This window comes from Phaethon aethereus (assembly GCF_964289735.1).
Source record: "Phaethon aethereus genome assembly, chromosome: Z".
Lineage (NCBI taxonomy): Eukaryota > Metazoa > Chordata > Aves > Phaethontiformes > Phaethontidae > Phaethon > Phaethon aethereus.
In genome coordinates this window covers 12,763,759-13,011,749 of record NC_138577.1, presented here as the reverse complement: position 1 = coordinate 13,011,749, position 247,991 = coordinate 12,763,759, and the positions used below count along the sequence as shown (strand labels likewise).

At 49.1% G+C, this 247,991-nt stretch overlaps 7 protein-coding genes across 14 annotated transcripts in view; 3 read left to right on the top strand and 4 right to left on the bottom strand.

The window, feature by feature from the left end:
- Positions 1-5,683: 5,683 nt before the first annotated feature.
- Positions 5,684-108,256, top strand: CCBE1 (collagen and calcium binding EGF domains 1; the record flags this gene model as incomplete). Its single annotated transcript, XM_082013070.1, has 11 exons — positions 5,684-5,907; positions 6,016-6,096; positions 85,388-85,440; positions 91,032-91,166; positions 91,904-92,041; positions 97,257-97,363; positions 103,983-104,103; positions 106,060-106,199; positions 106,292-106,327; positions 106,888-106,923; positions 108,023-108,256. Exons 1-11 carry the CDS (start codon positions 5,807-5,809, stop codon positions 108,254-108,256), a joined length of 1,182 nt encoding a protein of 393 aa, XP_081869196.1. The 5' UTR covers positions 5,684-5,806.
- Positions 108,257-113,149: 4,893 nt separating this feature from the next.
- MRPL17 (mitochondrial ribosomal protein L17) lies at positions 113,150-113,932 on the top strand (the record flags this gene model as incomplete). Its single annotated transcript, XM_082012926.1, has 3 exons — positions 113,150-113,323; positions 113,403-113,471; positions 113,543-113,932. 3 exons carry the CDS (start codon positions 113,150-113,152, stop codon positions 113,813-113,815), a joined length of 516 nt encoding a protein of 171 aa, XP_081869052.1. The 3' UTR covers positions 113,816-113,932.
- Positions 113,933-117,822: 3,890 nt separating this feature from the next.
- Positions 117,823-128,716, bottom strand: ARHGEF39 (Rho guanine nucleotide exchange factor 39; the record flags this gene model as incomplete). Its single annotated transcript, XM_082012803.1, has 8 exons — positions 117,823-117,915; positions 118,837-119,066; positions 122,608-122,736; positions 123,506-123,576; positions 126,132-126,250; positions 127,351-127,471; positions 127,887-127,981; positions 128,570-128,716. The coding sequence occupies 8 exons, from the start codon at positions 128,714-128,716 to the stop codon at positions 117,823-117,825; spliced, it is 1,005 nt and encodes a 334-aa protein (XP_081868929.1).
- A 53,598-nt stretch (positions 128,717-182,314) lies between these two features.
- Positions 182,315-198,949, top strand: LOC309416013 (carbonic anhydrase 9-like; the record flags this gene model as incomplete). The annotated part of the gene is made up of 12 exons (XM_082013751.1): positions 182,315-182,429; positions 189,700-189,729; positions 190,972-191,142; positions 193,943-194,085; positions 194,814-194,906; positions 195,144-195,210; positions 195,552-195,709; positions 196,022-196,163; positions 198,272-198,295; positions 198,473-198,499; positions 198,643-198,736; positions 198,886-198,949. 12 exons carry the CDS (start codon positions 182,315-182,317, stop codon positions 198,947-198,949), a joined length of 1,128 nt encoding a protein of 375 aa, XP_081869877.1.
- Positions 198,950-200,769: 1,820 nt separating this feature from the next.
- Positions 200,770-210,374, bottom strand: APH1A (aph-1 homolog A, gamma-secretase subunit; the record flags this gene model as incomplete). The annotated part of the gene is made up of 7 exons (XM_082013242.1): positions 200,770-200,807; positions 201,036-201,159; positions 201,428-201,555; positions 201,908-202,030; positions 202,194-202,267; positions 203,711-203,881; positions 210,262-210,374. 7 exons carry the CDS (start codon positions 210,372-210,374, stop codon positions 200,770-200,772), a joined length of 771 nt encoding a protein of 256 aa, XP_081869368.1.
- Positions 210,375-213,595: 3,221 nt separating this feature from the next.
- On the bottom strand, positions 213,596-227,665 carry LOC309415609 (tropomyosin beta chain; the record flags this gene model as incomplete). 8 transcript variants are annotated; one of them, XM_082013191.1, is made up of 9 exons in its annotated part: positions 213,596-213,786; positions 216,869-216,938; positions 217,269-217,331; positions 217,983-218,058; positions 218,293-218,363; positions 218,499-218,616; positions 220,175-220,308; positions 226,637-226,762; positions 227,552-227,665. In XM_082013191.1, 9 exons carry the CDS (start codon positions 227,663-227,665, stop codon positions 213,704-213,706), a joined length of 855 nt encoding a protein of 284 aa, XP_081869317.1. In that variant the 3' UTR covers positions 213,596-213,703. The 8 variants fall into 8 exon arrangements, with proteins under 8 accessions (XP_081869317.1, XP_081869316.1, XP_081869321.1 ...); XM_082013190.1 differs by lacking the exon at positions 217,983-218,058 and adding an exon at positions 217,463-217,538; XM_082013193.1 differs by lacking the exon at positions 213,596-213,786 and adding an exon at positions 216,395-216,553.
- A 4,904-nt stretch (positions 227,666-232,569) lies between these two features.
- Positions 232,570-247,991, bottom strand: part of TLN1 (talin 1) — a gene marked incomplete at both ends in the record, with an annotated part of 28,461 nt that continues 13,039 nt past the window's right edge. The window contains 35 exons of the mRNA XM_082012745.1: positions 232,570-232,701; positions 233,334-233,459; positions 234,129-234,311; positions 234,571-234,633; positions 234,777-234,902; positions 235,139-235,263; positions 235,405-235,510; positions 238,441-238,548; positions 238,657-238,842; positions 238,923-239,039; positions 239,352-239,477; positions 239,746-239,929; positions 240,174-240,340; positions 241,267-241,413; positions 241,714-241,833; positions 241,953-242,054; positions 242,150-242,299; positions 242,463-242,633; positions 242,756-242,857; positions 242,983-243,115; positions 243,452-243,633; positions 243,887-244,027; positions 244,116-244,277; positions 244,610-244,753; positions 244,941-245,063; positions 245,241-245,330; positions 245,500-245,593; positions 245,693-245,832; positions 246,158-246,355; positions 246,515-246,634; positions 246,728-246,936; positions 247,010-247,112; positions 247,226-247,354; positions 247,495-247,629; positions 247,789-247,902. Coding sequence (XP_081868871.1) covers positions 232,570-232,701; positions 233,334-233,459; positions 234,129-234,311; positions 234,571-234,633; positions 234,777-234,902; positions 235,139-235,263; positions 235,405-235,510; positions 238,441-238,548; positions 238,657-238,842; positions 238,923-239,039; positions 239,352-239,477; positions 239,746-239,929; positions 240,174-240,340; positions 241,267-241,413; positions 241,714-241,833; positions 241,953-242,054; positions 242,150-242,299; positions 242,463-242,633; positions 242,756-242,857; positions 242,983-243,115; positions 243,452-243,633; positions 243,887-244,027; positions 244,116-244,277; positions 244,610-244,753; positions 244,941-245,063; positions 245,241-245,330; positions 245,500-245,593; positions 245,693-245,832; positions 246,158-246,355; positions 246,515-246,634; positions 246,728-246,936; positions 247,010-247,112; positions 247,226-247,354; positions 247,495-247,629; positions 247,789-247,902 — 4,758 coding nt within the window. The remainder of the gene's footprint in view (positions 232,702-233,333; positions 233,460-234,128; positions 234,312-234,570; positions 234,634-234,776; positions 234,903-235,138; positions 235,264-235,404; positions 235,511-238,440; positions 238,549-238,656; positions 238,843-238,922; positions 239,040-239,351; positions 239,478-239,745; positions 239,930-240,173; positions 240,341-241,266; positions 241,414-241,713; positions 241,834-241,952; positions 242,055-242,149; positions 242,300-242,462; positions 242,634-242,755; positions 242,858-242,982; positions 243,116-243,451; positions 243,634-243,886; positions 244,028-244,115; positions 244,278-244,609; positions 244,754-244,940; positions 245,064-245,240; positions 245,331-245,499; positions 245,594-245,692; positions 245,833-246,157; positions 246,356-246,514; positions 246,635-246,727; positions 246,937-247,009; positions 247,113-247,225; positions 247,355-247,494; positions 247,630-247,788; positions 247,903-247,991) is intronic.

The window sequence follows — 247,991 nt, the reverse complement described above, 5'->3', positions numbered from 1 at the left end:
AAGCATCTTTCCTAGCATTTGCAAACCATGGACTGAAACTGATATGTCTTTCTTCTTCTGCGAGCAGTATTCCATAATAAAGGCTTGTCAATTAATCATATGTAATTAAAAAAAACCTCAAAACGTTAATTATAAATTTTCAGTTAACAGATCTTTCACTAAGGTCTCCTCTTTCTCAACCCATTATGTGTAGTCTGTGCACTTTTCTGCATGCAGTCTTCAAAGACACCCCCCACACACACTTTGCTGGGGACCCACCATGATCCAAAATGTGGGGCAGTGTTAGAGTCTGGCCATTTACGAGCTGTTTTGGTGGCATGCACATGCAACAATCTTGAGTGTTGCACTTCCTTTGCTAGCAACTTGCATGCTAAAACTGGGCTCCCACAGCTTTTTTAATCAAAGGACCACCTAATTTTGGGGGGAAAAGGAAAATTTCCCAGGGCCAACTTGTTCTGTGCTGCCACAATGATTTGTGTGTGCTCAAAGTTTAGTTCAATTTGTACCAGCAGATCTTGTTTCCCACCTATTTTGTTTCTTGTATGCACATGCGGGAACTGTGCAGGTATTTGTGTGTGTCTGTGGTTAAAAAATGATTTCTCATTCAGGGATCTTCCAAAGTCTTCCCCACCCAGGGCTTCTAGAGCACAGCACTGTCATGGCATGTTCATCACAGGAGTGATTGCTACTTTAGGTGGAAAACCTCATAAACCTCAAGAGCACAGGCCCCTGTTCTATTGCTAAGACTGGCTAGAAGGGATCTGTTTATCTTGCTGTCCGTGCACTTAGAGCAATGGCCCAAGCGTTGTCAAAGGACCCTGGACTGACAAGAAGCACATACACACCTCAGAGGCTGTTGGTGTCTGATAGCTGGGATGCCATGGAAGAGTTCACATTCTTCAGCTCTAATCTCTTATAACAAAATGGAATTCAAACCTAGCCCTCGAGAAAATAAGTCGGCTCTGGTTAGTGTCATGCAATGTCCCATGTATCCATCAGGATTTGTTTTTGGTGGATTAGAGCTATTGTTTACCTTTTTTTTGGCTTGGTCAGCAGTGCTATTGTTTTAGCTGGTATTTTCAAAAGGTGTTTATTTTCACTGCTAATCTAAGATGAGCCCTGTAATTATCTGTGAAATGGAGGAAGCGGTCTGGGACAATTCCCTTCTGTAGTTGTGATGCTCTCTGGAGCCAACGCCTGATGGTCACCATTGCATGTTTTCGAAGGTGCCTTTTTCTATGGCTATTTTAAAAACAGTTGCATCATATTTCAGCTACCTCAGTCCTTCATTAACATGTTTTACTAAAAATGCCTCTGACAGGAAACAGAGACTTCTTGTCTCCTAGATGGATTAAGTGCTGTAATAGCGTTTGTGATGAGAAGTATCTCCCATCTGCCTCAATATTTTTATTTAATGCATATTTTGTGGCATATTTCACATGTTGGGCTCCAGAGGGAAGATAAAACCTTGTGCCTACTGGGCAAAATTAATAAAATATTTTAACTTGCACAGTTTCTCATCTTTTCAAGATATGACAGGATTTAATACCTGTTTAGACCTGGGCAGACCTCAGCCCCTGCTGCAAGGTTTCCTGACATTTCGTCAGCTCCTTTCTCTTCCCTGGTTTTCCTCCCCTTCTTCCTCTTTCTTTTTTTCTGTCCTTTCTCTCTCATCCTTACCATCCCAGATCTGCTTCCTGTAGACCCATGGAAAGCCTTTGCTTTCACTCTTTGCCTTTGCTCTGCCTGCTTACTCCTTGCTTCACACCGCCTTTACTGACCCGGCAACTCTGTTAATCAGAGACGCTAGGAAGAAACTCCACCTCTCTCCAGGGAGCTAAGTATAATTAGTCAGGACACATTTTTTGTTCTCTATGATCTGGTTCTGGCTTTTTTCTGAGATGGAGCACTGCTCTAGGTGCCTCCTGGAGCTGAAATGATGCAGGAAATCCCCATGTTGCCCACGCCTGGGTGAGTGTTTGTCAGTTGAGCTTGGATTGTGCAATATCCCTTTGAGGTATAAATTTGGATCTAGAGAGGTTCAGTCTGGGCATTCATCTGGAAGGGAACCTAGTTCACAAATGACCAACATGAGGCCTTTCAAATCCAGAAAGTATCCTAGGCCCAAGTTGTTCTTTAAAACCTCTGTTTTCTGTTTGTTTACACCTTCAGTCCTGCTCTGATCTGCCTGAACTTGTCAATGCCGACAGATGGAGATTTTGTGGAGTCGCCACCAAGGCACTTGATGCAAACACAGTGCTGCAGTGGGATTAAGACTATTTACAATAACTGGTTACTTGCTTTTTAATTGAAACAGATAAATGCATTGATGAAAATGCTGGTTGTAAACGGATTAAGAAAAATCACAATGGATGCCTCTGAAGACTGCAGTGAAACTTCTTAAAGAAATAAAAAAAAAAAACACCAACCCCCTGCCCTAACATGATGGTCATAGTTCTTTTAAAGTGGGGAATAGGAAGTAGGGAAGAACAATCTTCTATGTTCAGGTTCACCATTAAACTTTCGAACCTCTCTGTGCATTTGTACTGAGCCTGATACTATAGCTCTGACTGAGGTCTATCGGTACTAGGATAATATTTTAACTGCTCAACATCTTGTGAACTCTTTATGGATGCAAATTATCTCCATCTATCTCTAAATAGTCAGGGGTTCCCTGTACAGCCTTGTTCTCCTGTTCTGCAGTGTGCAGTGGTTGTGCCTTTCCGCTATGCAAACAGGCTTCTGAAAGAGCCTCTTCAGAGGCAGTGATGAAAGTTTGCTTCTGAGCTATTCCAGTTACCAGAAAAATCCAGAAAATAAACTTGAATTTGTAGGATTAATTTAACAACATCATTATGAATGAACTGCAGGAAACAATGCATCTTCCTACATAAACAGTATAAATAAAACTTCTGATAAGCACTTCACTACATTGAATCCCTCATTCTTTTCTTTGAGAATGTTCCAAAATTTACTGTGCAGCTTAATCAGCTTCATACATGGCTGAGTTGGGCAAGTCAAAACTAACATGACCCTGCACAAGGAAAAGCATCCCTCGCACGAGAAATCACATTCTGCTTATTTACCATATATGAAAACAGTCTCAGATCATTCCTTCCCTGAGGCAAAAGGAACATTTCAGTGTTTCCTTAACCGCTGCCACCCTTCAACACTTTCCAGGAAGCAAGCCGTGTTCTCAGGATGGCCCTGGCTGCATGGTCATTAAAGCTGAGATGAAGCTGATGAAGCAAAATGACAAAACTAGATACCTTTTAGACTAGATATCAGGAAAAATTTCTTTACTGAGAGAGTGGTCAAACATTGAAACAGGCTGCCCAGGGAGGTGGTGGAGTCACCATCACTGGAAGTGTTCCAAAAACGTGTAGACGTGGCACTTTAGGACATGGTTTAGTGGGCATGGTGGTGTTGGGTTGATGGTTGGGCTTGATGATCCTAGAAGTCTTTTCCAACCTTAATGATTCTGTGTGATTCTGTGATTCTGTGAACCCTCAACTTTAATGTATTCAGTGGTAATAGGGTCACCAACTGCAAAGTACGGATGTTGTTGCATAGTGCTGTTTAACCTCTCTTTTCTATCTACTATTGATCACACAAATTCTTTTGTGTATAAAACTTCGGGCTCTGCTTTGGCACAGAGTTGAGTATAGAATTAGCTTCACCTGCAGGTTACCTTGTTTAATTAACAAGGCTGTCTGCATGAGTTAAATTAAAACATATGTAAGCTGCTATAATATTTTTAATTAAAAAGAGAGTACAATGTGTAGATACAGTGCTATGTGGGTGGCAAGCATTAAAGAAAAGGCAGAGAGATGAGTTAAGCAGTTCAGGCAGTGAATCAGATCTGCACTGAATGGCAAAAATTCTGGGGGAAAAAACCCCACTTTTGGAAGCATACTTATGCCAGGCCTATATAGGGATCCTTTCAAAATCAGAGGCCTTCTGAAGTCGCGACACTTGGGTCTGGGCTAGAAGGATTTCCGTCTAAAGGATTTTGTCTCTGTGCTCAGGTACAATTAAATTTCTTTTTTAAAAAATTGAGCTTTTTGGAGGGACTGTGACCACTTCTGGAATGTGGTAAGTTAAATCCTTTGTTATCTATAGACAGACATCGCAGGGGTTACAGAGCAGTGCAAACCTCTCCTCGTTCCACACCTTGTCACTGGATACTTTCCGCTTGGGGCAGGAGAGTAAAGAACACGACGTGGAGACAGGTGTCCAAGCAGCCAGGTCCTGCTTTGTTCCTGTTAGCTCCCAGTCAGGAGCGCCTGTGTGGGAGAGACGAGGGCTTAGCCCTGCAAGAAACACCCCACAGTTTCCACTGGCTTCAAGACAGCAAGTCCTGTCTTTGCTTACTCATTATTTGTATAAAGGAAAAGAAGTAATTACGAAGGAATAAACATCTAAGACATCCTCTCAACAGCAAAAGCAAAAACACTACCAACAAAAAATCTGCCATGCAGAACTCCCTTGCTTAACTGAGCACAGGAACGGAGAAGTTGTGCAGCGGCACCTCGAGCAGAGAAATACCTGGGAGATGGTGGGTCACGGCGTGTCCAGCAGGCCGCAGTGACAGCAGACGCTGCACGAGTCGGGGAAAACTTCTGACAAGCCCCAGAGTTTCCCCAGGAAGAGTCCATCTATCATTGGCCGCCTTCAGGGGACCAGACAACATACCAAGGGGATTAACAGCTTAATCGCAGCTGATTCATATATGGGGACCTGCATTATTTATTTATTTATTTTACTACTAGGTCTTTCCTGTTACAGCCAGGGGAAACTGAGGCACAGAGCGGTGAGGTGACTTGTTCCACTGTTGTCTGTGGCAGAACAAAAAGCAGAAGGGAGCGTTGCTCGAGTCCTCTTACACACCTTTATTACTTCTGTGCTGTTTTAACAGAGGAGTTAGAGTTTGCTACTTGCATATCCCCGATTTTCTGGCTAAAATAATATATAGGTAGAGTCTGGTGTTCACATAGCCCCAATTTTTCTGGCTGTAAAACGAGGCGGTTTTTTCACCACAGGTAAAAGAGCTAGTGAGGCTGATTTACACACCTTCATTTCCCTGGAGCCTTTCATAGTTGCAGGGAGTTACGCGGGGACCAAAGCCAATGCATTGGACAAGCACTTTGCAAAGGTATTGCCGTTTTGCAGGTTTGCTTCCCTGGTCCCAGGCAGTTTAACCATGAAAACAGGATATGGTACAGCGGGCCAGACCTGATGCACCGCTTTATCAAAGCCCGTTGTCGTTAATCTCCTTTTTATGAATGGCAGGGAAGTGGCAGCCGTACACAAGGGTAAACAACTGTCGCAGCAGAGATGCTTTGAACTGCCCTGTTCCTTTGGGAAAGAGATTGAAGATAAAGCCGAATCCGGAAAGCATCAGCGATGGTGCACCGAGAGCCGCCCATCACCCCCACAGTTTCGGACCTTTCCGTCACTTTCTGCCCCGCTCACGCGGGGGCGGGCACCCCCCACACCTTTCCCCGTGCCGGGTGGCCCGGAGGGGGACCTGGGCGGGGGGGGATGTGTGTGATGTCCCCTCACCCGCACCGCACATCAGCCGCGACTCCGCCACATCTGGCCGCCGCGTCCCCGCCTTGCCCCGCCCCGCCGCGGGGCCGCATCTGCCGGCACATCTGGGCGGGCGCGGCCCCTCCCCGCGGGCACATCTGGCGGCCGCGGGGGGCGGCCCTCCGCCGGGGCGGGAGGAGCGGCGGGTCGGCGCAGTCCCGCCGCCGGCCGGGGCGGGCAGAGCCGGCGCGGCGCGGCGGGGAGAGGCGGCCCGATGGGGCGGCCGGCCGGCAGCCTGGCCCCGCTCCGGCTGCTTCTGCTCCTGGTGCTGGGGCACGCCTGGACCTACCGGGAGGAGCCACCGGACGGCGACAGGTGGGTGTCCCCACTCCTGTTTCTGTGCCTTTGCCCACCCCCACCCCCTTTTGCTTTTTTCTCTCTCTCTTTTTTTTTTTTTAAATAATCCCACTCCTCGCCTTGCAGGGAGGTTTGCTCAGAGAACAAAATCACCACCACCCGGTACCCCTGCCTTAAGCCCACGGGCGAGCTCACCACCTGCTTCAGGTGAGGGCCGCGGCCGCGGAGAGCGGTGGGAGGGGGCGCGGAGCCGCGGGACACACGCGTGGCCGAGGCTCGGGGCTCGCTGCCAGCGGGGACGGCGCCGCGCCGCCCCGGCGGGGGGCGTGCGGGGCACACACGCGTGATGGTGGCAGGCGCGGGGGCTGCGGCAGCGGCATCTGTTTGCCTCGCTGCTGCGCCACACTAACCCACCCCAGCACTTCTGCCATCCCACGCTGTGGGGAACGGAAAACTCGGTCACGTCCCTCAGGCGTGTGGCATCTCCCTTGGCAAGTCCCGCTGTTGCCCCAGCAAAAGGTTTTAGCAACTCTCCGCAATTCTCACCCCAGAGGCATCACTGGAGAGGGTGCGTGTGGTTTCGGTTGCTGCATCCTGGATGTCAGTCATTGATAAAGTGAGAGAGGCTTCCTCTGACCTGGATGTCTAGGGGTGCGTTGGAGCTACAGCTGCACCAGTCGCAGGATCATCAGTGAGATAACTGGACTCCTGCCACCAGAAAGACATTTACGTTTAGGTAGATGAATCATGCCCTCAGAATGAGTAACTTCTTCAGCAACCAGCTCTGGGGGAGACTTCAGCAGAGGCCTCTCAAATTAAGTAAGATGAATCCAACCCTGAGTTTTCGTTTTTCAGCTGTGTATTTGAGAAACATCATCTGTTTTCAGAAGAATTTTAAAGCTGTTTTAATGATGATGAATGTCCAGAACTCTTGACAGTAGATGTGCTTTTGGGGAAATATACACAAGAGTATGAGCACACACGTACCCCTTTTCTGATGTCCTTTGATTAGTCTCATCCCCACAGATGAGATGTTTCATCTACAAAAGATGCTTCTTTGTGGAGATGACTGTGCTCTGCCTCTGTGTGTATGTGTGCACGTGCCAGGGAGCACTTACGTATACCAAAAATGCGATAAGGCACATTGATGCTTGTGCAAAGTGTTACAGAGATTGTCCATTTCTTCCCAGAGCGTTTTCTGTTTGGCACGAACACCAGAGAGCTGCAGACGCACGGTGCAGCAGTCTTGTGCCTCGCTCACACGCTCGGGGCTGGTTCATGCCCTTCAGCAGCCACAGCCACCTGGGAAGGTGTCACGCCGCTGCCCAGTTCTCAGCAGTGCTAGCATCCTTACAGCCCCTGGGAAGGGCTGTGCAGGGATTAGAGACCACCCTTCCCTGCTCCCTTGATCTTCTCTCTCCTCTCCTCTCCCTGTGAAGGTGAGGCAGAGCCTACTTTTAAGTAGCTCTGTGGCACACAGCAGCATGCAACACTTTTTGGAGAGATGCAGCATGTAGGTTTTGCAGGGAAGGAGAGCACTTGGTTGAACCTCCACCATTTCTCTGGTTTGGGAGCAGAGGAATGGGGTGAACAAGGTTGTGCTGAGTGGAGAGTTACTGCAGGAGAAAGCCAGAGTAGGAGCTGCATAAAGCACCGCACACATAACTGTCCTGCTAGTAACTGTATGTCCCAAAATCCGTCCCCAGAAAGTGGATCTGCTTTGTGTGTAAATGGATGAGGACTCCACAGGCTCCACCAGCTGCTGCAGGCCACCATGCAAAGAAAGCAGGACTCTGTCTGGCTGCCAAGTCCCACTGGTACTTTCTTTCATCCTTGCTGAGGTATTTCTGACCTTTGGGCTCCAGTTGTGCCGAGCCCTCTCTCCCCAGCTCTTGCCCCGCACAATCCCAAGCAGTATTCACCATCCCAAACCAGCACAGACTGTGAATGAGTGTTTCCAAATAGCTGCATTTCTCCCTAGGTTGTTTTGGTTCATGTTTTCAGATCTTTTCTGTATCTGTGACAGCTAGGGCTGCCTTGCTTTAAAAAAAATATCAATTTCCATGTAATCATGTGTCTTCAAGGTCTAGCGTTTAGGGTCAGGTGAGGAGGGCTCCATACCCCGTTCTGCGAGCTCTCTTTCCTGATGTCCGTATGCACAAGAGCAGGGCAGCAGCTCCGAAACGGAGGCGTGCAGCTCAGCAGAGCAGCCTCGCACGGAGGACATACTCATGCTGCGGTGCGCTGCTGGTCCGGCCCCTCGGAGGTGTGCCACGCTCCGATGCGGACCACCAGTATCACCCACCTGTGATGAGGAGCCTTAGGGGAGGAGCAGCACCCCCATCGCTCCTGGTAGCAAGGTGTGCTTCCAGCCGGCACGTGGGATTAACCTCAGCAGAGCGTGTTTTCATTTAAGATTCATTAATATTTTGAGATTGAGGCTGTTAACAAGTGGACAGGATACTTGCAAGCGCTGACTAAGCCTGTGGTGCCTTAAGGTGAGTTTTGTTTCACAGGACATTCAGGTACTTTAGGATTCACTTTTCACATCTGGAATGACAGCAAACATTTAAAAAACTTCAGATGGACAGAAACTGAACTGTGGCTTTAGGAAATTTTCACTCCAGGTGTCTGAGAAACTTGGTTTTGGTGTTCTAATATTTATTCTTACAAAATGTCATTTTTTGTCTTCCTGACAGTTTTTCATAGTATTTCATAATGACAATAGTTCTGAATAATATAGTCATTCATATACATTGTTGGAGGGAGTTTAAAAGGATAGTTAATGTCAGCTACTATATACTATTAGCATACACACCTAATTCTTTTCTAGGTCAAAGTAGCTTTTGTGTAGAAATTAAACAAATTGACACAAAAAATTTATCTCATGTCATAGCATGTCAGGCATAACGCAACATGCACCACTACTAATGATCTGCTGTGCAATTAGCTAAATAAAAAAAAAAAAACAAACATTTGAAGTCAGATGTCAAAATTCCTGAGCAAAATTAGTTTTCCAAAGCATACATTCTTGACTGAAGAAATTTCATCCTTTTATTCCTCTTGCTGGAATTTTTCATGAAAATGAGCATGTTTGCAGAGCACTTCAATAAAAATAGCATCTTTTCATCACAAAAAAATATTTCTTGAAAATTATTTTTTTAACCAGATTTACTCATGAATAAAGATGAGCCAACTGGAGGGCCAAGCCAAAAGCGGGGCCAAGCACTGAGAATATATTGGCATTTTTCCCTGTGGTCATAGCAACCTTGTACATAATTAGATGTATTTTTCCTTTTTGAATGTGTGCAGTCTGGCCCTTGGCTTAGTTTGATTTGTATTTTTTTAGATGTTTTCTGTATTTATTTTCATAAGAGTACAGAAGATCAGATGCAAAAAGCAGTGGGAGCTTGTACAACAGCTTTTCAGTGCAAATCTCATTTAAACTCTTGTATGTAACTGCACAAAGAACCCAGTACTAATGGCTCCATCATGTAGGTACAGTGAATAAGTTCTGCAGATTTGTTGATAATGTTATAGTGAACTCCTACTGTATGCAAAATTCATCAAATTTGATGAAATTTGTGCCGTGTGAGACTATGAGGCCCCAACCACATGCTACTGTGGTCTCCAGCTATTTGAATGTGATGTTAACCTGTTTCACTCTCGGATAGACTTTTAAACAATTTGTTGGCATGTTAAATTACACGAATGTTGCTGCAGTTTTCTTCAGTGGTTCCTTGTGTTACCACTTGCATGTGGTAATTCAGTTTGTACATCTCAGCTGCAGCCCTTCTCATTACAGTCCCTCATTTATTTCCATGTTAAACGGTGCTACCGTACATCCCTTCTGTGGCCCAGAAGGAAAAGCAGCATGTGGAATAGGCATCCCCTTGCTTTACCCTGATCATGTAGCTGTGTTCCCGTAAGGGGGTGGTCGTGGTTATGTCACTTCCAAGTCCAGGAGGCTCAACATCTAATCTGGTACAATTTATCAATAAGAGTTGCTGCCTTTTTAAAATCCAGTAAAACTTGATCACCTAATTAATCGTGGTACATTAGGATTATATTATATTGGGTTAGAATTCAGAGAGTGTAATGACAATGGCTCAGAAAGACAATATACAGACTTAACAGAAACATTTGCTAGTGGGAAGCTGTTTGCCCATCACCAATTGTAGGAAGATTCAAGCATGAAACAGATGGGAAAAGGAGAATATTTGTATCCTCTGACTGTGCAAATCTCTTTGTCTACTAGACACTTAAATATTCTTGTAAATTGACTTGAAAGAAATAGTTTTAGTCTCTTTCAGAAATTTCTGATAAAAGTAAAGGGCTAAATTAAGGAAACCAGCATATGTGAATCAGGCAGATGAAGATTTGAACCTGGATCTGTGTAGCCTGGAAGAACACTTTAGCCATTGCCTTCAGGGGCAAAGGGAAAGGTTTTTTCTCCTTTTATTCAGCTGAAACTACTAGTCTAATTCCCTCTCAACTTGCAAATAAAACTGACTATATTAATTGATGAAACTGATTTTTTAAAACAAACAGACTATTGACCGGTGAAAGAAATTATCCATCTTATCCATTATCCACCTTTCACTGACATCATGGTGAACACTCTCTATTTCCTGCATCTTTCAGTGAAAGTGAAGCGTGCAGGTTCCTCAGGGAATGGATTATACCCTAATGCTGTGTGTTCAGTGACAGAGGCTGCTCCTGCTCCTCCCTTCTGCAGGAACAGCAGGAAGTAAAAGTTTCAAGCACTCTTATTAGAATAAGAGTGCTTGAAAGAATAGTCCTAGCTAATGGTGGTAAAATCTTTGTAAAAATGAGATAAATCTTTACATGTTATGTGTGCAAACAGGGCCGTGTTGTGGGGCTTAAATCTTGGCTTAGAACTTAATAACTTTTTTCCAGTATTTCACAAGCAAAAAGACTTTTAAATAGGATGAACACATTTCAATGTAGGTTGTCAGCTTCTTCATCTGATAATTAGCAGCTACAAGTATTTTAGAGACACTCCCTACATTTCAGGTTTTAAATTTTGCTGGGAAGGATTGCCTTACAGGTCACAACAAAAAGGCAATTCAAATGTATTGCAGAAGAGAATGTGTGTGCGCTTACACGCTGCTTAATTCTGATGCTAACCAGAGATCGCGTGCCTCAGAAAGCATTTCTTTTTACTCTCTTGAATGTTGCTATTGCTGGTGGAGGCGACTATTTTTGTAGGCTGTATCTTTTTGCACATTCTTAGAAGATAAAAGTAATTGCAAGTAAGTAGTATTGTAGCTGTTTCACAAAGAGCAGCACTTTCACTAATATGCCCTTGGGGACTATGTGCAATTCCTCGTTCCCAGATACTCAACAGGCATGTTGCGGAGCTTTCCAACAGGAAAAAAATTGCTATATACAATTTTGAAGCTTTGAGCTGGAGTAAGATTTGGATGACATTTTGTCATCTTATCTTCCGACTCTTGTTTTTAGAGGTTTCTTTTTTATTGTTGCCGTTGTGTTTCCTCTCTGAAGTTTTGCTGATCACTCCAGATTTCAGAGAATTGAAAGAGCCCTGATTGATATTATAATGTAACAGCATAAACAAGAAATTTATGTGATTAGTGCAAAGTACTGCTTAATCTCTAGTTATCTTGCAGGGAAATGCACTCCAGGGTGGAATTTTGCTGAAAATTTAAGAGAGGATATGATTTCGAATTTTGTTTTGGTTTTAGAAAACTAAACATACACAACAGCTGTAATTCCACAGCTGCCAAAGGAGTTTCTTTATGTTTCAAATAACTAACAATTCTTCTTTTGCACGTAGTTCAGTGGTCAAGTGCCACGAGCTGCTAACTCTGTGCATCACTCAGAGTAGATTGCCCATGTAGGTTGTGAGCGCTCCGGAACAGAGCTGCAGTGGTGCTTCTTGGTGATGGGGCTGAAAATGAGGAGAGTCAGAATCGATTGATTTATTTATGCTATGAAGAAACCTGCGGTATGCGAGTAGTATTGGGCCTTTTGCACGCCATATCAAACCATCATCATGAAAACTATGTATTCAGCAGCTGTGTGACATGGCACATCTGTGGAAGGAGTGCTGCTCTCCGAGTCTTGCTAGCACTAATTCTACTAAGTTGTTCACTGGCGTGGTGTTTATGAAGAGATGCCACAAACATTAAGTGCTTTCCTAGTTCAAAAGTTTTTGTTGTCTGTTTTATACAAATATGTATCTGTATAAAAAAAGTATTCCTGGAAATTGCCATCACTTTCATACGTACAAATAAATAAAATTTAGCTTCTATACACTGCTTTTCCACAAAACAGTGTATGCTACAACTATGCTAAGACATTTTCCCCGGCTTTCCTAGAACTTTTTGTCTCACTATTGCTTTGATTTTTAAGCATCACAGTTCTGAATGCAGTCAGTCCTTAGTTTGATTGGATTTCCTTTGCTGTTGTTGCCAAGGGAGCAGATTGCTCCCAGTTTCTGTGATATGTTGTGAATACCTGCTGGTTAAGGGTAGCACCAATGCCACACACGAGTCTGTAGGTTTCCACACAGCATTTGGGTGGCCATGACTTTCTGGGTCACTTTTCTGTCTCAGGTCCTAAGGCTACCGATCTTAATTCTTACTGGGTTAGGGACACTTGAGATCTCACCAGATGTGGATGTGGATGTTACTGACAAGAGGAAAGCTTCCTGCAGCAAAATGTGGTGCTGCTGTGGGTTTACTGTGCAGTGTCTCCTCAGTACAGCCACTTCACTCCAAAACGAACCAATTAATGATCTTTCCAAACATTGCATAATTACTGTGAGGGGTGCACTGAGGTAGGACGTGCTACAGTTAAAGGATGAGGTCTGGCAAATGGTTGTTCATGTAGTCCAGAAGTTTTTGATGTTCACATCAAAGCAGTTTGGAGAATTTTAAAACTGGCAAGCCAAGGGCTTTTTGATAAGTGCCCTCCTTGGTGATTTGATCGATAATGAAATCCAGGTGCACTGCATTATGGTTTTCATCTACAGAATATAGGGTTAAATACGAACTGACTTTCCTGGGCATGTCGTCTAGCACAGAGGCTCCAGACAAACAAAATAGTAGCCCCAGGGCCTCCTGTGGCTGATACAAAATATGTAATAAAAATAGGCTGCCAAAGGGAATATGACTTTTATAATTATCCTAAGTATTGTATATGCTCCCTAAGGTCAGGCTGCTTTGTCCTTAAAAAAGTGATTGCAGTCTCTCTTGCTAACAGCAGGACATTATTAATACTTGTATTACTGCTCCCATTGTGAGAGGGACCCGTTGAGCTGGGTTGTTCTGTACTGATTGCAGTCAAAATAGGCAAGGCAGAAAAGGGAGTAATGGAAGGATAAAAGTATGGAGCAGCAAGGAAGAGAAAGGCAAAAAAAGCAGGGGCATAGAGCAAGCATGAAAAAAAATAATAAAGACACAAAAAGAGAAAAACTCCACCTTGCTGGTGGTTTGTGTGACGGGCACGTGTGTGATAGAAGGGAGGTAATCAGTCACCAAGGAACTATAATTTAAATGCTTCCAGGCTTCTATTTAAGTAGAACCCAGGAAAACAAAACATCAGCCAAAACCAAACGAACACACACACACACGTACCCCAGAGAGGATGCCTGTTCTCCCAGTTAGACTTGGAACTAAGCTACAAGAGCTGCTGCGTCTTCCCTGGAACAGCCTCTCCCCTTCTTTCCTTCCTCAGTTTGGAAAATCTCTCTCCCTCTCTGTAAAGTGCAGGTCCATATGGGGGCAGGAGGAACACCTTACAGGCAGATATTTAAATTGCCCCTTCAGTCTTTGCCCAGCTGACATTGCCTTCACTCATTGTTATAGCACAGAATTACTGGGAAGTAGTTGAACCTGAAATATTTAAACCATGCTTGGAAAAATAGATCCAGCTTGCTAGACATCCCAGATAAGGTGGGATTGCCCGTATTCTGCTGTGAAAGCCATTGCCCAGTACAAAGAGCATGTGGGCAACAGGTTTTATGAGTCTTCTGCTTGTGTTTGCCTATTTTTATGTCATTCCATGTATAGGAGAGCAGTTACTGTGTGTGTGGAACAAGGTCACACAAAGCAGGTATGTGGTGTGGCCAGTACTGCTGATTTATGGATGTGCAGAGAAACTTCACCTGGGGTATATCACATTTCAGGTTGTGCTCACGCTTGTGCAATGCTGGTTGGTTGGGGCGTGTGTGACTTGGGGTTTTTGCTGAGGTTATGCTGAATTTTCAAAACCTTGAGTTTCATCTTTTGTTTTTGTCTCCACTGCAGTGCCCTGAGTCCTGAGATGACTTTTCTCTCAATGTGTGAGTCATTGCTGGGTGATCAATATCAGTGTCCCTTCAGCTGGAGCTGTTTGGGATGGCAGTGGGTTTGCTGTCCCAAGTCAGTGACAGGGAGCAGATCTGCTCTGGAGACCTTTGCTTGTGTTGCTTATGTCTCCTACAGACCCATATGGGTCACTCCACGACTCCTCTCTTTAAAACTCATGTTTACTGAGAGGCTGAGACTTATGCCTACCATCCAAATAAGCAGATCTGACATTTGATTTACAGTAAAAAAACTTTCCCCAAATTCCATTCAGAATGTTTTTCTCTCTGTTGTCCATTTTCTGTTTGCTCAGTTTCAGTTTTCAAACTAGTGGTGGCTTCTTTTGTAAACTAACAGTAGCAAATGTCACTCTGCTGCTCTACTTTGCCATTTTTTCTATGTTGTTCCAACTGTAAGCAGAAACAATGGAGATCAGAATCCATACAGTGCTGACTTGGTTTCTTCTTGGCCTAGGAAAAGAAAGCAATTCATTTGCATCTCCTTGAGGGTAGCTCTGTTTAACAGTCGAAGGAGTTATACACAGTAATCTCAGAGCTTACTTGTGCTTGGAAAATCCTTCTTGCTTAAAGAGTATTTTCCATCATGTGTTGATTTCATTGTTGATCCTGGTTCAAAAAATGGAGTATGAGGCTGTAAAGCATTGAGTGTTCATCCAGCTATTAAAAGCATATACTTCTGGATTATTTGTTAAACTTACATTCTAACCACATCCGTTTTAATTGATTATCTGTGATAGAATTTAAAGGTGAAATACAGTGATTGTATTAGTATCAGCAGCCATTCAGTAGTAAATGCACATCAAACAGAATTTTTCCTCCTTCATTTTCCAGTGGGCTGGGAGCTAAAGCAGCGCAAACAATGTTTTAAGTGTGTAAGAGAGGCAAAATCAAAGCTATAATCTGACTTCTTAAAGAGATTGTTCTTGGAGATTGAATAGGTTTATTTTAAGTCAAAGGCAAGTTACACTAGAGACAAAGTTTGGAGAAATATAGGACAATATTCATCTGGGCTAGCAAGTGCATGACAAACAATAGTCTTCCTATGGAGAAATTAATGGTGCATAGCTTTCAATGTAAAACAGCAGAGTTCATGTTGGCTTCATAGCCTCTTTACTTTCCCTCGAGGGGGTAGGTTGATTACCTAATTCACTGTAACAAGATGCGTAAGTCCAAGAAGTTAGATGGTGCAGTCTGCAAAATGGATGAAAAAATACATGAGGTATTACCATAATATTTTATAAGCAATGGGTAAATGCTGACAATTTAGAAATTCATAAAAATGTACAAAAAAAGCATGTTCAGAGTTCTTTTTATAAGAGAGAGCAAATAACTTTACTGGATGTGTTATTTCATTGTAAGTAACTTCCTACCCAAAGCTCTGATGTCTCAGTGTAATGTTAATATCACTATGATCACATTCCACACATTTAATACATGTTGTAAATCTGACATCTTGCCTATTCGACAAGATGTTATTATCATACTCAATTTTCATTATAGAGTTTATTATCATAGCTGCACCAAAAAAGCGGTGTCGTTTCCTAAATATTGCTCTCTGGAATTCTGACAAAATCCATTAGTTTAGAGATTATTGCCTTTGAGAGTTGAAATGAGTTATAATTCAAACAAAAACAGCCAAAGGGAGAATTATTTAATCTTTGTAATAGTATCTGTGGGAAGAGAAAAAAACGGGTGAAAATGGAGTTGAGGGTCTTTGGTAGATCTTAGTGGTTGAGAAGCCACTAAGAGAGTGAGAGAGAGACCTGAGGGACCAGGGGTCACTATGGCTACTGTTTGGTAAATGCTTGATCCTCCTGAGGATACGTGCTTTTAACTGCATCTTCCCAAGGCAGGAGCAAGGAACAGTGGCAGCCAGGCATGCTGGCAGTCTGGGCTGATCTGTGCCCACTGCTTGGAAATCAGTAACGTGATGAAGCCAACCATGGTTGGGCCGTTGGGCTGCATGGTGGCCCAGACAGTCTATGGGCAAGTGTTGCCTCAGACTGTGACTCTTGTGGTGCCTCAGATGTTGGCTTCTTGGTATATTACATAATATGCTGCTTATATGGAAAATAGTATAATTGTTTAGGTACATGTAGAAAGTTTTTTTTTAATGTATATTTGGATTTAAAAAGCTCTTTTCATATTTTGGGTTGTTTTGTTTTTCCTGAAGAAAGTGTATGCCGCCTACACTGGACTTTCTACTCCCTGGAGGCTAGAAATGCATATCCAGAGAGTAGCTGGTGAAACTTCTTTAAATTTAAAAAATGAGAGATGAAGATCCTATAGCAAATGAGTCATCATATTCTTTTTTGAAGTTTCATGGAAAAATTCTCATTTCAAACTTTTCTGATTTTAAAGCTGATGTAGTTGCCAAGCCACTCTCCATGATGTTTGAAAAATCATGGCAGTCAGGTGAAGTCGTCCCTGGAGACTGGAAATAGAGAAACATTGCACCCATTTTTAAAAAAGGTAGCAAGGAGGACCCTGGGAACTAGCAACCCATCAGCCTCACCTCTGTGCCCAGCAAGATCATGGAACAGATCCTCCTAGAAGCTACGCTAAGGCACATGGAGGACAGGGAGGTGATTTGAGACAGTCAGCATGGCTTCACCAAGGGCAAGTCCTGCCTGACCAACCTGGTGGCCTTCTATGATGGAGGGACCATATCAGTGGACAAGGGAAGAGCTACGGATGTTGTCTATCTGGACTTCTGTAAGGTCTTTGACCTGATTCCCCACAACATCCTTCTCTCTACATTGGAGAGATATGGATTGGATGGGCAGATTGTTCGGACAATGAGAAATTGGTTGGATGGTCACATCCAGAGGGTAGAGGTCACCAGCTCAATGTCCAGATGAAGATCAGTGATGAATCGTGTCCCTCAGGGGTCCTTATTGGGACCAGTACCGCTTACTGTCAGTGATGTAGTGCAATTGAGTGTACCCTCAGCAAGTTTGCAGATGACACCAAGCTGAGTGGTGCAGTTGACACACCTGAGGGACGGGATGCCATCCAGAGGGTCCTGGACAAGCTCAAGGAATGGGCCCGTGTGAACCTCATGAGGTTCAACAAGGCCAAGTGCAGAGTCCTGTCCCTGGGTCGGGGCAACCCCCAGAATCAGTCCAGGCTGGGGGATGAAGGGAAGGAGAGCAGCCCTGCCCAGAAGGACTTGGGGTACTGGGGGATGAAAAGCTGGACATGAGCCGGCAATGGGTGCTCACAGCCCAGAAGGCCAAGTGTGTCCTGGGCTGCATCCACAGCAGCAGGGCCAGAAGATTGAGGGAGGTGATTCTGCCCCTCTACTTTGCTCTGGTGAGACCCCACCTAGAGTCCTGCATCCAGCTCTGGGGCCCTCAGCACAGGAAAGACATGGGCCTGTTGGAGCGGGTCCAGAAGAGGCCACAACAATGATCAGAGGGATGGAACAGCTCTGCTGTGAGGACAGGCTGAGAGACTTGGGGTGGTTCAGCCTGGAGAAGGGAAGGCTCCGGGGAGAACTTATTGCAGCCTTCCAAGGGGTCTTAGAAGAACGGTGGGGACATTTTAGCAGGGCCTGTTGCGATAGGACAAGGGATAATGGTTTTAAACTAAAAGAGGGTAGATTGAGACCAGATATAAAGAAGAAATTTTTCACACTGAGGGTGGTGAAACAGTGGCCCAGGTTGTCCAGAAAGGTGGTAGGTGCCACCCTGGACACATTCCAGGTCAGGTTGGATGGGACTTTGAGCAACCTGATCTAGTTGAATCTGACTCTGCTTATGGCAGGGGGGTTGGACTAGATGGCCTTTAAAGGTCCTTTCAAACCCAAACTATTCTACGATTCTATAATTATATGAAATGGAAAATGGCATGTGATTAAAAATGGAGAACCTGGGATAAGTTTTTGTTCTACCTTGTCCTGTTTGCCTTCGACCTTGTCTAGTAGAAAAACAGAAGACATTAAAAATATTACTTCTGAGCGTGTTTCCCTGCTCACTTTCACCCTTCAGTTCCCCACATTTCTTTCTTTCAGACAAAACTCAGTAAATTAGGGATGAAGGAGAGAAACAGGACAATGTGACACTTCCCAGTTTTCAGACTTTTCTGTTAAGAGTCTGCTTTAGAAGTCCAGGCTCAGTCTCCTCTCTCTGTATAAGGTCAATGGGGAAAAAGGGAAAGAGTTATCCTTCAGGCCAAGTTGGCATGTCCTATTTCCTCTTAGTTTTAAAACTTCTTGAAGAAAAATGAAAATTTCTCTTTGAACGAAAAAACCTCAGTGAGGAGCTCTGCTCACACAAGTTTTGTAAGGACAGACCTGTATTCCTGACATCTTCTCTGAGCTTGAAGTAGATTCAGACTGCATTCAAATCTTCTTCTTGTATCTGATCTTAAATTAGGTCCTTTTCCTGCAGCAATTTCTCTGTGTGGCACAGGAGCGCAAGAAAACTACTTGGCAAGCATGGATGTGTTTACAGGACTCGTCCCTTCTTGATTGTTCTTAGAAGCTCATTTATGTTGCAGGATGGTTCTTTTGGTTCCCTGCACAGGCACTAAAGATGCTGTATGAAAAGATTTGCAATGGGTTGCATTTCCATAGCTCAGCTGACTTCCCTGGACCTATACCACAGTGCGTCAGTTGGGGAATTGTTCTTCATAATTCTTCTTAGCATTCCATGAAAAAAAAAATGCAAAAAGTTGTTAAAGCAGATTGAATGTATCTCTACCAATGAAGCCAGTTCTCTGCTTGACTTTCCAAGCTGAGTTTATTGGCCAGAGTTTTGTTTGTGCTGTTTGTTGTCCTCGCACTGACCCATATTGGAGTTGTGGTTTTACTGAGCGTGCCTGGAAGGGTCCTTGACGGTGCTCCTCCAGATTTACATCAGTGGGAGCACTGCAATCCTAGGAGGCAATGTTGTTTAACCTTGGAATGCACTTGCCAGGAATTGAGTTGTACTTCTAGATCCTGCACTAAATTTCTGTGCTCCTCAAGGAGGCATAACATGCCAAATTCTGACTTCAGTTACCCACTAAGGTTTACTGTGGGATATCAGTATTAGCTACTTCTCCAGCTATAAAATGGAGGAAAAAGCCTAATTTATGCCTCACATCAAAAAGGACTTGATATCTTATGCTGAAGATGTAGTGTTCCTGTTATAGCAAAGAAGGTTGCTGTAAATCAAATTTTCAAATAACTTGCTGGACTTTGTTTACTTGTGATGATTTGCTGTCATTCCAGTTCAACAAAATGCTACTGTTTGAGATAAGAAGAAAAAAATGGTCCTTTTTTAAAGTATATTTTTTCATATCCACCGAGAAACAAATCAGATTTTTGTGATGTTTTCTTATGTTGCAAAAATATCCAGAGTATTTCCACAGTGGGATTAAGCTAATGGTACATCACTGGAACGTGTCCAGTGAAAATAGCTGTGGCAGAGTGAAAAGAGCAGCAGAAAACAAGTAGTCAGGAGCAAGAATGGCTAATGTACACATATATTTATTTACACATCCTTGTTTGCAATATGTACTGCTGGATATTTTTAAGTACCAGGAAAAAGAGACTTCAAACATTTTCATTGACCTTACAGCCATTACAGTTATAAGTTGTTCCAATGAAAAGAAAATTGTTCCAAGAAATTTTCCTTAAGGACTTGACAAAGATTTAATGCAGGACAAATATATCTTCAGGATGGAAATAGAGAGGAAACTTTCTCGTGTTCAGATTCCTCTTAATTGTGTATTAGGGCTGAAAACCCTGGCTGTGTTCCATATTGTCCAATTTGTTGCTTTGCTCTGTAGGGCTTGTCTTTTGGAAGAAAGAACCAAACAAATATAGCAATCCTTTCATTAAATGCCATCTTAACGTTGTTTCTTGAAAATATAATGGCCCAGAGGATGAAAAATGACAGCAAGTGTTTATTACTGAAATCCAGTCCCAGTTGTGAGAAGATGAACTGTTTCAAAAGATTCAATATCCTGCCTGCTACAATGGGATGCACATGGAAGAAAGCTGCAAAGGAGCATCAGAGAACTGGAAAAGTCTGGGTAATGTCTCGCTCTTGAGGCAAGCGATTGGTATTTGTGGGAAATGCTTGAGAACACAAGTTTCAGAAGTGGTCCTAATCAAATGCTACCATCCCTGATTGCCCTATTAGCTAAATGGGGCTACTGTGGGGAAGACCTGGACCACGAACCTTACATCAACCCAAGCTGCCTTGTGGTAATGGCAGAGTAGCAGAGGCTTCCAAATCTGAGCTTGGAAGTCAAATGTCAAATGGGTGTTCTGCAGCTGGTTATCAATATCTGAATTAAAAGCTACTTTACTTTTCTTTTTTTTTGTAGGAAAACTGTAGTTCCTAAGCCCATTTAGATAGCATTAAAAAGTCTGTTTATGAGGAAGGCTTCTTTGGAGGAGCAGGTTCTCGATAAATACAGAAGTAGCTGCTAGCTTCTGTTAGAAATAGTGGTTTTTTTAAATGGTTAAACTGCAAACTTCAAATATTTTCAGGTTTTTCCTTGTTACTGGAGACAAAATGAAGTTCTTTACCTTTGAACATACTTTTCCATCTTTTACCCCGTAGCAGGAAGACATTGCCCATTCAGAAGACTCCCTGAGACCTTTCATGATGTCTTTATGAAGTGTAACTGTTAGTTTCTTGGAGAGGATTTTTTTTTTGGCACCTCTTCTGACTGAAGCATGAGTTTTACAAGTAAATACAAGTTTTTTTTTATTATTTGGTAGCAGTTATAAAAATAACAAGACATATAGAACATTGCAGCTTATTTGCCTGCTTTACTCAGACTAAATGCACTATCTTTAAAAGCCTTTGAGAGGCACAGACACTACTGCTTTTTTTTTTTTTCATTGTTTATAGTAAGCTTTTATTACTTCTGTTTACAAAACCTTTTTTTGGTTTTTTTTTATTTCCTTCTTAAAAAGTAAATTTTCCACAATGTACTTTAATGTTAAATGCTTCGAGGTAGTTCATAGGCTACAGTTGGATGGTCAGCCATTCCCTTCATAAAGTTAAGAGGAGGATTACCCATAGAGCTCTTAATTTTTTCTTTTACAACATATAGCTGAAAATCATAACATCTCAGCTGTTGATGTTCCAAAGGTTCTGGCAATGTCTTCGCTGTCTGTAGTGGCAGAGCATGAATTCTCTTGGAAGAAATTTAGGTTGAGATATGACAGCGTATATACATAAAAATGCTACATAAATTACTGCCTCATCCAAGACAGAAAGAATACCTCATGTTTGTTTTCTAGTGCCTGTAAACAAAAAAGTTAGCTAGAGTCAAAACTTGTTTCGCAGCACCAGTGCAAATTGGATGCAGCTCCATTTGCGTTGATTGAGCTTCTCTAGATTTATGCTGCTTCAGGTGATGGTGAAAATGAGATTAGGCCCTGGAATTCAGCTTTTCTGAAATGTCTACCTGTTCCCTCCAGGATGAAGTAATTTGATCATATTTTCCAAAGAATCATCTAACTCAGCAGGTGTTGCATATGAGCAATTAAGTTCTGTTTTTTTAGCACTTTTCTGTCTCACCATAGATTTTTAAAGTTATTTCTGGTTGTGGGTAGTACAGGATTTAAAAAAAAAATACAACAACAAAAAAACAACAAAATCCATCTTGTTTCTTGCATAATTTTTTTGGATAGTCAGCAGTTCAGGACTGCTTGTAAATCAGTAGATAAAAGATGTGCAGTTTTAAAAAATGTTGGAAATCTTAAATGGACTGGTGTATCTTAACTAGAAACTATAAGCAGGCCTTTGTATCTATAGTCCTGTCTTGTCAAGATCAGCTTAAGTTTATTCTCAGCCCTGCGGTGCCCTAAGGGATGGATCGTCAACCATTTGGCTGCTTCACCAATTTTGGTAGGAGTCGGATGCCTACATATCATCTGAGGACCTGTACTCAAGTGGAGGGTATACGGAATAAAACGTTAGTAAGTATCAGTTAATTCCTGTATGGGGTAGCACATTGTAACTTACTGACGTGAAAAAAACAAAAAAATAAAAAAAACAGATTGCAAATCTCATTTTAGAATGTGACCAAGTCTGTGTTCAATATCTTTGACAAGGTAATTAGGATGCTGCTCTGTATTCCCTTACCCTCAGATCATTCTCCCAGTTCTCCTCTGAATTCTCCTGCATATATCAACATCCCTGAACTGCAAAGAGTAGAAAGTTTCTTAATGTTAGGGTTATGTGTGCTGCTTCCAAATGCAAAGGCAGAACATACCCTCCCTTTTCCCTTGTTGTTTATCCAAGAGTCTCAGCAGTGGTTTTGATTACAGGGCTGCGTTTTTCCTTCCTAGATATGTGACTTTTAAAATTATTTTAGTTTTAATTAAAGCTGTATGGACAGTGGCAATGTTGCCTCAAAGTTTTTCTTTTTTATTTGCTTGCAAATATTTTAACTTTGTTAAAGAGTGCTGCAAGGAAGCATAGAGGTGGAAAACACTTCAGCCTTATCACGCATCTGGGGAGAATGTGTAAGTCTGCCAAAGCAGGAATTGGATATGCCCAGAAGGGAGAAGCCCCCACCAGCACCAGAGCATGGCAGGATTACAGTCCTCCCTGCAGTCCCTCGTACCGTGCTGGGTGATGTGGTACTGTGCTGTGAGTCTGAGAGGAAGTTAAAGACATGGATCAACCACAAAGGTAAAGATGCACAGATTTGGAACAGAAAATTAACCCTGGATTATTGCCATGCTGAGGTGTGTGGAGCTGGAAGTGCAGAGAAGCAGGATGAACATCCCTGAAACTCCCAATCTGCCAAAGCACAGTGGCAAAGAGGAAAATGCCCATTAACTTGAATAAATAAGGGGAAAACAATGTCTTTGAAAACTCTGTGCTTTTAGCTAGAATTCAGAGAGTAACTGAGGGGGGCTTTTCCCTCGGTCATCCGGAAGCATGAGGAGGTGATCTGAAATGCCCCTTGTTCAGTGGTCTGAAAAGAGCCAAAGGGTGTGCATCTCAGGGGAGAAAACTGCATTTTCTGTCTGCTTTAGAGGTGTCGCTCCAGTCAGACTTTCTCCAGTGCTTTCCTAGAGGAATATATGCAATTGCTGGAATGTTTGTGCTTTTCTAACACTCTTGCTTGGTGGATCATCGCCTCTGGTGCTTAGATGTTTGGGAATAAGAGAAAATAAATAGTGGTCAAAACTTGGCAGGAATTGATCCCCAACAGGGATTACTGAAACCCTTTGCTGTTCCATGTATCATTTAAAGAGGCAGCTTGTTGTAGGTAAAATAAAATTATCTGGCTCAGTAGAAGTATTGGTGCAATTGTCTCGAGCAGGAGATGATGCTTGAAGTGAAAGGCTTATCAGATGGCCAAGGCACAGGTTGAAGGGTCTGGTTACAGGACAGCCAGAAACTGGAAATGAGAAAGGCGAGTATGGTGCCACAGTGTGTGCAGCGAAGTATTTTCAGAACTGGTGAGAAAATTTTAATACTACTGTGCAAAGCCTTGGCGAGACCTCATCTGGAATATCCTGTGCAATTCTGGTTGTTAACTTGCAAGGATGAGGAGTCACACCTGGGACAAGGCTTTCAAAAACAGGGACAGTCCATGTGATGGGAAGAGGAAAGTGATTTAGAGATGGAACAAAGCAACATATCCCTCTAGGAAAGCCAGTCCTAGTTTAAAAGGTATATAGCTATTTGAGTGATGATGAGTACCAAGCTTTAAGACATTGGTCTTGTTAGGTGTAGTGACATATTCATGCGAAAATCAACTTCTGGATTCGGAACTGGTTTGCACTGGGGAGTCTGGACACGGTGATAGGGCCTTGCAAGCATCAATATGAGAGCACCTAACTTGGGGAAGTTGTCTTCTGTCTGCTACGTAGCTCAGATGTTTTCACTAACTTGCAAAACTGTGTGCAGAGTGATTTTCTTACTTACGTATGTCATGCAACCAACAGCCTAGCTGGCTAAGCCGAGCTGGTGTACTTCCAGCTCACATGGGAAGTGTTGCTGCCACCCTCATGTCTAACAAACTAGCAGCCCCCAGGCTGTGGTCATGCTTTACTCCAGCCTGGAGGTGTTTGGGGTCAGCACAAGCAGGCTGTTAGGGACACCAGCTCTACCCCTTGCACTTGTACTAGTGCCTGTGGTTTTACCACTGACTTCTGCAGGCTGGAAATCCTCAGTCTCACAAATCATGGCCTGTTGCCTTAGATTGGGTACTCCTTCCTCTCCAGCATTTTGGCTGGGCTTTTAGCTTTGTTATTGAAAATGGTGAACGTGGGAAATCTTATCTCTTGTCTGAATGACTTCCATAGCTGTGCTCAACATCCTGTGATGGTGCTGTCTCTTTATGGACGTCTCCCTTGTCATTGTTAACATGGAACAAATATCCCTGGAAACAAACAAAACAAGGAAATATAGAAAATATTTGCTATAAAACAGAATTGTGTTTAAATTGAAGGTCTTCCCAAGGAGCTTACTAAAACATACTTAGAGCAGAGAATGCTTTGTCTAGCCCTGAATTTGACTTTTCCTTCTGAATCCTAGCGGGATAACATGGTCATTTTTTTAATGTCAGAGTCTCTTTTATGGGCCTAAATCATGATATGTCTTTTCTACAGAATAATTTAAAAGCAGAAATGGGATTAGAGCCTTAATGTCATGAATGTGCATAAATTCTTGAAAAATTAGATTTTTATTAGTTAACAGTATTTTATTGTAGTAATTTTTGAGAGTGGAGAGAAGTGTTTGAGTATGCTTTTCTCAGTACCTGATCCACAGATTTGAGTATCAGTCATATTGTTTCTCCTGGGATACAGTTTTGAGGAATAGTCCATGGTGTTTTTTCAAAGAACAGAACTTTTGTTCTTTATGAAGTTGTTCCAAGTGGCAGTTTGGGGATTAGCTGTCTCCAGACACATGTAAAAAGAGAACTTCTTGTATGTGTGCTGCCTGCTCCGATCCAATCTGGAGGCTGCAGGTTGGGATATTTTGGCTTTGCTTAGGAGAGTGAAGAGGTAGGTTGTCTTGTTAGGTGACTTTCACAGATGCTCGTTACCAAAGAGTAACAAAGCAAAGACTTAACCTGGAGGTTGACTCTCCAGTGACCCTTAAAGTTGGAATAACTGGGAAAGCAGCAGTTACACCAACAAAAGCTTCAAAATGAGCTGAGGGCTGAGAAAAGGGAGATTGTTGCTTGTAAGAACTGAACCGATGCCAGCAGAAAGCTGATACAGGAGTGACACGAGCGATATTATCTCCGCAAGACACATGACTCTGTTCCAGAGGCTGCAAGGTCAGACCCCCAGTTTGCTTAAGGGCACGTGACAACAAAATACATCCTTTCTATACTACTGTAAACAGGGATCCAAAACAGGCTAATTATCATTATTAGAATGAGCTCTCTGCTTTGTGGAACTTCTCCATGTATTTCTCAGCCAAGAAGAACAGAAGAGTCTTTGAAAAAATAATTTTCACCAAATTTGAAATGACTCAATGGCCAAAAAGAGAGAGACTATGGCTGTACTTGCTGCCATGTGCAGAAATTGCTCAATCTAGATGATTTTTACCATGAGTAGGATCTTACTATGGAATGAGGATTTACAGGATGAAGTCAAGGCAAACACATCCCAACTGTCCACTTAACATCCAACTCAACATTTAGATCTGTTTTCTCCTGACCTTCTGTATTTAATGGTCATTACCACAAATACCAGAGTCTTTGGGGAGGTTTCTGCCCTTTTTATTATTTTTGAAGTCTTGGGACATGAGTGAAGGACTGCTCAATCATGAGTCACAGTGGCAGACCATCTCCAACAGCATTCTCATTGCTTAATGGAAAGAAACCTAAGCTTGCCAAATATTTTACAGTTCATATGGTCATGAACAGCTCTTTAGAGATAGCCACCACATGAATTGGTGACTAACTGTGAGTAGAGCTCAGGGATACTGGAAGATAATTTTAGACTAATGCAGTCGCATGGGTACTTGGTTTAGGCACATGCCACATGGTGACAGTTCTGTAATTTCATATATAAAACAAACAGAATGGAAAAAAATACAAGTAAACAATACCAGCAACTTTTTCCAGATCCTGATGAAATTGTAATACTCTGTGTCAGTTTAACAACTTGACAAGCCTGAAGCCAGGAGGTAAAACAAGCTGGATGAAACATTTTACAGAAAAGTAAACTAGTGGATTTTAGGTCATGTGGGTTTTTTTGTTTGCATGTTTATTTTTCAAAAAAAATTAGGATGGTGACATGATGAAGTTACTTGCTGTGGGCCAATGTGTTTCCAAATGCAATGTTGAACTAAACCAAATCCCATGCATAAACTCCCTGAGTTTCAGCAGAGATTGCCCCTGGAGCTCCTGGGAACACAAGCCAGCAGCAGCTGACACCTCAGTGCCACTGAGGAGCCAGGCCACCTTTTCAGATAGATCAGGTGAACATGAGCGTGAACATGAGCCATCAGTGTGCCCAGATGGCCAAGAAGGCCAACAGCATCCTGGCCTGTATCAGCAATAGTGTGGCCAGGAGTAGGGAAGTGATCGTGCCCCTGTACTCGGCACTGGTGAGGCCACACCTTGAATCCTGTGTTCAGTTTTGGGCTCCTCACTACAAGAAGGACATTGAGTTGCTGGAGTGTGTCCAGAGAAGGGCAACGAAGCTGGCGAGGGGTCTGGAGCACAAGTCTTATGAGGAGTGGGTGAGGGAACTGGGGTTGTTCAGTCTGGAGAAGAGGTGTCTGAGAGGAGACCTTATCGCTGTCTACAACTACCTGAAAGGGGGTTGTGGTGAGGTGGGTATTGGTCTCTTCTTCCAAGTAACCAGTCATAGGACGAGAGGAAATGGCCTCAAGTTGCACCAGAGGAGGTTTAGATTGGATATTAGGAAAAATTTCTTTACTGAGAGGGTGGTCAAGCATTGGAACAGGCTGCCCATGGTGGAGTTACCATCTCTGGAGGTGTTCAAAAGATGTGTGGATGAGGCACTTCGGAACATGGTTTAGTGGTCACGGTGGTGTTGGGTTAATGGTTGGACTTGATGATCTTAGAGGTCCTTTCCAACCTTAATGATTCTGTGACTCTGTGATTCTAAGTGACTGGAAACACTTACCACAGTTGTATCCTACCTCATCCTCCAATTTTACCTCTTTTTTTTTTTCCATTGTGTTTCCCAGTACAGAGAGGAACATGAGTATGTATTTTTTTGTAGCACCTACCAAAGGAAGCTAGAAATAAGCCAAATATTTTTGCTGTAATTACTTGTTACCAGCTAAAAGCAGTTGCTGTGTCTAGATAGTTCCAGTTCTAAAGCAAATAGGCTGTATCTCATGCTGTTATTTTGGCAGGGATTTCCAGAAGGGGTACAATTTAGCAAAAATGGGTGGAGACCTCAAGAAACATTAACTTTCTTGGAAAAGTCTGAAATGACCAAATATTATGTGAGAGATTGAAAGAACAAAATTTATCTCTAATCTCTTGAGAGGTATTAGAAGTAAGGTTTTCTAAGACAATATATGATCTCTTGTATCTATCAACTGAAATGAAAATCCAAATGTAAAATAAGGGTTGGGAAGCACTCTGTAGAATCTGACAATCCCTGATATCCGTAATTTATACCTGGGTTACAGGGAAATGTGAAACAATATTTTAAGCTGTGACAGCTGTAAGCTTGCTGTAATTTTTAAGAAAAGTCGAAGTGAGGAAAGAGACATAATTTTAGTGGGTTTTAAGAACTCTATTCCACTTGTCTTGAATGTGATCTCAATGCACGATGCAGAATGAAATCAGCAGAGAAATCTCTGTGGTCTAAATAGAAACTAGGTATGTTTTCTTGATGCCCAAACAATGCCGGATTTTGGGGGAAAGAGATTGCTCTTTTGCTAACTGGTATAAAAATTTCTTTTTCCTCCAATATAGATTAGTTTTTACCATGTCATGATCTAGATTTTTAGACACTCATATGGCATTTGTTAATTTGTTGGGTTGTGGTTTGGGTTTTTTTCCCCCAAACTAGGCTGGTATTTTTCATTTCAGTTACCTAGCCCTGGTGAAATAAAGGAAGCACCACGGGGGCCCTGAGGACACAACTAGTGTTTCATGTTCAGGGGAAGCTGGAGGAGCTGTGAATCCTATAAGAAGGACACTGTGAACACAGTAACTTGTAGCGTGAGGAAAGCTGTCCCGAGCCTTCCTAAATACAACCTCCGGTCTGAGTGTGCACCCGTCATCCCTGTGTCCTTCTGCATCTTTCCCATGGGAAGGTGCCGTGGGCTGGCAGCGACAGTGCACGGTGGGGACTGGCTGCATCTCATCAAGGACCCTATTTTTCATTTCTCAAGCAACGAGCCCAAACACCACGCCTGAGCCCGGAGGTGGGAGCCAGCTCCTGCTAGTATCAGTGTCTCCCATCAGCTGGCGTTAAAACCCACTGGGTGGGGAAGATATGGGTAGGAGGTTACGTTAGAAGCCCACGAAGCCTTAACAGGGATCTGTTTCAAGGAACAAAGTGGTATTTGCTGTGGGATAAAAACCTAAATTGCTTGTGTTTTCACTGACATTTTGCCAGTGGTGTTTTAGTGCTCAGACCACACAAGGAAAATGGTGTTCCAGGATATATTGCCTCCTTAAAGAGAGAGTCTGAGACTATGACCTAATGTTTATAGTTGTAAGAGTTATTGAGAGTAAATTGAAAATGCAAAATTCCCAAGTGATTGCATTTATCACTTGTGTGATTAGCATGCTTGTGGAGCATAAACAGCTGAACAAATCCAAATGGTGGATGCAGTTCATCAAGAGAAAGAAAATTAAAAATACATCAGATTATTGTTGAAAATGTAGGTAAGGCATGATTTTAAACTCTGCTTAGAGAGGATGATCAAAGGATTTTTTAATGGGCTTTTCATCATTGCTGGTACTCATAAATGTCTGGGCAAATAGAGTTTACTTGGAAACTGAGAGGAATATTGATAGCATCACTGTACTCAGTGGGATTTTACACATTCAGATAGGAAAGCTTGCTTTGTAGATTACTTGAGGGAAGATTTGGTTTTATCAAAGTGCTGCTAAGATGAGCTTTACTTTTAGCATAAATATATTCAAATAGGCCTCTCTCTCCTCTAATGTAAACTTCATATAATCTTTGTATAATACATATATAATCTGATATATTTATATCTATATTTATTAGTTTTACATATATATATATGTAAATAAAATCTCTTTATCCTTCCCTAAGGCACCATCTTATAGCCTGTGTTTGTGTGAGTGCACCAAAGGTTTCTTTAGGTGAGATTACCATTTGAAGTCCACGGCATCTTGAAAATTACTTTATAATTCAGATTTCAGTGTATACAGTTGAAATTGTCATATCTTGGATGACAGAAAGCCAGATAATTAGTGCTGGTCTGTAAAACCTGGAAGACCTGTTTCGTTGTAGATGAAACACAATGATTTCTGCATTCTAGTTGTATCTTATTTTTACATCTTTGTTGGCTCAAGAACACAAAATGATTTTTTTTTTTTTAGCTTCCTTTCAGAAAGATTTATTATTTTTAGGTTTTGGCTAAGGTTGAAGTTAAGGATTTTTCCCAGCTTACTCCATTTCAATATGCCTGCATCCTGGAGAAAGAATCTGGGAAAAGACAGGAGAAGCTAAAAGTGCAATTGCAACTGAAAATTGCAGATAAGTTTCATTGACTTTGTAACAAGTTTTGCTTTGTGCTGTTTTACTCCTTCTTGTTTATATATTATATATATTTATATATTAAAAAAGATATATATATAAATATGTATATTTAAGGCATGTCAATATTAATTTAAAAAAAGATCTTTCTCTTTTTTTTTAATAATAAGGGAAATTGTGACTTATTCTTTTAAAGCACTTATCTGAAAAAAATACTTAGAAAGTTGGCTTATTGGTGGTAACTACTGCCAGAATTGTTATCCCTACTGCTATGATATGTGAATGTTTCACAAGCAATGCCTTACTTCTATATCTTCATTCGTTTGTGAACATAAATTCTGCTGATCCAAGAACTGCAGAGATGTCTACAAGGCCTTCGCTGGAAACCCAAGCTGGAAGGTGCTTGTCCAGAGGGCAGCTTCGAGACAGATTTATGCAGCTTTCTGTCTGCGTGCAGATGGAGCTTGCCGAGGGGTTGGGAACACTGTTTTTATTGGTTTTGTTCTGGTTTTTTCCTTTGGCTGACTTTGCCCGTCTTCTTTTGCTCAGCCCTGGGAGCGTGCTGTGGTTGGGACCTTGCACTTAATTCACATCAGCAGTTTCAGTAAACAGTAAATAACAGATCGTGCACTTAAAAAAAAGATATGTTTTGGGATGCATTTTTTTAACAGCTTTAACACCTGTATTATTGGCAGTTTTTAACAACATTGTACGTCGCGTGACTGTAATCCAAGAACACTCATGCCTTAGTTTTGGAGAGACAAATATTTGCAGACCACGGAGACCTTTTCCATCTGCTCCCTTCTGCCAAGCATCAGATCCGCCTGTTGGCATCACTTACATTTTGGATGACTTTTTCCGTGATGACTAAAACCCGGGCTGAGGAGGAGTCGAATGCCTCATCTGCGCATGGCACGTCAAATTTCTGCAGTCATGGTGGCTTGCGGTGTGGGGGACTGCGCTAAAGCCGCCCTCTCCTTCTACCAGCCAGGTGTCTCAGTCAGGCTCTACAAAGGTGGTGGTTTTCTCAGTGAAACCCATGATTCACATTTTCTCTGCTTTGCTTATGATTTATTCCTCAAAATGACCCTAACACGCATTTCTTGTAAATGGACCATAGCTTCGTAAGAGCAGCTTGGCTCATCTGCTGTGGCTTTTGAAATCCTAATGACCATTTAATCGAGTAAATGTGAGATAAGCTGTGACTTAGAGCTGGTTTCATGGCTCTGCTTGTATTTAACAGTGTCATGGTCTTCAAATGATACGTATCCTAAAGCGTTAAACCATCCCGCTTGTTGATGGCACTAAGCTATTTTCCATACCCACCATCTAGCTGTGCATCTGCGTCTCAGTGTGAGTTGCCCTGCAGTTGGGAAGCCACAAATATCCATGTACACTGTCTTTCATTACACAGCTTAATGAGATTTCCGCATCCTCTGGGAAGCCGGCATGGCCTGCAGATGGGTGATAACCGCGTTATTTTTCTGTTGGCACCCCGTCTCCATACTTCTGAGATCCTCTCCAAAGGAAAGGCATCGTTAAGTGTAACAGACTGTAAAAAAAGAAGTTAAAACAAATGCCAATGTTTCATACTGTTAAAATGTATTTTAAGGAATAGAAGGAAGGAATACATTACAATTTTTTTTTTAGTTTGTTTCCATATGAGCATCCAGGTAATGCTGTGAGGCTGGTTTGTAATTTCTATGCTAATGGCAGATGCCCAGCAGGAGATAATTACCTTTCAAGAGTGCCTGGCTTATTTTTTAGGGACGTAAAATAACTGGCCATCAGAGAAGAAATTATTCCAAAGTTTCGTGCTTGGGAAGAGATTTCCCAAACTGCAAGCTTTTATCAAGAACAAATGAGATATTGAATGAACATGCAGGCAACCGCTTAAAATCTGGCTAAAGGAAAATTCTGCTCCAAACAACACAAAAGTACAGGAATGTGTGTCGTCAAAGTCACAATTCATTGAATTAAAATTTCTCAGGGCTGACTGCTCTCCCCTTTTCAAAGCACAAACACAGAACATGTTTTTTCATTTTCAAACCTTCTAGATCTGGAGTCTACACAGCCATCAAAAAGAAAGGAGCTTGGTGGTGTAGCTATGACAGGGAATGTAAAAGTTCTGTTAAAATTTTCTATTAATTTACATCTGCACTGTGAAAAATGTTGGGGTATCAGATTAGATAGAAAAAGAGCATCAGCCAGGTCACAGAAATTACAAATTACTTGTATCCTCGTATTTACAAGGAGGCATCAATATGTCCTTCTGCAGACACCAGACTGCAGTTTGTGTTTTACCAATCTTAACAGAGCTCTTTCTACATGATTGCTTGTAATGCTAATACAACATACACTATTAAATTGTGTATTTTATAGAAACTCTTTTCAGTAGTGCTGCAAAAACACTAGTTACTAAAAAGAAGACCAACCCAAACTGTAGAAAGGTAGATGTGATTAATCATCAAATTATAAATTCATTAAAGGTGATGAAAAAATTGTGCTTAAAACTAGCACCCTTGAACCATTTTGTATTTGCCTTTTAAACACATTTTTTGTCTTCGATCGTTAAGAAAGCATAGGCTACTTAACTCTAAAATAATGAAATTATATTCTTTCTAAGTGTTTTAAAGTGAAAAAATGTTGAGTAACTTCCTGTTTCCACAGGATGTTGTGCTCAGATATGGAGGAGAAAATCTCTTTCTCTACTTGCACTGTGCACATGCACAGGACACCCCAACCAGCCAAGCACTACCCCAGGCTGTAAATAAAATGATGCTGAGAGCTGGTACAGGTCTAATACCTTGTGTGTGCTTCAGTGTTAATAATGCAACCACGTTTTCTCCAGACTAGAAATATGCTTTGCTATACGTGAGATTCTCTGTGGAATTATATCTTATTTTTACAGTGTGGGCCCAGTATTTTTACAGTCTGCACGGTATTTTGAATATAGGTGTTTAAAGGGTGTGTGATTAGATTGTTTATTTCTGGACAAAGCATAGCAGGTGTTTTGTAACACCTGTTTTTGGTTTTGTGGTGATAAATGACTGCCTGACAGATATGTGCGATAGGAAATACGGTCGTGTCCCAGGCAAGCCAGGACATCCTCTCCTTGAGCATAACCAAGAGTCTGTTCTTTTCCTGGTGAAGCCAAATTAATACAAAGTTCTTGACTAGGAGATTTTTGTGTGAGCAAGAACTTTGTGGCTTTAAATATAGCCACAGGAAATGACGCAGTCATTAATGAATTTAGAGTAGATGAGTGTACAAACTGAAAACCAAAGAGGACGCCCTGCACTGAAAATTTTAGCCAACACTGGGTAAAACTCTATTATTTTGTGAGGTCTTTGGTCACACTGGAAGCTGCAACATCAACTTTCGGTTGCTGTATTGTTACCTGAAGGGCTCCCTAACACCACACAATTAATTAAGGCTACAAATAGATCCACAATCCTCCTGTCAGAAGTGCTGCTTTTAGTTTTGCCTTATGTGAATGCTGTTACTCTTTCCATTTTTGGGTAAAATTATGTCCATTCCACAGCCTACTAATACTTTTCCTATGGGAGGCAAATCCTCACACACTAATGATCTCTTGAGTGTTATTTCTCATGCAAATTCAGATTAGGTATTTAAAGACATTTTTAGCCTCTAGTGCAGATGATGCTTGGTACAATGACACAGCAGTGAGGAATACAACCCATTCAGTGCCCACCCTAAGCCAGCAGGGATGACTACAAACCGTTTTCTTACATAGTTTTCTCACCTGTGGTCTACCTTTGGTCTATGAGTTAATTGATCCAGTATTTTCTGAGATAGTTATCTTAAGCTTTGACAATTTGGTTAGGAAAGCAGTTGCACATGTAAATCAAAAATAAAACCCATATGCTTTCATCACTCTTGCAATTAGGTAGCAGTACTATGGTTGGCTTATCAGGAACAACAGTGGAAATTTTTCCTTCTTTAATTGACGAGGAGATTGGCGCTTCATTACTGACCTCTTGGGAGTACAAAGCTCTAGGAGAGACCTCAACTATCGCACGTGCTGTGATCATTTGGTGTTTCTCAGTGATGGTAAATGAACACATCTGCACCCCTGAATTTAACTAGTTCCTCAAGGCTTTATGTGATGCTGAGAGAAAGGCTCGGTATGAAGTTCAGACCAGATCTTTGAATTACATGGTGGGACAGCACAGTGTCTTTGACCTCAGCAGAGTTTTAGTCTCTTCTTACCGCAGGACTGTGTATTTGGCGGTGTCAGTGTGGAGGTTGCAGTCTGCCATCAGAAGAGAGCTGTGGGTACAGCATCCCTGCTGCTGTGGATTTTTTTGATGTTTCATACGCAGTGAAAAGAAAATCCATCAAAAGAACAGTAAATCAATAATTGCTATGAATTAGAGGCCTCGCTTTAGTTATGCTTTAGTAGTAGTATTTACACCAAAGGCTTTTATCAGCATTTAGCGGGAGTAGGGACAGCCATCAGAGTATAATTAAACTCCATTTAGAGGGTTTAATTTGTGCTTTGGTGTTGAGGGAGTAATTCCAAAGCTTAGAATTATAAAGGGGATTTAATCACAAAAGATTAAATAAATCCCAGCTACATTTGACAAGCATTTCACTCTTCAGTAAGTCATATGATCCATAATTATTCTCCAAAAGCCTAATTAGCTCCGTTCTCTTCCACAAGAGTCTTCTGGCATGGCTTGATCTGTGTTGGCTTTTTGATTTGTGTTTTGCTAATCAGAATTCTCATCCAGCCAGTTAATCAGCCCTTCCCTGCCGCGAAGCCCGGCTGCCACACTCGCCCTTCAGCAAGATGCTTTAGACATCTCATAACCCGGCCTCAGAAAGCTTGTGTGGCCAAGTGCCCCGGGGCAGGTGATAGCAGGAGTCAAAGGCCAGCGTGATGGAAAGCAGCGTGATTTAAACCTGTCTGAAGAAACCTCTGAAGAGGTTTTTGCTGGAGGCTTTCATTCCACCTGTTGCCCTATGACCTTCTCCGCTGGGAGAGAGACATGCTTTATCCTCTTCATGAAAACTTTTATTTTCTTCCCTCGAAACAATACCATTTCACTTCTATGTTCCTGTCCTTTTTTCCAAGCAGGGTTTCTAGCAGGAAAAACTTGGGGTATATTGCCCCAAGTTTCGGTATCGTGCTGGGCGTGTGTCATTCTGCCAAATGTACATAACTTGGCTCAGGAAAAAATCAAATCTTATACCTAATCAAAAATTCCTCAGCCAGAGTGCATGAACTTTTCCAAATACTTGAAATTATTAATGGGCATGCCTTCTGAAGTGTAATAGCAAACCTGCATGTTCCTGTAAGTGGATATGTAATCTGTTCACATCTAATAGTGCCGGGGAACATTTGTCAAGGTTCATTTGGCTACAGTTATCCCTTGTTTTTCCCCTTTAAAACTCTGTTGCAGAATTTCCACAGTACTTTCTGTTGAACAACAGCAAAGACATAAAGGAGCTCTCATGCATACTAATGGCTTGCATGTTTTGCCTGAAATCTTTAATGGGTGGCTGCACTGTGCAAATGCTGTTTCCTCTGCATCAAGAACTGGTTTGGAGCTAGAGGCCAGATCTCTGGAGAAAAGCATAGCACTGCTGTATTTTCTATAGCTAGATTCCTTTAAAGGAGGCGTAAACCTCCCCATCTGGCTGTGTTTTTCACCCTACTTTAAGCTCAGCTAAGTGACTGGGCTGCCTGGGAGCAGAGGTGTGTAAACCCTGACTCAGGGATCACAGCAATGCTTTGCAAATACATCTCTCTTCCACTACTCTTGATTTCACTGATCCATCATGTCCCACTGATTTCCTTTATTCTTTTATTTAGATAATTTTTTATTCTCTGTTGCTCCAAATAGATAGGAAATAATGTAGATGTCTAGAAATCCAACCCCAACCCTGCTGCAGAGAGGAGGAATGCTAAATGGGGAAGGACTTGAGTTGTTGGGGCTGATATTGGACAACTTCTTTCCATTTTGTGTCATAAGATTGCTCATCAAGGCCAAGCAAAAGCCCAAGCGAGGTGTGCAGTCCAGTCCATGCCTGCACAGTGGCGCAGTCTGCTCCTCTCTGCTGATGATGTGAGGGCTACAGAAGGGAATTAACGAGCCGTGCTTAGTAGAGGCTGCAGGTTTTCAGTAGGCATTGCATGGGCTCCACACTAGAGATTGGAGAGGTCTTGTCACCAGCAACCCCTTTGGGGGCTTGTTACACCACCAGAGCTGGTGCCAGCGCAGACGCAGGGTCTGTGACCTGGCTGCAGCTCTGTACCAACCCTCTGAGGGCAAGAGCAATCCCCATGAGATGGCGACTGCCATGGTGAGGACCAAGGAAGACCAGTCTTACTAGCAAAGCCTGGGGCAGAAGAACCCCCTGGCAGCAGTGGTTTGGCAATTCAGAGCTGCCATGTGCATGGCCATCACTCTGCTTTGACTGTTTTTCAGGGTATTGACTCCTGATGTTTCTGTCCCAGACTCCTGACTTCCACGTGACATAAACTTTGCCAGCAAAAATCTCATTCAGTATACACCAAATCACTCAACACTGGAAAGATTCCTTAAAATCAGTTAGTGCTCTCAGACTTTTTCATAGACAGATTTCCCAAGTGGTCACAGCAGATGTCAGATGTTCTGCTTCTAGCATCTTCAGTTTCACTCTTCCTGAAAACAGAGGGATACAACAAGATATTTTAAAAATTGCAGTCCGTAGGAGAAGGGAACTGTTTTGCTACATTTCTGAAGCTAAAATGTTTTTCTGTAAAGGTATGATATGAAATCAGTTATAAATGTAAGAAAAAAAATTAGAAATAAGAAAGTCCGAGTCCTGAACCTGAAGCATTCAATGGCACATGGACTTAAATTCTCTGTACTCAAGTCCCCTTTTTTATCATGTGAATATCCTGTGGAATTGGGTCTGAAAACAAGAAAATGCATGGCCAGACCTGAAGATGAGATATATCACTGAGGAGTAAAAAATGTTGGCTAATTTAACTGAGGATAACTTGTTATAGGTTTTTTTAACAGCAACTTTAAGTGTGCCAAAATTTAGAACACAATTTGATTTTTTGGAGGTGTTTAAAAAAAAGGAAAAATAAAAAAGTTGCCCAAGGAAACATAATGTGTTTATAAAAAGCCTCATTAATGCAGAGTGCACCTCTCATTCTGCCAGGTCCACTTCCTTTGGCACGGATGAGGAGCCAGTGGCGTGGACATTCCCCAACTGCCCTGTGGACTGGGGTGCCATGTGATGTTCCTTCTGGTCCCTGTCACTCTGTCTCCATGGACCGTTTTCTTCATTTCCCTGCACCCTGGGCTGTCGTTAGTCCCCAGCAATGAGAAGTCTCTTATGACAGAATCATAGAATCTTTGGGTTGGAAGGGACCTTTAAAGGCCATCTAGTTCAACCCCCCTGCAATGAGCAGGGACATCTTCTACTAGAGCAGGTTGCTCAGAGCCCCATCCAGCCTGACCTGGAATGTTTCCACCGATGGGGCATCTACCACCTCTCTGGAAAGCCTGGGCGAGGGTTTCACCACCCTCAGTGTGAAAAATTTATTCCTTATATCTATTCTCAATCCACCCTCTTTTAGTTTAAAACCATTACCCCTTGTCCTATTGCAACAGGCCCTGCTAAAATGTCCCCATCTTTCTTCTAGGCCCCCTTTAAGTCCTGGCAGGCTGCAAAAAGGTCTCCCTGGAGTCTTCTCTTCTCCAGGCTGAACAACCCCAGCTCTCTCAGCCTGTCCTCACAGCAGAGCTGTTCCATCCCTCTGATCATTGTTGTGGCCTCCTCTGGACCCGCTCCAACAGGTCCATGTCTCTCCTGTGCTGAGGGTTCCAGAGCTGGATGCAGGACTCCAGGTGGGGTCTCAGCAGAGCGGAGCAGAGGGGCAGAATCCCCTCGCTTGACCTGCTGGCCATGCTGCTTGGATGCAGCCCAGGACACACTTGGCCTTCTGGGCTGTGAGCGCCCATCGCCGGCTCATGTCCAGCTTTTCATCCCCCAGTACCCCAAGTCCTTCTGGGCAGGGCTGCTCTCCATCCCTTCATCCCCCAGCCTGGACTGATTCTGGGGGTTGCCCCGCCTCAGGTGCAGGACCCTGCACGTGGCCTTGTTGAACCTCAGGAGGCTCACAGGGGCCCATTCCTCATGAATATCCAGCCTCAATTAATACACCCTGAGTCAAGTGTGCCCCCCCCACCCCCGCCATGCTGCGGCTGTTACGTATGTGCACGAGTTACGCAATTCAGGTACCTCCCTGCAAAAAAGGATGGAGAGGAGTAGGGACATAGTCCTATGACACCACCAGTGCCACAGTGTAAAGAAAGAGGACAGTATGAAGTGTAAAAGGCAGGAGAACTGGTAGTAGAAAATACAAATTCGCAGCTCAGGAGAGGCATCCCCATGGGAGGCACTTTGCTCCCTGACACAGCATACCAGTGCAGCTGCAGTTTAGTCCCAAATCCTGGACAAAACTGTTAAGAAACTTGAAGGCTTTCCAGCATTTCAGAGCAGCTTTGTTAATGCACCAAAGCCTTTGTTTGACCTTTTCCTGTAATCCCCCGAGCGCAGCATTGTTTAATCAAAAAACAATAATGTCATTATTTTGTGAATAATAATAATAATGATGATAATAGTTGCTATGTGATTTATTTTTCACAAGTTTTAAACGAGCAGTCATTTACCAAAAATAGTTGAGGTGTTTACATAATTTAGAGCTTTTTAAAAAATATATTGTCCTGGTCAGTTCAAATATTGAATAAATTCCGTGCCAGAGAATGCTACGGGAGTTTGAAGTTGCGGAGCCGGGGGTGTAAAAGGAGATGAGTCTCACAGGCTTTGGCGAAGCTAAGATTTTCAAAGGCAAATTAAGTCTGTTTACTTAATTTTTTGGGTCCGTGGTGACTGACAGGACTCCAACGCTTCTGGGATGGAGTGGGGAAGATTTTGAAACACAAACCACGGGAGCCAGGACACAAAGATGTCTCAGGTCCCCAGACAAACCCTTTGCCTGAGCAGGTGAGGAGCTGGCTGGGTGCTGGACACCTTGAGGGCCAGCTTCCCCGTGCGATCAGGCACGGATCACAGGTTTATTGCTGGCGCGTGGGTTGGCTTTCCATCAACCATAGGGGCAGTTTAGAGTGCTTTAGGCAGATGGGTTGCAGCTCCCTGGGGAGCAACGCTGGCCCCCAGCACAGTGTCCGGGGGCTGCGCGTCGGGCTGGAGCAGAGCCTGTTGGGGTGCCCCAGCTCTCCACATTTTGCCGTCTTTGAACCACCCATATGGCACAAGACACCTTCGGTGGTAGCTGTTAGACTACCATTGTGGTTGCCACCTCCTGATTGCTAGAAGAGGAGAGGGGTGCAGGAGGAAAACTATGTGGTGCTTGGCCATTTTTAATGCTCTTTCCCTAAGCTGTTGCTGGAGTCATGGTTGAGATAGATGGACTTTTGTTTTGACCTACCTATGGCAGTTTTCTGGTCTTATCATCGCTGGTTATTTATGCCACTCTTGTGTCTATTAATTTCCAGAGTAGTCTTGTTTTACAGTATTGCATCTTTCTGGGCATGTGGAGAACACATGCATGTACTTAGTGAGTTGAGTGTCTGATTTAGTTTCCCAGTAACCTGAAAATAAAATACACCCCTTAAAAAATCATGAAAGGTTTGAAGAGCCAAAATGCTACACTTTAAAATGGCAAAACACTCTGAAATTTACTTTAACAGTTTGGATTCACTAATACATTCCTTTTATCCCTCCTAAACTTTTTGGCTTACTTAAAAGATTCCTGTCCAGATTGTCTCTAACAAATTTGTCCTACAAATGGGTTGCACAATTAAAACCAATCTTACTTTTCTTCCTTAGGCCCTTAGTGTTATTATCAAATTCTGGGTTGATTGGTTTTTTTCTAATCATACTTATCATGTCGTTTTAAGTGCACAGAGGGGTTTTAAAAATAATTTGAGCTGGGATCATGCCGAAAGCTGCATCTGGATTTCTGGAGGATGAGGGAAGCTTTGAATCAAACAGCTGGCAAGTTTGCTGGATAGGGAAAGGCCAGCACAATACTCTCAACCTGTGAAGATATCAACGGGAACTCTTGGCTGCTATAGCAGAGTTGCTCAACCTTGTGGTTTCGTTGAGAATCTTGTGTTTGAGGCTTTGCTTAACACCTGAGCTGCCAATACCCGGCTGTCCTGTGAAAAAGCTCTGCTTGGTGGGGAAGGGATAGGTTTTTTTTATAGTTACTTTTAACCTGTTGTCTGCAGAGGGACTCAAGAAGATGAACCCAAAAGCCAGAAACATCAAGTGAAGCAACACCCTCGCTTGTGCATTATCCCTGTGCCTGCTGCAGGCTGCCTCCCTTGGTGCTTTACACTCTGGTGGGATCCCGCTCCCTCAGGGCTGCAGCACCACAGAGCCACTGTCTTTGGGGCAATCGAGGTGGTTTTGTGGTTCCTGCTGTGAGGGTGTGAATGTGCCTCACATCCCAGATCAGCAAGGAAACTTAAAACCACAAGAAGAGTCTGCGAGTTCTGCTTGGTGCTTGTGGATTTCTCTCTGGAGGCATGTCAAACCTGTGAGGCTCTGCCAGCTCAGGTGGTACCACGTCCCTATGAGCCCAGGTCACCCCTTCCAACTTTAGTGTCCAAAGAGAAACTGTGGTTGAAGATCGATTCCATCTCTACAGCTCTTCTTGGGCCTGCTTGACGTGACATACAGAATGGCCTCACTTGTTGCTCCACCACAGATTACTCCACCACAGATAGCGTCATGATGAGCATCCCATTGGAAGTGCTGTGTCTGCAGTTCTGCTTGTACAAATTGGTGTTATTCAAGCAGAGTTTCATCTGCAGTTTCATGATACAGAGTACTTGGTGGTAGTACAAGTTTCTTATGTCTCCCCAACCTCTGGTGCCATTCCTGCTTCACACTGCCTCAGCTCTGCCTGCACATCAGCTTCAGGCTGACACCAAGAACTCGGTCGGGGAACAGATCTTGCCTTTTTGTTGCTGTGTTTGGGTTTTTTCCCCTCTTTATTTTCCCTCATTTTGTTTTTAAGCCAGAGAGGTCCCTAATGTGGCTAATGGAGTGGCCTGTGCCTGGGCTGGGGAAACAGCGTCAGGGGCGCAGGGAAGCCCCTGCAGGCAGCAGGGCTGCCGGGGGGCTGTGCCCGCAGTGTCATCGCTGCCACTTTCCCCACAGAGTCCTATCTTTGTGCCTTCGGGAAGCATTCATAAATTATTTTTTTTTTTTAGTATGTTCACAAGCACACCTATACTTCCAGCCCCACCTGCCAGCGCAGTGGTGTTCGTTTGCGAGCAGGGTGTTGCAGGGAGCACACCAAAAATTCGCTGGCTACAGCAGAGTCCTGGAGCTTTGTGAATTTCCCCTCAATGATGCACGTCCAGTTCTACCCTCCTTATCCCCGTCCTGACGTGAACAGCGTAGGACAACCGACTTAATTGTAATTATTAGTGTAAATGTGAACGTTACCTTTGGGGTTGCAAAGCAACAAGTATGCCTCATTGCAGGAGCTACCAAGGTTACTAATACGCATTTAGGGAAGATGTGTGTGTGTGTACATTTAGCACATTGTATGGTAATGCCAGAAAGCGTTTTGGAAGCTGGATGAAATCGCGGCTCATCATGTCACTAAACTTAATACCAAGAAGTATTCTCCCTTAACCCCAAATAGCAGAACTGCGTATTTAATTCATTCATTTTTATAATCAGAAGCATAGTTAATTTCAAACACCTGATTGTCATGCAAAAGTTGAATCTGAAGTACTTCCCAAGTTTAAAAAATCATTGTAATACCTAAAAAGAAGAAGAAAAATAGCCTGTGTCCAACAATGCCTATTTATAAAGACTTTAAAAGGGGAAAAAAGAAGAAACAATGTCGTTTTTGTGACCTGAGCCTTTGGCACCCACCCAAACCCGTTTGCATGCTGATTCCGTCCATTATACACTTTGTCAAATCTTTCATATAATCCCACTGTCTCTGGTCTTAATCTTAAAAAAATAGGCTTTTGTTTTGTATTTTACTCTGGAGGATAAAGAATAGGAGACTGTCTGCAGTGTTGTCAAACCTGGGTGGGCATTTTAATGTGCCTTATATGTTTTTCTATTGTGTAAGGGCATTTCCCTCTGTGTGTGCGAGTCTGCTGGGTGTCCATTGTTTATATCCTCTGCTGGTGTTATCTTCAAATTCCTCCTCTTCTCCAAGGCAGTAGATTTCTGCACAACAATTCCTCTTCCAGGCTCAGAAAAGCTGCCTTTGCCGGGCTGTGAGCACTCCTGCAGGGATGAAGCCTAGATTAAGCTTTTTTTGAGAAATAATAGGAAAATTGCAATGCTTCAGGTGGGAGGGCGACGAGGGACTGCTCTGCCAAGAGTAGACCTTGCACACCAGGCTGTGCAATCAGGAACTGAGTCTCTCAATAGACTGAAATTTGCAGCCTCCATTTCTACTGTGATTTTAGGCTATACTTTATGAGTTTCACTATTTTCTGTAAACGAGCACTTTGGTTGCAACGGCCGCAGCAGACTTTGTGTGCAGCTGTTTATTGCTTTTTGTTGATGCAACTGGTGATGTCAAGTCCCAGTCTGTATCTTTGCATCTCTTGGGACAGCAAGACACATTCAGCTGTCAAAATACCACATTCTGGTGGGGGGAGAATAAAAGGCAACATTTAGTCTTGGATTTGTTGAATCTGTTGTTTGTCACCTATCCCCTCCGTTTTAGCTCACAGTTCAAATAGCCTCGCTATGCTCCCTGTGGTGCTGAAAAAAACGCAAGACCTCAGATGCTCTGTTATTGTAAGATTAAAACAACAGTGAGCTGGCCCACGTTATACAACTAAGAATTGTACTTTGTACTTTAGTGTGTTTGTATACCACTAACCTTGTTTTAGCTAACTACAGTCTTCTTGTTTTTGCCAAATGTCTGTATCTCATCTCGAGCGTTATGATCGCTAATACCCCGTAACATATACTGGGGAAATACTCAGAATTGTGGTCAGGTTGGTATGGAAGCGATAAAGGGATGGGTTACTCCATGGCAGCATCTGTCCAGAAAAGCAAAAGGTATCAGTTGGTTGCCTGAAAGTCTCTTGTCAATTCATTATAGATGTTTCTTTTCTACTTAATGTAATTTCTGTTCTTTTCCCCAACAACGCTATTGTCATTGAGCTAGCTGAAAATCTTTTATACCTGTAGCTGCAGCTGGTCTCTGGGATCAGTCTAGGTCCTGTGTTTAACCACCTCCCTGTAATTTGGCCATGCAGGCCCAGCGTTGTAGTCCTATGCCCATGCCTTTTCCAGGGACGTTCGTTAGAGGATGCTTTGCTTTTTACAACTCAGTTGAAACAAAATAGAACTGCAGTGCAAACCACCACCAAAAAGTATGTGAATATTGAGACTTAAACCACAAGAAAGCCAAGCCTTTGCAAGTTGCAACAGCGGAGGCTTGCTGCATTTCACCCCGGTGAGGGCAGCAGAGAGGGGACCAACAAGAGTAGATAAAACCGCTTGGTGTGGACATGGGCTTCAGCTGTGGGATCTATGGGAACTGTGATGTCAGGTAACGATGTTTTTACTGTTTAACTGGAGCAGGCTCTTTGGTTCTTGTACACAGAAATGGTCTGTGCCTGTTTGCTGGTGAATCCTCCCCTCTCCTAGGCAAATATGCATGCGATGTGATTACTCAGGGGCCTGGAGCAAGCAGGCTGCAGATGCTCCACACAGCCCTGTGCAATAATACTGACTAACTCAGCACTTCTGGCACCTCCTGTCCACCAGCCACAAGGCCACAGCCTAAAGCACCGCCTGAGAACACCAGAATTTGGTGGTTTTAGACCAGACCTGGGTGATGCTGATGATCCACCAGTCTCAATAGGTCATTTTCATGAGTAGCCAGAGCCACTCTCCTCGATATGCTCCTGTAGTTTCCCCCCAATTTTCAACCATTTTCAACTTGGGGACCCACAGAGCAGGAGGCAGTTTCTATATTTTTAGTCAAAATAATGGATTTCTCTTCTGTGACTTTGTTCAACTTCCCCTTTGACAGATTAAAACTTGATCATTCCTTGGCAATTCCTCCTCTGCAGAGGGATCTGGACAGGCTGGATCCATGGGCTGAGGTCAACTGTATGAGGTTTAATAAGGCCAAGTGCCAGGTCCTGCACTTGGGTCACAACAACCCCATGCAACGCTACAGGCTTGGGGAGGGGTGGCTGGAGAGCTGCCCGGCGGAAAGGGACCTGGGGGTGCTGGTTGACAGCCGGCTGAACATGAGCCGGCAGTGTGCCCATGTGGCCAAGAAGGCCAACAGCGTCCTGGCCTGTATCAGCACTAGTGTGGCCAGCAGGAGTAAGGAAGTGATTGTGCCCCTGTACTCAGCGCTGGTGAGGCTGCACCTCGAATCCTGTGTTCAGTTTTGGGCCCCTCACTCCAAGAAGGACGTTGAGGTGCTGGAGTGTGTCCAGAGAAGGGCAACGAAGCTGGTGAGGGATCTGGAGCACAAGTCTTATGGGGAGTGTCTGAGGGAACTGGGGTTGTTCAGTCTGGAGAAGAGGAGGCTGAAGGGAGACCTTATCGCTCTCTACAACTCACCATTTATCAGCAGTCCTGGTTCACAGGGGAGGTCCCAGGTGGCTAGAGCCTTGCCAATGTGATGCTCATCTACAAGAAAGGCCGGAAGGACGATCCGGGGAACTACAGGCCTGTCAGCCTGACCTCCATGCTGGGGAAGATTATGGAGCGGTTCATCTTGAGAGTGCTCACGGGGCATATGAAGGACAACCAAGGGATCAGGCCCAGCCAGCATGCGTTCATGAAAGGCAGGTCCTGCTTGACCAACCCCATTTCCTTCTACAACCAGGTGACCTGCCTAGTGGATGAGGGGAAGGCTGTGGATGTTGTCTACCTGGACTTGAGTAAAGCCTTTGACAGCATCTCCCACAGCATTCTCCTAGAGAAACTGGCAGCTTGTGGCTTAGACAGTTTTACTCTTCGCTGGGTAAAGAACTGGCTTGACGGTTGAGCCCAGAGAGTTGTGGCGAATGGCGTTAAATCCAGCTGGTGGCCGGTCACAAGCGGTGTTCCCCAGGGCTCAGTTCTGGGGATGGTCTTGTTCAATACCTTTATCGATGATCTGGATGAGGGAATCGAGTGCTCCCTCAGTAAGCTTGCAGATGACACCAAGTTGGGTGGGAGTGTTGATCTGCTGAAGGGTAGGAGGGCTCTGCAGAGGGATCTGGACAGGCTGGATCCATGGGCCGAGATCAACTGTATGAGGTTTAACAAGGCCAAGTGCCAGGTCCTGCACTTGGGCCACAACAACCCCATGCAACGCTACAGGCTTGGGGAGGAGTGGCTGGAGAGCTGCCCAGTGGAAAAGGCCTTGGGGGTGCTGGTTGACAGCCGGCTGAACATGAGCCATCAGTGTGCCCAGGTGGCCAAGAAGGCCAACAGCGTCCTGGCCTGTATCAGCAATAGCGTGGCCAGCAGGAGTAGAGAAGTGATTGTGCCCCTGTACTCAGCGCTGGTGAGGCCGCACCTCGAATCCTGTGTTCAGTTTTGGGCCCCTCACTCCAAGAAGGATGCTGAGGTGCTGGAGTGTGTCCAGGGAAGGGCAACAAAGCTGGTGAAGGGGCTGGAGCACAAGTCTTATGAGGAGCGGCTGAGGGAACTGGGGTTGTTCAGTCTGGGGAAGTGGAGGCTGAGGGGAGACCTCATTGCTGTCTACAACTACCTGAAAGGGGGTTGTGGTGAGGTGGCTGTTGGTCTCTCTTCCCAAGTAACTAGAGAGAGGACGAGAGGAAACGGCCTCAAGTTGCGCCAGGGCAGGTTTAGACTGGGTATTAGGAAAAACTCTTTACCAAGAGGGTGGTCAAGCATTGGAACAGGCTGCCCAGGGAGTTTGTGGAGTCATCATCTCTGGAAGTATTCAAAAAATGTGTGGACGTGGCACTTCAGGACACAGTTTAGTGGGCATGGTGGTGTTGGGCTGATGTTTGGACTTGATGATCATAAAGGTCTTTTCCAGCCTTATGATTCTGTGATTCTGTGAAGTGTCTCCACGCTTCAAATAGTTATGGTGTGGGTAATTCTTACTAGCTTCTTCTGATTCTCCCTGCTTCTTGTAATGTGCCAGTGATGTAATACCGGATGGTACTGTATAGTCACGCATTTTGAGAGTTTTTAGCTTGGCAGACTCCAAAATGTTTTATGGACATTTATTTGGTAAAAGTTATTCAAATACAAAGGTTCCTCATATAGTCTCTGTTTCTAATCCCTCATATTGCTTAAATCTGATTTTGGGAAAAACATCTCTCAAAATGTATTTTCCATTACTGAAAAGTTTTTCATTTGTAGTAAATTAGGAGAGAAATTATCAAGGGACTCATTCAATTCAAGAGATTGCCTGTTTGTAGGAGCAGGGAAGAATCGTGGCCAGACTGAGCATAGGCACCTGCAAAGCTTGGGACCTGTTTCTGCTGACACAGGGATGGTTGCCCACTGCTGTGACTCCCCAAAACTTCCTTAGCTGCCCACTATGGCATTGTTCTGGATTTGTGGCAGATTTCTAGGCTTGCTCTGGCCACCTTGCACCGCTGAGATGATGCACTTCTTTCCTACAGCTGGTTCTCCAGCCCCACTGGTGGTTTCTGTGCAAGAGCTGTAACCTGGTCTTGATCTCCAATGTGCCTTACCTGCTTTGGGTTGAAATGTGAAAGGCTCTAGTGTGCCAACAGCTCAGCTCCAGGGCTTGATCACCAGCCCCGGGATAGTGCTGCCTGGGTGATCATGGCTGGGGCCAGCTCCCTGCATGGGTCTAGCCCTGAAGGCAAGCATCTCCTGTCCAGGCTCTTTTCAGAGACCCCAGAAATTTGTTTCACCACTTGGCTCATGCAACAAACTCATCCTCCCCTTTACCCACAACATGGCCCAAAGGTAACCTGCAGATTGCCTGGTTCTCATCCCCACTGGCGGACCTGACGTTGCTGATGCCAAGGAGCAGCTCTTCAGTCATCCTTCGTTAGGCTGGCGTATCTCCATGCTGGGGCGAGCAGGGAACATGGGGGCTTCTGGCCTTTGTCAGCGTCCTGGGGAGGTGATAACCCAGCAAAGCAGCTGCTGGTTGCTGGGATGGGTGTGCAATGACCCGCCTGAGATGGATGCACGTAGGGGCTGTGGCCTCTGTGGAGATGTAGGCTCTACCACAGGCATTTTCCTTAGGTGACTTATTTACAGGGATCATAGGATTTACTGATAAACTGTAGGAAAAGGGAAAACCGGTGAAATGAAGGCGTCTTATCTCTGTGTGGTGTGGCATGCAATCCAGGATATAGATTACAGTTTTCACCAAGTACTAATGGAGAGGCTGTTCCTGAAAAGCAAAGGTAAAGCCTGTGAAGCATGCTAAGCAGCTGTGTGCTTTTTAACCAAACTGCTGCTAAATGAGTCCCCAGATAACGGCTTAGCTTGAGTATCTGGAAACTGTGAGCGTCACTTGTGTGGGAGAGGTAGGAGGCTTATTTCTGTGCTTTCTGGGATGTCCTTGGGGTGGCTGTGAGAGGAGACACAGGCTGGATGCTAATGAGTTCAGCAGCTGCTGCGAGTGGTGTTATTTTCCCACTGTCAGCACGGATGCTGCGTTGCCAGGCTGGGTTTTTTTAAGACGATGGATACCTACAGTCTGGTGCCAAAGCTCCTCCAATCTTTGTTGGGCTTTTTTCCTTTGTCCCGTCTAAGATTTAAACCAGTTCTTCTCTTACAGAGCCTCTCGCATTCTTGTAAGTATTTGACACCATAGGCATAAAATGTGTATTTTCTTAAGCTGTTGACTGCATCTTTTAAGTTCTGCTAATGCCCAATATTGACTTTGCCAATGGGTCGTTATGCCAATCCCTGTTACCCCAAGTGCCATACGCGCGGGCTGGTGCGCCCATAGGGACTTGCAGAGCAAGGTGCTCAAATAGCAGCGGTTTCTATCTCATGTGGCCATCCTCTCTTGCGATTACAAAGAATAAATATCCCTCTGCAGACCACATTTTCCAAAAAGTTCAGGGGCAGGTCTCGGTACACACAGTTGAATCATGTCTTCCCCTAAACAAGCGTTAGCTTTTATTATTTCTAGAGGTTCAAGCCTATTGCTAGAATATTAACGCTACTGGTTTATCTTTCTTGAGGCTATGTAATATTTTCTTGGCGATGTAACCCATCTTCCTGTGCAGTGAACAGATGTTTCACTGGATTCCTTGCATCTCTGAAGTCTCCTTCCTGGATGTTTTACATTCAGTTAGAATTCATGAATGTGTAGAAGCTCCTTCTGGGATGTACTGCGTTTCTTCCCAGCGAGTTTCCCAGGGCGTTGGGATGTCTGTTGGCTTTCTGGTGTCTCTCCGACTTGTGTGAACATAACTTTCCAGAATTCTTTGTCAGCCAAGGGTCTTGCCACCTTATGCAGCTGATAATTAACAGGCATTAGTTGTTATTAAGAGCCAAGGCAGGTCTTTATCATACTATTTCATTTCCTTCATGCTGGAAGCTTTTTCATTCTCAGTGTTTCTCTCTGGTTTTGAACTTCTCACCCCATAATGTAACATCCAGTAATAACTGTGTGAATCATTACTTTTTATATCATAGTGCATGTAAAGTAATGGGGGGTGGGGGTTTGCTGGTCCTTAGTCTTTCAGCTTTGCTATACCAAGGCTTATATTTTTTGCAGGCATAACTATATTGCTGTGCTTCTGGGTCTGTTTGGGGTTTCTACCCTTTACTTAAAGGTGCAGCTTTTTGAAGACGAGTATCTGTCATCTGTACCGTGACGGGCCTGACATGCCTGCACTGCCCCATGAGTAACAGCAAGCACAGCTAATCCGTGCTGTTCCTCGTACGCTTTTCCAGTTGAACATACGCAAACAATTTGAGCTGAAACTTCAGCTTGGCAATATTTGGGTAATAGCTCTGCATACAGGACGATGCAGTCTTCCGCTACGGGATTACCTCATGGGAGAAGTCCTTCGATTTGTTTCAGTTTGGCCTCAGAAATATGTTTTGGTTTAGTTGGTGAATTTCTAAAAATGAAGTTAAGACAACTAGGGCAAGGTTTAGACAAATGATTAATGAACACTGGTCCAGTTATAGTTGTTCTGTGCAGCTTTTTCATTATCCTAGCTACAGAAAAAAAAAACCCAAAAACTTTCATATGTTGTTTTACAGCACATGCCCAGAACTAATTCTTAAACTTACTTATTTAAAAATAAACGTTAAGCTCATGTGTTTACAATCAAATTTATCTTTTTTAAGTGGGGGGGTTTGCATATGTTCTCTGTCTTTTTTTTTTTTCCCCTCCCCTCTCTTTTTCTGGAGGACAGTGTGATATGTGTTATGGAGTTCACTTACCCACTCTAACATATTAAGCAAACTCGGCAAAGGTAGGTATGAGTTGCCTGCATGGACTGCACACAGAGGATGTGCAGGGGTGCAGGGTCTGTCCCCTGGTCTCCATCTTTTATATCACCTGGTTATGCTGTGCTGGCTCCCAACTAGCAGATCATGAGCTTTAAGCAGTTAACTTGGGAGCTTTTTTGGACTCAGACTTTGCATTTCAGTTTTCAGAACTCCTCAGCACTCCTAAATCCCAGTTCGGAGTCAGGAAAAGATGTGCATGCTCGGTTCTTAGAAGATGGGATGCATCTGTGTCTTGTTCAGGAAAGTGCTGCATATGTCTTTAGAAAGGAGACTATTTTGTTCAGGAGTGGGTCGTGCAATCACATTTGACAATTTTGGACCTTCCTTGCCTTAGCTACAGCTGCTGGGTGTCATTAGGCCTGTTGTTTTGGGCTAAGCCCAAAGGGATTTTGGTATTGCAGTGGCTGACTTCTAGGCACCCGGACACCTAATGAAGCCCAGATCCTGAAGTCAGAGATCCAGACACATCCAGGGAAAACAAAGGGCTTGCGAGAGGGAGCACCATGAAAGCCCATGAAATGGGGAGTGCTGATGAGCAAAACAGTGGGTATTTATGTTAACATGCTGCTCCGTGCAGTAGTGGCTGCTAGGAGCCCGCTCCTGGACCTGGGTGCTTCAGGCATTGCAGGCACCGTTTTTGGATGGGGAAGGCAGAGGGACCCTTGTGACAAGCCCTGCGTGGCGGTGGGAGGTTCTCCTCAGGCGCTAGGTGCGTGGGGGCTTGGTGGTGGCAGGAGCAATGGGCACGGGCAGGGGCAATTCGCTGGTGCCCTTCTGCTGCATGCCCCAGCAGAAGGGTTAGGGGTCCAGGGGCAAGCAGCAGGGCTGCCAATGTCAGAACCGGAGCTGGAATTGCATGCTTAGTCCTTAAATTTTGCGCATCTTCATGGGGGGACTGGTGCTTCTCTCCCACTGCTTTGCAAAGGGCTGGGCTGGGTGAAGAACGGTACGTGGAAGCTAGATATCAGCAAATCAACATTTGGATACTTGGCCTGTAAAGCTGTTTTAACGAAACTGTCCGTAATGCGTAATACACTCTGTCATTTCAGAAGGCTGAAATACCTCTTCAAATAAAAAAAGCAGCCATGCTGGCAAACGATCTTCAAAGGTAGCGAAATAATCCCTAAGGGGAGATCTGCTTTTGTGAGGAATTCCCCAGCAGACGGGCTGGGAGATCTTAACAAACAAGTCCTTTTAAACTGCCATGTACTTTGAAGCCTGAGTGAGCATTCATTCATTTGGCACAAAAAGCAACAGCGAAGGGGTGGGGGGGCTAGGGGTGAAAGGCTTAGTCAAGGTGAAAACGAAGTTGGGTCTTTACCCAAAGCCGTTGTGGGTACAAATGAATTGCTTCAGTGGAGGTAATAAAAGATATGTTACCCCACATTTAATAACCAGCAACAGTGAAAATACAAAGAGCTCATTTCAGGCTTCACTTATCTGATGTTTATTGCACACAGCAATTTCGACTGGGACGGGGACACAAGAAGTGTATGGCCCTTTGAAGTGTAGGTTGTGTGGCCAACTGCCTGTCCGCTGTTTTATGGCTAAATCTGCTTAATGTGATCCACTTTCATCTTTCCAGTGGCAGAGGGTTCTGCAGAGGGGAGAGGGCAGACAGACTTCTGGATGAGCCCCCAGATGTGCACGGAGGACGAGGCAAACCGGGGAGTGCTTCACCCTGGGGTGTAGGTAGGAAGGAGCACGCGGGGTGAAGTGGAGGCTGGGCTCAGTGAGATGCAGAGCACACACAGCTTTCAGCAGAAGTGGGATGTCTGGCAGGACTGTGAGGACCACAGGCTTTGCAGTGAAAACCACTCAAGAGATATTGTGAAGTGAGTTTCTGTTCCCTTTCAGTAGGAATAATATAACCTGGTCATCATTTTTGCCTTTCCTGCTAGTTATTTTCAACTATCCTTTGAAACCGTTGTGTCACCTCCAGTGGTTAGATCACAGTATTTGGAAAAACAAGTTTCTTGATAGTGCATTTCCTGCTAACTAAGATATTAAAGTCTGTGGAAGAATCCTTGCTAACATCAACAAGCTGTGGACTGGGCCATAGTCCACTTCCAGGCAATAATAAGTACTGCACATTTTTTCTATCAAAAGCAATTATTTTACAAATGAACTGTAATAAACTGGCAGAGAAGTTTACCTTCGTAATGCCACATAGGAAAAAACATCAGTGGACTTGAGTCACAGTCATGTTTAAATTTTCTTGTACAAAACAGCAACATATTTTTAAAGCTTATCTTACACAATATTTTTGCTTATGCTGAAGCATTTTACACCAGCCTCACATCTGTATGCAAGCCCCCAAAAATTCAAGCAAATGGAATGGATTAAGACAAACTTTTTCAAGGAATCGTGTTGTGACCGTTCTTAAAATAACATCTTTCTTTCCTCAAAAAGTAGATTGATGTGCTGTGATATCATTGTGGAATCATGACTTTGAGAAACAAACTTATTTATATTAATGAAAAGTATTTCAGTTGAAAACACTGTCAAAACAAACTCCAGGAAAGTCATTGTTGTGGACTGGAAAGAATGCTACTTCACATGTGTTTAATTATTGGGGAAAAAAAATGAATCTTGCCTTGCATCACAAAAATCAATCTGCAATAACAGGAAATCCTGAGCCATTTATGTAGAGGTTCCTCTTTCATTGTAACTGGCAATCGGTTCCAGCTTCTAAAACCTGTCTAATTCTTGACAGCTACAATAATACTGCCTCAGCCGGACTGTACACAGCAATGCCCTCGTCGTGACTCTGATTTACTGTTGTAAATAAATAAAAAAAAAACACCAAGCAACAATGGAAATGACTTGTCAGTATGCAGTGATGCTCTGTTACTTTTCGGTTATGAACAGAGAAGTGAGTAAAAATAAGAAAATGTCCAAATCCATGAGCAAGGGGCTGATTATTCTCCTTCCTTCCTCAACCTGTGCATGCCTGTGCTTCTACAAGCTAAGGAAATAAAAAGTAAGGTCTGGATTGCTGTTATCTGTGCTGCCCCAAAGCCCTGCATCCATCCCCCAATGGAAGACAGTATTGCATCAGTTACTGCAAAAACACAGATTAAGAGGGAGAGCCCCTGTGCCAAAACATTTGTGTTTTGGGGTCCAGACTGAAAGGCAGCAGGATGCAGGCGCAGGACATCGGAGTAGTGCAAGGAAGCCACACCATGGTGTTGGTGGCCCATCGCAAAGCCTGTGGTGCACATGACAGCAGAGGAAGCTGTCGAGGGACTACAAAGCAGCCATGGGGGATTTAAGCCAAGACCGCGCAAGGTCCTCCTGCTAGTGAGTAACATCAGCTCTCTCCTCTGTGAGAGCCACCAGGATCCGTATGACACCTTGTTTGGTACTAATATATGCAGCGTCTATATGACATCTTTTTTGTCATCGCCGTAGATCACTTATCTAGGAAGTAATTCCACCAGCTTTCTTGTATTGTTCCATGTTTCTCCCACATATAATGGAACTGGTCTAACATTGCTACACGTATCTTGACATGGATGCTCTCAGTCTCATCAGTGGATATACTGTGTATTTTTTGCATTCTGCTTTCTCTTTATGTTAGTTGTTTTTCACTTTTGCATAAGTTCTCTATAACATATTTTTTAACCCTCCTCCAATCCATTTTTTCACTTGTCACACACACACTTACAGAGTGCTTGCTTAAAAAAAACAAACACAGAACTAATTTATCGGTGTCTTGGCATAGGGTAAAGATTACACAGGGAATCCAACCTCTCAAACAGGACAGCCGGTGCTCTAATGGTGGCAGGAGGCTCCATCTCAGGGGTCCTTGCAGTGGTCTTTCAGCGGGACGAGGTGAGACTTCCCAAACTGCTGTGCTGCTCAGTTCTTACAGTCCTGCTGGCCCTGCTCCAGTGCATGCATGATCCTTTGCTACCAATTATCTTAAAACTACGTACAAAACATCTCCTCTCTGCCTGAGAAATACACAAGAAGACTCTCCTTTGTGACCATTTCTGCATCTGCAAGAGCAATTTCTACTCACCACTTGCAAGTGTCTTTCCTATGTCCAGCTTTGGCTGCACTGGGGAGCCTCTGGGACAACCAGATTCTCCACACCGACGTTACTCACCACGTCGCAGCGTACAAGTAGGGTCTGTCAGTTGGGCTACGCACAGCGGGGGCAACCTGGGGCAATCCCCACCTGGAACCCCCCTGCAGCGGAGACAAATGCTGTGCTGTGAAGCTGGCCAGGAGGTGGGTCGATGCCCGGGGCTTACACTGGGCTCTCGCTCCACCACGCAGAGATGCGCTGGGGAGCTCCTGGACCACCCAGGGAATTAATGACTAAGTGCGGCGGGTGTGCGCACAGGCACAGCCCTGATGCTCGACTGCACCACAGCTTGCAGCTGTAAGACAAGCTCGAATTTCATCCTTATATCACAATTATAACCTAAATTCCACGGATCTTGCCACGTGCTTTGCAGCCTCTGGATTGAAAGGCAAGCACTGGTTGCTGTCTTCCAGATCCAGGGCAAATTCCCACTTTATCTCTTCTCATTTGCTTAATATCCAGTTGAAAATTAGAAGAGAAAGTAAGGCAAGCAGCGGGCTCCTTGTGTCACACCCCTTTGCACCTAGAGGGTCTCCAGAAGATGATCACTGACGATTTTCAGATGCATTATGAAAGACTTGCAAATGGCAAGCCATGTCCACACTGCCGCAGGCTTTTCCACAGCCCGTAAAGTTCATGCTGCCATTTAGCTGATCTTGAAGGATCATCTCCCAGGCTGCAAGCTGACTCGCACACGGTTTCTGTTGCCTTTGCCTGACCCGGTATCTCAAGCTCAGTGTTTGCTATTCATTTCCTCTGAAAACACTTTGTACTGTGTATTTAGAGAAGAACATGATTACCTCTTCTCTGGTGGAGGCATTCTCCTTCTGCAGGGATTTTGTGAGGAGCAACCTTCCGCTGATGGGGAACAACTTCTCTTCCTACACTTTGCCAAGGAGCTCACAGGCTGCTGTCCAAACACTGTCCTGCAGCTCCAGCATCAGAAACAACCACGTCTGCAGGCAGGCAAAACTAAGATAACCCTCAGCCTGGATTTCTGCCATGGGTGGGCTGCTCACAGGGACAACAGTGCTGGTCAGAAGTATGGAGCAGTTTCCATATGGGGAGGGATCGAACAGCTAAGGATTTATTTTGGAAAAGATGCAACAGAAGGGGAGTAATAGAGGTCTCAAGTCAGGAATAACTCATGCGCTGCGTTTCATAATGCAAAATCCAGATGCATTTTATTAGATGTTTAATAAAATTATATATAAATATATAAAACGGGTGGTGAGTTCATGGGTGAACTTACCAAGTATACATGGCTTCAGAAGAAGATTTAATTCAGGGAAGAAAAGTCCATCCTGAGCTCCTGGGCAGTCTTGAACATAGAGACACTTGCCTCCTCTATTACTTTATGAATGATAACTGAGGAAAAGCAAGAGCTTTTTGGACGCAAGTGCTCCTTTTGCAAATAGTGGGCAAAAGCTCTGCCATGCAGACTGGAGGCTGTGGTTTATTAATAATAAAAGAAATCAATGTAGCGACCCTGGCTGTAGGACACCAAGCCCTGTCCCTCCTATGGGCAGCCTGGGGACTTGTTAGAGAATTTGGGTAGCTTGGGACTCCTGTTTTTTAGAGAGGGCAAGAAGACAAGCCACCCTCCCAACATCAGCTGGGTATTTCGGTATTGCCTTATTCAGAAAAGAGATTGCCCAACATCTGAGCAAACCACTGACTGGCTTGGAGAGTTAAACTGCTTCTAACTGCTGCTTTAACAGGATCACAGCGGGGCTTGCCAGATGTCTTTATTCATTATGAAGTTACAGAGCCCCTTTTCTAATATTAGGATTCTGTGCATGTTTACCCAGGGCTTAATTGGTTTATTTGCACCATGGGTCACCACCCACTGTTTGGGGAGCAAACGTGCGCTCGGAGCCGGACGTGGTCAGAGGCACAGCGGCGACGGGGCCACTCGCCGCTGAACTGCACTGGCAGCTGCTGGCGCTGAGCTGGTTAATGCTTTTTTAATGCAAATATGTTCGCAGAACTACTTAATTTCAAGTCTTGGTGGAACGCATGGTATCTGTCCATATTACATGCTATGTCCAAAAGCCTGAAGTGCTTCCATATGAAATTTGGATTTTGGATTTGGATGCCGTGTGAAATTTGAATTTGTCAAAATGAAATTGTCCTTTCACAAACAAGATTGAAAAGCCAAAGATGTTTTCAGTGCCATCAATTTATCTAGTTGACGTCTGTAATGTGTAGCATTTTTTCGTGATTCACTGTTGCTGTTCTGCCACGTTTGAAAACCAAATCAGAAGTAGGAGCATGGAGACTGTGGTGTGTAAATGAACCATTGCTAGGTCAAAAATAGCCCATGGAAACAGGACACTGTTATTTACAGTGTATGTAAAAGTAAATCATAGCAAACAAACGGGCCAAGCTGGTGCTGGCGAATGCATGGATGGTTTCTCTGCTGAAATAGTAGGCGAGCTCACGGCTAAATTACAAGCACTGCATATAACAGGAAAACAGATTGTTTCTAGAATTAAATTAAATGTATTGTTTCTAGAAGACAAATGCTTGCTTTATTCACATTCTTCTTGCAAGTAGAATGAAAGATACTCATTTTAAGTTGAAAGATTCAGCTTTCAAGCATAAATTCATCTCTTAACCATTGCCACTGACGTTACCTGAGGTATTTGGAAGCACCACGAGCCTGGCTGCAGTTGGTAGCAGTTGCACACTCTCAGTGCTTTGGAGAGGAAGACTTGTCATTCGTCTTGTTGGGAGCAAACCCAAGGGGTTTCAGGTTGGTTGTGCACCAAAACTCAGGATCAGAGACCAATTATACCAAAGAGTTCACACACAAATGTGTTAGAAAACAGGAAAAAACAATACTTGGTGCATATTTTATCATAAATTAAGGTATAAAATAAGAATTTCAAAATATTTTGTTGCCTGGAACTTTTCTGTGTAGGAAAATTTGAAATGCTCTTCTGTGTTTTTTTCTGGTGAAAATGTCATCAAAATGGACAGAGTCACAGAAAACACTTGAATTACAATTAATCCTCATTTTCCAGTGCCAGATGGGTCTGCCTGGCGTTTTTGACCAGCCTCACTCAAGTCAGGGAGAAGACAGTTAGCAGGGAGCTCCTGAGAAGTAGTTAAAAAAATGGAATTTCCTTTTCAAATCCCACAGTTTACATGTGATGATGCAAAGGCAAAATTCATGTTCCAAGTTGTTCACAGTTGATCAGTTAACCATTTCAATGGATGCACACATACATAGATATATTTATATGACGGTAGGATCAGATTACTTTGAAAATTAATAGATCTGAGTCAATTACAGTGCAGCATAAAGTCTCACTTCTTTGTGGAGCACAGTTACAGCAAATATTGCAAGCAACCCCATCCTCTCAGTTATTGCCTGTGAGCCCTCCTGTGACATGAGTGAGTACGCGTCAGTCACATTGTGGGGAATAACCATGTTTGGATCAAGTAAGAGATGAACATGATGGTGAGGGGAGGCTCTGTGAGATGGTGGGAGAGGCTAGTTTGGAATAAAGCAAGTTGGACAGCATCACTGTAAACCAGTCTGGGTGGGAGCCTGTGAATGCACCCTGCCTGCCCCACGTGGCACATCCACGATCTCAGCACCAACAAAGTGCTATTAATAATTTTTCTGGGAGCCTGGAACACACCATTTTTCTACATAATGAAAGGAAAAGTAAATAAAATTACTCCTATTGTAGCTATTTTAAAATATTCAATCTGTGGAATGCTGCTTTTTAAAAATACTCTGGTTTGGAATTTTCTCTCCATGTGGACTGACTCTGGCACTCTTTTAGTCAGTGCTGTTAAATCAAAAATCTGGTTTAGCTAATATGGAGGAATTAGGGGTTGCTGTAATTCCACTGGTAATAATTTAATTACATCAAGGATAGCTGTGGAATTTGACTTTTTGTTTTAAATGTTGCATAGCAAAAGAGCCATTAATCAGTCCTTGAACATCCTGCTGGGCTGTGAACTTCCAGAGTGTATGTAGGCTTTTTCCCCCCCTTTTTTAGTAATAATGCATGTTTGGAAGCAGTTGTGGTTCCAACACCCATGTCAAGAGTTCTTCAGATGAGATAGGGAAAGATATTAAAAATGCATCCTGCTGTCTTTGAAAACAAAGATTCTACATGGCATCGTTGGTCTATATCACATTTAGTCTTCAAGGTGTATATGAAACTCTGGATGGCAGCTGGCAGCTACAGCAGGACAAGAAAGGAGCATTTCTGGCAATCTCCAACAAGATTGAAACAGTCTGTGTGTTCACCAGAAGACCAATCCTTTCTTTATTTACTATCTTTCCTCTGTTATTTATAAAAACATCACAGCAACATAAAAATCCTACATGAAAAGCTTATTGCATCCTGTTTAAAATAGTTGTTTTGTTGCGTACAAGTCGTATTTCCTGGACACTTAAAACCGAATTTGCCGGCCAATGTTCTCCAGTGCTTATGGGAAGATTTATACTGACGAATGCAGATTAATGTGCATGAACATCTCTCGGGTGCCTGTAGTGCCCAAACATGGATAGTGAAGTACCTTTGCTATGGATTTCTGCAGGGATGCTGCTATATGGGACTTGTGATCAACTTTGCTGGATATTACAAATGGTGCAAGAAAGCTGCCACGGAGCACGTGATATTAAATGGATTACCAAAGAGCCTTTCTGCTGGCTGTGGTGCTCGCCTGCCTACCTCCTGGAAACAAGCACGAGAACATTTTTTGTGAGGGGAAAAGAACAGCATGTTTTCAGAGAAGTATCATAATTTGTCCCCTAAGGGTTCATTGAAGAATATTCTTTAGAGTAATTATTTTTCATTGGGATAAGAAAGCCTGTAGAATTTTAGATGTTGTGCGGGTTCTGGAAAAATCCCAGCTAGTGAACAAACTTTCTTTTCTTTTTGTGGTAAAAGCTTATTATTCACAGCAAAGAATTCAGCCCGACAAGAAGCTCAGATCTGGCTTCCATTTTAATAGTCCTCCTCCTCCTCCTCTCTGCTCTCCTCCAGCAGACTTTTGTGTTTCTTGCAAAGGTTTTCATTTTACCACAAGTGTAATTCCAAGATGCAACAACACTGTTCCCTTTATGGGGTTGTTTTTAGCTGTTGTTTAGTTGGTAATGCAGGCTGGTGCCCCGGTCCGTGCTGTGACTCACCTTGGAAGAACGCCCCATGCGTAGCTTTGCCCCGTGCAGGCAGTGGCTCTCCAGCCTCGCAGGGGTATTGCGAGGTGTATTTTTGTCCCTTGCATCCCTTCTGCTGCAGCTTCCCTTGGGACTTGGGCTTCACCAGGTGTACAGATATTTTGGGTTTGATTGATAAAGGACAACAGGAGAAGAATACCTCCGGTGGTAGAGGGACAGCTAACCCTTTGGGTCAGGAAGAGGTAGAAAAGAAGACAAAAGGAGATGGCTTTCCTCTCACCTTCCCATGGTAGCGATCTAAAGCAAGCCGACACGGGCAGCCCGGCAGCGCGACTGCCGCTGCCCTCCTGCCAGCCCCGGGTCCCCTTCGCTCTTCGTCAGCGAAGCGGCTGCCGGTGCCTCCTTCCTCGCACAAACACGCCGTTTGGCTGGCGCGTCGGCCCCGGGGACGGCCACGCAGCCGGCAGTTTCCATTCATTCATCATCGCTCGGGAGGAATGCTGGAGAGGGACTGGTGCAGTTCCCTCGCTCGTGTCCTTGCTGATACGAGGTCTTCCCACGTTGTGGTATTAAAAACGTGACTCCCTCTTTATCGCTGTCAGCAGACAGGGCACAGCTGTGGTCAGCGGCAGCAGCCGTCTGGAGGGGCAAACAGCCTCAGACTTTCGCTACCCCCATTCCGTGTCTGTGGGTGCAGAGGAGAACCCCAAGGGTGGTTCTATGGGAGGATCCATGTGTCCTCCAGCAGAGTAGCCATGGGTATCCTGGCCAGCGGGACAGAGCGTCAAAGAGAAAAGTGAAGGGTGTTAATACTCAGGCTCTCTCTGTAGTGTTGGAGCAGGGAGTTTGCAATGAAGAACTGGTTTCTGTGACTTAATAAAAACAAGCGGAGGGTGAGTTCTGCATGGGTCCCTGAAGAGAGCTGAGCGCCAGCATGTCCCCTCCACCCCACCGGGGACTGGGACACTCAGCTCCCTGCAAGATCAGGCAGCCCTACAGTTAGTAAGCACAGACAATAAGACCTTTTTTTTTTATCCCACTCTAGTGTTTTCACTGCCAAAACTGAACTTTATGTGTAACAGATGGAGCCAGTCTGCAAACTCGGAGTCCCTGCTCATCTCCCAGGCTTGACCTTCACATGTAGAAAATGGCAGGGAATTCATACTAACTATTTCAGCAATCTCTGGCAGCTTGATTGATTTTCAAGTGTTACAAAACATGTTGTGCATTTAAAACAGAGTTCATTAGAATTACTGGATTTGCTTAGCATTGTGGTGAAGTGTTTAGAAAGAAAATTAAAGAGAAACCTAGTAGTATATCCAGCTTTCTGGCTCTGCCAAAGATTCAAGAAGTATGAAATGAAATAATAGTCTAGTACAGAGTCAACTGCTTGGCTTCAAAGCAGGACCTTATTTAAATTCACTTTGGGGTAGTGGCTATTTTACTGAGTTTTTAAATCAAAAAAGAAAAACATGGTCAGCTATCGCCTTGCAGAGCACTCCGCCGACTGTCCCAGGGCTGGTGGTTCCCCTATGTCCAACAGCACGAAAAGAGAGAAGATGAGGAGCAATGCCTGGCAGTCCTCCACGTGCAAGTGTGTGAGGAAGAGAGGGAGGAAAAAGCACCACCTTACCCTCTGCGGTGCACCAGGAGGTACTGGAGCTGCTGTCCCTACGCCTGACGGTTGCACAGCGAAGCCTTCTGCGGTGGTGGTGGGCAGATGAGGCCCTGTCAGGACATCTCTGTCCCCATCCAGCATCCCAAGGAGGGGTGTCTGCCCTAGGGAGAAGGTGGGGTGGAAGTTGAAATCCCCTTTTCCAGCATCCCCCTTCTTCCTCAGACCCCTCCTTGACCCACTCCCCCCTCTTGAGGCTGAAATCGAGGGTTTTATCTGTATGACCCTTTGTTACTGGAAATGCTGGAGGAGGACATTGAAAAATGAAGGAAGGGCTGCAGAAAGGGAAGGCTGAGGCGGGCTGGACCTCACCTTCCAGCTCCTTCTGGTGCAGAAAAACTGTTTCGTGCCCTTTTTTCAGGTGATATCTGGCTGGGGACCTTGACTTGCATTTGCAGTAGTAATGAGCAGTCACAGGTGCACCCAGAGCCAGTGGGAACCAGGCTTTGAACAAATACTGAGTGGTGCAAAAGCTCTGAAAACTCAGCCTCTTGTGATCACAAATTGCTCCACAGTAAGTGGAGGATTTTTTTGTCTTAACCTCCCTGTGTTTCAGCTCCCTACTTGGCAAAGAAGGGAGGAAACTGTCCACTAACTTCACAGAAACTTCTTATTTTTGTGTGTATCTAGAAGAGTGTGTACCTAGCTCACTATATAAAATTATCTATATAAAAAGAAATACCTAGTTGTTAGAAAATGGCTCTTGGACAACTCATTCATCTTTCTTTTCCCACTGGTAAAATCCTGCTTCTAACTGAGTAGTCATGTTTTGTCTTTTGCACTCACTGCAGTGTTTTTAATCCTGTAATCTTTCCTCTTGGCTTCGGTTGCTGATCTCCAATCTGAATCCTATAAAATGCTTTTTGGACGTAGGCATGTTGCTGGAAATGTACTCACGCTAGTAAATTTTCTTTATCTCTCATAGCAGTAATACTTTCAAAAAACTCCGTAGCACAGATCAGGACATGCTGCACATGAATCTGTCCTTAGCTGACATGTGGTTTTGAAGTGTTTTCTTAGCCCATTGGTAAGATCACTTCCAGTGTTTTTTTTGCATCTCTTTGTGCTTGTTTTGGTCAAGAGTTTATTGCAAAAGGTGAAATATCGTTTCCAAAAATGCAAAACCATAGATCTTCAGTCAAATACTACACAGAAGTCTATAAATACCATGCAGATCATATAACTGAAAAAGTGAATGAGTCGTTTGAGCTTGGTGAACACATTGTCTGGTCACTTCTGGGGTTCTTCTCATATGTTCACTGTCCTGGACAGGGTTATTTTTTGTGGGCTCTTCCCATCTCCTTTCTGAGGCTGTGTTTGCCATGTAGGTCCAGCAGTGAAGCAGCTGCCTGCCAAGCACCCAACCAGCAGCACTCCTCCCTCCCTCTTTGCTGCTGCAAACCAAAAATTGTCCTGCCCCTGTCTGAATTTTGATTTCATAGTCCATGTCTGACAGCACAATCTTGCAAAATATTTTCAATTTTGAGAAAAAAATAGCAATGCTCCTCTCCCTATCACTTTCAGCATACGTCGTGCCGCAGTGCAGATGTCACTGTGTCTCCCGCAAACTGCTAGAGTATCTGAGGATGCTCTAAACCCTTGAAAGAAGAGAAATAATAAACACCAGCTGGAATTAGAAATGTGCTAGTGATGGCATGGCTGCTACCTGCGGGGTTAACATTTTTTATCTGTTTTTTCATCTGCACGAAGGACAGCCCCAGAGCAGCCCTGTTTTCTTTGGCTGCCGTGCTATCGCGGGGCTGCACCTCTTGCCAGCGTTCTCCCACGATCCAGCCCTGTTCATCTTTTGGGTCTAATGCTTTTGTTAAATGGCTCTCCACCGCCAATATTTATGTGAGGCAGAGTGTGCTCAGGAGAGGCCTGCCAAGATTTATATCCTGTCATGTAAAGCATGTTTTTGGAAATAATGGCATAATTGACTAAGAAAACAACTCCCTTTTTGCAACAAGCCAGCCTATCGTGATGGTTAGCACAGTGACCAAGGGCCACTGGTGGAATTTCAGCTCTTGAAAAATGACTGCTCTATTTATGATGTAGGAAAAGCTTGCCACATGCCTCCATTAAATTAGCAGAAGTATATGGGGGCATAACCAGCGCTCAGCAAGAAAAGGGTGTCAGTGCAGTTGTTAGTTCCTCTAATGTTTGATGATTTGCTTTTGGGTGATGCTTTAAGGATTGTTCCTTAATTTTGGTTTATGACGCTGCTAAAAATATCAGCAGTTTTCTTGGAATTTGCATGTTGTGTTCTCCAGCGAAAGCCGAAAGTTGCAAATTATTTGGAAAAAACAGGAGTAGCTTGGGAGTCTGAGCTGACTGGGATTTGAGGTTGGGCAAGCACTGATTGCAGTGGTTTTTCAGGCACATTTGCCACAGAAAGTGCTGGTCAGATGGAGTGCTGTGAATTGCAGGCACCGCTGCCTCTGTCTTCATCGCGGCGCTCAGCAGCGTGTGGTTACTGATTTGCTGTGCTGTTTTGTTTCCCTGAGTACTGAGGGACTGGTGACCCGTGGGTGTCAGGAGGGAATGGCTGTATTTGAGGGCAGACTTCATGCAAGTGCCTTCTTTTTTGGCGTGCAGTGATCTGGAGTGCAGGAGGTCCCTCCTGATGTGGCTGCTTTGCAGTGAGCCTTTTCATCGTGCCCACTTTGTGAAAACCCATGAGAATTGCGTTGCAGGGCTGTGCGGTAGCATGCTTAACCATGGGGGTACGAGAGCCTCTGTCTCCCGAGTTTTCTCAAGGAGAACAAGGACTTCCCTGTTTTCTTACACCTTTATCTATGCCACTGACTTAATGGCCTGTGTTAGTGCATACTGCTGCCTCCTTTCGAGAGCTGCTGAGAAAGACCTTCTAACGGGGACTTTGTTTTTGTTCTTGGTCTTTCCATGCTGTGTGTTATTCCCTGACGACATTACGCAGTGCTAGCAAAGCCATACCCCATAATTTTTTGCCAGTTGCATTGCCAGCACTGGCTGGTTTTTAGACTTTCTGCCAGCCCTACATTTCCACGGGTGCCATGCCGGAGGCAGATGGGGTTTTGAAGGAGGTCAGCTCTGGAGCTGCTTCGCATTGCAGTGGCCAGAAGGGAGGTTCAGAAGCCCCTGGGTGAAATCTCCTTGCTGCAGGGCTAAGGCGTTAAAGGCTTGTTGCTTGTAGAAGTGCTGGTTCCCATGTCTGTCCATATGCACATATGTAGGCATATACTGTTCCCCTGTGAGCCCGTCTTGCACAGTCATTCAGAGAGCAAACCCAAACCTAGCCCATCCTTCAGCTGGGATGAAGTACAAGTCCACCCTTCCCATGGAACATCTGCTGGCAAAATAAATACTGCAACAGCCTCCTAAATCCACATTTACTTAGCACCTATAGGTTTAATCATGAAATGCAGTGAATCCTATCGCATACTTCACATGTTTCTGGTTGACACTTCCACTGCTTCATGCAGTGGAAGCAAGCTGGTATCCATCCCCACTGGAAATGTCACATCAAGGTTTCATTCCAGGAAAATCATTTGGACTGTTCTGTAAACTAACTGAGTTGATCCATAACCTTTTGTCCGACTGTGCCAGGGACATGTAACGCAGTAAGGGGGGGAGGCCTTTTCCCCTCCCCGCACTTCAGAGCGCTCTCCAGGTCGGGTACGATTCAGGAATGCAGCTGTAATCCTCATTTGGTTAAAGGAGACCATTTAGCTTGCAGAGTGACATCGGAATTACTACTCCTTTCGCAGGAGAGAGATTATAGCCATGTGGTTTTCCTTTCAGATTCAGGTTTTAGTTTCCATTTACAAGCAGTTCTTGTAAACAGAGTCTCTCTGCTTCATTTTTGCTAAAAGGCTTCTTGTCATAACACTCAGGGGGCTGCTTTATCTTGCCTTCAGATGAGCCTAGGTAGCTGGGCAGGCTGAGAGCAAGCTGCTCTTGCTCGGCATTCCCCTTCACAGCAAGAGCTTCGAAGCAAATCAAAGGGCGCCGTGCCGCCGTGGGCCACCAGCGTTCAGCTGACAGCGGCTCCTAAAGGGCTAAGAGAGCGTGGCAGTGAGTGACCGAGTGCGAGCTTAGATAAAGCGCTAGCAGATGGCAGCTCAAAAGTCCTCCTGAGGAGGTCTTCTGCTGTGCCTACCTCCTGTCTCTACGCCTGCCTGTGCCGATGGGGACAGGCAGGCTGTTGCCTGTGGTGTCCACCCACAGCCAGTCCTCATGAGTTTGTCTGAGTCCTGTGTGAACATCCTTAGTCCTCTAACCTCCATTTCACCCCAAATATTGCAGTTTAGTGTTGCAAGAAAAAGTACTTGTTGCCTGGTTTGCTTAAGTCCACTGCCTCATCATTTCCTTGGGCCCTCCCTGGATTTGATGAAATGAGACATGGCACAGCACTGCTCCTTACCTGACTGCTCCCCACTGCTTGAGTTTCAGCCTCTGTTCCACCTCCCTTTTTTTCCCCTCCACTGTCCCTTTTTTCTTTTCACTTGCTTTATTTTACAAGTTTCCCTTCCAGTACTGTTCCATGATTTTGAACATCCCTGTCCCTTTTCTCTGGACCTCTTACATCTGAAGATCCCCTCGCCAGAGTGTGCCTGTACAGCTCCTTGGGAGCTTGGGGATGCAATTCGTTTTAGATCTAGAGTTGCCTCCAGGGATTTTGTCCCAGAGCTGTAGATCCTGGGAGCCCCTTTCACCTGCTCACAAGTTGGTGGATTACAGACCAGTCAACCCCATATAACACATTTGGGGGCCGCAGCGGAGGGAGGGCTGCTGGAGCCTGGGGTTCCCGGGCAATGCTGGGTGCTGGGCATGCAGCATTCAGCTGAGGAGTGAAGAAGGGGTACCCAGGCTCTGCCCAGCAATTTGGGCATCCCCATACAACAGCCCTCTGTGCTGGCTGGGAGCGGGACTGATGGCTCCAAACAGCCCAGGGGCAGGGCAAGTGGGTCACTGCAAGAAGGGAGCAGCTCCACGGTGTCTCCCCAGCCACAGGGCTGCCCCATTGTTGTCCCACTTTTGCAAGACAGTGCCATGCATTTCTAGGACCTTTGGGAACCCTGGAGCAAAGAAAGCAGGTTAGAGCCCTGTGGGACCTTTGTGCGGTCATGCAGCAGGGAGATGCTGAATTTCCATGCAGAGGAAGACCTGCCTTTTCAGCGCATCCTGCATGTGCTCCCTGCTTTCAATTCAACAGGAAACTTAAATGTTGCTTTTTTAATTATTATTGCCTCCCTTTTCCGGGATGCTATGTCAGACCTTATTTCTTTGCTTTCCTTTCCACCTGCTGGCCCGCAGGGACAGGTCCAGGCAGGCTGAGGTGGGGAAGGTGGACAGGACCATCCAGCACATATGCATCCTGGTGCAGTTACAAAGCTCTCTCTCCACATCCAACACACGTTGGCTAGCCCAGGCTCTGCAGACTCGGGGGAAATCTGGATGCGGTTGCTCGTCTATTTAAAAAGCCCAGTTATTTGGACACGCTGCTGAGTCCAGGAGAGGCGGGTCTCTAGGGCGCTGTGTATACAGTGCAGTCCAGCACCACACTGATGGTTTTGTTTTTAACCTCATTGATGATCCCATTGTGTTATATAAGAGTTTTGGCCACCTCTGTGTGTTTCATGTGAAATGGTGCCATTCTCTCGGCGTCCTTCTCTGAACTAGACATGCCTACATCAAAATCTGTTTGCTGAATGAGAAGCCATTAGTGTTTCCAGAGACGATCCTCAGTGTGTTGCTGGCTGATGCATTTGTTCTCTCCTGTGTTTCTAAGTAGCAAAGAATGTATAAGTAAATAATGATTTGGGGGGAGAAATTGGTAATGGAAAAAATAACTTGAACAAGATTTGATAAAAATGCACTGTTTTGATTCAAACTCATGGGTTACAAGCATTTCCTGCAGGCCAGCGGGAATTGGAAGACTGTCTTTGTGGGACTTTGAAATCTTAGACATTTCAAAAGTGAGACAATCTCTATGCCTGTTAAAAAACAACCAGCAGAACAAAATCCAACCTCTAGCTTACAGATAGGCCACAGCGTGAGTATCGTTCCTTTTAACCTGCCACTGCTTTGAGTACATTAGTACATTTTTAACTTGCAGATTTTGAAACCAGAGAGGGATTATTTTGATCTTTTAATAAGCCATGTTGACGAGAGAAGATTAACCCCTATTATTAGGAGCTCAGCTAAATCTATGGTGAAGGCGTTACCCTGAACCAAAAGTCTGTGCCACTGGCAAAGTCCGTGAGTAACTCCCTAACTGGCAAAATGCTTCGTCTTGCTTGGATTTAAAGCAGACCTGCTCTGAGGAGGGCTGCTTATCAGACCTGTTTTGAATGACGGACCGCAGCCGCCGGGTCCAGGACCCCCCGGTGTGCTGGGAGGAGAGAGACGAGCCAGGCGATGGTGGGCGCGAGTCCCCAGCCCTGGCGCTGAGCCTAAGCCAAGCCGCAGTCCTGCTCCGCGGCTCTGGGTCGGTGCAGCTGGGCAGGCTGTGAGCGTCGCTGGGCGCTGCTGGCCAAGCGGTGCCGATGACCGGCTCCGAGCTTGCTGAGCCCAGCTGGCCATGCCATCATCATAGGGGTGAGATCGAAGCGGGGACACACTGAGGTTCAAAGATTGAACTGGGAAAAAATCAAGGAATGCAAGGCCTCCCTCAAAACATCCATGTTTGGGGGTTTGGAATCTCTTTCTTGCATTCGAGAAGTGGTTGGTCACTCCTGATCTGCAAACACCACTTCTCAGTAAGGAACTGAAATACTTTGGTGGTCCCTTTGGGTTCTTCTCACTTTTTCCTTAAAAATAGACATATTCTGAAAAAAGCACTGTTGTTAGGTATTTCCCCTTCCCTTCAGTGAACTGTTTGTCACCCCAAAAAGAGAAGAAATTCCCCAGCTCAAACCCCGGTTGTCCTCAAGGACGGAGGAAGAGTCACAGGGTTTGCTGTGGCTCTTCAGCCTGGAAGATGCACTTGCAGATTGGCTGGGTCCTGCTCTTCCAGGCTGCCTGATCGGTCATGCTTAATTGCTAATTAGCTACCTCCAGCCCTTTCTCTGGGAGTTATGATAATGAACATAAAGAACTGTTTATTCTAAATGAGACTTCCTGACGGTAACAGCCTCCTCGGTGGCTGTAGAAATGGAAAGTAAGCCCGAGGAAACACCAGGGTGCTGTGGTTTTTGGCAGCAGATGACAAACATTTCTTTGTGGATGGAGCAGAGCATGTAATTTACTGCCTGGCTCTAACAAGAGCTGTCTTGACCATTTTGCTATTCTCTGTCAAAATGCAACAGCTAAATCCTGGTCAGAAACTGTGCAGCTGATGTTGTTGTAGGTAGCAGCATAAAACTTACTGGACTTTGAGGAAAATTAATTCATCATTTTTATAAGATCTCAAATGTTTTTCTAACTGTTTCATTGCTTGTGAAGGGGCAGATGAGTCTTGCACATCCTTCTGTAGAGGACAGTCGTGGTGGGATTAGGTAGCACCTAGACAGTTGTGCAGATGCATTCAAGGGCAGGAGGCTTCTGTTGGACTCCCTGCTGGGTTTGCACTGCACAGGTAAAAGATGATGATATAAAGCTGCTGAGCTTGCTCCCCAAACACAATCATCAGTCATTTTTATCAATCCCCAGCAGCATTTACTTCAAAGGTCTTCTTCTGGCAAGAACTGATCACAGTTGCTGCTTTACTGCAATTTTGGTGCCATCCCTGTGGGCAATAAAAGTCCCCTTGTCCCTGTTTTACCCTGCAGGCCATAGGACTGGAGAATCACAGAATCACGGTGTGACTGGATCAACACAAAGCAATGCCTGGGCAGAGTGATGGGTGCAGGCAGTTGTCCCACTGCCAGGCCCACGCTAGCACACTCAAAACTGGCTTGGGCATCTTTGAACACTACTGCATGGTACCATGCGTGAACAGTGAACAGAATTAATTAAAATTCAGAGATTCGAGTTGTGTGCCAGCGAGAACAGAACCTGTGCCGTCTGGTACTGAACATGAGCAGTGCCCACAGCTTCCTGGCACAAGTTGTTGGAGGACCATCGGGCAAGTCAGGATCTGTGCTCAGTGCTGGGGCAACCTCAGCTGGTTCCTCAAGGGGGTTAAGTCGGGGACCCTGCTACTGGTGTAGGAATGCTGGGCTAGAAAAGATCCAGACCTAGAGACTGGAGTGCCCATTCCCATGTTTTTTCACCCCAGCCTGTGTTTTACAGTTGTCCTCCCTTAGACATCCACCAGTGCTTCTGGGAGGTGCACAGTCCCTGGGCTGGCACTGAGCTGTGGCGGCTCACCCACAGGTGTCACGCTGTGATGCTCTGACCGCATCTTCTGCAGGACTGCATCCCTTCAGTCATTCTGGCAGATAAAGTAGAAGTTGGACATCAACTGGAAAAGTACAGGGGGACAAACATCATCTCTGATGGCTTCAAGGAGCACTGAAAGGGCATTTGGTGTGTTGGAAACAGAAATCAAATAAAGTCACTGTTGCACACAACAGTGACCTTATGAACATGCACAGCACTCACAAATTAAGAAAAGCCAGTGTTAACCACATGCCAGCATAATTTTCACTGGACTTCTGTGGTTCTCTCTTATGATTCAGCATTTAATTACATGACTGTAGCCTGTTTGGGTTTTTTTTTTTCCTAGTTCTGTTTCTGAAAGAGTTTCCCGAGAGGTCCAAACACAATGAAGTTTTAGTATTGCAACATCTCCCTAGTTTACAAAACAGCTTAATCTACAGGGAGCATCACTAGAGCTACGCAAGCTGAGGGGGTGGCTGCCCTTGTCCGCAGCTCGGCACACAGGATTCCCCGAAGAGCTCCCTCAAGGCTGACCCCGCTCTTTAGGAGCCCTCAGTTCACAACGCTTGGCTGTCAAACCACAGGCACACGCCCAACCTCCCCTGCGAGGTGATGGGTGGGAGTGCTTGGGTTGTCTCTTCAAGGAGGCACCTCCGCAGGGTCTCGCCACCCCATCGCAGGAGGAGGGCTGCAGGCTGTGGCTGGAGACCATCAGCAGAGTGAGCAAGGAGGCAACATCCTCCTGTTGGTTTTGGTGCACATCTCCCCTTTTACGACCTCATAGCAGTGAAGCTGTGATAGAGTTTTTTAAAAACTGGATGAATCTGCTGAAAATTGGGGCGTTAAAGCCCAGGTTTTCCCAAACAACCTTTATCGCTTAACCAAGGCACCAGGGTTCGGAGATTTGTCATGCTGTTGCCAGGCTGAGCTGCCCTCCAGAAGTGTCTGTGCTCAGTCAGGCCCTTTGCTGTGCACGCTGATGGGGTGAATCGGAGACGAAATTCAGCTACTTCACAGAAAATCATGTATCATGATGTAATCATCCTAACAAATGTGGTGACGTTTATTATGCTGCACTCACAATGCGCTAATGTGGGGAACTGTCCTGGTCCATAGGTATCTGCCTTCCATGCCCTGTCATAGCTGTGGCTTGAAAATATATTTGGTAGTAAACCTAAGGAATTATCTAAGTGAGAAGTCTAAGAAATCTAAGTAAGGAACTATAGGTTTTCTTAGAGATATCTTTATGTTGAACTTAGTTTTTATTTGTAGCACTCATACACCAGTGGTTAACATCATGGAAGTAAAAACATATTCTTGCTACTACCAGTACTAATTAGGAGTGTGGAAAGGCCCAGAAATCCGTGTCAGAGAAGAACACTTAATACTACACATTTCTAAATGAAGGTGTACTTTTTATTTCAAGGAAAAGAGGGGCAGGGGGATGTGCCAGCCAATACCACACGAGTTCTCATTAGAAGCCACAAGCTCTACGTGGTGATTTCAGGTTAGGGACCCTCCCGCACACGATGACATTTATTACTGCTGGGCACCAGTGCTGTGGATTTTGCTGGACCCTTCAAAGAATAAACAGAAATGTGGGCTTGGGGTGACGTACTGCCTGGGCGCTGGATTGTTTCTCAGTGTCACTATAATGTGGATTGCTTCAGCATCTCCATGTTACTGGAGGGCTGCACATTTTTCTTCTGCTCGTAATGCAATCTGCAAACTTTATCTACAATGAAGTACTCTGCTTAACATCCTGCCTTACCTTTCATTTGATTTTTATTATCGCACTTTAGGAGACTCATCCACAGAAGTGTCTGTGCGGGCAACAGTATAAAGCCCAAGATGAATTTATTCTGAGTTACTATCTGCAGTTGTGATAGATAATAGATACTGGATTTCTGTTAGTATTGTGAGTCATTTAAATAAAAACCATATGCCCAAAGTCAGTGCCTTGGAGTCAGACATCTGGCTGAGATTCCATGTTTGGGAATGTAAATGATGCAGATGGTGAGTTTATAATACACACTGTGCCCATCGGGTTGCAACAGTGATGAACAAGCATTTCATTAGGTAGAAAAGGCAGAAAATAAATCCAAACTAAGAGGTGAAATTTCTTGAGGAATGTGCATGATATTCATTTCACTTCAGAGTTTCCACGCATGTGTTTGGGGGAGTCAGCTCTACACCACATGCCAAACCTTTATTCCAAATATATTAAAGTGCACCAGATATAATATAGTGCTTTCTAACAACTTTGTAGAATCAGATTGATATCTCAGGCTGTAAAAATGTTGCGTTTTCTTCCTAGGAGTCTTTTGGGAATAAAAACCAACTTGTGAACAGAGTAGGAAAGAAAACAAATAGTTTCTCTCATTCTGCATAAAATATTACCTCCACAAAAGTGTAGTGGTGTGAACTGTGGAGTGGGCTCAAAAGCAACACACAGGTGTTGCATGTCAGTAACTTGGTGGGAATGTAGAAACGGTCCAAATTGACACAAAATGTATGTTCTGAGAGGAAAAGAAGTATGAAGCTTGCAATGCTAATCTTGTCTTTGCTGATACTGATTTAGCCTCAGATCTAAATTTAGCATTGTCTCTAAAGGCTAACACAGACCGATGCCTTGGGTGTACACTGTGTTTATCTGCAATATCGCTTTTTGGAGACAATATGCACTTTCCAGGGAGAGCTAAAATAAACTCAGGGAGCCCCAAAGTGACTGTCACCCATGGTCACACCAGTCATGACAAGCCAGTCGGAAAAAATACGTTACTCCCTTGTCTTCCAGACTTCCTTAGCAGTTAATAGGAAGTTAATAAGTTAATAGGAAGAAATCGCATAAACTTTCCGTAGTAGTTTGCTTTAGGTGAAGGTGGCAACTCTTGCCTATGACCAGGGTCGTGGTTTGTCCTGGGCAGTTGATCAGTGTGGCATCTGCTTGTCAAGGCTTCCCGCAGGTGATGGAGCCCTGTCCTGACATTTCTCTGCTACAAAAAGCTGTTAGTGCTGTCACTTATTCTTTAGAAAATAGAATTTAAGAGTCCAAGGTATATCACATTTAATGGACACTTCTCCCATAACTAATCTCAGAAAAACAAGGTTTTAAAACAGTACGTGACACTGGATATTGCCAATGCAGCTCCTGTAGCCAAGGCAGATGAGACCATCGGGCAGCGCCTTGCAGTGCACCTTTAATATTTATCTCCTGCATGCCCGCGTCAGCCTGTCTTCTCTTCACCTTGCGCTGAAGGCAAGAGGTCTTTCCCTCCCAAATGATCCAGCCTGCCCCTCCCCGGCACAAGAAGATGCTCCTTGTACCTGTAAGGATATCCTGGAGGAAAACAGTCTCCTGGGAGCTATGAGTGCTGTGACATGAAAATGCTATTTAAATACTTACAGAGAATAAGGCACTGGCAGAGATGAATGCGCATGTTGTAGCAGTTACTTAACCTTCGTGCTAACAACAGCAAGTTTGTCGGGTTTATGGTACAGTTCCAGTGAGGGTTGCATAGGCAGGTTCAGGTCCCTCCACGAGGACCCAGCCTCCCCCATATTCCTAGGTATCGGCAGGCATTATGGTAGTGAGACATTTATACTGTAATACCTTAAATGTGCTCGTGGTAACGGAAGAACAAGAAACGTGGCACTGAGCTTTGTCAAGAAACAGCAGCCTGAGGTGTTCAGAAGGGGATTTTGCCCAGGCACACCAAAATCAGCCTACAAAAAAGTGACATTGTGAGTGAAATGCCGAAAGCCCATGGCAGAGCGACGGGGTTCCCACGAGCGAACAAGCGCGTAGCCAGCAGTGAGCGCGTCTTAAGGCTCACAGCCAGCAGGACGCTTGCCCTCATCACGGCTGACGGAAGCAAGGCAGAGCGAGCAAAAAACAATGACCAGAAGAAAACAAACATTTGCAAATGAGTTGAAAAGACCCTGCAGTGGCAGACGAAACCACTGAACGCCACGACTAGGCTGGTGCACAGGACCATTGTCCAGGATGACCTGCAGGGAGGGAAAACCTGATGAAGTGAGGAAAACTGAGGTGTGTTCATAAGGGAAACCAGCATCCGATGCAAGAAAAAACTCTGACCCTGTACACATGAGCTCTTATAGGGCTCCAAAGGCAGACTGGGAAGGTCTGAAGCCAATAACCCTCTGCGCATGCCTTCGAGGAGTGCTGTTAACCCTAGACAGCAGCACTACCCATATATATCCTACCCCAACTTCTGGGTAAATTGGTCAGTAATCCTGATCGTGATCTCACTCTGGTCTCACTTTTTCTTTGCTTCTGAGCCCAAACTTTGAGCCCATTTGGATACTTTGAATGCCAGAGTCATCCCAGTGGTCTCAGCTCTGAATTGCTGCTTGTAACTAGAACTGCTCCACCAGCTCCACAGTTGTCCTCGGTTTGCACTGGTTTTAGGTGGGTGTATAGTAATAAAAATTGGATATGTGCCTGCAGGCAGTAAAACGTGACCCTGTTTCAGCTGTGATGTGCAATTAGTACAAGAGTAATTACACAATACTGCAAGCCAACAGGGAAAAAAAAGAAAAAAAAGAGATCTTTTGCAGCAATAATACCAAAATGGCAGCTGGAAGCATCACTTGCTATTTTGCAAAGGCCTCAACAGAACAGTAAAATTAGACAAATTGCAGGAGAAAAATGAGCACCAAGGTGGAATGGAACTTCTTGTTTTAGATGCAGTGAAATAGCCAAGAACAAAGCAATTACTCAACAAAGAACAATAATGCAGAAGGTTTAAATGTGCTGCTGTATGGGCCCCTCAACTGTCCATAAACCCGCCAGTTACATGTCAATAATAACTTCTAGATGCAAAACACCTTCATCCCAAAGTGCTTTACAAACGGACATGATGGGTACTTTCTCAGGTATTTAGTCTCTGAGGACATACACCCACTTCTGAAGGAGAACACGGCAGTGGGTTGGGACCCACCCCAGCACACCCCACAGTTCAAGTCGCAACCAGAATACTGGGTCCGTCTTGACCTTTGTGGATAATTTCTTTCCAACTATAAATACTTCCCTTCTATTAAAAAAAAAAAAAAGTAAAATAATTTTACACAGTGATCTAAAAGCCTAAAATCAGTATGTTCCAATTCTTTTCATGGAAATATTTATTTCTTAATAGGTAAATTGAGAATAAAGCTTACCAAGTGATAAAAAATATATTTTTCTGGGTGAAGCACGAACCTTCACTACCAGCTGTGCGCCGGGTCAAAGTCGTATGGCTTAGTTTCTCTGATTAAGGGGCTAAACCAGCTAAAGATGGTGTTTTCTTCCCAGGCAGCCAAGACCAAGCTTGGCAAGGTCACAGATCATGACCATGCAGTTTTCCTTTTTCAGGGAAGATCTGTTTTAGATGAGCAAATTTTTTAAAAGATGGGTGGGAGTGGAGGGTTGGTGGCTGTTTTCCAGCATCAAGCAGCAGCATGAGAAGTTATGCAAGTTTCCTCTCAGAAGTCAGCACGTTTGACACTCCCCAAGTGTTCGTCACAAGTAATGCCCACCGGCTCAGGACCACATCTTCACTGGCTGCCTCAGGGAGGGAGGGTCCAGGTTTGGGCTTGTGACCTTTCCACTTAGCTCATTTGCACATCCCAAAGGTTTCTGCCTTCAGGTCTCTGTCCCAGCAGCAAGGACTACCCCACTGCAGGTCCACTCTTCCTTTGGTTCATTTGACCCCTTTGCTCTCAGCGTTTCATAGCTGGCCAAAGCGAAGTGCCTCTTGGTCCCATCTCAGGCTGTCCAGGCATCACACCTGGCAGCAGAGACCATCCCTACTTTTGGGGCAGGGGGTTACGGGGGGACTGGGGGTGGAGGAGAGGCTTTCTTTCATCTGGAGCATGGTTGCAAATAGCAAGCATGCAGAGTGAAACAAGCGGTGAGCTGACTGATGGCATTTTAGCATCTCATGACAGTCTGGTGTTCAGACTCAGTAGGTTATTCAGGGCTAAAACCATCTTCCAGCAGCAGGGTGGGGAGAGAGGAGCAGCAGCCAGTGCCAGCTCGGTTAAATTGGGCAATAGGAAATGGGCTCTCCAAGGGGCTGGGGCTGTGGTTTGCTCCGTTAGGGCACGGCGCGGTCGCTCCTGCAATTAGTACTTGGCTAACGGGCAATTGACACCAAGTTCAGGCTCTGTCTGGCTTGAAAGCTGAGCCCTCTGTGGGACACAGCACGGTGGGGAAATGGAAGTTTCTGAAAACAGCTTTGCTTCTTATTTTTAAGACTGGCCTCACACCACCCATTTGTTCACAAATTGAAGAGCGGGATGCTCTGACTTTGAGAGGGCACCGCCGGTCTGGCACACTCCGTGCTACAATCACCGCGGCCCATTCGTTGGCCGGATGGCATTCCTCCTCCTGCCATTTTTAACAGAGGAGCTAATTGCCACATCAAAAAGCTGCTTCATGAACTTTCCATCATCTGCTGACTGCAGGGTAAGCGGAGCAGCAGCAGATACCCAGGCAGCGCAGATACCGCTGCTGGTCCCAGACACCAAGCCTTCTAGTGACACCATATAAATAACAGCTTGTTCCAGTAATGCTGGTCTGCTTAGCGAATTGTTTCAGGATTTACTCCATCCACCCTACCCTGCAACAAATAACCTGCAGATGTGTGGCTCTAAAAATAATCCTTGGCATTAGGGCCGTGGTACAGCATCACTACATAATTCAGCAAATTTTTGTTACTCTGTTGGTTTAAAAATGAATCTTTTCTGGAACCTGGAAGCAGTTCACAGAGACAGATTCTGTCCTAACAGAGTCTGCTCTGTATATAGAGAGTATTTTGCTATCATCTCTGTGGACAATAAACATGGATCTGGCTTGTGAACATGTTATGTTAAGTATTATTTCTTTCCTTGTCCAATTCATTAAGCCTGTATACTTAATAAGCAGTTTCAGCTTTTACAATGTCTTCTCTGGGAACAATAAAACAGAGGGACAAAGGAGAGAAACATCTGGATCAGTGCAACACTCTTGAAATAATATCTGTTTTAGTGTCTTTATAGTGATTTCCAAGGGCTTACATTAAGAAGTTAATTCCATTGCTGCTATTGATGCTTAAAATATATTAGAAGCACAATTTTAACTTGGTCTTGTTGCTTAGATAGCGATCAGAGCTGGCCAACTTTTTTGTTTGAAAATACTGTCATGACAAATAGCATTGTTTGTATTTCATTCAAGATTTACTACTTTTTTCAGTTTTTCTCCTTTTAAAATTCTATTGTGAAAATGGAGAGAAGAAGGGAGAGAAAACAGTGGGAGGGGATGAAAGCTGCAACTCCATTGCAGTTTAGCAAATCACTTCTTTTTCTTCCTTTTTTTTGTGTCTTTTTTGTTTGTTTCCCATTTCTTAAGTATTTTTATAAGAATATCTGCTAGTGATACTTTTTTATTTGCTTACCTACAGTTTTGTACATTTATCAATAAACTGGAACCAAGAGGCTCAGGGGCTGGAGCACATTATATTCAAGAAGAGCCTCAGGGAGCTGTGTTTCCTCGGTCTGGAGAAGAGGGAGCTAAGGGGCAAATTTAATTGGCGTCTCCAGCTACCTAATGAGGAGTTACAGAAAAGACAAATCCAAACCTTCATCAGAGGTACACAGAAAAAAGGACATGAGACAAGAGCCACGAGTTGCTGCAGGGACATTTTAAGTAGATATAAAGGGGGAAAATACACAGTGAAGCGGTTAAGCATTGGAAGAGGGTCCCAGATAAGTGGGGCAACCTCCATCCTTGAAGACATTCAGAACTCATCTGGGTGAGTCTCTGAGCAGTTGACCCTGCTGTCAGATGCGCTTGGACGAGATGATTGCCAAAGGTCCCTTGCAACAAAAATTATGCTGTGAAACTATTTTTCTAAGATTATGGGGGTTTTTTCCCTAGGATTTATTTCTGCTGCTTATAGGATGGCTAAAACCTTGACTTGAAAAATTCCTTTAGCTGCACACCCCGGTGACTCTAAGCCAGTACTGGAAGAATAAAAATCCTTAGGCATAAGTGGCTGTTAAGCACCCTTATGTATAAAATTAGATCGCTATGCTTTTTGCACTCTTATAAAGCATGTGCTCTGGGGATAGAAGCCATTTCAAACCCCTTGTCTGGAGATGGTATATAGAGAGTGCCCAGTTTCCCATTAATCTGGGACAATTCACATAAACCTCCATACCCTGCACAGTGAGTCTTGTCCTTTAAGTTTTCCACAGGTTTTCCACACTAGAGGCAGAGTATCCAACCGCAGCCTTCATCCTCATGCTGTCTATTCATTTTCAGCTCAGCAATGGAAACCAATGTGCCACCGGCCATTGTGGGTAGCCAGTGTGGAGAAGAAGGTGCTCAGATCTGCACCTTTCTTAAATTATTTCTCCATGCTATTTGACTTTCCTAAAAGCCGTTGGCTTTGTGTTTGTCTCTCCCCACTTTCAGACTATTTCGATCAGAAGTGTCAGCCCAGATGGAATTATTTCCTTGCTTTCTTCCGAGAGTTGAATTTCAAGAATCACAAATTATGCTTTTATAATTGAAAGCAAGTTGCTATTTCCGAAATGTGGCTTTTTAACGTTCCATGTGAGAAGCCTAGGTTAAATATCTGTGTCTGTGTCTAGTGTATAGATGGATGGCACGCCCTTGCAGGGGAGTAAAGGAGCAGGGGTACATGTCAAATCCTGAATCCATCAAAACCAGGAAGAGCTTTGCAACAATTTTCAATGACAAATGTCAGACAGAATTGGTTAAGTTTATGCCACGAGTGACTGTCCAAAACAGTTCTTCCAAGAAGTGGAATTGTAGCACATCCTTAGAGCTGAGCATGTGCTCACCCATCACCCTGAGCCTCAGTCCGAGGCTGTTCCCAACCTGACCCGTGTTCACGGCAAAGCTGCCAGGGATTTCTGCAGCATCAGGATCAGGCCCTTAGGCAGCAGCTCACCCCTAAGTGAACGGAGACGGAGTTACTAGCTTGTCTCTCAAGGTTAATTGGGATTTATGTCTTGTTTGGAGAAGTAGCTTTAGAAATCTGACTTCCTTGCATAGTTTCTGTGATGTGTTTTTCTGTGCATGCGTGTGTAAAAGGCACTTGCCTTTTATTGCTTATCGAAAGGACTTTATTAGACATTGCTTATGCAGCATTTTTTTTGTGATCTTGCTGATGAAAGATGCTATATAAACGGGGTTGGATTGGACTGGATTCAGTAAGTCTAAGAGCTTGCCAGGAATTTATTGCAGTTTGACTCCAGTGACCGAGCACCAGCACAGCAGCCAGCGAGTGAGCGCAGCTCCTTGCAGCACTGCTCTGGCTCGGCCTTCCCTACTGAAATGGAATTCATTACTCTCTCACATGGATATTTGGTAGGAAATTGGAGCTACAAAATGAAGAGTCATGGAAGTTTAAAAAAATCCAAGAGACAGGACAGATGTGCTGTGATTAGTCCTGTACTCTGGCTCACCTTGGGTTAGATAAATAACCGAATGTGTGCTGTCAGCAATACATACTATTTACAGACTTGGAAGGAAATTTGGCTTGCAGTCCTCTAATTGGAAGTCAGAGGTGGTGGAAAGAAAGACTTTTGCTCACTTTTCATACTTTAAATCTCAAAGCGGTGAGTTATTTTAAAACACAGGCTCAATCTTGGATCGTTCCAATTGAGATTTAGACGGCTACTTGTTCTTAGGAATGACAATATATTTATGAGGATGCATTACACTTTGACAGTTCATTAGCCTATGTAATAAATGCAAACAGTGCTAACTTTGTATAAAATTAATTTTTGTCTTCCCCTCAAATTTCACACCTGTCAAACATTAATTTGATTCTGCAAAATCCATACCAACTTCACCTGCGAAACTAAACAAAATCATTTTCTTGGTACAATGCCAGAAAATAAAAGAAATTTGTAAGAAAAGAGAGCAAGACAAAGCTGACAGTGTGTATATAGCTGAGTTTAAGCAGATGAGAACAGTCAAAGGTCTTTTATTTAATCATTCTGCTTTTTTTGACATGCTGTCTAGTGATAAACCACATAAGCATTCCCTCGCATTAAGGAAAAAAAAGAAAAAGGATGAGGATGATGTTCACATGCATGTAAATATCCAACAAATGGCTTTTCCAGTGGCAGCAGGGGTAATCACCTTTTCGATGTTGTGTAATATTTTCCTTCTGAGAGTTTCCTTCTTTGCTTAGAGAACATTCGCAGGCAGACTTTTACTCCGTCGTTTTGGCGCATCGGTATGCTAAGCGAGATACAAGCAGTGAAGGTTACCCTTTTTTTTTCTTGTGGGGCTGCCTGCAGGGTTTTCATACCAACTGCTTTCTCTGTACCCCAGAAGTCCTAAAAGAGTCCGCAAGTGACCATCTCCTGGGACTGCTGACCTGCTGACGCAGGGGAGGTGTTGGGGAAGTGGTCTGCCTGCCCGGATTTTGACTGAACACCTCTGCTGAACACCTCATTGCATCTCGTTTACCTAAATGAAACCACAAACCCCATCGTGGCAAGATGTCCTGCGCTGTGTCCATGGAGAACAGAGGCCCAGGGGCTGCTACAAAAAGGACACAGGACAGATGTTTTCAGGGGGTTAAATTCCCCAGACCTGTCAGTTTTGCTTTTTGCGTGTTCTCCAGTTTTGCGCAGGTCAGCGCCTGTCGTAACTCCAAGCCCCACCGATACCCACGCAGGGTGGAGGGTTTCTTGCACCCCTTGAGGTCTTTTTTCGCTCCTTTGTAGAGGAATGAGCTTCACGCATTCACAAATACTGTGCCCCACAGGGACTTCAAGTCATTGCACCAGTTTGGAAGGTGCCTTCTGAGAATAAGGAACCAGAGTTTATACTCCAGCTCCACAAAACTCCCTTTGACCATAAAAAGATTACATGAAACAGCACTTTGAGGAGAGGAGGAGTCAGTTAACAATACATTACTATAAGGAGTAGCCAAGGAGCATGCCTGAGAGCTTTCAAGAGCATCGGCCAGAGCCTCCCTGGGTAAGCGCTGGCACGGTTCCCCCGAGTCAACAGAGGTATGTGGCTTTTGCCAGGGGAGGATCTGGTCCCTGGCTTGTGTTCATGGAAAAGGAGCCCAGGAACTGTGAATCTTATCAAAACCTTCCCATTAGCAATAACTGGAATGGGATTTAATTTCTGGTATCTGTCTTAATAACCAGAGCTGAGCAAAAGAGCAGATAGCAGGGCTTTTTTTTTCCTAAGAAAAAGAAAGCCATTATATGTGGGTAAATTTATTTGACTTAAGCAGCTGACAAGAAACATGGCTTAGACTCAGGCAATGCATTAATCACTAAAAATCTGACTTCCAGAAAAGTCAAGTAGTAAGTTGCAGTGATTTGCTGTCAGAGGTCTGAGTTCCAGCTTTGCTGGTGAAGGACGGCTCTCTGTGGCTGTTCAGGCAAATCCTGCTTTATTCAGTCGGTTAAGAGAAATAAAGAAGCGCACATATACGTACTGCCGTCACAGGGACTGCAGCATTTCCTAGGCAGGGGAAGACGTGCACCGTACCCTGTGTTATTCACTCACAGCCGGGACTGGGACTGGAAGGGCTCAGGCTGGCCTTGGACGTTGCATGACACCCAAAGCAAACATAAATTGTCTCTTTACAAAACTGTGAAAAAGGACTAAGTGTAGAAATCATGGCAAAGTGTGTGCTGAGCAAGTGTCTGCAGGGAGGCCACCCTCTCTTACTCAAGATTTCGGTATGTATCCCACAGAAAGGCAAACAAAAATAAAGCGCATTCAGTTTTACACCATGTTGCCATAAATCTTCTCTCCCTGTGAATTACAGCGAAACTGTGCACAGCTACCGAGCTGCTTCCTTAATACACTTGCGCTGCAGATGGGCTTTGTCTGTGCATGCTTTGGCAGACAGACCTGGCCCTCATTTGAATTTTATAGAGAATATGAGAAAAGCAAGGGTTTGAGGTTTTTTTAAGGTACCCTGTTGGCTTGCTTTTATAGCTGTCTAATTATCTGCTGTAAGTTAATTGCTGTATTTTATATTTGCATTTTGGCTGCACTGTGTATTTCTCAAGGTCAGGGTGATCAAAAAGGATCTCTGGGCAGGCACAATAAGGAGCCATTTTAACAAAGACCCCTTTGTGCAATTAAACACAGCCATGCCATGGCCTTTGCTGACTCAACTCTTCGAGATAATGGCACAAGTTCTTCTGAGTTCATATTATGACATTGTCTGAAGAAATCTGGTTAAAAAATTTTTCTCTATCTTTTCCTAACAGGAAATCGGCTTTTTGATGACATACATTTGCTTGACTGTATTATAATTTTTTTTCTACCAGCACCAACCTGGGAGAACCGTGTCAATGTATTTAAACACACATAAAATGTTAATCAGTTCCTATGCCACCTAAACTGCGACTCTTCTGACATTCATGGGTCAGAAACAGCATGTCAGAGAGGAGGGATTTATCCTGCCTGACCACCTATGGAGCTGCTACATCTTCCCATGAAGCGACCTCAGGCATCAGCTGAGCTTTAGAAACTGTCCATGCGTGTGCTCCTACCCCTGATGAATGGGAGTTCAAGAGCCTCTGCTTGAATTACCTCTGTCTGGGTGGAGCCATCCTGGAGGTTGACTGTCTGCCTGAACCCCAGCATTGTAGGGATAAAATAAGGGTAATATTTTATCCTAAGAACTCACTTTCTGACTCAGCGTAGGGATTTCTGTGTCTGCTTTGCTTCTAGGGGTCAAATACTTCCTAGAGTGGACTCTCCCGTTTCTACTTTTGACATCTTTAGCAAGAGTTTCCTTGACATACTATGTTCATTTGAAACCAGTATAAAAATCGTCTTTTTTGCTCTCCTTCACATTTCTCCCTTGCCTTCCCTGGTTTTGATCATTAAATGGCCATCATGTATCTTTTTCAAAATAATTGTCATGACAGAGTTCCAGAGTTACCTCTTTGCTGAAGTTAACCAAAACCTCAGCAATGCATCAAGCAGCTCCGATCCCGCTGTCGTCGCATCCCAAGTGCTGCCGCGTTTCTTCAGACAGAGACAGGTTAATTCTCACTTTATCCTGTTATTATTTGCATTTCCAAAGCATTTCAGCTGCTGTTAGGACCCTGACGTATTTTCTCGGTTCAGCATACCCCGCTCTCCCCGGCACCGCCGCCGGCTGCGGTGTCCCAGCGCAGACCGGGAGGTGGGCTGGGGGCAACCCCGGCCCTGTCCCAGGTGGAAACAATTATCGGAAAAAAACATGGTCTGCACTGTATGAGTTACTGCTGATAGCTGCCAGATAAGCTAACCTAATAAAGTGGTGGCTTAATTAAGCCACATTCCTTGCATCTTGCCTTTCGTCCTGCCTGTCCGGGGTGATGCTATCAGGCAGCTACGGCTTTGCGAGATGGGGCGGGGGGTGCTGACCTCTGGGCGATGGGACTCGGGGATGCTCCTGGAAAGCCCAGCTCCCCTCTCAGTCTGCGAGGAGATGGGCCACAAGAACCCGCAACGAAGGCAGATCCGCTGCTTGTCTAGTCACGGATGTGCTTATTGGTATCAAATGTTTGACCCTAAACCCCATCCTCAGTCACTCAGTGACCCAGGAACACCTCAGGCGCCAGGGCAGAGGGGAGTAGCTCAACACCTCCCTGCTTCTCCTGCAGCTACCCGTCGGAGAAAAACGGTGGCTTTGCTTTGGGAGAGTCCCTGTCGCTACGGATTTTCTTACAGGTAACACAAAAGCTAGGCATTGCAGTGATCAAAATCATGGTGCCTAAAATCCTCCACATGTTTGGGCTTGTGCATGAGTGAAGATTGCATGAGAATCAGAAGTTGCTGTATTTTTAATAGCTGAAGCACCCCTTTAAAAGCTCTAACAGATAAGTCTGCCAGAAGTTTCTCCTTTTGGAAACCAGATTTAAAGTTAATGAATCAACTTAATTTCCCCGTAGATACAGATTTTAGTGGCTGAGCTTCTGACACATCTGTGTATTAGTTTGTGTTTGATGCATGCTCACATGCACAGCTGCGTAGCAACCGCCTCGCTGAAAGTTATTCAGTAGCTAAAATTATCAGTGGGGACCCCCTCTTACCTCTCATTATGTATAACGAGATCGCTGCTGTGCAGTGTTGATTAGACATGTCAACCTGGAGCTGGGTGTCTGAAAATGAGTATTGCTATTAAAATGCCTTTGCTAATGATCAACTCATGTGTCCATCATTTTGACAGATTTCTCTTTAAGAATGTAAAAAGCTAAAGCATGCAGGAATCCCAACGTTGCAATGTAATATTCAGAGAAACAGGTATTGTCGTATTGTATTTCCTGTGCATTAACCCTAAAGTAGCAGTTTCCCTGGCAAAATCATGCTGATGGCTGAAGCTTGCTATTGAGTAAGGGCTACGCTGTTACAGAGACCCGTAATCTTGAATTGGGAACCGATTATCATGGGGAATAGGTTTCTGGAGTGTGATCCTGAAAGCAGGGCATCCCTCCTCTAAACCACTTCTTCAGCTGGGATTTAAAGCTTTCATGATGTAGAAAAATACTCAAGTATCTAGAGAAAATATTTCCAAATAATTAAACCCTGGGAAAATTCAACAAATATTGAAAGGGAGATTGAAAACAAGCAACTGATATCTCAAAAACCTCTCATCCCTCTGTGGAACTCACTGCTGCAAGAAGCCGTTGAGGAGAGAGTTTTCAGCAGAGGCTTGGATACCTGCCAGGGCAGCACGATTTTCCAGTTGTTTTAACTGGAGCAACCCTCATCAAGGCTACACAAGGCTGTGCTTGATTCAGGGTGCCAGAGCACTACTTAATGGCTGTACCTCACTGTGTGGTGGGTTCTCAAGTGTGTGGCTGTGGGAGAGGGGTTTGATCAGGGCAAGTGGCTTGGCTACCAGGAGAATCCAAGAAGGCAGATAAAATCACAATTTAGCCACAAGAAAGCCAACAACTCCTGCCAAAAAGCCATCGCTGGCCAAGTTGAGAGGGGAGAGGCAGCTCCTGCAAGGTTCCCGGCAGGTGAGCCCTCACCCAGGAGCAGGCTGTGCCTACTGAGGTTTGCATCGGCTGCCACAAGCCACTTCAAGGGTGGGAGTCCTAAGGGTCCTAAGCCTGAAAATCACGTGGGAATTCCCAAGGAGAAGGGTAGAAATTATGAAAGCTGCTGCTCCCTCTTTCTGGTTAGCTCTGACTGGCACAACCCCAGAGGTCAGCAGGGATGCCCTCCTCTCCTTTCGTCTCTCCGAGCTCTCTCTCAAGCTGGGCTGTACCTTCCTCTGAAGAGCAGCTACAAGCAAGCCTTTATCAGCCTCCCTTCTTCTGCAGACAGGAGGAGATGAATGTGCTCTTGGAAAGCCATCGGCATGGCTTGCAGCACATGAACAGCCTCGCCGGTGCACCTTTGAACTCATTCCTCCCGCATTTGTTTGTCTTGCAGATAAAACTTCATAGCAGTGTTTGGAGAAAAGTCTAATGAGGGACCACTGTTTGCATAACAAAGCAAGGCTTCCTCTTCAGATGTTCAACCTTCATTAAGCATAATTTATATTCCAGCTAATCTTTGGAAGAGGGTAAAATATGGAGCCAAAGTTTGTTTTTACATAGTTTGGAGTAATGCATTGTTTGTTTTAAATGGTCAGTTGCAACTGATAGTTGATTTAAATTCAACATAATGATGATTTGTGATGGCTGTGTGTTGTTTAGGGGAGTGTTGTGTCATTGACTGCCATGGCTTTAGCACTTTTCTGTGTCAGTTATCAAATTAAAGAATAGGACCAAACGGATAGTTTCCCAGTGCTGCAGATATTTCAGCATGTCCACAAGGCATGAAAAACTGTGAATTTGTAAAATACAGGGTCTTTTTCTCCTCAGACTCATGTAGACTTGATAAAACAGTGCACTGAACAGCAGTTTGCTTCTCATGCAAGTCCTGGTAACCACCACCCTGGAACCCTTTGAAAGGTCACCAGATCCCTGCACTGAGAAGCTGTGAGAGTGATAAGGGACGCAGCCATTTGTAAAGGCTCCTCAGCACTGTTGGAAGTCCTGGTGACTTGATGTGGTTTGCTGCCTAGGAAGAAAAACAAGCAGATATATCTGAACGCCTAAGTGTCATTACAAGCCAGTGTGGAAGAAATGTTAATTTCTCATCCCTAAGGCTTTGTTTATACCATAGGCACATAAAAAATATCTCATGCTATTGACTCTTCACTGCAGTTTTGTCCCCCTGCCTGTTTAAGATACTCTCCCTTGCTCCAGTTGAAATATTCAACGTATTTCACTTATCACCTTCCAGGTTTATTAAAAGATGAGAAATGACTGATAACATTTATCTTGTGTGTACTCCTCGCTGAGACTTACCCCTTTCTGCAAGTTTACATTGTAATGACGGATGTTTGAAAACACCCTTCACCATATCATGAAAATTATGACCCGAGTTGTGTGTAAGGAGAGCACCAAGGCATGCTGCACCCTTTCAACACATGGGAGCAGGGTTTTCAGAAACTACTTGGGATGTTGAGTGGGTCAGTGTTGGGGTGCCGGGTGCCAGGCTCCTGAGGTGGCTGGTCATGCTGTCATTTAAAATGCCTGTTTCCATGTTTCATTCTTTAATGCCAAGATACCTCCAACTGCAAAGCTCAGGATCCTCATCTTGTTTGGTTCATCACATACATGATCTACTCATGACTGTTTTTAAAGGCAGCACCAACATTTAGAGAATATATTTATTCATTTATTCATTTATTTATTTTATTGTTTTTCAGGAAAAAATGCTGTAAGGGTTATAAGTTTGTTCTTGGACAGTGCATCCCTGAAGGTATGTGATTTCACTGTTGTTACCCCTCATGTCCCCGTGCATTTGTCTTTCCCCGTTTGCCCTGTTCTCTGCACGGCCGGTTTGGAAGAGCATCCTGATATAACCACAGGCTTGGCCATATCTCATGTGTCAGTGGGAGAACTGTTTCCAAGAAATTGTTGGGAAAATAAAAAGATCAGCGCCTTCCAAAAGTTTCGCTTAGCATTCCAAGATCCTCCCCTAAGTATACGCGGCTGCACAGATCTTGTACCATGACCTGCTGCAAACACAAGGACGCATTCTGCTCTTGGCTAGGTACACAGGAGCCCTCTGTGTACCCAAGAGCACACCCTTCCTGGCTGATGGCTTCCGCCATGTACCCCTTGGATCCGGCACAGCCAATTTGGCTTGTAAGTGCACAGGGAGTGGGTGACTCAGTGAGTTAGTCCTGCCGTTAGTTACCTGTTTCCCAAAGACATTGGCGAGGTGAGAGCACCATCAAATGGTGTCTTTCTTCCACCGCTTCTCCTGGTCGTGGGCACAGCTTCCTTGACACCAGGGATAGAGGGAAACAGGAATTACTCGGGGTAGTTCATGCAGTAATGGAAAGGGAATGATTGCCTCCTGGCAGCGGGGAGCTGCCCGTACGCTTTGCAAAGGCAGCACCGGGGACACGATGCTCAGAGGTTGCTGCAAAGAGATCTCATTTAGGAAAAGGCTGAGCTCTGCCTGCCTTAACTTTGGGGAAGGCCTCTGTTGGGTCTACCCAGACGATGGCTTCACTGAGTGGTAGCAATGTAACTTCTTCCGTTGCTCCCATCGCTTTGCCCAATTTGGATGAAACTGTCTCTGACCTTACAGGAGGAGAGGAACTGTCGGGCAGAAGCAAATGGCAAGAGACGACAAGTCAATAAATCTTGTTCACTCCAAAAAACAGGTTAAGAAGTTGGTTTATGATAATACATCCTTCTATTTGATGACATATGGAAAGCCTCGAGTTGACCTGAGAGTTTTCCCAGGTCGGGACGGTGATGTTTTGAACAGAAAAGTAACAAATTAACAGAACGGAGAGAGAGAGGCAGCTGGTTTTTTAGTTATACTCTCCAGCCAACAGGGATTATTACCCAAACTCTGATCCTGCTGCTTTTTTTTTTTTTTTTTAATTTGTATCTTCTTTGCTGCTGTCTAGAAACACTAGAACACTGGTTGCAAAAAAAGAGGCGGAAAAAAACCCCACATCTTCTCAAAACAGGAATTGTGCATTTGCTGCTTCCTTGCAAAGCAATGGCTCACGATGCCAGCCTGAGCCCCAGGGAACTGGGTGAGGTTTGGGTGAAACCAATGCTCACAAGGAGTTCCTTGTCCCGTGTTTTTGCAGTGAGTTTTGTCTCGGTGAGTGTGGCGTGAGATGACAACTCCAGCGTGAGATGGACACTTGGAGAAGACGGTTGTGCTGTGTTGTACAAGGCTGTTGTATGCGTAGGAGGCAGAAGTCCTGAATCCTTTCAGGGTGGAGAGAAGCCAGGACTCTACATTCTGTCCTCTACACACTGGTTATTCACTAAATATAATGGATACAGCAGGAGAAGTAATAGGAGAAAAATAAAATGAGAACCACGGCAATAAATTATTTTAGGCTTCTAATTTTCATCTCTTGAGTTTTTGAGGTGATTATGAAAGCAGATTTTATTATGTACCCACTGACCTAATGTTGTCTATTAACTGCATCTCAGTAACATGAGAGTTTCTACCACTAATTGAATTTCACTGCTAGCTGTGGCTTCTCTCCCTTTTTATCTCCATTACCCCTTTTTCAGCTCAATCTATATTTTGCCTTGAACTTCAGACTCCACAGCAATTGCTACAACATCTGAGACGATCTTGGGCCATTGGCATAGGATCGAAAAACATGATTCAGTGAAGCACTCGTTTCACTTTGTTGCAAGACATCACTTGGCTCTTCACACATTGTTTTGGCATAATCTTGACAGAGTAGCTGTATGAAATGCCTATCTCAACACAGGCACATAAATACATTACAGATGTGAGTTTATTAGAGCACATCTGCGCCTTTTAATCCAGTACTGGCAAATCAAAACCGTGAGAAGTACTTCCAGCCCTATCTTCTCCATGATTTAGCAGTGGCTGCAGGGAGGAGGGTTGGGATAGACCCTCCCTTTGTCCACTCTCCTACAGCTGCCTCGGGAAGACAGCAATCTCCTTCTTGGACAGCTGTTATTTAAACAGAATCTATCCCAGAGGGTTGTCTTTGTCTATGTCCATCTTTGGTTTCTGTCCTCTTATTTCTCATCTGCCCTTGAAAAGCAACAGAAATCAGTGCAGTCCAGTATGAGTCCATGCCCGCAGGTTCTGCATTTCATTTGCTTTGGACTCACTTTCTCGCTCTGGGTTTCAGCTGCAGGAGCAGGGAGCAATGATCCTCAGGAAACATTGAGAGGAATTTGCTTTGTGTATCCAACTGCATCTCTTCCTGCTCCACTTGACCAGCAAAGCAGGTCAAAAAAGAGCTCCTCGCCCTTTTCTCCTGAATGATCTCCTTCTTCTGTGCTTTGGAGACTCACAGCTCCAACCAGGTCCTGTCTCATGGGATCACCAAGACTAAAGCAGGGACAGATGTAGTTTGAAACAGCTTCTTTTGGAGAGCACCCTCCCTACCACTGGTTTGAGTGAAACTTGAGTTTCTTGGCTGTGGATTAATTCAGAGCAAAATACTCTATGACAGGCAAATGCTAATCAGATCTGCTCTTTTCTTATTAACACTATTTCAGAAATTTCCTTGGTACAACTTTCCATGCTGCGTTGTCATTCCTGATTTCATTGAAATATATGTAGAGACATTTGTTATTCTGCTTCAGTTTTTTGTATTTTCATAAAGTCTGGAACAGTCTGATCCTCATCGTGTGGCTTTGATTCATCCTCAAAACACATTTCTTAGGCTGGGCTGGCAGACAGGGGGCTTGAACGTGGGAGGGTGCGTGCATCCTTGGTTCTGCAGAGTGCACGGAGGTACAGTAAGCAGCTTTCGCCCAATTTCATCTCAGTTGTGAGGATTGTTCCTGAGGGAGTGGTGCTACGTGGCACCAAAGCCCTGGGGATGCACAGCTCCATGATGTGGGACCTGCCCACAGCCATTCTGTGATTCGGGTTGACTGTATGGGAACCACCAGCAGGGAAATTTCTACCTCCTAGACCCTTCCCTAGCTTTGTATGAAAGTAAATGAAGAAATGGTCTTGATGAAGCTCTGCTAAGGTGGATGCTAAAAAGAAATTTAAAGAGTAGCTACATGAAATATGACAAAAGAGAGAAGATTAAAAACAACTAGGGTTGTTTAGTCTAGAGAAAAGGAGGCTAAGGGGAGACATGATAACAGTTTTTAGGTATGTGAAATCCTGCTGCAAGGGGGAAAGTAAACTGTTCTTCATGGCCAAGGAGAAGAGGACAAAAACAATGGTCTTAAATGACTGTAAGGGGATTTTGGATTAGGTATGAGTAAAAAGCTTTATCTGCAAGGTTATTTAATCTTGGGAATAGACTGTGTGGTGGTGGGGTATCTCCATCCCTCAGGGATTTCTAAGTGCAGGTTAGATTAACATCTGTTAAGGAAAGGTTTACACATAGCTAATTCTGCTTGTGATGGAAGATGGTCCCTTCCAGCACTGGTTTTTATTATTTATTAGGGCACATCTATTCATGGAGGCACAGGGAGGACAGAGCTCATCTTACCTCTACTCTAAATAAGCTAACCATGGCTGAGGCCAAATCCAGCATCTGGATTTGGGCACGCTGGCTAAGAAGCAGGCAGGTTCATCTCAGTGCTGGGCATACTAGCCTGTTCTCCATCTGATTTTATTTCAGTGGAGAATGAAAATTGGAACTGTGCCCAGGAAAGACACCATTAATGCTTTACATTTGGGACTATTTAGTAGCACCAAATGTCACGGGAGTTTACAGACCCAGCATCACCTAAAATGTCCAAACTAGCCCTGAGGCTGACCATGTTTGAAAGCAAGGGCCATGCTTTTCTTCCATGCTTGTGCGAGGCTCTGCACTACCCAACCCTGGTTCCTTCTGGGGGTCCTGGCACTGCCATTCTCTGCCACAGCACTGCAGGCAGACTTAAAGAGTTAAAATCAACACAGCTGTGAATTAAAAAGGAAAGAAAGGATGCCTATTATTCAAAAGGTGGCAAGCACAAGGAAGAAAATGCTTGGCACCATTACGATAGTATTTTTTTGGTCTAAGGGGCCCTGGTATGACTTACAGCAGCTTGTTAAGTCTCATTTGGCACCCTTCTGTACCCTGGCACACCGGCACTTTTACCCCCAGTGCTACGCATGGCTCTATATACTCCATACAGCAAATGCGGTTTCACTTGCTTTACCACCTATTAGCTCATTTTAACTCTTTGGAAAAATCATCATACCCCAAAATGTCTGCTAGTCATTAGTGTCAGTCAATAATGAGTTTAGGTTTTAATTATACTGTATGTATGGAAACACAACGCATTTCTGGGAACTTGGCTGAAACACTTAGGTTTGGTTTAGATGTATTTGGTCTGGACCAGAGACAGGATATTTCTGCTGTGGCCCCCAGTACCCAGTCACTCGAGGGCCACAGGGACAACCACACAGATGCTGTGTGAAGGATGATGTTCCTCTGAAATGACCACAGAAACTGCCACTCTCTTGGGCATATAACCCAACCTTGAGCAGGGTTTGCCTGAACTGGTTTTGGGATTAGGTGCCGCTTCAGCTCCTGTCTTCTCGTGGCAAATGTTCCTCATGGCGCTGCAAAGCCCTTGCACCCACGGCCAGGGGCTGCCCATTTCTCCCCAGCCCTGCCACCAGCCTGACACCGGGGGCCAAATCCAGACCTTGGTAGGCCGGGGCTGTGGGTCAGACCCTGTTTTGATCTGGAGTCCATTCCATTGACTTCAGCTCTGCTACTACATAGCAGTGAAATGAGAGAGATTCACCCCCCTTCAGGCTTCAAACGTGGACTTCAGTCTTTTGGGATTGCACTGACAAGCCCAGCCAGCCACTTACCATACCCTAACCTGCACATTGCTATTATTAAGAGTTATGCTGTTTTTTTAACAATGTGTTCTTTGCTAGAAGGGTTCTATCTGGCTTTGAGCTATTACTGTGCAATTTTAATTAACTTTTCCGTATGATATATTTTCTGCCCAGATTTGGCAGTTAGCCTCACAGTGTTTCACAGTATTCTGCATAGGAAATGTTGCTATCAGCACTTAAAAATTTGTGAAGAGGAAAAAAAAACCCCAAAAATCTTTCAGGTAATTTAATATTTCTGTGAGAAGAATTCTTAAATTCTGCAAACTGGGAAAGTGCCCCTTGGTTAAAATCCAGCTTTAAGAAATAGTCTAGCTACTGTAAAACTGTGACTAGCAATTACAATTTTACTTTAATTCTTTGCTTATGTCTCATGAATGTTTTATTTCTAGATTTCTTCAATACCCAAATACAATGTAATGACTTTATTACTTAGTGGAGACGTGAAGTATCTGCTGTCATAATATCATCCAGCTACTGCCACTGGTATTTTCCTAACCACATTTTTCTCTCTCTAGACTATGATGTCTGTGCCGAAGCTCCCTGCGAACAGCAGTGCACAGATAACTTTGGGCGAGTCTTATGCACGTGCTACCCTGGGTACCGCTATGATCGGGAGAGGCACAGGAACAGAGAGAAGCCTTACTGCCTGGGTGGGTAGGAGTGCGTGTTGAGCTCCTTTCTGGTTAATGATGTATCCTGCTCCCTCAGGTCTTTTAGGAGTCAGTTTAGATCTGAAACCTTTCTTATTCTCATTACTATTACAGAAGAAATGTGGTTTTTAACTATGTTAAGGATTGGTTCCCAGAACTAAGAGATCTAAAACCCCCTGAAATTATTAGAAGGTAGTACCTAAGACAAGAAGACACTTCGAAGTGTTGAGCTGATGTAATTTTCCCTTTATTAATTCCTCCTGCAAGTTTTGAGCCATATTTGGGGTTTTGGCCTGAGACAAGGGACATGATTCTAACAGTAACCCTCAAAGCACTGTAACCAGGCCCAATTATGAAAATAAATCCTTGCAGTTTGATTCAGATGGCCAGTATCTAATTCAGGACTGACCATTTACATGTGGTCCTTGTGCGGCTAGTCCTGCCCTGCCCTGCCCTGCATGATTTGCTGTGCCAGGCAGCCAAGGTTTGCGGGATCAAGCTTTGCTTGTGAGCTTTTCAATGCAAAGAAACAGTCAAGCGTTGTTCACCAACATCATTCCAGGTGTGTTAACAACAATAGTGCAGTTTGCACTGAGCTCCGGCCCAAAGCACCAGAGGTGCTGCAATTACTCATTTATTTAACCACAGAATCTCCTGATCCTTTAAAGGAAGTCTCTTACTGTATTTGAGGTCTGAAACCTCCAGCTTTAGGACATTTTGAACTCTTGCTCCTCCAGATATTGACGAGTGTGCCATGAGCAACGGGACGCTGTGCCCTCAGATCTGTGTCAACACCATCGGCAGCTACAGGTGCGAGTGTCACGAAGGTTACACCCGGGAGGAGGACGGCAAGACGTGCACCAAAGGAGATAAAGGTACATGCTGGTGGGTGTTAAAGGGACTGAAGGGACAGCTGAAAGGCTGATCTGTCATAAAGAGGAGCTGCTCCTTACACTACACCCGGAGCCAGGGGTCCGAAGGTGGGATGTAGCCAGTGCCCCTGGAGAGCCCAGGTTGTTCCCTGGGCACCCGAACGCCTGTGGAGCAGTCCTGCCACATGCTCTCCTCCTCCCTGGTTTATGAGCAGCACACACAGAGCAGTCCATCAGTAGTCACACCTACAGACAAAGACCACAAGTACATTGAAGGGTGTGGGAAGCATCTTCCCCTGGAGAGGTAGAGTGGCTGAATGGTGAAGCTTGCCGTTACTGCCTTGGTTAGAGACCTTCTGCTGGATCAGACTGCTGAAAGCCACATTTTGCTCCCGTACCACCCTGCTTGTCGTCCTAGCTCAGGAGACATAGGGGGAAAAAAATTGCCAGATGCTGATCCTTATAAGCCTTCGCTAATTTCATCTGTTATTTAAATTAATTTCAGTGAGTTTAATTTGTATTTATGTGCCGACATCTGAGCTTAGCAAATGGCTCTGGGATGGTGGTTAGTGCCTCCGGGCACTCAGAGGCTCAGAAGAGGTGTGCCTGGGAAATCCACACACCTTTCAAGCACTGCTTAAATCAGTTTCTAAATTATGTTGAGTAACACTGAATTCTGCTGGTCTGCAGAATTAGTTTGTGTGTCTCGTAACTGCAGTCAGATTTTTTTCTTTTTTTTAGGAAAGTGATATGGGATGGGAAAGGGGTAAAAGTGAAGGCTTGTTCTTGCTTTTCACTGTTGGTTTCAAAGTATACGTGTGCTGTGTATAAATGATTTTAAAGCTTTTGACCTCATCCCAGTTATTATATTACAGCATTTAGAGTAGTGCAGATTAAATGCTGATATGACAATTTAAAAAGAAAGGAGGAAGAGAATGACCTGTGCTCTGGAAAAAAAACCAACACTCTTTTGATGAATGGTGACTTACTGTAGGTTCATCAATTAATGCCTGAACCTTTGTGTCATTGAGTGCTCCAAATACCGCTGGATGACCAGAGCAATTTATAATTTTGATTTTCCTCTGAAAACGTGTAACTGGAGCCACTCCATTAACTTGAATTGTTCCTTGTAGTTTTAAAATGTTTTTTTTTCCATATAAGTGGGGGAGGGTCATAAAGGAAAGAGGTATAACCAAAATAATCCCCTTGCAAATAGGTTTTTTAGTTAACTTTTCCTCTGGCTAGTTCAAATTTCCTGACATGGTAATGCCCAAAGTATACGGGATAACCGACCATTGAAAATATTTAAGGCTGTGGAAATAATTCTAATATTTGAAAAACATCAATTTTACACTGAATGTACACAGCATATAAAAATGTCCGTTGCAGTAGTTAATCTGGAATTAAATACCTACCATGTCTCAAGACATTTCCCAAATCAGCTGCATGAAGCAGAGAAGGACACTTTCTGCTCTGTTAGCCCGTCGTACTCCAAGTCAATGTTACTAATTGCCGGACCTCTGGTGCAAATGAAAGAGGAGTTGACCATCGCTATTTCACAGGCGAAATTTCACATCGCTGTTTCACAGTTACGGACACAGGGTTTGTGTCCGTAACTCACTCCAAAGAAAATCAAGGCTTCTGGCAGCGACGCACCACCCCGTGGCCAGCCCCAGCCCTGCACCGCCCCGCAGAGCACCGCATCTGTGCTGAGGTTGCTTCCTAATAGATCGTTTGCTTTTCATGGTAGCTGGAACACTTAAATTTTATTTTAAAATTGAGCGTGAGAGACATGAAAACACATGTATCCCTCTCCAGCTCCAACCACGTTGCACGTTTCCAAGGAGACACTATTAACGTTTTCATTGTGCCATCCCTGAAGGCTGCCATCCAGGCACTTTTTTGGCTCTGCAAGTGGGCTTGACCGAGAGCTTTGGGTTTGTTAGTAGGCACAAGAATAGGGAGCATTTTTACCGCATACGCAGTCATGTTGCATTTGACAGAGACAATACAGCTACCCCTGCAGAAGTAGGCAAATGAAACCATCTCAGCAGGCCGAGCCCAGATAATACAACACAGATGATCAACACAACAGCCTCCATGCGAAGACCGCCCACGGCACAGCTCCCCACAGAGCTCTCCCCCGCCAGCATCTCCTTCTCTTCCAGCATCAGCAAGACAGAGTCTTCAAGCACATGCAAAGAAAACACATCACTCCCCTGAGCAGATCCCTTATCGATAGGCACCATGGGGCTCACCACTATCTTACCAAGATGAAAGGACCACCGTCAGGACAGCAACGTCATGAACTAGGCTTCATCCTTTGGAAACTCTTCATAAAATGGGGCTGGTTTAAGCCTTCTCCAAAATAATTTTAGTTTCCTGTGCAATGGAAACAGGCTATATAAGTGCCTGTTTTCCTCAGTGCTGGCCAAATTGACTTTGGTAGGTGACCTCTGGTTTCTGCACCACACGTGGGTGGCTCCATCTAATTGCTTCCTGCCCTCTCTGGCCTGTCTTAGGTGGCTTCTGGCTTTATCCATGCTTTATTCTGGCTTTATTCGTAGTTTGGTCCTGATACAGGATCATATGGGGGTAGAGCGAATGTTTGATGGATGACTCCTTCCCTGGGTAAATCATCACCTCTGTCTGGTATGAGTTAGGGGGATTCCACCTCTCTCCTGGGACGCAGCTCACGCTTGCTTATATGACGCTGTTGGACATCTTCCTCCAACAAGTCAATCCAACTGGATTTGCAGAAATCTCACTGGTATGATATTTCCCAAACATTAGCTGACCCCCCCGCATTCATCTCCATGGACTGTTACAGCCCTGTTTTATCTGTACTTGTCAGCTCCGTGTGCCACATCCTTCTGGAAGATAAACTGGATTTTATAATGAAACACGAGGCCAAATTCACCGCTTCTTAATCTGCACATAATTCCACTGATTCTAGTGGGACTGCATTAGGTTTCAAATAGCGGAGGCTCTGGCAGTTTCTCCCTATGACTCTATGTTGCTTTCAGCAACATTTCTAACACAATACGAGGGAACTCATTTGGTAAGATAGCTATTAAAAGAAATCTTGGTTAAGACTAGTACCAAACCCAAACTTCATTGGAGTTTAAAAAAAAAAAAAAAGAATTTTGTTTCTAATGGCTCTCTATATATGCGTCTGTCAATCCTACATAGGTCCAAAAATGGACATGTCAGAACACTGATTTTTTTTAAAAGAAGCTGAAAAATGTGAGAAGGAGGAAGAACTCCATGAGGGAGACACAATACTGACTTGTGGTCAAGAGAAAACTTACCTTATAGAAATACCAAGAGGTCTCTTGATTACAGCATATCAATTCCTTGTTCGGGAAAAAAAACCCTGCATGGTACAGATTCTTTAATCTATCAGAGAAAGTCTTATAGGCAAGGAGGCTTTGGAAGGAGTCAAAAGCAAAATGATTAGTATTAGAAATACAGCAGTGAGGAAGGAAAGCAGTGTATGCTGTGTATTCCAGTATCTACACAAAAAGGCAGGAATCCCTCTGGGAGGTGTTGTGGCCAGATAGTCTTGGAGCCAGCATAGCTGCAATTTGATGAAATTCTATTATATCTTATGTAGAGTTCACCAGAAAATGCTAAGTAGTACCTTTTGGCCTTAAATCTTTGAGCCATCTGAACACTGTACAGAAACCGGTTCAGCTATTCCCACACTGTGTGCTATCAGGAAGGGTAGGAAGCCCTAACAGCAGTGTGCTTACTGCCATAAAAATGTTAAATAGTGTATTATTGTAATGCCATCGGACTGCAGCTGTGGGAGCAGGCAGTTGATGAGTGGGGAAAATTCCCAAGCCTTTGCCTCCTAACCTTCTGATCAGTTCAGTGCTAACACCAGTCTTAAAGCTGCTGGTCATTCCAGCATCTTGCCCTTATACCCCTCTCCTACCTGATTAGGAGGTAAGAGAAATAAACCTTTGTCTTCTAAAAGCAAGCATACCTGATGTGGCATTATATCCAGCGGACTAAACGTACTGAAAATCAGTTTTACCTAATTTTGCGCATCAGTGGTCCATGGATGACTATCTGATGGACGCGATATTCCTTATTGGGCCCTGCAAACATTTAAAGTCAAGTACCACATAATATCTTTAGTATTAGAAAGTTCTGGTTTTATTTAAAATGGTGCAGATGTTTTCAAAATCAATACACATTTCTAAAAAGACAAAGGACATTAAAGTGTGTGTCCAAGTGAGAAGTGTAACGCAATAGCTAAGCGCATTGTAGTTGATCCTTTTTGAAGATTTTGAAGATTTTTCTGGCTTTAACTAGGAGCATCTGCAGAGTTTTTCCATTACAGGACATGCTCTGAAATGTCAGCGTTCGAACATGTCGAATAACCCTTCCAGGTAACATGGTACAAGGCCACACATTATATGCAGAGTCTCAGTACGCTTGAAGCTTCTCAACAACTACATGTGGAAGGAAAAAAGCTCACCTAGAGTTTCCCAGTATGTGTCACCCGGTGTTTTGGAAACCACACTTCTCTTTAAGCGGACATCTGTTAAAACAGTGCTTGTTTGTTTGTGATGCAGAAGTGCTTCACTGTGTATGGGAAAAGGACAAGAATAACATTTGTGATATCTCTTACAGTTTGAATCATTTAACGGATTCTTGAAAAGATCCCATTCATGCATAGTATCAACAGGTGTGACCCTTTCTCTTGTGTGGATTTAAATCCCTGTCATTAATCTCAATCCCCATCTCCGTTCAGGCTGATTCCATCGCATAGAGGAATAACTGGTGATGATAAAGAGCAGTTGTGCAAAGTGAAAGAAATGACCATATCGTGAGGGATTTTACTGTAATTTATAACATATGAAAATCTGCCCTTCAGGGCACTGTAAATCAGTTCAGATCTATAGGGTTAGTCTACCCTAAACACAAAGATAAAAGAAGGGGTGAAAACTTTTCCAGGTATTAAAAAAATAAATTCTTTGGGGACTGTTAACTGGAAACAGCTGCTTTAAAAATGAGCTCAGAGCTGTCCCTGTACAGTTTCTCAGCCTTACATGGCAATTCACAGTCAAAGCATTAGTAATGGCAAGAATCTTCTTCTTTTCACAGTCTGGGGAAATGTAACAACCTTCAAGTTGCTTTTGCAATCACTTTATTAATTTCTTTGCTTTGGATCTTTATATTTGTATTGGAAACTGCTTTCTTTCAGCTGGGCTTCCTGAGAAATCTGAAAATGTGGCAAAATCAGGGACATGCTGTGCCTCTTGTAAGGAATTCCATCAAATAAAGCAGACAGTTTTACAACTGAAGCAGAAGGTATGAACATTGATCAGTCGTGTCTTTACCAGGCCTGCATGTTTTATGACAACTGAGGTTAAATTTAAGTGTTTGGAACTGTCACGGCCGTGTGGCTCTTGTGCCCATAAAAATGATGGCAGCGTAATTTAAAATTATCAAGAAATGGCATCTCTTCCTTATGCTCCTGTATTGCTTGTAAGCAGATTGCTAACCAAGCTCATGGAGCTGCGTTATCAAGCTCGTGGTAACAGAGTCTGGCAAACACCCATCCCCGGCTGAGCCCAGGTTTCCTGGCAATCAGCACTGGTCTCAGCTTTTCATTCATTCTGAATGCACAGGATTTTGGACTTGATCCACCTTTAGTGTATGCCAGTGCAAGACATTCTGCGGACGCAGGAACGTGGAGAACATGATTTTGCATTAATAGGGTGCTGATACAGGATTCTTGCCAAGTAGGAGGTTTGTGGCTAAACAAAAACATCACTAGCAGATACATTAGCTTTGATTTTTTTAAAAAGGAAAACCCCTCAGCCCCAATCTTTTTTGTTTTCACCTGTATCCTTACAAGTGGAAAATAATGCCCCTAAAAACTTCACCTGGCCTTTAACTTTAATTGCTTCTATATGTGGCCTCATTTTTCACTTGGGTAGGATTGAAATAATGCAGAGACACAGCCCAGGATTTGGAGAGCCCAGTGCAGGGCGCAGGTGTGATGCCTTTTCTGGTGACACATCCTTCGAATATTCTGGTTCTCCAAAATGGAAATGTTCTGCAGGAATATTCTCAGCAATACATGTTGGCTGGCTGTAGTTATTTCGCCCAGGGTGCTCATTTATTTTCATTGTGTCAAAACACAATTTGGTATATTCACTTGTTGCCTTTAGTGTAATTCAGTGTAATTCATTCAATAGAATTTATATTAGGAAAAAAGAAACCTGCTTCACTAAAATTAAATACATTGAGGTTTGAGATACTCTTCATGACAAAAATCTCATACTGTCATGTTTTCTTTCTGAATCGGTATGAAGATAAATGTGGAAGTGACAGAATTTCATGTGCACTGGAAATTGTGGTTTTCAAACAAATGGTAGTAAACAGGTTAAAAAAGAGTGCATGATTCTGAGTGGCTGTTTGTCCAGCCACAGTCCACGGTGCTGAGCAGGCTCGCACTGACCTCCAGGCAGGGATCTGGGGTCACACTGTTCATCAAGCCATTTGCTGCAAGAATTGACAAAAAACAGTGGCCTTAAATAATGGCAAGCTAAGTCCTGTCATGGTCCGTAGCCTAAATTTTCCCCAAGAATCTTCATAGTGGGACTTGATCTATTTGGCATCCTCAGAGGGAGCCCACTGGGTTGTGTGCCTCACACAGACAGACCTGGAAGAGATGGTCCCATGATAACCTCAGCATTTTTTACCTCACAGAGAGGAGAGCTTTTGTCCATGCTGAGAGCACATCTGGCCTCATGCTGCTTCTCTGCCCAGGGTGACATGAATCCTCATGCTTCACCACCTGCTCCCCATGGCGGGAGGACAAGTTCTTCTGGGGAGAACATCTCTCAATATCTGTGGTCAAAGTTGTTCTGTTTTGCACAGAAAAATTCACTTCTGTCTGCCAGAAAGACAGTTTATGGGAATGAGTCTTCGGTTTTGTGGTTAAGGCTTTCAGATTTTATGAACTTTACGCAAAATTATGTTTAGCAGAAAAGCCTGTGAAGGATCCAATCCAGGAAACCCTACAACTGGGAATTGGGGTTCTGGAAGTGGGAGGTGTGGTTTTGTGTCTCCTTAGGAAAGGATAGGGTGAAGGCAAGTCCTGCTAACTCTGGTGATGGTACCAATACCTTTTTGGAGGACTGCAACATCCATTTCAGATCCAGGACAGAATAGTTCTAGGATCAGGAACACAGAGTCAGCTTGCATGGTCATTCAGTGGGATGCACTGACCCAATATACTAGGGGGCTGTGGTGAGTCCTAGGTTGATCTCCAACCTTGCTGGAAGGAAAGCTGAAAAACCAGTGGAAAGATAATGACACACAGCCAACAATTTTTTAAAAAATCAAGTAAGCAGTTCAGTACTTGGAGTTGAGGCATTGCTGGATTCGACTGCACAGATTTGTTTAAACATCTTAATTAGAAAGCCATGTTTCACATCACTCCTGTCAAGCACTGTCAAAGTCATCTAAACCACAGATCTCCTAGAAACTACCCAAAACTCCAGATGCAGCATGCAACACAACATATGGAAGTCTTGATTCTAGTACTGTCTTTCTTTAAAATTTACCCTCACTAATATTTGCATGCACATGGAAAAAAAATACTTTCCAAGGGCCATTAACATTTGGAGCTGTGGATGGAGAAAGCGAAGGTCACTCTGGACCAGGATCCTGGTTCAGTTAAAAGGTGAAATAGAAATCAGGCCACTGAGTATAGCCAGCCCCTAAGACGATGTGAGTCAACATCAGAAACACATGGTTTGGCCCCAGTGTATGTAACAACCATTTTCTGGCCAGAAGATATCAAAAAGCAGTGAGCTAGACCAGAACCTGGGTATTTTGGCACTCCTAGTGTATGCTTCAAGTCCAGCTGACTCAGTGGGGAAGCATGTGTAGATGCTTTCACAGCAGATATGTGATTCTTTTTTTAAACTAAGTTTTTAAAACAGCTTTCCTGGCAGTAACAAGTCAACATTTAAGCAACAGAATACACTTCCAAATCCTCTTCATGACAAGTCTTCACCACCAAACACACCTTTTTACTCCAGACTGGTCATTTTGCAAAATAACCTGAAGAGTATTCATGGCAGGGACTATATACTAAGTGACAAACTATATCAGCTGGGATAGCTATCCCCAAAATAGGATCTGGTCAGAAATTTAAATATAAGCTCTAAACAGGACATCAATTAATCTGTCACTCAACTGTGGCCACCCCTACGGAGAAGCACTCACTAATGGCACTGAAAAGATTCTCACAAAAACTGCCCCAAAAATATAATGCTTTCAGATAGTCACAGGATTTATCTCTGTGTCTCAGTTTTTAGCAAGGCAGCGTTGGCACTGCAGAGCCCTTGGTTGATTTGTGTCATATAATGGAAGATGTGCAGCATGATGGCCCTTGCAACCTTCCATTCATATCCAGCCAGGACCCTGCTCTAGACACCTCTGGGAAACAAAACTTTGCAGTGTGCTGACCAGAGACAGTCAGTGGACCTCCTCATGCTGGTCCCTCGGCAATGTGGCTATGAGAGCCCCCAGGTACTGAATTTTCCTCTTCAGTCCCAGGTGTGACCCATGGAGTAGCCCTTTATCTTCAGCAGTCCCACGCTTTGGTCCGTGATGCAATGGCTGGGGTGCTGGCTGAGAAAGCTGGAGGGACATTGGTAACCAAAGAAGATGTCTTTCTTTGGAAAGCTAAAGATGACAGCCCATCCCAAAGCAGCAGGCATGCTGGATCCCCATCTTCTGTATGAGCAGATTCATAGGAGTAAGCACATAAGAAACACTCTGTGGCATTTCCGTGAAGTGCTGACCTCATCCAACCACTGATTTGTGCGTGGGGGTGGAGTGAATCTACCAAATTCTTGTAACACTTACATCATGTCGCTTAATTTGCCTTTAGTGCAGTCATCTTGCCCGTGGAACAGCAATGCTCTCCAAAACCTGAGTCACAAATGGCCAATAAATCCTTGTGTTCCTGTCATCGCACTTTGAATTCCAGCCTGAAAAATCAAACTGGTGTTTCAGAAATGCCACCAAGAACTGCCTCAACATTTCTAACTTATTTTTTCTCACTTTTGCTTCCTTCAGAACTGTTCTGTGCATCCAACCCCAAACTGCTGCCCTTAAGGTGCATTCCTTAACTAATAACTTGTTTGCCAAAAGAAATTTGTCCAGTTATACTATGTACTGCAAGTGCATAGCATTATTTTTTTCTCTGTGCTTTACAAACATTAGGTTTGCACTAAGGGCAGAAGGGTGTATATCAAATAATTACAGAAACAAGTAGGAGTCCTGAGAACAGGCCAGTGCAGGGAATTCCAAATAGCTGATTAAAAGCAGTCAGATAGCAGGAGTCATCATGTATTTTATTTAATACAGCTCTCCCACACAAATGTTGCAGAATCCAACATCAAATTATCCAGTAAGAAAAATTCATTCAGGGCAGGAACAAAGCTCACCCAGGGATAGATCTGCCCTGGTATTGCTGAAATAGCTCTTCAGTTCTGTTTGGCAGAGCAAAATTCCAAACTCTACATGTAGCCACTCAGCACTAATGAATTTCTTTCCTAGCTGCAGACCAGTCTCCTAGCTTGCCATCTCTGCTCAGCTGTCTCTGGAGAGACTAAACATTTTCAGAATATTTCTAAATAAGTTTAATTATTAAATATATTTGATCTGAGAGAACTAATGTTTCATGGATAAATATCTGATGTCACAGATAATGGCACTTTAAACCATAGTGTGCAATCATTCTTACATTCTTACTTCTTTTAGCTTTGTAGTCTCTATGCAGCGCATATCCAGCCATCTGGTTAAATGGTATTGTTACAGGGCCAGACCCACAAAGGATTTGGGTCTCTCATTGAAACCCATGAAAAGTTAGGGGCTTGTACAACAACTGAGAACTTAAATTTATCTGAGCAAATGCTGTCCTGAGAAAGGGCAGTAAATCAATAGAAGAAAATTCAAGTAAGGAAAAAGAGGTTTCCTGAGAAGATCAAAGCAGTTATGAGACTCGAGGTTTTGACAACTTGTTGCTGTATATCTCCTGAATCACAGAATCACAGAATCACAGAATCACTAGGTTGGAAAGGACCTTTAAGATCATCAAGTCCAACCATTAATCCAGAACCACCATGTCCCCTAAACCATGTCCTGAAGCGCCACATCCACATGTTTTTTGAACACTTCCAGGGATGGCGACTCCACCACCTCCCTGGGCAGCCTGTTCCAATGCCTGACCACCCTCTCAGTGAAGAAATTTTTCCTAATATCCAATCTAAACCTCCCTTGGCGCAACTTGAGGCCATTTCCTCTTGTCCTATCACTAGTTACTTGGGAGAAGAGACCAACACCCTCATCGCCACAACCCCCTTTCAGGTAGTTGTAGAGAGCGATAAGGTCTCCCCTCAGCCTCCTCTTCTCCAGACTAAACAACCCCAGTTCCCTCAGCTGCTCCTCGTAAGACATGTGCTCTAGACCCCTCACCAGCTTCGTTGCCCTTCTCTGGACACGCTCCAGCACCTCAACATCCTTCTTGTAGTGAGGGGCCCAAAACTGAACACAGTATTCAAGGTGCGGCCTCACCAGTGCCGAGTACAGGGGCACAATCACTTCCCTACTCCTGCTGGCCACACTATTCCTGATACAGGCCAGGACGCTGTTGGCCTTCTTGGCCACCTGGGCACACTGCCGGCTCATATTCAGCCGGCTGTCAACCAGCACCCCCAGGTCCCTTTCCGCCGGGCTGCTCTCCAGCCACTCCTCCCCAAGCCTGTAGCATTGCATGGGGTTGTTATGGCCAAAGTGCAGGACCCTGCACTTGGCCTTATTAAACCTCATACAGTTGGCCTCTGCCCATCGATCCAGCCTGTCCAGATCCCTCTGCAGAGCCCTCCTACCCTCCAGCAGATCAACACTCCCACCCAGCTTGGTGTCATCTGCAAACTTACTGAGAGAGCACTCAATTCCCTCATCCAGATCATCTATAAAGATATTGAACAAGACTGGTCCCAGAACCGAGCCCTGGGGAACACCACTCGTGACCGGCCGCCAGCCGGATTTAACGCCATTCACCACAACTCTCTGGGCTCGGCCATCCAGCCAGTTCCTCACCCAGCGAAGAGTAAACCCATCTAAGCCACGAGCCGCCAGTTTCCCCAGGAGAATGCTGGAGAATTTCTCCCACCTTCCATTTGGATTAACTTGCAGTATACCCATGGTGACTTGTAAGGTGAATAGCCTCACAAGAAACATCAGAAAGCTGGTTGCAGGGAAAGTAAAGTACCAGAATGAATAAATGCCTTAAAATCAAATGGTGCCATGTTTTTGATATGGCATCTTTCGAGCCTGAGCAACCTCCTGGGTATATGATACCTGAAGTGTGGATCCCTTACCCAGAGCTCATGCTACACACACATACACACACACATACACACTCTGTGTGGAAGACAGACACAGGTACCATTTCTGCAAAACTTGACTTGTCTCCATGGGTCACCTAAAACATCCTGCAGAAAGGCATTGTAGACTGTTCGTCTCCATGACAGTGTTTTCTCATCAGATTTCTGCAAGGTCAGAACATGTATAGGTGAGAGTAAGAACCCCCAGGCATCCTTCCGGTTTGTTCCAGCTACTTGTAAGGAGGTTCCATTGCAGGGTCAGGGAGCCAGTTTTACTTGGGACCACAAACTATGGCAGGAGCTTCAAGAAATCTTCATGTCCATACTTGAAAAAAATCAAGCTGGCCAGCTTAGGAGTAACTGCTGTCCTAGGCTTCAACAGAGTCACATTTTTTTCTAATTATTTCAATGCAGTATTTAAATATGCTGTTTGTCCACATGAAAGCTTAATGAAAAAATTCATTTATTCAGCTGAATGATTAAGAGCTTACAGTGATTTTTGGTTTTGGCAGGTTGCTTTGCTACCAAATAATGCTGCTGATCTTAGCAAGCAAATCACTGGTGAAAAAGTGCTTGCATCTAACGCATATATCCCTGGCCCCCCAGGCCAGCCTGGCCAGCAAGGCCCTCCAGGTAAGATACAGACCAGAGGGATGTGAATGTGCAATAGTGCCATGAACAAAAATTATAAGCTTCAATCTTTCAACGTGATAGCATTTCATGTGTTTCATATTTTGATTGTTATTATTATATTTGCATTTGTGCTGAATTCAAAAAGAAAAACTTTCTGGTCATTATGGTCAGCCTCTGCCAACTGACTAACATCATCCATTGTGTCTTAGTCTCCACGCGTTTCTTGGCGTGCAAGCTGTGTTTGTCCTCTGTGTGTTTAAATTTCTCCCTCTCCCTAGGATATCTCACCTGCTTCAGTTGTCATTTCCTGTATTTAAACTCTGTCTTAAAACACTCTCCATGTCATTTCAGGAATACCTATTGCTTTAGCTCACTAGAGCAGAAAATGTGCTTTCAGTTTGACGGGGTTTGTGCCAACTGTTTTATTTTTCCTTGTCTGGTTTTGCAAGGATTCATTTGTCCGTTTTATGTGTGTTCCAGATTCAAAGGAATCTGAAAAGAAAAGTAAAACTCCGCTCACACCTTCTTTTCTAAGGTATAGGTTAAAACAATGAGAAAAGCAGAGAGTTCCTAAAGCTCTAACTTAAGCCAGACACTTTGCAACCTGCAGCTAGTTATGCTAAAAATTTTGCAAACTCTGTTGAATGCAGATCTTATTTTGGGTGAGCGATAAATCCAAGGAATTTTAGCATTGTGCTGGGTTTCAGGAAGATTGTTACAAAGGACTTGCAGATATTCCTTACAAGATTTGGTTTATTCCCTACTGAACTGCCCCCCCATTTATCCCCACTTTTGCAGTCTTGCTTTGGTTTTTGAGTCTTTATCTCATTTTCTTGGAGGATGAGTATCTTCAGTCTTCAGTATATCATAAGTGCAAGGACAATGTGGTTAGAGATTCTGCGCCAGACTCTGAACTGTACAGTGTGCCGCCTTGCAATCTCTCTAACGTAGGCCTGACTCTGCAGGTCTTCCATCTGGTTTCCCCATGGCTGAGCTGTCCAAGGTACTGTAGAATTATCTGTTCCACTTGAAAACCACCCCTGCTCACCTCCTCCTCTGCCCTGCCGCTACCAACAGTGCGGCTGGGTCTTCAGGAGGAGTCCGAGAGGTTCATCACTGAACTTGATTTTACTCCTTTTGAAAACCCTAACTGAAAATATTCTGTCCTGCGGAACCCTTTTTACTCTCTGCCTCTCATTTTCTCTGACTTTCATATGCCTTCAGTATGAAGAAGAGTGTTTTTCCCTGTAATTATAAAGCAATTCGGCTAGTGACAGATTAATGGTCTTTATTTCGTGCAACTGTTGTTTCAGATGCCTGATTTTCTGGTTTGCTTCTCATAGTGTTTCCCTTGAGATAAACTTATGCTTTGTTGCCTGTGTGCTTCCTAAAAACTAACATTCTCACCAGAAGCTGAAAAGGATATAAAGCAAAATGGAAGAATAGAGACTTTTTTGCCCTTAACACACTGGCTATCGTACTGGGCAAAAGAGAGGTGCAACCCACCACTGAAAAGGGCTTGCTTCTGTGCCAGTCATGTAGATGCCTTCAACCCAACATTCCCATGAGTTTTCTGAGGCTTTCTTTTCATGAGATGATTCTCAGATGTGACTTGTTCTTCTTTGTGTGAAAATGAGGCATTCCTGCTTTTTGAAAATGAGGCATTCCTGCTTTTCTTTTCATTCCCAGTCTGTGTCCCTAACCACCTGGCAGTGGCAGTCTTGGCTTCTTTGTATACATAAGGTTTAATTGTTTTGTAAAGATCTCTTGTAGCCACTGTGACAAGAAGTAATGTTGTCTCAGATGACTGCTGTGTTGGTTGTGTTGTTGTGGATTTGGGTGCATTAAGGCAACCAATCCTTTGAGTAGTTCAGAAAATGGTCAGTCCCCACTGCCTGCACTGATGAAGTGTCCTGAAGGCTTTCTGTGGCAGGTAACCTTTGCTGTTGATTGCAGGGGCTCCAGGACCAAAAGGGAGTCAAGGAGTTCCTGGGTCACCTGGACCTCCTGGACAGCCAGGCCCTCGTGGATCAATGGGACCTATGGGCCCATCTCCAGACATATCACATATTAAACAGGGCAGACGGGGACCCGTGGTCAGTATTCTCACCTCCTGTCATGCATTGCATAATTGTTGTTAGCTCCACAATCTCTCACGTCCTTGTGAACACTTTCTTTTCTCTTGCAGGGCCCACCAGGAGCCCCAGGGAGAGATGGTAGCAAGGTGAGGAGAGGTTTTGTTTTCCATAATGTGGGCACATGCGTATGTGAAGTGCAGGCTTGCTAGACAGACCCTCTACACACCCTTTTACCATCTCATTTCTTTTGCTAACCTGAAAACATCCTGTTGCCTTATCCCTTCATGTCTTCCTTCTGCTGTTTTTGTGCTTGCCATTCCTTAAGTCTTGCAAATAGCCCTGCCAGGCTATCTGTCTTAGCAGATAGAGAAGCAGCCTCCTTTCCTTTCTCTGCAGCTCTTCTGGCTTTTCCATGAAGAAATGTTGATGCTTTAGCCCATTTCATTAGGCTGCTCTTTTGTGAATTTCTCCTGTTAACTGGTTCGCTTGTTACTGTCTAGGAAAAATATCAAAAGTGCCCAATCATGCTCCCACTAGAATCAGCAGCAATTTCCTTGTGTTCCTCCTTCACTTTATTTTCTTTTTCTGAAAAAGCATAAGCTGATGATTCTTGATCTGAGGACAGGAAGGGAGACTGCAGAGGCAAACTGATTTTTTTTCATTTCTTTTAGTCACAGCAAACTAACTGAGGTGGTATTGATTACAGGGGGAGCGAGGCGCACCAGGACCAAAGGGGATACCTGTAAGTATTACTCACAGGAGGAATTTCCACAACAGAGTGATATTGACTACTAACAACAAGTCAGCCAAGAGGAAAAAAAACCCTCTCCTATGTCAAGGGCACAGAGAAAGATACTTTGCATGCACAGAAAGTATTACCGGAAAAAAAGTAATTACCTGTTTTCACCAAAGTGTTTTTGCTTACACACCTCCTCCCTTGCTGAGTGTGACACTGAAGGCAGTAAGTGCACCTCTGCCCTACAACAGTGGTGGGACATCCTCAGAAGGCAAGAGCAGATCCCATGTAGAGTGCTAGTCAGTACAATTCAGCCACCACTCCTAATGGGAGTTGGATCCCTGGAACCTTTTAAAATCCTGTCCCTCGTCTCTCTCTGGGATTTGGGAAGCTATAGGCTTTGAGTGAGTAATCAGGAGAAGGATGAATATTTACAATCTATTTTCATGTGAAATTGTTTAAAAATTTATTTCTTGTGGTGTTTTCTCATTGGTGGAAAGGTTTTTTAAGAGTGTCTCCAGTAGGGTGTCCTCAGTATTAAACAGCACACTTTACTGTGCTAAGTCACCTAAAAAGAAATGATGGTTTTCTAAAATCAGATAAAACCAGATGGATACAATATATCATAATAGCCAATATATTTAGTAAGTGATGGACAGCAGCAGGGTTACCATATGGAAAAGATACCTTCCAAGTATCAGCATTCTTGAGAAAAAATTTTAAATAAATAATAATGATTGATTAATTAGTCATTCTAAGAATGTAATTTCTATCAATTTAATAAGAAGGAACAGAGGGAACCAAGATGTATCATCTCCTCTATTCCCACGAGTTGCCAAAATACTCTTAGGAGGCAAATATAGCAAAGGAATTTCTAAGTTACAAAAGAGCTGAGCATCTTGTAAATGTAGGCTCTGTCTGCAAAAACATTTGCTTTCTTTTGAAAATTGCTTCCTGAGCAGGTTGATTCAAAAAAAGACCGTTAACTTTTGCCAATTGATATGGAGCAGTATTTTACTGAGTTACCTCTGCATAAGTAATCATATCAACCAGTTTGGCAAGAGTGACATGGATTATTATTAACGACCATGCCTTGTGACTGCAGGGCCCACCAGGTTCATTTGATTTCCTATTGCTGATGATGGCAGACATCAGAAATGACATCGCTGAGCTGCAAGAGAGAGTGTTTGGACACAGGACTCATTCATCAACAGAGGAGTTTCCATTACCTCAGGAATTTACAAACTATCATGACACAGTAGATTTTGGATCTGGAGAAGACTATAAACCACGGGCAGCACCCAGAGACTCCAGGATACAGAAGGCAGCCCATCCTTAGCTATGCCTACTGAAAAATAGAGCCCCTTTAGATTTGTTCAATATAAGAATGCACTGACAATGTAAAATACATTTTTTCCCAGTTTTCTCTCTGCTTTTCCCCAACCATGCTGCTTGTACTGTAGCTTTCCTGGTTCATGGTAGCCTCCTTGCAGTAATTCCACACCATCAAGCCTGCACTGTGTGCTTTGTACCTAGACTATCAAGAAAACCATCTTAGTACATAATATGATTAAGGCATGCTCTAGCTAATGACGCAGATCACAGCATTTTATCTGCCTACCTTGCATTCTATGTCCAAATGACCTAGTACCTGAATTTTTCCAGGGGTAGCTGAACATCATCCCTGAATAACATTAATAATGAAAACCTTGGTCCACAGTTACTTTATATATGTAAATGCATTACATCACTAAACTCAAGTCTCCAGTTACTGTCCCCAGGCTTAGGAGAGTGTGAAAAGTGGATCCCTGTTTCACAGCAGAGACCAGCTCTGCGTGAAATTTCTTCCATTACACTGCACCATGGCAGAAAAAGGCAAAAAAATATATGGTGAAGCACTAATACATGGGTGCTGCTTGTTGATCTGGAAATTATTTGGCTTTGTGTTGCTAGAGTATTGCTCAAAGAGAGTCAGAAAGATGTCTTTGTCCTAAACTAACACTACTTTTCCCTTACCATTGTCCCACTCTCAGTGTGAAGGCCAGTTCCCTTCCTCACCAGATTCATGCTGGATACATGACACAAAGATAAGCAAGAGAACACAGGATATATAAAGCAGGAAAACCAAGCATAAGTGAATCAAGTAGGCTTATTGGCAAGCACAAAATCGATCCCAGCCTTGCAGAGAGTCAGATTCTGACCTCCTGTAAGTGCCTGTCTTCCTTGGTGAAATGCTGAAATCCAAGTGAAATTGAGACCAGAGAGAGGCCTCGTGTTTGCAAAGAGCTTCCACCTATTTTGTTATGCTGCTGCATGCAAGTGACCTAAATGGCATTCATGGAACTGGAACACAGAACTGCAGTGTATTTGGCTGGGTATATGAGGAGTATGAGCAGGTGCAGGCATGCACATGACAAAACATCTCAGCTGGTATGAGGACGGCTAAGGTGAGGTACTGCACATGGGATCTTGTATTCGTGAAGCGGGATGAAAGGGAGTGCTCTTTTTTTACACTGGAAAATTGGATGCACAAGTTAGAGCATACCTCATGGGGATGTATGTTACCATTTCTTTTGGATTACCACAGCTGCTGAGGACTTTGCCGTGCTTAGAAGATAAAGGATTATATTAAGCACAAAGCTTCAATGTTGTATCTGTGTAGCTGCTGCTTCTACAGTATGTTGAGTGCTGGGTCATGTCCATGTTACAAATGCAAAGATGAATTTCTCATTTTGCCATGTTTTTCAGGGCTTGCATGTTCTAATAGAATAAATACAGGTAAAAATATAAGCAGGCCCTTTTCAGATAAACCATAAAGGTTTGGATTCCCTTCCATATTCTCTGAGCCAAAAGACAGTTGGTGTAATCCCTACAGCACCAGTACAGGTTATGTTGTACAAACAGCTGGCTGTCTAAATCTTTTGTTATCTTTTGTATATTATCTTAAGACGATGTGTTCATTCCTGTAATTATTTCCCAACTCCTCGCTACTACTATGCTACAAACAAGGGGATTAGCTTTAAGAATATGAGCGTTCTGTATTCCTTTTCATGTTATATGTATATCAATATTTACAAAGTGATGACTAAGTCACTGGGATAGCTTAGAAAAAACGATAGCGCTCTCACCCTGTGGTCGTCAGGCTTCTTCTCTGGAAGGAGCTCTCCCAGCAGCTCCAGATCCAAGTAGTCTTGTAAACCAGATAATATGGAAATCAGTGAGATTTGGAGAAGGAACTTGTGGCTGAAAGAGGGATGGTCTCCTATGCAGCAGGCTGAAAGGAACTTCTTAAGGCAGCATGAACTGAGGCATTTTTGTCTCACTTTCTTAATTTCAAGCAGGCAACTAGGTATAAAATCATTCATGATATGCAACTTTAAGTAAATTCATTAGATGTTGTATTTGTAACTCTTGCAAATTATGTAACTCTTGCAAATTATGTAGCTCTTGCATATGTTTACCAACACAATCCATCACCTGCTGGATCAGGTTGATTTCCACTATAGAATTAGTAGGTGCAGGTTTTTTGTTGTTGTTGACCATCAGATACTGATAATCAGTTAGATGAGTCACTTCCTACACACCAACTAAATTCTATTGCCCCCTGCCCACAAGAAGGTGTGTTCTAAAAAAGGCACTTATTTTAGTTCTACAATCTGCTTTTCCAAATATGGACAAATACCAAATGAGAAGCTCCTACCATTTGACCATCAAATTCAGGGGTAGGTGACAATTGCCCTGCTGTGCGTAAGTATCCAGGGAAGGGAAATTCTGAGACTGGACCAAAAAAGTGGATAAGATACATGCCTCACTCTAAGTACAGAAAGCTGTCCTACAGACTCAGGAACACAAAATATGGCATGTTTACATGCCTTTCTGAATGGAAACCTCAATAACTTCCCTTTCTGGAGTCTGCATCATTGGTTTTCACAGCCTACAGCTGGGTTTCCAACAGACATGCTTACTCCACAAAAAAGGTTAAGGAAAGTACTCCTTGGGTTTGTACTTGTGCTTCGCCCTCCTCTTGCCAGACTCCCTGCCCCAAAGCTGTTGGCCGATTCCCAGCAGCAAGGAGGGGACACTATGGTAAAGACAAGTACACCGCACAACAGAGGAATTCCTCCAGCAAGGGAGAGCCCCTCTGAGCACAGCTGTCTGGAAACATTCAGCTTTCTCTCTGTGTCTGGCTAAGTTCTTTGCATAGACCTTTCTCAGTTTATTTCTGATTAATTGTATGGTAACTTCCATAACACACTGCACCAGAAACATGTTAGTAAGATTTCTGGATCTACACATACAGACACTCAGATAGAAAAGTGACATTTTCTTCAGCATATTCAAAGTTTTATAAAGCCAGACCAGAAGTATAATTTCCAATTTAAGCTTGGTTACCAGGGACCCAGGGAAGTCGCGATCTTGTAAATTATTTATTACTTTGTGGTCCCCAAAAATAACAACCACACAAAAATCCGAAATAAGAATATAGAAACATCTACACTCATGCCTAGTTTCATTACCAGGCTCATGCACATGACAACTTTGTTTCATATAAATACTATGTATAATTTTATTAGAAAGAAATATTATTTTGATGTTAAGACATCAAGTTATAAGCAGAATGATAATAAAGAGTTTGTTATTTTATTAATATTAGAAATCTATTTAATGGAAACATTTGCAAGAGTGTGTAGTGATGGCAAAATGTTGATTGTTAATGTGTTTAACAAAATCACAAAGCTTAGAAAATGTTTTCTTTCAACATGACAAGTACATACAGGATTAGTCTTTCTTGCAGAGCTGGAATATTGACACAGAAGAATTCCTATGTAGTCAGGCTAAACCAGGAAAAGGAGAGGAAAATTGATTGTAAATGGAATGGAGTTATTATTGGTACCACAGGTTCTTCCTAGAAGTATTTCATAGTTAATACATTAAGCCCCAGAAAAGCAACAAAAGATGGGGATAGGGGCCAAGAATTTGTTAATTTCACATTAAAAACTGTATGTTTGTTCCTATTACACATTCCAATAACTATACTGTTCACTTTATTTATATATGAAATACTAAAATTGTATAAAATGATTGTGATTTTATGATGTATTCATAATAACAAAGATATTTTTTCTTATGCTGTTGGTAGCTGCTTTTGTTACACAACCTTCCTCTGAAATACAGAAATGTTGGCTGTAACAGACAAGTAGCCTCCTTACGCTGCCTTTTAGCATTTTTCTTGGAGCTGAACCAACCACACTTCCAGGAGCAGGACTATGAGGGCACGAGCTCTTGCAGAATAGGGCAGGTTTGTGTCTTTGTGGAAATAATGCACATACCCGCCTCCACTATTAGGGTGGCAGCTTCAACACCCCATGAGGGCTACATTACACTGGCTTCAGCGGCCTTACCCCACCCTGCCATCCTACACAGCGTCTGCACAGCCAGAGGATGAGATATGGGAGTCCGAGGCTCCTCTGGCATCCTGCCAGTGGTACTGGGAAAAAAAGGAGAATAAGACAAAGGCTCTGGTAGGCTTCGCCTGGCCTTTCCGCCTGGCTGAGCCCCTCCACGCAGGCCCAAGAGCACCCCGTGAGGTCGGTGCCCCACCGCCCCGTCCCAGCTGCGGTGAGGGGCGGCTGGAAGGCCGGCCACTTTCCTTCCTTCCCTCAGAGCCTGCCCTGCCTGCTTGCCACCACGGCCTCGCTCCGGGGGCTCCCCGATGCCACAGAGACAGCAGATGGGCTGTTAGGCCGTCGCGTTGCCTCCGACGGGAGATGGCGGCCGGCGCCGCCGGGACAAGGAACTACAGCTCCCAGCATGCCGCACACCTCCCTCCCCAGCAGCTCCCGGCATGCCGCGCGGCTCGTCTTCGCCCGGAGTGCCCCGCAGTGACGAGCCGACACCCTTTGCGGCTGCGCACTGATGACGTCATTGCCGTGCGTCGACCAAGCACCCGGGAGGCCTGGGGCCCGCTCGGCCCTTCCTGCTGGGCTGGGCCGGGCCAGGCCCGGCTTCCCTCCCAGTTCAAACATCTCGGTTCGCAGCTTCTGGCTCCATTTCCCGCCGAGCCCGGTGGCGGCCCTCTAAGCCGCTCTGTGCACAAGCTGTGGGTCGTGCCGGTGTGTAGGCGCGAACTACAACTCCCACCGTGCTGCGCGGCACGCGGGAGCTGCTGGGAGGCGCCTCCCATGGTGCCCTGCGGCGGCAGCGGCAGCAGCTGGGGCAGGAGGGCGGCGAGATGCGGCTGTCGGTGGCGGCCGCCATCTCGCACGGGCGCGTGCACCGGCGGTTCGGGCTGAGCCCGCGCTCGCGCCTCGACCTGCTGCGCAACCTGGTGACGGCACTTGTGCGGCATGAGCGCATCGAGGCGCCCTGGGCGCGGGCCGACGAGATGCGGGGCTACGCTGAGCGGGTGAGCGGCCGGGCCTGACGGGGCGGGGCGGTGGGCGGCCGAGGGATCCTAACGGCTCTGCCTTCTTCCCCCCCTACAGCTCATCGAGTACGCCAAGCTGGGGGACACCAACGAGCGTGCCATGCGCATGGCAAATTTCTGGCTGACGGTGAGTACCCCCCCAAATCCCTCTTTGTGCCCCACAGCCCCGGTGCTGGAGCTAAGTGTGCCACCCCGCAGGAGAAGGACCTCATCCACAAGCTGTTCAAGGTGCTGGCACCGCGGTTCCAGCCCCATCCAGGCAGCTACACCCGCCTGCTACATATCCCAAACCGGGATAACCTTGACCGTGCTAAGATGGCAGTCATCGAGCTCAAGGGGAACCCCTTCCCGCCACTCATCCGCCCATGCCGCGATACTGAGAAGACACTGCTTAACCAGCTCCTGAAGGGCTACCGGGAGGATATGCAGTGGGCAGCAGCCCCGCAGGCCCCCAAGGGCACCCCTGTCTAGGCATCCCCCTGTGCCCTGAGGGAGGCCCTCTGGTTACATAGGGATGGGGCTTGGGATGAGCTGCCCATGCACCAGACAGCTTGTTAGTGTCTTGGAGCACAGGAATGGAAGCTGTACTGAGAGGTCTGAAGGTTGATTACTAACCTTGAGTTGCCATGACAGGGGCACAAGCTCAAGGTTTCTTTGTTTATTCCTGTGGTTTGAACAGAGACTTAGCAAGAGAAGGAAATCAAGCTGGGAGCCCTAATGGCTGATACTATCTGTGTAAATAAATTCCATTGAGAAAGTGAGTGCTTCTATTTCATAGAATCATTAAGGGTGGAAGAAACTTCTAACATCATCAAGTCCAACCATCAACCCAACTCCACCATGCCCACTAATTCATCCTGAAGTGCCACGTCCACACATTTTTGGAACACCTGTGGTGATAGTGACTCCACCACCTCCCCGGGCAGCCTGTTCCAATACTTGAAAAAAGTAAAGAACTTTTTCCTAATATGCAGTGTAAACATCCCCTGGTGCAACTTGAGGCCATTTCCTCTTGTTCTATTGCTGGTTAATTGGGAGAAGGGACCAACACCCACCTCACCACAACCCCCTTTTTCAGGTAGTTGTAGAGAGCGATAAGGTCTCCCCTCAGCCTCCTCCAGACTGAACAACCCCAGTTCCCTCAGCCACTCCTCTTATGCCTTGTGCTCCAGACCCCTCACCAGCTTCGTTGCCCTTCTCTGGACATGCTCCAGCACCTCAGCGTCCTTGTAGCAAGGGGCCCAAAACTGAACACAGCATTTGAGGTGCAGCCTCACCAGTGCTGAGTACAGGGGCATGATCACTTCCTTACTCCTGTTGGCCATGCTATTGCTGATACACGCCAGGATGCTCCTCCCCAAGCCTGTAGTGTTGCATGGGGTTATTGTGACCCAAGTGCAGGACCCAGCACTTGGCCCTATTAAACCTCATACAGTTGACCTCAGCCCATCGATCCAGCCCATCCACATCGATCTAATTGTCCACTTCCCTGCTCCTGCTGGCCACACTATTTCTGATACAGGCCAGGACACTGTTGGCTTTCTTGGCCACCTGGGCACACTGCTGGCCTTGTTGGCTACCTGGGCACACTTCTGGCTCATGTTCAGCCAGCTGTCAACCAGCACCCCCAGGTCTTTTTCTGCCTGGCAGCTCTCCAGACACTCATTCCCAAGCCTGTAGGGCTGCATGGGGTTGTTGTGACGCAAGTGCAGGACCCGGCCCTTGGCCTTATTAACTGACCTTGGCCCATCAATCCATCCTGTCCCGATCCTGCTAGAGCCTTCCTGCCCTCAAGCAGATAACTGAATTACATTCCTGTACATGTGATTTAGTAACTTACTCCAGCAAACACTGGGTTTGTTGCTGCTTCTGGTCCAACAGCACTACTCTTTGGGGCAGCATCTCCACTGTGACAGAGCTACACTGTTTTCTAGAAGCCAGTGTGCAGCCTTTCAGGGTGGGAAATTCAATGAAAAAAAATCAAGTTTTGTTGTTTCATCAGTGCTGAATGTAAATAGGATGGTAGCACTGAGATAAGTCTTGAAAGAGGCAATACTACAGGGACTTGTGTTATAAGGACGCAGTGTGGGCAGGAATAACAGTGTTTCTACCAAGAGCTTGGTAGACATCTCAGCCCCAGATGCAGAGTTGCATGAAATCTCTGCATTACCCTGTTAGAACAAAAAGGGATGGTAGCAGAACTTTTTCAAGAGCAATACAACTACTGGGAGATGAGAAACTTATATTTCTAGCTTTGTCTCTGATTTCAAGTTGTACTTGAAATAGTACTTGAAAGTCCTAGCTGTAGCTTCTGAGTGAAAGTGGGGAGAGGGGGGAAACAACAAATATCACAGAATCTCAAAATCACCAAGGTTAGAAAGGACCTTCAAGATCATCAAGTCCAGCCATTAATCCAGCACCACCATGTCCCCTAAACCATGTCCTGAAGCGCCACATCCACACATTTTTTAAACACTTCCAGAGATGGTGACCACCACCTCCCTGGGTAGCCTGTTCCAATGCTTGACCACCCTCTCAGTGAAGAAATTTTTCCTAATATCCAATCTAAACCTCCCCTGGTGCAACTTGAGGCCATTTCCTCTTGTCCTATCACTAGTTACTTGGGAGAAGAGACCAACACCCTCGTCGCCACAACCCCCTTTCAGGTAGTTGTAGAGAGCGATAAGGTCTCCCCTCAGACTCCTCTTCTCCAGACTGAACAACCCCAGTTCCCTCAGCCGCTCCCCATAAGACTTGTGCTCCAGACCCCTCACCAGCTTCATTGCCCTTCTTTGGACACGCTCCAGCACCTCAGCATCCTTCTTGTAGTGAGGGGCCCAAAACTGAACGCAGTATTCAAGGTCCGGCCTAATGTTGGGTTCCTTCCTCCCTCTCAAGTTTCACAAACAAGACAAATGAGTGATCCTATGTAGTAAGTTAGCTGTATGGAAAGAAAAAAAAAAATCAAGTGATGTTAAAATTCGGCAATTCTCTCTTCAGAACACTTATCTCACACAGTACCGCTTCTGTTTTCACGAATTCCCGTGAGAAATTAAAGGTGTGTGGTACTGTTTAAGGAAGAAGAAAAATCAGTCAAACTAGGTAAAGTCAGTGTTCAGACAGACCTTAATTTTATGTTTCTAATGACCTTAAAATTGCCCTCTGCAGCTGACCTAGCATCTTATTCAAACAGATGTTTTCCCCCCCTCGATAAAAGAGATGAGCCTGACTGCTGTTGCTGCAGAGCTTCCACATTATTAAAAGTCCATGTTGAGGCTTTAATGAAATACTCAAGAATAATACATTATATTTCTTCCTTAAATTGGTCTTTCATCCTAGTAAACTGAACCCTAGCACATTACCAGCAATTGATGACACAGAATGCTGACCATAGCCCTCTGGAGATTCTTCTGGAACAGAGGTGCTGCCCGAGCTTTTCACTGTAGCATTTCAAAGCAATAAGGCTACTGCATACCTTGAAGGCAAGGGTGAGTGCTGTTTTGTCTGCATAATGTCTTAGAAATCAGATTAGAAATATGAATGCTGTTTCATCAGCATAAACCTGGTACTTACCAGTTTATTTCAGATAGGTCAGCAAATTAACTTTTCTGTGGGATTGATGAGAAACAGAGGTAGGATATGAATAATTTTCCCTGGGTCTGCCCACCTGTCCCGTTCTTAGAGGAGGAGGGATAATAACTGTCAAAAGTTGGTAGAAAAGAATATTAATGATAAAAATACATCAAGGGAGGAAGATGACTGTGGCCCCGTAGCACTAGCCAAAAATACAGTGTTATGCCCATGTTACCATTATCCAAAAATTCCATTTTGATCAAAGGACCCAGAAGCAAGAGCAGGTAGACATATACATAGACAAATGAACGTGAAAACACTGATTTAGAAAGACAGTTGGATAAAAACTTTTAATGAGGAAAAGCAAGTCAGGCTCTCTTCTGCTTGTCCTTAAATTAATAATCTGAGGAAAAAAAAAGTGTAAAAAAGCTAGAAGCTTCTAAGATTAGTTGGGGAAAAGTCTTGATACAGATTTTTTTATATACAAATCATTAGTCTGCATACCTATTTTTTCCAATACTTGTATTAAGATTAGGACAGCTGACAAAGCATTCATAATCTCACAAGCACTGCATGTAGTTCCTCTAAATGCAGTTCCCCTACTATATGTCAGTGAACATTTCCTAAGATTGTGTAGGCTTCTACCAAGAGGGGTGGTTGTCCTGCCAGTCTGTCTGGTACTCAGGCGGGTCAAGCTTTCAGCTTCCTGTTGAGGAAAACAAAAGTGAAGTTCACTGTTAATACATGAAATCTGTTTTACTATTCCCTAGTATCCTGGCTGACAGAGGTGGGTCTTCTCTATTAGCCTTACAACCATGAAATACATGCAAATACACTGGTCAATATGATCATTTTTATGTTCTGCCCCCTTCCCTCAGCCCCTTCCACCTCTGGAAAATAGATGCCTACCTGACAGCAGCTGTGAGACTCTGATACCAGTCATTAATATCTTGTTGGTCACTGGACATCAATAACAGTGTCTTGTGTGGAAAGGAAAGCTGAAAGGCAAACAGAATCTGGTGCCACTCTGTGGCATTCCTTGCCAAGGCAGCAACTCTGATGAAAGGAAAGCTATCACCACTGAATTTAACGCAGCCTTGAAAATGCTGATTTCCACCATTTTCTTTCCCAGGCAGAAAAATTTAGCGTTGGTACTGGGAGAAGCCAGAGGCCGGACAAGTGCCAGTCTTGTTCATTCCTTCCAACCACAGATGACAACTCAATTTGACTTAATAGAGTGTTTGGAAGTGGGCAATTAACAGTTCTCAGCAGCTCCTCATCCAGTTCCTTCCCTACTCCAAGCTGCCTCTTAGGGGTCCTTCCACTGCCACCATCTGCAGATCACAGCTTGCCCAGTCTTCCTTGTCATCGCTCACAAGGAATGAACTAACACGGTCCCCAGGAGCTGCAACCTAGGAAGACATGAACTTGAAATCCCTACCTAAGGCATCAGTCCCAGTCAAAGACCCTGCAGCTCTCAGGCGTTAGGTGCACAAGCAGTATCTGTTGTAAAAATACCCACATCTTTTTGCATTCTCTGTTTTTCAGGGTTTTCTCAGCTCAGTCTACAGTCAATGTAATGCTATGTATTCATTGTCACTTGACTGTGGGGCTGTTCCCCCAAACACATGGCTCTGATGAGGGCATATCAGAGTCTTATCAGACCTCCTCATCTGAGCTACGTGGAGCAACCAGCACCATGTACCCCAGAGTGCTAAGGAGGGCTTACACCACACAAAGGGAAAAGGACCTCCATTACTCAAGAAGAAAAGGATTGCCCTAACTCTGACTAGTTCATTGCATTTACCATTGCCACCACACTCATCATCTCAGTCCTGCTGCTGCTGAGATACCTAGAGACCTGCTTTGCAAGTTCGACTCCACTGATGCTTCTGCCAGGCAGAAGCGAGAAGACTTACGCTGAGGAGCCCTCCCTGGCTCCGCGTGTGGCCAAACACTTTATCCACTACACACTGGTGAAGCGGGTAGACAGCCTGGCACGCCAGTTTGTTGGAGTTCAGCAGGTGCAGTGGGTGGCAGGGCTTTGTTGCAACAAAGATATCAGAAAAAAGGAAGAACATCCTGCGCTTCAGTTCTTCTCCCTTTGAAGGCACCACCAAAAGCCAGCCTTCCCGGATATACCAGCGCCCTGGCATGCAAAGGAAACAAAGACAGATGTCACATTATCATTCGGGGTGGGGGGAGTGGGAAAAGGATGTAATGAGACAAACAGGAATACAGTGAGCTGCCCATGCAGGTTACCAGGTTCTACATCAATTCCAGCCACTAGAAGGCACCAAGTAACAACTGGGGCCAGCTCACCAGCACCAGCAGTCATCAGCCCAAAACGTTTAGTATGTGAGGAGCAGACTGAAGTTGTTACAAATCTACTATGTTAATTAAGAGGATACTATGATATGCAAGTCTGTTTAAAGAGACCAGAACAAAAATATTTGAAAATGGTATGCATACCTTTAAATTAACATAAGCCTTTGGAAAACATACGATGAACTATCTTAAATTGTGTTGCCCAATTGTTTGTCATTAATGGTGAATGAAGTTAGGCTAAGCTTTGAACATTTATCATTTTTTCCTTGTTTTGTTTGCTTGTGTGTGCCAATTAAAAAAAACTTCACAGGTCATCTAATTATATACAGTAGTTAACAGACCACAGAATGCAGATTACTGTTGTAATAAGAAGACAGGAGAGAAGATATAAAACAACATATTAAATGTAAGGTCTGAGTAGGCAACCATATCATCCTTATCTTACAGAATAGGGTCCACTGTCATCTACACGTGAAATTAATTACAATAAAACAAAAGGCAGAAAAATCAGCAGGAAAAAAATCAAAACAATTTCATAAACCCAGCTGTAAGCAGCAATAAAAAAATAACATCTACACAAAAGGGAATAATTAAAGCAGTGCCTCTAACTAGAAGCATTATTATACAAGACGGACATCAAGTCATGGGAATTATGAAGACACCCACCAGTAAGATTATTTATAAAAATGTAAAGCCATAATAAGGTATTGCTATCTGGCCTGGTCTGGGAAACAGCTGCCAGAGAATTTCAGCCACTGTTTTTCATGCCTTAGCTTCTGGCTGATCTAGTAAGTGCCTTTTAAAAAGCAACACATTTTTGTTTTAATTATAGATTGTGTCTTTTTTAATATGCTACAGTCACAAAACACAGAGGCAAGTAAATTCCTGCTTAGCTTACTCCACAGAAACCACTCCTTTTATCCGAATAAGAAACTGAGGAAGAGAAGGGTGAGGTGCAGGAATCAGGCCAAGTTTAAAAATCAAATGGAAGGAAGGTGACAGCAGCATGGGGCTGGATTGGGAACTGCTTCCCTCAGGCTAAGCTGTGATCAGACTCCCTGGCATACAGTCAGGAGCTGGACTGTGCTGGGAGTCTTGGGATATAGATCTGTGTTCAGGATTCCCAAGGGCACATGATTCAGGAAATTCTCGTGGAAAAAAAGGCAAGGAAATATCCCTAGGGAAGCTAGAGATGACAGAACTAGAGATGACAGAAGCTAGAGATGACAGTCTGCTATGTTAAGGAGGCAGTTCTGGCTAAGATGTGTTTGCCCTATACATGGAGGGCAGCGAAGGAAGCAGGGTCTGTTTTCATCGGGAGCAGTACATCTCAAAGACACTGCCATATGTGAGATACCCAACTCCAAAGCTACCCCTTTTCTCTGCATGTATAGCATTATGTCTTCTCACCTCTCTCCTCCTAGTAACAGGATGCAATCTTAACAGTTCTGCAAAAGCTATCTTATTTCTGGAACGCTGGCCCAAAACTAGCAAGTCCCAGCCTGCCTCTTACTTTTCTGCTTTTCACATCCAGTAGTACCTATTTTACTCCAGCTAATGGAAAACACAACCATCACAATTCTCTGTCTTAGATAATGGAAAGGTGTCTATAGACTCTCAATACTTGTCCTGCCACATGTCTCAGAATATCAGAGACAATAACAAAAGTGGACCCAATGCTTTAATAATGGCCATCTCTGGTCTAGCTATACTGTTTTGGGGTTGGGTTTTTTTGCCATGGGGTTATCTTATTACTTCTCTCATTCAGGACAATTGATTTACCTTTTTACTTATGCAATACCTCAGTGTGCCCAGGCACCCCCACACATGCTTATGCTCAGTACAAGCAGAACACACCTCTGTTAGCTCCCTTTCAGCTAGCATCTCCAAAAGGATTCTAAGAAGAACAGGAAAGAGAATCATAAATTAATCTACCCACTGACTGAGCATCTTTGAAAATAACTTCTGATAAGTAACCTCTTTATCTACCTGTGCTGGTTTTGGCTGGGATAAAGTTAATTTTCTTCATAGTAGCTAGCATGGGGCTATGTTTTTGATTTGTGCTGAAAAACAGTATTGACAATACAGGCATGTTTTAGTTATTGTTGTGTAAGCACTGCTCAGCATCAAGACCTTTTCTGCTTCTCACACTGCCATGCCGGTGAGTAGGCTACGGGTGCACAAGAAGTTGGGACGCAGCTGGGGCAGCTGACCCCAGCTGACCAAAGGGATATTCCGTACCATATGACATCATGCTCAGCATATAAAGCTGTGGGAAGAAGGAGGAAGGCGGAGTACGTTCAGAGTGATGATGTTTGTCTTTCCAAGTAACTGTTAGGCACGGTGGAGCCCTGCTTTCCTGGAGGTGGCTGAAGACCATGAAAATCATGGTAAATTAAATCCTTGTTTTGCTTTGCTTGTCCGTGGCTTTTGCTCTACCTGTTAAACTGTTTCTATCTCAACACGTAAGTTTTCTTACTTTTACCCTTCTGATTCTTTTCCCCATTCCAGTAACAGATATTTTTTCACCCAAGAATCCACATGTGTGAATTACAACCACATTCACAAGTACCTGGAGGTGTGCCTTAGAGACCTTTACACACAGTGACTTTAACACTCCTCTCCAGCTGCAGCACTGTTTCTAGGTGACCTTTGCAATAGCAGTGTTTAGTGAGGGCACAGGTGAAGCCCCAGGTGACCATAATTGCCCAGACTGGACACATTTCTCACAATATTCCATATGTAGTTTGGAGTGTGCTCTGGGTATGGAGAGCACACAGTCACATGAGAGGTCGTAAAGAAACCTGTCATCCAATTAGATGATCTTACATGCCAGTGACCGTATCTCAGCTACCAACACAAATACTCTGATTCCTGGTACAGTTCAACCATGCAGGTAAAAGAAGATTCTTTATGTGAAGGTGTGAGCAGAAGTCCATGAAGCTTGTAGCTTAAGGTAAAAAAAGCCACACTCCTTGGGCCCTTGACACTCAGAAATCTATGGTTCCTGCAATGGAGTAGGGACAGCACCACTACTTACAGTCTTCCAAAATTATTTAACATCTGTCTTTCATTCTCCTGACCTTCTTAGGTTCCTGTTTCTAACTTTCTAACTATATGTCATCAGCCTCTCCTATCTGAATGTCAGACAATTAGGCCGCTGCTTAACCTTACTCAAAAAATCTTAATTTAAAAGAAAACAAAAAAAAAGATCACTTGAATTACTAGATATATTTCTTCACCACCTATCTATGGAATTTGGGCAGAAGGGGAAAACTAGTTAATATGAGTTGAGTCAGAGATGAAGGCGAGCATATCTCCAGTTATCTCAGAAGAAAAACAGAACTGTCAGGAAGACTCACCTGGAGTCAAAACCTGGGTCTTCTGTCCTTTGAGTAGTTTCTGAACCCTAAGTAGCTGCAATGAGTTCTCTCTCTTATGAATAACGTCTTGGACCCACTGAGATACCTCAGAAACAGATTTCACAGCCTCTGAAATTATAGCAGCATATTCTGAGGTTATCACAAATGAGTATGTATTATGCCTTATCTATCTTGCTGCAAAAAGATAAGATGAAATTAAGAAGCAAATGTTTTAAACCAAGTATCAATAACAATTTTATTCAGTAATTTCAGCAGGAGATTGGACTAGATGTCCTCCAGAGGCCTCTCTCCAACCAATGCTTCGGTGGTTCTAGAAAACATTTCTTTGCCAATGAAACATTAGAGGAATAATTTCCTGGATTTGAAATCAAAAATTGGAAAAATGCCCCACAAGTGATGTTAATTTCTAGTAAATATGGCATGATGGACATGAATTATCCTAGAAAATTAAGGCACGGTTTGCGTGTAAGGAACCTTTAAAGATCATCTAGTTCAACTCCCTTGCTATGGGCAGAAACATTTTTCACTAGATCAGGTTGCTCAAAGCCCTGTCCAGCCTGACGTTGAACACTTCCAGTGATGGGGCATTGACAACTTCTCTGGGCAACCTGTTCCAGTGTCTCACTACCCTCATCATAAAAAACAGAGCTGCCATTTGTCTGACCTAACCCTTAGGCCACTTTCCCAGTCAGTTACTCTACATTTTTATTCCAAATGTGTTCTCAAGGACATCTTGATCAAGATGGAGAAGGGAAATAGTAATCCACTTGAAGGCCAGAAAGAGGAAGATTTTTCTTCCTGAGTAAGTAGACAGAAGATGAGAATCCAAGTATTATTAGCAAGATCAAAGTGCCAGCATCTACAGGTAGAATCATACTTGCAAGTTTCTGGTGCTCAGCACTGTATGGGCTGGTGTTCTCCAGCAGGTCTCTGAGGAAATGTTTGTACCTGAGATAGGGAGAGCAGGTTTATTTCACAAAAAGATACCAGGAACAGCAGCATCTGTTAGTGACAGAATGATGAACAACACTCCACCAGGAGATGGAATAGACTCCTCCAAGCCTAACCAAGTAGCTTTTGGCCACAATTCTTTGATCACATTCATTTTATCTTCAAATTTGTCAGCTACATTAACCCAAATATTTTATACATTTGCAAGCCTTTGGCCTTTGCTGGGCATCTGATAAAAGCAACCTCACATATTACTAGAGTTCATGAGACTCTCTTAGCACTCACATAGAAGTGCCTTTAATAACAGATAAATTTGTCTGTTAACTATTTATTTGGCTTTATGTCTGAATGGTAGCTTTCATACCATATGTTTGCTGTCCACATAGAAATGCTTTTTTTCTTGTAAGAACTAGGAGCTGCCTTTTCTTTTTCCCCTTTCCAGTCTTTACTAGAAACAATCAGACCTCCACAAATGCTTTCTCCCAATAAAGTCAAACTATTTTCAGTCTGAGTGACAGAAGAATCACAGAATCATTAAGGTTGGAAAAGACCTCTAAGATCATCAAGCCCAACCATCAACCCAACACCACCATGCCCACTAAACCATGTCCCGAAGTGCCTCGTCCACACATCTTTTGAACACCTCCAGGGATGGTGACTCCACCACCCCTCTGGGCAACCTGTTCCAATGCTTGACCACCCCCTCAGTGAAGAAAGTTTTCCTAATATCCAGTCTAAACCTCCCCTGGTGCAACCTGAGACCTTTTCCTCTCGTCCTATCACTATCCTATCACTACTTACTTGAGAGAAGAGACCAACACCCACCTCACCACAACCCCCTTTCAGGTAGTTGCAGAGAGTGATAAGGTCTCCCCTCAGCCTCCTCTTCTCCAGACTGAACAACCCCAGTTGCCTCAGCCACTCCTCATAAGACTTGTGCTCCAGACCCCTCACCAGCTTCGTTGCCCTTCTCTGGACACGCTCCAGCACCTCAACATCCTTCTTGTAGTGAGGAGCCCAAAACTGAACACAGGATTTGAGGTGCGGCCTCACCAGTGCCCAGTACAGGGGCACAATCACTTCCCTACTCCTGCTGGCCACACTAGTGCTGATACAGGCCAGGTTGCTGTTGGCCTTCTTGGCTACCTGGGCACACTGCTGGCTCATGTTCAGCCGGCTGTCAACCAGCACCCCCAGGTCCCTTTCCGCCGGGCAGCTCTCCAGCCACTCCTCCCCAAGCCTGTAGCGTTGCATGGGGTTGTTGTGACCCAAGTGCAGGACCCGGCACTTGGTCTTATTAAACCTCATACAGTTGACCTCAGCCCATTGATCCAATCTGTCCAGATCCCTCTGCAGAGCCCTCCTACCCTTCAGCAGATCAACACTCCCACCCAACTTGGTGTCATCTGCAAATTTACTGAGGGAGCACTCAATCCCCTCATCCAGGTCACCAATAAAGATATTGAACAAGACCGGAAATACCACATTGAACAGACTCACGAACTGGCAGAAGTCATATGACCTGCAGTATATATAACAAAGTTTCAAAGAACCTTGAATATGAAAGAGCTGATTCAGACCTCCTGTTAAAAAGCCACCATTTTTCCACACAGTTGGACAGCAACAAGTATACTGCTATTTTACAAATTCAAAGGAACAACCCAAAGAATTATGGTAAAAAGAAAGTTTATGTTTATATCTGCCAAGCTGATTAAAAAAGTTACATAAAGCTGCCTGAAAGACTGTGGTGTGCTCACTTCAAGTTATTTTCAAAAAAGCCATGCGCTCAATCTCAAATTTGCTTTAGCATGGATAAGACTGTGGTTGAAGAGCAGCTATTTGATGTATAGTCATAGCAGCTGGGTTCCCAGCAAACTACCTGTGCTCTGTATTACTCACATCCTCTCCCCAGGAAAGGGCAGCCCTTGAATGCAGGCAGCATTTGCCTCGTGCAGTCAGCCTGTCTTTTCAGAGGGGAGATGATGCCCCGAGGTGATTGGGAAGGCAGCAATCCAGACTGGATCTGTCCAGGCTCAGACAACTGTGAAAGGCACCAAATCTGAGGAAAGCATATGGCTCCGATAACCAGAGAGGAGAGAAAAGCTCCCCCGCATTCATTAATCTCTCTCCAAAAGCAACCATCTACAAGAGACAAGAGTCACAATGTTCCAGGTCAGCAACTCACACAAAAGCGAAGCAAGACCATCTCTGGCAGAAAGCACCACTTCTGCAGCACTTCAGACAGCTTGATTTCCTTCAGCACCTAACTTCAGTAGCTTATTGAGATGATGGAAAGCCTCCACTTCAATTCTACCCGAGAGCTAGATGAAGGGCTCAGGAGCCAGGGCTAAACAGCTACCTCCCTGCATCATCTCCCATCCATGTACACTGATTCCACCTTACAAGCACATTTTCAGGTCTGTTTCATTGCTGTCTATGCTCCGATTTTGAGACACATTAAGCAACTTTACCTCCCATGGCAATAAAGACACTGTTATGTTCCTTTTCCCCCTCTCGTACGTTAGCTTGAAGACTCAAAATTGCTTACTTACTGGTGCAACCTCTGCAGAGGCAAAGGAAGCAGATCTTCTAGCTTCCTCCCTTCAAACTGAGGTCGAGTCTCCTGAAGTTTCTTAAACCGTCGGAATGACTTATTTCTCCTCAATTGCTCCTGTGTGCAGCAGAAAAGGCATATAGCTTTCAGACTGTAGAAAGAAATAAAGGGCCCTAGTCTGCACCGGAACATGGAACTCTTAAAACTCTCAGAGTTTAGGACTCCAGTCCTAAACACAAGCACCAACAACTTCTTTTGTGGCCATGGGCAAGAAATTCCCTTTCTCCTGATCTCCATTTTCCAGCAAGTAATGGAAGCAATTTCCCCTCTTCAGACATGCACAGCAGTATAAAGCTAGTGTACTCAGCAAATGGAAATGAAGTAAGAGAGGAAGGTTGACTCAGACAGGAAAACAAGGAGTCCACCTGTGGCTTTTTGCCATTAATTTCAAGACAAAGCAATGCATCCCATTCCCATCACCTCAAGGCAAGTATCCAAAATGGCTCTTTCACTTAGGAAGTCAGAAGTGTGAATATATGCATGCAAACAGAACAGAAGGGAAACATCCCAGTACATCCTGCAGCTGGGAACAAGCACAGACAGAAATTGGAAGACAGGTGGTTTAAATTCCAGATACAGCTGTGAAGACTTTGAAATAAAAATAATATCCTTCTGAAATTTCTTCGAAGACAGGTTGTATTTGGAGAGGTAAAGGAAGGAAAGGAAGGAAAAATTTTTCTTCTACCATTAGAAAAAAATTGGGAAGGAAAAGGAAATCCCACTGTTAGGATACAGTTAGTGGTAGTGGGAAAGACTAGGAGACCTTGTTAGGATACAGTTAGTGGTAGTGGGAAAGACTAGGAGACCTGATAAGTCTCTAGAAAGAGATCACTGTCTCCTGGTGTTCCCACTGCACTCTCCAGGCTTAGCAGCCAAGCAGGAGTGGGAGTAAATACAGAACTCTGAGGAAGCTGTGCTCAGCATATGCACGTACATACACAAACACCTGAAACAAGCTTCAAAAATGTGAAGCTCTAAATAAGTAGAGAAGTTTTCACCATTCTACTGTGGAAGAAAGACTGAGAAAATAGCAGCAGCCCATAAAAAGGAAGAAAATTTATCACTCCGGAAACAGAAGAAAAAGAGAAGGATGTGGCTGTTTCAAGAACAGAGAAAGAGAGTCAAGAAAGAACATGAAGAATAAAGGGGATATTTACCCTTAAGGTTTTATTTGCCTGCTCCAAATTCTCAGCATAGTGGCCATAAAGCTCCACATTCTGACAGAAATTTTCCAATCCTGGTCCCAGATTGCCTCTCTTCAGATGAAGCGAGAGAACACTGTGCACAAGGAGCAAAGATAGCTTGTGAGAGGTACATTATTGGTGGCATTTTCACAGCTTCCTGTGGTTCACTCCTATGCTGACCTTCCTTTGTCAGCCTCCACCTCACATCCAGTTTCTGTGCCAAATACGTGCTTGGTGGTCACAGAGTAAGCTACAGAAAACATGCCTTAAAAATACTGTGGAGCAGACTTACTGGCTTTAAACCACTATCCAGAGAGCAACTGGGCATCCAGATATGTGAATACAGATCAGCAGTCTCCCGAGTACATCAAGTGCCACCAAGGCTAGTAGCACTAGAAGCGAATGCCTGTTTTACAAGGTGTCAGCTTTATTTCCTGAAATCTCACTGTCTCATCATTATAAGGTCCTCCCCATATAATTACAGGATTTACATCAGTGTGTTCACTTACTGACTGGCTGAATATATGGATTCCAGGGGTCCAAATATGGTTTCCAACACAGCAGGTTTCAGCGTCCCTTTGGCCTTTAAAATTGTCACAAAGAACTAAATAAGAAAAAAGAGAGATTTCAAACAGGTAAAATTCACAGGTGTCTCAAAAGTTATTCATGGCAGACCGCAGAAGCAAGAAGCTGCAGCCTGCACACTCTTTACCTCAAAAGGATATAAAATATTGTGAATGCGTACCTAAGACATCTATCATCAGGTGTAAAGCCTCTTGGCAAGTTTGACCATAACTGTAAACACATGCAACAGCACTACAGCACTGACAGAGGTTTTTTTCAGTATTCCTAGATGCACCTTTTTTTTCCACCTTGTTCATCATCTATCTTTGTCTTGTCTGTGCTCTTATGTTTCATATATCTCAGGCATCTTAAGGCAAGGTCCCTATACAATAAAAACTTAAAGATTTATGTCTGTGTACACACCAAAGCCAAGGGGCCAAAACCACAAGCTATCAGACATTACAGAGGAGGTAAAAGAAAAACAACAACAAAAACCTTTCCGCCCCAGCAGTCATCCCATGCAGTAGGGATGTATCAAAATCTTGCTCTTGACCCTTCCCCATGACAACACAAGTAAGTAGGTGCTGCCTGAAGGTACCCAAATATCAGAAAGGACCAAAATACTCACCGTGACCACCAAATCCAGCTGCTCAAGGTATTTGTCTTCAGTTGCCAGCAGCTCCTTTGTTGTCCGGCTGCGCTTTCTCTCCCAGCGAGCTCTCTGGTCTTCCACAGCATTTGCTCCATCCATGAACAGAAGGGAGAAGTCACTCATGGCAGCCTCAGGGCTGATATAACTGATCCTGAGGAGCCAAGAGATATGGACACACAACAAAAGAATAACCTATGCCGCAGGTTGGAATTCTGAGCTACAAACTCTACACTTCACTTTGAAAGAAGGGAAGTCAATTGCCAGCAACCATCATTAACAGTTTCCTTCTGCATTCCTCCCTGTGGGCACAGGAACCCCGCATCAACCAGAAGAACAGTGTTAGAAATACCAGACTATGAAAGTAAAAGAAGTACATTACGATACGTGTGTAAGCAAATCTCAGGTGTGTGTCCAACTCCCAAACCACTGCTTCCTGTGCTTTGCCCCGTTCCTCGTGCAAAATCCTCAGTAAACCCAAGAAAGTTAGTGAGTGGAAAAGGTACTGTGGGCAAGAGTAGAAAACAGCCATAAGATTTGTCGGGGGGGCGGGTACAGTGCCGAGTACAGGGGCACGATCACTTCCCTACTCCTGCTGGCCACACTAGTGCTGATACAGGCCAGGACATTGTTGGCCTTCTTGGCCACCTGGGCACACTGCTGGCTCATGTTCAGCCAGCTGTCAACCAGCACCCCCAGGTCATTTTCTGCTGAGCAGCTCTCCAGCCACTCCTCCCCAAAATACTTCACCTGCAGGTGACAGCAGTACTCCAGCTCGCTTCTCTTTTCTCAGAATAGAAACCACTGAATACTTTCAGTACAGTTAGCTACCTTACAATGCCCTATTAGCAATACTCCCTGCAACACTTCTAGGTTTTTCTGTTTTGATTATACTCCAAAAATCTCCCTTTATTATCGCAGCATAGCCACTCTTGATGTCTCAGAAGCACCCACCACCTCGTGGGTCAGCTCCAAGGGCCGCGCAGCTCCACGTCCCACTCTGAGGCCGGCGGCTGCTGTGGAAGAGGCCGCAGGAAGGCGCCGCTCCCGAGGCCACAGGGCGGCTCATACTCGCTTCCCGCTGCCTGCTCCAAGCCGGCTCACCGCCGCAGCAGGGCGGCCTCCCACCCGAGGGGCGGCTCGGCGCTGCTCCGGGGTGCACCCCCGGCGCACCAGACCCGAGGCAGGACCTCCAGGACGGCAGGGCAGCCCCAGCGACCCCAGCCCTCGGCCACCCCACCCGCTCCCCGCGGGCTCCGGGACGGGGCCCTTGGGACGGGGGCTGAGCACATATCCACACCCACTCGCAACATTCCACAGCGAGACCCGCCACCTCGCACCCAGCACCGCGCGAGACCACACCGCCCACGCCGCCCGTTACCTGCTGGTCCCCGCCGCCGCCCCGCGTTCAAATGGCGGCCCCGCCCCGGAGGGCGGTCCCGGGGCGGAGCGGGACCGGGGCCGGGCCGGGGAGGGCGGGCAGCCGGGCGGCGGCGCTGGCGCGGGGAGCGGTCCGGCATGGTGTCGCGGGGGGAGCGTCGCCCGCCGCCCGGGGACCTGGCGGCGCTGGCAGAGCTGGACGAGGCGACGCTGCTGGGCGGGCTGCGGGAGCGGTTCCTGCGGCAGCAGGTCTACGTGAGTGCCGGGGGACGGGGCGGGGGGCGGCGGCGGGCGCTCGGCTGACCGGGCTCTCCCCTCTCCGCCAGACCGACGTCGGGGACATCCTCATCGCCATGAACCCCTTCCAGCCCCTGCCGCTGTACGGGAGAGAGGTGAGTCCCCGCGGCCCCCGCCGTCGGGCCCCATTGCCCCCACAGCCCCTTCACCACCTCTCCACCGCTGCTCCCCCCCAGGTCTCCGAGCAGTACCGGTGCCACGAGACAGGCAGGCTGCCGCCTCACATCTTCGCCGTGGCCAGCCGGGCCTACCACGCCATGCTGGGCCGGCGGGGCGGCGGTCCCCGGAACCAGTGTATCGTCATCAGGTGAGGTCCGGCTGGGCGGCCGGGCTGGGCCGGGCCGGGGGCGCGGTGGAGCCAGGTGGGGGTCCGGGTGGCGGCCAGTACGCGCTCGCTGGGCTCTCCCTGCCGCAGTTGGAGGCGAAGCTCATCTCCGCTGCTGCTGGCTCGCAACGCATCGCTCTTCCCGACCTGCCCGCTTTCCAGACAGGAGAGCGGGCAGGTCGCGGGTGGAGGTGCGTGGCAAACAAAGCTGGCTTCTGTGGGAGCAGCTGGGCTGCGATGCAGGTAACGCGGCTGAACACGTCGGGTTTGCTTCCGGAGGGATGTGGCACTGGAAAGACTTGACCAGCTCTGGGGAAAGCCATGGGGGGCTCCTCCCTGGAGAAACAACTCCCACCATAACTGCTGTCGTAAAGGTTATGCATAATGAAAAGAACCTGTTTTCCCAAAGGAGAGCTTGCCATATATAAACAAAGAGCAGGATAAAGAAAAACAGAAGCTTTTTTCCCCCTAAGACCTTTGGGAATCTGGTCAAGGAAAATCTTATTGTCCTGGGCAGTTCTGTGCATTAGAAGGGGAAAAAAAATGGGCTCTTGTAACCAAAGAGCGTACCAGTGTCAACGAGCGTTTTACTCCATGGTGTCACTGTTGTTCTGCTGAAACTGTGCAGGGCAACAGATAGCACCAACTAGTAGAGAAAGCCTCAAACAACATCAACTAGCAGGGAAAGCCTCAAACAGTATGGAGGAGAAAGAGAAAGCCTCAAAACACTAATTGCCTGTTCTGGGTGTTGTAGAGAACAGTTTAAATGTCATCTCAATTAAAATGTCAATTGCCAGCTTGTTTGATTTAATATTCCCTTCTTTACATTGGCCTTCTGATCATTTTATCAGTATTTTCAGTCCTTGTGGTGTGGAAATGACTTGTTGAATCACTGCTGAGTGTTGTGGTGGGATAGGGAGCTGGCCTTGAAGGTCACTTGAGCCCCACTCATTTCTCTAGCCTGCAAGCCATCAGTGCCTGTGCTTTACATGAAGTGCTTTCACAAAGTGGTGGCTGTGAAGTTAGCAGGTGGAAGAGGTGCTCCTGGTAGGGCTCTTAGGGATGGAGAACAGTCATAGTATTCGTCTTGGGAGACAGAAGAAATGAAAGAGTAACCTGTGGGTGTTTGCCGAGAAGTCAGTGGTCTGTTTTCTGCTAGAAGTTTGTGGTCTCAGATGTGAGAGTCTGAGCTACTCCTGTGCATCTTGCAACCCTGTTAACCGATGTTGCTGTCACAGGAAGTTCATGGTTTTGCTCTCTGTGAGTGGTGAAACACTCATTAATAAGACTACCTGTCATGAGCAAAGTTAGGGTGGAGGGAGAGGAGAAAGTCACTCCTGTTAGACCACAGCACAGGGATGCACCAGGCTCTACTATTCTTTGTGGTCTCTTTGGTCAATCTAACTTAGTCTGGGGGGTCTGGATGGCATGTTTCAGTGGTTGGTATTGAACGCAGCAGCTGCCCCCAGGTGGCAAATGCTCTCTGCAATCAAGTTGTCCTGTCCTGCAGATTCCACTGGCTCCTCTTGCCTTCCCAATCCCAACAGACGTTAGTCACAGCCTTGGTATGCTGTGGTACAGCACTTGGATCTCCTGGAGATGACTTTGCTTTTCTTCACAGCTTGGAGCAGTTACAAACCTGCAGCTGGACAGTGCTTGCAGGACCTCATGAAGCTGTTGTGTTTGTTGGAGGGTACAAGGACAAACCTGAACCACGGGAGTGCTAACTGATAGTGCTTTTGTGGAGGAAGGAAGTCAATGAAAACTAAAAAAATCTTATATACTGATTTATATACTGATATACATCCACTGTCTGGATGGCATGTTCTCAACTGGCAAAATGGTCTTATTCTGTTTGTACATACTCAGATGGCGATAGCCTGATCTGTGCTTGAGATCTGGTATCTGTTGTAGTATTTGAGGTATCTAGCCACCTATGACACATACTTGATCCCAAGCACAGAGCCACTGGAAGCTAAAAAGCAGTTAAGCCACACCAAATGCTCAAAGGTCGGGTGTGGAAACAGAGACCGGCCCTCAAGTATACCTTCAGCATTTCCTGCATTTTTTTTTTTTTTCTGTGCAGACTCTGAAGTTCTCTGCCAGTATGTTGTTGTCAGTCAAGGACACGTTGTCTCACTGATTGTACATTCTTCCACCTACAACAGGGGAAATTGCACTTTCCAAGCGCTGCTTGTTTGACTTGGAGGCGGAGGTGCTGTGCACGTGTAACGGCAGAGTGACGTGCACTGGTGCTGCTGTGGGTGTGTGGGCAGCTCTGCGGCAGTGTGCCGATATCCTCAACCAGCTGATGCACATGAATGTATGATGTACCTGAGATTTGAGATTGGTGCAGTATCTCAAGATCAGAACTCAATTACGGATATGCGGTGGATGGGGCAAATCTCTCTGAAGAAAGAGGAAGCTGTCAACTCAAACATACGTGGAGGAGATGATATATCAGATCACCGTTGAAGGAAGTTGTTTTCATCAAATCATAGAATAGTTGGGGTTATAGGGGTGACATTAAAGGTCATCTAGTCCAAACCCCCTGCAATGAGCAGGGACAGCTTCAACTAGATCAAGTTGCTCAGAGCCCCGTCCAACCTGACCTGGAATGTTTCCAGGGATGGGGCATCTACCACCTCCCTGGGCAACCTGGGCCAGGGTTTCACCAGCTGCATTGTCAAAAATTGCTTCCTTAGATCCAGTCTAAATCTGCTGTCTTTTAGTTTAAAACCATTACCCCTTGTCCTATCGCAACAGGCCTTGCTAAAAAGTCTGTCCCCATCTTTCTTACAGGCCCCCTTTAAGTCCTGGCAGGCTGCAATAAGGTCTCCCCGGAGCCTTCTCTTGTCCAGGCTCAACAACCCCAACTCTGTCAGCCTGTCCTCACAGCAGAGCTGTTCCAACTCTCTGACCATTGCTGTGGTCTCCTCTGGACCTGCTCCAACAGGCCTATGTCTTTCCTGTGCTGAGGGTTCCAGAGCTGGATGCAGGACTCCAGGTGGGGTCTCAGCAGAGCGGAGCAGAGGGGCAGAATCCCCTCCCTCAACCTGCTGGCCACGCTGCTTTGGATGCAGCCCAGGACACACTTGGCCTTCTGGGCTGTGAGCGCCCATTGCCGGCTCATGTCCAGCTTTTCATCCCCCAGTACACCAATTCCTTCTGGGCAGGGCTGCTCTCCGTCCCTTCATCCCTCAGCCTGGACTGATACCGGGGGTTGTCGCAACCCAGGGGCAGGACCCTGCACTTGGCCTTGTTGAACCCCATGAGGCTCACACATGCCCATTCCTCAGGCTTATCCAGGTCCCTCTGGATGGCATCCCGTCCCTCAGGTGTGATAACCACACCACTCAGCTTGGTGTCATCTGCAAACTTGCTGAGGGTGCACTCAATTCCACTGTCTATGTCACTGATGAAAATATTAAACAGCACTTGTCCCAGTATGGACCCTGGAGGGACACCACTCATCACTGACCTCCATCTGGATATTGAGCTGGTGACCACTACACTCTGGATGCAACCATCCAACAAATTCCTCATCCACCAAACAGTTCCCCCATCAAATCCATCTCTCTCCAATTTAGAGAGAAGGATGTTATGGGGGACTGTGTCAAAGCCCTTACAGAAGTCCAGATAGACGGCATCAGTAGCTCTTCCCTTGTCCACTGATGTAGTTACTTCATCATAGAAGGCCACTAGGTTGGTCAGGCAGGAATTTCCCCTTGGTGAAGCCATGCTGGCTGTCTTAAATCACCTCCCTGCCCTCCATGTACGTTAGCATGCCTTCTAGGAGGATCTGTTCTACGATCTGCCTAGGCACAGAGGTGAGACTGGCATGTCAGTAGTTCCCAGGATCCTCCTTTCTACCTTTTTTAAAAGTAGGTGCAGTATTTGCCTTTTTCCAGTCTCCAGGGACTTCACCTGACTGCCAGGACTTTTCAGACATCATGGAGAGTGGCTTGGCAACTACATCAGCCAATTACCTCAGGAGTCTGGGGTGCATCTCGTCTGGTCCCATAGACTTGTGCATGTCCAGGTTCCTGGTCCGTAACCTGATCTTCTCTTACAGTGGGAGGGACTTTGCTCCTCTAGAAGCTAGGTATATTTTTTCTTACGAAGCAGAGCAAATGGTCTTTCCAGTGCACCCCATCTAGAAGTGACAGCATGGGGTATATCTGTACTCCACTGTAGACATGGAAAAATTGCCCTGGGAAGGAATCGGGACGTCATGGGACCCACTGTGTAAAGCTGTGGTGTGAGTTTGTACTCACACATGCAGTTAAGCTGAAAAAATTGTGAAAGTCCTTGAGAGGAGAGCACTCTCAAGCAATAGGGTGCTAAGACATAAGGGGTAAAACAACTATACTTCACAGCTTCTGGAATTTCCTTTGCTTTTTGTTGGCAGTGGAGAGAGCGGTGCAGGGAAAACAGAGAGTACGAAGCTATTGTTGCAGCACATAATGAACCTATGCAAAGGCAACTCGCAGCTGGAGCAGCAGATCCTTCAGGTAGGTCATTACATGGTGGTGCTTGAACGTGCAGAAGCAACACTGCTGCAAGACAACTTGTGTTAAGGTCAGGAAGCCTGCTGATGAACCACTACTGGAAGTCAGGAGCAAAACGTAAGACACATAGGAAAATAGTGGGTAAGGATGGTGAAATAGCTGACCGCAAATTAGAGGCGTGGGTAGGTCAGTAATTCTGTTTGCTGGGAGTGTAGTGATATCTTAAATGATAGAAAACTATTGCAATCATTTATCATGTTCACTGTGACAAGGGATTAGGGGCATTTTTCAGAATAATTTCCTGTTTGAGGTAGAACAAGGACTTTTATTAGAAAAATTAAGTCTTGATTTAATGGTATACAGGGATGGAGAATCCACACGTTCTTCAGTCACCTTTCCTTGGCTGCTTATACTTACTGTCAGGCACATACTTGCTAACTGGCTAACTTAATCTTTGCTATATGAATACATATACATTCGGTAACTGATTTTGAAACATACTTGTCTCTTTGGTCTGAAATATTTCCACTTTAATTGCTCCCCAAGGAGTTGTGAGATTTTCTGAGCAAATCATTCTTTACCCTTTAATGTGACAATTTAGCAGAATGCGTTCTTGGACTACTTCATTTTAAAGTCTCTCTTTTCAGGTTTTCTGTAGAGCGAGAGAGGTCTTTCTCTGTGTGATGCGTTAACATTGGCTGGACACCAGGTGTCCACCAAGCCACTCTATTACTCCTCATCCTCACCTGGACAGGGGGAGAGGGATACAACAAAAGCATTGTGGGTCAAGTTAAGGACAGGGAGATCATCCAGCAGTTACCATCACAGGCAAAACAGACTTGACTTGGAGAAAATTAATTTATTGGCAATTAACAACAGAGTAGGATAATGAGAAATAAGAACAAATCTTAAAACACTTTCTCCCCACCCCTCTCTTCTTCCCAGGCTCAACATCACTCCCAATTTCTCTACCTCCTCCCCACAAGCAGCACAGGGGGACAGGGAGCGGGGGTTGCAGTCGGCTCATCGCACATTGCATGGTCTCTACTGCTTCTTCCTCGTCATGCTCCTCCTCTGCTCCAGCACAGGGTCCCTCCCATGGGAGACAATCCTCCACAAACTTCTCCAATGTGGCTCCTTCCCATGGGCTGCTGTTCTTCAGGAACTGCTCCAGTGTGGGTCCTTTCCAGGGCTGCAGTCCTTCAGGAACAGACTGCTCCAGCGTGGGCTTCCCACGGGGTCATGACCTCCTTCGGGCATCCCCCTGCTCCGACATGGGGTCCTCCCCAGGCTGCAGGTGGAGATCTGTTCCACTGCTAACCTCCAAGGTCTGTAAGAGGACAGCCTGCCTCTCTATGGTCTTCACCGTGGGCTGCAAGGGAATCTCTGCTCCAGCACCTGGAGCACCTCCTCCCCTTCCTTCTTCACTGACCTCAGTGTCTGCAGAGTTCTTCAGAATCATAAAATCATAGAATAGTTTGGGTTGGGAGGGACCTTTAAAGGTCATCTAGTCCAACACCCCTGCAAGGACCAGGGACATCTTCAACTAGATCAGGTTGCTCAGAGCCCTGTCCAACCTGACCTGGAATATGTCCAGGCATGGGGCATCTACCACCTCTCTGGGCAACCTGGGCCAGGGTTTCACCAGCTGCATTGTCAAAAATTGCTTCCTTAGATCCAGTTTAAATCTGCTGTCTTTTAGTTTAAAACCATTACCCCTTGTCCTATCACAACAGGCCCTGCTAAAAAGTCTTTTCCCATCTTTCTTATAGGCCCCCTTTAAGTACTGGAAGGCTGTTGACCACTACCCTCTGGATGCGACCATCCCACCAATTCCTCATTCACCAAATAGTCCCCCCTCTTTGCTTTTTTTTTTTGTTTGCTTAAAAAAAAAGTTTGCTTTTTCTGAATTTCAGGGTCCTGACTTTACTGTTTGCCTGCCCCATATCCTTCAGGACTGAGAACTCCACCAGCACATGATCACTGCAGCCCAGGCTGCCTCCATCTTGACATCACCAATTAGCTCACTTGCGTTGGTGACCAACAGGTCCGGTATGGCATCGTCTCTGGTAGGGCTGTCTGTTATCTGGCTTAAGTTATCCTCCATGCACTCCAGAGTCTCCTGGATTGCCTACAGCTCCCCGTGCTACTTCTCTAGCAGATGTCAGGGTGGTTGAAGTTCCTCAGCAGGACGAGAGTCTGCGAGCAGGATGCCTCCTGTACCTGGAGTAAGAAGGCTTCGTCAGTAGGCTTTGCCTTGATTGGGCGGCCTGTAGTAGACACCAGCTATGAGGTTCCATCTGTTGCCTTGGTCTCTAATTCATACCCACAAGCTTTCAACCTGCTCGTGACTATTCTTCAGAGACAGGGGGCAACACCTCCATCCTTCCTCCCCCATCCCTTCTGAGCAACTTGTAGCTATCGATAGCTGCGCTCTAGTTGTGGCATTTGTCCCACCAAGTTTCAGTAATGGCATCCATTTTCATTCTAGCAGCACAGTGGCTTCCAGCTCCTCCTGTTTGTTGTCCATGCTGCGTGCATGCATGGTGTAAAGGCACTTCAGCTGGGCTGTTGTCTGTGTCACCTTCTTAGAGGAACGCCCTTTAATTCCTTTAAGGTATTTCACTGGTGTTTCCCTGTTGGCTCCTATTACCTCAGGAGCCCCTGGATCATCTCTGTAAGGCTTCAAGTGTGCTGCAGTGTAGCCAGCACATCTCAGAGCAGCAGGCTGAGGGCCCTCGCTAGCATTCCATCCCTCTAACCTTGGTGTGTCATCCCACAGCTTGTCACAAGCAAGCCTGGTATTATCCCCCATCCCCCTTCAAGTCTAGTTTAAATCCCTGTCAATGAGCCCCGCTAGCTTGTTCCCTCTTTGAGAGAGGTGAATCCCATCCAATGCCAGCAAGCCAGGTGCATGTAGACCATCCCATGTATGTTTCTCTCACATATTCTCACTCCTCTCTCTGGCTGCAGCTGTGCAGCAGTTTTTCCCCCCTTCTTAACTATGCTCTCCCAGAGGTGCTACCACTGTCGCTGATGTGCTCAGCCTTGGCCAGCGGCAGCAAGTCTGTCTTAGAGCCGGCTGGCCCTGGCTCTGTTGGACATGGGGGAAGCTTCTGGCATCTTCTCACAGAAGTCACCCCTGTGGCCCCCCACTACCAAAACCTTACCACGCAAACCCAGTACACTGTGCCATGCTTTGGGCTCTGGAATGGTGTATTATTTCAGTGTGGTATCATCCATGGTGGATCTGAGGTGAATGCTTTGTGGGAACGTGGCATTGATACACCTGCTAGCTCTGCTTAGAGCTGGCTTGGGCCATGCTGCCAAGCTGCTTCTGATCTGAGCAGGTTCAGGAAGCAGGATAGCTGTGCTCAGCGTAGTACCTGGAGCCAGCCTGCAATTCCTCCACTGGAAACAAAGTTCACTTCAATCCAAGTGAGCTGCCCTTAGGAAGCCTAGAGGTGATGGTGAAGAAATAATAGGCATCTTATTTGGTTTCTGTCGATATAGTCAAAGGACTAAGTTATCCCTTTTGGGATTATGGTGTCCTGCTGTAAAAGCTGTGTTCAGCAGGCTGCCCAGGATGTACCCTAGGGCATTGCTCTTCCACAGCAGGCATTCTTTGCTCAAATATACAAAAATTGTCATTTCACCTTGTTTGCATCAAGTTTACCAAGCTGGTCTGATTGTTCTGTTAGTTTTGTTATAATTCACTGTTATGAGCCTTATGCTGTCTACAAATTTCAGTAGCTAAGTTACCATGCTTATACGTACTGAGTGCCATGTTTACCTTGTTTATTGTTGTAGTATAGCAGTCAAATTATCTAATGATACCCTGTCAGATGTTTTGTGGAAATCTGTTATACCAACCTTATCTTTTAACAAAGGAGTCAATGATCTTACTGAGATCAAATCAGTTTGATTGTGCTTATTTTCAGTAATCTCATGTTGCTTAGTTTTTGTTATATTTGCCACTTGCAGTTCCTTTATCCAGAGTACGATAAAACAGGTGCTCTTGGGTACTTATGGAGTGGTTCCTATTACAGCTGAATGCTAAATAGTAAATGCTAATGTTAAACTCTTCCAAGTAAGTTAGATTGGATCACTTGATTTAAAGAATGCTTGTTCTGCTTGCTCATTTGTTTTAGGTAAATCCATTGCTTGAAGCTTTTGGCAATGCCCAGACTGTGATGAATGACAACAGTAGCCGCTTTGGAAAATACATACAGCTGCGTTTCCAGAAGAACACAGGTAAAGTCAAGAGCAATTCCTAGTTTGGGGGGTGGTTTGGTACTGGAGAGAGTGGACTGAGTAGCCACAACTTGTGGAGGGTGAAATTTTGACACCTGACTCCCTGTGGGAAAGGTGTGCAATTAAGTAAAATCTTACAGCAACCACAGCTGTAGCGTAAGGCCTCCGTTTGGGCAGTGTGAGAGTACAGGAAGGATATGGGGCTGACAGTGCAGGGAAAGTACCAGTAAAACTCCGTGGTGCCAGAAGCCTTGGTTGCTGCTAAAGGAGGTGAGAAGACATCTCTAAGGTGATGGGCAGCATGGAGAAGCCCATTTCCACGGTGCTGGGAAGCCTAGAGGGTGTTGTACACAAGAAAGTTATTTTAGGCAGTTCCATGCTACTATCACCAAATAAGAGACGCAGAACAGCTCAGTCAGCTTCCTGTCCCCAGGTGCAAAGTTTACCCTGTCCCCTTCTTGTGTGCAGTGCAAGGTGCAAAGCTGAGTGAGTACCTGTTAGAGAAGTCACGGGTAGTGCAACAAGATACTGGGGAGAGGAATTTTCACATCTTCTACTACATGTTTGCTGGACTCTCTCCAGAGGAAAAGGAGATGTATGGGCTATTGGATCCTTCACTCTACAGGTACTTCAAAGGCAGTAGTCTTCATGATGGGGGGTGGAGGGGAAAGCAGCATAATGGAGCCTATGCCTCTGCCCAGTGGCTCTATCTGTGGAGCCTGGTACAGGTAAACGAATGGAAGCTGGAGTGGGATCTGAGTGGAGCTACATGAAGAGATCTTAGGGGTCATCATGGAAGCTGGGAGGTCTGAAGTCTCTTCTTCGCTGCATTACCTTGGGAAAGTTTCTTTCCCTTTCGTGTCTCCACTGCTGCTGATCTGCTTTGTTCCTTTGGGGTAGGACTGACTTGCTGTGCTGATTGTGTGATGGTTTTGTGTGGGATATACACTTTCTCAGGTACATAAGTGGACGATTTGGTACACAGGATGTAGCTCAGCGCTGGAAGCACAAATACCAAGAGGTGTGCAATGCTCTTGACATGGTGGGCTTCCAAGAACAGGTCAGTTCTGGGGTCATTTAATTTCCATCTGTGCCTCCTGCAGGCATAGGGTTTCTTTCTGGCTGCTGTTTTGAGGCTCAGTCCTATTTCTCTCCTCCCTGGATTTTCCATGTTGCTTCCAAACCACCTGAGTCTGTCAGACTTTGTGAAGAGCCTTTTCCCACAGGCTGCCTGTGCCTTTCCCTCACCTCTCCAACTTCTGGGGCCTCTGTGTTGTATATCTTACATGCTGATAGGTTTTCAGTCACCTTTTTTTTGTGTTTTAGGAGCAAGTGGACATGCAGGCTATCTTGGCTGGTGTGTTGTCTCTGGGCAATGTGACCTTTGATCCTGAAGAGAGCGATGGGTCTGTAAAAGTGAGTGAAGCCTCCCGGGGATGGCTGAAGGCTGCAGCGGTGAGTCACAAGAAGAACTGACAGAAACTTTATGGATATGATGCTGGTTCCCACTTGCAGTGTGACTGCAGGAGCTGCTACTGCCAGAGATGGCAGAGGACGTTTCTGTGTCAGAGTGTGAAGGCTCCTGAAAAATAATGAGCTTTTTCCAGAAATGCACATTATGACCCCATGACTGCATATTTACTGACTGCTATCCATTCCCAAAGAGGCACTTCCCAGCTTCTTTTCCTTGTGTGTCTAGAACCAGTATCTTGCATATGGCGATATCAAGGCATGCTGATGTATATGCTTTGTTGACTTCATAACAGTACAAGCTTTTTAAAATTAAATGTTATATGTGTGATGTGATGATACCTTGGATAAATTCAGGTGTTCAGTATCTGAACACTAGTTCTTTGGTTTTGACAGATCTTGTCCAAAGATACCAACTTAACTGCTATCAATTTTTGTTGGTTATCCAAAATTAAACTGTCTACTATTTCACATGAAATTATCATGGATTAAGAAGTATATCATAGAATCATAGAATAGTTTTTAAAGATTGTCTAGTCCAACCCCCCTACAATGAGCAGGGACATCCCCAACTAGAGCAGGTTGCTCAGAGCCTCACCCAACCTGACCTGGAATGTGTCCAGGCAAGGGGCATCTACCACTTCTCTGGGCAACCTGAGCCAGGGTTTCACCACCATCATCATTAAAAATTTCTTCCTTAGATCCAGTCTAAATCTGCTTTTAGTTTAAAACCATTACCCCTTGTCCTATCACAACAGGCCCTGCTAAAAAGTCTGTCCCCATCTTTCTTATAAGCCCCATTTGAGTCCTGGCAGGCTGCAATAAGGTCTCCCCAGAGCCTTCCCTTCTCCAGGCTGAACAACCCCAACTCTGTCAGCCTGTCCTCACAGCAGAGCTGTTCCAACTCTCTGACCATTGCTGTGGCCTCCTCTGGACCTGCTCCAACAGGTCCATGTCTCTCCTGTGCTGAGGGCTCCAGAGCTGGATGCAGGACTCCAGGTGGGGTTTCACCAGAGCGGAGGAGAGGGGTAGAATCCCCTCCCTCAACCTGCTGGCCACGCTGCTTTGGATGCAGCCCAGGACACACTTGGCCACCTGGGCTGTGAGCACATTATTGTCTCCTCAGGTCCAGCTTTTCATCCTCCAGTACCTCCAAGTCCTTCTCGGCAGGGCTGCTCTCCATCCCTTCATCCCTCAGGCTGGATTGATACTGGGGGTTGCCCCGACCCAGGTGCAGGACCCTGCACTTGGCCTTGTTGAACCTCATGAGGTTCACACATGCCCATTCCTCAAGCTTGTCCAGCTCCCTCTGGATGGCATCCCGTCCCTCAGGCGTGTCAACCGCACCACTCAGCTTGGTGTCATCTGCAGACACGCTGAGGGTGCACTCGATCCCACTGTCTGTGTCACTGATGAAGATACTAAACAGTGCTGGTCCCTGTTCGGACACCTGAGGGACACCACTTGTCACCAGTCTCCATCTGGACTTTGACCACTACCCTCTGGATGTGACCATCCAACGAATTCCTCATCCACCAATCAGTCCCCCCAATCAAATCCATATCTCTCCAATTTAGAGAGAAGGATGTTGTTAGGGACCATGTCAAAGGCCTTACAGAAGTCCATATATTCCCCAGGACCATCCCATTTTTATTATATGGGATGCATACATTATCCTGCTTAGTTAACAATGCAGAGCAGAAAATGTAACATATTTCTGCCCTTTCTGTGTCTTTTGCTTTGACCTATTTGAAATCCCAGCAACCTTGGTTTTTGGTTTCAATCCCATCTCTCTGCCTGTTTCCCTCCTACACCACACCTGAAACAACCACCTACATCTGTTCAGCAGCCAACTTCTTTTTGTCTTACGTCTTAAAGTCTGCTCCTTGCTTTTTGCACACGGGAGGGGAATTCCTGTTAAAGCAATCCCTGAGAGGTTCAGCTGCATCTGAGTTCCCTTTGTTTCCAGTCTTTTGGGTGTTGGTGTGACTCTGATGTCTGCTGAAGCTCAGACATCCCAGCACCTGCAGTCCCCGCCGTGTGGTGCTGTTCAATAAGTCATTAAACCACTCAGCAGGGACCGGTGTGGCTCCCAAAGAAGGTAAAAGGTGGCAGCACTGGGAGGGAGAAAGTTTTTCAGAGAGAACGCAAGAGTATGCGTGGTCATTGCAGGGGTAATGCAGATCTCAGAGCCTACATTTGACTCCAGTGCTGCATGTTAATGTTAATGGTAATATTTATCTTACAGCGGAGCTCAAAGGCCTTAGTCTGAATCATGACTCCATTACACTCAGTGTTGCACTGATGCAAGAGGTACAATCCCCACAAATAGAATAAGGGTTTACTATTGACTCTCCTCATCTATTTCCTCTTTCCCAGGGTCAGTTTGGAGTCCAAGAAGATGAACTGTTAAAATGCCTTGTTTGTACTATGTCAGTGACCCGAGGCGAGCAGATTCAGCGTTTTCACACCCAGCAGCAGGCAGAAGGTAAGAAACATAATGAATTGCAAATGTGCTGGCCAGAAAGATTGACCCATATTCCACACATGTACAACTTGCTGGGAACAAAGATGTCTGTCTGTGCCCCTTCATTCCTTTTGCATGGAGGGAGGCAAGTTTATCAGTGTTTAACTGTTTAGTCTCTTCCTGACATGGAGGACCATGAATGCTGCTTTTCTTTGATCTCTGGGGGACTGCAGAGAATTAGCTTTGCTTTCTCCCTCAGTCTAGCCTAGAAGGAAACTGTAGCTGTTTGTACAAAAGATGGGAAGGCTCCTGTTGCAGAGTGCTCGCAGTGTGCAGGGCTCTAGGTAGTAGAGGGAGAAATAACTGAGAGAATCGATGAGATAGCACAGTATCAGGGAAGATGTGAGATGAAAGGGGAGTATGTTAAAGTAGCAAGCGCAAGGTGTTACTGTTCCTTTCAATGAGAAAAGAAAATAATCCAAGAAAATACGCACAAAAAGGTTAAGTTAAAATAAAAGACTTAAAAAATAAGTTTTGCAGGGGGGTTGTACTAGATGACCTTTAAAGGTCCCTTCCAACGCAAATTATTCTGTGATTCTATTGTTGTAAATAAAAAAGCATGAAATCTCAGGATTTCTAGATTATTGCTTAAAAACAATAAAAGAAAAAAATGAAAATGTGGAATCAGCTAGTTCTGTTTCCTAAATGTCTTCTCCTGCATGTCTCTAGACAATAAAATGTATGTCTCTCATCATGCAGTGGGTCATGTTGATTTTGTCTCCTTCTTCTTAAATGTCAGCAAGTTTTTCCATCAGTTGTGTTCTCCTCTAGCTGACAGCATTTAAACACTTTGCAGCTGTGGGCTAGGAGGAACATAACAATTCCATTTTCCAGGTACAACTTAGAGCCTCTTTCTTGGTTTAGCAGTGAGGGGACCCATACTCAGTAGATCTGCAGAGGAGAAAGCAAGATCTTCTAAAAAGTGGCTGGACATTTTTGGAAATGAAATTTTCCATTTTAGATGGTTTCACAAGTGCCCTAGTATGTCACATCTGATCTTGTAGAAAGATTGTGAAGATTTCAGAACGAAAGAACTCTGTGTGAGTATGCAGAGGGCAGGGATGATCAGACAGATGTCTAATGTTTATCTGATCTTTAAAATAGTTTCATAAACCACTAGACATTGTTGCTAGAGGTGAATGTATTGAGCCAGCTTGTGTGCTGTGTTCCCCACTGTCCTTTGAGCCCTTCAGTGAGCAGCTGTTGTTCTCTCTGTGCAGATGCTCGGGACTCCATTGCAAAGGTGGCATATGGCCGAGTATTTGGCTGGATTGTTTGCAAGATCAATGAGCTGCTGGCTGAAAACGTGGATCCTGAGGTGGAACTGAGGGAGATAGGTGAGTTCTATCCTCAGAGGTGCATCCCTTAGCCACAACGAAGGAAAGGGACAATATGAGGTTTAGCAGAGATTGCATGCAGGGATCCATTGTCAAAGACACGATCTTGTTGGAGATACTAGTCTGCAGCATGAAGTCTGTAGGGCCTTGGCCAACTCTGAGCAAGTGGTTGGTCTGAAGCAACTGTGAGACTAGTTCTGAGGCACCCTGGCTTTGCAGGGGAGCTGACAGTGGGAGTGGGGCTTCTGCTAACTAGTTCTCCAAGGGAAGTTATTGGGAGAGGTGCCGCTGATGACTTGACTGTGGTTTTCCTGTGCCACAAGAGGTGGGTGATGGGAGATTTAGTTGTGTGTTGGAGTATGCAGCTATCTGCAGGGATGGTCTGCAGGCTCCATGATATGCTCTTTTACTTTCTTTTAGGTATCTTGGATATTTTTGGGTTTGAAAATTTTGCAGTGAATCGTTTTGAACAGCTTTGCATAAACTTGGCCAATGAGCAGCTGCAGCACTTCTTCAACCATGTAAGTCTGCTGTGGGTGATCTCATATTGTGTGGTGGAGAAAGTAGAGCCCTGATCTACCTGGCATATGAAGGAGAGCTTGGGAAAAAAAATCAGTCTATTGCCTGGAAGGACAGAAACAATGATTAGTGAAGCAGGGTAGAGAGCAGCAACGTTCTCTGCTGTGTCAGGGGAGCCACTGGGGCAGGGAAGGAGGAAGAAGAAGGGTCAAGCAGTGACCAAAGTTGGCAGAGCAGGGACACTTATGCTCTGAGAAGTGTTCCTGCTTGATGCACCAGTATCAGTGAGTGACAAGCTTACGGATGAGCATGCAGAACAGCCATTTCATCTTGGGCCTCTTATGCCATGGGTGAGAGAGCCACGCCTCTGTCCTCTGTTCAGGCTGGGAAGGAAGATGCTCAGGATTATCTAGACAAGTCTTCTGGGTGCTCCAACCTCTTTTATCTGTTTCAGCACATTTTCCAGCTGGAGCAGGCTGCCTATAAAGAAGAAGAGCTGCCTTGGGAGACTATCACATTCAACAATAATGAACCTATTCTGGTGAGTGAGAGGACTGATAGAAGAGAATTGCTCCATCCGGCCAAGAGAGGAGTCTTGCTCTTTCTATCATGGGGAGGAAATGCACCTGGGAAGAACCTCTTCAAAGGGTGGTGTGGGTGAGAGTGGCTGCCCTGTACTGTTTTAGATATGTGTAATGTGTCTCCTTTCCCACAGAATCTGCTCCTGGCCAAGCCACTTGGGCTCCTGTCTCTTCTGGATGAGCAGAGTGCATTCCCTCAGGTATGCATGAGATAGGGGACAGAGGAAATAATGTAGGGAATGTAGTAATAAATATCTAGACTGCAGAGACAGCTCCTATGTTGGAGTGTGACTTTAAAGAGCAGGATGAACAGAGGTGTCCACATGTGTGACTGATGAGACAGGACAGTGATATCAGGGACAGTCTAATAATATTGGCATCCTTGTAGAGAGTCAGAGAGAGAGTACAATATGAAACTGTTGCACAGACAAGGACACTTCCAACATCTTGCTTTGCTTCCATGTGCCTTGTTTGGGTCTCTGTTTCAGCCTTATCATTTGATTATGATATCTGCTTCCATGCAGGCCACTGATGAGACGTTTGTGGATAAACTAAACAGCAGCTTCAAGAGGAATTTACACTTCCAGCCAATCCGAGGCCGTGTTTTGGGCTTCAGCATCATTCACTATGCTGGGAAAGTATGTACTGTCTGCATGAAGAATGTTGTTGTAATGTATGTAAGAGGGGGGAAATGTGTTACTTGGCAAATAAGGCTTTGATGTTAAGGAGTGTATGGTCTAATGATGATAATAACAGAAGTGATGTGTTCCCAGGGAACTGCCTTCTAGGATTCCCTGGGATTTCTGTAGAAGGTATAGGAAGAGAGGACCTCTGAGAAAAGTGAGGGTACCTCTGGGAAGCATAGGGTATTAGAAGAATCTGGTGTATTTATCGTCATTCTATTGGAGCTCTAGTCTTAGAATAGTCCATTATAAAATAAAAGCCCTGCATCCACTGTGTAGCACCAAAGGACAGTCTGAAGGCTTTACCTTTACATATTGGGTTCCAGAGCATAGCAGTCACTATTTTATTGCAAACACTGAGAAACACGGTAAAAGCAGCTGGGTAATTACTGTTTTGAAAATGGAGGTACTTATTTATACATGCAGTGGTATCTAAACATCTTGAGGTTCAGGACTATTGCATGTAACCTTACTGCCACCAATTTTGGCCCATTGTTGAATTGATTGGACATAATTTTGGAGCAGGACCAGACATGACAATTCAGGTCAGTATAATATGTAATTTAGTAATCTAATCTTACCATTGTTGACTAAGTTAGTACTTGTGACATTATTACAAAAATTAACACCTAGCATAAAAAGGAGAGTGGCAGGCTGGAGATGAGGAAGGGAGCAAGAGAAACAAGGGGATGCATGACAACAAGATGGAAGCATATTCAAAGGGAAGAGGGGGAGAGCAAGGTCAACAGTGAAGCATAAACCAAAAGTAAATGAAACTTGATAATCAAGGAAAGGAGAACAAAAAAATGTGGATGTTTCAGTGTTATGCTGCACTCCTGTGGTTCTAATGCCTCAGTGCCATCCGCAGGATTGAGGAACAAAACCGTTCCTCAGCATTTACATCTGAATGGGGAGCATATGCATGTACAAAATTCGCATGCAAGCCAGTGTAACTTCAGTTTAACAGCTGCTTCTGGCAAGCTGTGGAGGTGGCTTTCACAGCACGCCAGTGAGCACTGCCGGCCTTAGTGACTTGCTGCCCTCTCCCCTAGGTACAATATACTGCTGGGGGCTTTCTAGAGAAGAACAGAGACACCTTGCCAGCCAACATCCGAGGGCTTTTCATCAACAGCGTCACCCCCTTGCTCAGTGTGCTGTTCACAGGCAAGTCCCTCTGCTGTGATAAGGCACCCCACATGAATCAAGGCCCAGCTTGGCAAGAGTTAAGTGTGGGGATGAGGCTTGTGTGCTATGAATGTGTTTGACAGCTGGCAGCCCCAAGGAGACTCTGGGAAGACTGCAGCCTGAGGTAGGGCTGCTGGCATGTACCACGTTGTCAGAGCTGTTCGTTCCACCCTGGAAAGCAAGGCAGATTGTATCCTATTCCAGAGAATTAGCCATTGCTCAGACGTCTTCCTTCAGATCAGATAGCCCATCTTCTCCAGGGCCAGTGCTGGACTGTCTCCTGGCCTTTCCATATGCTCTGTTCTTGTCTAGAAATGAAGCTGGACAAGGTCATAGCTTCTAGCTGTTCAGACTGAAAACAGAGTGCTGTAAAGCCACAAGCAATGAGTGTAAAGATTATTCTTTTCAAACACTTTTTGTTTTTCAGGTACAACTTGTTAAAGAACTTTGAGGTCGTGCATTATTTCACTCCCTTTTGCCAGTTATTGATAAGGCCTCAGAGTCCCCAAGGCTTCTGTGAAAGTAATTATTTAAAGAAAATCAGCTGGATGCTTCCTTGGAAATTGCCTAGCTGAACACAGTGCTTCTGGTGCAGAATTTCTTTTTTTTTATTTTTTGTCCTGTTCAGTCCATGCTGCTTTCTGGGATTTACAACTGAGGAATTTCACATCTATTCTCCACTGTGTTTTTCAGCTCTTCTGCTCAGAAGTATCATTCTTCATTACCACTTCCACACTGTTGCTGAAGATACTTAGTCTAGTTCCAACTCTTTGAAAATTCATAAACAGCAGAGATAATCTGTTCTCAGACTGGTTGTCTAGTCCTGGGCAGCTGACTCTAGGTGGCCCTGCTGAGCGAAGGGACTGGCCCAGATGACCTCCAGAGGTCCCTTCCAACGTCAACGATTCTGTGATTCTATGATTCACATGACACCATTGCATTAAGGGTGTCCAAGGCTGCCATTAGATCCCTCAGTAAATTCAACTTCTCTGAATTTTTTATCTTGTCGCTGAATTAGTCAGCTATCTGACTTTATCTAACCTCCCATCTTGACTGCTGTAGGTGAGCTTCCCATTTGCTATCCGTACCTTTTTTTCTGCGTTGTTAGATGCCCGTTGATGATATTTCTTTTGAAAGTCATTTAGGGTTGTTCAGTAAACTGAATGCCTTGTCTTCTCAGTGGCCGAAAATAGTATTGCCTGCATTGTATGCTTCATATATTTGCATTTTATTCACCCTTTCTTTAGCTCTTTCCTTGTATTTCCACATGGTGAAACCTAATACCCTGTCTATGATTCAGTATTTGTAAGGAGACTTGCATGCGACGTAAGGTTTGAATGTTTAGACATTGTTGATTGCGAGCAAAGGTAAAAGTAACTATTGCCTCTCTTCTTCCAGCCACTATCTCCAGAACGGGGACACTGATGCCTCATGTGAAAGCCAAGGTATAGCACTTCAGGTCTTCATGGCAGTTGATAAACGATGGCATAGTTACCTGATATTTATTATTTGAGTAACTGGCTGAAAATGAGAGCAGACAGAAATGGATTGAAAATAAGAGCAGACAGCAATCTGCTTGCAACAATTTCTCCTTTGTTTTTTACCAGGTTTTCTGCTTGCTTCTGCTGATATGTTTAACTTGTTTTCCCTCCCCTGAAATGCATTCTCTCTCCTTTTTGCCACCTGCCCTCCAGCAATGCTCTTTGGATTTTTTGTTTGGGTCTAGTTCCAGGTCGTACCAGGAGCAGACGACAAGTTCAACAGCACACGAAAACAGTCTGCCGGAGCTCAGTTCCGGGTAAAGTATTGCTGCCCTGCAGTGCCTTGAGATGAGTGCAGTGATATTTTAGTGAGAGCTTCCAGGATGCTAAGCATCCAGCATGTAGACGGGGGTTTTATCAGAGCCTCAGAAGTTGCTGCAGGGTGGGAAAACAGTTCTTGCTGCAGGATATTGCACGCAGGGCTCTGGCAGTGCTTTGGCTTGCTGGACTGTTGATCTCTCTCTGCCCTCACCAGCATTCCCTGATGGTGCTCATGGAGAGGATGTATTCTGCCAACCCGCACTTTGTGCGCTGTATAAAGCCCAACAGCCAGAAGGAGCCGGGTGTGGTGGACAGCCAGGTGGTGCTGCTGCAGGTGAGGAAAAGCAGTGTCCTTCACAGCTATTTCTGCCATGTCTCAGTGGGGAGGGCAGACCCCACCGAAAGGCTGAGGAAGATACCTGGAAGCTGACTGGTGTCTGAGTCTCCTCTTGCAAGATAAAGAGTAGGCACACTTTCTATGCGTGTAAAGGTTCTGGGTACTTGGTTGTTTTTGTGAGACAGACTGCTAGGTCCAGTTTTGCAATCTTAGTTCTGTCCCATTTCTGTTTCATGAATGCAATGAGATCTGCTTGTCAGGGACTAGGATTCATCTTTGCATCTCCTGGATGAGGACTGATACAGACAGTACTCCAGAAAAAATGATGCTTCCTGGAGGAGACTGTTCTCACCTGTCAGCCAGGGCAACTCTGAATAGGAGCCAAGATGGAATCACTTTGATAGGAACTGAAATGTGGTGATACGACTGTCTTTGGGTATTGTGTCAGGTCAGAGATCCGGACACTTTAAAGAATACTGAAAATGATTAGAAGAGTTCAGAAAGCTCTGTGGCCTGTTTAATGTAGAAACTTAAATAGAAATATATATAGACTTATAGACTAATATAGAAATATGAAAAAGGATAGGATTAAGAGGGAAGTTCATCCGTGCCTCAGAGTATTTCTTTGTCCAGATTTGGAAATAAAAGCTATCCTCTAAGGGACAGACGGAAAGCAGTACCCATGGCTGGAAGGTGAAATTATTTCAGTCACTGGCTTTTATGGATTCCAACTTTTAACTGAGAGTGGTTAATCATCAGAGTGACAGGATGCGGTAAATTCAGTCTTTAAGGAAGGAAACATTTTCAGAAAGAAACCTTTTCATTTTGAACTAGAGAAGTTTAGGGATGAATGAAGGCATTTCTGGCTGCAGAGGAACAAACTGATATCCTAATGACCTATTTGTCTTTGTTTCTGCTTCAGCTCCGGTACAATGGACTGCTGGAGACAATCCGTATCCGAAGAGATGGTTTCTCCTGGAGACCCTCATTTCAGGAATTCGCTGAAAGGTTTGTTAAAATCTCTGAATTTTCCTCCTTCAATATTGTTAGGGAAGCGACCCTGGTAACAAGATATGGGCAAGGAGTGAAACAGCCTCTTTAAAGATCATGTGCCTGAGATCATGGGGTTGTTTGCTGAGGGAGGCTGAGTGGAAAAGATGGTGATTTATTGTTGTTTGTTGTGAGGTTAACATGAATCAGCTCAACACATCAAGGATGTGGCTCTTAACTGGCTGTATTGGTTTGTTTTTCACAGATACGGAATTCTTCTAGTGAAACCACATGTTTCCCTCACAAAAGAAAGGTAAGAACACTTCCTTGGTTATGTGCAATTGAGTTTGTTCTTCAGAGAATTTGCTCTCAGAGTAGCATAGCAAACTAAGTAAAAGGAAGAAGGTCAGGATGGGTTTTTGTAGTGATGGGGAACACAAATCCCTAGGCAAGGACAGTTAGTGTTTAAAAAGCATTTGGTACAGTGATGAATGAAATCTTTCTTGAATTGCTATACAGCATTACAATTCAATTGCTGTAAAGCCTTGCTATCCTGAGGTATGAGGCTTATGGCCTCATGAGAACTGGCTTATGGACTCCATTTAGAGAGTCACAACAATGGTCAAAGGTGTCACAGAATCATAGAATCATCGAATAGCTTGGGTTGGAAGGGACCTTTAAAGGTCATCTAGTCCAACTCCCCTGCCATGAGCAGGGACAGCTTCAACTAGATCAGGTTGCTCAGAGCCTCACCCAACCTGACCTGGAATGTTTCCAGGGATGGGGCATCTACCACCTCCCTGGGCAACCTGGGGCAAGGTTTCACCACCCTCATGGTCAAAAATTGCTTCCTTAGATCTAGTCTAAATCTACCGTCTTTTAATTTAAAAATGTTACCTCTTGTCCTATCACTACAGGCCCTGCTAAAAAGTCTGTCCCCATCTTTCTTATAAGCCCCCTTTAAGTACTGGAAAGCTGCAATAAGGTCTCCCCAGAGCCTTCCCTTCTCCAAGCTGAACAACCCCAACTCTCTCAGCCTGTCCCCACAGCAGAGCTGTTCCATCCCTCTGACCATTGCTGTGGCCTCCTCTGGACCTGCTCCAACAGGCCCATGTCTTTCCTGCGCTAAGGGCTCCAGAGCTGGACACAGGACTGCAGGTGGGGTCTTGCCAGAGCGGAGCAGAGGGGCAGAATCCCCTCCCTCGACCTGCTGGCCACACTGCTTTGGATGCAGCCCAGAACACACTTGATCTTCTGGGCTGCGAGCGCATTATTGTCGCCTCATGTCCAGCTTTTCATCCCCCAGTACCCCAAGTCGTTCTGGGCAGGGCTGCTCTCCATCCCTTCATCCCCCAGCCTGGACTGATACTGGGGGCTATCCCCAACCCAGCTGCAGGACCCTGCGCTTGGCCTTGTTGAACCCCATGAGGTTCACACATGCCCATTCCTCAAGCTTGTCCACATCCCTCTGGATGGCATCCCGTCCCTCAGGCATGTCAACCGCACCACTCAGCTTGGTGTCATCTGCAAACTTGCTGAGGGTGCACTCGATCCCACTGTCTATGTCACTGATGAAAATATTAAAGAGCACTTGTCCCAGTATGGACCCTTGAGGGACACCACTGATCTCCATCTGGACATTGAGCTGTTGACCACTACACTCTGGATGCAACCATCCAATGAATTCCTCATCCACCAAACAGTCTCCCCATCAAATCCATATCTCTCCCAATTTAGAGAGAAGGATGTTGTAGGGGACCGTGTCAAAGCCCTTAGAGAAGTCCAGACAGATGACATCGGTAGCTCTTCCCTTGTCCACTGATGTGGTCCCTCCATCATAGAAGGCCACTAGATTGGTCAGGCAGGACTTGCCCTTGGTGAAGCCATGTTGACTGTCTTAAATCACCTCCCTGTCCTCCATGTGCGTTAGCATAGCTTCCAAGAAGATCTGTTACATGATCTTCCCAGGCACAGAGGTGAGGTTGACAGGTCAGTAGTTCCCAGGATCCTCCTTTCTACCTTTTTTAAAAGTAGGTGCAATGTTTGCCTTTTTCCAGTCTCCAGGGACTTCACCTGACTGCCAGGACTTTTCAAATATCATTGAGAGTGGCTTGGCAACTACATCAGCCAGTTCCCTCAGGACTCTGGGGTGCACCTAGACTTGTGCATGTTCAGGTTCCTGAAGTGGTCTCAAACCTGATCTTCTCTTATAGTGGGCGGGACTTTGCTCCTCCCATCTCCATCTTGCAGGCCATCCCCTTGAGATGTGTAGGAATAGACACTGCCAGTGAAGACTGAGGCAAAGAAGTCGTTGAGTACCCCAGCCTTCTCCTTATCCATTGTTACCAGTCTGTCAGTCTTGCTCATCACAGGGGGTGTCAAGTTCATTGTCCACTGAACTCAGTATGGCAGGGGCTCAGCACCATTGCAAGGTGCTTCTCCAGGCTTTTTCCTGATGGCCTCACACAAAAAGAAGACAATAAAGACAATGATGAGCAAGTACCCAGCACTGAATGCCTCCCAAGCTAGAGAGGATGTTTCTGGTCCAAGAATATTTTGTGTGTACAGGTATAATATATCCCCAGTACTTTCAGAACCTGACTGTTCCTTATACACATAAATGTCCTTCCAGCTCTGCAGTCTTACCCTGTCAGCTTTTTATTTCCTACATCTAAGGGCAGCAGCTCCCCACCTCTTCTTTTCCACTTTCCCAGTCCCTCCTTCCTACTATGGCCAATTGTGACTGGAGGTGAAAATGAAACATGTAGGGCAGCCAGCTGATTTTATTTTATTTTTTTGTCTTTTAAGAAAAGGATTTGAATGCTTTCCTGGAAAAGTTCTCTTCTGGCAGTAGTTCCTCCAGCCTTCACAGAGCTTCCTTGAAGTTACTGATGCTACTGAATTAATAAAAATTGCAAACCCACTTTAGACCCAAGTCAAGAGAGAATCTCATTGATGAGAGAAAGATGATGGTAGACAGGCAGCATGATGTGTTTTCAGCCACAAAAATAGGATGCTTTTGAGAAAATAATTACCTCGGATATAGACTCTGGCACAGTGGCAGCTGGCTGAGATAGAAGGAAAACCACTTCTGCTTTGTTATGTGAGATATAAGCAAAAAGTCCCACTATGGTTTCACAGCCTGGATTTGCAGGCAGAGGGAGGAAGCTGCCTGTGTGGTACAGCTACAGTATTGCTTTCAGTTCCAAGTGTTGGTGAGTCTTTCTGAGTGACCCATATTTTATCACTGGAGTCTGAAAAATGAAACTGGAAATGGAAAACAGACTTTCTTCCAGATGTCTTGCTGTGCCAACCTTGCAACTTGTGTGCTCCAAAGAGCTTGGAAATGAGATGAGGAAAAACAGTTCTGAGAATAAAATAGGGTCTGCAGAATTGCCTCCCAGGCAGTTGAAGGAAATCTGCCTCTAGGAAACCCCGTTGCTGATGTTTCTGAATGTGATACTAGGTGTACCTCAAGGAGCACTACTGATTGTCAGCCAGTTACTGAATGTGATCGGGTGACAGGGGACAGAGAATGTAATGCAGAATCATTGAGGCACTTTCTCCCCCTTTATGCACCTAAAACCACTGGTTGCATGTTGTTCACTTCGGGCAGAAAATTATTTATTTAATTCTTTTCCTCTCTTTCAGCTGCTTGCAGATACTGCAAAATACGGAGCTGACAGGCTGGATATGTGGGTAGGTGTGGATCACTGTTGCTGGGTATAAGGGGCCTGAACTGCAGAGACTTTATACGTGTAGACTGTTACCTGGTTTCCTTCAGGGAGAACTTTGTGGCTGCAGGAAAGGCCTGTCCAAAGGATGATTGGAGGCAAATTTAGACAAACTGTTTCTCACCACTTCTTTCTCTCCCCGACTTCTCAGGAAGTCACGACTTTTCTTTAAATATTGGCACCAGGAACAGCTGGCAAAGTATGTGGAGCGACTGGAAAGAGCAGCAGTTGTCATACAAAAAGGTGAGCACTGGGCAGAAGAGTCTCTCAACTCTGATCTCAGACCAGGGCAAGGGAAATTTTTTCTCCAGTCCCTGCTCCACCATTGCACCTTTGCAGATGAAAGAAAGGCAGGCCAAGCACCATCTCCATGTCAAGGCCCTGTGGGGACTAGAGTGCTGTTGCAGATGCCCACCTACCTCCTCAGTGCTCATCCTCAGTCAGGGAGAGCCATCAGACAGTAAGCCTTGGAAAGGGAAAGCACATGTGAAGGAGAGCTGAGCTGAGCAGGGCAAGCATATGGTTTGACTGCGTCCCAAGATCTGGGTAACCATCCCCTGGCGTGGGGGCATGTTCGTGCGTGGTGTTGAACTGAGGAGAGGGAAAAGATGATGAGTGAAGTAGATCTCATTCCTACTTTCAGAGACAGGCAGAAAGGGATGAAGTTTTGGGTTTGTTGGGGGTTTTTTCTTTCCTTTCCAGGTAGTGTCTGCTCTGGCAGCCTGTTTCTCTAGAGCAGGCACTGTGGGTGGTTTGGTACTTCCCTCTGCACAGGCTCCATGAGGACTGTGCAATCAGGAGGAGGTGGCTGTCATCCTGCCTGGTCCCTCTGTTGTAATTCTCTTCTGTATGGGTTGTTGCACTGCTGAAGCATCTGAGCAGCTTCCAGCTACGCACTGTACAGTATGACAAACATCAGACTGTCACATGCTGTGCCTTGCTCTCATCCGTGGGGAAGATGTGTGGGTAGTGGGAAATGAGAGAGTGCAGCTATGTGCTTTAGTACATCGTAGAGTAGGTGGGATAATGCAATGTTTCTAAAGCTCCTTATGAACCCTGTGATGGCTGCTTATGGGAAAGTTTATCCTGTGGGCTGACACCAAGGAAATCCCATCTCCTGCACAGAAGAGCTTTGCTTTTACTGAGTAGTGTTTGAAGGGTACCAGGGAGATAGATGGTTAACATAGGCCCTTCTGTGAGACTTTGTTTTTTGGGTATCCTGTGCCTTGGCATTAGAGATGAGAGCTTAGACCTGTGACTTTATTTTTTTTAAATCCATGATCTGGCAGCTTAGAGAGTAGAAGACAGTTCTTACGTGGTTTTGACTGCCTGCTCAAGTAGAGTCTGCATTGCCCTTTATTAATATGATTGAAGTGTTGAGAGCTTTGCACTGGCTGAAGGAATATCACCCAGTGTGCTTCCCTCAGGGAGTCACAAAGGCATGATGACAATTTTTTTTCTAACCACAGCTTTTCTCTGAACAGTTTTCAGGGGATTCAGATGCAGGAAGAGTTATCTAAAACTGGTGGCTGAGCTGAGAGCTCAGGCACAGCAGCTGCAGGAGGAGGCAGAGAGAGAAAGAAGCCGGCAGCTGGCAATGGAAGCAGAGGCCCAGAGTGAGTTGCTCCCACTCCCACTTGTCCCTGTGTGTGGCCACTCGTGTGACGATCACCTCAAAATGCTGTAAGCTTCAGGTGATGATGGCCTGCCCTCAGCTCTCCTGGGGCTGGGGGCTCCACCGATGCGGTGGGCAGGGACCTACTAACGTTTCCGCCATTTGAAAGTGCAGCTTTCTCTGTGGGGAGCAGAAGCAGCGTGGTGAAGGTTATTTGCCTGGCTGTGTTGGGAGGAGTGTCAAGCTGTGTCTTTGCCACACACTCTATGCAGCAGAGCCTGTCCCTATCCTGGGCATGTGGAGGATGGATCTCATGGATCTTGGATGCTAGATTTCATCTACTTCTGTCCTCTTGTTGCAGAAAGAATCTCTCTTCCAGTCCCCATGCCACGAAAGAGGCGCCCTCAGCCTTGTCCCCATGCTCCTGATAAGCCACCAGTGCCACGGCCACGCAGCAAACTAACAGAGGTAGCAATATTAGCTCTGCTTGGGGTGCCTTAGCAAGGTGTGCTGGTTCCCTGCTCCTTCCACCTTCTGCATGCACATGTGCTCCTGCATGTGGTCCCAGGACAATATTGTCATTCTTGTTATGAGAAGCGACAGAGTCCTTTTCTACTGTGGTTAGTTAAAAAGCATGGTCAGGACCGTTGAGGAACTGGAAGTCGCATTTGATAGTTTGCGACTGATCCTGTCTTAAGAATGAGATCGCTATCAAAGTGACCCCTTCAAAGATCCCCTGCCTTTGACCTTGCTTTCATGCCCACTTTCCCCTTCTCCCCACTTTCAGTCCACTCCTTTTGATAACTTCTTGGACCCTTCTGTGCCTCGCCCTGTTCTGGGGGCAGAGGGACAGACTGGAGAAGAGGCAAAAATGAGGAAACTCAAGAGAGGAGCAACTCTCCGCTGGTTCAAAGAGACGCAGGCCCAGAAGGTCATGCAGGATGATGGGGCCTTTCCAAGCTGGCTGCATGGGATGATCAGCCGAAGGTGGGTACGCTGGACACAGTGGCCGCAGCTTGGGCTGTGGCAGGCAGGCAGAAGCTGCTGTGTCCTTAGTAGGACTGTGTAGGTTGGATTTGCCAGGATTTGCCTCCTTAAGGAATGGGAGTGACCTGCATAACCTTTCCCTTCTAGGCTGTGAGCTTCAAACCCTTAGGGGGAAGCCTGGAGCTCCCTGTCACAGGATGCAAATGCTGAAACTTCACATGGGTCCAGGGGAAGACTGTGGAAACTCATAGGAAATAAGCCCACTGTGGGTTCCTGAATACAGATCCTGCAGGGAAGGCAGGCTTGGAAAGTACTTGGAGAGCCCCTGTTGTGGATTGGTTGCAGAGACGTGATATGGAGAGAGGATGAACTTTCGGTCTGACTCATTATGACTGTTCTCCTATCTCTCCGTTTAGGTCAGGAGGATACCTCAGTTTACAGCAAATGAATACAGAATTCAGTGTACGTTTATTTTTAAAGAAAGTATTAAGAGGGGCTTTAGTGACTACCCAGTAGCAAGATTCCCCCAAAGTCCCCAGCGATGGGAAAAGGAAGGCTTTTTGTTGATACCTCTTCCCACCTACCCTCCCTTTAGGCTGGGAGAGACATCCACAAAACCCTACCTTCTTACAGAGTTCTTTGCAAGACTGAGCTCTCAAGCTTTTGTGTGGGCATTGCTGCCAAGCCTGCCTGTCATTTGAACACCCTTACCATCTTGTTGCAGTTTGTAACTTTTTTCTGTTAAAGCTGCAAGCCTTCTTCAGTTGTACTATATCACAAGTTCCTGGATTTTGTCAGCTTGTCAGTGTGAACAGTGCTCAGAGACATTATACAGCACCTTAGCTTAGTAAAGAACACTACAGTAGCTGACAACTCCCTGGTAGCTGCATTTTTTTCTTTTTTTAAGATAATTAACAAGGCCCCCACCTGCGTTAATGGTTTTGTCCACAGATAGGAGCTAGCACCTGGAAGACAAAACTGTCTGAATTCAAATACAGGCTAGCCATGAGCACTTCACAACGGGGGACATAGCAGATCCTTCCCAAAGACACCGAAGATTAGATACTTTTTAAGTGGTGCCTCCTGTTGCTGGATTTAAGTCTCCATGCAGCAGTGTAAGCTCAGCCTCATGTAACAGAGCAGCCAGAGCAACCCCAAACTGCTCCAGTGATTTGCAGTCACCTTTAGCCTGGAGCAGGGCACATGACAAGCACAAAGCAGTGCTTTGTCTATTGGGCAGAGACGGGGAAGACCTCCTTCCAGCAGGAAGTTGGGAGAGACAGACTGGTGTAATCCAAGCTGGTGTTTTTCCAAGGCACTGAGCTTACCTTGTGCTGAGCACCACTGCCCCACAGCATCCTGACTTCTTCCATCAGCCCTGGAGCATAGGAAATGGGTATGTGCACAGCCTCCTCTTCTCGGCAGTGTTTGCAGTGTGTTCTGTGCTGGAAGGTAGCTGTTGCTATTGCACTGCTCAGACCGCTGGAGCAGGTTTGGAGCAGCCCTGCTTGGAGAGGCTTTGGCTGAGAGTATTGTGCCTCCTCAGCCTGCTAATGCCTCCTTGCACCAGCAAGCCTGAGCGTGGAAAACTAGCCAGGAATGCATGGGGCAGATGCTGGCTTCCCTGTGCACTTGGAGCACTACCATGGTAGCACGTGAGATAGGATGGGAATCCCTGCACAGGGACGGGTGCTTACTGTCCACTGAAAAACTCTTTCCTGCTTCCAGGGAAGCTGAAAACTTGCTGATTGACAAGCCTTTGGGTTGCTTCCTTGTTCGGATCAGCCAGAGTCGACCAGGCTACACCTTGACATACAGGTAGGTAATAAGCCTTGCGGAGAGGAAAAAGAAGGTCCTAAATTGACCGCTGCGTGGCTGGAGGAGTTAACCTCCTCCATAGAGGAGTCTAGTGAGGATGATGCTCACCTTCTCCTGTAGTGGGTGTCTCAGACAGCTTGGAGTAGCAGACAGCACACTGCACAGTCTGTCTGTTGCCAAAAACTAGATGTGTTTGTGGTGGGGTGCTGCAGCTCCAAGGGTGCAGGTCCTTCTTGGGTTGTGCTATATGGCTGAGTGGGCAAACCAGGTTGGAAGAAGCATTGACTGGAGCAGAGATCAGTCGAGAAGAAAGCCTGAGGAGAAGCAATCAGAGTGCTACAAAGGCATGGTCTTTTTACAGCCTTAGGGAAGGGGTAGGGCAGAGTTTTAATGTGGACAACAAACATTGGAGGTGGTACAGTCTGCTGGGGTTTGGATCCAGCTGCCAGGGTTCTCCTGTTACTGACTTCGGGGAAATTGCTGCTCCTCCAGCACCTACTAGCACAGCATGTGACACTCCAGCATGGTGCATCTCCTGCATCTTTGTGATATTTGTTAATGGGGAGCCTGATCACATGTGGCCTCTTGAGACAAGTGCAGAAAGCAGTGACTGGGTCCTGGAGAGATATTGCAGCCCTGAGCCATGATTATTTCTGTCTGTCCATCTCCCCAGGGGTGAAAGCCGCTGCAGACACTACATGATCCAGATGCAGCCCAATGCACGCTATGTTATCCTGGGGGAAGACCGGGCTCACACCTCGCTCACTGAACTGGTTCGGTATCACCAGACTGTGGGCATCCAGCCCTTCATGGAGATACTGACTGTTCCCTGTGGGCAGGTGAATGTTGGGGATCTGCAGCCAGAAAAGGGGCTGGGCCACGGACTATGCCCTGAGTGGACAGAGTCACTCCAGCAGAATCTCTCTTTTGTGTTCCCGTTGAGGGCTGCCCCATTCTGGCCAAACAGCTTGGTCTGTTCTGTATGCACTGGACTAGCTGGGCACTGGGGAGTCCTGGGGTGGGGGAGAGGCCCTGGGGGGTGTATGATACCCCTCCGCGCCCCGAATGTCAGCATTGGGCACAACTGGATATTCATCTTCATTGTGCTGTTTGGGGTATGTGAAGGGTCTGCAAGCCACTGCTGAATCCACTCTTTCTCCTCTCAGAAAAGTAGTGAGAGTTTGGATTACAAAAATCTGGAGTGCCTCAGGCTGGATCCACCAGCAGCCGAGGGGGAGACCTCTCCAGAGGAGCAGCCGTGCCCCTCCAGGCCTTCCACCAGCAGACCTGCTCTGCAGTCAGGAGCAGCCGCGGTTCTCAGATCCGCATGGTTCAGGAAGTCCAAGAATTGCCAAAACCAGCAGAGCCTGGACAAGAATATGACAAAGCCAAGCTTAGGCAAGGAGAAAGACAGCCAACGAGCCTTCCCACGCCTCCACTGTTCCATACGCCTGGCGATGGAGGAAATCCAGCAGGTGAGCTGGGCCAAGCCTTGCCACTCATGGCCATGGTGGGACACATGGAACTGCCCTACCCAGGGGCAGGAAAGAGAAGGCTTCCACAAGTAGTGCTCGGTTTCCTAGCTCCTGGGTCACAGGTTTTATTTGGTGGTCTTGGGTCAAGACTCTTCACTGGAAGCGCGGCGCTGGGGGAGACCCTGGGAGAGGCTCGCCGAGATGCCCAAAGAGAAGTCCACAACAGAAGGGGCTGTGATGTGGGCAGCATCCCAGATGCTGCTCCCTTAATACTGTCTCTCTGCTTCTCACTGCAGTTCTCTTCCATTCCCTTGAGCACCTCTGTACGGAGCTGCTGTCAAGCTCTCAACATTGAGGATGTAGAGCCCGAGTGACATGGTAAGAGGAAGCAGCACACAGGAAGGCAGACAGCAATTGCAGCTTCTCTGGGAAATGGAGAATCAAAGGGGCTCTTCCCTTGGTGCTCCACCCAGAGCGTCTCTTGGCCACCAACTGCATAGAAATAGAGCAGGAGAAACAGAGGGCTGTGGCCAGCTTCCATTCCAGGACTGCAAAGAGACCAGGAAAAATGGGGAAAATCATCATAAGGTTGGGTTCCCACCACCTGTGGTGCACAGCATGCTTGCAGTACAGTAACAATGCTGCTGGAGGGAGCTCACAGTTTGTTAGAGGCCTGGGGCTGGAAGGATGAGTACTCTCAGAAAGCATATCTGAATGCTACAATAGTCAGCTGCAGTGGCTTAATGTTGTGGAGGCACATATGAGAAATGGGTGCTGGGCAAAGAACCTTGGGGGTAGCAGGGGCAAAGAGCCGAAGGCAAGAACATAGGAAAAAGTGGCAGTCTATGAGGACTTTAAAGAAGGTTTCAGCAGCTGGAAACACAGCTGGTTACTGAGGCTGTAATATACTGGGCAGGTTAAAGGAGTGTATGGAATGGGCCAGCGAGGGCCTTCTGGCACAAGCTGGCTATGCCCCATGCGTTAATTGCCTGAAGCATCTTGTGAATGCGCAGCTTCCTGGTGCAGCCAGTGGGTAAATCCCGGTCCCATTCAGTTGCTGAAGGCAGGAGGAAGCTGTAGTGGTGCTGTTATATACCTCTGGAAAAAACTGGATTTGTGTCAGCTGGGCATGGAGAGGGATCAAAAGACCATGCACTGGCTGCAGACCTACTGCAGGGCTTGCAGCCCTGCACTGGGATTGCTGAGCTCCCTGCGTGGTTCCGCTCCCAGGAATTCATGTTGGAGTAAAGCTTTTTAGCTGGGGCCTGTCTTTTCTTCCTCTTGATGGCTGAGAAAATCCTCTCCCCAAAGTGTTTGACTCAGTGCTCCATTCCTGTACATGGGTATTGATGCACCCAGGGGATGCTCCTGGTGTCTGAAGTTAGGCAGAAGAAAGACAAAATGTGTGGGATCTGCATAGGTAACGGTGTGTCGTACTGGGATTACTGAACGGAGCCCTTTTATATCCTCCACTGAGTTGTGTTTCTTGACTTTCTTGCAGGTCACAGTGGCTCAGCCCTATCCTCTTCCAGTGCTGCTGGGCCTTGCCTAACTGGGTGAATATATCCAGACATATAGCAGCCTTTTTTTTTTTTTTTCCCCCTGCACCCAGCTAGAACTGTGCAAGTAGACAGGACTGCTGCAGAAATAAACTTTCATCAGCACTCAGCCGCTCTCAGTGGCTGAGACCACAGTATCTGAACCAGTCTTGCCCTGGCAGAGGGGAGAGGATGGTAACAGTCACTCTGCACAGTCCCACAGTGCCTGATAGTCTGCGTGTCAATACTTCAGCGTGCCTGGAGACCCCTCACCTCGCACTGTTATAGTCACAAACTGGGTATCTCCCAACAACCTGCTCTTTCACAGATACCTGTACTGATTTTCTACCTCTTTCTCTTCAAGTCTGCTGTCTCTGTTTTGATCCTGTGTATCCGCTGCTCTGGGTGCCAAGGGAAGCTGGGTTTGGGAAGTAAGGAATGAAACTGATGTGTCCTTTTTGTTGAGTGCAGTGGCACTTGAACAGGAGCTGAGACAAGGGGCAACAAGGTCCTTCTGTGGAGGGAATTTCCTACCCTTGCATCAGTGTGCTGGCCTGCTGCTCCCCAGTCCTTAGCCAGAGCCTGAGTCAGAGAATCCTTGGTGAAACCCTCTTGTTCATCCTGGTTGGAATCACTACAAGTCCGAGCTGGACAACGTGCTACTTTACACTAGGGTAGAGGGCTTGGAACATACAGGCCCATGCTACTTATGTATTTTCTACCTTTTAAAATGAATCTCTTTTCTTCCTGTAAGGAGAGGCTCCGTGTTTTCTTTGTTTCTGTTTCCTGCAGTCAGTTCAGCCACAGACTGCAAATGGAGGAGAACGGCTAATGCCTCTGAGGGTAGACACAGGATCATGTGAAGTGTCTCAGTGGAGAAGGTGAAGGCTCATGGGCCAGTAATCCCGGTGTACAACTGCTGCCCGTAACAGTGCTCACGTCCCATGCCACCCTCATCTCCGTGAGACCTGCGCAGCCGGCACCGAGCTCCCTCTGGGTCAGTGCTTCCCTGGCAGATCCCTCGGCACCGGAGGGCAGCTATGCTGCCCACCCCACCTCACCCCTCTCTCAGAGGGCATGAGGGTGCCTGAGTCCAGGTTGCGTAGGCTAGCGCTGTGGCCAGAGAAGCTTGTTCACGTGATACAGGGCGCTTGTGGCAGGGTCTTGGCGCTGCCTTGAACCACAGGACTATTTCTCTTCCCTCCGCTGTGCTCTCTGGAGCAGCAGTGCTGAGCTGTGCGGGCTGACAAGGGAGCTGGGAACCAGGCAGGGAAGCAGCGGCTGGTTCAGACTGACGTCCTTGCTCTCCCCAGCACTGCCCTGCAGCATTAACACACCTTTTCTCTTCCTCGTACTGGGTTTTGGCAGCTGCTTTGTGGCTGTTCAGGACAGAACCAGTCCAGGCAGTCAAAGGCTGCTGTTTGCAGAGTCTTCCTGGCTCAGCCCCGGGGCGTTTTGCTGGGCAGCCTTGGCCTCTGTGCCAGTGTTCTCCTGGGCTTCCTCCACTGCTGGGCAGCTGAAAACCTGCCTTCTGGGTAGCACGTAGAACCACTTCATGGCCAAAATATTTCTAAGAACTCACTAATGCACCAAACTGAGACATGTATGAGAAATGCATTTCAGTAACGGAGTTGCTCTGTAACACTTTCCTAGTTCCTGTGTCACAGACCATGATGTAAGCCCAGGTCTAAGATCCAGCTGCAAAACACTGTTCAATCCTGTAGCCTGGTAGGGATAATGCTGAACCAAGGAGGGTGGTGAAGAACTTTCTCCCAGCAGCTGCCTCCCGTACCTCCTGCGTCCTGCTGCAGACACAGCTCACAAGTGACACTGGGGGGGAATGACATCGCAGAGGGTCAGAGCACTCCTCTGGTGGGTGTCCATGGCACATCTGCTGGAAAGCTTCCCAAAACCAGAGCAGATTTATTCTGCCCCTGATTCAATGGGTGGGAAGTAGAATCACAATGTGGGCAGCCAGGAGCCTGGCATGGACCCAGGCAGCACACCTGGGCTGGCAGGTCAGGTTTCTTCCATGTTTGTTACTTCTACTTTTCCTGTGACATGACAATAGGAAACCAAGGGAAGAGAAGAGTGAGAAGCTGCTAGGCTGAGGAGCTTATGCTGCACTGGAGGCACTGGCATGATTTCTGCAAGGCTCTGGTTTGCAGGAGCATTAGCAAACAGCGAATGTTCTGCCTATATAGAAACTTGGTCTAGCCAAGTTTCTGGAGAGCAGCCTGACTAGTGCTGGGCTATCATGGGGAGAAATGTGTGCCAGCAATGGGGAAAATCTGAGAGGAGAGCTGGGAATACAATAGGCTGCTGAAGACTAAAATGCAGGTTTGACATCTCTGGCGTGGTCTTTCCCTGAATGCTTCCAACTCATGGCCAAAGTCAGCCACTGGAGCTTCAGCTCTGTGTGAGAGCATGAGTTACGCTAAAGATTTCTTTCGTCTTCTCCCTGAAGTTGATCTTCTCCACTGAAGAGGAGCAGCTACATGAGCAGCCCTACCTCATTTCCTATGGCAGCAGCTTGCCTTGTGGCACTTGGAAAGTTATGTCTAAGAAAAAGCAAAGAGAAAATTGTGTAAGCCAAAGTGGGAAGGCCATTCATGTTATATCATGTTATAGTTCAGCTAGCATGTGATGAACCGAATGGGATGTACTCACATAAAAGGCAAATATCAGGCTGTATCAGGCTGCGTGAGCACAGGCAGCCCCCTGAAGAAGGCCTGACAGCCCGCAGATCCCCTGAGCACTGCATTTCGTGCCCCACGGGGCTTCAGCTGAGCTCAGAGAGGCAGGCTAGGAAAAGATGCCTGGGTGTGGGGAGCTGGGCAGAGCCGGCACCCAGGCAGGTAGGAAGAGCAGTGAGAAGGATCTGCAATCCACAGGAGCGAGAACTGGAAGTGCTAGAGGGACCTCTGGGCTTGGAGGCTTGGGAGGAATTTTATTTCACAATCTGTGCCTTCCTAGTTGTCCCCCGTCACTCCATCCCTGCAACTAGTGCTTCAGTGCATCCTTTAGCAAGCTTACCTAACCTGCCTTGCTGTTTGTGCAGAAGGGTTTTGTGTCCCTTCCTTATCTCCCTCAATGCTTTACATTTGAACAATCTTGGCTGCAAATATTTTAGCAAATCACCTCTAGGCTAAGACCTATTCCAGATCAGTCTCGTTCTGACCAAACTGAAGCTCTGGATTGCCTTTGGCCCTTGAGGTATCTGGCCAGCAACTCTCCATCAGGCTGGCTAAACCAGAAATTTATTTTCTTCTCTCCTTCCATTCTCAACCCTTCTTGTTCCCCTTTTTTCCAGCTCTGCTTTCTCCTGTCCTCAGTCTGGCCATCATCTTTGATGTAGACTTGAGGTTTAGGAACGTGAACCTGTGATCCAAGGACCAGTACAACTCTTAACCTCTTTTCACAAAACTAGCAGCCCTCATATTGTTTGCTTTCTTCCTGGGCAATGCTATGGTGTATGTTGACGTTTCCTTTCCCAAATGTGTTTTAAAGACCTGTTTGGCCCTCAGCCCAGACAAGGCTCTCCACACCGCTCTTAGCCTCACTCCAGCCTATGTCAAGTGACTGTGGAGTGTTGTAACAGCATCTCTGAGATAGTCTTTCCTATCTTCTACCTAACTTTGTTGTCCACACCAAATACTTGCATGGTGTGCCATTGCTTTGCAGCAACATTTAGGACAGGCTACTTGACCAGGGCCTTGCTTATCAACTTGCTCCTCCTGGTTGCCTCACGAGCATAGAAACTACTGTCTGAGATGAAGGGGTCAAACCAGCACAGGATCCTGGCCGTGTAGGTGGCCCGTGGGGTATGCTCAGAGCAGACTGAAGAGCAATGTAGGCATAAAGCCATGCTTCCTCTGCTATATGTTTCGAGCAATACTCAGTTTAATCTTATTCTGACCAAAGTATCCTTTTCTAGCAGTCCTTGCTGGGTTGATCCTCTGTAGAAGTATCTGATTGCTTTTGATCCATTCTAGATTATTTTGCCTCCATAGCAACCCTAGGCAATTAATTCCTCAGACTTATGATGCATAGTGAAGAATTACTTAAATCTGTTTGGTTTTTAACCTGCTATGTCATTATTTAATCAATATGCCCTTGTTTCTATACTACAAAACATCACAAACAGTCGTTTCCAGAACAACTTGCTCACTGCACATGATTTTATATACATCAGTTTCTCTCCCTTGGCTGTCTTTTTCTGTCTCATCCGTTTGATTGTTCTTTTCCCCTTTTCTACCTCTTCTTAATTCCACCGTATCTTCTCTGATAGGGAAGGAAGAAAACACAGAGCTAACCCTCAGGCCACTTCCCTCTTTGTGCAGGTAGAGCTTCTCCTTGTACATTACATATACCAACACTGACTTTCATTTGTCATTTTATCATCCAGCTTCTCATTGTGAGATCTTTCTTGAACTCTGCAGTGAGTGCTCATTTTCACTACGCTGTGTACCTCGGCCTCACCAGCAAACTCTGCCCCATCATGGCTCACACCCTTTCCCAGACCATTTACGAATGCCACAAAACCCACAAGCCCTAGCACAGATCCTGGTGGTACAGCACTGGTACGTTTCTCCACCTTAAGCACTGACCATTTTCCATTCACTGTCTTCTGCCTTGTTATTAACTATGGGAATAAGCATGGTGTGGAGAAGAGTGATTAAGTATATTTGGTGTGGGACCTTGCTGAAAGTGTTTTGGGCATCCGAGTACATCCATCTATCCAGCCACACCCATGAAACAAGGTTCCTTACTGCTTTAAGGAGTGAGGCATTATTTCCTTCTGCTAGAGTAGGGTTGTTTCTTCCCCTTTAATCCCATTTCTCTAGGTGCCCAGGGATGCTGTTCCTAATTCCCAGTGTGGAACTCAGATTCACAAGTCATAGGTCCCCAGATTTACCCAAAGTTCTTAAAAAAAAAAAAACCAAAACCCCAGCTCTGGCATCTCATTTGCCTCCTGTCATTCCTCTGGTTTCAGGCTGAACTAAGCAACAGGTTGCATGTCCCATTGTAGCTGAGCGATCTGTGCTGGGGTTCCTCCGGAGCCCTCGGATAAATGCCGTCTATGTCGTTTACCATTTGTGTTATAAATTTGTTTTGAAACATAGCGTGCTGATGCTTTCACTTAGAGCAGGTTGCCTCATTCATCCCTGCAAAAGAAGGTTGTATCAGGGGAGTTTCCCTTCGTTCCTTGCTAGTGTGAGTAACTCGCTGTGCTTTTCTGCGGGCCCTCTACTCTGAATGGTCTTTCACATCTCTGTTACCTGTTCGCTCTATGGCAAGCTTCCAGTGTGAAAATGGTTGTTTGTTTTGGGGTGGTTTGGTGGGGTTGGTTTAGTTTTTTTTTTTTAGTTTTTCAGCTTTTCACTCTAACGGACTCTGCTACAGTTTTCCAATTAATTTATTGTGGTTACTGTCCTTCAGAGAATTGCAGGAGGTTTTGAAATAAGACAAAGGGTGAGTCATCTCTTCCAATGTGTCTCATTTATCCTTCTGTATGGTAATTTGGTTCTTTGGAATTTGGAGGTCCCTGGAAACCCACTAGAAAATCACATCCTACTAGCCACCTTTCTACCTCTCGCAGCCAACTTCACAAGGGAGGTTACACACCACTTATTTCAGTAGTTTCACCTTGAGCTCCTTTAGAGATGCTTTGGAGGATGTTGGGACAGGAAGCATCCAAAGAATCATAGAATCACAGAATCATTTATGTTGGAAAAGTTGCAGGATTAAAGCCCAAAGTAGCACCATGGACCTGAGTCCGGCAGCAAAGTTACGGCCAGTCTTTAGCCCCTTCTGCGGTACGTTCACACCTGACTGAGGCTGTGGGCAGTTGCTGACCCTGCTCTCATTGCGATTTGGGATGCTGCTGACTACAGGGGCACGTTCACAGCAGGGTCGCTGGAGGAAGCACAGCGTTTCTGAGGCTCACAGCCGCTCTGGACAGGGCAGGCCAGGCTGGAACTGGTTTTCAGTTTGTGTTTTGGTCTGTGCATCGAGCTTGCCATGTCTGGGGTCAGCTCTCAGCATCACAGATACTGGCAGTCCACAGCTGGGGGAACCCCTGGTGCACCACAGATTTTGTTCCCAAAGCTGTGCTTGGCTTCCAGTCAAGGAGAAACATTTGGCAAATTAGGATGTTTGAAAATTAGGAAGAAAAACCACTTCACAGTGTCAGGAGACCTGGGAGAGTGTTTCAAAGGGCTTCTCCTGCTGTTTTTGTGCCTCGGAGGTGTCCGCCAGCAACCGAGCCCTGCTGCGGCCGGTGTAGCGGGCACCAGCATAGCTGCTGAGTCTCTGCCAAAGGCACCATCTCACCCAATTATTGCCTGGGCTGGAATGACAGCAACTGCACAGCAAGGGCCTGCCGAGCTGAGGCTGCACCAGCCTCACCCCGCTGCATGCGCTGTGCTGGGAGGAGCGCGGGGGGAAGGCGGCAGCTCCCGCGGGAGCGCTGCGGAGCCCGCGGACAGCGTGGTGGCTCCCTGGTGGAACTGAGGCCATGACACCATGCGGATCCCAGCGAGCAGTAGGCAGTTATCACTCTATTTTTAAGCTGTAAGAGATAACTTGTGTATTTGTAGAGGTACAAGTTTGCTGTTATCCCAGATGGGGAGTGAGGGGGCGTGGACTGCAATCCCAATGAGTCAGGTAATGGCAAGTACTTGTCAGCACAAAGAATCACAGAATCATTAAGGTTGGAAAAGACCTTTAAGATCAAGTCCAACTATCAGCCCAGCACCACCATGCCCACTAAGCCATGTCCCAAAGTGCCACACCTACATGTTTTTTGTATACTTCCAGTGATGGTGACTCCACCACCTCCCTGGGCAGCCTGTTCCAATGTTTGATCACTCTCTCAGTGAAGAAATTTTTCCTAATATCTAGTCTAAACCTCCCCTGGCACAACTTGAGGCCATAAGACACAGAAGCGCTTCTGAAGAAGCCAGCCTGGATCCAGCATGGTCACACCGATCCAAAGCTACTACACCTACCACTAGCTGTTTCCTGCAGAGCTGTTTTTCTGTGCCCACTGTGCTCCCTCATGCCAAAGTTGCTTTGGATGTGGGGGTATTAGCATGGGTGCTGCTCCAGCTCCAAGCCAGCTCTGAGGCTTGCATCAGCCAGGAGCCTGGGGCACCATGTGGCCTCCGCACAGAGCTGCACAGGTGTCTTGGTGCACAACCCCCAGTGTTTTGAGATGAAATTGCACAGATACTTGCTTCAGCTCTTGTGAAAAAGCAACTGAGGCTTTTCTAGCCTGGAAAGCAAACTATAAAGATGTTTACCATGTGTTGGCTATGGACGGAGCCACCTCTCTGTCTTCACATCCACACATCCACAGCATGGTTAATCTACAAACTGTCCTCAAACAAGGGAGAGTTGGAGTTTTGGAGGGGACTTTGTATTTGAGATAGTGCTGCAAAACATGACCCCGTGCCATACCCAATAACATTCAGTAACTTTTGCCTTTAGCTTTCAGTTGCAGTTCTGTTCTGGTTTCATTCACATTGACGTGTTTCTGTTCTGGTTCTCGGCAACTAAATGCAGGACTTCCAGCTCTAGTTCCACTTCTCCATAACTAAATTTTTCATTCCTCTGAAACCTGTCTCAGAGAAAGAAGAAAGGAAGCTTCTCTGGAAGCATCTGATTTTTCTGAAGAGGGCTTATAGGACATGGAGAATGGCAAGTTTGTGCCAAGGGCTCCCAGAAGAGGTGCCATTTTTTCTCAAGACCACTGCAGTCAGCCTGCCTAGTGCGTGCATCCTCTAACTCTGCAGCTCCTGCGACCTGCTGCAAAGGCAGGCCATTCCTCTGGTCCTGGGGTGAAGGAAACTTGGCCGCTTTTCAGCCAGATGGCTAACGGCGGGGACAGGGGACGGCGGTGCTAACGCTGCATCAAAGGCTTAATGAATTCCAAAATCATGTGCTCCACGTGACAGCACTAATGCTCCCCTTCAGCGGCTCATTTGGGATTCAGTTAAAAACACATTTGTCTGACAAGTTCCCAGAGCTCGTTACTGCTCTTTTGATCCTGTTATCCCCTCGTGGTTCTGCTGCAAGCAAGAGCAAGAGGCCGGGGCCGGGTTTCCGCAGGGCTGAGCACCCCATGGGCCCCACGGCCGTGCCTGGGCATTAGCCTGGCAGCGGGCAGCAGAGCAAGGAGAGCAATGCCGCCGAGGGTGTCCTGCCAGCAGACGGCTCGCAGGGACCTGGGAGTCCTGGCCCTGGGGTGGGGATTCCTCCTCGCTTTGCTGGGGTTTGCTAACTTCAGTTTTCCTCTGAGAGATTTTCATCCTCTGTAGAGGATACAGTCTGAGAAAGAGGCCAGTCTGCAGCTTAATAATAAATGGCCCAAGTTTCTCTGCAGCGTGTGCAGATGACTTTGCAGTTGTCCAGGTTTTCTACTTAACATCTGGTGCATTCTGCCTGCACTGGCCAAACTACGCGTGATGTGTTTTACAGATCTTTTTTACTTCCTTTTCTCATATATAGGCACATATGTATATATGTAAAATAGTAATGTAGCTCTGTGTTCATTCTAAGTTTCAGTGATTAACATCTTTGTTAAATTTTATCTTCTCACTGTGTTCACACTGGTTTATTATACTGTGTGCAAGAGCAATCGGTACTTGAATGAGTCCCTCCCTGCCGCTCCCCAGTCCAAAACAGCCCGGTTGCTCTTCCCTCGTCCCCTTAGTGCAAACTGTATCCCTTCCTGTAGGGACTGCTGCCAAAGGAGATGGTTGATCTAGTTGGACTTGAGTAGGAGAGGGGAAACTACTGTTTGGAGAGGGTTTTTCTTTGGCACTTGGTCTTCAGGTTTGAATTTGTAGCGTGAGCTTTGGCTTGGCAGAGTACTATCCCTGCTGTCCTGGCACGAGCTGAAAGGTCTGGAGCTTCTTGTAAAGGCACAGATCAGTCCAGATCAAATGCAAAGGGTCTCCGTTGCTCTCAAGTGTTGGATGCATATAATGTCTGCCAGCAACAACAGCTGGATGTAGCACTGAGGAGCTCTTCTGTAGGAAGAGCTAGATAAATTAGGGCATTAAGTCTGACCTCTGTGATTGCCTGACTTAATGACACTTAATTTGTTATTGCCAAGTGTTTTGCTAACTCTTTTCCCCTCTAAGAAAATGGGATCTGATGTGTCAGACAAATAAAATGCTGGAAGACTGATAGTGGGCGGAGGGAATTACCAGCACCTGATGGAACTAAAACTGTACTCTCTGCATTCCTGCTGTAATTATACCTGCTAGAGAAGAGTCTCTGTGTAACAAGAAGGTCCATTTAAATTGCCACCAGGAAAGGACCTGTCAATTCACAGTGTATTAAGCCCATAAGAGCCCATAGGATCACCTGGCCAGACCTCTCGAACGGCCCAGGGAAAGGCTTTCATGCAGTCCTCATCACATCGTGCCAGGCCTCCTCCGAGGGCTCAGGAGGACCCACGGTGCCTGTTGGCTCTGCTGCTGAGTGGTGGCTTGTGCCAGCTCATTTTTCTGTCTTCTCAGACTGCACACTTGAGGCTTCTGCAGTTCAGCAGCCTATGCCAAGTGCCCTGGGCCACCTCTCCACACAGAGACAGCCTCCTGCCTTGGTGGCTCTGGACTTGTCCTGGCATCACTTGAGAGGAGATGCAAGGCCCAACCTGGTTGACAACACTGGTGTGGTGAGCTAGCAAGTCTGTGGGAGGATTTGTTAGGGAGTCCCCTGAGTCTGCAGGAGGCAGAGATACTGGCTGGTCTCTAACACAATGGTGGGGTATAGGTAGGTGTCCGCAAACTGAGCTCTGTGGCCTTGAGACACCCCAAAGCCCTTGTGCTCAGGGGGTGCTTCCTGCAGCTCAGGGTCAGTGTTGCTGAATAACATCCCTTCTGCCTTGCGCTGCTGCCAGCCAAAAGGCATGGATTAAGGTAGCAAAGGGACCTGGTGCATGTGATACCAAGGTCCTGCCAAGAAACCTGGGAAACAAAATGATTTTGCCAGAGCACCTTGGTTGGGTAGTGCTTCCCTTGTATGCCAGCACTAAATGCAGAGCTTAAGACCAAGAAAATCAGGAGGAGGGCAGGAAGGGAGGGGCAGAAACAGCTTGGGAAAAACAGCAGTTTAGTAACAGATGCTGTGGCGAATTGTGACATCCTCACCTCTTCCCAGTGTCCTCCCAGGAGTCATCAGTGCCATCACCGTCGCAAGGCTGTGAGTAGGAGTGACACAAGGCATAGCTGGCTAACACGCGTCCCTGCTGCCTTGCACCCCATGTCCTGCTCCAGCTGTCATCGAAATTCTGGGTGGCGGGCCCCTCCGCCCTCTTTCAGGAAGGAGCTCTTCAGAGGTTGTGCAAGGGCCTCCCCAGGAGCTGCTGTCTTTGCTCGCAGCAGCACATTTCTATGGGCTTTGCCCCAGCTCGTCGCCATTGCAGCTCGTACTGTGCTGCTGATCACGTCCACCCCAACACCCCGCTGGCATAGTTATCTGTGGGTTTTATCGCCCAACAATGCGTGCAATGTTATTGTGCTAAAAAGAAAACAAAGCCTAATCCATTTTAAATTAAAACAGTGCCCCAGTGTCATGCAACTGATGCAGACGTGGTCTGGCTGTGCAGTTCTGCCGGCTCCCGAGGGCTGCACCCCAGAGGCGCTGGGCTGCCCGCTCCGCTCCCGCAGACATCAGCCACAGCCTTCAGGCTGGGGGGGCTGGTTTGGGCAGGCCCCTCTGGTCCAAAGCCTCTGGGCTCTCCTGTCTCCTAAAGTGCTGCATTACTTTGGGTGAGAGGCGAAGCATTGACATGTGCCAGAAGTTAGCGGCGGACAGAAACCAGAAAGTATAGAAACGTCTGGGATCTTTCTGTGGTGGTATAAGGCAGCCGTAGAGCCTTGGCCAGGTCTAGCCTGCGGTTTATAAGGTCTTGAATGGTCTGAAGAGGAGGTGAGCAAGGGCACGGTTTTTGCACAGCAGGGCACTGGTCCTTTCAGCCCAAGAGACCATTTTTTGGCTATGCTGCTTGCGTTCTAAAAAAGCAGTTTCTATGACGGCCCCTCGCCACTGCGTTTCTCACCAGCAATATTCCAGAGCCTGCTCAGGAGGCAAAGCTGGCCCTGGGGGTCCTGCCAAGCGGGAGTGCTCTCCCAGCCCTTCTCCAGGGTGATTTTATTTCCAGCTGATGTGTGCACGGACACTGGCCGCAGATGTTGTGCAGGACAGACCCGTGGTGCCCAGCAGCAGGTGGCACGGTAGAAAGCAATGCTTTGTGGTTGTGACGAGCAGGCTCACCTCCCCCTTCTCTTCACCCCTGAATCTGGCAAGATGCGTAAAGTTTCATCCCACTGTGACGGGGGACACGCAGCTCCGCCGTGTTGGGCAGCGCCGTTTGGCTTCTTTGATCTCAAGCTCTTTTATGTTTGCACTACGGTGCAGCAGTCATGGGTGTGGGCTTCACCCAGGAACCATCCTGTTGCAGGGAGTCTTGCCAGTGGGAGCTCTGGCTGCAAATCCCTTCTGAGATCCCTGCCTGCCTGCTCTCCTGCTGCTTGCCGCTGCACGCAGGAGGGCCCGGCCCCCGGGCACGGGCTGCGGGAGATCAAGGCTAGCATGTGCTGGCGGGAGTTAAGACCCGTTAGCTTTTTATAAGCCTGATTCGGGCAATTAAGCCAGGTGTCCACGAGTACGATCTCCCTCCGTTTGTGTGCTGCACCCCTCCGCATCCGACCGGTGCCCTTCCGTGAACGACGCGGCCGCCGTGCCGCGGCTGTGCGTCCGCGGCGGGCACTGAGGCAGGGGCAGGGCGGGTGCCGGGCGGCGGGCTGGGGCCGAGCAGCCCGCAGGGAGCGCTGGGCTGCGCCGGGATGCGCCAGCGCGCTGCCGCAGGGAAGCCTCTTCGGGGTACGGCAGCGACTCACGATTTCTGTGTGGCTTCTCTGACGGCGCTCCTGGCTCTCCTCCGTCACAGCCCAGCGCGCGTCGTCTGTGAATCCAGCTTCCTCTTCTTCAGCCTGTTTCGCCAGCTCGTCCCTGAAGAGGATGATGATTAAGAACACAGATGAGAGAGTGCACCGGACCTCCCCTGCCCCTGCGGTACGCTGGCCCGCTACGTGTTCAAGGGACCCCCCATTTTCTGCCTGCTGGCTTCCATGCAGCCAGCACCCGAGCTGCGAGGGGAGTGTGAGCTCCAGAGCTCGGCCCGCGGAGAGGTTTTACAGCTGAACCGTTCCCTCCCCTTGCGAAACAGCCAGCCAGGCTGACGGTCAGGACTCCGCGGAGGCTGGCTCTAGGTGGGGGTAGTCTCTGTTCTGGAGGTTAATACAAGGGCCCTCTGGTAAAATACCAGCTGCTCTCAAAAGGCTGGTGAAGCGAGAATTTACTGCGGGGCCTGAGTGGCCTGGATCTCTTTGAAAGCATGGCCCATGAAAGCCAAGCATGCGGGCATGGAGCAGGGCAGGCTTAGGGAACGAAGGAGTTTTCCTGGAAATCCTTGTGCTGGAAAATGGTCTAGAGTCCTACAAGCAGAACAGTATGAATTCCCACCAGGATGCTGTGCCAGGAGGAGCTAATGCTTTTCCAGCCGAGGATCTTGGACCAGTAAGTGGGAACAGGGAAGGGATTCTTCCTCCATGAGCAGTTTTGCTGAGTCTGTGACTGACGTAAAGGCTCTTGTTCTGGCATCCACATCTTTGAAATAACTTTGATGGAAAATTGGAGAGGGCACAGGAGAAAATTAGACCGCTCTAAGGCCGGGAAAGTATCCTCCAGAGAGAAACTTAAGGGGCTTCATTTGATTAGTTCGTCAAGGTGGCGACTGGGAGATTCTTTGAGAAGGATACAGGAAAATACGCAGGGACGGTTCAGGATCCTGGACTAGCAGCACGGCAGAACAAGAACCAGCGGTGCAGGGCTACAGCCAGGCTAATGAAAAACAGTGAAAAACAGACTAATGAAAAACATACAAAATATGTCATTTCAACATCCGTTGGAGGAGATTCCTAAGGGAAATCCTAAGTGCCCCAAAGTTTTTGGAGCTCCATCACTTAAGGGTTTCTGAACAAACCACGGTTTCCCAAGAAGCAAAGATTGAATCATGCACAAGCTGCTGGGCTCGGTGCCGGGGTGACTGGTAAGGTGATGCACAGCCAGATGGAATGGTCTAGTGAGTCTTTTCACAGCTGTGAGTCTATAACCACAAACTCCTCCGCTGCTTCTGCCACGAGGGTATCTTACCCCTCATCCCGGGTGCCGACTATTTTTTTTTAACTGCTTTAGGTCAATAAGACATTGTCAGAGGAATTCAGAGTGCTTATTTTTAACTTGCTGTCCCATGAATTCCCCTTCCTTCAGATATCTGGCTTGTGGTCTTACGGCCCCAACAGAGGGTTCGTTAGTCCCTTTCCCTTTTTGGAGAAGCTCTTAAGGAAGAAAAAGTCACCAGGCCAGGCACCACACAGTCACTCCTGATGCCAGTGATCTGTCTTAGTAGCTCTAACCAGCACCGAGTATCTTCTAAGTAGTGAAACATGTTTGGTTTCTAGGGGTATGTAGTTCACAGTTCTGGGGAAATGTTTACCAGGAAACATTTCACAACTTTCTGTAAATTACAGACAAGATCCTCAGCTCTGCTCATTTCTTATTCATTGAGATGCCGTTTCCCTAATGCCAGTTCGCACTGCGGCAACAGACCAGGGGGGAGTAGCTTGGTAGTTTCCTGTGACTGTAGTACAATTCATAGTTTGCTAGTTTTCTACTAACAGACACCACTTGCACCAGCGGCCACTGCTTGCTCAATTTAAACATCCAGGGAACTAGCCTGAGCTGATGGTCATTAACATTGTTTCTTAGGTGTTGGGAAATTATTGTACGCAAGCTGGTTACTGAAAGCTTACACTGAGTGATAAAATTTTAACTACACGAAGTAGAAGGTTAAAAATGTTTACAATCATTATTCTTAATTTCAAGGAGGGCGGTTAGAGAAATAAATTACAGAAACTAGTTAATGAAGTCACCTGGATTGAGAAGCACGAGGACTTTGCATGGAATGAAGAGTTGGCATGGAGTTCTTTGTTCACTCAGTACAAAAGCCGTCTGAAACATGTGTCCTGAATAACGTGTACATATTTTAGGAGGCGACTCCAGCCCTCAGCAGTTGTACGACTATGATGAATGATACTGAGAATGAACAAAAAAAATCTGCTAGCAATAGTAAAAACGGTCAATCAGCAAAGGATGCTGTGCCTTGGAGGTGAAGGTGTGCATGGAAAAACCTGAGAATTGTTCCCACTTGAGACCCTGCAGAGGAAAATCTCATACTCCACAAAAGGGTCTTTAGTAGTATTTGCAGGTGATTGGGGAAAGAACAGAGGGGAGAATGGCCCCTAGGTGAAGATTAAAAATTAAACATTAGGTGTGACTCCACAGCGGAACGAGTACCTGCCTCCATGTTGCTAGACATAGGAACCCAGAAGAAGAGGACTCAACAAAAAGCAAGGATAAGGACCCCATCCTGAATAAAGCTCAAAGATTAAGGTATCCAAATAGCAGGGAGTTCACAACCTGATTGCTGAAAGAAGCAACAATCAGCTTGCAGGTCTGGTGTCCAGCTGGAGGTGGTGCCACATGAGAGACTAATAAACATCCCTCGCTTTCAGTGGAGAAAAGGGATCTGGATACCTTTAGAAGAAGGAGAGTTATAGAATAAGCAGGGAGAAGGACAGAATGGAATATGTATTTGCTAAAAATTTTTTGTACCAAACTAATCTAGTACCTCTTTGGACAAAGGAAGTGTTCCGGGTTACTTTACCAGGATTTCAATAAGTTATTTAATGCAATTTCAGGTGTATTAATTAGAGTGAAGAGGATAAGGACGGTAAAGATTCAGTAAAACAGGGAAAAATAACAGGTCATCTCAAGAAGCACTGTGCAGTAAAGAAGATTTTACTGAAACCCACTGAAGCATGTTTTAGGGCCCACTTTCATAAATGTTGTCATTAGGGACCTTCACAAAGTGCAAGAATGTGTCAATGGCATGAAGCTGGGAAACACTGCTGGTTGCAGCTGAAAATCCAGCATTTGCAGCAGGGTTGTGAAGGCTGTTTAGGAGCACTAAACCTCCTATTCCTGAGTGCTGATGAGCTGCTAATGAGAACTCCTGGTATAAACTGCTGTAGGAAAACAAAAAAGAGCAGGCAAACCACCTGATTGTGTGCTTACTATTAGCAGTTTCACATGTAGCAGGAGAAGTATTTTCCATATAGGTTAAAGGTATAATTTAGCATGTGTAGATGCAGACAAGACTAATTAAAACTTGAAGAGGTGCAGAGGGTTAATGCGATCAGGAGAAGAAAGGGCATTTATTTTCTGATAAGCTAAGCTCTTTTGGACTTCTGTCTAACCTTTCAAAACACGAGTTGAGAGGGATAGAGTTGCTGCCTATAAATACATCAGGAAATAAATGCTACCAAAAGGGCAGCTTTCACATAGGAACAAATAAATACATACCAATGGGGAAAAAAAAAAATCAAAGAAGATTCATAAACACTGAGGTTTTATAATAGGCCCAGGTCCAAGCAAGTATGGGGCAGGAGCAGGACCACTGCTTTCCACATACAGCTTGATCAAGTCATGAGGGAGGCCAAGTAGTTGCTTTTTAACAAAGGGGGATCAGATTCAATGCCCAGGCAAGTGCTGTCAGTCCTAATTTGCACATAGCTATAGGTAAAATCTTGTTCTGTTTGCTGTAATTAAAAAGATTGACTTATTCACTGCTTGAGAGAGACTGTGGTGCAGCTCAGTGCTCTTGGAAGCATTTCCCAGCTCTGAGTCTCCACACTTTTAGCCTGCTGGGACAACGCTATAGCTGGTGTTTGCCAGCAGCTGCTGAGGAGGTTGCTTCCCTACCTGGCTCAGGCTGACACAGAGATCCAGAGGCTCCTGTGTTGACCTTGGCTGAAGTCAAACTTTCTAGTTTCTGAAGTTTTGATATTTTGAAACTCAGATTTGGAAACAAATCTCTTAAAATAAAAATAAAAATCAGTTTCTCATTCTCAAGATTTTTTTTTTTCATTTTTACCAGGAAGTTACAATGGATTTGTAAATGTTACATTATAATTGCATATAGAAACACAAATATGTATATTTTAAATCCATCCCTACTAGAGCTGCTAGAATTCATAGCTCCAAAGAAACTGCCATACCACAGGGGTGGCCCTGGTCCAGGAGCTCCCAGGCCAACTGGCTCCTCTGGCTACCTGCTTCCTACAGTTTGGTTACAGAAAAGCAGACCAGGGTCTGGCCAGACTGGGCCTAGAGCCCCGTAACACAGGTGCTGGTGTTACTTCGAAATTTGGAACTATTGTCCTAGAAAATCAAGGGACAGCAACAAGCTAATCAACGCTGTCACCTCAAAATATTCCTTGCCATCCTGCCCTTAGGCAAGTTAGTTATTTGCTGGAGATAAGCTACACATTGTAGTGATGGAGGACTTGGGCGGCCGATGGTACCAGCACAACAGATGTACAGCTATAGAGATGAAAACAAAAACAATTGGTAGGAGACATTTTACGCAACTTTGGCAATTGCAAAACAGAACCTAATATCACCTGGAAAAGATTATTTAGGCAATTCTAACCAAATCTCAGTAACAAAATACAAACTGTAGGCGCAGATATCCAGGATTCACTTTGGTGGATGGCACAGATCAGCCTGGTTTCACTTGGAAGTCATCCAGAGAACTTCTAAATCATGAACAGGCACTAAAGATCTAGTGCCTGCTGCTGTTACATTAAAAGTAAAAGACAATAAGCCTGCAAAAGAGCTCAGGAATTCATTAGCATATCCCATGGGAAAGGATTACTGGTACAAATTTAAACCAGGACAAGTCCCAAAGTTCTTCTAGAAGCCCAAGCCTCACCTCAGCATGAGTTAATTTTTCTGGGAATGATGTTTTTTTCCTGAGAATAAACCCTTTTACAAGCATTTAGAAGTCATCTGTCCCCACAGCACTGGAGCTAAAACAAGACCAGCCAGTGTTTCCAGAAGTACATCCACTCCAGCTCAGCCTAGTGCATCTCGTGCTGCTGAGGATCGGAGAAGCTCCCTGGTACACCAGTGCTTTTGCACCTCGGGCTGGATCCGTGCCGAGCTGAGCAGAGGCTTGGTGCTGTGCATTTCAAGATACCTCAGAGCAAAGGAGGGCACAGAAGGGCTGCTTACAGGGGCCGGAATCCAGCTGACAGGTCTCCTCTGATGTAAGTCTACCAGAGAAGCCCGGGGGACACCTCTTGGTGAGGATATTGCATTGGTGTGAACCTTGCACAGGAGGGCAAGTGCTCTGCTCTTCCACTTGGCCTGCAAGGCTCATGGGATGGGGCTGTGGTCCACAATCCCCAGAGCTCCCAGAAGGCACATCCAAAGTGCCCTGATGATGGAGTCACCTTTCCTTCTAACAGTGTCCCCAGCTGCCAATTAGCTCTACAAAAAAGCTGACAAAGTCTAAGAGATCACCAGCAGAAAGAAGACACATGCGATTACAGCTTCTGCAATATGATATGCACAGCCTTGAAGAGTAATGAAGAGGGAGGACAATGAAGTCTAAAATAAAGATGGGGCAGCAAATGTGATGGCTCCACAATTACTCCATTTGCACAGAGTCAAAGCAGGGAACACAGGGTAACCTCTCTGGAGAAGCAAACAGAAGAGATTATGCCCAGGTGTGAGGTGGGAACAGTATGGGGCTTGTCCTGAAGAACGTATAGGCCAAGCCTGTCCTTCCTCTGATATACCCAGCCTTATTCTTCCTCTTCATTCAGGACAAAGTCCATTAATGAGATAAACCACAGGAACATGAGAAGGAAGGAGCGTTGGAATTGTGTTTCATGGCTTGTTTTCTGCCCACAGTCCTGTTTCCTTGAGCCTTGAGTCTTCTTATCTGATGCTTCAGTGTTTCTGCTGCTGGAAGGAACAAGTTGAATTGATCCTACCTCCAGGTCACCACCAGAGACAGGGCTCTCCAGAGAGTCCAGGTGCAAGGGAACGTCTCTGGCACAGCGTAGGGCAGGACCCCGTGGTACCAGATTGCCAAGGGTCAGCAGCTTGTGTTCCCAGCTGCCACCTTTTCAGGAGAGGTTCCTTCTGCTCAGCACAAAATCTATCCCCAGCAGGATCTTCCGTACTGCTTGACAGGTCTCAAGCCCACTTGCAGTGATGGCAAGTCTGTGGATGCCGATGCATTCACATAGGCAATGCTGAGCATATCCATAAAGGAAGGTGCTGGTATGACCAGTGATTTGGGCTGGGGAACAGCTGGGCAAACTGGTTTAGCCGAGGCGTGGGGCCCATGGGGCACAGCACAGAGATGGGGCTCTGGCAGTGCCACGGAGCAAGGAGTCCATTAACTTGTCTAGTATCTTCCTGCATGTGCACAAATTGCATGTTTGGGAAAAGGAGTTCCCCCATTCCCTTCTGCACCACATGCAAAAATATTTTTCTGGTTGGACTCAGGCTCCCGGCTTAATGATTTCGGTTGAGCATTCCGTAAATCTGCTATCCTGAGAGACGAAGCGCTCGTTCCCTTGCTCCCTGATCCCATACAAGATGGGATGCTCTGGGCACAGACTTCACCAGGCTGGGCAGCTGTGCCTGCTTTGCTCCTTCCTTGCGTGGAAATCAGTCCTGCCCCAGAACAGGCCTGGGGCCCCGTGCCTGCTGTTTCTTATTCTGATCCTTTTGTGATGGGAGAAACAAAACTGCAGGCAATAACTGAGAGGAGGTTTCACCCAAGATTTATACAACAGCAGGACAGGGTTTTTTTTGTTTTGTTCTTTGTTTCTTTCTTGATAATCACTGATGTTTACTTCACTTTTTTCATGGCAAGCAGCAAGTTGACATCACCACGACTCTGATCTCTTCTGCTAGTTGCATTAGCTAATTTAAGTCCACCCTCATGCCTTGCATTCTTGATTACAACCACCTGTGCATCACTTTGCATCTACCAACACAGATCGCAATCTGCTGTTGATGTGCCCCGTCACTCAGCAACATTACTGCCCTCTTCAAGTCTTCAAGGCTGCTTCAGTCCTTTACTGCCTTAAATTAGTGTCACAGCCACTCACTGCTCATGTGTTTTTTCAGACAATTTATGAAGATGCTGAAAAGCACAAGGCCTAGTGCAGCTCCTGAGGAAGGCATCTCTGGTACCTCTCTCTCCCATGAAAACTGACCTCCCACCCTAGTTTCCATCCTAGTCTCCAGCATGAGACACTTAAGGACCTTTGGTGCAGGACCTTGTTCAAAGCTTTTTCAGATCCAGGTACACTATATGCATACATGGAGCTGCATCCACACACTTCCCACCACCTCTGAGGACTAGCAGAAGGGCAGAACTTCTGCCCAAAGCAGAGTTATGTCATTGTCTAGCCTCAGTAGAAAACAACTGTAGATCACTAAGAAGAGGAGACAGCCATCACTGAGGGGTTCCTCAGCTACCGCTGTGAAGAGCGGACACCCACTGCTGAGGAGTCCATCACCCATCACCGAGAAGAGGGGACACCCACCACTGAGGGATACTTTATCTGCTTCTGAGGAGAGGAGACACACACCGCTGAGGGGTCCTTCACCCACTGCTGTGGACAGGGAACACCCACGGCTGAGGGGTCCCAGACCCACCACCGAGGAGCAGGGACACCCACTGCTGCGGGGTCCCAGACCCACCACCGAGGAGCAGGGATGCCCACTGCTGCAGGGTCCCAGCCCCACCATTGAGGAGCAGGGACGCCCACTGCTGCAGGGTCCCAGCCCCACCACTGACAAATGGGAACAGCCATCACTGCGGGGTCCCAGCCCCACCACTGAGGAATGGGAACAGCCACCGCTGTGGGGTCCCAGCCACACCACTGAGGAATGGGAACAGCCACCTCTGTGGGGTCCCAGCCCCACCACTGAGGAAGGGGAAGACCCATGACTGAGGGGTCCCAGCCCCACCACTGAGGAAGGGGAACACCCATGACTGAGGGGTCCCAGCCCCACCGCCGAGGAGCACGGAAACCCACCGCCGAGCGGGCCGAGGAGCCGACGCGTCTCCCCCGGCCCCGCGGACGGACCCCAGGCGTGCGCGGGTGAGGGGCCGGGCCGGGCTGGGACAGGGGCAAACCCCGGGAGCCTCGGGAGTTGGAGTCCCACATGGAGCAGCTCACCTGACCAGGCCGGATGGCGGCAGACTTTGCCTCCAGCCCCTATAAAAGGTAACGGCGGCGTGAGTCAGAGCCACCGCCTCCTCCCCGCCCGCTCTCACGTACGCGCGGCCGGGCGGGCACCGAGCCGCCGCCGGCTGTCCCGCACCCGCACACACTTGCAGGAGATGAGTCGCGCTGCGCTGCGGGTTTTCCTGCTGCTCCTGGCCGCTCTGGGCCGCGCCGGCAGCGAGCACGACCAGGAGCACGGCGGCGAGGACCCCCCGCACTCCCGGGAGAAAGGTGAGCAGGGGGTCCCCCGCGCGCGTGGCGCCCCGCTTGCTGGGTTTGGGATCTCTGATGCACGGAGCACCCCACTGCTGAGTTTGGGGGCCCTGATGCATGGGGGGCCCTGATGCATGGGGTTTCCCCCTTGCCGCGTTTGGGATCTTGATGCATGGGGCACCCCAATGCATGGGGTACTGGATTTGGGATGCTAATGCTTATGGGGGGGTCACCAATGCTGCGGATCTCTCCCTTTGCCTGGTTTGTCGGGCACTGCTGTACTTCCTGCTGCACCCTTATTAGGGGCCCAGGTATGCACCCGTGTCGGGTGCCCCTGTGGGGCTGTGCCCCCACTCACCCCACAATCGCCCAGCTGTGGGAGCTGCCCCCCCCCCGCCCATCAGCACGTCCCTGCCTTTGTCCTTGCTCCCGCCAACTCCTGCGCGGCCCGATCCCTGCCCAGGGGCTGGGGGCCCCTGTCTTTTGTGCAGTTCTTTTCCCGCACTAAGTCCCGTTTACATCAGATTAGGGCGCTCACGGCTGCGGGTGTGGGGGTAGCCGAGGCTGTGCGGCAAGCAGTGCCTTGATGGGACCTCCTGGAGTGTCCAGCCCCAGACCTCGGCATGGCAGGATGGCGGCTGGTCCCCTTTGTCCTGCAGCATGGCCTCTCTCCAGCGGGGTCTGCTGTGCCTGGCCTTGCATCCATGTCGTCCCCCCCCCCAGCCCAGGGAGGATGGGGTCCGGCCCCACTGTGGAGTTCGTGGGGGTCTGCCCCACGGCTGACCATGGTGAACAGGGAACGTGCCTGAACTCAGGGTTGGGTGGTGTTGTGCAGCCTCCACCCCGAGAGCTGTCTTGCTGTCAGTGTGAGGGCTTTCAGACTTCAGGGTCACTGTTGTGAGGGGAGAAGTCCTGGGTCTTTGGTCGTGATCCCTCTTCTGACTGGGGACTGTGGTGCTGCCAGCACTCAGCAGGGTTTTTGGGGCAGTGCCATGGATTTGCTCGCATGGGGCTGAGCAGTGGATCATTCCTGTCCCTGGCTATGCTCCTCATCCCAGCTTTGCCTGCGGGTTTGTTTCCCGGGCTCAGCCTCATAGCGTGTCCTTGGTTTTCCCTCTGGTAAGGAGTTGCCCTGACCTGTGCCGGGACAGCTGCCCTGTGGTACGGGCCAGCAACTGTTTGGTGCCAGGAGCTGCTTTTGTTATTGCAATGAATCACATTTCTTACCAGAGCCGCTCTTGCTGGGCTGAGCACTGGACAGAGATGAGGACGCAGATGGTCCTTGCCACAGAGATGAAGTAACCCAGGCCACAGGGTGGGAGGGCATCAGGCATTCAACATACCGGTGTGGTGTGCTGGCAGCAAGCGGCTGGGCACTGCATGTGGTTTGGGATGGGTGGGTAGGAAGATTGGGATGGAGATGGGAAAAGGAGGTGAGGGGTGGGAGGTGACAGGGAGGGAACAGGCAGCTTGGTCTATGCCGTTCTAGTGTTAGAGGCTGAAGATCTGGCTGGAGGCCAGTGAGGGAGCCAGTCTCGGCTAGAACCCACTAAGGCTGCTGCCAGGTGCTAGGAGCTGCATGTCTTGGCACCACTGCTGGGCGACGTGCTGGCTCTGTCTTCCTCAACGCTTGTGCACGAGGTAGGGCTGGCGGCCCCCCGGCCCTGGGCACTCGGCACAAGCCGGGGGGTTGTCACTGAGGCTTTGCCATGGGGTTGCTCTCTGAGGAGCCTCTGGCTTGGCCAGAGACCCGAGTCCTGTGTTACGGGTGTCTTTGGGAAGCAGTAATTCCCTTTTGCACTGCAGCCTGTTTCCTCTCTCCCTCCTGTTCAGACCTGTCCTGCTTTCCGTGTCCTCCTCTTGCTCATTCCCCGATGCCCTTTTCCTCTAGCTGAGCCCATTTTTCTTGCTTAATCCCCCTTATTCATCTCATTCTCCAGCTTCAAGCACTGATCTGTCCCCTGGGATTTCCCCACTTTTATCCCCTCTGCTGGGATGGCCCTTTCTCTGCAGCGCTCTGCAACTGTTTCCTTTCCCCCTCAGCACTTGCTGGGGCAGATGGCTTCACAGGGAGCAGGAATATGCCCTGGTGTAAAGCCTGCCCTGTGCCTTCCTCCACCCAAACCCTTGGCCCTCTGGAGGAATGGATCTGGCCCAGTCTTGGGCCCCACAGCCTGAGCAGTCCTCCCCCAGGAGCACAAAGAAAAATCCCTGTGGCGACCTGTGTTACCAGTGGCAGATTAAAGGCTGATCCCAAAGGTTTGCAATGGGTCAGAGTTTGTAAACACAAAGGGGCTTTAATGCAGCCGGGCTTGGGAGGGATCAGTGCAGCGCATGGGGTAGTGTCCTAGGCGGAAGGGACATGGGTGCTGTGCAGGGTGTGTGCCCGGATGGAGAAACCAGGGCTGTGTGGACGGAGGTGGGGCTGGGACAGTAACAGCCCTCCCATAGAAAGGCTCCTCGTGGGGCTTGGCAGAAGGATGTTCGAGTTGTGCGCTCTGCTGCCCAGACCCTGGGCCATGCTGGCCTGGGGAGCCGGCTGTAGGCAGCATGAGCACAGTGGCACAGCCCGGGTGCTGTGATCAGGTTATTGCTTTCAAGGGATGTTGTGCTTGGATGTGTTTTGTAGGCTGGGACCTGGCTGTTGTGGCTGGTTCCTGCTTTGGGACCTGCACTCTGTGTATCTCTGTGTGTCCTGGGTCCCTGAGCACCAGGAATAACACCCCACTTTCCTTCTTCTCTGGGCCATGAGCTCCACTGGTGTCTCGCCACAGCCTGGGACTGATCTGCAGACAGGAGCTTCTTCCTTGGGGGCACAGCAAGGTGGTCCTTGCCCTGGCATCCCCTGCAAAGTGGCCTCATCCCACAGGGCTTTGATGTGGGTATGGCCCAGCGCTGGGTCCCAGAGGGGAGAGGAGGTTCTGGCAGGATCCCAGTTCTCCCTGTGGCTGAGCACAGGGCACCATGTGCCCAGCCGATAAGAGAGCAGGATGTCCGAGCTAGAAGTGAGCCTGCTGCTCTGCCTGCCACACACAAGCCATCCAACTTCTGCTGGAGTTCAAGGCAAGCAGGCAGCACCGATGGCCGCGTCTGTGCTGTGAACAGCACATGCATTTCAGTGTTGACAGGTGCCCTGCAGCAGCTTCAGACTGTGTACACCCTAAAATGTGAAAAGCTGTGGATAGAGGGGGGTAGCCATATCAGGCAGACCCTCTGGTCTCCCTTTTTACTGCCTGGCTCTGCTGAGGGGTGCCTCTAGCTCTGTGCAAATGATCCTGAGTCCTTCGGGTGCATGGTTCATCTCTATGTGTCGATGTGGTGCTTAGGGATATCGTTTAGTGGTGGACTTGGCAGTGTTAGGTTAATGGTTGGACTGGATGATCTTAAAGGTCTTTTCCAACCTGAATGATTCTATGATTCTATGTCCCTGTGGTGAGGTCTCCTCGGAGCAGCCTCTGCATCGGTGCCTTTCCTAGGTGGGATTAGCAGCAGCCCGCGGTTTTACTGGCTCCTCACTCTGCCGAAAGCTGCTCCTACCCTTCTTCTGGGCTGCAGGACATGCTGAGCAGCATGCTGGTAATGGCAGCATCTGCCTGAACTCGGCAGGAAAGTGTTGTTGGATGGTGTTGGATGTCAAGGAGGGAAGGGAGCTGGCGCTTGCGGCAGCGCCAGTATCCCAAAATGGGAGGGCTGAGAGGGAGTGAGCAAGAGGGGAAGAAAGAACGAAGGAGGGAGCAAGTGAAAAGGGGAAACGCAGATGGATCGCGGGCTGCTGGGGGGCGGGGGGGGGCGTTTTGGGCTCAGCAGGGTCGGCAGGGCTCTGCGTGCCTGAGCACAAAGGTTTTCTCGCCTGCAAAGGCAGGCAGCTCCTGTTGGTACCCCGCTACGTTTTCCTGCTGGGACCCCTGCAAGGAGACCTCTTCTTGCCTGTTATCTCCCCGTGTGCTCATCGCGGCAGCAAGGTTGTTCCCTAGACGCACAGAGACACACACACACATTTTTGGGATTGCTTTGCGGTCCCTGCCGGGGCTGTGGGTGCTCGGGGATAGTGCAGGGGCATGCAAGGAGCTGCAGCACACACTGCCGGGGTGCAGCCACGTCTCTTGTGGTGAGTGGCAGCAGTTCAGCAGAAAGGAGACCTGGCACCACTCGGCAGCTCTCCGAGGGAGAAGACGTGCTCCGGCGGGGAGCGTGGGAGGCAGGCTGAAATTATGCAAATTGACATTTGGGCAGGGCAGTAGGTTAATGTTCATGGCGAAGGGCTTCGAGATGGCGAATGCCCCCACGTGGAAGGGAGCGGAGTATTGCAGGGCTCCTCTGAGCCACGCTGCGGTCGGGGCAGAGCCCGGGCCAGGCTCGCCGGGATGCTCTCTTCCAGCGCTCGGTGCCTGCGCCGCGGGGGCCCAGCCGCGCACAGCTGGGCTTGAGAGATGCCTCCCCACGGGGGTGGCCCGACTGTGCCTTAGATCCACGCGATGGGGAAACACGCTCCAGGTGGCTTCAGCATGTGGGTAAGTGCTTGTGGGTCCTCTTGGCTCTGGTGCCAAGAGACCCTGGGGGAAGTCGGTTGTGTTGGGATGGATCGGGCTGACTCCTGGGTGCAGCTGCAGCCTTTGGGGCACTCAAAGCTGCTCAGCGGAGCTGGTGGGAGGCTGCAAGGAGGGTCCGGAGCCCCCTTCGCTGTGGGAACAGATGGGTGTGGGGGGATGTAGGAGCCTGGGGTGGGTGTCACAGTGCTGACACAGCAGGGCAGGCACCAGCATGGTGCTATTGCTCAATCTGTGATATGATGTCTGAGTTGCTTTCTGTCAAGGCAGAGTCCCTGGAGGTGAGCAGAAAGCAGGGTGCCGGGGAAGGCTGTGCCGGCTGAGGTGTGTGCAGCGAGCCAAGGCACCACATGCCAGGCCCGGGCTGCTGTGCCTTACCTGTGCCAGGACTGCCCCAGTGCCTCTCGGGGGGGCTTCCCGTGTTGACAGGCACCCTTGTGCCACAGGGGGGGAATCCTGCCCAGGAAGCAGCAAACGTGACTCTCGTGTGTGAGCCATGATTGCCACATGCGGATGGTAGACTCAGGTGGGATAGGAGACTACAGTATAGGGTGGGGGAAGATATGGTGTGTTTCCAGAGGAGGGTCAGTGTACTCCAGATTTTGGTGCATAATCAGTGTCCAGAGAGCAGGTTACCTTTGTGTGAGCAAGGCAGGCAGGATGAATCTTGGCTTGCTGCAGCACAGCTGGGTGCATCCCAGGCATGGAGAGGGCACTGCAGCCTGTCCCGGGGCAGGTATTCCTGCCTGACACGGAGAGCTGTGGCTTGCCCAGCCCTCTGCTTGCTGCCCCTTCTTCATAAGCCTTTGGGAGTACCCTGTGCCTGGGCAGGTGACTCTTGAGCATTGCTCTGGAGTGTCAGAAGCTCCGCAGAGATGCGTCACTGGAGATGCTGGAGGGAACCCCGAGGGCTGGTCCCATCTCTGTGACTCCTGGTGCCCCTAAGCAGCCTCCAGCCCTTCCCAGCCGGGTTTTGCCATGGCCGTCTGCTCCTCAGGGCAGCAGCTGCACCAAAGGCCCCTGGCAGCTCCCATGTCTGGCTCCTCGCTGAGAGGGGGGCAGGATCCTGCTGGGCTTGGGGCCTCGCATAGGACATCTGGGCCTGGGAAAGTGTGCCTCTTCCTTTCTCACCCCTGAGCTGGAATCTGCTTCTATTAATAGCAAGTGGCTGTCAATAGCTGTTGTCAGTGGCAGGGATGGGGACCGCAGCAGTGCCTGCTGAGACCCTCCTGTGTCCCAGCCAGGCTGGCAGATGTTTAGCCCCACCAAGGGACAGAGATGGTATCGGGGCTGGACTGCACCTGCTAAATGCTCCTCCGCATCCTGGCACCCTGGGGAGTTGATGGAGGCGGGTGTAGATGCTGCCCCTTGCTGATGGGTGCATACACCCCTTTGCCCTAAGCCTGTCCCAACCTAGCAGCCACCGCTCCTGCCCTCATGGGCTGGGATGTGCCAACAGTCTGTCTGCAATGATGACCATGCTGGTAAGGACAAGTCAGAGGAGGAGCCCATGAATTGCCTGTCGTGCTAGTCAGGGCAGGGGCATAATCCTTATGGGCCACATTTCTCTACTTGGGGCAAATCCAAGCCCCGCATCTTGTTGCCTGGAACCAACTGCATGTTGAAGGGATGGTGATCACCAAGGTGTTTGGTCGGAGGCATCTGCAAAGAGGCTCTGGGGCATCTCTAAGGCCAGCTCCAGTGACATGCCAGGAGCCTGGGCTTTGCTGGCAGCTCTGGAGGAGAGTGATGGTGTGAGGGGCGGTGTGTGCAGCACTGCCGTGCCCTCAGGACCTGCCCCAGGAGGGCTTCGCTCCCTCTAGATCTGCGCACCAGCACACCCCCAGCCGTGGGCAGCTCAGCACACACCAGGGCACATCCTGCCCTGCCATGGCCACTGTGTGGCCCATGGGTGACATGGGACATGCAGAGGTCCTGGCATGGGCTCCCCCATCCGCCCCCCTACTTTTCCTAGGGAAAGGGTTTGTGTCCGGTAGGAGCCTCATGCAGCTCTGCGTGGGAATTTGTGTGGTTGGGTGAGTTGGGGCAGGGGCTGCCAGGACAGGAGTGGGACGTTTGGTCTGGCACATGTTCCTGTGGCAGTCTGCCCCCGTGGCATGGGCACACGCTGATGAGGAAGACAAGTTTTTGGTGCTCGTTTGACTCCTCTGCTCTGCATCCCAGGGTTGCTTTCCCAGGAGGGTGTCTGTGAGGTGCAATGCAGCTCGCTGCCCAAACTCCTCATGGTGTGGGAGCTGCTCTTCCCCACACCCCGTCCAGCACGTCAGCATCACAGGAGTGCCAGCAGGACAGCCGCTTCCCTGGTTGTTTTTACTTACAGAACCTGAGCAGGGAAGCTGCAGACCTGCCTCATTAAGTGCTTTGTCTTGGGACGGTGGGAGGTTTTGGCTGCTCTGGAGTAGCTGCAAGAGCGCTGGTTCAGCTGCTCAGTGACGGAAGCCAGTATCTCTGATTCTTTCCATTATAAGGATGATAACAAAGCATCAAGCCCTGGGGTTTTCCCTCTGGCCGACAGCTGTGGGAGACCTGGCCCTGCTCGGGCGGAGGCAGTGCCCTCTGGGACCATCGCCCTCACAGGGCAGGGGAAGGAGTGGGAAAGCGAAGGCGGGGAGGGGGATTGAAGGCAGTGGGAGCCCAGAAATCTGCTGCCCGGCAGAGGTGTGTTTGCTGACAACCTTTCCCTTCCATTCATGTACGGTTTTTTTTTTTTTCCCCTCAAGGTCCTGGCCACAGTCACTGGAGCTATGAAGGTAAATACCCTGCAGTTACTCCTGCTTTTTTCCTACCACCCGGCAGACCCTGGGCTTGAGCCAGCTGTGGTTAATGATTACAGGGCTCCTGTGCGCACTCTATAGCTCACCCTTCCCTCCTGCCCGAACCTGGGCACAGCTGGGCTGAAGAGCCAGGTGTTGCTCTGATTTGAGCAGGAAGCAGTGGCTCTGCCGAGAGTTTCCCCAGCCCCCTGTGTGTATGGGGATGCCCCTCGGGGCAGGGCTCCTCCCTGAACAGGAGCTCCCCTGATCCTGTTCTAAGCAGGGAAGCAGGCTGGGCTCTCCATGCTGGACTTGCAGCCCATGCTGGGACTTTGACCTGCCCAGGGATTAGTTTGTGTCTTCACCTCTGTCCTCTGCCACCCTCTCTCCTCATCCTGCCTAGCCGTGCCCTCCCCTCATGGTTTGGGGGGCTTCTCCACAGCACCCTTAATGGGCATCACTGCAGTGCTAGCACAAACGCTCCTGTTCCTGCTGTGGTGGTGGGCCAAGCCCCAGCACCATCACTGCTCGGCACCAGGGGCTGGCTTGGAGCTGCTAATGCCCATCTTTATGGGGGTCTGGTGAGGGGCTGGGCTGGGGACAAGCCTGGGTTTGCACTGGCCCAAGACATGCTAGAAGCAGCCCCCTGCAGTGCAAGGGAAGGTTTCTGGGGCATCAGCTGTGCTTATCCCAGCTACAGCACTCGGGAGAAGTGCTAATTTAAGCAGCCACCCCAGCCACGTGAGCCGGCCCTTTGGAGGGCTGTACTGGTGCCATTAACAGCTGGGAACCCATCAGGCTTGTGGCCGTGGGCTCATGTGATCCCGGTGGCACTGTGGCACCTCGCTGGAGTAGCAGCATGGGTGCAGCGGTGGGTCGATGCCTGCCGGAGGCCAGGCTGTGCAAGGCAGCGAGCGTGTGGTGAGTTGCAGAGCAGCAGCTCCTCAGGCTTGCCAAGTCCCCTTGTAAATGATCTTCTCGCACTCTTCCCAAACACCCCAAAAATAGACTTTCCTGGCAGCTCACCATGCTCCAAGACCTTTCGTGATGCAGCTGCATGCAGTCACATGGTGGCACAGAGCTGCACCCAAGCTAACTTGACAGAAACTAAACTTACATGCATGGCTTATTCCCTGGCCGGTGCCTGTCCCCTTCCCCACCACACACCAAACCTCCTTTCTGGTGAGCTCCTTGCCCGAGCGGTCTCACTGGCCCTCCCTCCCTTCCTCCTCGCACCAGACTGGAAGCACTGGGGCATGGACTACCCAGACTGCGCGGGCACTGTGCAGTCACCCATCAACATTGACACGGCCAAGACCGTCTTCAGCCCCCAGCTGCGGCCGATCCAGCTCTCTGGCTACAGCCTGCCGGCCAACGAGAAGCTCACGCTGAGGAACAACGGGCACACAGGTGGGTGCAGAGGCTGGAGCACAAGCGGAGCCTGCTCAGCCTCTCCCGGCAGGACTGGGCTTCTCTGATGCCCTTCCCCTGAGCTCTGGGAAGGGGGTTCTCTTGCAGGCTGCAGTCATGTTGCATTCAAGGCCAAAAGAGAAGCGCTGGGCCTTTAGTTGAGCCTTTACAAGTCCCTGTGCTCTCTTGGCTGGAGGGGAGAAACCAGGAGATGGAGGACTTGCCACTCACTGCCTTTGGGAGCTGGCTCTAGGAATTTGTTAAAACCCCACATTTCCTTTAAAAATGCGTCCATGGTATTTCTGATGCAGGTCTGCTGCCACTGGTTCCTCCCCTGCAGTTCATTTTCAAAGGACAACTCGGCCTCTGATGTGACTTAGCCTTTACAGTACCTACCCCTCTGTCTTTTAGGACACAGCATTGGCCAGCTGCTTTAAGTCTGTGCTTCAGGATGCTAACTCAAGATTTTAAGACATTTTTATAGGTCTTTTTTTTCCGTCCTCCAATTTTAGAATATATTTTGGAAAGTCTGGACACAACTAATTCACATTATTTTAGTACCAGTCTCACCATGCCAGATACAGAGGAAAAACACATCTCTCCTTCCCGTTCGCTATCCCACAGCTGGGGATGGTGGGTCCTGGTTGCTACCAGCTTTTTCTGGGAGCAAGCTGAGTGTTTTGTGCACGCGAGTGTCTACCAGTCCCTGAAGTGGTGGAGAAACGGACTTAAGAACTCGCTGACGGTGTGATAAGGCACTTCCTTGCCCTGGTACCTAGTGAGATGGAGCTGACCTGTGTATACAGCAAACTCAACAGGTTGGACTTGCTGTGCATGGTCAGATCAGCAGGACAGTGCGTGCACAGAGCTTTATATTATGGCCTGCTGCCCTAGCGTGCCTGCAGAGCTAAACTAGTTGAGCTCAGTGGTTGCTATTTTAGACACCCCGGCATCTGGTGCTGCTTGGTGTTTAGAAGAGCAGTCAGAGCATTTTCATTAGGGTTGGGGGGGGTGAAGTAGTTTCTGACACACTTATAAGATGCCTTTTTTTATTCTGACAACTATAGATCTGATTTATGAAAAGCCGTACGTAAATAAAAAGTTGCAAGTCCAGTAGGGTATTTGTAGTTACTCCTTTTTGTAATACAAAGCCTATACGCTGTATAAGCTTTTTCAAGGGCCTGAAAATTACTTTGGTAGCTAGTAGAAGGAATGCAATGATTTAGATATACAAAAGAAATTTAAAAGTGGATAAATTCCCAGGGAGGGAGCAGTCTCCCACTTCCCATATTTTGGTTTTGTATCTCTGAACCCAGTGGCAGGGAACACAGGAGAGGACAAATGACTCATCACAGCCCTGTTACGTGGTTAATCTGGAATCTGTGCCCTAGCCTGGTGATGTGACTAAGGGACATTTCATCTATAAAGGAGGAGGAAGGAAAACAATTGATATTAAAAATAAAGGAAAGGTGCTTAGAAGGATAGGACAGCCTTTCTCAGGGTTCAGGGATGCTCCTGATATTTTTGCTGCATGTCCAGGTAACTCGGCTTTTAGATTTCATAGAATCATTAAAGTTGGAAAAGAGATCTAAGATCATCAAGTCCAACTATCAGCCCAACACCACCATGCCCACTCAACCATGTCCTGAAGCGCCACATCTACATGTTTTTTGAACACCTCCAGTAATGGTGACTCAACCACCTCCCTGGGCAGCTTGTTCCAATGCTTGACCACTCCCTCAGTAAAGAAATTTTTCCTAATATCCAGTCTAAACCTCCCCTGGTGCAACCTGAGGCCATTTCCTCTCGTCCTATCACTAGTTACTTGGCAGAAGAGACCAACACCCACCTCACCACAACCGCCTTTCAGGTAGTTGTAGAGAGCGATAAGGTCTCCCCTCAGCCGCCTCTTCTCCAGACTGAACAACCCCAGTTCCCTCAGCCGCTCCTCATAAGACTTGTGCTCCAGACCCCTCACCAGCTTCGTTGCCCTTCTCTGGACACGCTCCAGCACCTCAACATCCTTCTTGTAGTGAGGGGCCCAAAACTGAACACAGGATTCAAGGTGCGGCCTCACCAGTGCTGAGTACGGGGGCACGATCACTTCCCTGCTCCTGCTGGCCACACTATTGCTGATACAGGTTTGCCATACTGCTGCATGAGATAGATAGTTTCAGATAGCTGGTTAAACCACATTCAAGTAAAAGGAAAAACCAAGTATGTATTTACCATACCCAAAGAGGCAAAATTTTATCTCTAATTGCTTTCAAAAGATTTAATGCTTCCGTGCCACCAGCTCCAGTGTTCTTAGACACTCACAGGTTGCTTTATTTGAAAGATCCCAGCTCACCAAGCGCTGCAGCTCTCTCTGTCCAAGTGCCCTGCTCTCGTAGATTCACCACTCTGCCAATATCTTTCCCCATGAATTTTGTCCATGGTCTCTTCATATTGTTCTCACTTGATGAATAAATTGTTGGATAACATTTGGCTTGGAGCTGGCCCCTGGGAGTCTCTGCAGAGGGGCTCTTCACCTTCTAGCATTTTCACAGCAGCTATTTTTGAAGCTGATGTATTTACGGGGTGTCCTACAACCTGAAGTCAAAAGTTGAACCCTATTGCATTGGCACAGCTCTGGGTATTGACGGGCCCATAGCCTCGTGAAAGATGGGAAGCAAGTTTGTTGTAACCCATTTCCACATGCTGAGGGTGACTCTTCCCCTGGAGACATCTCCTCTGCGTAGCTGTGGGACGGACTAGGCTTTGCGTTTTACTGACCGACCTCTTCCTTCTGCTTCTGCAGTTCTCCTTGAGCTGCCCGAGTCACTGGCCATCACTGGCGGCTATGCCCAGCAGTACCGAGCTGTGCAGCTGCACCTGCACTGGGGCTCTGCATCAGGACCGGGCTCGGAGCACACTGTTGATGGGCGCCGCTTTGCTGCAGAGGTAAGGAGCCCTCGTGGTGCTGGATGTATCCTCTCCCGGTGCTGGGCAGGGGAGGTGCGGCGGTGCTGTCTTGCTCCTAGCCCGTGGCCCTGGTTGTCACGGGGTGAATGCTGTAAGCCCTGGCCAACACCCTGCTCCCCGGGCAGCGCTGCAGCAGCAGAGCGCGGTGCTGGAGGCCACGCTTTGGTGCCGAGCCAGGCTCATGGTGCAGAGGCTGAGAGAAGACCACCCTCCGGGACACTCTGCCTGCCGGTGGGCTGTGGCTGGCCACGTGTGAGCCCTGCAGCCTGGTGCTGGGCTGATGGAGCAGGAGCTGCGGTGGTCCCTGGGCTGGGGGAGCCAGCTCCTCGGGTGGCTGTGAGCAGCCTGCTTCAGGAGCTGCAGGGACTGTTTACTCTGTATACACCGTCCTCCTGCTCTGCCAGCTCCCATCTGGTTTTATCCCTCCTTCTCTAGCTGCTGTCCTCAAACTGAGCCCGGCTCTGCAGTACGACCCCTCAGTATCTAGGGCAAACCAGACTGCTGGTTTGCTGTCCCTGTCTGGGCAGGTTCCTGGCAGCAGACCTTCACACTCGCTGCTTTGCAGCAGCACATTTTCTCGGTCCCACCAGCATGTTCCCCTGCTAGGATGAGTGCTCGTCACGGATGCATGGAGGCTGGAGCCCTGTGGGGCGAGCACCTCCTGGGGGGTGTCCATCCTGCAATGAGGTTGCCTGTTTCCCTTCCAGATCCACGTGGTCCACTACAACACCAAGTACGACAGCTTTAAGGAGGCAATGGTCCACCCAGATGGCCTGGCTGTACTGGGGGCCTTCCTGGAGGTAAGTCCCATAGATCAGCCCTGGGCAAGAAGGTGTAGGAGCAGGGGAAGGGTGGGACTGGGGTGGGCAGAGTCAGGCACATTTTGAGGGACTGGCAAAGGTGCAAATGCTCCTGGGGAGAAGGGGAAAGAGAGGGCAGTCCAGAGCAGCCCTGGTAGGAGGAAGGGCACTGCTATCACCGTCCGGTTTCCATTCGGCCCCTGCCCTTGTTTTTACTGTGGGGTCTCTGTGTTGCAGGTTGGGCCAAGGGAGAACCCGTACTATCAGGAAATACTTGAGCATCTGTACAAAATTCAAAGAGAAGGTAAGACCCTGTCCCACACAGTAGTTGTCTCAGGGGCCGCAGCCCAGCAGAGAAACCCACCGCATGGCAGAGACAGGCTGCAGCAGGCACTTGCCACACGTGTGTGAGAAGGGGAGCACTGCACGGCTTGTACAGAAACAGCTCTCCAAGGTGCCCTCTGCCTGCGCGTGCTTTTCCCTGCCTCCAGGGCAAACCCACTGCTCTTTCTCCGGCGCACTAGTGGCAGCAGTGCGGACCCTGGTACGTGCAGTGCCAGGCTGCCCATGATCTCCATGCTGGTCCTGCCTGTTGACCCCCAAGGGGTTGCCCCGGTCTCACTCCCATCATGTTTCTTCTCCCAGGCGAAGAAGTTTTGGTGCCTGGATTCAACATTGCAGGTCTGCTGCCTGCCAACCTGAAACTCTACTTCCACTACAACGGCTCTCTGACAACCCCTCCCTGCTACCAGACAGTGAAGTGGACGGTCTTCAACCACACTATGCTGCTCTCTCATGACCAGGTATGGAGAGAGAGGTCAAGCACTGGAACAGGCTGCCCAGGGAGGTAGTGGAGTCACCATCACTGGAAGCGTTCAAAAAAACGTGTAGACGTGGCACTTCAGGACATAGTTTAGTGGGTATGCTGGTGTTGGGCTGATGGTTGGACTTGATGATCTTAAAGGTCTTTTCCAACCTTAATGATTCTGTGATTCTGTGGGTCTCACCCATTGCCCAGCCTCTCCCTGCAAGTGTACACTGTCCGTGCTGGTCTGCTGGGGCTCATCTGGCTCCTAAAGGCAATATGCACCCCGCACACATCGTTCTCCTTCCAGATGTCAATGCTGGTGATGAGCCTGAGAAACGATGACAGCAAACCTCTGCAGAACAATTACCGGCCGGTGCAGGACCTGCACGGGCGACGGGTGCTGGCGAGTTTCCAGACCACCCTCTCTTCAGCAAAGCAGATGCCTTCTGGTAAGGAGCATGTGAGCATGCTCAGGCTGCACCCAGCTGCAGGGACGCAGAGGTGGGGCGAAGAGCAGGAGTCAAGGTTTTGTGTCTCTTAGAGAAATGCAGCATTTGCAGTGGTTAACCCTGCCCGGCACATGACTTATGGCAGCACTGGTCTTGGGGTCCTGCTCTCACCCATTTCTGCGCTTCTCTCACCCTGCCTGGGGAAGATCAATTTCTAGGAACTATTTTATCCTTGATCTTGCAGAATTAACAGTAGCGGGACTAGAGGATGTATGGTCAAGGGCAAATGGATGGGTCCTAGCATCGCAGCTAGCTTCTTCATCCCCAAACACAACAGCTCAGTAGGAGCTGCAGAGGTACAGGCTTGCAGCAAGCACCCCACCGCCAAACCCTGTGGGAAGGGCAGTGCAGGGGACCCCTCCTGAAGGCTGCGCTCCTCAGTGGGGCCACGCAGCCATCCTGGCCAGGCACACAGTCCCCTGCTGGAGCCATCCCTGTCTGTCTATCCTCAGTTCATCCTCGAAGGCCTTTCTTGCATTGGTGATTTCCAGTGATGAGTAGAAATTCCTGTTAATCCTCAGGTGTGACTATCGCTCTGCATCGCTGAATTTTTGCCCGTTGCTGCTCTTTGAGGTTACTGGGGTTTTTCTGTCCAACATCCTGTTTTATTCCTGTTTTGATGGCATTTCCTACACCTTGTGTCAAGGTGACTAATAGAAATAGGACACAGGCTTGGTCCCAGGCCCTTGGGCAATGCCTCGGTAACCACACACTGCGGTGCAAGGCACTTCTCTTCACCATCCCACCTGCAGCCAGCTCACTAATGGCTGCAGGCTTTTAATCACCATGGTCTTCAGCCTGGCTAGCAGTTTCCCATGTGGCACAGCATCAAATGCTTCACTGAAGTTGGGAGAGATAAAATCTACCGCACTTTCTTTGTCTAGAATATCACTTATCAAACAAGGATATCAGGTTAGGCTGGCATGCTCTATCTTTAGTAAACCTGTTAGATACTTTATCATATTTTCCATTTACCTCCAAGCTTTTCTTTTACCACTTTCTTGCAGAAGCTGTTCCAAAGCCTCCAGCCACCAAAGCTGGGGTGAGGGGGGAGTTTCCCAGCTCACCCTTTTTTTTTCCTTTCCTTATTTGCTATTTCTATGCCACAACCCCCACTTTAACAAAGCCCTTGTTCCTGGAGTGCCAGGACACTGTCCCAGTACTCCCGGATGAGGTTACTGGTCCCCTGCCTTGTGTGCACAGGCTTCTTGGGGTTTTCTCCCCACCTCGGTGCCGATAACTGCCTGCTTTAGCCCTGGGGCCACCGCATGCCAAAATGGAGTGCTGTGGAGTCATGTCTCGCTTTGCTTGCAGCTGCACCTCCTGCGCCCACGCTTGTTGATCTTTCTCCAGTCACCCCCAGTTCAGGAGAGCCACTCCTGCCCTTGGCCATTGGGCAAAGGCAGCGGCTTCCCCACAGCAGCCATGAAGCTGGGTATGGCCCACAGATAGTGCCAGTCTGCGCGCAATACCCAAGCCATGTACAGATGATAATGCAGCTGCTTAAAAACCATGCTGTCACGCTGGGTAAATATTTGCCCAGCACAGCTCCCGCCCAGCATGTAGGGCCACCGAGCCATCCCCATGCTGGGTGCCCTGCCGGCAACGGCCAGCTGTCTCCTCCCAGGGAGCTGCTCACCATCTCACTGCAGGCAACTGTCCCCACGGTCACTGCAGGCTGCGCTCACCCTGTGCCCCTCTCCAGGGGTTTGGAGCGGTCACAGGGTGCTGCAGTGCTCGGCCCCCTGCCTGCCTGCTTCTCGGGTGGTAGCAGCAGCAATGGGGGAAATTTCTGGCTGGGCTCAGTAAGGCTTTTGTATAGGGTCTGGTTCAAGGATCTTTTTTTTTTTTTTTCCCCCCCCTCCTCAATGCTTCTGGTGGGGCGTCAGGGCTAGACTTCCTGCAGCAAGACACTGCAAGCTCTGCCCTGCCTGGTCATGGGCGATGGGAACTGTTGCAGGCAGACTCACTTTGGTAGAGCAGCCTTGCAGCCCCTTCCCTCCCCAAATGCCTCAGGCAACCTCCTGACTGCACTCTCTCTCTTCCAGGTAGCAACGGCTTGGCAGCAGCAGGTAGGTGAGGGGCTGGCCCGAAGGAGGGGAAGGCAGCCGGGGAATGTACCTGCCTGGGAAGGGGAGTCCTGGTAGCCATGTGCTGGGCTAAGGGTCAGGCAGCCACGGTGGGTTGGCAGGGCTGCCCTAGCATCCATGCAGCTGGCTCTCATCCTCTCGTCTTTGCTTCCTTTGCAGGACACTCCAGCTCTTCATTCCATGCAGGTAAGTGTGCTCAGCCAAGGCTGCTGCCTTTGTGTCCCCTCTGCTGTCAGTCTACATGGCCTGCTGCAGCCTTGCCCCATCTCCCTTGGCCAGCAGCTGCAGGGGACCATCCCGAGTGTAACGTACGTATGCTCGGCTTACAGGGGACGTGCTGGCTGTGCTCTTTGGGGTGCTCTTTGCCGTCACAGCACTGGCCTTCCTGCTGTACATCTACAAGCATCGCAGCCAGAATGCACGGTGAGTGATGGGGAGCTGCAGGAGAAAGGGGTCTGGAAGGTAGCATGGGTCTGAAGCATGAGACTTCAAGGGTGGTCTCTGAGGCAGCAAGATGTGTTAGCAGGGTCCCCCTGCCTGCTCTAACACTCCTCTTTTTCCTCCCCCACCAGACTGGACTCGCCAACCAAATCGAAGGTCATCTACACAGCAGCCTCCACCGACAACACTGCATGAGACCCGCACCTCTGCGGTGGTGCCAGCCCTGCTGGTTTAGCCTGCCACCACACCTCCCCTCACTCCCACCCCAGGCTGAGGGAGGGCCAGCACTCCAGCATCTCTCAGCTGCATGGGCTGCCTACAGACTGTTTGCCTGGGGCAGCATCTGGCCCCAGCAGATATTTTTGTTATAAAAAAAGTTAAAACGTATTAAAAAAAAAAGTAAACGTTTCCCATGGTGCCAGCCCTCTCTGCAGTCCTTGTGCAAAACTGTGGGGTAGGAAAGGGCACCGGTGGAGCTGCACCCACAGCAGAGAGAGGTGGGCAGGGACCCCTTCCCCACTGGCAGACAGCATCGGCCTCCATGCCATGGGCAGAGCTCCAGAGCAAGCAGCACAGGGTTCCTTGCACAGCCCAGCCCTGCCCTCCATCGCTCTGGGACTTCTTCCTCCTCTTATTTGTGCAAAGCATTGGAAAAACAGAGCTGCGGCTTGGTAGAGCTGGATAAAGGCAGAGCTGAAGGTGGCAGCCACTGCCTCCTTGCTGGCCAGCCCCCACCCAGCTCCCCTCCGGCTCTACTGTAGCTGGAGCAGTCCCAGATCTACAGCTGCCTCCCACCTTTTCTGGTAGAAAGCCCCAGGGAACTCTACAGCCACACCAAAACCAAGAGAAACGGGCCAGGTCTGTGAGAGAGGAGGAACCTGCAGGTCTCCAGCTCTCAGGAGCCTCTTCCCCAAAGCAGTAAAACTACAGCCCAGCCTGTGTTGGGATGGACAACGCAGGAGCAAGACCTCCAGGCAACTGGGGTCTGCAACTGACAGACCCTACCCCTGCAGTCACACCAGCACCCGCCATTGCCACTACTGCTGCAGCATGCTTGTGCCCTCCCAAGGACAGCACTGCTGGCTGTGCACAGCCCCACTTGTCTGTAGTACTTCTTTTTATTGGTATAAAAGCCCACTGTGGATAAAAATGCCTTCTCAGCCCTGAGCCCAACAGCACTTTCTCCTGTGTAGCCCTGTGGCATAGCATCAGGGCTGGTACCCGCCTGAAACTCCCCCTCCAAGTGCAGAAGAGGGCAATGATCCACTGAAATAACCTCTTGAACCCCTGCCCCAAGCTGTGCCAGCACCAGTTGCAGCGTTGCATCTCCTCCTGAGCCTTCCATCACCCTCCATGTCTGCTTTTTCCCATCTTTTCCCCATCCTCCTTCCATCCTGGGTGCTGTCAGTCCCCTCGGGGTCCCCCAGCACTGCCCTCCCTGCACCAAGACGCTGGCTCACTGCAGCTACCGCAGTCCAGTGCCAGGGCCGTGGCTCCAGGGCAGCAAGGCTGGGCAAAGAGGCGGAGCAAGTAGCACCACAGTGGTCAGCCCCAACCCAGCGCGGCAGTGCTTTGCAAAGCCGCTTCCTCCACCCTGTGGTGAGGAGGTGATGTGGGGCCCACCCCACCCTGGCACAGGGGATGGCAGGTCTTCTGCGTCAGGCAGGGAGAAGCAATGGGTTTCTTTGGGCTCAGGCCTCCAGCGGTCCAAGGTAGCATCCTTCCCAGGCAGGCTAAGTGGGGCTCCACTCGCAGCAAGGCCAGCAAAGCCAGATCCCCCCAAACTGAGCTCTTCTTCAGGGGCTGCCAAAGGGGCATCGGAGCGAGCCAGTCCCAGCCACACCAGCTGGCTGGCTGCCACAGCCGGACCCCAGTGCCTGCCCTGCCAGGACTGGCTGGGGTTGCCCAGTCCAGGAGAAAAGATATTGCAGAGAAGGTGACAGCTGCTTTTGCCACCAGGGTGGAAGGGGAGGGCAGGGGTGGCTGGGGACGGGAACATCCCACCCCAGGGGGCCTCAGGATCCTGGCTGAGGACTGGCTCCGCTCCATAGACCTGCAGGAACCAAGAGGAGAGTGGGTCAGTTTTCACCAGACTCAACCCATCTACTTACTTCCCCCAGGAGAGACAAAACCTGACCATGGCCCTGAAATCCAGCTTTTCTTCCAGTGTGGCAGCCAAGGGGATCACACGCTTGTTCCAGCCTTGGGGACACCCACTCCCCATCCCAGTGCCGGTTCTGGTACCCAGAAGGACTCCCCCCCTTTATGGAGCAGGACTTACAGAGCAGAAAGCGTCGCAGGTTCTGGGCAGATCCCCCCGAGAGTAGGTAAGCCCAGGCAGCAGCAGCGGCCATCAGCAGGTAGGAGGGCACCAGGCTACCCACATACAGGGGGTTGCAAAATGTCTGGGGAAAGAGGTGGGAGAGGAGAGAGGTGAGCAGGCAGGAGAGGACAGGGACAGGATGCGTGGCAGCATCTCCACCTTGATGAGCGGAGCAAGACAGGGGCCACCAGCTCCAGGATTCAGTTTGTGATGGGCCAGCTGCAAGCCCCCCAAACCCAACGGCTTCGCTAGTGCCGAAGGCTGTTCCTCCCCTGGCACGGGGACCAGCACACACCACAGCTGTCCCCAAACATAGGTCCCAGCGCAGAGCTCTTCTCCCAGATACTCACCGACCCCGAGACAGCGAGGTGCATGACAACGACTGCTGTGATCTCCCACCAGCGCCGGTGCTCACAGCCATGGAAGAAGAGGATCCCCCAGAAGGTGTGAAGAAAAATCAGCACCATGGTCATAAAAGCTGTAGAGAGTGGCAGAGGGGTGTCACCAGGGAACACCCGTCCTGACCTGGCCTGCAGGCTTGGGGAGGGATGGAAAGGAGATAGGAAAAGGGAGTAGGGGCACTGCTGGGCTGAACTGGCAGGTCCTAGGGCAGACCCCAAGTGTGGGAAGGATGGGGTAGAGGAGCAGGGAGGGTCACAGGAGACAGAAATAAGGGTTTGGCACAAAGATGTGACAGGGGACTGTAAGGTGCTCAGATTGGTAGAGGGTGCAGCATGGCAGGGACAGCATGGAGTGGAGACTCCAGCCTCCACAGGTCTGCCACCTCTGTGGTGGGGCAAAGACATGAGCAAAGGGTGCTGGTCGCTCACCTGAGGTCAGGAAGTAGAGCTGCGAGTCCCCGTGGATGCCCACGGTGCCAGGCCCTAAGGCATCTGCCAGGAGATTGATCATGGAGAAGGCGCCGCTCATGAGCCCAAAGCCCACACCAGCCACTGCCGGGACAGGGACACTGTCAGATCCAGAGCCTCCTAGGGCCACCCCAGGTACCTCCCAGCCAGCTTCAGTGCAAGAAACCTCCCCAAGCACCATGCTCAGCCCTGCCTGGGCTCACCCCTGTCCCTGCAGTCAGGGTGCCCCGCTCTGCGTGGCACTCACCATACGCCATTTGCTCGATGGAAATGGGGGAGCAGCCGTCCTCGCTGAGGGCCACCAGCCCCTCGATGGCCTTCCTGTGGGGTGAGAGCATGCTGGAGCTCAGCACAGCCCAACCACCTCCCGAGCCATGGTGCAGCATCAGGATGGAGCAGATGGGACTGGGGTCTCACTCTGCACCATCCCACCCTCCTAGTAATCTCCTCATTACCAAGCTGCAGCACCCACCATGGAGAGCATCTGTGTGACCGCCCTGAACCACTAGACAAACCATGCATGTGACAACCACACAAAGCCACACAGAAAGATTCTCCACAGAGGAATGTGAGTGCCAGCCAGCCCCACAAAAGCAGGGCTGGGGTGAGCAGGACATCGGGTGCAAAGCAAGCAGCCACCCCTGCATGGAAAACAGCCCCAGTGCAGGAATGGGAGGCACATGCTGAGGGGGTGTACCTGATCTCCCCTGATCTCCGCATTTACATGCCTAGAAGATGTTGAAAAAAATGGAGGGGGTGCAGGGAAGAGCTCAAAGAGCTAGAAAAATTCTGAGGGGAGAGAAACTGGGAGAGGTAGGCTTCATAATTCTTATCAGCTCAGTCTGGGGAGGACAGCAGCACCTGCAACCGGAGATCCGCAGGGCAAATGAAATGCAGTGGTTTGCGTACAAGGCTGCTCCACGGAGCTCTGCTACCCTCTGGCTGCCTGCCTCCAGCAGCGCCCTGCCGCAGAGCACGGTGCCAGCCTGCGTACCCAGCCCCCTGGCTTTCCCCCAGCCCCTCGCCAGACCCCAGCATTGCCTCCCCCTGTCTGCCTGCCCAGCCCCAGCGCAGCGTCCGTCCATCCAAACGCAGGACAGGGTGCACTGCATGCTCACCCGGTAGGCAGCACAAGTTTCTGTGCTCTGGGCTGCCGGTGCCAGGGAGGCCAGGAGCTGCTGTGGCTGTGCCAACACTTTGCCCCGGGCTGGCCAGGGCACCGAGCATGGGGCTGGCGGTGATGTGCTGCCCACAGAGCCCCAAAACCACCTTCAGGCTTTCCCGGCTCACACAAAACCCTCCCTAAGAAAGGAACAAGACTTGCAGGAGGCAAGGGCAGATCCCTAACCCTCCTCTGTTCCCCCATGCAGGCATTTTCCAGTGCCCAGTGTCCCTACAGAGTCCCCCCAACCTGCAGGAGCACTGCTGGTGACAGTTGCCAGGGCAGAGAGGATGTGACACATCCTGCAGCAGGCCAAACCCACAGCCCACCTGTTCCAAACTCAGAGAGACACTACTAGCCACCTCAGCCCTGGGTCCTCCAGACTTTGGGGCTGCTCTGCTCCACCACCTGAGACCCACTCAAGGTCAACAAACCAACACAGGTACCACCTGTGCACTCCCAGCAAGAACCAAGGTGTCTGGGTGCCATGGTAGGCATTCTCCCCAGCCCAGGAACTCCCAACTGAAATCTGGCATCCACCACAGCCAGGAGGATGGCAGGACCATCCGGTAGCACGGGAGCAGGGTGGGAGATGCCCTTACCTGAGGAGCTTGTAGTAGAGGAAGCGGAAGGCCTCTTGCAGCAGCACAGAGAACATGACCCCAAATATCAAGAGCCCCTTCTGCAACGGCTGATCCCGGGGGTCGCTGGCTTTAACTGCAATAAACCAGATGAGGGAGGAAAGCAGCAGCGACACCAGCCAGAAGAAAGCCCTGCAAGAGAGAGCGCCTGCTGGCACCAGTGCTGGGCTGGGACCAGTGCCAGTACTGCTGCCATGCCTGTGCCCATCGGCACTACGCCTGCACCCCTCTGTGTTGTTACTGTCACTGGCAGCTGTGCCCCAGCTTTCCCCACTCTCCTACCAGTACCAGTGCCATTCTGGTACCAGTGTTGGGCAGGTGGTGCCCATACTGGTACTGCTGGCTGTGCCTGCACTCCTCCTCTGCTGGTAACCAGAACTGGCACCAGTGCCCCCATTGTGCCTACATCAGCACCAGTACCAGCACCAGGCTCATATCCACACCAGTACCTGTCCCAGTACCATAGCCTACTGACCCCACAGTGTACCAGGACCCCTGCTGCATGCATACACCAGTACCCCTACCAACCCTGCACTGCTACAGGTGCTTCAGAAGGAAGAGAGGCGGTTGCTGCTCAGGGAGGAGGAAGAACTCATAAAAGAGGCAATAACCCAGTCCCTATCCCCAAGTGAGCTGTGAGATATGCGAAAGGCTATTCCCTACCATATAATGTCATGCCCAGTGTATACAACTGCTGCTAGGGGACAGGCTACCAATCACCAGGTGGTGAGCAAATCTTGCACTGTGCATCACTTGATTTTGTATATTCCCTTATCAATGTTGTTGTTATTATTGTTACTATTTTTATTTCCCTTCATGTCCTGTGAAACTGTACAAGTACTGGAACGAGTGCCCTCTCATGCCCAAACTGGTAGCAGCACCGGATATGGTACCAACATCCTGTCATACCCATAGTGTACCAGCACTGGCAATGGTAGCTGTTAATACTGTCACACTCGTACTGGTACCAGTACTAGCACTGGTAATAGACGCCGTGTAACACCCATACTAGTACCACTATCAGCACTGGTGCCAGTGCCCCTGTCACACCAATAACTGGCACCAATACAAGCACTTGTACCAGTGCCCTCTCACACCCAAACTGGTACCTGTACTGGCACAGGTATCAGTGCCATGTAACTGGCACTGATACCTGGTAGCAGCACTGGATATGGTACCAGTGCACCTGTCACACTCATACTGGCACCAGTACCGACACTAGTACCTACAACACTGTCACACCCATACTGGCACTAGTACCAGCACTGGAAGCAGTGCCCCTGTCACCACCAAAATTATACCCATCACTCATACCAGTTCCCCTGTCACACCCATACTTCCACCAGTACCGACACGGATACCAGTGCCCCTGTCAAACTCATAATGGCACCAGTATCAGCACTGGTACCAGTACTACTGTCACACCCATACTGCTACCAGTACCAGCACTGGTACCACTGCCCTATCACACCCATACTGGTACCAGTGTGGGCACTGTTAGCAGTGCCTCTGTCATACCCTTACTGGCAAGAGTACCAGCACAGGTATCAGAGCCCCTGTCACAACTATAATGGCACTGGTACCAGCTCCCCTGTCATACCCATATTGTCACAAGTACCTGCACTGGTAGCAGTGCTCCTGTCATGCCCATGCTGGTACCAGTACCAGCACTGGCACCAGCACCACTCTCACATCCATACTGGTACCAATACCGGCACTGGTACCACCACCAGCAGTGGTGCCAGTGCCTCTGTCACACCCATATTGGCACTAGTACTGGCACTGGTACCAGCACCCTTGTCACACCCATACTGGTGCCAGTTTCAGCACCGGTACCACTGCCTCTCTCACACCCATATTGGCATCTGTACCAGCACTGGTACCAACTTCCCAGTCACACAAATACTAGTACAAGCAACAGCACTGGTACCAGCACCCTGTCACACCTATACTTCTACCAGTACCATCACTACTACTGGTTCTCCTGTGACAACCACACTGGTGCCAGTACTGACACTGGTACCAGTGCCGATGTCACACCCATATTGATAGCAGTACAGGTACTGGTACCAGTGCCCTGACAGGCCCATGCTGGTACCTGTACCGGCACTGGTACCAGTGCCCATCTCACACTCATACTGGTAATGACACCGGCACTGGTACCAGTGTCACAGTAAACCCATATTGGAATCAGTACTTGCACCTGCGTCACACTCATGCTGGTAACAGTACCGACACTGGTACCAGCACTGTTGTCACACCCTCACCAGTACCAGAACCAGCACTTTTACCAGTGGCCCTATCACGCCCGTATATGAAACAGTACTGGTACCCTCGCCACTGTCATGCCCATACTGCTACCAGTACAGACACAGTTAGCAATACCCATGTCATACCCATGCTGGTACCAGTATCAGCACTAGTACCAGCAACCCATCACACCCATACTGCTACAATTACCAGCACTGGTACCAGTGCCTCTGTCACTCCCACACTGTCACCAGTACCAGCACAGATACCAGTGCCACTGTCACAATCACAATGGCATCAATACCGGCACTGGTAGTAGTGCCCCTCACACACCCATACTGCTACCAGTACCATCACTGCTACCAGTGCCCACTCACACCCATACTAATACCAATACAGGCACAGTTAGCAGTGCCCCTGTCACACTCATGTTAGTACCAGCACCAGCGCTGGTACAACTGCCCCTGTCACACTAAATTGTCACAGTATCAGCACTGATACCAGTGCCCTTGTTACACCCATATTGTCATCAGTACTGCCAGTGGTACCAGTGCCTCTGTCACACCCATGCTGTCACCAGTACTGGCACTGGTACCAGTGCCTCTGTCACACCCATAATGCTACCAGTTCTGTCATTCGTACCAGTTCCGCTGTCACACTGATACTTGCACCAGTACCAACATTGCTATTAGAACCCATGTCACACTCATACCGATGTCACACCCATAGTGCTACCGGTAACAGCATAGGTACCAGTGCACTGTCACACCCACACTTGTACCGGGACTGGTACCAAGTGCCCGTGACACACCCATATTGTCACCAGTAATTGCACTGGTACCAGCGCCCCTGTCAGGCCCATACTGCTATCAGTATTGGCACTGGTACCAGTGCCATCTCACACCCATACTGGTACCAGTATGGGCACTGTTAGCAGTGCCCCTGTCATGCCCATGCTGGTACCTGTACCGGCACTTGTACCATGCCCCTGTCACACTCATACTAGTACTGGCACCGGCACTTGTACCACTACCCCTGTCACAACCATATTGTCACCACTATGGGCACTGGTACCAACACCCATGTCACACTCATATTGGTACCAGCACCAGGACTGGTACCAGTGCCCCTTTCACACTATATTGTCACCAGTACTGCTGGTACCAGTGCCAGTACTGGTGACAATATAGTGTGAAAGGTGCACTGGTACCAGTACCCCTGTCACACCCATACTGGTACCAGTACTGGCACTGGTACCAGGGCCTCTCACACACATACTGCAACCAGTACCAGCACTAGTATCAGCACCTGTCACACTCATACTGGTACTGCAACTGGCACTCATACCAGTGCCCCTGTCACACCCATATTGTCACCACTACAGGCACTGGTACCAGCAACCCTGTCACACCCATACTAGCATCGGTACCAGCACAGGTAACAGTACCCCCGTCACACTCATAAGGGCACCAGTACTGGCACAGTTACTAGTACACCTGTCATATCCATACTGGCACCAGTACCAGCACAGATACCAGCACCCCTGTAACCCATAATAGCACCAGTACCGGCACAAGTACTAGTGCCCCTGGCATACCCATACCGTAACCAGTACTCGCACTGGTAACAGTGCCCTCTCACACCCATACTGGTGCCGATATAGGCAGGGTTAGTAGTGCCCCTGTCACACCCATGATGGTACCACTACCAGCACTGGAACTAGCAATATTCTCACATACATACTGGTACCAGCACCACCACTGGTACCAGTACCTCTGTCACACATATACTTGCACCAGTGCTGGCACTGCTACCAGTGCCCTGTCATGTCCATGCTCATACCAGTGCTGGCACAGAAACCAGTGCCCTGTCATGTCCATGCTGGTACCTGTACCATCACTGGTACCAGTGCCCTTGTCACACTCATACTGGTATTGGCACCAGCACTTGTACTAGTGCCCCTGTCACACTCATATTTTCACCACAACAGGCACTGGTACCAGTGCCACTGTCACACCCATACTGGCACCAGTAGTGGCACTGCTACCAGTGCCCTACAACACTCATACTAGTATCAGCACCAGAACTGGTAGCAGTGCCCTCTCTCACCCATACTGGTACCAGTACTGGCACAGATAGCAGTCCCCCTGTCACACCAATGTTGTTACTACTAAGAACACTGGTACCAGCACCCCTTTGTCAGACCCACACTGATACAAGTACAGGCACCGGTGCAAGTGCCTCTGTCACACCCATACTGTCACCAGTACTGGCATTGGAACCAGCACCCCAGACACTCTCATAATGCTACAATTACTGTCACTCGTACTGTTTCCCCTGTCACAGCCATACTGGCACCAGTACAGACAGTGAGACCAGTGGCTCCCCCTGCCATAATGGCACCAGTACCAGCACTGCTACTAGTGGCCCTGTCACGCCCACACTGCTATCAGTATCAGCACTGGTACCAGTGCCCAAGTCACACCAGCACCAGGACTGGTACCAATGTCCCTGTCGCACTCATACTGGTACCAGCACCAGCACTTCTACCAGTGCCCCTGTCACACCCATTATATCACCACTACAGGCACTAGTACCATCACCTCTGTCATGCCCATACTGGCATCAGTACCAGCACAGATACCAACACCCTTGTGACTCTCATAATGGCACCAGCACCAGGAATGGTACCTGTGCCCTGTCCCACCTGTACTGCTACCAGTACCAGCACTGATATCAGTGCCATGTCACGCCCATACTGGAACCAATACTGGCACTGGCAGCAGCAACTGTGTCACTTCCATACTGCTACCAGTACCGGTACTAATACCAGTGCATCTGTCACAATCATACTGGTACTGGCACTGGCATCACTGTTCCTGTGACACACATATTGTCACAAGTACCAGTAACCCTGTCACTCACGTGTTGTTACCAGTACTGGCACTTGTATCAGCACCCCTGTCAAAATCACACCAGTACCAGCAGAGGCACTAGTATCAGTGCCCCTGTCACACCCATACTGGTGCCACTACCGGTACCCGTACCAACGCCCATGTCACACTCACACTGTCACCACTACTGGCACTGGTACCAGAGCCCCAGTCAGGATCATAATGCTACCAGCACCATCACTGGTTCCTCTGTCACACCCACACTAGCTGCAGTATCTACACTAATGTCAGTGCCCCGTCACACTGGTAACGGTACCTCTCACATCCATAGTGGTACCAGCACCAGCACTGGTACCACTGCCTCTGTCAGACCTATCTTGGCACCAGTATTGGTATCAGTCCCATGTCCCACCCATACTCCAACCAGTACCGGCACTAGTACCAGTACAGCTGTCACAATCATTCTGGCACCGGCACTGGTACTGGCACTGGTACCACTGCTGCTCTCGTACTCACCCTTACTGGCATTGGTACCAGTGCCACTGTTCACACCCATACTGGTACAAGTACAAGCACTAGTAGTAGTTCTGCTACCACACCCATACTGGTGACAGTATGGACACTGGTACCAGTGCCTCTGTCACACTGATATTGGCACCCGTTACCAACACTGGTAGCGTTTCCCCTGTCACACTCATAATAGCACCAGTATTGGCACTGGTACTAGTGCCCTGTCACACCTATACTGCTACCATCACTGTCATCTGTGTCTCTGTCACACTCATATTGTCACCTGTACTGGCACTGGTAACAGCAACCCATTAAGCACATAACATCACCTTTGCTGGTACTCGTACCAGCACCCCTGTGAAACCCATACTGCTACCGGTACCAGCACTGGTACCAGCACCACATCACACACATAATGGTACCTCTGCCGGCACTGGTACCAGTGCCCTGTCACACTCATACTGGTACCAGTACCTGCACTGGTACCAGTGCCCCTGCCACACGCATACTGCTAACAATACCAGCACTTGTACCAGTGCACACCACACCCTTACTGGTACCTGAACTGGCACTGGTACGAGTGCCCTTATCACACCCATACTAGTACCAGTACTGGCACTGATACCAGTGCCCCTCTCTCGTCCATAATGCTACCAAGTACCAGCACTGTTACTAGTGCACTGTCACACCCATACTGGTACCAGTTCAGGCACCGTTACCAGTGCCGGCACTGGTACGTGCGCCCCTGTTACGCCCGTACTGGTACCAGCACCAGTACCGCTACCAGTACCAGTGTCCCCATCACGCCCACACCAGTGCCCCTCCCGATTCCGGTGCCGGTGCCGGTTCGGGACTGACCCGGCGATGAGGATGATGATGCGGAGCGGGTCACGGGCGATGGTGAAGAGGAAGAGGCCGAGCGCCGGCCCGAAGGCGATGAAGGTGCACCCGAAGAAGACGGCGAGCGTCATGGCGGCGGGACACGGGACCGGGGACGGGACCCGGAGGCTCGGACCGGAACGGCCCCTGGGCCCCCTTCCCCCTCCCCCGCCCTTCCGGGTTCTCCTGACGTCACGCGCCGCCTGCGCGCGCCGCCGCCGCCGGAAGTGGCGTGCTGGGGCGGGCCCGAGGCGGGGTCTGAGCCGCGGTGGGGTGGGGCCGAGGCTTGTTAATGGCGGGGCTCGGCGTGCAGTTGGGGTGGTGTGGTTCAGGGCCGTCATAGCGGGACCTGGAGCTGTGACAGCGGCCACAGCCAGCAGGGGGCGGGGCTTGGCCTGCACCGCGGGGCGGGAGGGTGCAGCCTGTCACCGGAGTAACTTGGTCCTGTCACGGGTGGGTACGGCCTGCACCACGGGTACACGGCCTGCGCGGGCTGGGGCCCGATCCGGTCATGGAGAAACACGGCCCTGTCACCGGTGCCTTGGCAGGGGCCACCCAGTGAGGGGGTCCCTGTGTTGCCCCCCAGGACCTGGGCCTGGCAGCACCCCGGGGTCCCTAGCTGCCTGTCACCCACCATAGGCCTGAGTCGCTGCAGGGGCGGCTCTGGCACTGCTCCCAGGCCCCCTGCAGCCCCTGATGATGTGGGCCAGGGGCCGCATGTTCCTCTTGCGCTGATTGTTCCACACGCACTGCTCAGCACTGATGTGGGGTGCGGCACCAAGCGCTGCGTGTGGGGCATAGGTAACTCATATATAAATGAGACAGTGCTGTGTAGCTATGGCCACCCACATTTTCCTCCAGCTGCCTTGTCCTCTGCTGGGATGGACAAGTTAGTAATACTGATTTGGAGACCGAGGCATTTGTGCGGCACTTGGCTTTAGGTGGCCTGACCTGCTCTGAAATCACCCAGAGCCCTGCAAAACCCACACAGCTTGGTAGCACAGCTCTTGCCACCCTCACCCAAATATCCTGGGCTGTAAATGCCTGCAGGGACTGGGGGGGGGGGCTGTCTGTGTCCGATTCCGCAGAGCTCAACATGTTTCATCGAAATGTCTCTGATGCTCTCTGTGTGGTCCTTCCCCTCCAGCACATAGTTCAAGGGTATTGAACAGGAAGGATCTGGAGATGAGATAAAGCACTAAAGCAATGAGAAAACTGGCAAGAGAGTGGAGGTGAGAGGCTGCCCAAGGTTAATGTGGTTTATCCATGGGGTGGCAGCCCACGCCAGGGCTGAAAGCTCTGGGGAGATCTTCGGTCTGTCAGGCCAAGATAAACAAATCCAAAGGTTGAAATTCAATGGGAGAGGTGCAGGGGGAGGGTGGAAGGGACAGGCACTGTGGTCCTCAACGTGGGTCTGATTGACACACGTGGCGAGATGTGCCTCCAGTTCAAGCTCCCCTTACCAACAGCTCCACAGTGCCTCGGCCTCCCAGAGCTTCCTCCAGCCTGTGTCTTTCTGCAGGGCCATGGGGAGAAGGAGATGGGTGGGAGGACGGAGAAAATGCAAAGCTTTGCTGAACCATGAAAACCATGCTCATGTCTTTGGGGCAGAGCATCATCTGGGAACAGCAGCCAGGATCTCAGTGCCAAACCACGGAAAGTTCAGAGGAAAAAAAAAGGCCCTTGCAGCAGGGTGTAAAGAGTTAAGTTAAATGGACTGGTCCAAACCAGGAGGCAGCAGCAGCTAATGGGGACTAACGCTGAGTGTGAAAGGGCTCTTTGTCCCAGCAGGAAGGCGAAGGGCGCCCAGAGGCTGGGCACTGGGGACGCACCCTGATAGGAGCACAGGGCAGGCTTGTTTGCAGTGCGGGGTGCAGGCTCCCCGAGAAGAGGTGGGTTTACACTCGTTCCTTTCACAGACAGACAAGTCCCTGCCCGGAAGGTGCTTTGACCAAACAACAGAATGGCTCAGCTGATGTGCTGCAGAAAAGCAAGGCAGACCCAAGGAGGAGCTACAGCCCTTGCACAAGGCCAGCTCAGGGGGCCAGGACAGCCATGCACTGTCCTTCCCTCCAGCACGTCCGGGCAGGAGGTGCGGCTCACAGTGGGTCTCACACCCTGGGAGAAAAACCACAAAATGAGCATCCCATGCAAGGGGAGCCCTTTTCCCTGTAGGGGAAGATCTTTGAGCCACAAACCAGAGGTGCCGGGCCTCAGGGAGGGCAGAAGACTGGCAGCACCTGGGCAGGAAAGAGATGCAATCTCACCACTCTCCTTTCCTGAGCTGAGAGGGACAGCAAAAAAAGGAAAGCAGATAATGAAAGCTATCCCTGCCGTCTGCTCGCTGGGGCGATGGCCTGGCTTAGCAAGGGGTCAGCATGAATTATGTTTCCTGGCAGCTTGAGTCTGTGCTTTTAGAGGGATATCCGCAGGGTAGCGTGGGACAACGGGGTTCAGCACACATCATGGCGGGGCCCAAAGCGGAGGGCAGGACTAGATCATGACTTTGGGCATCCCCAGGAAATCCAGCCCATTTTGGGGACAGCGATGAGACACATCCTGCTGCTTTTCTCTTTGTGTTGGAGAAAATACAGCAAGCCAGGAGGAAGCTTCCTGAATGCTTTGGGAAGTGGTTGCCTACTCATTAATATTTTCTAGTTTATACAGCTGTCCCTCAGGCAGGCATTCAGTGACTGGTAATAGAAAATGCAACTAGTATGCAGGGTAAGCAGCTAACCCCAGTCCTGGAGAAGACCCTGATAACTGATAATGTGTGCATGCATGGTCACACGCTTGTATGTGTCCTCAGATGGCGTAATGAACATGAACCATGAAGCAGACTCCACGGAGAAAGACCTTGTGGCTTCCCAAAGTGCCAGGCAGGTAACACACTGTGGAAGGGGACATACCAGTGACATATGTCTGTCACTGTGTGCTTGAAGGGGATGGTGAGTTTGGACTGCGGTTGAGACGTGGATGTTTCCTGTGCATCCCAAGGAAGCAATGGAGATGAGGGAATGCAGCCCAAACCATGAGCGTTATCACTCACAGCCCCCATGACCACAGAGGACATCCTTATACAGGTCATACCCACCCTGGACCCAAGCCCCTGCAGAGCCTCCTTGCATGAACAGGGCAAGGAGACCCCCACCATGTCTCCCAGTGCCTGTGCCCACCCACAAGGACCAAATGCACCCATCCATCTTGTCAAACTGCTTTAATATTTGGACATGAAAGACGGAGCCAGTCAGGCTGTGCACAGACAAGATGCCCCCAAGCCACGGTGTAAGGCTGCAGGGCTTCCCTTCTCAATGGATGTGTGGATTTGGCCAAGACGCAATTCAGCTGATGATGTCCTCAGTGTGCCAATGGGGTGCACGTGTGGGGTAAGGAAGAGGGACAGGGGGGTCCCCAGGGCAGCTCAGAGGTTGTTCAGCTCCAACAAGGTCTGGTCCAGGACCTGGTGGATGCCCACGTTCTCCTCTTTGGCACTGGCCAGACTCTCTGTGAATACAAGGAACACCCAGCCACGCACACAGACACAGCCCAAGTTTACCCAGGTGCAGCCAGACCCACGCACACCACACCAAGCACAGACACACGCACACAGGCAGACATTTTAGTATGACGACAGCCTCCAGCCGAGCGGGGTGTCCCTGTGGACTGCAGTCCACGCAAGCAGCCCCATCGCTGGCAGGGACCAGCCGCTCTGGGACCTGCCAGGGCGGCCAGGCCAGCCAGGCTGGTCACTGGCAGCAGAGAGTCCCCATTCTTCAGTGTTTCCATCCTTGCATGGTACCCTGTTGCTCATGGCCAGGCCCTCCGCAGTGCAGGTACCGCTAGTGGGTGCCATTCCTTGGCCAGCCACTAGCACATCCTGCCCCGAGGCATCACCACCGGCTGGCTGTGGGCACACGCACAAACCCTTGGCCAGCCAAAGAGGAGAGCCGTGCCTGCTGCATGACCCAGTGGTGCTCCGTGAAGAAAAACAGCAAGACAGCATCCCAGGAGGGCAGGCAGAAGGGACAGCAGAGAGAGAAGGAGCAGATCTAACGAGGCTGCAGGGACGAGCTCTGCCAGACAGCCTGCTGCCCAGGCAGCCTCCTCTGGTGTTTGCTTCCAAATGGCATCCTCCTTGCCTCTAGAGACGGGGATGGGACAAGAGCTCTGCCCACCCAGGCCCGTCTCCCAGCGCTCCCGGCTGGGCTCTTCCCTGTCCTCTGCCCAAGTCTGGGGCAGCAGGTGCTGCTGGGTTCCCAGCTCCTATCTCAGCCCTCCCAGCACCCTGCAGGGACCCCACTCCAAGGGGATCCTCCCTGCACAGTTTGGGATGACCAGAGTGAGGAGGAAGAGGCTGGCCGCCAACTCCTGGGACAAGGGGAGGAAGGCAGCGATACAAACCACCGCATCCCTCCCTGGAAGGGCAAGGCTGATGCTGGGGGACAGCCACCACCACGTGAGCATCTGGGGACATCACAAAAACCCTCAATTCTCCCCCAAGAAAAAACAATCAGCTCCAGAGGGGCTCCATGTCCCTGACAAGCAGGGTGGTTACCCCCGGGGGCATAAGCCAAGGCTCCACACCCCACCCTAGCCCCAGTGGGGCGGAGGTAGGGGCTCCCAGCCCCGAGCCAGCCTGGCCAAAACAGGGCAGGGAGGCTGGGCTGGAGCCAGGAGCTCTGGGCAGTTCAGTTGTTAAGTTCGGTAAGAATGACCCGCAGCTCGTTAGTGAGAACGCGGTTTTTCTCAGCCTCCTGCCGGGAGCGCTCTAGAGAAAATGGAGACATCAGCGCAGCAGAGGGAAGAGAGAAAGAAAGATGAGTTAGTGAAAAGAGACAGCATTCCCCAAAGCCCTTGCTGGAAATCCTGCAGCCACTAAGCCAGCAGCAGGGATGAGCTGGACTGGCAGGAGGAGACAGCTGGTACTGGGGCAGGGATGGGGCTGTGGGTCCATCAATTTGGGAACTGGGTTCTGGGCAGGGTAGAATGCTAAGGAAGGAGGAGGAGGATGGCCAGGGACTCATTTAGGGGTTGCTGCTGAAGGGTAGGGTCAGCCCTCACTGAGAGAGGGTGATGCAGGAGAGATGCCAGGGCTGAGATCGCTGCTTGCAGGCAATGTCTGGGAGTGGGGATGGGGAATGGATGAGATCAGGTCTAACCCTGCTATTTCATGCCAAAAGAGTCATGGAAAAGATGTCATGAGATGAGGGAAGCTGTGTACGAGAGCTGGGGGGTGGTGGGGTTCATCACCCGGTCCAAGGCACAAAGGGCCCCATCCTGCTCAGCTTGGCAGTGCAGGAGTTGCTTGTGGCTCAGCCACGACCAAGCTGGGGGTCCCACACCTGCAAGCTGCCTGCAACCAACCTCCTAGCACGCCGCTGCCAGCACCCACATGAGACAGGCAGGAGATGAGGGACAGAGCAGCATGAAGAAAACAAAGGAGAAACCAAGGAAAGAAAATGCTTTATTGAGACCAACTCAGTAACCCAGAGGGACAGAACATAAAAGAAAAGTCATGAAATGCAAACTAAAGAGCGATGTGCAAAGGACAAAAGGCAGGCATGGGTGAGGGAGGAGTCGGGGGTCTGGGGGCTGCCTGCTTGCCTGCCTGACTGGGAAAGGTCTGCCTGCATAGCTGGACCCAACCCTCCATCCCCCAGGCCTGAGCTTTGGTGGTGGAGGTGCCGCTTCCCCTGTGTGGGTCCTCCTCACCCCGGGCCCAGCAAGCAGCACCAGGGGACTTTGCTGGGGGGATGTGGGAGGCAGGTGGCCCCCCAGCCCTGAAGCTGCAGGGTCCCTGGTGCTTCTGCTGCTGGGGCACTGAGGAGGGAGCTACCGGAGCCCAGGGCTCCTGGGCACAGCCGTGTTCCCCAGTGGCAATGCTGGGGCACAGATCTGCAACCGCATGGGCACTGTCCACCCAGTGCATGGGGGTCCCAGGGGCTGCTCCCCTGGCCTGCCAAACATCCCTAAGCACCTACACCTTGTATCCCCATAGAGAGGGGTATTGCAGGAACACCCCAGGCCAGCTCCTGTCCCAAAGGAGCTGACAGACAGGCACGAGCTAGGAAGGGCAGAGGAGGACTGAGCGGGCAGGGAGAGTGGTGGGACGGCCGGGCAGGCAAGCGGCCGAGCTGGGGAGGGGAGAGGCAGGCGGGGGGGTGCAGTGCTGGTGCCCGGCAAGGGGCTCAGAGGGAGGTGATGTCGTTAAGTGCATTGTCCAGCTCCTCACTGATGGCTTTGTACTTCATCTTCTGCGCATAGACTTCGTCTGCAGGTGGGGGGCAGGCGTGGGACAGGGGGCAGGCAGCAGAGAGAGAGAGAGTGGCTGTGAGCGGGGCCAAGGGCGGCAGGCGTGTGCGGGCACAGGCAGCGTGGATGCGGCCCTATTCCCCACCTGAGGGCAGAGCCTAGACCCCAGCAGCTCTGCGCTCCCACACCAGGCACCATGGCATCCAGCCTCCCCCCTCCCAGGACCCCTGCCCACCGCCTCACCCTGGCCAAACCCTGTCCAGCCCCACCAGGGGCACCCTGTGGCCAGTGCTGCCCAGGAAAGAGGGACACAGAGCTGGCAGGGATATTTTACCTTCTAGGTCATCAATGGTTTTCTCCAGCTTTGCCACAGACCTCTCTGCAAACTCCGCCCGGGTCTCAGCCTGTGGGAGCACAGTGGGGAGTGGGTGAGCTGCGGGGAATGACAGGGATGGTGCAGGCTGCCCCAGACCCCAAATCTGCCCCATGTGCATCTCTGGTACCCTTCTCCATGAGCCCTCCCCTGGGAAAGGTGAGGGACGAGGGCCCCATGGACCCCCACACCCTAAACCACAGCAGGCTGATGGGAGTGCATCCCAGACGCAGGCACCTGCCATGCTGCGGGGCTGCAATTTGGAGAACTGTAAGAGGACATGGGCATAACAGGGTGAAAGCCCACATGGGATGACAAACTCGTGCCTGCACCGATGCAGTGCCAGCCCCGCACCCCTTACCTCCTTCAGTTTTTCCCCTAGAAGCTTGATTTCCTCCTCATACTTGTCCTCCTTGGTGGAATACTACGGAGACAGAGACAGGCACCCATGAGCCCCATGAGATGCCTCTGGCCATCCTTCACCCCAGCAGGAGACCCTAGCACCCCCAGACCTCAGGCACTTTGCTCAGCCCCAGCAGCCCTGCCGGGTCCTACCTTGTCAGCCTGGGCCTCCAGAGACTTCAAGTTGTTGGTGACAATTTTCAGCTCCTCCTCTAGGTCACCACATTTACTACATCCCAAGCAGGGGCCGCCAGGAGGGAAAGCAGGGCCGAGGGGCCGGAGAGAGAGGGGAGCAGAAAGAGCAGGTGCGGGGAAGGAGGAAAGAAAGAGAGAAAACAAGTTGAGAGAGTGGAAAACTCAGTGCAGGTGAAGAAGGAGACACTGCGAGCAGGAGCTACCGGGACGCGTCCGTTCATCCGTTCCTTGTGCTTCCTTGCACGGATACCCCGTGCATCACCACCAGCCGGGCTCCTGCCAGCCCCGCCGAGAAGGAGAGCAGGCATGGAGGGATGGAGGAGCGTGCCCCAGCCTGTCCCCACCAGAGGGGGAGGCGAGGGGAGGTCGGTGGTGGAGGCAGCGGTGCAGAGAGGAAAGAGGCGGTTCGCACGGTTTGAGAGACAGCGACAGAGAAAGGGGGGCTGCTGCGCGTCACCCCGCGCCCCTGCCCCAGTACCTCTTCCTCTGAGGCAATGAGGGATTTGAGAGTCTGGTCCATGGTCCTCAGCTCTTCTTCCAACTGTCTCACTCGGCTGGGGTGGAAGAGGGGTACCCCGGGTGGGGGACAGCAGAGAACAGCGTCAAGGATGTGCTGCTCGTAGGCTGGCATCCACCTACTCCCAGCCTGCAAGCCCATGGACCACCCCGATGGCAGACCCCGCCACTCCCCGTTCCCACACAGACATCCCCGTTCCCACAGCTGCCAGGGATTCGGGGCAAGAGCTGCATGGGACCCCCACATCCTGCCCACTGGGAGCTCCACTCACCTCTCTGCCACCTCTGCCCTCTCCTCTGAGCGCTCCAGCTCTCCCTCAAGGACGACCAGCTTGCGGGCAACCTGTCAACGGCAGCAAGAGGCACATGTTGGCCCTGTGCTTTCCCCAGCTCAGGGCACAGGGCTGTGAGGAGGTGGCCCCATGTGCTGCCAGGGCTTCAGGACTGGGGGAAGGGGCATGTGGGTGTGGGCACGCACCTCCTCGTATTTGCGGTCAGCCTCCTCCGCTATGTGTTTTGCCTCCTTCAGCTGCATTTCCTGGAGCTCCATCTTCTCCTCATCCTTCATGGCCCTGTTTTCGATGACCTTCATGCCTCTGAGGAAAGCCCAAGCCAGAAGATGTAACGGCTGTCTGTTGAGGTGGCACCCGCACCTCATGCCTGCTGATTGTACCTATCTGCCCACTCCACAGACATGGGACACGGCCTGGGGATGCTGGCACTCACTGGCCACGCAGTAGGGTCATACCAGTGGTACCCCAAGAACGCTCCTGCACACAGTTAAAGCAGTGGAGCTCGCCCCAGGGCCATGTTCCAGAGCGAGGAGATGTGGCTATGGTGCCTCTCAACCGGGCAGGTCCTGAACCCATCATTTAGTGGGGAAAATGTGTGCAGCCCAGGATGAGACTGATGCAACCTCCATAAAAGCAGCCTGACAGGCCAGCAACCTTTACAAAATACTAGAAAACATCCTGTGTCAAAGCCTTTTCCCATTCAGGAGTGATGCTCACAAACAGAGGGTCACCGAATCCCCACGAACCCCCACAGCAGGGACTCCTGCAAACTCTGCTCTCACTCAGATGCTGTTGCTCAAACTGATCTTTGCCAATGGAAGGAAGAGCTCACTCCTGCAACTGTCAGGAACGCTGTGACATGTCTGGGCACTCCCGTACAACCTGAGTGCCCTCAACTGCATGGCTCCTGCCCAGGAAACCTGCTTGCCGCAAGGATGGAGCAACACACTTTGCAGGACTGTTTTTTTGAATGAGGCTGGTTTGTTCTCAAATGCTGGCCTTGTTTCCCAGGCACAGATCATAGAATCACAGAATCTTTGGGTTCGAAGGGACCCTTTAAGGTCATCCTGTCCAACCCCCCTGCCATGAGCAGGGACATCTTCAACTACAGCAGGTTGCTCTGAGCCCCATCCAACCTGACCTGGAATGTTTCCAGGGATGGGGCATCAACCACCTCTCTGGGCAACCTGGGCCAGGGTTTCAACACCATCACTGTCAAAAATTTCTTCCTTGCATCTAGTCTGAATCCACTCTCTTTAAGTTTAAAACTATTACCCCTTGTCCTATTTGCAACAGGCCCTGCTAAAAAGTCTGTCCCATCTTTCTTACTCCTTTAAGTCCTGAAAGGCTGCAATAAGGTCTCCCTGGAGCCTTCTCTTCTCCAGGCTGAACAACCCCAACTCTCTCAGCCTGTCCTCACAGCAGAGCTGTTCCAGCCCTCTGATCATTGTTGTGGCCTCCTCTGGACCTGCTCCAACAGGTCCATGTTTTTCCTGGACCTGTCTTTCCAGATATCCCCTCCTGGGTCCTGGGCTACTGTTCATCCCTTGAGCATAGGCTTCTCTGGGGCAGAAAACAGGCTCCAAGCATCAGGCTTTGGTTACCGCCTGGTATTTGCATAAAAACCAGATCAATTTTTTCAGGATTTCATGGGTGCCCTGGAAATTTCAAAGCCTTTTTAGGAATGCCTGTATCCGAGGGACTTCTCTGCATTGTGGCTTTGCTCTCTCCCTTCGGGGTCTGTAGGAAAACCAACGCAAACCTCGTAAGTTCACTTCCGAGGGACACTACTGTGAAACCAAGGGTGCTCCTGCAATCAATGGTGACCCAATGCTACCCCTGCTGTCCCTTGCCATCACACCTCTCGCTCTCATCAGCCGCCTTCTCAGCCTCCTCCAGCTTCTGCAGGGCGGTGGCCAGGCGCTCCTGGGCTCGGTCCAGCTCCTCCTCCACCAGCTGGATACGGCGGTTCAGAGAAGCCACTTCAGCCTCAGCCTGGGGAGCAAAAACCCCTTGGTCACCCCATGTCTCTTTTTTATATATATATATGTGTATATAGTAAATATATATATAAAAAAAGTATTTTCAGCTGTTACTTCTGCATTTGCTACCCAGAACACCCTTGGCACCATGCAACAAGGCAGCGCTCGCTTGAACAGGATGCCCTGCCACGCATCCCCTCACCTTTCTAGAGGCACAGCAGGGTTTTCTCCATTCCTAGCACCCTGTTTGATGCTGGCTTCTCCCGGCCGCGCAACCAGAGCCCGGCACATGCAGCCCCTCCACTGCATCCTCGCACCTCCAGCTCCAGCCCCGGAGAGGTACGAGGCGTGTTCGCCGGGGGAGGGTGGCCAGATCAGCTGTGCCGTCACGGGGATGGTATTTGGGGTTTGCAGAGCAGTGAGTAAAGGGGGAGGAATGCCCTGTGAGGCTTCGCTCCCGAAAAGGAGATCGGAGCTGCTTGTGGATTTCCTGTTTACGGAGGTGGTGGAGCGAGCCGAGAGCCTCTCCTGTGGGAACCCCCCCGGCCCTGTGTAGTGGGGCAGCCGGAGGCCAAGCATGGTCCCCCCCAAGATGGTGCATGGTGCAGCACCGGGGGCAATGGAGCGCGTCGCTGTCGGTGGGCTGGCGCCTGGCCAAGCTGCAGCCGCCAGGGCCCACGGGGCCGGGGCCCCCCGCTTTCCCAGGCTCCCCAGGAGCTGGGGCCAGCCGGGAGCACTGGCCCTGGCCCCCCGCCAGCCCCTCGACGCCAGGCCTTGCGCTCTTTCCATTTGGTAAAGGAGTCCTGCTCCATCGCCACCGCTGGGAAACGCTTCAGCAGCTCCCAGCCCTGTTCCCCGCCGGCGGGGAGCTGCTGGGAAGACAAACCCCGGGTGCAAAGGGATGGGTGGCAATGAGACCTGACTGCAGGGAGCATCCCCGTGCACCGAGACACAGGAACGCACTCACCAACCCAAGGGATCATGTCTCCTGCTTATTCACAGGCTGGAGCAGGCCTGACCGGCTGCAGTGCCCGGCCCCATCCGGCCTCATGCTCCAGTGCCAGGAATGCTGCGGGGGACTTTGGGCAAGCAGGGGGACAGTGGGAGCAGCAAGGGGCTGTGACCCTGCTGAGCACCCGCAGTCCCCCAAGGCGAGTTGGCAGGGTGGGGACAGGCGCAGACGGCACCTCTCTGAGCTGGGCAGCCTGGCAGCATAACGGGAGGGCAGCCAGCCCTACGGCTGGCGCAAGAACCACCTCCTCCCCATGAACACCCTTTTTCCAGGCTCAACCAAGAGCTCGTCCCTAGCCAGACCGCCCAACGGGAAGCCTGGGGCTGGCCCCCGTGGGGTGATGCTCTGCCTGCGGCATCTGCCTCACCTTGGTGGGAGTTTTTTTCCCCGGGAATCACCCCCAAAGTGGGTCACAGCTGCCCCGATGAGCACTTGGGAATATGAGCTCTCCGGCAGCGCCCAGTGACGGGGGAACCCGATCTGCGGCTGCAGGAAGGGGCCATTTCCTCCGCACACAGCCCGAGTGACAACAGCCTGGGTACCGCACCCAGCTCTGCCGCTCCCGATATGCTGAGGATGTTAAAGGAGCGGGCATAGGAAAAAGAAATTAAAAAAGCCAGCCCCAACAACAATAAAAAAGCCAAACCAGGAACAAGCTGCAGCTTGGAAATGCCGTCCCACTGCCAGAGTGGAAATTTCGGCCTGCAGCAGCGTGAAGGGGTGGCTTGTCCCTGCAAAGGGACACGCTGGAGAGCTGAAGGCTCTGTGACGGCTGCAGCCCGGACCGCAGAGCCGCTGGAAGCCAGACAAGAGCCTGGGCGTGGGATTTGTAGCCGTGCACATGGCCGGCCTCCGAGGGAGGGGATCCTTTCCCAGGATCTGCCCGACCCCAAGCAAAGCCAAGGGAGAACCGGCCTCTGACGGCTCCCCAGTGCCCCGACAGCCGGGGAAGCACTGGGGAGCCCCGCCGCACGGAGCATCCCTCGCCAGACCCATGGAGGAGGCAGCCCGGAGGCAGGACGCTGCCCGTAGCCCCCTGCCCCGGGGGCTCTCGCCAGCTGACGGCAGCGGCCTCCGGCTCCCCCGGGACCTCCCGGCGCTCCGCCCCGCGGGCTGCCAGCCCGGCTACCGGGGCGCGGGAGGGACGAGGACGGGGGGGGGCGGCCGGAGCCAGCTCAGCGGGGAAGGATGCCGGCAGCAGGGCCGGAGCCGGTGGCGCATCCCGGGGAGCTGCCGGGGCGCCCCCCGCCCCGCCGCGCCCCCCGCCCCCGGCGGCCCTTACCCGCTCCCGGGCCTGCCGCTCGGCATCGGCCTCCCGCTGCAGGTGCTCGGCGCGCTCCTCCGCCTCGTCGGCCACCTGCTGCAGGCTCTGGATCTTCTTCTTGACGGCGTCGATGGAGCTGATGCCGGCCATGGCGGGGGGCTGCCGGCGGGGAGGCCGCGCCGCCGAGCCCTTTGTGGGATCCGCCCGGCTCGGGCAGGAAGCGCTCAGGCAGCGGCCGCTCCCGCCGCCCGCCCTGCCTCCATCCCTTCCTGCTCCTCCTCCTCCTCCTCCTCCTCTTGCTGCCACCGACCGACCTGGGCCCGCCGCTCCCCCGTGCAGCGCAGACAGACCCCCGGGCAGGATGCACGGTGCCCGCCCCCGGCAGAGGAAACTCTCCACAACAGGAGGGGTGCACAGTCCCCCAAATAGAACATAGGGTGCCCGCCCAGGCAGGGCTGATGGTCCTCCCCAGGCAGGGGTCACTGTGGCCACCCACCCCCAGGCAAGACGCACAGTGGCTTCTGGGCAGGGCACGTGGTGCCCCCCCGGGCAGGTGCACAATCCCGACTGGCAGGGCGCATGGTACCCCCAGACAGGGCACACAGAGCACCCCAGGATATGGGGCGCAGGCAAGCCAAGGCAAGACGCATAGTTGCCTTAGCTGGGCAAGGTACATGGTGCTCCCCAGGCAGGGGTGTGCAGTCCCACCGAAATCCCCCAGAGCGATGGAGAGGAGCCCAAAGAGTCCATTTCCCTAGGGAAAAAGGGGTCCAGGTAGTCCAGGTGTGCCAGAGCTTGGCCCTTGTGGGCCCCCATGGGCACAAGAGCAGTGTACCCATGGGTGCTCCCCAAGCTCTGCCCCCACACCCCCTCCTGCAGAACTGAGGCAGGTCATGGACTTTCACCCATAGGTAAGTCAATGAGCGGCATGGGGCAGATGGGGCAGAGCCTGCTCCTGGGCACCCTCCCAGGGTACCTGGGGCTGGAGCCACAGGGCACAGCCAGGTCCCACTCGGCCCTTTAGCATCCACTCCCCTAAGTGAGGACCTGGCCAGCAGCCCACAGAGACCCATGGGGTCTGTGGAGCCCTCTGCACCCCCCAGCTGCCCTGGGGGCTCTGCACTATGGGGGAGGCCAGCTCCCAGATCTGCATCCTGGCCAGGGCACATGCCCTGGTCCGTAAGGACAGGCTGGTGCTGGTGGCACTCAATCCTCCCTTAAGGGGCTCTGACAGCTCCTGGGCAGCCCTGGCTGCACTTCACACCTGCCTCCAGGGACACCCATTCCCGGGCTGACCCCGCTGGCTGCCCTCGGCTCCGAGGCCAAGGGGAGGACCCAGCCACACCGTCAGCAGAGCCCTGCAGCCCCCCTGCCAAGCGGCAGCGGAAGAGGCGGTGCTGCGGGTCCCCTGGGAGCACATGGCCTTGGGCTTGGCCTCGGTCCCAGCCGATCCTGCCCTGCTCCCAGCCCAACGCCTGGGTGCCAAGAGCGCTCCCAAGCCAGCACACAGGGCCCAGAGCAGAAATGGGGTTCCCCGGCAGCGATGTGGCAGGGGTGAGCTGGCTGCAGGCAGGCAAGGGTCAGGTTGGGGGGCAGGTTTGGAGGGCAGCCACCCTGATCCCACGGCATCCAGGCTGGGTGCCTCCTGCTCTGGCCCCACCCAGGGATGCAGTCACTTCCCAGCAGAGCCCCGTTCCCTCCCACCGGCTCAGGGAATCGCCAAATAAGAGCAAAGTCTCTGCCGGGGAGAGCAATTGGGGCGGGAACTTGGGTGAAGCTTTCAGGATCATGGCCTAGGAACAGTGGACTTTCCCTGGGCCCCACTGGGTTGGCTGGACACAGGCCACCAGCTGGGGACACGGGGGGCTGGAGGGAGCTGCTCTGGCTAAACCCACTGACCTGGCTGCACTGTGCCCAGCAGCCCCTGCCCGCATCCCACCCTGGGCACTGCAGGCCATCCTTCCAGCACCGTGGAGCTGACGATTAGGGGTCAAGCGCTCCCCGGACTGTGCCACCAGCTGACACCCCTCCCAGGTGCCTGGGGGATTGCATTTGCACCCCTTAGTGCAGTCCTCATGGGCGTTGTGGACTGCCATCCAGTGCTGGAGGCAGGGCAGTGCTGGAGCAGGGGGAGATTTATTCTTTTAAGGCATTTGTTGACAATTTGCTGAGAGCAGGAGCCTGCCTGCAACGCTGTGATGGGCCCTGACCTGGCCGAGGGATGGGGACACTCCGTTCTCACAGGCACATGCTGTCCTGGCAGCCAAGGAAACCACGGGGGTCCCTGGGGAGGTGGGCGGTGGGCTCTAGGAATCCACCCAGCGCTTCCTCCACTGGAGCCAGGATCTGTGCTGTGCCTCGCCCCAGGGACGACGTGACACCAGCCCTGGCACTTAGCGCTGTCAGCACGTTCAGGTCCCTGGCGCAGGGACCTGGTGACTCCCTGCACACAGCACAGCCTGTCCAGGCTTCAGCATGGACCCGGGGTGGCGGTGCTGGTGACAGGCTCCCAGCCCAACCCACAGCATCCACTGCAGACAGCTTGCCCTCCCTGATGCTGCTCCTTCCCCGTGCCTCCCCTTCCAGCCCTTCCCTGGGGGGTTGGTGGCTCGCATCCACAATATCTGCTGGGATGGGACTCTCCGTGCCAAAACCCACAGACTTGCCAAACTGCTGTGAACCAAGAGCGGGGGAACACACCCTCCCTGCCCGGTACGGCACCACGCAGCCCACTGCCAGCAGCAAACCACCCTGCACCCCATGGCCAACATCTGCCCAGTGCCACCATTTGCTCCTTCCTCTGAGCCCCACACCGGGACATCCCATCCGTGTTCATCCAGACCCCACACTGAGTTTATCCTGTCCCACACCAGCACGGATCCAGTCGGACCAGTGTGAACCCCGCTACACAGAGCAGCCACACCGCCCAGCTTGACATGCCTGCCCCATGCCAGGATAAATGTGGCCTTCCAATGGAGTTTCAATGTTTTAACCACTTGGTTTAGTGTCTAACTAAACCATGGCAGGTCCATAGGGTCAACAAACAAGACTGCGAAGACCCCCAGCCCCTCCCCAGGGGCTCAGGGCCACTCCAGGGACTTGTACTGCCGCTGCTCGTCCTTGTCTGTTCACCCCTGTCCTTGGCGGCTGCCTCGGAGATTTGACGCATCTCCCCCATTTAGCTCCATAAACCAGCTGGGATTAAATTTTTTGTTCTCAATCCTAAAAAGCCTGGCCATGCCCTGCTGGCTGTGCTCCAGCCGGCTCCCCTTTAGCTTCTCCTCCAGTTTCCAGGGTTGGTTTTCATCAAAGAAGGACTGGCTATCAAAAAGAGCATTTATTTATAGGGTGTCAAATACCCCGTGTGGCACCACAGGTCGTTATACCCCGTTCCCGAGCAGCTCTGTGGCCGCTCACAGCTGTTCCACCCTTCATGCTGGCCGGGCACAAGCCAATTTCAACACCTTCCTAACATCTCCCCAGTGGGATCCATTTCCCAGGAGAAACATCAGTCATGGCACTAAATAAAACTCTTCCTGGCCTTGCCCTTCCCAGGGTAAGGGGTGGCACACTGGACCCCAAAACCATCGAGTCCCCCCACACACACCCCGAGCATCCTTCCTTGCAGACAGCACTCAGCAGCTGGCCACGGGCAAGAGCTTTTTCCATTTCTCTGTTCTTTTTAACTTTCCTGCTAGAGTTTAGCAAGTGCCACAGAGTTTTTCCTACAAGCGTTGCAGAGGCGCGTGCCTGGGGACTGGTGACGCAGCTTGGGACACTTGTCCCCACGAGCTTTGGGAAGCCGAGCAGACAGCTGCCCAGAAAGCTCCAGGCGGGACCAGCGACCCGAGCGGTGCCCGCCGCAGCTGGCCTGGCCCCCACACCCCGAGCAGGATCCGTCTGGTCCCTGCCCCGCATCTCAGCCTGGTTCAGTTTCAGCGTTGCAGGAATGGGATCCTGACTGTCTTCCCCATGGATGCTTTCCATATAAGGCCCTCCCTCTTCCTTCACCCCCCCGAGGTCCAGTGCCCAGGCAGGGGAGGAGTTGCTGGCGCGCCTACATACGTCTGTAGCTTTCTTCTCTGCTTGCTCCAGCTTCTCCTGGGCCTCCTTGACGGACTCAGAGTACTTCTCCACTTCATCCTCTGTGCCCTTCAGCTTCTTCTGCAGGCCCTGTTGTTCCTCCTCCAGCTAGGAAAGGGACAGAGGGCAGGAGTCAGGGGAGATGGTGGTGCCCACAAGTCTGTGGGGGGACAGCCATCCTCCTCCTGGGGCCACCCAGGCTTGGGGCACAGCAGGAGCACACAAACATACTCCCTCTGTCAACTTTGTGTCCACACGTTCTCAGGGAGCTCTTGGTGCCCAGGGCCAGAGCAGCCCCCCAGCATCCCTGAGGCCAGCGGGGGTAAGGGAGTGGTGGGCTCCCTCCCTGTGTAAGGGACTGGGGAGGTCCCAACTTGGGAACACAGCTCTGGGGGGCACCAAGAGGGTCCCCATTGCTGTGTGGCTGGGGTGGGAGTAAGCTGCCCTCAAAGGTCTCCCTGGCAGTGGGATTCAGAGGTGGCACCACTGAGATAAAGTATGTTTGGGGGGACCAACGTGAGTGAACAGGGGCAAAAGGCTGGAGTGCTGGTCCCCAGGGACAGTCACCCAGAGGGGTGAAGTCCCCAAGGATGGGCACCCAGCGGGGTGAGGTCCCCAGGGATGGTGACCCAGTGGTGTAAGGTCTCAACGGCTGGGCATCCCTAGAGCTGGGGTCCACAGGCAGGACACCCAGCGGAGCAAGGTCCTCAGGGCAGGACACCCCTAGGACGGGGGTCCCCAGGATGGACACCCGGCGCTGGGAGGTCTCTGGGGCTAGGCACCCCTAGGGCAGAGGGTCCCCAGGCTGAACACCCAGCAAGGATGGGGTCCCCGGGGCTTGAGACACTTAAGGTGGGGGTCCCGGGGCAAAGCCGGGGGAGTCCGTGGGACACCCACCTGTTTGCAGCGGTCCTCCGCCTGCTTCTTGTCGGCCTCCGCCTGCTCGGCGCGGTCGATGGCGTTCTCCTTGTCCAGTTTCAGCATCTGCATCTTCTTCTTGATGGCCTCCATGGTGGCGGCGGGGCGGCGGCGGGGCGCGGAGCACGGGGGGCGGCGGGAGCACCGGGGGCGGCGGGAGCACCGGCACTGCGCCCCCCGCCCCGCCGCGCCGCCTAAGAGCCGGGGAGGGGCCGCGCCGGTCGGGGGCCGCCCCGGCACCTCCCCCGCCGCCCGCCAGCACCTTTTAGGGACAGGCTCGCCACCGGCCGCCGCACCGAGGCGGGGGAGGGGGGGCGGCACCCCCGGCGGGCACCGCCGCAGCCCCGGCGGCAGGCACCCGCGGGGGCACGGGCGAGGGACACCCCGGGGGCACTGCGCTAGGGCTTCTCTGGTGGCACCGGGCGAGGGACACCCTTGTGCGAGGGACAGCCTGGGGCACTGCGCCAGGGGTACCCCGGTGACACTGCATTAGGGACACCCTGGTGGCACTGGGCGAGGAACACCCCAGTGGCAGTATGCTAGAGGTACCCTGGGGGCACTGGACTCGGGACAGCCCAGCGACATGGTGCTAGGGACAGCCTAGGAGTATTGCACCAAGGAGACCCCAGTGGCACTGTGCTAGGGATGCCCGGGGGCATCGTACTGGGGACATCCTGGTGGCACCGTGCTAGAGACACACCAGGGCTATGGACAACCCGGTGGCACTGTGCTAGGGACAGCCCGGAGCACTGCAGTAGGGGCTTTTCTGGTGGTACTGGGCTGGGGGGCACCACCTATGCCCTCTCACCGTTGTGGGGAACACACCGTGGCTGGCCCTGCACTTGGGGACTGCGTGGGCTGGCAGTGTGCTGTTACTGTGCCCCAGGGCTTGAGACCGGCCTCCGCTTAGGCCAGAGCTGTCCCCGCGCTAGAGAACATGGCGTGGCTGGCACTGCCCCAGGCACACCCCATGCCCTGTCACTGGACCCTGTGGCCTGAGGGACCCTGCTTGCTGGCACTGGCTTGGGAGCACCTCAGGGGCTGGCACAGCACTTGGGGACACCCATGGGCTGGCACTGAAATCTTGGGGACATTCGCTGGCTGCACTTATGGATGCCCACAGGCTGCGATTGCTCTTGAGGACGTCACAGGCTGGCACTGCAGAGACACCCACAGGCTGTGACTGTACCTGGGGACACCCATGGGCTGTGACTGCAGTTGAGGACACCCATGAGCTGTGATTGCACTTGGGAACACTGTGGGCTGGCACTACCCTCATGGGTAAAATCCCCCAGGAGAGAAGCGAGTGGAACCCCTGACCTCCCCACCCAGGTCCTGCGTTGCAGTGGGGCAGGAGGGCCCCAGCTCCATGCAGGCTCCCTGGCACCCATCTCTCCACTGCCTTGCACCCTGGTGCCATCGTCCCCGGCACCCACAAGGACACCTGGCACATGCACAGCCCAGGGGGTGACATTTCAGGGTGACACAAGGCATGCGGGCAGCCTGCCGCCCCTCTCCATCTTTCTGCTCTAAATAAACTGTATTCCACAGGCAAAAAAATGCAAACCCTTCAGATCCCGGCTCCTCCAAAAATAACCCGCGCTTTAATAACGCTCGTAAATGCTTCTGGCACATTCCCAGCTGCAGGGTGGGCTCTGGGGCAGGAGGGGCTGGAAGGAGCTGGCGGAGGGGCCAGGGGAGCTGTGCAGCGTGTGGGAAGGCTGGGATGGCACGGGGACAGCAGGGGTGCATGGTGTCCCCCGGCCCATCGCCCTGGGGCCGCATCCAGCCCTTGCCTGCCGCAACGTTTTGGCACTGGTGCTCCAATCGGAGAACGGCAAAATGTTTTTGGGAGCTGGAGAAAGTGGCTTGCTAGGAGGCCTCAGCCCCAGGTTGTGGGGGTCATAGGAGGGATGGGAGCAGCCAAGGACCGAGGGGCTGCTCGTGTGTGGGGAGAGCAGCAGAAGAGCTGCTGCCGGACTCTGGAGAGCAGCTATTAATACTGACGAATTAGGCACATATTTGGACAAGGAGAGTCAGTAACTGCCAGCATGAGGCTTCTAAGGGCGGGGAGGGGGTGGAAGATCCAGCTCCCATCGTTCCCGGTCGAGGACGGATGGTTTTCTGCAAGATGCTTTGGCTTGGAGCAATGTCGTAGGGTTGGCGCATGGGGAAAGACGATGATGTACATGGTGCTCACAGCCAGGCAGTTGCCCTGAAGCCAGGCAGGGCTTCATCTGTTAGATGTCAGCCCAGAGGATGCCGTCTTCCCTTGCTGCCTGCTCCCCTTTGCTCTGGGCACGGCAGCCATATGTGACCAGCACAGCTGGGGGCAATTCCAGGTGCCCAGCCTCATGAGTCTGCCCTCAAGGCCGTGCTCTGGGATCACCTCTGGGACAAGGGGGTGCAGTGGTGTCTGAGTGCGCATCCCTCCCTTTGCTGTCCCATGGCCAGCCCTGGCTCTGGGCTGTCTCCAAGGACATGGATCCCACCCCGTGTCCCACTCTTGGGTCTGACAACAGTCCCAGAGAAAGGCTTGTCCTGCCATCTAACAGGAACTTCCCAGGTGCAACCCATGCTGCAGTGTCTCGCCCTGTCCTGGGCTCCGCGAGAAGTTGGGCTGCGGCTTCCCTGCCTGCCTCCAACTTAGCCGGATTTGGGTCCCTGCAGAGATGCTGGTGCCTCATGACTGTGGTGTCCCAGCTCCAAGCCTCTGTGTGTGCTTGCCCAAACCTGCCTGCCAGAATAACCCCGTGCTCCGGCGGGCGAGATCTAGGGGACCAGGGTGAATCTGTCCCTCATGTCCCCTCCTGGTGTTGGTGCCACCACCACAGACTGTACCCCAGCCTGGAGGACATGGCAGCGGCTGTGCTTGCAGCCCTGTGCCGGGGGTGCTGGAGCTCCCTTGGCCTCAGGATGCCAGGATGAGGCCAGGGCCACTGCCACACCGTGCCCACTCACTGTCCTTGCTGGCCACTCAGAGGGGCCCCGTGCCCGGCCGGTACCTGGGTGAGAGCCTGGTGCTGGGTCAGGCCAGCGCAGATTGTCAGGGGACAGCTGGGAGGACTGGGATGCCTGCAAGAGCCACAAATCCACCCTGGAGCCTGGCCAAGGGCGAGTGTCCTGGGGGGACAGCCCCTCCATACCCCTGGGGACGTGTCCGCAAGGGGACAGGCGTCACAGGCCAGGATGCTGCGGGATGCTGCTCTCGCTGCTCCTGATGCTGGTAGCTCACGCTGCCAGGGACGCGTCCTGGCGGCAGGGGACATGTGCCATCCCACCCGCGTCCCTGCTCCACCCCGCAGCATCCCTGCCTGCCCTGCTGCCGCTCGGGCCCCCCAAACCCCCGCTGAGTGATGGGGTGGGAACAGGTGGGGACACGCTCGGGGCAGCTGCTGCCCGCACAGGTCGGCCCCAGGGGGCTATTTTGGGGCGTGAGCTCAGCGCCAGCAGCCAGGAGGGCTCCGGCCACATTCCTGGACCCATAGCATGTCAAGGGCTGCCGCTTCCCCACCGGTGGGCCACCAGTGACCAGAGGGTCCCCCACCTGCACCCCCGTATCACCCTATCCACGGATATTTTTGGCTGGCAGCAAGAACAGGGCCAGGAGCTCAACTGCTCCCCCCCCAGCCAAAATCCCCCAGCAACAAAATCCCCAGGGCCCCCTCCCGCGGCAGCGGCCCCCCGGCAGCACCTGCGACGGCCAGCACATGGCTGGCAGCGGGGGTCCGGCCTGCCGGGTGCCTGGGACTGGACGTGCCTCAAATATTTTCCGTGCTGTATAAGCACCCGTGCTAAACTCCCCCCTGCCTCTACCAGGAGGGCAGGCACCCATGGCCCCCTGCCCACCAGCCCTCCCTTTCTCCTGGGGGTCCTGCTGATACCCAGGCAGCAAGAAAGCAGGAAAACCAGATTTTATTGATGAACGCATCTTTCCAAGGAGACATCGGTATCCCCCACCCCACCCCGGAGCCTCGGGGGGAGCTGGTTTCCTTGGATGTTTAATATGGGATGCTTAAAGTATCAAAATAGTGAGAGAAGCCTCAGCGAGTGCAAAGGGGGAGGGATGAGGGTCCCAAAACCGAGGAGGGGTGGGATACCAGGCTGCGGGACCCCAGCGATAGCTGGATGTTAGTGGGCAAAGGCATGAGCTGGGGCAGGAATAAATGAACTTTGAAAGCTGCAGGCTCAATACTAGAGAAATGGAAAAGTTACAAAAATACTGCGGATCTTGGAAAACGATGCAGGCACTTGGGAAGGAGGAGGAGGACAAGAGCTGGCTGGGGCCATGGGTGGGGGGAAGCCCTGGGGGAAGGCAAAGAGCAGCTCTGGGGGTGAACCCATTGCATCCCCTCGATCCTGAGCAGAGGCACTGTGGCTTCCAGCCCTGCTGCTCCCCAGAGGGGCCCAGGCTGAAGAAGACGCTCGAGGTGGGCTCAGTGCCTCCCAGGGACTCTGTGGAGGAAGAGGAAGAGGGAGAGGAGGAAGATTCAGCCAGCAATAAGGCATTGGAGGTGAAAGGCGGCTCCGTGCAAGAGCTCAGCGAGGGACCATGCTACTCCCTGCACCCCATCGCACAGGAGAGAGCAAGCCGCCCGCCTCTCCCCCTCCTGCACGGAGAGGAGAGAAAAGAGGAGCACAAGTAGGAACAGACAAAGGCACACAAAAATCCCCTACAATTGAGAGCTCTCCAGCCCCGACCGCTGGGGCTGGCAGGTGAGCTCTCAGCCGGTGCAGCTCCAGCTCCCACCCCAGCCAGGTCCCTCCGGGCGCTCTGGCCGTGCCCTGGGTGCGCGTGGGAAGGTGGGCTGGGCAGCAAAAGCGGAATTGCTGGTGCAGCGCCGGCTTGGAGCAGCAGCTGGGTTAGTCCTGGCGCTCTGGGTACAGGCAGAGCTCTGGTCTAGCCCAGGGAGTCCTTCGCTCGAGGCGGGTCTTCTTAAATAGGAGCGGGTGGGCGAGCGGCAGCCTGTGCGGCGAGTGGCAGGAGGGCGCAGGGCTCAGTTCTGCTCCTCATCCCGCAGCTCCGAGGGCAGGAACTTGTACTGCTGCTGACGGATCATGGCCAGCTTCTTCCGCGCCTCCTCCAGCTCCCGCTCCTTGCGCAGCATCTCCTCCTGGGCAGCGATGATCTGCCGGAGAGAACCTTGGGTTCATGGCTGCCTCGGACAGGGGATGGCTGGAGCTCCTGCTATGGCAATGCCAAGCCCAGAGCCAGGCCCTCTGGCTGCTGCTTTCCCATCACAGCCTCCCTGGGCTGGTGTGGCCTCAGGCATGAGGGCTGCGGGTCCCTGCACTGGGACCATGGTCCTCCGGAGACAATGGGGAGCAGCACAGCTCCCAGGGCTCAGCCCCACGTGCCCTGTTCTCAGCTACAAGCCTGTGGCCAGCAGGCAGTGCTGGGACATGTGGGACCCCATACCGGGCAGCTCCCACCCCTTACCCAGTGCTCTGCTCTTCACACGTGCCATGGACGCTGGGATGGTGCCAGCATTACACCAAGGAGAAGCCAGGGCGTTACACTCCTGGGAGCGTGCACCATCACCGGCTGTGCCCGCTGCTATATGTGGCAGGACGAGGGCAAAGCCACAGTGTTTAACTGGTGCTGGGTGGCATGGGTGCACCTGCAGCATTTTTGTGAGGCTGTCTGGAGACACGCCCCATGCTGGCGGGTGGTAGGAGATGCTCCTGAGACAAGCATATACAGTTTGTGGTGGCAGGCAAGAGCTGCCCCTGCCCCATCAGAGCAGCCTCCGCTCCTCACCTGTGCAATTCCCCCAACCATCTTCTCCTTCACCACCACCGTCTCATCATGGTCCTGGAAGGCAGCTGCCTTCTGCGCTGCCTTCACCAGATTGTCTGACGCTCTCTTTACCGCATTGCCAGCAGCCTGCAGTGGGGAAAAGGCGGGGAGCAGCGTTAAGTCCCAGCCCCAAGGCACGACTGCTGCCCTGGGGGGGTGAAGGAACCCCTGTCCCAGGCCAGGCTGGCAGGCAGGAGAGGCAGCTAGGCATGCTGGGAGCTGCAGGCAGGGATTCCTTTACATGGCTCGCTGCCTTGCCAGGCGCTCATGACCATTTCAGGCGCTGCTGCTCCCAGCCAGGCTCTGTCTCCTGAGGGCAGCGACCGGGGTGCAGCCCCACCAACCCTCCCCTTTGCCCAGAAGGACCAGTGCTGGGACCCTGTGTTAACTCCTCACTGCATGGGCATTAAACTCTAGTGTGCCACTGCCTCTGAGGATTAAGGGTGCTACAAATACACCCCCCAAATATTAACCTCTCAAATGCCACGGATACAGTGCACGCATTTCAAGCATTCCCATGCCAGTTCATCAGCCCTGAATGCCACTGGGCTCAGCAGCCCAGCATCACTCATACACCTGGCACACAGTGAAGTCCAAGCAACCTGGAGCTTGCACCCCAATGAGCTCCCCGCTGATGGCATGCAGGCAGGGAACGTGAACCCTGGCGAGCACCCTCACGCCCTCATCCCACTCCCCTCCACACCTCAAGCAGCCAGGAGGAGGCAGCTGGGGTTGGAGGGGCAGCCTGGGACTCACCTGGAGCCGCTTCATGGCCTCCGAGTCGTGATCAGCCTTCACCTTGCAGGCCACCAGGAGCTGCGCCGTGGAGGCAGCCACCTGCTTGGCGGATGAGATGAGCTTCTCCTCGCTGGCGTGGCCCTGCACCGCTGCATTGGCAGCTTCGCACAGGTTGTTGGTGGCAGCAGCCACCATACGTGCCTGCAGCGAGAGAAGCTGTCAGGGCGGGTATGGGAGCTTCCCCTGGGGAGGGTATGCCCTGACTGGCCCCAAGGAGGTTGTGGGGCATGGGATGGTGATGACCAGCTTCCACACCATGTCTCAGTTCGTGGGAGAGGGAGCAAGAGGCATGCCTGCTTCTTCCACCGAGGAGAAGCACAAGGGCAGACCATCCCCCTCTTTGCAGCAGGAGCCAAGAGAAGGGTCCCCCTCATCCCCTAAGGATGACTTTGATACTCACAGCTGAAATGAGTCCCTGGGACCACTGTCCATCATCCACTGCATTGGCGGGGATGGCGCCCACCTGGGAGGAAGGAGGAGAGGAGTGAGGGTCATCACCCCACGCACCCCTGGCCGCAGGGCACAAGGGCTGCGGGCAGCCCTGGGAGAAAGGAGAACCCACCACAACCCTACGTTTTCTTCTTTCTTTCCCTCTTCCAGCCTTACCTTTCCTTGAGCCACTAATTCTCGCTGGGCTGCTGAGGCTGCCTTCACCAAGGCGCTCGTGGCTGCAGCAATGGATTTGGCAGCTTCCAGGATCTGTTCCTCAAAGTTCAGGCTCTCATCTGCTTGCTGCAGGCAAAAGCGGAGTGTGAGTCCCAGGCAGGGGTGTGCTGGGACAGATGGGGCAAACCTGGGTGATGTCAGGGGGCTGAGGGGGCATATACAGAGCTGGATTAAGGGCCCTGGGGCACAGGAAGGTACAGGCTGCCCGAGGAAGGTCCAGCCAGGGATGTGGGAACACAGGAAGAGGGAATGGCTGTTGGACGGGGCTTCTCATGTGTGGGTAAGCCAGGGCTCAGCACTACCTTGGGTTTGGCCCTCGGTTTCAGCTGCTCCAGCTTCTTGGCTGCAGCCTCAATGGCAGCTGCTGCACCCAGCAGCTCGTTCTCGGCAATGACAGTGGGGTCTTCTGGGTCAACCCACTCTGTCCCTAGAAAAAACGGGAAGCGAGGCAGGTTAAACCTGTGTGCCGCCTCATTTCTGACTCGCCCTACCTCCTCCATCAGCTGCCGAGTCCTCCACCACAATCCCAGCCCTTGGTCCTGCCCCTTTGAGCAGGACCTTTCCTTACCTTTCATGGCCTCGGCTGCTTGGATGAGCTCGGTGACAGAGCTGGCCACGCGCTTGGAGTAGCTTGCCAGCTGCTGCTTCAGCTCGTGAGTTGGCTTCTGCAGGATCTGCAGGGAAGGGGCAGATATCAGCATCTGGTAAAGGGGGACCTCACAGGTCTGTTCAGGGTGCGCTCCCCAAGGAAGCAGGGTGGGATCCTCCAGCTCCCCCACACAACATCAGACATTGTCTGTGATGCTTCCTCGAGTGACCCTGGCTGGTCTCCTGCCCGAGGATAGGATGAACCTTAGCCCCGCTGCATCCACAACTCAGAAGCTTTCCTGCACTCAGTGGCTATCCCCCCAGGATTTTGGTCCCCCCCCAAAGCATTTCAAGCTCCAGAAGCACTTCCCCCTCACTATTCCCATTTTGGAGATTTGTCTGCAAACTCAAGCTGGGCAAAAGGGAGGACCCTGGCGCCACATCCCAGCCTTCAGAAGGCTGGTCCCACCAGCACAAGGTGGCTGGGAGCCACAGGGGTCCTTCACTGAGTGGGGGGCAGACACACATGCACACACGACAGCACACACATGTGCACACACACAGGGTCTGTACACACAAGCAGAGCTCACTGCTGGCCCAACTCACACCACACAGGTGGCAGCTGCCCGTCAGCTAGAGCGGGTGTGAGTACACACGCACACACACAGACCCCAGGGTCCTTGTGGACACACGCCAAGTGCCACCCCAGCACTGGGCTGGGCACGCCAACACGCTGTGAGCAAGGCTCATGCTGAGGTTAGACACCAGCAGGCACCCCAACATCACCTTACTCACCGGCTGACAGGGAGAGAGGGAGAAGAGAGAGAAGAAAGCAGTGAACGCCCTGGACGGGACACGTGGGTGCTGGGGGGGCAGGGGAAGATGGGTGCCTTCTGGTGGAGAATGAAGTACAGCCAAGAGGCGAGATGGGAATGAAGGATCAGAGGTCCCGGGTGGGAAGCTGTGCTGCCATCGTTAGCTCATACTTCAGCCTTGCAGGGCTGGCAAAGCCCGCGTGCCCGGATGAGGCTCCCGGGGCCAGAGGAGCCACCTACACCCAGAGCAACCAACAGAGCCGCTCTCCTCCTCCCCTTTACACCTTATTTCTCCCCATCCTGAATTGCTTCACTGCAGTTTTCAGCCACCAGATCTCTCTGCTTTTGGAGGGAAGAGTCCTATCATTACCAAATACCAAGTCTCCGTGGAGGTTCAAATTCCTTCCCCTCCCCAGTGAAATATGCAAGCTTTCCCACTCCTCTGCCGGCACATTTTCCATCCCAAGTCAAATAATCCTCTTTCTGAAGCTCTAATCATGCTTGTTCACACTCCACGCAAGACACTGATTCCCAAGGGGACATGGTGTACAGCAATGGACTTGCTGCTGCCAGGGAGCACGGCAGCATCACATCTGCCATCTCCTCTCCCGCTCCCCTACGTCTTTCCTGCTCATGGCTTTCCAGGAACATGCTGCCCTCTGATATATAGGACCCATGAGCTTTCTTCCTGCAGACCAGAGTGCTGCAGAGGCTCGGGCAGGTCGTAGCTTTATCCTGGCCTCACATGGGGCCATCCCAGCAAAGTCACCAGAGCTGCACATGGCTTGGGGTCCCCGAACTAATGGCATACAGCGATGGTTGGTTTGCCCTCATAAGTGCATCCAGACTAAATGCCACATTATTAAGTCTGCTATCTGCTCTGACAACATGTTTAAAACTGCTAAATCTTCTCTGTCTAGAGCTCAAGGCATGCTGGACGCTATAAGCTTACTAAGATGCACCTGCAGTGAACTTTTAATGGGGTGTACCAACGTATGGTATTCAAGAGATGTTGCACAGCAGCTGGACGGTTACACCTAAAATACAGCAGAATAGCATGTTCCTGCAAGTAAGTTGACCTCGTGAACTGCCACACTAAAGTCATTAGCCCAATCATCTGTTAACCGGTCAGCCAGAGAATCCTCCTCAGCACTGCTGCCTTGGCTGCCATGTGTATGTGTAGCCACATAGATGTGGCTACAGCATCTTCCAGACAGACATTCGATATAGATGCAGAGGATGGAAAACTCACTACTCCCCTTGGAACTGTACCCCAGTGGTTACCTCTCTCTGTTAAAACCACCCTTTGACTTCTCCACCCAGCTTCAATTTCTAGCCATCGATTCCTGCCCACCTCCTCTTTGTGCTGCCAATGCTGGTTACGCTCTGCCTAAAGGGGCTTTCGCTGCAGGAAACCACAGTCTGAGCTCCACCACCTTGTATCTGGTGACACTGAACAGCAGACTCTCACGAAGCCCTTCTAACCAGCTTAGCGAAACCTTGCCAGTGCTGACTCGCCCTCAATCTTTGTCCTGACCCCAGTCCGAGGGCTCTCGCAGCTCTGCGGGCTGCATCTGCGCATCCCTCTAACATGCTTGGACTCCAGCTCTGTGATCTTGCCAAGAATGCAAACCGCTGGAAGGACCTCACTGGATCCTTTCTACCACATTATGGTCTTAATTTGCTTCTTGGAAACTACACTCATCTTGTAGGGCAGCTAATTAAAGCAGCCAGCTGAAGTCCTTGGGAGGACTCAGATAGAGGAAGACTGGATCAAAAGAGTACAGGTGGCACTTGCAGTCATCACTTCTCCTGTCGTGGGCACTGCCCGTCTCCCACTCTGCTGTGAGATTAACTGTTTTCATGCTGCCTGAAGTCTCTTATTCCAACCACTTTTACTGGAAGCTGCTTCAGGGATTTTGCTCTCATGTTGTTGAATTTCTAGCCCCCATCTGTTTATGGCCAGTTAATCTCCATCTGTTGTTAGCCAAATACCTTTCTTCAGAGCCTGTTGATCTCTCTGACATCTGCTTCCACAGCAGGGGCTTGGCCATGTGCTGTGCCGGCAAAGGCAGTGAAGGGGGCTCTCCAAAGACCTCAGCAGGATGAGGTGCAGAGCCCAGAGAACCTTGGGGTTGGGGACCACCTTGGCATCCACAGGCAGCCTCTGCCCACCTGGGAACCAGGACAGGAACACTCACCACCAGCACGTGCTCCAGCAGCTCCAGGTAGCCATCAGCACACTCCTTGCCAAAGCGCAGCGCCCGCTGCCGCACGTCCCCACTCACCTCTGGGTGGTAGGCGGCTTCCTGAAACGTGGAGACAAGGAAGCCCCGATTCACATGCAGCACCATCCCTGCCAGCACCCACAGGCTCCCACAAACCTGTTCCAGACCCACACCACCTGCCCGCCCCACCTTGCAGGCACGCAGCATATCTGCGATGGCACGGCGGCTCAGGTTGGCCGTGGCAATGACATCCTCCTGCCGACACGAGTTGCCAGCAGCCACTGCTTTGGCCGTGGCCATCGTGATGCCTTTCGTCATACGGATAAAGTCCTCTGGGGTGGAGACCTTGGCAGGAGGCACAGGGGAGGAGAAGACCTGTAAGGCGAAAGGTGGTGGTGAGGCACAGGGCAGCTGGCAAGTTGGGACAGCAGCCACAGCACCACAGCTGTACTCACTGCCAGCTCTTGGCGTATGTGCTCTATTGTGGCCTCCAGCGCCCGTGTCCCCTTTGTGGCCTCGTCCTCGACAGCCTTCACTGTCTTCAGCAATGAAGTGACATTTGTCACCATCACCTGTAGAAGGGAGAAGAGAGCCAGGTGAAGCCCCACACAAGCTCTGGGATGTTGCTGGCATCTGTCCCTACCTTGTGGTTTGGTCCAAAACAGCCCAGTTCCCATACTCCAGTCACACCACCTCATCTTGTTCTCCCACCAGTGCCTCCTCTGCATGTTGTGCCCCACCTTTTATGTGCCTCTTCCTCCCCAACCTTGCCCTCACTGTCCTCAAGTTGTCCTCCTGCCCCTAGACGGGCAGAGAAGCCCACCTGCTCTTTCTCCAGCCCGCCCCTGCCCCATCCCCTCCTTCCCATCACACCCAGCTCAGACCTTGGCAGAGTTCTTCAGTTGGTAGACAGCAGGGTCATCCCCAGCTTTGCCAGCAGCTGCCTTAGTGGCACCAATCAGATCCCCAAGTGCCTTGGCAACATCCTTCACAGCATTGATCAGAACTACCTGGGGAGAGCAAGACCAGGACAATGGCTTGGCTACAGTCACACTCAGGCTGGAGCTGAATGTGGTCCAGCAATGGGAAATTTGGGCACCTCAGGACACACAGAATAGGTGTATACAGTATACAGTGCAGCCAGCATGAGCCAAAGCCCAGCCAGCCCTCTCCATGACACGCAGAGTCCAGCCTAGAGCACCACACACCACCTTCAACCCTCAGCCCCTTCAAGCAAGCTATGAGCAGCCTCCATTCACCCCACACCTCCCAACCCACCTGAGTCTCTGGGTCCTCAGATCCCAAGCTGGCGGCACCCAGTTTCACCACCTCTGCCAGGCGGGTGATGGTGGACACGGAGGACTGGGCAGCCTGGGCTAGCTTCTCCTGGCTGGCCGTGGCATTCTGCACCAGCACCTTGGTGTCCTCCACCAGTGCCTTGGCTGTCTTCAAGATGCCCTCCCTGGGGAGAAGAAAGGAGTCAGAGATGACACAGCCCTCGACATGCACACATGGTCCTTGGGGTGTAGAGAGGCTGAGGACCCTGCCTTCTGTATGTACAAGCTGGAGGGGAAACAGAGTCAGTGTGCCCTGAACTTGCAGCTCTCCTCAGAGCTGGTCCACAGCTCAGAAAGACAGGAGACCAGGGGACAGAGTCTGACCCCCATCTTTGGATAAGCAGAAGGCCTGACGAGGTGCCTAGGTACCTGTGGTCAGCGAAGGTCTCAGAGTTCTCCCGGTTGAGGGTTCCTGCGGTGGCGAACATGATGGTGGTGTCGAGGTCAGCAATGATGCCAGAGACAGCACTGGCTGCCGTGATGCAGGCTTGTGTCCCGCGGTTCCCAGCCTGCAGGGCTGCCAGCACATGAGACACCTGCAGGGTATGAGTAGGGTGACTGGGGAGCAGAGCAGGTTCAGGCAACCCCCACCACACACCTCCACTGACATCTCTCAGGATGGAGCTGCTTCACACCAAGGAGGGGAATTGGGAATTGCATGGTCTGGACACACCTTCTTAGCTTCTATTTATTTATTTTTACCCTGTACCTATTGTTTTTGAGGGTCCAGGAGATAGTGGACTCTGCTAGTTTCCAAACGAGTTAGGTATAGCATCATGGGCTTCAGAACATCTTCTTTAGCTGCTAAACTCAATTTCTGTACTCAGGCAAGCACTCATAGGAGAACAAGTTTCCTGATGGAAAACAGTCTTGGAGAGCAAGGACCTGCAAGGAAGTCCTGAGCATGCAGGCACATGCCAGGCACTATGAACAGGTGTTTTGCATTTGTACTCTTGCTTACAAGCCTTGCTGCTCTATCGCTGCCTTATTGACTGGAGTTTTTAGCCATGTTTTCATGTGTTATCGAGAAGCATGTTCTTTAGATTGACTGATGAACAGGAAGCTTTCCACCACACCAGCAGAAAATGAAGGGGAGATCGATCACCCAGCATGAGCTGCAGGCTTGGCTGGAGATGCAGCAAATGCTATGCCCACCACTGCAAGAGTTGATGTGGAGAGCCCCGGGCTGCCACCAGTGCATAGATCAGTCTCCCCTTGCAGGGCATCATCGGCATGCTGGCAGACAACACCTGGACATCACACCCATCACAGCACCAGCTGCTGTTATGGTGCTTGGAGAGGAGGCTCCATCATCCACCCCACCAGCTGGGCAGGTTGAGCACAGCTGAGAGAGCCAGCAGAGCCCAACAGGACTAATGGAGAACCCGGTGTAGAGGCTCTTGCTCAATCCAGCATCGCTCCCACCTCGCTACACCCTTGGCCCTCTCTCTGGGCCACTCACCTTCTCAGAAACCTTGCGTGCACTCTCTATCAGCTCCTTCTTGGTGTAGGCATCACTGGGGCTGCACTGCAGGGCTCCAGCCTTGGTAACCAGGGCAGCACAGCTGTGACCCAGCTCCTGCACCCTGCGCTTGATGTGGGAGCCGATCTGGAGAGGAATGTGTGCGTGAGAGAGCCAGCAGGGAACCAAGCCCCGCATCCGTGATACCCGCTGGGAAACACCAGCCACCCCGCTCCAGCTCCTCTCTCCCAATCCTCCAACTCAGAAAGAGGAAAAAGGAAACACAGCTTTGCTCCATGTTTCCACACCATGCTGCAGGGGGGGTGTGAATGCTGCCTGTCCCCAACTCTGATGGAAGGCTTGAGTGTCCCTGTCCTCTGCTCTCATGCCCTAGCAGACCCGGCTCTGCCCCACGGCACGCTCCAGCACTGCCCCCCACGCTCGCACCTCCTCGTTCTCAGCGGTAAGTGCAGCCGGCTTGGCCTCTTGTGCCAGCTGCCCGTAGTCGTTGGTGAGCTGGTTGGCCAGTATGCCCAGCTCGTCTGGGTTGGTGGTGGATTTGGTGACCTGCCAACAGAAGAGCAGGAGTTGGAGGGGCCCTACAAAGGACAGGCAAGCACGGAGGGCAGTTGCCTGTCTGGGTGGCAGGCAGCGCTTTCTGCAGTGACAGGCTTGCTTTCACCCACCATCTCCTGCACAGTCACTGCAATGGCCTTGGCTGTCTTCACCATCGTGGTCTGGTAATCCACAAAGGTTCCCTCTGGCTCGCCCATCGGCCCCTCGTCCAGCTGCAACAGACCATCAGGAGACACTGGCTCCAGCTCCAGCCCAAACACCTTGTAGGGTTTGACCCTGACTCTTCCTCTCTCCACGTTCCCCTCACCTGGTTGATGGCCTGGGTGATGGAGTCCACCATGCCCCCCACAACACCTGCAGCACTAGCTGCCTCATTCAGGGTAGTGGTCAGGTCCTCTACTGCTTCCTTCATCATCTGCACGGCCTCCTCCAGAGCCTCCTGGGTGTGGGCAGCTTGCTGCAAGGATGAGCCAGAGTGAGGGAAGGTGGGCAGCCGCTCCCCTCCCGACAGGGATGTTGCACACTTACCCTGGGTTTCTGTGTCTGGGACACACATCTGCACTGTGCAGCACCCACACGCAAAGGGGAGCATGCCACTGACATGTGCCCCTCCTGCTCACCTTGGGGTTCCCACCAGCCTCCTTGGCTGTGTACAGCATCTGCAGGGCAGACTCAGCCAGTGTTTTGGTCTGGTCCAGGAGGTTCATCTGCTGCTGGTGGTTGGGTGTTTTGGAGGCAGCACCGATAGCTGCCATAATGAGCGGCTCAAAGTACTGAGCCATCTGGGACACCTAGGGAAGAGCAGCATCAGCACCAGCAGCTCACAGCCCCGCTGCCTTGTGCCTATCCTCCCGCTGTGAGCTCCTCCACGTGCACCGAGCACCTCGTCAGCAGTTCCCCATCCCTGTGTTACCTTGTGCCCCAGCTGCGAGGCCTCAGCACGTGCTGCGCTGGCCACAGGCTCAATCAGGTTGCTGATCTCCTGCACAGCTGTGATCATCTGGTTGTGCAAAGCCTGTTGCAAAGAGAGGGTGCTGCGTGAGGCTGCAGCAGGGCTGGGGTCACCACGTGCCGCTGGGAGCTGGGGGGGGAAGGACACCTGCCCCCAACACACGTTGCAGCAGCATGTCCCCGACGCACCTCCTGGGAGATATCTTCTCGGGGGGCCAGCTGCTGGCTGATGGCAGCGAGGGAGGCCTGGTCCACTTCACGCATGCATCTGTTCAGGACCTCAATGGCTTCGTCACACTCCCGTTGTCCTGGAGCTTTGTCCCTGCGTGATAGATGGATCAGCCCAGTGCTGGCAGGTGCTATGCCACCCCTTCACCCCCAATCTTGGCTGCTGATGGTGAGGGGCAGGACCCCTCTTCATAGGTTTTTGGGGTGACCCAGCGTCATAGCCAGCACGCGTTCCCATCAACCCATGTCAGGGCCAGAGGAGCAGCTCCCGTGCAGGAGAGATATGGCATCTTCTGTCCCATCCCTTGTCTCCCCATCAGCAACAGCCACGGAGATGATGAGCCAAAACATGCCCAGGGATGCTTGCTCAGAGCAGAGGTACCTGCCAGCAGGGACAGGGCCACAATCAAGAGGGTAAGACTCTCCTCACCTCATGTTGGTAATAAGCTTCTTGATGGAGTCTGAGACGGTGCGAGAGTGGCCAGCCAGTACCGACCACTGCGGCGGGTCCTTGGGGTTGACAGCCAGAGAGCGAGCGGTCTGGATGAGGCCGGCAGAGCTCTCCAGCATGGTCTTGGCTGAAGAGACAATGGGCTCCATGGCTCTGCGCCCCTGCACAGGGAGATGACGGGCTGGTGATGCACGGGACTGTGCATGGTTAGTTACTCCCGCTCCTACAACCCTCACGCCAGAGCAGCCCCTTGAAGCCCAAGGCTTGCTGCCATCTCCCCATCACACCCCACCAAGGCACCAGTCCCGCACTGGGACTCCATCCCAAGCTCAGGGGGAGGCACAGCTCCTCCCCATCCTACAGCAGACCCTGTCACAGCCAGGCCACGTCCTCCCTGCCCCTGCAGCATCCCACCTCTGGGCTGATCTGGGCAGGAACAGTGGCAAACTCCGGGTTGGAGGCAAAGGCTGTCAGGTTATCCACGGCCTCTATGAGGGGGGCGGTGGCAGCGCGGCACCGCTCCCGGTTCTCCTCATTGAACTCGCCATCCAGGGCCTGGTGTGGAGAGACCAGAGCAGTTATCCAACTCCCACCATGCTGCAAATCCCACCCCCACCACAATGGCCTGGCAGGGAGACCGCACCTTGATGGTCTTCACCAGGTTGGCTGTGCTGTTGGCCACCTCTTTGGCTGACTGGACGAATTGACGCTTGGCCACAGGGTTGGCAGTGCGGGAGGAGGCCAGGCGGCATGTGTTGCACAGGGCCGAGGTGTGCTTCGCTACAATGGTGGCTGCTGACAGCACCTGTAGGGAAGAGCAGGGTAAGGCAGGATCCACCATGACCCCATCCCTGCAGGTCTCCCTTTCTGCCAGACCCACATGGGGCACCCAGTGACCACAGAGGTCCCTCTTGAGACACAAGAGGGATCACCAAGGTCCTGCATGCACATACAGCCCCCCATCTGGACAGTCACCGTTGCACCAAAGCTGCCAGCTTGCTCCCAGCAGAGCTGATAGGGCCTGATGAGATACTAACCATAATCTTGGCAGAGTCTTGGGATGCAGCTCTTCCAACTAGCCTCACACTCCCTTCTGTGCAAGAAAATGCCTGTAATAGTGTCCCACTTCATACTCACCTGGGACTGGGTGCAGGCAGGGTCTACCAGGTTCTGGCAGGCCATCTGGATGGCTTGGTTAGCTCTGGCAAACTGAGTGGGGTCTACCAAGCCCTGCTGTCCAGCCTGACTGTTGGGGTCTGAGACACCCACGAGGTAGGCAGCCTAGGAGCACAAGAGAGGCAGTGAGAAAGAGCTTGCACATGGCAGGGATGCTCAGAGCGGGCAGGGGCTGCGGAGGAGGTTGGCAGCACCATCCCAAGGGTCCAAGGCTTGGAGGGGCAAGGGAGGAGTACATACGGCAACTATGCACCAGGGGTAACGCTCAGGGCTGGGATCGAGCATGTCTCACCTGGGCAGCTGCCTCTGTCAGCCCACAGAGAGCTTTGGAGGCGGCACTGATGGAGTCACCGAACTCAGGCAGTTTGCTGTTCTTGGCGTTCTGGGAGATGCCAGCCATGGACTCGCCCAGCACCTACAGGACACACCATGCACTGGGTATGGAGACCACCTCCCCCTCGCGCAGTGCTCCCAGGCTCAGAGATCACCATGCTTTATCAACGGGGCAGGAACCACCTCTCCCTTTGCCCCCACATCCTTCCCAAACCCTCGCCACCCTTCCCCAAACCTCCACTCCCAGCTCAGGGCTCACCTTGGAGTTCTCCATGACACTGTCGAGGCAGTTGAAGTATGACATGTCATTGACTGTCTGGGTGGGGTTTTCCAACAGCTCCTTCACTGTCTGCAGGGACATAGGTATCACATGCAGGGGAAGGGTCCGCACCCTCCACGTGCACCTCCTCTTTGCCCCCTTCTGCTCCTTGCAGCGGGGTGCAGCTCCTCTCTCCCCACCAGCTCAGCACCCAGCCATCTCAGCCCTTCTCCTGCCTCGGCAAGATGTGGCTTCTCACCTCCAGCTCTCGCAGGGCGTTGTCACACTCCTTCTGGCCTGGCGCCTGCTGGGTGCACATGGTGATCAGCTGGTTAATGCTGTCAGTCACAGCCCTGCCAGGAACAAGGGAGAAAGACCCATGGACCAATGCCAGCTCCGCCACCTGGCCCCACTGCTACAGCAAACAGCTCACAGGGAGCAGTTCCACCTACCGTGCTGCTGCTGCCAGCTGATTCTTGAGGTTGGGGGCTGCAGGGTCAGCAGACAACGCCTTTGCAGCCAGCAGCAATTTGCTGGAGGACATGGAGATGCTCTTCAAGTTTGACACCACCTGTGCCTGGTCTTCCTTATTCTGCAAGGAGCCAAGAAGAGTTACCCGTAGCAGGTTTCCAAGCTCCATACCCACCCAGGGTCTTCTCTGGTGGTTTTCAAGCTAAGCCGGTTCCCTTCATCTAACTTGTCTGCCAGCAGCAAAGATATGGCAGCTGAACCAACCCAAACCACTTTCTTCCTGTTGCTGCGGTTTTCCACAGTCCCAGACCCCAACTCACCAGCTGCACTGGCCACAGACACCCTAACCACCGCTGCCTGGCCACCCTGCCTGTGGTCAGCTGCCTTCTCAGGCACCCCACACTTCTCACCATACCCAGGATCCCCCAACGGGCATTTGATCTCACCGGGGACTGACTGGCCATCTCCACTCCCGCCTGCAGGAACTCATTGAAGTCCTGCCCAAATTTGCCGGAGGACTTGGCCAGGTCTTGAGGGGTGCCACGCGATGCTTGCACCAGCTCATTGGCAGACTGGTTGAGCCCTGCAGCCGCCTGGTTCAGCTGGCTCTGCGCCTCCTGGAAGCTCTTGGTGCTGGGAGGGAACTGGAGGCAGGGAGACGGGTTAGGAAAGGCAACAAGGAGGATGGAGATGGATGATGTAGCACATGCTTAGGGACACGTTAAAGAGGAAACCAATGTGGATGGACCGTCTTGCATCCCTACAAAGCTTCCCTCTTCCTCTCCCACCCTCGCTCAGCTCACCGAATCTGCAAGCAGCCTCTTGCTGGCCTCTCCCACCATGCGGATGGCGGCATCCACATCCCGCTGCCCTGGCAGGCAGTTGACGCAGCGGCTCAGGGCCTGTGACACTGCCTTGGCCACCTGCGGAAAAGCAAAGAGGGGTTATCATCTCCCAGCCAGCCCCATACCCTTCCCATAGGCTGGCGGGGGGCACTGGGACCCCTGATACCCGACCTGGGCCAGGCGCTGCTGGCTCTCTGGGTCACCAGGCTTGGCTACTGCTTTCCGCGCCTCCTCGATGAGGTTGTTGGCTTTGTCCATGACGTCACTGGCGCACTCCAACATGGCGCTCTGCGCCTGCGGGTCGGGGGTGCTGGCTGCCACGCCGCGGGCAGCCTGGCTGAGCGAGCGCAGGGCCTGGGCCACCTCTCGGGCAGCAATCCCTGGGGGGATGAAGAGGTCAGCGGCTGCTGGCATGGCCCCCTCCTCTCCCAGCGCCAATGCGGAGAATGGTACCTGTGTAGTTCTCGTTGCCCTGGGCCACTTCTCCCAGGAGGTGAGCGATGGCAGAGCTGACGGCTTTCGTGCTGTTCCCCAGGTCCTGGGCACACTTCTCCATCTGTGGGGGGGATGAGTGGGGAAAGTGTGCTGGTGGGCTGCACTTTCTGGTGGCTCCCCCACCCCAGGCACCCATCCCACATCACCCCACGCCACCCTTCCCCATGCCCTCACCGTCTCTCCCGGCAGAGGCTTCAGCTTGCCGTCACGGGCAGCTGCCTTGGCTTCCTGCAAGTCCCTCTCCAGGCTCTGTACCAGACCCAGCGCAGAGTCTATCTCCAGGGGTCCACATGCCTCCTGAGCCTGTGATGGGGGAGAAGGGAAGGTGAGCGGGGTGACTGCTGAGCCTACTGTGCTGGGGTGACCATGACCTGCCAGTGGGATGTCCCCCCACTGCTCTGTGTAGCCAGGGTCCCACGGTGGGACGGGACCCAGTCTCTCACCTTCTGGGCTGCTGTGCGGAGCTCGGCCAGAGCTGCGGCCAAGTTCTTGGCACACTGGCTGAGCTGCATCGCAGAGGCTTGGTCTGTGATGGTGGGGACGGTGGCCTTGGCTGCAGCTACCATCTTGCCACCAGGCTGCCGAGACACAAGAAAAAAAGCAGTGAGAATCAGACAAACACGCAGCATCTCTCTGCAGCCCATGTGCAGTAGGGTTCTTAGGAGGGCCAGGCAGGGTACAAAAGCTGTAACGCCTGTGCTGGAGATGGCACGGGAGGCTCCGGGTGGCATGGTTACCTGCAGGAAGTTCTGGCTGGCAGCAATGAGAGCCAGCTGTGCGCTGGGGCTGTCAGGCTGGGACTGGCTTCCTCGTACACCCTGCACCAGCATTGGGATCTGCTCTGCCACCACCTGCCAGAGAGGAAGGTCACTGGAGAGGCTCATGCTGGAGGAGACGGATCTAATCCAGGACCAGTGACAGAAAGATCAGCTCCCAGGGG